At 39.8% G+C, this 288358-nt stretch overlaps 9 protein-coding genes across 15 annotated transcripts; 3 read left to right on the top strand and 6 right to left on the bottom strand.

Annotated features, from left to right (window-relative positions):
* Nucleotides 1–8762: 8762 nt before the first annotated feature.
* bmp5 (bone morphogenetic protein 5) lies at nt 8763–20820 on the bottom strand. The gene is made up of 7 exons (XM_085369970.1): nt 20328–20820; nt 17765–17957; nt 13680–13828; nt 13121–13318; nt 9281–9357; nt 9045–9155; nt 8763–8912 (listed from the first exon to the last, which is right to left on the bottom strand). Exons 1-7 carry the CDS (start codon nt 20818–20820, stop codon nt 8763–8765), a joined length of 1371 nt encoding a protein of 456 aa, XP_085226096.1.
* A 3078-nt stretch (nt 20821–23898) lies between these two features.
* col21a1 (collagen, type XXI, alpha 1) lies at nt 23899–49904 on the bottom strand. The gene is made up of 29 exons (XM_085369971.1): nt 49834–49904; nt 45625–45752; nt 44943–45497; nt 44604–44769; nt 44284–44512; nt 43035–43205; nt 41696–41773; nt 40501–40575; nt 39290–39352; nt 38814–38867; nt 38677–38730; nt 38533–38586; nt 34725–34778; nt 34586–34639; nt 34457–34510; nt 34031–34084; nt 28592–28636; nt 28445–28498; nt 28320–28373; nt 27253–27306; nt 26628–26699; nt 26253–26288; nt 25585–25629; nt 25201–25233; nt 24964–25110; nt 24804–24858; nt 24530–24721; nt 24374–24451; nt 23899–24237 (listed from the first exon to the last, which is right to left on the bottom strand). Exons 2-29 carry the CDS (start codon nt 45719–45721, stop codon nt 24050–24052), a joined length of 2865 nt encoding a protein of 954 aa, XP_085226097.1. The 5' UTR covers nt 45722–45752; nt 49834–49904; the 3' UTR covers nt 23899–24049.
* Nucleotides 49905–58594: 8690 nt separating this feature from the next.
* LOC146620087 (uncharacterized) lies at nt 58595–74846 on the bottom strand. Its single transcript, XM_085369467.1, has 26 exons — nt 74768–74846; nt 73588–73711; nt 72095–72488; nt 71917–71994; nt 71727–71822; nt 71592–71645; nt 67785–67838; nt 67629–67682; nt 67503–67556; nt 67320–67373; nt 67179–67232; nt 67047–67100; nt 66592–66645; nt 66447–66491; nt 66316–66369; nt 66168–66221; nt 66024–66077; nt 65811–65882; nt 65690–65725; nt 64738–64782; nt 64625–64657; nt 62350–62496; nt 61692–61868; nt 60879–60969; nt 59058–59135; nt 58595–58797 (listed from the first exon to the last, which is right to left on the bottom strand). The coding sequence occupies exons 1-26, from the start codon at nt 74844–74846 to the stop codon at nt 58595–58597; spliced, it is 2292 nt and encodes a 763-aa protein (XP_085225593.1).
* Nucleotides 74847–76204: 1358 nt separating this feature from the next.
* dst (dystonin) lies at nt 76205–174631 on the bottom strand. Of its 6 annotated transcripts, XM_085368751.1 has the most exons (104): nt 174564–174631; nt 174071–174284; nt 157528–157589; nt 155281–155370; nt 153535–153633; nt 152381–152458; nt 149830–149922; nt 140640–140806; nt 140326–140438; nt 140110–140216; nt 139907–140026; nt 139562–139657; nt 139342–139469; nt 137854–137947; nt 137614–137768; nt 137052–137520; nt 136826–136954; nt 136631–136708; nt 136363–136524; nt 136010–136114; nt 135703–135798; nt 135493–135618; nt 135253–135405; nt 135006–135160; nt 134771–134897; nt 134419–134602; nt 133656–133813; nt 133387–133565; nt 133150–133288; nt 132871–133064; nt 132595–132757; nt 132434–132517; nt 132110–132217; nt 131920–132018; nt 131122–131264; nt 125597–125741; nt 124310–124398; nt 124116–124224; nt 118076–123538; nt 117826–117972; nt 117493–117708; nt 117271–117414; nt 116944–117180; nt 116095–116247; nt 115773–116006; nt 115378–115662; nt 114553–115101; nt 113960–114136; nt 112996–113119; nt 112117–112325; nt 111676–111993; nt 111426–111592; nt 111133–111289; nt 110607–110733; nt 110369–110419; nt 109873–110108; nt 109597–109726; nt 109125–109324; nt 108529–109027; nt 106952–108420; nt 99774–99935; nt 99503–99673; nt 99057–99223; nt 98758–98917; nt 98210–98536; nt 97970–98054; nt 97033–97274; nt 96731–96937; nt 96518–96637; nt 96278–96385; nt 95972–96190; nt 95681–95884; nt 95138–95369; nt 94684–94910; nt 94457–94579; nt 94271–94372; nt 93306–93407; nt 92779–92952; nt 92363–92518; nt 91900–92097; nt 91443–91571; nt 90708–90878; nt 89570–89725; nt 89020–89226; nt 88643–88762; nt 87943–88112; nt 87704–87863; nt 86973–87167; nt 86758–86886; nt 86258–86401; nt 85780–85968; nt 85525–85654; nt 85169–85332; nt 84919–85081; nt 84680–84834; nt 84525–84599; nt 84307–84324; nt 83367–83483; nt 81374–81491; nt 80629–80742; nt 78426–78616; nt 78067–78177; nt 77390–77516; nt 76205–77272 (listed from the first exon to the last, which is right to left on the bottom strand). In XM_085368751.1, the coding sequence occupies exons 1-104, from the start codon at nt 174573–174575 to the stop codon at nt 77016–77018; spliced, it is 23310 nt and encodes a 7769-aa protein (XP_085224877.1). In that variant the 5' UTR covers nt 174576–174631; the 3' UTR covers nt 76205–77015. The 6 variants fall into 6 exon arrangements, with proteins under 6 accessions (XP_085224877.1, XP_085224876.1, XP_085224878.1 ...); XM_085368750.1 differs by lacking the exons at nt 83367–83483; nt 131122–131264; nt 174071–174284; nt 174564–174631 and adding an exon at nt 172816–172977 and having other exon boundaries at nt 125597–125743; XM_085368752.1 differs by lacking the exons at nt 80629–80742; nt 83367–83483; nt 131122–131264; ... (1 more) ...; nt 174071–174284; nt 174564–174631 and adding an exon at nt 172816–172977 and having other exon boundaries at nt 125597–125743.
* Nucleotides 126059–128239, bottom strand: LOC146620089 (desmoplakin-like). Its single transcript, XM_085368753.1, has one exon. It carries the CDS (start codon nt 128203–128205, stop codon nt 126106–126108), a length of 2100 nt encoding a protein of 699 aa, XP_085224879.1. The 5' UTR covers nt 128206–128239; the 3' UTR covers nt 126059–126105.
* A 46538-nt stretch (nt 174632–221169) lies between the features above and the next one.
* znf451 (zinc finger protein 451) lies at nt 221170–228681 on the top strand. Of its 2 annotated transcripts, none has more exons than XM_085369362.1 (13): nt 221170–221283; nt 221530–221593; nt 221837–221920; nt 222022–222135; nt 222657–222768; nt 223152–223299; nt 223407–223533; nt 223621–223780; nt 223963–224101; nt 224239–225755; nt 225825–225893; nt 227159–227224; nt 228582–228681. In XM_085369362.1, the coding sequence occupies exons 2-13, from the start codon at nt 221534–221536 to the stop codon at nt 228620–228622; spliced, it is 2637 nt and encodes an 878-aa protein (XP_085225488.1). In that variant the 5' UTR covers nt 221170–221283; nt 221530–221533; the 3' UTR covers nt 228623–228681. The 2 variants fall into 2 exon arrangements, with proteins under 2 accessions (XP_085225488.1, XP_085225489.1); XM_085369363.1 differs by lacking the exon at nt 221170–221283 and adding an exon at nt 221295–221429.
* Nucleotides 228682–229501: 820 nt separating this feature from the next.
* bag2 (BCL2 associated athanogene 2) lies at nt 229502–232432 on the top strand. The gene is made up of 4 exons (XM_085369364.1): nt 229502–229547; nt 229749–230138; nt 230420–230529; nt 231785–232432. Exons 2-4 carry the CDS (start codon nt 230017–230019, stop codon nt 232177–232179), a joined length of 627 nt encoding a protein of 208 aa, XP_085225490.1. The 5' UTR covers nt 229502–229547; nt 229749–230016; the 3' UTR covers nt 232180–232432.
* A 2490-nt stretch (nt 232433–234922) lies between these two features.
* rab23 (RAB23, member RAS oncogene family) lies at nt 234923–240205 on the bottom strand. The gene is made up of 7 exons (XM_085369365.1): nt 239868–240205; nt 237488–237721; nt 236495–236580; nt 236080–236236; nt 235869–235951; nt 235677–235769; nt 234923–235572 (listed from the first exon to the last, which is right to left on the bottom strand). The coding sequence occupies exons 2-7, from the start codon at nt 237640–237642 to the stop codon at nt 235439–235441; spliced, it is 708 nt and encodes a 235-aa protein (XP_085225491.1). The 5' UTR covers nt 237643–237721; nt 239868–240205; the 3' UTR covers nt 234923–235438.
* A 1525-nt stretch (nt 240206–241730) lies between these two features.
* prim2 (DNA primase subunit 2) lies at nt 241731–266782 on the top strand. Its single transcript, XM_085369368.1, has 14 exons — nt 241731–241792; nt 242625–242774; nt 242906–243018; nt 245863–245957; nt 246059–246179; nt 246940–247035; nt 248015–248152; nt 252736–252803; nt 253517–253589; nt 253830–254015; nt 260706–260832; nt 261018–261100; nt 264265–264333; nt 266555–266782. The coding sequence occupies exons 2-14, from the start codon at nt 242630–242632 to the stop codon at nt 266780–266782; spliced, it is 1542 nt and encodes a 513-aa protein (XP_085225494.1). The 5' UTR covers nt 241731–241792; nt 242625–242629.
* Nucleotides 266783–288358: the final 21576 nt, after the last annotated feature.

Consider the following 288358-nt stretch of genomic DNA (forward strand, 5'->3'; position numbering starts at 1 on the left):
CAAACATTGTCACACCATGTTTATGAACTTGGAAACAAATTCCATTAAAAAAAGAACAAGACTAGACTCTGTTGCTCTCTCTCTTCCTCCCTCTCTCTGTATCTCTCTCTCTCTCTCTCTCTCTCTCTTTACAGAGGTAGAAACAGATGTGAAAAACAGTACTTTATGGAGTACAGGTTTCGGCATGGCATGAAAGAAGTTTTAAACTCTTAGATACACACTCAAAACAAAGTGGAAGGGGAAAAAAACAGGAACCAGAACAAATCAATTTTCATCCTCCATCCGTCTTCAATTTCTACATCATGAATGTAACTGAACTGTAACAACAAGAGAGTTCTGGTGCTGAGCGAATAGCACATCATCATCACCATGGAAGTAATAATAATGACATGGTCTTTCATATACAGAGAAGATGAAAAGGTTTGTTGGATATACACCCCCAGACCACTTGATGCATATAACTGAAACGGAATCATGCATTACATATGCTGCACAGAAAAGCAAAGAAGAATGTACATTTATATATGTGTGTGTGTGTGTGTGTGTGTGTGTGTGTGTGTGTGTGTGTAGAAAGAGAGAGAGAGAGAGAGAGAGAGAGATACATAAGCGTGTGTGTGTGTGTGTGTGTATTTATGCTCTTATGTTACCCTATTCAATTTTCAGTTTATTCAAATTTGTACCACAAAAAACCACAAACATTTTTTTAAAGAAATAAAATGTGAGGTCTTTATAAAAATAGCAGCGTGTCCTACAGTTTTTTCTGGAAGGCCGACCACTCTTAGCCAACTTTCCACAGCTCCCCTTTGAGACAGCATGTGTGTTAAAGATTATCCTCACAGTAATCACACCACTGAGCACCCTATGGTTTTTACTCACAAAAGCCTCTGACTGATGTTTTGGGTATGAGTCCACACATTATCATAAAGGCTGAGCATCATTTGTAGTGCACATGCAGTCTACTGGAAGGCTGTGGGAGTTGTCTTTTTCATAATAAAGATCACTTTTCTATATTTATTAGTGAGTGCAAGTGTGAAATGTTAATTGGGGCGATCGGGGCTCAAGAGTTAGTAGTTTGTCCTATAATCGGAAGGTTGTCGGTTCAAGCCCCGGCTGCGACAGTCTCGGTCGTTGCATCCTTGATACTTCACCCATTGCCTACTGGTGGTGGTCAGAGGGCCCGGTGGCGCCAGTGTCCAGCACCCTCGCCTCTGTCAGTCCGCCCCAGATCAGCTGTGGCTACAATGTAGCTTGCCATCACCAGTGTGTGAATGGGTAGATGACTGAATGTAGTGTAAAGCGCTTTGGGGTCCTTAGGGACTAAGTAAAGCGCTATACAAATACAGGCCATTTACCAATCCACACTGTTTAAAGGAGCAATAAAATCAGATCATTCATTCTTCACAAAGCCACTCCTTAAAATCGCTTTGTTACAAATGAATTTAAGAGGATGTTTCTAAGCAGCTGGATATTTATTGTGCAGATTTTTATATTGCACCACAGAGGACTTCATGGCTGGATTACGGCTCCACCTGGATCATAAAGTGTAGAGATTTCCTTCAGTGTATTCTTATCCTTGGTGGGAGAAACTGAATTTCACAGCATAAGTTACAACTGCCAGAATACACATGAGCTTGGTTTAAGTCATCGCTGTTGACATCTCTGTGTGCCTTCAGCTGTAAACTGATAACAGTAGTGTGTTTTACTAATTACTTTACTGGATGTGTGGGAAGATCGGGGTAGAAAACACCAACCAGGTAAACTCAAACTCATCGTAAGTCACACATGCCAAAATACAGTCGGCAGGCAAAAGCCCACAAAAATCCATGCAGGCAAACTGAAGAAAGAGGCAAAGAGTAAGAAAAATAACCAAGCATCCAGGAGATAAAGAGTCTAAGAGTTTGGACAGATAACCTAACAGCAGACGAACATGGGAGCTAAGAATCCTGGGCCAATTGCTCCAAAGAGGATGGGAAGACCCAGGTAAACACTCAGAAAGGTGGAGCAACTCAGCTCAGTCAGACCATGATGACGACTCTGGAGGGCAGCCAGGAGGCTCAGTAAACAGGGGAGGCTACTTTTGAGGTTGGCCTAGTGGTAGGGTAGTCAGGCAAGACCAAGGTTGGAGGTGAGAAGAAGACTATCTGAAGGCCCAGCAGGAACACTACAGAGAGAATAGAACCTCTCAGAAGACTGGCGGTAAAGATGGAAGCTCTCTGGAGGTCTCTAAGGCTGGCGAGCCAGACATAGTACTTCAGGCAGGATGTGGAACAGAAAGCTTGGAACCAGTGCAGTCAGGCATCTGCCAGGTATCAGCAGAGAGGGCGGATGCTTCTTAGCTTGGATGTCAGCCTGAGGGTCCATCAGGAGGGATGACTCTGGAGCTGGCGGACTGACTGTCAGACTGACTTGGGAGCAGTCTCTGCACTCACCAGTTGCAAGATGTAGCACTCAAACTGAGCAACAGTGAAGAAGGCAGACTCTCTGGGACAGTTTGTGTTGGCTGTGGAAACAATCTGGGTTTAGCATGGGTTGATTCTGAGGCAGGATGTCATTGAAAGAAAAGGTTAACCAGGTCTCCACAATAAAGTAGACTCCTGAGTATGAGGTGGAAGAGCAGGAACTGGCTAGGGGTCAGCAGGCCCACTTCTGGGACCTGTGGTGCTGCGGTGAGTTCAGTGGCTGGGCCAGGCAAGGAGCTATGCTAATATGATGACCAATAGCCCTAAGTCTAGCCAACTCTGCTACAGGTAGAAAGCTAACTGACACAGGAGCTGGATGAAGATTTCCTGACAAGCTAGTGATCAGATGCAATGAGATAGACAAAGGACTAGCAGGTTGAAAGCTACCACACACGAACTGTTCCATATATTTACTCAAATGATTTCTTTTTTTTTGTACCAGTGAAAAAATTCTGCTATGAAGTTGGGCATTTTATGGACAAGAGTCCATGTGGGAATGACTCACTTTTGGAGCATGCTGCAAGTGACCACTTCAAGAGCTGCAGTTTTTGGCTAATCTGTATTGGCTTGATTTTTCTGAGCTAGAGGTTGCTGCTTGGTTCAAATGCAGGGAGTTGTTGCAAAACCATAAGTCAAGATTCATTACCTAAAATGTGACCCCCAAAAAGTATTTTAGGGCAAACAGAAATACAAAGAAAGGCTAAAGTATATAAAAACCATTTGGAAAAAACTGATGCAGGAAGCAAAGTAACAAAAAATGAATAAATTCAGAAAAAATAAAAGCTAACACTAGAGCCTTTTGAGGTACAGCAATTTGAAACCTCATTCATACAGTAAATCGCCATGATTATTACAGGACAGACACGGATTTGGATTCAGAGACAGGGAAATATCCTGTTCATCAGCTTTTGTTTATATGTTACATTATTTAAAATTCCACATGTTCTTTGACAAAAATAGTCCAACCCAAGCAACATGGAAAAAGAAGACAGCAGGCATGGTTAATCATAACATATAATGTTAGAAGCTATTTTTGTGCTAAGAAAAAAAACACAAAGGAATCTCTAAAGACTACCATGCTCTATGCATTTGCATGGAAAAAATCTGTTGTGCAAATGCTGCATGCAATAGAAAGAGAAAACGGCTCAATGTTCGATTAGCATTTAAAAACATGCAGTATGCAAAGTAAACTGGACATTTAAATTTTTAATTCTAGCCTATTTCTTGCATCCCATCAGGAAAGACCAATGCAGTTTTAAAACATGCTAATAAGACTGAAAGGAGAACATTTTAAAAATATAGAAAGAGTTGAAATGCACAGGTGCCAACTATAATATTAATTGGAGTTGACAGCTGAGTTCACAAACAGTCTGCTGTAAATTAGAGAACCTGAGAGCCCCTCTTCTCTTACTCTCAAAGATTATGCGCATAAGGGAATAACAAGCAAACATAATAGTGTTTCTGCACTGCCCCTTGTGAGGACACATTCCTCGATGGTCCTACTGCAGCCTTGTCATACCAAACAATGTGTAAAAATGTGACCCATATGGTCTCCTTTTCAAGAGGGTCTGATTGAGCTATATGGAAGCCATAGCCCACCCACAGAATACAAATAAGGAGAACCACATGTGGGGAGATGAATTAGGTAAACTACACAACATTTTTATTAGATACAATTTCACTTGCCTTGTGGATGGACTGCAAGGTGACACTTTCAAAATAAACTCTGAGCCACAGAAAGAAAAAGATCTCTGGTTGACACAGTGTAAATCAATAAAACATGGAATTACTAAACTAAATGAACAACGGCTATTATTTTGCACAGCTATATTAGACTGAACAAAATGTGATCAAGCCAAGCTTTGTTTCAGTCATCGAAACTGCCTGCAGCCCACAGCAGCAGTAATTGATCACATCAATGATAGTCAAAGTCAAAAATGTTCAGGTTAATTGTGTGGAAGTGTGCATTTGCAGTGTACCCAGCATATTAATCTCCACTAAGGCGGCGAATAAATGTTTAGTTTCACAGTTTGTGAGTATATTTGTGAACAGTTCCAATTCCAATTCATGAACAACTGGTTACATGTGCTTTTTATTTCAAACAGTCTGATTTGCATCACTTGTTTAGAAAATTGATAACTCATAATACTTCAGATGCACTTTAAAATAAACTGGAACAAACTATTGGAAATTAAATTAAATACTCAAAAGGGCCAGAAGCCTTAAGTTTAAAAAAACAAACAAAAAAAAAAAAACAGTGTTAAAATCATATGGTGGACTTTGTGTCATGTATGGCAAGGTACCAAGTTTTATCATACAGGGGTGAACAGATATAAATATGTGTTGTGTACAAAAGTCTTAACCCACCCCCCTTTTCTTCATATTTTTCTTGAAAAATGTGAAATAGGTGCAGCAATTTATTAAAACTTCTTCAAATTGACATGGAAATACATCATGTAAGGTTAAAACTCAAAACAAATAAGATTACTTTAGTTGCAGAGGCTTCGTGAAGGAATCTCCTCTTTGGATCTTGGCTGCCTTTTGTTCTGTTCTCTGTCAAGATGACCACACTGCTTCAATAATGTTAAGGTCTTAGCTCTGGGGAGGCCAATCCATGTCTGGAAGCGTGTTTTTCTATCCACGTATGCTATGACAGTGTGTCTGTCATGCTAAAAAATAAAGCTTTTGCCAAGCGGACCCTTTAAATATGGTATTGTCAAAATGCCAAATTTGGATTAATCACTGCATAAGACTTCTTGCCACAGATTTTCAGTCCAGTTCTTGTGTAATTTAGCATAGCACTGCTTTTTTTCCCCTAAGAATGGGTTCTTGACAGCCACCATTACACTGAGACAAATTCTGATGATGCTTCAGCAAACAGTAGCTGGACCAAATTGAAGACTCAGATGCATCTTTAGGTCCTGTGTCAGGTCTTTTTTTCTTATTTCTTAAGAAAATGACTTTAAGATACTGCTCATCTGTTTATGCCCATCAAACTCTTATCTTTGGCACTTTTTGTAAATTAGATTACTTTTTCTAAGACAAAAAAATAGAAACAAATGATGTGTGTGACAGGCTGCTATTACAATTTAAAACTGGTTCTTTACTTTAAATTGTATGGTTGGCCCAACACTGGTTCATCGCTTCAGCTAGGTGACTTTTTATGCTAGAATGATTCATAGGTCAGGGTTAAGTGGCTTAACAAACAAAACATTCCCCTGAAAGTGGTGAAGTACAAGGACTGGACTGAACTGGCTGAGTGAGAAGGCAGCCAGTGGCCAAAGAAAAATTATGAAAGACTTGAACATTATAAGAAAGTCTGGCTCCTTAGAAGCAAAGTTTAAAGTAAGGAGGGATGGCATGATATTTTTACATTAGACAATACTTTGCTTTTTCTATCCATCCTCTTCTGCTTATCCTTATTAGGGTTGCAGGGGGCTGGAGCATATCCCAGCTTCTTTGCTTTTCCAGTATTTCTAAAATATTTCTTTTTGTGTAGTTTTACCCATTTAGAACCAGCTCCTCTTGACTATAGAAATTTTTTAGACGATGACTGATATGCTTCACTGCACTAAAAGGAATTACATTTTTAAAAAGGAAAAAAGACTGCAACGTTCTGCCTCTTTTTAAAAAAAATTAATCTGTGATTCTAATTTTGTCATCTCTAAGTGGCCACCTCTGTTTGTGGTCTGACAAGATTAATGGCACGTTATAGCAGCTTTTTGTATTTGTTTTTCAGCATGGGTCAAAGCATTTCCTGTGGTGGTGGATTCGTTTACATTAAAATGACCTAAATCCTCAAGCACTTGTGACTTTTGGCCCAGTCAGGTAGGAGCTTCAAGATGATGTCTCCTTAATAAATATATCCTGTTTGCTGAATAAAAGAACATGTTCTTAACAGCTGCTGACATGGATACCTCTGTTTTCTTAATCAGGTAAAGAGGATAAACATGTTTGTGGTAGAAAAAAAATATCAGCACATGGAAACGCATCTCAACATTATGCAACTATGTTTATGTAAAGCCAACAGCATGTTGTGACATATACTATAAACCGAGTGCACGATGCATGAATAATTCACAAGCAACCATTCAGGAAAGGTAAACTACCAGAGGTTGTGACCTTTTTCAGAAGTGGCCACTACAAGTGCGGATCTGATAAATGTCAAGGCACCTCTGACTCACTGCTGGCTGCTTTTGACCGCGGGGGTCTCGGAGGAAAAGGGGCCACTATATTAATCCGCCCCGAGTATGGCAATTGTTACCCTTTCATGTGGTCAAGAGGTTACTGTTGAGGAGGGTTGTGTCATTTTGGAGAACCTAAATAGAAGCTCATTCATAGCAGCTCCTGCATTACAGACAAGGAAGAAATGTAGCTGAATTGGAAAGAATCCATCATATTAAACAGTAGATGGGATTGTTAAGTGCTAGGAGTAATCATGCCAGGCAACAGGCCACAGGAATGCAAATCACCCCTCAAGCCAAGAGTTAAGTTAGCAGGTGGCCTCTTCTATTCACTGAATGTCAACACTCCTTTTCGATGGAGCCCACATAACATCTGGGCAGGCCAGCCACTGCTTTTAATTAAGTGAAATACAGTCACTCAATGTTCTGTCAGAAAAAATGTTATAAAACAGGGAGGGTGGAGGGGGAAAGTGCAACAGTACATATCCTGTGTTCAGTGAGGGTCAACACAGTTGTGCAAATAAATATTAATCCTTAACCTAATCCCTGCATTTCCAAGACCATTGAAGAGTTCTGCGTAACCATAGTACTTTTTTGGAAAAAGCACATTCCCTCGCACTTTTCGGGAAGTCCTGCTTATCCATGGATGAGTGCACCAACACTCACTCGGTTTTGTTCATGGTTTCCACTTTGTTTCCAAGGTTGAATCTTAGCTCGAAGCAGATGGGCAGTGACAAAATGTGAATTTACAGCATGCCGGTAAGTATATATGTATCAAGCATGTCACATAAATAATATGGTTGATGGGAACTTTCCACCATAATCTGGAAAATGTTGCTTTTCTCTGCTGTCATTCTCATGATAATCACTCTTTTGGGCTGGTATCGGAGGTCACAGCATTGCCTCGCTGGTAGCACTGTACTACTTAGCATTACCGCTCCCTAAGAGCATGTCATCAGGCTCTGTGGGTGTACTTCTAGTTTATATCATACTTGTCAAACATTGATAAATCTGAGACGGTAGTTTGGCAGCAGTGAGTAAAAGATCCACAGAATTCCAAACAGAAATACCTAAAAAACTAAAAAAACAAATAAGAAACAATAAATAATGCATTTATTTCACCAGGGATTTTTTCTTTCTTCTTACAGATTTATAGTTGTGCGTGATAAATGAAGAAAGAAAAGCTGCGAAGTCAATAAAAGCCGAGCAAAGATAAGAGCTTTCAAGTGGTACATTTATTAAATACACAGCACTCTACGTTAAGATACACTACTTTCCAAACATGAGATCGAATATGTGCGGCGCAAAGATGTAACTATGACAAAGTCCACAGAGAAATGAGAAACAGTGTTTATGTAAGAGATAAACATTGTTAAAAAAATAAGCGAACACTCAACATTATACGTGTTTCATTCCAGACTGACATATTCCCTTTCTGAGAACACCAGAGAAAAAAAAACTGGCTTGGAAAAGGTGAAACAGTATCAACGCTGAAAGACGGTGACAGCTTGAAAACAGCTTTGGGCAGTTTGGTTTATATTAGAGAACGCTCAGTGTGTTATTTTAATCCTGTGATCCGATTTAATTTGAAATATTTCCAAGAGCCTGTTGAAGTTGAGACGTTAGTGTTAATAGCATAATATGGAGATCCCCCTTGTTAATAAAATGTGCTTGTGTTACAGTATCGCGGGACATTATTCTGTATGCGTCTGTCATGAACGATTACCGTTCTGAACTGGGAATGAACTCATTAAGAAATTAACATTGAAATACAGTGTTTATAGCGTTTGTAGAACACTATGTATAGGAAAAAAAAGGAGAAAAGAAAACAACAGAAGAGGAAGCGATCATAGTGACTCCAGTGAACAGTTTTCTCATAAAAGATATACAGTCCTAACCAATACAAAGTATATGCCAACGGACACAGAAGTTAAATGATAACTGTTGTAAAGTAAAATCAGTATTTTGTCCTAATCATTTAAATATCAAAATATTCAGTGCTATTTTTTTTAAAAAGGAAAATAAATTAATAAAACTCTATATACATAATACTGAACATGACATCACACCTCCAGCAATTCCCATGCCAGACTGCATAAATTAAAATTGGCCTCGCCCGTTAATGGCACCCACAAGACCTAACTACCATATTTCTATATTTCTTCAGGATAACATTTGAGCTGTCATCAAAGTAAAGTACTGATATTGCATTGAGCTTGGTTGGGGCGCAGCATGGTTTTGGCACATTGTCAGGAAACATTAAGTGGACCTATAAATGAGAGCATAAAGTAGAGTTTAAAGAGGTGCAACAGCAGAGAGTTACAAATGGTAAGAACGTTATTAGCTTATAGCCAGACTTTACTGCAACACGCATGCGGGATACACTCTAAAGAATGCTTACCAGAGTTTGCACAATAGCATGATTTGTTGCATTCATGTGTGCGTTGAGTGGAAACGAGCACTCGCCATCACAGTAAAAAGCAGCATAGCCCTCCGGTGCAATGATCCAATCCTTTAGAAAAAGAAGACATTTAGTATACCTGATTGATTATCTCATAATTTGACTAAATGAGTCATTTTTGTGTGATTACCTAACAATTTTTTCATTGTAAGAGATGTCGAATATTTGTGTTTTACCTGCCAACCCAAGTCCCGAAAGCTGACATAAAGCTCGTGCTTCTTACAGGCTTGCTTCTGTTCACTGGTGTTATAATCTGAAAAATAATAGTACTTTTTTTATGACAAGAAATTATTTTTTTTAACTTACTACAACATGCTATTATGAATGTATTGCTTTTGGAGTTAACGGATGTTTCAGAGAATTATTAATACACCCAACATTTAAAGTTGAAGTAAAATTCCTTTCATTTATAATGGTAATTGGTGGATAATAAGCATTAATCAATGTGCTGGATTATTTATCAAAATGACAAATATCATGTGTAGCCACTTATAAACAAATTTGTTTCCAAAGTAAGAAATCAAGAAAATACTTTGAGAAGAAGAACAAAGAACAGCAGAACTATGATTGAGACTGTGTCAGCTCCCAAAAAGACAAATAACAAACTAAAAACCAGCAACAAACAACTTAAACATAAACAATTACAAAGAAAGAACAATACAGTATCCACATCTGAACCAAAGAGTAAAACAGTGAAATGTGGATTATTAAATATTAGGTCTCTCTCCTCCAAGTCTCTGTTAGTACATGACTTAATAATTGATCAACAAACTGATTTACTCTGCCTTACAGAAACCTGGTTGCAGCAGGATGATTCTGTTAGTTTAAATGAATCAACACCCCCGAGTCATTCTAACTACCAGAAACCTCGAAGCACAGGCCGAGGGGGCGGTGTGGCAGCAATTTTTCACACCAGCCTATTAATTAATGAAAGACCAAGACAGACTTTTAATTCATTTGAAAGCCTGATGCTTAACATTGTCCACCCCAGCTGTGAAACTCAGAAACCAGTCTTACTTGTTATCATCTATCGTCCACCTGGGCCTTACACAGAGTTTCTGTCTGATTTCTCAGACTTTATATCTAATTTAGTTCTGAGCTCAGATAAAATAATTATTGTGGGTGATTTTAACATCCATGTAGATGCTAAAAATGACAGCCTCAACATGGCATTTAATCTGTTATTAGACTGAATTGGTTTCTCTCAAAATGTAAAAGAACCCACCCACCACTTTAATCACACTCTAGATCTTGTTTTAACATATGGCATAGAAACTGAACATTTAACAGTATTTTCTGAAAACCCTCCTGTCTGATCATTTCCTGATAACATTTACATTTACAATAATTGATTACACAGTGGTGGAGAGTAGACTTTATCAAAGTAGATGTCTTTCTGAAAGCGCTGTAACTAAGTTTAAGAATATAATCCACCCACTGTTATCATCTTCAATGCCCTGTACCAACACAGAGCAGAGCAGCTATCTGAACGCTACCCCAACAGAGGTCGATTATCTTGTTAATAATTTCACCTCCTCACTACGTATGACTCTGGATACTGTAGCTCGCTCCAGTGAAAACTAAGGTCTCTAATCAGAAGTACCTGACTCTGTGGTATAATTCTCAAACACGTACCCTAAAGCAGATGACTCATAATCTGGAGAGGAAATGGCGTGTCACAAATTTAGAGGATCATCATTTAGCCTGGAGAAATAGTTTGCTGCTTTATAAGAAAGCCCCCCGCAAAGCCAGAACATCTTACTATTCATCACTGATTGAAGAAAATAAAAACAACCCCAGGTTTCTCTTCAGCTCTGTAGCCAGGCTGACAAAAAGTCAGAGCTCTTTTGAGCCAACAATCCCTTTAACGTTAACTAGTAATGACTTCATGAACTTCTTCACAAGTAAAATTTTTAGAGAAAAAATTACCAATAATCATCCCACAGATGTAATATTATCTACAGCTACTCTTAGTACCATTGATGTTAAGTTAGACTCTTTTTCTCTAATTGATCTTTCTAAGTTAACTTCAATAATTACTTCCTCCAAACCATCAACGTGTCTTTTAGACCCCATTCCTACAAAACTGCTCAAAGAAGTCCTGCAATTAATTAATTCTTCGATCTTAAATATGATCAACCTATCTCTAATAATCGGCTATGTACCACAGGCCTTCAAGCTGGCTGTAGTTAAACCTTTACTCAAAAAGCCATCTCTAGACCCAGCAGTCTTAGCTAATTATAGGCCAATCTCCAACCTTCCTTTCATATCAAAAATCCTTGAAAGAGTAGTTGTCAAACAACTAACAGATCATCTGCAGAGGAATGGTTTATTTGAAGAGTTTCAGTCAGGTTTCAGAGCTCAGCACAGCACAGAAACAGCTTTAGTGAAGGTTACAAATGATCTTCTTATGGCCTCTGACAGTGGACTCATCTCTGTGCTTGTCCTGCTAGACCTCAGTGCAGCGTTCGATACTGTCGACCATAATATCCTATTAGAGCGATTAGAACATGCTGTAGGTATTACAGGTACTGTGCTGCAGTGGTTTGTATCATATCTATCTAATAGACTCCAGTTTGTTCATGTAAATGGAGAGTCCTCTTCACACACTGAGGTTAATTATGGAGTTCCACAGGGTTCAGTGCTCGGACCAATTCTGTTTACATTATACATGCTTCCCCTAGGCAGCATCATTAGAAGACATAGCATAAATTTTCACTGCTATGGAGATGACACCCAGCTCTATCTGTCCATGAAGCCAGATAACATACTAATTGGTGTACCAATTAGTTAAACTGCAGGAATGTCTTAAAGACATAAAGACCTGGATGGCCGCTAACTTTCTGCTTCTTAATTCAGATAAAACTGAGGTTATTGTACTCGGCCCTGAAAATCTTAGAAATATGGTATCTAACCAGATTCTTACTCTGGATGGCATTACCTTGGCCTCCAGTAACGCTGTGAGGAACCTTGGAGTCATTTTTGACCAAGACATGTCCTTCAATGCACATATTAAACAAATATGTAAGACTGCGTTCTTCCATTTGTGCAACATCTCTAAAATTAGAAATATCCTGTCTCAGAGTGACGCTGAAAAACTAGTTCATGCATTTATTACTTCCAGGCTGGACGACTGTAACTCATTATTATCAGGATGTCCAAAAAACTCACTGAAAAGCCTTCAGCTAATCCAAAATGCTGCAGCAAGAGTCCTGACAGGGACTAGAAAGAGAGAGCATATTTCTCCTGTTTTGGCTTCCCTTCATTGGCTTCCTGTTAAATCCAGAATTGAATTCAAAATCCTGCTCCTCACATACAAGGTCTTAAATAATCAGGCCCCATCTTATCTTAATGACCTTGTAGTACCATATCACCCTATTAGAGCACTTCGCTCTCGCTCTGCAGGCCTACTTGTTGTTCCTAGAGTATTTAAAAGTAGAATGGGAGGGAGAGCCTTCAGTTTTCAGGCCCCTCTTCTGTGGAACCAGCTTCCAGATTGGATTCGGGAGACAGACACTATCTCTACTTTTAAGATTAGGCTTAAAACTTTCCTTTTTGCTAAAGCATATAGTTAGGGCTGGACCAGGTGACCCTGAATCCTCCCTTAGTTATGCTGCAATAGACATAGGCTGCCGGGGGATTCCCATGATGCATTGAGTTTTTCCTTTCCAGTCACCTTTCTCACTCACTATGTATTAACAGACCTCTCTGCATTGAATCATATCTGTTATTAACCTCTGTCTCTCTTCCACAGCATGTCTTTTATCCTGTCTTCCTTCTCTCACCCCAACCGGTCGCAGCAGATGGCCGCCCCTCCCTGAGCCTGGTTCTGCCGGAGGTTTCTTCCTGTTAAAAGGGAGTTTTTCCTTCCCACTGTCGCCAAAGTGCTTGCTCATAGGGGGTCATATGATTGTTGGGCTTTTCTCTGTATCTATGAAGCGCCTTGAGGCGAATTTTGTTGTGATTTGGCGCTATATAAATAAAATTGAATTGAATTGAATTTTAAGCCCACTTACCTCCAGTTTTTGGTGCCTTTGAGGATTGTTGTTGATTATTCAATTTATTGCGATTGTGGTTCTTTTTTTTCCCACCAGCAGCTCTGACTGAGCGAAGCAACACCCCGCTGGCCTTGAAGAAAGCAACCAGGAACGGCTGTTTGGACTGGGGCCCGTTCCTCCCGATGATTCCAGCAGATTTCATGTTTATACTTCGTCCTTTAAAAAAATAAAAAGGTAAATAAAACTTTTAAAACAACATTTAATCTCAATGGGTAGTTTTAGAAATTTATGACTGCTTTCAGAGTAAGTACAAATACAAAAACCAGGTCAGCTCATCTTAATTTTTTTGATTTATGGCAATTAATTGGTGGGAATTGGTGATAAATAATCATAATCCAAACACTGCCAGACATTTGACCTGATGTCACATAAAACATTTTCGTAAAATCAAATGCAGACATTGTGGATTGTCTTGAAAGGTGAAGTTGACCTTTTAAAAGTCTAGGAGTTTAAAATAAATCTAAAGCGATTACAAGAGAAAAAAAAGTAATGGAAAGAAAAACTGAACTCCACTTGCCATCTACAGTTTCCACACAGAGTTGCAGGCCCAGGTTCTGCTGTGGATTCATCACCCAGTGGTTACTGGTAGCTGTTATGTCAAACACTAGCCAGCCTCCATCAGATGCCTGGACCTTTTTGGAGTCAAGTAAGAACGTCTCTGCATCTCTAAAAAGTCAATGAAAACAATGTCATGAACATCTGCACTAAATAAGCTACAGTTAAAATGAGCAAAAACAGCTGGTGCATATATCACTGGCTACTTTGTTAGGCACATCCATTCAGCTGCTTGTTAACACAACTGTCTAATCAGACATTCACGTGGCAGCAACTGAGAGAATTCAATCATGGTAAAGACAACCTGCTGAAATTCAAACCGATTCAGAATGGGGAAGAAAAGCGACTGAGATCAGAGAAGAATGGCCATAAACGCAAACGCAACTCAAATAACCATTTCTTAAAACCAAGCTAACCAAAAGAACTTGTCTGCGTGCACAAAAATTGGACAACAGAAAATTGTGAAAATACAAGTTAAGGTCAGAATTTGGCCTAAACAACATGAAATAATGGATCCATCCCACCTAGTATCTGCAGCCTACCTGAATATTGTTGCTGACCATCCCTTTATGACCTCAATGTATCCAGCTTTCTGTCTATACTCCCTTTCCCCTTACCCTCCAACTGGTCATGACACTTTCTTCAGTTTCTTCCTATGAAAAAGGAGTTTTTTTATTCCCACTCTCACAAAGTGCTTGCTTATAGGAGATTGTCTGATTTTGCTGTAGGATATTTACCCTGGCATAAAGCACCCTGAGGTGACTGTCGATGTGATTTGGCACTAAACCTGAATTAAATTGAATTGAACCTAATTGAATTGAATCTTCTGATAGCTGCTTTCAACAGGATAAAGGACCATGTCACAGAGCTCAGACTGTTTAAAACTCGTTTCTTGAACATGACAATGAGTTCACTGTACTCAAATTGCCTTCAGAGACACCAGATCTTAATCCAACAGGGCACCTCTGGGATGCGATGGAATGAAAGATTGGCATCATAGATGTTCAGCTGACAAATCTGCATCACCCGTGTAATCATATCAATATGGACCAAAATGTCTGAGAAAATAAAGTGGCTGGTGAGTGCACATGTACTTGGCATTATTTTCTAGAACATGTAGACTGAATCTTATCATGACTGAGTACTTTATTCCAAACTCTGTGGCAACGCTTCCCTCCCTCCTTTGGAAATCAAACATTTTCATTCTTTTTCCCCCCATATGTGTACTTGCAAAGATATATAATGACTTTAATTTGTGTGATTTCTTTTGGGTTGTTTTTTTTCTTTCTCTTGTTTGTCTGATTTGTTATGTTTTTATGCTTTTCCTGATAATGAATAAAAACTTTGGTCTGTAAGAGTGTTAAACTCGTTACTGTGTGCTGGACCTGAAAAGAAAGCGGTGCTTTTGTTGGAAAAACCTTTAATAAATAGCAGAGTCGTAGGGCACAGGGTTTGCCAGTACTTCAGAACTTTCAGGAGCTATGAATCATGCATATCAGCTGTTTTTCTTTTGCTGTTTTTTAACATAAGCTTGACATAAGGCCTCAATCAACTCAAAGTTGAAAAAAAAAAAAGCCCTACTTCCTAATTTGCATTGGATTCCTTTCAAGTTGCAGATCAGATAAAGCAGAGCCTGTTACGTTTTTGTGGTTGCCTGATGCTGGTCAGAGACAACCAAGATTTTCCGTCAGTCCTTCAGGAACCATTTATGTCTTTATTGCAGGTGTAATAAAAATCAAGCATAATCTTTATGCATGACATACTTCTAAACTTCCTTTTTGACTTTTGTAGCTTTTAGCTTATTTCCTGTGATAATTTAGCCTGAGTAGGTATAGGTTTGTAGCTGTATCCAAGAGTGCAAATGTTTATCCTACATTTTAATCTGGGGTCACTAGAGAATGTGACTGAACACCAAAGCTGAGTGGTAACTGTTCAGACTGCTCTGTGTTTAACAAACTATGTTCACAAGTCAATATTTTCCATTAGGAATTCATGTTCAGCAGTAAAGTTCAGTACCAGAGCAGGTGTGACTCTGAGATAGGTGTGCAGTTGTCTGAAACTACAAGTACTCTGACTTTAAGTATACATTTGACAACCTGTATGGATACGAAGTAGAGCATTTTCACATAGTTGCTTTTGTTTCTGTGTTTCATTAACTCAGTGAAGACACTAGCAAGTAAACATAAACCCTGCAAGTTTAAAATAGCAAAATAAGTTGTGCTGTTATAAATTTTAAAAAACAGCTTAAAGTTCAAAGAACTTATTAGTCCTCAAATACATACATAAAGTGTATTCTGGTTACAGACTCCACAGACTTCCCCAATACCAGCATCTTATATACAGTGTTATTCTCATGCACTATTTAACATATTATCTCTATCACTGGCCATTGCTTTTACTGAACTTTTATTATTTTAAGTAAATGGCAGAACATGTGGACAGGAAACATTTTTTTTAGTGGGATTTGATTTTCTAAGCTTTATATTGTCAGTCTCTTAAACCCCTAAAATACCCTAACAAAATGGTTTTAAATTTGCTACAGAGACCACAACCTGTTCAATCTGTGCTAAACTGATTTTGTTGAATGGGCCAAATGAGAACCACTGGCAATCATGAGTATTTATATAATCAGCATTTTGTAGAAACTTAGTAGAGGTTTGTGGCACAACTTCACCCGCTTCCAACGTACAAGGTGAAGAGGATATGGTTTAAAAGGGGGTCAGACCTCCAGCAACTTGTGTAGTATATAAAACAACATTAAGGGCACAGGCTGAAACTCGTCTGTGTCTATAAGCAGCATTCTGCCTAACGTGCTGGAGGCAAACACAAAAGAATCTGTATGGCTTTACAAATGAACCCTACTCATACTGTAACTGCATTTAAGCTTTTATGATGACAGAAAAATCCAGAAAACTGTTCTCTAAGATTTCAGTCACTGTGAAAGACTCGTACCTGTTTGTGAGCACTAATTCAAATACACTATTCTCCATGAAAGCATGTGTGAAAACATGAACTGAGCATTCTTCCCCTTTAAGATGGTAGAGTCCATTGACTTGGACCTTTTCAAAGCCCCGGAGGGCCATATCTTCCCTTCAATCACCCACACACATTTTTGGCAAGCAAATGTGGGCCCACTTTTAAGTGCACCCTTGTGTATTCAGCTATGTCTTGCTTTAAACTTCCGGAATATTGTTAAGACAGGCAGGTGGCGGGCATAACAGTGACCACGGGAGCACCCTAGGGAGCCTCCAACCCCCTCCCGATACGGGCCCTCGTGGTTTCATCTGGGACACAGCCAGCTTGGCAGGCAACACAAGACGAGTGATAACTGACGGACCTTCCAAGCTTCATAAGTGGCCAACTTGCTAATGGAGTTCTCTTTATCCGTGAACTATATTTGTAAGGCAGACATGGTGCGAATGAAGGAGAGCAGAGTTTGAGATGGGAGGATGTGCTTTGCAAGTGGAAAGTTTCAACCCCCGACAGACAATGGCCATTATGAAATAAGATACAAATCGAGATGCAAATAGTTTTAAATAGTTCTCACTTTTTGCAGTAGCGGCTACTTCATTCTGCTTTTTCACTACAAGGAAGAAGCTTCCAGCCTGTTTTACATTTCACTAAACCTTTAAATAACTGAGAACAAACTTAACATAGGTCCTTTGTCTTTGTTCTTTTTTTTTAAAAGACTGACTCACTTTATGACTCATTTTCCCCCTTGTTTATCTACAATAATTTTATGCCCATAAAATGAAGCAGTAAGTCCTTTAAACTGTAATCCAAGAAGTGCTGGGACATTTTTAGTTAAATGCAAGTAGCAGCATTAGTAAAAAGAACACTTTCATGAGTTTACTAAAGCAGCAAACACCAACTGGTTGAGGTAAAGCATTTTAGTTACACATTGCTGGACACTTTAAGCTATCGTTATGTAATAAAAATATCAGAAATTATTTAGAGATTACCCAGTTAAACAGTTCAGGACTACAGAGGTACAATCACATTTAATATGAACATTTAATACATAGTTGTGGTTGGTCTGGCACTTACTTGTTTTGATACTCTTTGATGACTTGATATATGGTCACCTTCAGGGTAATATTGTCGTAGCGGCCATGACTACGGTCCTTATAGATCCTAAACTCAGCTGCAGTCACTGCCTCCCCGTCCGGTATTTGAGTCAGATCAAAACGGAACTCCTTGTAGTGTCTTCGTTGGTGAGAAAAATCTTTATCTTTCTCCACTGGAAAAGAAAATACTTTATGACAAAGTTGATTTCTACCGGGAAGAAAAGTTGATGAAAAAAAAAAATATATATATATAAATGTATGAGTTCACCTCCTGAACTGCTTCTTAAGCTGTTTAAAGGAGAAAATATGCCAGCATCAATGCGCAGGAAAAAAGTGTAATTTATCACATCTTCTTTCACATTCAAGGTCCAATCCAAACATTTTGACTACCAACAAAAGCACTTTCCAGTTCATTAAATCAGTCAACTCAATACAGGTAGCAGTTCCCAGACAGGCCCTCTACTGTGTGCCTAACTGCATTCTCTGGCCATGATGAATGGGCTGTCAGTTAAGAAAAACAGGCTGATTTCAATTAAAGACACTTTCGTCTGCTCCTCAAGTAAGAAAAAGAGCAGACAGGATTCTTCAGCATCACATGAGTGTCTACTCTGACCTCTTTTCTGACCTCATTCTGACCTCTACTAGGCTTCATAAAAAGTAGCTAACCCTTAAGCTTGAAAGTAAAATATTTCTAATATAACAGATAATATAAGATTACTTTTTAAGGCTCGTCTTTTTTTTTTTTTAATCGGTGGATTTGTTTTATACCTATGTGGAGACAAGTGGAGGATATGCACAGCTTCTATTTTTTTTTCCTAAGGGGAAGCATCTGATTTTATATATATATATATATATATATATATATATATATATATATATATATATATATGTCCTCAATTTCAGCATCAAAGAGCTCCAGTGTACCTACATTAGGGACATGCTGACAAAGTGACCTCGGCCATCTCTCACCTCCACCTGGTAGCAGAGTAAAGGCATGTGGCTGAGGTCAGCGGATGTTCTGGCATCCACGGTGATATCATGCAGTGCATTTCCCTGATATTTTATCGAGAGGGAACGCCTGCCGTTACTTAGCACAAACAGGTCAGAGGTCAGCTCTGACTTTTACCCACTGAGCGCGTTCCATTATATTAGCCACGGGTGGTAATCTGAAACAGAAGTGTCACTGAGAACACAGAGCATTTACCTTTGAAATAGCAAAATATTAAATAAAAATGTAAGATATCAGTTTTATTCAGCTGGTTCTAACTGGGCTGTAATGAAATTATCAAATGACTGATGTTTTATTAATAAAAGCCCCCCTTTTTATGCTGTCTTGTGTGTTTGGATGTTTGAATAGCTGGCTTCTTATTGATACTAGCGTAAGCATATTAAACCGCATAAAATGCCACATAGACATTTTAAAACAGTTGAGGTCAGTAGCTATATGTGAGTGTACTGTAATAAAGACAGAGCCCCATTGAACACTCCACTGACAGTCTCCAGAATGAGAGCAGAGCCTTCAAGCCTGACAGTGTACATGCCCTGGTGTAGCGGTAAGTGGAAACAGATGGGCTGAGACCAAGGTGAGGGAATAATGTTACAAGCAAGTCTCCACAAATTCGCTTTGTATTTTGGAAAATACAATCCTTAAAGAATAAAATAGTGAAACTTTGTAGATGATATGTTACAGGGATTTGTTTTTAAATATTCAGTTCTGCAGGACTGTGTAATATTTTGATTAATATTGCGAATATTTTTAATGTCATGATGGAATAATAAATGGTACAAATAGCACAAATATTATGAAAGGGGCTTGTGGTTTCTCTTAGTGACAGAACCTCAGATATGAGTATCAGTCAGTATCACCCTCTTTTAACAACAGGAAATAATTTAGGCCAATTTTCTCAAGGTCAGACAGTCATCTGATAAGTCGCTGTGAACTGCTGGGTTAAGGGTCGCAGCTACCGAACAAACACAATCATTATACATAAAAGCGACTTCAGAAAAAAATAGAAAGCAGCACAAATTGATGGGTCAAAACGTTCAGCTCGATTGTGTTAAATACAAAATATTTAACAGGAGTCTGTAGCAACCCCTCGGTACTCTGAAAATGACTGATGTCTGACGACGAACTTTATTTTTTTACATTTAGATGCACAAATGTCTTTTCAAAAATTATAAATCTTGAATTTGCTCCTCGGCAAGTTTCGTATGAGAGCTTGCACAGGTTTCTCTAAAAAAAATATTGTACGTGTGTCCGGTTATTTTCCAGAAATAAGTGGTAATATTTTTCATCCCAAAAAGCAGGCTCGTTCAGCTTATGTTGGTGTTTTAAGATTTGCCTTAATGTCATCTATAATAAGAGAAATAAAAAGTTTAAAATCCCTCACTTATCTCTGTCGAGGAAATAGAAATCTAGTGAAAGATGAATAAGTCAATTTCTTTCAGTGTCCGTGATAACCAAGAATCACCTGCACATAATCCCGATGCATATATTGATTTATAGCACGTGTGGATATTGATCCCGTTTTAATGACACTTACCCAAATTGACAAAACTCATAACCATGTCGGCGTCATTGAGAAAGTTGGTGTCTTGCGCTGTGGTGAGTGCGGGGCTGTGGCCTACGAGAGGGGCCGCTCGGTAAGGCTGTGCCACACGGGAGTAGCCGGCATGCTGGGGGTTGTAGTAACTTTTCCTAGAGTGCCCTTGAGCCTTGGCACTAAAGCTCTTCCCTGCGCTCTCCTGCACGCCCTCCTCCTCATCCACGGCCATGGCGTTGTACAGGTCTAGCATGAACAGCGGCGCGGAGGACGCCTGCTTCCCGGGAGAGAAGGGCCTGGGACGGTGAGGCAAGCCCAGGATGGAGAGGATCTCTCTCTGTATCTCCCTGCGCTCGTGATTGCGCAACCTCCTGTAAATAAAACTGGAGTGCACATGATTGTCACTTAAAACGCAATGCACGCACGACAGGAAACTCAAACAGCTCCACGCAAGTCCAAGTACGGCACGGTTCAAAGGTGTAAGCGCTGTCATCTTGACAAATCAGCTCACTTTGAGATGTGAAGATGAACTACATCGCACTCAGTGAAGGGAGAGAAAAAAGCGTAACAATTTATGCTATAGTTGTGCCAACACGGAATCATAGACTTTCCATATTAGCCAGAGGCACCACAACTTTCACGGTGGTAACTGAGGAGGCTTTTAGCAGTCTGCCCTTCTACAAATGAGGTATCAGCTTGCAGAAAAATCGCCGCTCCTCTCCTGTGTGCGAGCTTCCTCCAGCAGCAGTATTTACGCCTCCAGGGTCCATCCGAAGTCTCAGCCACACCAAGTATTTATGGAGCTGTGTGACCCCGTCCCTCACCTTACTCCTTTGTGATGAAAAAACGTGTAGGTACGCCCATAACGTCGGGGGATAACCTGGAGTTTCCAAGTGGATGAAATGTGTTGAACTGTGTCAAAATTAAGCAGAGAGAAGCACTCGACTCATGCCCCGGCGCGCATTTTTCTTTCCCCCCCTCTCTCTCACTTTTTTTCCTCCCCACTGAGAATGTGTATTGGGGCTAGTTGCCCTTTGAGTCCACCCCACACTCCTCAGCTTTTGTTTTTGCATCCTCCTCTAGCGGCCGCAATAAAACTTCAGCCAGGTCCCATGATGAATGTGGCGACTCAGGAGTGTAAAAGGAGACACTTGAAATCCGAGAGGCCTTCCTAACGAGTGAAAGAATAATGACAGAGCCTTTTAATCACCTCAAGTTATTGAAGGCTTCATAAAAGAGGGTTTCAGCTGCATCCACCGCAAAACAACGAGGGTCATGTTTTTATCATGCATGGAGGATTCACAGGTATGGAAATATTAAATACACTAACAAACAAGGAGAATATAGTAAAGCCATAATTCAGGACGGGAGGAGATAAAGGCCTGCTGTAAACCACATACCGCACGTGGTTATATGCTTTAATTTAAAATTACATCATTTCACTCAACAGCAAGAATTAAACATGAGTATTTAAGTTTATTGCAGAAAGCTTCACCCTCATGGGACATTAAATAAACACAAGCGAAAGCCGCCATGCTGGGATAATTAAACATATAAACAGAGAGGGATTCACGTGTGATGAGTGGCTACTGTCCAAACAGGGTGGAAAGGAAGTCTTCTTAGAAAAATTCATACGCATACTAAGATGTTGCCACATAGCGCCATCTAGCGTAAAAACCGAACATTTAGTCATTTCTGAAGTTTCCCTGCCAGCCACAGAGCGTTTTAGCTGAAGCTGCGCTCATCCAAGTTTCCTAAAGCAGTGTCCTAATTCGACGAGCCATGCGATGATCTCTCTCCTCTTTTTTCTTCCAAACCCATCACCGTACTTAATCCCCTTTTGATGCTTCACTTTGAGTGGAAACTCCCAAGTGCAAACCACACCCACGATTCCATGTGAAAGATGAGATCAGTGATGTGATAGGAGAGCAGAAATAAACGCGTAAAGTTCAGAGACAGGACAGCAAAAGCCAAACAAAGTTCACAAATCCTTTAAAAGATTTTTTTTAATTCTAGTTTTTAAAAAAGAAAATAAAAATGGCAAAAGTCATACCTTCACACCAAATAATAACATTACAAAAGATGTTTAAGAGAGGTCACTGCTGAAATGTGATGCGCCTCTCTTATAAATAAAAAAAAATACCTGCTACAGTAATGAAAGGTAAGCTGGGGGAACATAAATGGATTAAAATGTGAAACTAAAGTGTTGGTGTGTTCATAGGTGGCACATTTTTTATATATATATATATTTTACATCCTAAATATAGAACAAATAAGACATGGCAATGAATGGAGAAGTATTGCAGTAGGAGGGTAACCGGGGTGATGTGTTTTGTAAAAAGTTTTCACGCACAAAAGTCAGAATGCTTTATGAATTCGAGCTTCCAGGAGTGAGTACTCAGCGAGAGGCAATCAAAGTCACAGTTTTGCACAGAAACTTGTTAATTTCTGTGATAATTCATCACGAATCAATTCACAAATCATCATTGTTTTTTCATGTGTGTGTTTGAGTGTTGATTTTTGTTGTTCTGTTTTTTAGTGGAACATGTGGCACCTGCCCTATGTGCAGTAAAATCTTATAACGAAACATGCAGTGAAGGAACACAAGGGGGCAATATAAGAAAGTGTACCAGCCACAGGGACTTACAGTGCAAACTTCAAGATTATTAGGAGTCAAATATGTCAGCCAACTGCAGTCAAACGCTTTAGTAACGCCATATTAAGATGTGACCAAACAATCACCATTCATTTAGAATTCACAAACAATTTGCACATGTATGTACACATAGGCCTTATACTGATAGGTGTCACACTGGAAATGGTGGGTTTATTTAGGTGTGGTTCACAAGAATCGAAAGGTTGCATGTAAATAATGTTCAACATAATTGACTGTATGTGTAATCTGCACATACACCTCACGTTTTGAAGTAGGTGTGCATGTAATTAGTTGATGTTAATGCAGTGCATGCCATAAATCTCATTCAAAGTAAATGATGGCATGGCTCAAAATGGGTCCTTCCTCTGAGCTGACTAAATGCCAACAGCTTCAGACAACAGCAGGATTGACAAACACCTCAGACTCAAAGGTGTTCTCATTAGTTCTAATTATAAATTCATCTCTTCATCAAGATTAAATATAAGGCTCAAACAGTAAACAGGTGTATGTTTTTTGTCAGCAAAGCAGAAGATTTGGTAAGATTGTGTTGGAAAACCATAATAAGCTTTCTTGATATGCAATAAAATCTTGGTTAGACCTTTATGTTTGCTGGCGTTTGGTATGCTGCACCTAATACGACAGGCACTGCACTTACATTTCCTACCTATACACAAACCCAGATATCCATCAAACTGTTAGCTGTAGTGTGTTCATAGATGGTGTGCATGAGTCTATGCGTAGTAATCTTAAATGCAGTGAGTACCGTGCGTTACATGGCTGGCACATTTGATACCTCATATAAGGTGCTTGGATAAGAGGTATTCACTGGAGCCAATCATTAATCCTCTTAACACCATTAAATTTTCAAAGAATGTTCAAAGCCATATGACTAATAATACAAAATACCATCAAAGAAACTGGGATGCATAAAAGGTGTCACATAAACGGTGTCAGAAGAGGTACGTTTTGTTTCCATGTCAGAGAGGAACTGTAATGGTGAGATCTTCCTGAGAATATCTGTTCTGCATCAGCTTTATACTGGTGCCTGCAGTGATGCTGCCTTATGTCAATAGTTTGGGCCTTTGCTGTAAGAATCCCGCCTCATCATGCCTCCATAGCACATGGATGGATCGCACACACCAGGCTCACCAGGGATGCCAGGATTACCACTTTTACCCTCTGGGCCATTTTGACCAGGGGGCCCAGGTTTACCTGGAGTACCTGGTTTACCATGTCCCTCCGGACCCATTGGACCTGTGGAGATATAAATAACAAGCAACCACAATGGAACACAGCTGAAAGCTAAATACCAGATATCCACTAAAAGTGCTTCTGCACTTTTACATGACCTTATCAAATGAATGGAAAATAAATCTGTGATGTTCTTTACCTGGAGGTCCAGGAGGCCCATGGTCTCCAATCATGACCCGACCAGGGCTCCCCTTCTCCCCTTTGAAACCTGGTTCTCCTGCAAACACAAGTGTCCTTGTTAGAGAGATTGTGCAGAAAGTTTTAGGATATGCGACTAACTTGACCTTTATTTTACCTTTGAGACCATTAATCCCAGGATATCCCGGCCGACCAGGGTGGCCTGGCAGTCCCCTAGAACCACTAAGCCCAGGAAGACCTCTGAGTCCCTGGGGCCCCATTGGACCTGGTGGGCCAGGAGATCCAGGCTGACTTTGACACCTGGTACAGCTACTCTGCTGATTGCTCAGTATCAATAGAGGCAGCTCAGCTGGAAGGATTGATAATGAGATAGTTTCATTTGGGGAAAATACATAAAAAATGTTCAGCAGGTAGATTAAAATGATACATACCCTGAAGAAGCTCTCTGCATATCTGCCGAATGTGATTGTCTGACATTGCACTTAACTGCAATATAAAGTGATAGACCACGACCAACCACTAAGTTATACATAACACGATTACAAAAAACCATTACAAACAAGTTGTTAGTACAGTATAAGGCACACGTACATATCTTCCTTCGGGTCCAGGTGGGCCAGGAGGGCCCATATCTCCCCGCAACCCTCGGGGGCCTGGTTGGCCTGACTGACCTGGCTGTCCGGGTCGTCCAACTTGACCTTCTTGACCTCTCTGCCCCAGATCCCCTGCTGTCCCTTTCTGGCAAGGATACCACCCCATTATTAGTAATACTAGTTATTATTCATGTTACACTGAGGTAAGGTAATTGCTTTATTGAGCTTGACATACCTCTCCTTTCAGACCCATTGGACCAGGTGATCCCTGTCAATCAAAGTAATGATAAATAATTTAAAAAGATGATAAAACACTGAAAAGCACTGTAATTGACATTTATTATTATCATTCTCACTACGTACCACTTATTAGCATTTGTGTGTTTAGGCCTATGCCCCCCCCAAAAGAAAACAAAATAAAAACAAACTAGAATAGTAGGCATCAAACTCCAAAATATGAACAGATAATCTGATTTTTGGAGGTATTGAAGAAAAAATATTATCTACTAATTTTCTTGTCCAAATTTAGTTAAATCTCGCTAAACTATGCATTTGTACCAGAAACTGTTTTCTTACACGTGTAGTTATGATGCAACAAAGCCTTTCAAAATTAACTCACCACACCCCCTGGCCGCCCCTGCTCTCCTTTTTCACCTTTCATCCCCTGGTGTGGAAATCATTAGGTCAACATTAGATTATATTAAAAAAAACACATAAAATCAGGTTTCAGACTTCAGCCAATGCTGTATATGCAAAGTACTGTAGATGGTGCTGTCCATTAAAAAATCCACTTAAAACAGGAAGAATGACACATATTTATAGTAGTATTGAGTTTTAATGTAGTTCAGTGTAGCCATTTCATTCTCATTAGCATTGCTTAAATTAAAAAAATATGTTGTTTACATCCCAGATCAGAGAAACCTCCTGTTCCAAAAAAGCAAGTAAAGCTGACGTGAAAGCTTCCAAATCCAGATACAAGATGTGATAATAATGATTTGTAAGTATATTAGTAGACTGAACTATTATGAATTCTATGTCCAAAAAACCTTCCATCATCAGGAGAGGTTCATCCTTCCAGACAGCAGACACAAGCCTGGAATAGACTTTTGATTTGAGGTTCCACAGTTTCACTGTAATTGCTGTTTTTGGACAGAAGCAAATCTTAATCCAACACCCAAAGGTGATGTTGCGCTAATGTAAAACAAAGGTTGTGTTCTCAATTTTCTAACCATTATTTGATCTGCTTAACTTGTGCTGACTGCAATATAATTTTGTCTTGAATCTTACCATGTCGCCCCTTTCACCTGGATTCCCCCTCTGTCCCTGTGAAAACAACAAAGGCACAGAGTTTCATTTTATAACATGCTTTTAAAGTTAGACACACTAAAGTCTGTGCATATCACAAAAAAAAAAAACCTAACACCAGACTTTTTGTAGCGTTTTTGTACAAATTACAAATATTACCTACAAATCTGATTGTGATTTACGGCTAATTGATATGAGTGTTCAGTCATTTTTATAACTGCTATTTCTGCAGACCATGGACCTAAATTTCACAATCTAAACAGACTTAACCCTGACCTGGAATCAAGAGAATACTTTGAATTTCTGACTAGATGTTAAAATTCTGGTGATATCAACAAAAACAGATCATGGAAATACCTTGCTTCCCTTCATTCCTGGCATGCCTGGGTGCCCTGGTTGACCTGGACTTCCTGGTTGCCCTGCACTGCCCTTTAAAAGCATGCAGTTAAACCCAGTAGTTAAAAATGGAAGCAAACAAAAGAAATAACTGTTATTTAAGAAAGATGCTGTTTGGCCAGAACATCATAACCAGACCCTTCAGAACACTGGCATAGGACCTGTCAGGGTGTCCTGTAGGGTCTAGCTTAGGGTTGTAGAGCTTCTGGATTAATGAGTGGGGCCTCTGTGGGGTCATACGGTGGTATTCAATGGGTTTTGCAGCTGAGGAGTTTCTATAGGAGTTTGTCATTTTCTTTTTGCAGTTCCTGATCAGTGTTTGTGGTGTGGCAGGGTGCATTGTCTGCCTTTGTGGTCTGTAACACCGTTTAGGTATGTAGTATGCATCAAAGTTTAAATGCCAAATGTTTCCCACTAGAACATTCCATTTTAAATAAAGGAAAATAATGTATTTTACCTGTCAGTGTGGTTTGTAGTTAATGTTGTGGCTAATCAGTGTGTACTGTGGTTTTGATTTATATACTGCATTAATTATCAGCTTCCAAAAGAACTTGCTCATCTGGTTCATATTTAAATGGTAACATACCGCAAGCCCCGGTGTGCCTTTTATGCCCGGACTTCCTCTTTCACCCATATTCCCCTTAATTAAGAGATAAAACACATTTTAGATTGCAGAAAGAATACAATGAGATAGCATCCAAACCGCATCCTATTATGTGGCTGATATTTTTGCTTTCTTATCATAATTCATTTTCAGTGATACATGCCATAGTTTGAGCATACTTTCATGAGGTTTTGGGATTGTGCAGTTTGAAGTTTAATTGTGTCTAGTCGGTGCTTTCTTTTCCAGCTGAACAAGCCTCTGTAATTGCAGTCTGAAGTTCAGCCATAAAATCAAAGTAGTGCCTGCATGTCCATAAACTACGTTTTCACTTGTGTGCCATTCACCAATACGCATTGGCTTGTTAAAAGCAGATCAGCTAATGAAAAATGATTAGGAGACAGCGTGTCCAGACCAGACAAGCCCAGACTGCTTACATTTCCACTAAAATTCCACTGACGAAAGCACTAGATCCTGATCATTGCTTAATTTAGCTCCACTGGAGAGGCCAGAAGATCGTTACTTGTTCTAAAGTGTATTATAGCAAAACAGGGACCAAACAAAACATGCAATGCTGCCGGCCAAGTACTTTTTCTTGTTTTTCCTCAAAGCTTAGAAAGCATCAAAGATTCAACATTATCCAAACTAATGTGATCATGTGCTGCAATTCATTTAGTATCGGCTGGACAATATATATACTGATGCATGACATCATGCCATACTGATCTGCTGTACTTGGAGGCAGCTGCACTGCATTGTAATTGGAGACAGTTTCAATCAAGCTTGAGCTTGCTGCTCACTAATGCAAGCATGGATTAATGTGGATTAATCTTAAGTTATTGATTTCTCTGTGTCGCACTTTTAACTAGTGCATTCACAGCCCGAGGGCTATGGAGGGGGATAAACTCACGTTAACCTCATAGTTTATCCTGTATTAAATGTCTGTTGGTAAGATCAAAGTCAGCCATTATTTCTACTAAGTTCATTCTTTTTTTCATCACAGCTGTTTGAAGAAGCTCAAACATGATGTTCTAACAGGTGTAAATCATTACCTTCAGTCCGATCGGTCCTTGCAAACCTGGTTCACCAGGTAATCCCATTTCACCCTGCAAAAGAGGGCAAAACTGTGTTGCTAACTCTTCAGATCAAACATAAACAAGAACAGCTATTAACTTACAGGTGGTCCAGTCGATCCTTTAAAGCCCCTGGGTCCAGGCTCACCAACTTCTCCCTTTAATGAGAATCTTATCAGTCAAATATAGTCATAATTAATAAAGCAAAACCATTGTTGAGTTTGCTTTGCACATACATTAGGAGCTCTTACCTTTTGTCCATCCAGGCCTGCATTTCCAGGCAATCCAGGCATACCCTAAGAGCAACGTGGTGTTCCAGTTAGTATATTTAATAATGAAAAGAAGACAATATGACTATCAGTGCTACAGATTTGCATTGTAAGAAACAGAAATGGCATTTTTTAAAATAAAATTTCAAAGGCATCGTTTGACTTTATGCCTTACCATTGTTGTGAAATGATTATTTCATTGTGTCAGTAGCAATTGTTGTTATTTTCTCTCCATAAAAAAACATTATCTAGTCCTTGTGGATGGAGAAATGCCTACCAAAATGTTATGCTTCCCAGATGTGGTTGGTTAGTTTACATGAGAAGCAGAGTAAAGTAGCTTGAGGCTTTTTTTGAGGTTAAATTCTTGTGAGTAACAATTTAGTAAATGTAATCACCCCCAAATCAAACTATTTCCTGCAATTTAAGTTTGTTCTTTAAACTAAACCACATAGATCCCTGGAAAAACCCTATGTGCCTCAGCTGAACCTCAGTTAAATACACTGTATTTGCAGATAAATGCAATAATTTTTAAGTGAATGGTTTAATGCACTGAAAGTTTTTTAAGGTCAGCGTGCAGCAATTACTATACTTTTTTGTGTTTCAGTTAGCTCCCATATGGAAAACATATATAAATCTTATAAAGTTTTTATCTGTCTTGTATGAAACTTGTATGAAAAGCATACAAGAGTGAAAACACATATAAGATCCCTTGAAAAATTATATAATGAAACCTGTATGTTTTGTATACTTACTAAAAAAATAAAAGTAATGAGAAAGTGGCCACTTTCATGAGTAAATCATGTAAGCCTTATATGATTTATATATGATTTACTCATGAAAGTGGCCACTTTCATGAGTAAATCATATATCATATGGGCTTTTCTTAAATAAATGCTTTCAGATGCTGCCTTACACTGAAGTTTCAGTGTGCATAGAGGACAGATGGGATAGGAAGGCAGTGAGAGAGTATATAGTGTTGCCGTGAACACACAGTCCTCTCCAACACGTGAAGAAATCCCCTTGTTGGGACCTACAAAGGAGAACTGCATCTTGTTTTAACTTGAGGAAGCGCAGTTCTAATCCTGCCTCCTTGGATACGTTGCTAGCGCTATTGTTCTGATGGGGGAAAATGTGTCATGAATCGCTGTGTGGCAGGCAAGCAGGAGTGGTGGACCCAAAATGCAGAACTCAGACACGGAAGTGAAACTTAAGGCGCAGCTTTATTGCTGGGAAAAACCTCGTACAAACTAAACTCACCAAAAGAAAACCAAAAGTCAGAACAGAGGAACCAAGGACTGAAACACTGGAAAGAAACACTAAACTGGAGCAGGAGACCAAACACTAGGAACATAGAAGCAGAACACACAGCTAGTTGAGGGTACGACGCGACACTGACACAGAGAAACACAGGGCTTAAATACACAGACGGCAGTAATCAAGGGATGAGAGACAGGAGGGGAACACACCTGGGAGAAATCACAGCTGACGAGACAGGGGAAACGTAAACTGAGCACACTCACATATGACACAAACCTTCACAATAAAACAGGAAACTCAGACACATGGAACCAGACAAGACATTGAACTAAACAGACAGATTCACAAACAGATGGGGTGACACCATAGACAGAGACAGACTCAAAGGCAGACCAAATATAACACACAGAACTCAAACAATAATAATCATCATCATAAACTAGAAAATGATAACTAAAAGCGCTGGGTCACCGACCCAGGACCATGACAGTACCCCCCCCCTCAAGGGCTGGCTCCAGACAGCCCAGCAGAAACACAAAAACGGACCAAAACCAAAAAAGAAAAGCACCCGACCAGGGTGGGCGGAGGGGGCCCAGGACGGAGGGACAGAGTCCAAAAAGGCCCAGATGGTCAAGTTCAGGAGGCCGACCATGCGAATGGCAGCGGGGCCGGTCCCGATGCCGGCCACGCAGTAGGCAGTGGCGTGGAAACAGTTCTGGGGGCCGACCGTGCGGACGGCAACAGCGGCGTGGAAACAGTTCTGGGGGCCGACCGTGCGGACGGCAACAGCGGCGTGGAAACAAGTCCGGAGGCCGGCCACGTGGAAGGCAGTGGCGGCGTTCAGGAGGGCGTCCACGGTGGCGGAGATGCCCAACAAGCGGCCAGGCAGATGACCGACGATGTGGAGGTGGTAGTAGGGGACCTGAAGGCTGCGTGGCCCCTGCAGCCCCAGGTGAAGCGGAGGCTGGACCAGACGAGGCGGACGCTGATGCGGAGGCTGGACCAGACGAGGCGGACGCTGATGCGGAGGCTGGACCAGACGAGGCGGACGCTGATGCGGAGGCTGGACCAGACGAGGCGGACGCTGATGCGGAGGCTGGACCAGACGAGGCGGACGCTGAAGCAGATGCTGAAACCGGACCAGGCGAGGCCGAAGACTCTGAGGCCGCAGCAGGCGAGGACGATGAAGCTGCAGCAGGCGATGAGACTGCAGCCGGTGATGAGACTGCAGCCGGTGATGAGACTGCAGCTGATGGCTGGACGGGCTCCTCGGGCCCCCCAGCTGACGAGGCAGGACGCTGGACGGGCTCCTCGGGCCCCCCAGCTGGCGAAGCAGGAGGCTGGACGGGCTCCTCGGGCCCTCCAGCTGGCGAAGCAGGAGGCTGGACGGGCTCCTCGGGCCCTCCAGCGAAAACAGTCTCAGGACCAGTGGGCACAGGGGCCCCTGGAACACACAGGACAAAACCAGCAGGCGCGGGGACCTCTGGCAGGAACACAACAGAACCAGCAGGCACACGGGCCTCTGGCAGGCACAGATCGGAACCAGAAGGCACACGGGCCTCTGGCAGGGACAGAACAGAACCAGGCACACGGGCTTCTGGCAGGGACAGAACAGAACCAGGCACACGGGCCTCTGGCAAACACATGGCAGACTGCAGCTGCACAGAGCATTGAGTCTGCTCAGGCAGCAACGGCCGGGTGCGGTCCTCAGCTGGCTTCTTAACCGCCAGGGGTCCAGAGTCTGCTGGGGGCTGAAACCCAGCCTCTGGGGAGGCCCTGGAGCGAATCTCAGTCTCAGAACTGGCCAGCTTTTGAGAACTGATAACAATATTGTTTGGTTTGTCTCTCTGATTAGGATTCAAGGTTGTGGAACAGTTCTGTAAGGGTTGGATAGACATAGCTTGCTGTACCGGAGGTGTAGGTGAAGATGATGGCTGTATAAGTGGCTGAGCTGAGGGCAACTGAAGAAAAGGTCGGGAAAATGATGGTTGTGAAGTTGGAAACCGAGCTGACGATAAGGCTGATGATTCCTCTACCAACTGAGCTATTGACTGGGCTAAGGATTGAAATAAGGTTTGTAGTAAGTCAGGCTGTGGATGTGACTGTGCTATGGGAAGCGAGGCTGAATGTGGTGGAGGTGGCGACTGAGCTTCGGGCCGGGCGGCTAACAGAGCTTCGGGCCGGGCGGCTAACAGAGCTTCGGGCCGGGCGGCTAACAGAGCTTCGGGCCGGGCGGCTAACAGAGCTTCGGGCCGGGCGGCTAACAGAGCTGACATAGCCCCAGAATAAACAGTTCCAGATGAAACAGTCTTAACTCCTGGGTCCGAAGGAGCATCAGAAGCACAGTCTTTTGAACCAAAGTGGAAACGATCGCTCTCAAAATGAATACTGTCATTTTCTGGAACAGGAGGAACAGAAGATCTAGAGTTCATGAAGCTGACGTTAGCGGCCTTGGGGGAAACGGTACGTTTATCCCTCGACACAGAAGGCGAATGTAGGGGGACTTTGTCACTCACCCTAGGCGGTTGGTCGAGAAGAGTCCCAGGCTCCTGCCGGAGCCGTGAGTGCTGGCGGCACGTTCGCCGCTTCCAAGTAGAAGAGGAAGCAGCACTGGCAGAATGTGACAAGGAATGACTCGGCTGTGGCTGCTCCTGCTGTGAAGTGGAAACGCTGGGTGAGTCGGGTGGCACTATAATGATCCCTAACATCTTGTAGAAAGCTTGAGCTGGTGTAAGCTGGTTGCTCGCGGTCTCATAGTAATCCTCCCGGGACCGGCGGGAGCGTTTTCTGTGAGACCGGGGCATCCGGGGGGAAGAAGCAGGTGAGTGGACCGAAGGGTAAGCAGCTAGTGAGGAACGGCAGCACGGAGGCCCTCCAAGCGCTAGCCGGGTCCCGTCAAAGGCTGAGCTGCGCTTCCTCAGTGAGTCTGCTGGATCCATACTGGTCGCGTCGTTCTGTCATGAATCGCTGTGTGGCAGGCAAGCAGGAGTGGTGGACCCAAAATGCAGAACTCAGACACGGAAGTGAAACTTAAGGCGCAGCTTTATTGCTGGGAAAAACCTCGTACAAACTAAACTCACCAAAAGAAAACCAAAAGTCAGAACAGAGGAACCAAGGACTGAAACACTGGAAAGAAACACTAAACTGGAGCAGGAGACCAAACACTAGGAACATAGAAGCAGAACACACAGCTAGTTGAGGGTACGACGCGACACTGACACAGAGAAACACAGGGCTTAAATACACAGACGGCAGTAATCAAGGGATGAGAGACAGGAGGGGAACACACCTGGGAGAAATCACAGCTGACGAGACTGAGCACACTCACATATGACACAAACCTTCACAATAAAACAGGAAACTCAGACACATGGAACCAGACAAGACATTGAACTAAACAGACAGATTCACAAACAGATGGGGTGACACCATAGACAGAGACAGACTCAAAGGCAGACCAAATATAACACACAGAACTCAAACAATAATAATCATCATCATCATAAACTAGAAAATGATAACTAAAAGCGCTGGGTCACCGACCCAGGACCATGACAAAATGGCTTACAGCCTTGTGGAGCAACTGAGTCATCTTTTGCAGACCCATCGCAAACGTTTGGACGAGGCTTTTATAAGCTCAGTGGGGTGGCTGCCCAGTTGAAAGACTTTCTTCCTAAAACAGATTTGCCAGAGCGTCACAGCATTCCCCCGATGAGTTACTTTCACTGCATGAGTCTGTTTGTTACATAACAGGATTATCCTGGGATGAACTACAGGGGAAATACCCCTAATTTACTGCCTGTCAGGGGTAGTCTTCGTACTGACACTGTGTTAACACTGCAGTCTTCATACACCAAAAAACATTATACATGCAAACCTGCATGATCCGTGAAATCGGCTCTTGCAGTGGCCTACTTTACTCTTCTCTTTGTATGTTTCTACTATTATTTCATGCTAGAACATTTGTAAAACATTATGTGTTCTGCACTTCTGGTTCAAAATGCTTTGCTTAAAAGTTAAAATCTAAAAAACAATATGATATTCATGCAAGTCTTCAATGTCTAGGACTCCAATTAAAGTTGCAAGACAATAGCAGCAGCTTAAACAACCTGGAAAATACCAAACCTTTGATCAGCACTGTCTATGTGTGTGTTTATGACTTACAGGATGGCCTTCCCTTCCGTCAGTACCAGGGATACCACTGGCTCCAGCTTCTCCCTTAATACATTTGAAAAAAACTGACATTTAATTTCATCAAAATTTATAGTTAGAAGCCCTCAATTCCGATACCCACATGCCAGCTCAATCACAGTGCCCGACATTTTAGTCAATTTGAGTCAGTCAGTCGACATCCATTTAAAATGTGAACTTCATGCTCGATGTTTACAAAAGCTGGGAATTGGAAAAGGACAAGAGGGACACTTGGTTATGCATGATTCGATTTCCATGGTTGCCAAAAGTCAACAGCACAACATAGGGGAACAACTAAGTCTTTTAGGAGTGTGTGCACTCATCCAACCTCGTGTCACTATTATTCCCCTAATCCCTGAATGAGCTTTGTAACATACTACACTGTCAGAGCAAACAGACCTTTTGACCAGGTCTTCCTGGAAATCCACCCTTTCCATCTCTCCCAGGTAGACCCTGAAATCACAGAAAATTTCATTATATACACAATTATGATGGGCTGTGAGTCGATTCTCAGTTTTTTATACATACAGGTTCTCCCAGAGGACCTTGTGGCCCAAGAGGTCCTATACTTCCTTTTTCTCCCTGACAGTAGACAATCAGCCAGTTAAAGCATGCATATTTCATGTTTAAACCTCTGAACTACTTTCAGGATTGTGTGGACACGTACCACATGTCCAGTTTTTCCTGGTAACCCTGCTGCTCCCGGGGTCCCTTGTGCACCCTAAGGAAAGATTTTCACCTTCAGACAGTCGTGTATCAACATCTGCTCCAGAGTATCAGAGTTGTTTGTGATATACATTGATGGAAAAGCAAACAACTTTTTGTTAATCTGAGGCCCATAATGTAGACAGAGAACTTCATAGTAAAGTCTGCTCTGTCACAAATATGCAGCAGCAGTGGTCTTTTCTGTTGCCTAGATAAACAGTGAACTTAACTATTTAGACTGAAACTTCAGGGAGTGGCATGTTGTATTGCATCATTGGATATTTTTAAATTTGCACTTGTTGACCCAAAACTAGACATTAGTAAAGTTTCTGTTATGCGTTGCCAAGTTAAGGGAACAATGCGTCACTGGATTATAACATACTCAGAAGGAAAAAAGCCTGATTTTGGAACAAACGGGGAATTGCATCGCTTGTTTTTCTGCATTCAAAACTATGCTAATGGCCTCAAGAAGGAACAAATTACTGTATAGTGCAATACCAAGATGACATTTGTTACTGGCTGACTCAGTGACTTTGGTGGGCGACATTTTTATTGAGATTCTGTTTGCAAAAATATGCTGAATGCAAAAAACACCGTTGGAAAAGTGTAGACGTTTCTCTCTTTCTGTCTCAGCCCCATTTGTTGTTCACTTAATAAACATGACCCAGTAGCATTCTCATACTCAACTGTCTCAAAAAACACATCAGAAATCTCCCTGGCTATAATACTGTAATCTTGTTTGCAATGGATATCAAATGAGCTATGGCAGAGGGATTAAAGAAGCATTTATGAAAGCTTGTTGTTGGTCTTCACGCTGCAGTGAGTTTTGATAAATAGGGTTTTGTTTTACTTGTAAATGCTAAGATGTGCCAACCTATATGACAACACAGAGCTTAAAAGAAGGACATTCTTGGAGACTGCACTATAAGCTGACTGACCAGTGACTTGCAGAAAGCTTTTGCTATGGGGCTCATGCTAACAGGTGTGTTTACTTTCGAAGCAGGGGTGCGGTTTTCATTGATTTCTGCTGAAATGAATGCCACCATTGTAGTTACAGTGTTAATAAACTACAGAGATCAATATCACAGGCTGGATGCCCACATAATTAGCAACAAATTGTTCATTGAAGGGTGATGAATGACTGCGGCCATGAACAACTACCACAGACTGCAAATACACAAACATAACCTTGAATTCTGTTCTCCTGGCTTAATTTGGCAGACATCTCATGTTTCTGTTCTCTACATCCTATGCCAGGAAAAAAAGATTGCACCCTTGGTGGTCTTACTATATGGGAATAGTTTGAAAAGGCAGATTGAAACATGTTTGTATCCAAAGAAAACAGTTTATTCTGCAAAGGGAGGAACCTAAAGAAAAGCTTTCGTAGGTCCTTGCTAGGAAAGGTTTTTCGGCTATTGTTCTGCATTGGAAACAGAACAATAGCCGAGAGGAAACGCCTTTTGACCCAGACATGAAGGGAAATTTGGTTTGATAGTTTCATTTAGACTATTTAAAGCTGATTGCCAAATAGTTATAATTTATGATATAATTATTCTTTCTCCCACAGCTAGGAGGATTTCATGCATGTAGTCCAATAATGCTCTTTTCACTGTTTTGGCCTCACAATGTGTGTGGAATGTCCTTCAGTGAAGTCCGGGCAGAAAAGCCTCTGTCCATCTTCTGACGGAGACTAAAAAACAGACTACCTCTGCTACCTCTTACTCAACAAGAGCAATCCAAGACTGCATGCCTCTGCCAAGGTTGAAAAATTCCCTCCACACCATCCATGAATTAAATCCCTGGATCCAGAAAGATATCTGGATCTGGACTAGTTTGTGATACTGAGACAATGTCTCTCTGCATTTCTCGTAATGGTAAAGAATTCTTCCAAAAGTTCCTGGATCTAGACTCATATTTAGATTGACTCCAAACCCCTTATTACTTATAATCTGGGCAGACCCTATTTCTGGTAAAATCTTCATGCATATCTTTAAGAGTCCTGCAAGCAACCTAACAAACCAAACCAAACCAATTACGTAACACAAAAATCTTTTAGAGCTCTGTTTATAAAAGAGGTACTCCCACATTTGGACGATATTTAGCTTTTGCTCCACTTAGGTTAAAATTCACTTCTTGTAAGTCACTGTCTGCCAGAAGAATGTAACACAAGTAGAGGTCCAATTATGGGATTTCAAAAGAGCGCTGGAAATGGGATAAAATAAATAAATAAATAAATTCACCTGGTCCTTAATAGTGTAGTGTCTGCTTATCGAGAAGACCGTCCAGCAGCTTGTAAAAACCTAATGTGATACATCCTGGACACATGTGTCCGGGACAGATGGCACAGGAGGATTTACTCCAGGCGCAGAAAAGTGTCAGCAGTCAGCTGAGAGAAGTTTTTAGACCAATACTAAGTGCTTGAATTGTTCTCCCCTTCAGCCAAATAGCAGGGGGCCCCTGTGGTCCCACTGATGACTGATGATATGACAGAAATGATGCAGTTTGCAGCAGCTGCATTAACTTAGTGAACTTTAAAGCAATGCTAAACACAAAATGCTGTTCAGATGAACATAAAAGGGACTCTGCTGTGTCTGTTGTTGCTGTTTCGGTTATCGAATAAGCAAAAAATGCTGGATCACTTAGGCTTCGCTTGCTTTTAATTCATTTTTAATGGTCATTTCTACGAAAAAATGTCCTTCCAAGGAAGATTTTCAGACTTTCTTGTTGCTGGATAAAATTTAAATTTTCTCAATTTTTTCATTTGGACCTGTTGTGGTGGCTGGCACATTTCAGCGTACATATGATGTATCCTATCATATAACAACATGCATAATTTTCTATTTGTGTGACTAAACAGTGGAAGCTGTTTTTTAGTTGATGCACCACTTATTGTGGGTAAGTCTTGATTCCATAACTTGGTTTTGTTGTCATCTAAGGCTTAGAGATTCCATCCATCCATTTCTGAAAATCACTTGTCCAAATAAGGGTCATAGGTCAGAAAGTGCTTTTCCCAGCAGTCATGGGATGAGAGGCAGAGTAAACCCTGGGCAGGTTGCTAGTCACTTGTATTTTTTCCAGAATTATGAGGTTTATTCCTAACTGAGATCCATGTGACACATATAGTCCTCTGTCAAGGCGTGATCAGTTTTGTTAATTTGGTTTCTCAGATCACGTGGTCTATCTACAACTAAATATTAACCGCACTTCTTGTAATCCAGTCCTAGGACCTCTACCTTAAATATTGTAGTTATAGACTAAAAAGCAAGGAGAAGATGCAACTCGGGCTGAACAAGACACCAAGAGGAAAGAAGATGCACCCCCGGTTCTCTTTTTTAACGTTCCTAGGAAATGGCGGTACAAAAGTCAGGAAATATGAACACATTTAAAAGGTCTCCGATGACCCTCCTGCTCTCTCTGCTCTCTTGTTCCACACTATAGATGCTGTACTTTTTACTCTCCCAATGGATCTGCTTTATCTTCAAAACATATGGCTTCTGGAGTGATTGATGCAACAATGTTCAAAGTTGATGTGTCTAGCAGGGATTTCCTCTCAATCCTACATTTGATCTCATAAAAAAAAGATTTAGCTTGAAAATTCAATGTGTTTTTCTACTTTTAACTATCGTTTCTTGTTCTTTTTTTCCCTTCCAGCTATAGCAGAGTTTCCATGCTTGAGCTGATTTCTACAGAAATATAAGGAACTGGATCTAGATACTATATTAATGAATAGAAATGAGGCAACAGCTGAAAATAATAAATAACATCAGCACCTTCTCGCCTGGTTGTCCAGGTGGCCCCGGTAACCCAGGAATACCCCTCTCACCCTGAAAGAATAAACTTGTGTTTAAAAAAAATGTCTATCAGTCGCCACAAAATCATGCGTGACACCACAAAGTGTTATTTGACCTTCCTACCGAAACACCGGGCCTCCCTTGCTCTCCTTTGTACCCATCTGGTCCACGTGACCCCTTAAAACAAGGAAAATGAAAGCAGCTTTAAATTTTCAACACTATCTTATCACTGACTTTTCATCCACTGGTTATTGATTTACCTTAATTCCCGGCGAACCTGGGAAACCTGGAATTCCTCTAAGCCCAGGGATACCCTTGAAATGAAAAAAAAAAAAGACAAGAGATGCACACGTTTGTTTAAACATCTGAATCCCCTCCACTGTGTGCATGCTCTCTGGGTGATTCTAGGCTGCGGGCAGATGCTTTTTCTGAGTTTTTGATCATGCTGTAGAACATGTGGTTTACTTTTGGATAGTTTTCATCACACAAAATTACCACCATGTTGCCAGTGCTGCTATAAGCAAAGATGTTTCTTATTTAACCATTGGAAAATTAAGAAAGTAAGCACATTTACCAGTGTGTTTTAACATTCTGAAGCAGTCCTGACCACATATAATGAATAAGAAGAAAACCGTTATGATCTACTGGACACAGATACTCAACTGGCTTTCTCAAAAGCTGCTGTGGATGCTGCTGTTGGTGATTATGTTTGTATATTGAACTATGTAGTACTCACAGGCTTACCATCAGCACCAGGAGGACCAGGCTGACCAGGAATACCAATGCTTCCTTGCTCTCCCTAAAGAAAGTGGAATGACGTTATTCAACCATGTGTGATTAAAACTGTATCATGCAGTCTCAAAGCAGTAAAGTAATCCATTTAACACACCTCCGGTAACAGTAAACTTTCTCACAGTGTTGATTTAATTTATCTATAAAGAATGCTTAGCAAGCTTGTTTATCTAATGTAAGATGCACCATGTGGGGTCTTAAAGAACATCTGCACGCCAGCAATGTTCCCAGCATTTTGGATCTATTAGTAAATGTAATAAAAGCATACCGGTGACCTTATAAACACAAACATTAACAAAGAGAGTCTTTTGCCAAGCTTATATCTCTCTGAGGTCCTTGTATAACGGCTTTTATGACCGGGGCTTTTTGATACCCTGTGATCAATAATGGCAAACATGTAGGTTTTATTTCCCACTTTGGTAATTTTCCATTGCACCCAGTATTTATCTTTGACAGCAGTCTGGTTTGGTTTAAGAAAAAACAAAAGTACAATACTCCGTACATGTCCTTACAAGACAAACTTACACACACAAACACACCATAGCAAGCCTCACTGGAGAAAAAAAGACCACTTGGTGCATCCATAAATTATAATACTGTTAGTTTTCAGCAGGTAACTGTGTGCTTAAGAGCTTAAAGTGCTAAAACTTCCCACTCAGCACCGTTTCTGACACAATCTGTTTTCACAAGCTAGTAGGATCTGATCTGTTGGTGAAGTGCAACGTGTGCTCGTCATTTACAGGATGTCTGCACACAGTTCACTAAGGCTGAGCTATAAGAGAGGGAAGGTTTGAGTTCTGCCCTAATACAGTTTGTCATTCCTGAGTTTACACATAAATTCATACTGTTAAAGATAAAGTTGCTTTTGTGATAATTAATCTCTTCAGTCCGCTACAGCTTAAAGCAAATATTTAATGAGCAGTCTGGACACTGAGGGGCTGGACAAGGCAACAATGTATGCCAAAGCAGGAACAAAGTCAATGTGTCTGCAGTGTTGGCACACAGGCAAAGAAAGATCTTGTGACTAGATTCAGCTCTTTTTTAATATGAACAGGGCAATAGGGTGTCTGAGCGATCTCATGGTTAGATACTGTGTGCAAAGCAAAACGACAAAAGGCAAAGACTGTGAGGAAAGAGACAGAAAAAAAAACTGACTTTCATTCCTGGTTGTCCGGGAGGTCCAGGAGGACAAACACAAGGTTCTGGAGTCGGTTCAACGCGATCAGAGCACTGTAATAACCAAGCATAACAAGAAATCACAGCCACACACTAAACATAATCTGCAAAGCTCTGATATTAAGGTTTAGTCTTTGGGTTATTTGGTCTTTCTCATTAAAACTGAAAATATGCATCACGATTTCTTGAAACCACTTTAAAGCTGCAAACCATGAGAGAGGGATATATATTCAAAGGATGCAAAACAGAGAAAAACAACACATTCTCAAAAATCAGAAGGTGAACGACAAGTACAGGCTTTAAAAATTCAGTTCAATTCAGTTTTATTTCTATAGCACCAAATTACAAACAAATACTTCAAGGCGCTCTACATCGTAAGTGAAAAACCCTACAATCCCCTGTGGTCGAGCAAATGAATAAATAACATCCTTACATATGAATTGTTCTTGTCATTTTTAATTAAATTTTTTAAGAATTCTAAAAATAGTAAAATAGAGTTGATAACATGATATAAACAGCTTCACTATGTTTAGCTCTAGCCTACTTGCATATGTACACTAGATATGTAGGTGTCGGAGAGCCTCCATTCAAAAGAAAATTGATGACCAATCCTGGAGATTCCAAACAAACCACTGAAAAGCACACACAGAGAGAGGAGAGAAGTAGCGATACTTGGAAAGCATTTGTAATTTTAGGCTTCTCATCTTGTCTCTTTTGATATTTTTATCCAACAGCTTCACATGAAAAACAGTTATTTGGCACTGGCTTTTGCGGTTGTAGCAAATCCCAAGCCAACAACGGGCCACTGCTTTGCAAACACAGTTAGAGCCAGCAGGCAATAAAAAATATAGTGCAACATCTCTGAAGCTGAGCCACGGGTCCTCCTCCAGCAAATTATTCTCCGCATGAATAGATGTGTCTTAAAATTAATATGCTGAGCTTACACCTTCGCTTGTAACGCTGCAACGGACTACTGATGAAATAACAGGAAAGAAAGCATCACTGTACAGTCTGAGGTGTGGAGTTAACTGAGGATGAAATCTTTGGCTGCGCCATCACGGGGCGCATTGCAGAGCAGAAGCAGATGTAATTAGGAGAGGTGAAAAGTAGGTGAAAGTACGTTATCTTTTGGATGGAAAAACAGGTGTTGGGCCAAGCAGACTCATATACTTACAACTCCAGGTATTTCACAAGCAGTCTCCCGGTTGTTCTGCTCAGGGTCACAGTAAATGCGAAGTTTCTGAATTTCAAACTGGGAAAAAAAATTAAAGGAAGAGGTTGTTGTTAGAAACAAAACTTCCGATATTGGGGACAAACAGATTGTAATATGTGGCCAATTACGTGATACTTATTTTAGTTTTATCGGTGCTTTGCCACTAATGAATTGTAACAGCTATTGTATAACTGCTGAAGAAAAATAAGTGCCCTGATTGGCTGCTGAGCTGCTACATGTTGCCAGACCTCCCTCAGTGTGCACAAATGCTCTGCAGTGTTGTTACGCTATTCTTCCATTATTTGGTTATTTGGTTTGTTGTGCTGGTAGTGAAACGTCTCCAGGAGGTCCCAGGGACTGCGTCACTTCACTTACCATGAGAGCATAATAATAATAATTTACATTAAAAAAAAAAAAAACCCAGATCAACACATAGCTTTGATAATGGCACTGACTTTAAACCTAAATAGGTTTGAATATAATAATATAATTTCTAGTTGGATGACTATTTTTACTTATAATGTTAGTGTAAATTGGCCGGTTTTATCTTTCTGTGTTTATAAAGACTCAATAACAAAAATGTTTTTTCAATTACAGGTGTGTTTATTCAGAAATAATACCATGACTGACATTGTTAAATAGCTCAGAAATTCATGGTCCTTATGACAATGGATAAGCACATAGAAAAACATTCACTGTGTTTAATATTGTGGTTCATGTGAATATATTCCCAGGAATGTTGAATGAATAAAAGTTGGTATTCTTTCAAAACAAAGGATTTTCTCATGCTTCCCAGTTCTTCACGTGTCTTGTTTTAGTTCTGGTGAATCTTATTGCATTAACTAACACTGCGGCACAACGGTGACATGAGAAACCTGCACATCTATATCATGCATATGGGCCTCGGGCTCCTTTATGTAACTGTTTGTGTTCCATCAAACTGAAAATAAGAATGAAAACATCTAGAGTGCAGAGCACATCTATTCTTCTTTTCAGTGTGATTATTGTTGGCTCACTGAGAACTGACCTCCATATATCTATCTATGGAGCAAATTACAACACAGCACTACTAATACAACATTTTTAGTGCAAATGGTGCCAACTGAGACAAATAAAACAACGATTCATAAGACCATGTGAACAAAAGGGTTCATTTTTGCCAAGGATTTATCACTCACGGAGTTAAACATGTCTCCTAGGAGGTAGCAGTAAACTGCATGGTATTATGTGATCTAGTTAAAAACATATATCGGCACTGAGTTTGCTTAGCTACTCATTAAACAAATGCTCATAGACTTACTGGCACTGTTGTTTCCTTTCTGACATATTTTCCTACTTGGGTTTTTCCATTGATGAAAATGCCAACAGGGGGCTCCAGTGATAAGGTTTCAATTTCCAAGTCATCAACATAAAGAGTGACATCCTCTTCGGTGACCAGCAGACGTAGCTGGTGCCATTTCTCATCAAACAGCTTCATTTATCATAGAAAAAAAAACAAGAATAGCCAAAACACATTAAAACAACCTAGTGTGATGATAAACACATGAAAAGGGAACCTATTATGCTCACTGCCAGATCTGTGTTGTTTTTTCTTTTTCTTGGACTCTAGAAGATTAGCTCTGCATGATTCACAGTTTGGGCCTTTAAACAGCCCCTCACTGTCTGAAAACAGTCTTTTTCTCATTGGCTGCCCCTCACAAACAGAAGGTTTGAACAACAAGTGAGTGAGTATATGGCAAACTATAAAGAAGAGCATAATAGGTAAACTTAAAATAAAACTTTGTGTACATTGCTTTGCAACAGTTTCATCTTCTTCAAAGCTATACAAAGCTGGCATCAGGATTAGATTTTGACCCTTACACACTTTAATAAGGATTGTTTGGCAGTCATAGCTACCATACAATCTCACAATACTCATTTAGGACATTTTTCCACTTCAGTTTTAAGGATGTGCACAGTTTTATAAACAAACAACAGCAAAGTGCTGCCAGGCAGTTTTGAGATGTGACCTAAAAGTGAGAACCAAGATCATCATTTTGATCAGGTGTTTCAGCGAGAAAGAAGATTTCATGTATGTATTGCACTTATGACTTAACTCCAGTGGGGATCATGTTTTGTCTTTCTGTCTGAAAAAGAAATCGCATTTATTGTATATTCTAACCTGTTTGTTTTGTTGTGTTGTACAAAAACATGAAGAGAAGATAAATGACCCAGTACAGCTTAAAAGCATCAGTAAAAACTAGAAAACTATTACAGGTACAAGAGACAGATTGAACCAGAATGGTCCAAATGAAACCCTTAGAAGCTGAGATAGCCCAACTTTTAGCCACTTGTATGGCTTCTAAATGGGCTTTACCTCTTTTCCCATAATGCAAATCTGTTTTGAATTAGCCTGTCTTCCTCTTAAACATCCTCATGTTCTCTGAAATAGCTGGAGCTGTCTTGAAAGGCAAAGAGAACTTAAACTGATGACACCACAACAGTTATTTTGACTTAATAAAGCTCTTACAAAACAACAGAGGATACAGCCTTTACACAGTGTTACCTACCTTTGCTGTCTGTTGTGAAAAAGTAACAGTCTGAATCCCATTTGGTGCCTTGCTGGTTGTTGTGAACATGACGGTGTGGTCAAAACCGTTTAAAGTTACCGCCATCTGAGGTTTACCATCTCGTGTCTGTACTCTCCACAGGTCCCACTCCTCTTCTGCAAGTGATCCTTTGTACCTCAATGTGGCCACGAAAACATATGAAGGAGGCAGGCCATCAGGAAAAAGGTTCCTGAAAAATAGAATAAATAGAAGATGGTCAGCGTGTCATACTTTGTCATACATAAAGATGATAAAGAAAAGAGAAAAGCATCCATAATTACCGTGTAGCTTCACTCAAGTCGACACGAGACGTCACCTGATAGGCCTTAGAGCCATAAAACGACCCTTGAGTGTTCTTTGCTTTTTTTGCCAGATTTAAATGTAACAAGATATCAAAGCCCTTCTCGTCACGGGAATCTATAGGAATTCTGGCGGGACAAACAGTCTCTGTAACAGAGAAACGCAATAAAAAGGACAGAACAAGAGGCTGGATGACAAATGGAGTTCTTTATTATATTAAGAAAAAACACTATACTACTAGCACGAGAGTAACATTTGAACACATTTAACTTCATCATATTGGAGAAGAAAAACACAGACAACAATCAACAGCTGCTTACCTTCACATAGTTTCTGTCTTATGACCTGCCTGATCCTGGAAATAGCTTTGTAGTCCTCAACAGAGAAGACATAAGTTGAAAATGGCTTGTTTGCAATGTCCCTCAGCTCATCCTTTTCTGTCTCTGGACCAACACCAATTGCAAACAGGATTACTCCTTTTTTCCTCGCTGCCTCAGCAGCTTTCAGAACCTCATCTTGAGACTTCCCATCTGTGAGGACAACAGCAATTCTGGAAACGCTCGCTCGCTCAGAGAGGCCAAATAGTCTGTCTGTAGCAAACTCAATAGCTGCCCCGGTATTTGTGTTACCCCCCCTGTATTCAATGGACTCCATCGCCTTGATGAGGTCTCTGTTGGTGGAGTGCTTCCCCAGAGGTATTTCTAAATGGGGACTGTCACTGTACTGGACGACTCCAACCTGGGTAAACCTCTGCCCGACATTGAAGCTCGTCGTTATGTTGACTAGCCATCGCTTCACTATTTCAAAATTGACATCTTCAACACTCCACGAGCCATCTAGAATAAAGACCAAATCACATGGTGCAGTCCTACAACCTGAAGTGGACAAGAAGTGCACAATTAGCAATGCAAAAAAAAACGTTTTAATAAATCATATTTAGTTGAACAGCTACTAGATATGCAATGCGTTACATGTGATAAATGAAGACAGAAGCATTCTTACTTCTTAGGTCTTCATCTTGAGCCGCACTAAAGAAATGGAGAAGCATGAAGCACAGGCATCTTAACACACAATGCATGGATGTTGATTTGTAACCCATTACGGAGCAGTAACTAGTTCCAAATTTGCACCTACAGGAAAAGGGAAAAATATGCTTTGTATAGCACAGAAAAACAAATGGACAATGCATGTATTTATGACATGGTCACTGTGTATTTCTTGCCTTGAAAAAAGTTAATGACTCAGGCTATTGTTTTCCCAGTTATTATTGTTATTATTAAATGCTTGGCTGACATTTATTTTGGCTCACCCCCAAACCACATGTAGGTGATTATACAGGGTGTGCAATACCTTAAGTTATGACAAGGATGTTGGCCACATAATAGGTTTTTCAAAATGATGATGAATGATTCAAGCTTTGTGTACACATGCAAATTAGAAGCAACTGTGCAGCATTTACGCTTTGAGGTCATGGCAATTCCGTGAATTAATGATTCATACTCTAGTTATGCATTTAATGTTTATCCCCTTGTGCTTTTTCTTTTTTAGAACTGTCTCCGCCACAGATATTACTAGAGATCAATGTCTCGTCAAGCTGTCTGGGTCCATTATCAGAAACTATACTGTAAACTTTGTTGTCAGGTTGAGGCCCAAGTTAAGCAGAGAACAGATGGGGTGATCGGCAGATATCGCACTGTGTTGCTAATGAACTGAAATAATAAAGTTGTAGGGGGAAAAAACAGAAAGACAATGACCTTAAAAAGATGCAAAGAGCTGAGATACTGCAGAGTCAGCTAATAATTCATCCTTGAAAGTGACATTTTCACATTAAAGTTGGGTACTTGATTTATTTCACGTTAAAAATAAATATTAGTTGGAGCAGCTTTAAATTCAAAGTAGAATGCTATTACTGGTATCTTAAAGTTACACTAACCCTAAGCCAAAAAGTTTTGGCATCAGCCACACATAAGGTAATGTAATTGTGACATAATGCAGGATAAGTTTTCACACTACGCTTTTCCTAGAGTGCTAAACCGCAAAAGGAAAAGCTCCAGGGTATCATGCTCTGTTGACAGCACTACTCAGTAGCCACCCAGAATACGACATGACTGACTCGCACTGCTGCCATCAGGTATAAACCCTGTTATACTGTATTTGCTTACATTCACTTCCTCGCTCCAATGCTGCCACAATTCCCGCGTGACTCCAGAAATTCCATATTTACTAATAAGCACCACTAATCTCCTCACATCTCCCTCGCATCCTTCCTTCATGTGGCGCACAATATTTTTCCGATCTCACCGCACAGCCTCCGCCGCCTCAGTACACCTAAGCATTTTCCCTTCGAGCCTCATCAACCACATCCTCACATGGCTCTGTCAGCTTCACCAAGTAAACAATTTATTGGACGTCTGACCACAACTGCTCTGAAAACCAGTGCTCAGTGTTTCCTGTGGGATTATCAGCTGTTTCCTCAAATCTGCTGCCATTTGCCAATCTCTGCCCACCCTTGGCCCAAATACAAGACGCCTGCCCAGAAAAGCTTCACTCCCACACTTTCCCTCCTCCTCTTCCTTCTTTCCCATCAGCACATGGAGAAATGTTAACCGGTGTCTGCCACATGCTGCTAAAGACGTACAGCAGTTATGTTGTCAGGTGGGTCATTCTTAAGAGTAAGGTTATTGTACACTCTGGCAAAATGTTTAAAGTTTTGGCAGAAATAAACATAGAGAATGAAAGTTTGGGGAGATGCCTGCTAAAGTGTTTTGCACTTATGATTAATCACTTTTGTTTTTCTTCCATATTATTTTAAACTCTCTTCGGCTTATTCATCACTTTTCTGGCTCTGCTACATTAGCCTCACTTGTGCTGACAATTTATTAACTAATTGACAAACTCCATTGTGATCTCACTTCCCAGCCTCTACTTATCCACCTGCACAACAATGTCATTGAATGATACTGAAATAAAGCAGTTTCAAGGCAAGTGCACAAAGCAGAGTTTGTCTTTTAACAGTACTTAATACTAAAAAAATACGTGTCTGTATTTTTTTAGTATATTTTACAAGTAAGCACTAATGCGGTTGCATTATATTGCAGTGCAGTGATCATTATGTTTGTTCTAATAGACATATGAACAACACCGTAAAACGATGAAAGTTTTGTTTTTATATTTAGCATAATGAACTAGAGAGTGCAACATACAACTGTGTGTTGCTTCTCTGGCTCTTGTATTAAATCATCCGTTAAAGTGGTTCCCAACACGTGAAAGAAAGAAACTGCTGACATGCTGAAAGGAAGCGGTTACAAATGAGGACCAGATATGCCGCATGCAGTAAAAGACTCAGGCCTTGTGGAAGGAATTTGATGGGAAAAAACTGACCATATGCCTTTTTGAAGCTTTTAATTGTGACATGTAAAGGTCAACGAACACACGGAGCAGGATATGACCCCTGGCCTCACGAGTATTTTTATTCCTGTGCGGGCAAAGAGCGGTCACACTCTTTAACATAACTAAGTTTTTCCACTGTGTAAAGTCAGCGTGGAAGTGACACCAGCTGAAGGAGGCGTTAAGCTGCCGTCGTTGTGCAAGCCGTTTTCCTCAGAATTTTTTTCCCCCGCTAGAGAGCTGGAGGAGGTTGCTGGAAAACCCCCTCACTGGCAGCGTCCAGCCAGGATGACTTTCCCCTCAACTGACTTTCCTCAAACCGAGTATTTCTACACCTCTGCTCGAGCCACATGGAAATGGTTTGCGCCATCAGACAGTCAAATTCCAGCTGTGGACGGTGACCAGACACATGTAGTCATGATGAAGGGAGTCATCCTTCATCGAGGGATAAAAAAAAACAACGTTGCACGTGCCGTGCCATCATCCTTCATGCATAATGTAGCAGAGTTAACAGGTGCACTCGTGTTGCAGGTAATCATCCCACTGGCGCACTGATCTCTTGTGTTATTGGAGGCAGCACAGACGCTATTAACCTCCAGCTTTTGTTTTTGGTGGTCTCAACAGTGAAGCTGGTATGCAGAGGATTAAATAAAACTAAGTTAAAAGGTCTAAAATAGCTACCACAAGACACTCATTCTATGCTGAATCTGTTGTTTGTTGCATTTTATTCCACTTTAATAGAATTTTTGTGAAGCTTAGTTTAGTAGCACTTTAGCTCCAGCTGGAAATGCTGTTCAGAAAGCTGCTGAACAAATGATATCTCACATTTCCCCAGATAACATTTCACTTGTTCAGGGTGGGCGACACACACTGAGTCATCACAGATACTAATGAGAGTATCAGACCTCATATTTTAAGCTTAATAATTACACCTTACTTGAAATGTGGCCATGATAGCACTTTTTATTACTAAGGTCGCAAAGGGAGAAAATTAACACATTTTTCTATTTGTCTTGTTTCTGTAGTGTGCGCAATGCAACTGCAGACTTTAACTCCACGTGAATTGCTGAAGTTAAAATTATCTGCTGCAAATTTGGCTAAAGGAAGTTGTTCCATTCCAGAAACAACAACTGCTGTTCAGCATGTGCAGCACTTGCCAAGATCGAGGGGATTTATTGCTGCCAAATTCTTCAAGCAACAAGGGAAAGCCAAACCCTATCAGTTGTTCTGCGTGGAAATCTGTTCAACTAATCCAAACAGTTAAATAATGCGTTGTAAAACGTTAGCTCATAGAGGTCCTATAGCTTTTCAGCAAACATCTCCATTTTAAATGAGTTCATTCCTTATTTATGAAGATGACTGTGCTTGACATGCATGCAATTCTTACATATGTTTTAAAAAAAAGTGCACGAGTACAATACATGCAGTGCAGTGATGCATTATCCAGAATGTTTGCAAAGATTTGAGAAATATGACAGAAAAAAACATTTTATGAGAGGAGAAATTGCCAGGAAAAAAAATCCTGAGATGAATCCCATTCATTCTTTTAGGATAGTTTCATAAACAAGGGACTGATAACTTATTTAACGTCTTCAATATGCAACTGCAACAAGTCTAGTACACCAAACTAAGCAGTCAAATCTGAGCAATGTTACCACGTTATAGCACACAGCAGACTGAAAATCATGTCAACATGTGAATGTCAGTGATCATGAACAAACACTTTGAAATTAGCAAACAGTTGTTTTGCTATGCACACAAAAAACCTATACAGCACAACAGCATCTTTAAGTCAGTAAAAACAGAAAGGAAGTCAAAAGTTACCAGTAAGCGTCCAAGCACTTGTCTGAATTCCCATTAATCCTCTCATTGAGAGCCAGTGATCAATACTGTTCACAGCCCCAGATTCACAGAAAGTGGATTTCGCGAGAAGTGCACATGTTTCACTGCTGAATGAAAGCCTGCCCTTTCTAGAAGCTCTCCTCTGTTTCTGTCCTTCTTCCTCTCAAACCGGCCCCCCTCACTCCGGACTTTTACTGGCCCGCAGCCACCCTCAATTACCATGGGTGGAAAGAGAAGCAGATAAGGAGAGCATGAAATAGTGAACCAGACAACCCATCTCCAACAGTCCAAAGGGAAAATAATAGTAATGAGCAGAACTTCTTTCCAAGTGTTGAGGGTTTGGATTGTTGCTTAAGGCATAACCAGAGAACATGGAGTTTTCTGCAGGACAAGCAGCATACAATTTTTGCTGCACTGAGTCACACATATTGTATTCTTCCATGGTACCCTCACCAGGATCAAGAGTGCTCAGCAATACTTTGCACTACCCCTGTTTGAATTCCCCCTTACTCACTCCAATTCACCACTCAATGGGGCAGCAGATCATGTTATACAAGTCGGCAATGAACAAGGTGTGAAAAGCTACTGCAGTGCTTTTCTCTGCACAGACAGCTGGAAGTCATTAGAAATGCACAACTTAATCTGTTATCTGCAGAGCAGGCAGATTTCATTTTGATCCACACTAACATGTTTTATCATGTTTGTACTCAGGGGCAGCCTGCTCTGCATCAACTAACAACAGCAGCTAGAGGCTCTGTGAAGGCTCCAAAAAGCCTGACACACTGTACAGAACAACACAGTTTTTAAACTTTGCCTTGAAGACAAATGCATACAGTCGTAAATCTGTGCAAGGCTGGAACTCAGAGAGCAAAATACAGAATAGTGCATCACAACAGATTTATAGTGCAGCATAAAATTAACCTTTGCAACTGTAGATATAGCCAAAACAATGCAAGAAAAACTCAAAAATGTCTCATTTGCATTAAAACAACTGGAATACTAACATTTAATTTCATTATGTGAAATTTATTGAAGTTATTTAATACAAGTAGATGTACTTAAGCAGTTAAAGTAAGATTCCTATCATGTTAATTACCAGTAATAATGAGGATTTGTAATGCTAAATAAAACTAGATTTGATTTTTAAAAAGGCCAGCGTTCCACACTTCTATTTCTGATTATTCTTCATTTGTAATTACATCAAGAATTAAAAAGGAAACTGCACAATTCTTCTTATACTACTCTATACATTATCCCCCTCTCTATAGGGTAAACCAAATTGGTAGACAGCACAGTGATAAAATGTCTAAAAATAGAAATGTCATCTTACGCTAAGAGCAGCAGTGGTTCCTTGAGGCTTAGTGACCCTGAGCCTCAGCACACTCTGGTGGATCACACAGGCATATACTAACTTGGTGCTGGGAACCTGGGAGTGGCCAGCCTTCTGGTGAGACCAGACTTTCCAATGCTGAGTAATCTCCTGTCTCTTTAGTTTGTAACCAACAGGAGATGATCATCAAAGAAACCACAGAGGAGAATGTGTATTTATGCTAGAAGAAATCTAGTCAGTGGTCATATCTGGAAATATCTGATCTGAGCTTATTCAATTAAATGGCACAGGACACTTAAGATAAGCTGTTTTACGGAAAGCATGAAATAATAAATAAGTCGTATTTGATTAATCTTACTTTAATACACAAAACTGTTGTCTGTGTGTTTGTTTGTTTGTTTGTCTGCAAACTGCTCCTACATGATCAGGATTTGAGCAGTAAAACTTTGCACAATGTTGCATCTTAGGTTTCTGAGGGTTCTCATCTATACCATGTATCATGATGTCATCATAATTCTGTGCAACCACCTAGCATTTGGCTAAAAGTGACCTGTTTTCACATTTTAGTACCCCTTTTTTAAATCATCATTGATATTTACACAAGTTATACAAGAAATATTATGGCACCATCATGATACTTGGCAACCACATAGAGATGGGTTAAAATGGCCTGTTTTTTTGTTTGTTTGTTTTGTTTTTTACCTATGTTGACCTACAAGCATCCCATCAATAGCATCCAATCAAATAGGGTGATCGTGGCTCAAAGAGTTGGCCGGAAGGTTGCTGGTTCGAGCCCCGGCTCGGACAGTCTCGGTCGTTGTGTCCTTGGGCAAGACACTTCACCTGCTGCCTACTGGTGATGGCCAGAGGGGCCGATGGCGCGATATGGCAGCCTCGCCTCTGTCAGTCTACCCCAGGGCAGCTGTGGCTACAACTGTAGCTTGCCTCCACCAATGTGAGAGTGAATGAATAGTGGAATTGTAAAGCGCTTTGAGGGCCCCGAAAAGCGCTATATAAATGCAATCCATTATTATTATCATTTTAATTTTATGACAATAACATGTCATTTATATCTACAAATGCTCAGTAATGCAGATCATAATGCAAACATCTACTAAAAGGCTAAAAATGATCAACAATTACCACCCTGTGTAATACAAAATGGACAGATTTCTTCCTTCAAATAAAACTACACAGACTCAGCTACTGTAGCCATGGTTATTGTACAGCTGTTACAGTTTTTCTCAGTCGCTTTGGTGCGTTTCTCAGAACACCATTAACATTTGCACAGCAGTTAGTGCATTTCCCAAAACAATTAGTGCAAACTGCAAAACCTAGTGGATAGCCTGCAAAAGCACGTCACATGCACAGAATTGATTATCCATACCTCAAAAGCAAGTATCCATGTCAATGAAACTGTCAGTGCCATCAAAATGAAAAGTCTTGACACCATCTTTATGAACAAGATAGTCAAATGGCATTGTCATGTTTCCACTATGACAGTTTATAATTTCAGTGTTTCCCATTGCAAAAACAATTGGTGACACCTGAAAATGCTGACGACAGCACTATGGCCTACCTGTACAGCCATCTGAAATGTGCAGTAAAGTCACTGTAGATGTTATGGGAGTCTTGGGAGTAACTGAGACACTGAATACGTACGTTTCACATTTCCATTGTGTAGAAGTGTTTGTAATCCTACAGAATTGTGCAAAAGAAAAATATGCTACAGTCACTTGTGCACTGTAGAATACATGTAAACATAAAATCACCCATTTGGTAGAGCTGTGCACTAATGTGAACAATAAACAGCACATGTAACAGTACAGTAAATCATTCTGGCACATCCAGACGTTCCTGTCTGTCTGGCCACATATTTTCATCTACATCACAACAGATGTTATCCCTCGCAATGCAGCGAGGAAAGTATCTCCTGGAGTGGCGAATCCATCCTCTGCAGGACCCTGCTGTGATGTCGTCACATGCTGCATCCATGGCTGCTAGCAGGGCCATTTGCTCATGTGGATTTAATTTTTCTTGAGTACTCTGTCAATTGTTGAAATTGAAACAGATTCAATATTGCCAAATACCGTGTAATTCTCTATGACAGCGCTTTGTATGTCTCTCAGCTTTATTGCATTGTTTGCAATGACCATTGCACAAATGGCTTCTTCTTGCTGTGGGGTAAAAAGGGGCCCTCTTCCGCCTCCGCGAGGTTGTCTTACAATCCTATGTGGTGCAGAGTGAACTTTTTGTGAAATTGCAAATACAGTACAGTAACATGTGATGTGTCTGAGATGGCACAGTACAGTACAGTGTATTACTGTTTGCATACCTGTTTTCCCTACGGAATGTTTGAATGATTGAACTGACAGTAGTTCTTCCAATATTGGGTTGCACCCTTCGACCAGCCTCCTCCATGGTGAGGCCGTGATTGACAACATGGTCCACAATTGTAGCCCTTATTTCATTAGGAATCCGCCTATATCTGCCTCTTCTCCCTCTTCCCCTTCCCCTTCCTCCCCGCATCCTCACCCCTCTTCCACGGTGCTGACCTTCCATTTTGTGTCACAGAAGTGTAGAAATGGTACACACTAGCTCCTGCGCAGTTTATATATGCTTGCCAATTGGGGATTCACAGGATTCATCCATAAGCGACAGTGAACAAGTTGTTTGTCATTGGTTACAACTAAACTTTCACACGCCTCCTCATGAGTGACAGCTGTAATTCACCCGAGATCAATTGTTCAATTTCGGAGACATTTCCAGGAACAATGATACAGAAAGGTATAGGATTTGCTTGACAGATGGCCAATATTTGGCATGTGATAACTAGTTCAACAATTTTGTGTGTGATGACTCAAGCAATGGATGTATGACTATTAGTTTTATTGGGAACGACTATTCAGCATCCATAGGTATGATTACTTTTGACTGACATGACATAAGCAAATGGAAATGTCAGAAAGCAGCAGGGAAATGTATGGAAGCAACTGATTCATGTCCAAAATCATTTGCAGTTTGTTCAGAGAGAGGAGAAATTGCTACTATGATGTGCACAAATGACTGAGTGTTGTGGAGGTTGAACTAATAGTTATGAGAATTTCAATTCTGATCTGAGAAACGCACCAAAGCGACTGAGAAAAACTGTAACAGGGTTAGGGATTGGAGCAGAAAAATCCCTGATGGTGGTGCAACTATAGATAGATAGACAGACAGACAGACAGACAGACAGACAGACAGACAGACAGACAGACAGATAGATAGATAGATAGATAGATAGATAGATAGATAGGGCCGACTTCATCCAACCTCCAGAAAGGTTTTCAAACATGTGGTAAACATTGTGAAGGGGTCTATTTTAATACAAACTATGATCTTTTCCCAAACCAACCCAAGATTTTTTGGTCAACCAAAAAGAGACTGGAGAAGAGCATAATCAACAACAACAAAAAATAGCTGGAATCTTTCAATCAAAAGACGGTCATGCACAGGATACAAACCAGTCTCCTTGGGTAAAGTCATGTGCTAGTATTTTTTATCCCAACCCAAAAGGAGTCTTTGTTGAGCTTTTATTTGGCAAACATTCACATGTTGCTTGAGGAAACAACCTATTCTGTCTCTGAGGTATATAAATGTGTTCATGTAGTCTTGTGTGCAATTGTTGCTTCAAAAATTATGTTCTCTCCTCATTGATTTCTGACTTGTGATACAGCACTTATCCCTAAGCCTTTTTCTAGTGATTCCTGATTAGTACAACAGTGTGCACACACATAATATATCCAGAATTTTGTGCAGCAGAGTGTAGATTTTCTTTTATTCTTACTGGTTAATTATTACACAACCCATTGTTTTTACTGACCCAGTGCAACAGGAAAAGGAATGTTGTTGTCTGGACTTCTTTAAGTTTTCTGTAGACGTTTCACCTCTCATCCGAGAAGCTTCTTTAGTTCTAAGCGCAGTTGGTGGAGAGTTGCCCTGGCTGTGTGGTTGAGATCATTGTCTTGCTGAAACGTCCACCCGAGTTTCATCTTCATCATCCTGGTAGATGGCAGCAGATTTTTATCAAGAATGCCTCGGTACTTTTTTCCATTCATCCTTTCTTCAGTTATATGAAGCACGCCAGTGCCGTATGCTGAAAAACAGCATCATGCTCCCAAGTCAAAACCTCACTGTTGGTTTGGTGTTTTTGGGGTGATATGCAGTGCCTTTGACCTCCAAACATGCCGTGTATTATGGCATTCAAAGACTTGAATCTTGGTCTCATCTGACCACACTATATTCTCACAGCATTTCACAGGCTTGTCTGTATGTTGTTCAGTTATCTTTAAATGGGTTAGGGTTAACATGTCTTCAACATGCTTCTTTATCACCGACAGTGCTCACCAGAACCTTCAGTAGTGTAAAATTCTTCTGTAACTGGTTTTACCCTTCACGAGATGTTTAATGTGTACCACCTTGGTAATGATACACCCTTTTATAGGCCAAGCAGCTGATATTTATTTGCAGTAAGTGGCAGGAATACTTTATATCTGCTGATAGATTTCAGCTCGTGACCTTTAATGCTTTTTTGCACCTCCCTTCTTCATGTGTTTAATACTTGTTCCCTGTTTGATTTCTCATTATTGCATGGAGATCTATAGTTTGATAATTTTTTTGCATGTGTGAATGGGAAGGGTTCTTATAGGCATCTGCTGAGAATTTCATGTCAATAGCACCTTTAGAAATATATTTACTTAGAAAATTGGTGACATATTCGATCCTTATTTTGCCCGTATCAGTGCTATCTCCAACCATTATCAAAACACTAAATGAGGGAATTTGTTTTAGAAGAACGGCGCTCCACCTCTTGGTGTTGTTCCAGAGACTTGTCCCCTTTAATTAGATCTCTCTCTGTATGGAAAATGTAAATGCTTCAGTATGACAACAAATTCTGTAACTTCTTTTTATTAACAAGTTCGCCTTTAGGCAATAATATGGGAAAAAGGCAGATCAAAGACAGCTGAAATCAGTTAAAAGCCTCCTTTGTATTTGGCTGTTCATCACTGTAAGTGATTCCCATGATATGGCCCCACAGTCTCAGGCAAAGGGAATAAAGGCCTTTTAACAGATTCTTGCATTGCCCTCTTTTTCCTTCGTGATCAGAAGACATTTTTGCACAAAACTCAACCCCATAATATTTAACATTTATATCTGGGACGAACTCCAATGTCCTGTCCTTTAAAAAAAGAGAAGGGATGAATCAGTTTGAAGTCTGTTAATAAACTAAATGAATCTGGTTTGCCCAAATTGGAAAATCATATATCTGCATGAAACCATCATTATGTCATCTGCCCATACAGTGCCATCGCATTTGCCAGCATATTAAAACTTGTGAATGGGCTAAAAAGTAACATTAATGAAAGGTTTGCTTGTCTTTATTATCACTTTGCTGATTCTCACCTCTACAAAAAACATGACTATAAATTTGGCTTCTTACTCGTATCGACCAACATTTACAGTGTCTGGCAGCTGTTGCTAAATTTTAAGTAACTGTGTGAGGACAACATAAAACAGCTCTATGAGAATCTCTGATTTAACTCTGTAACTTCTGTCGGTGCTGTGCTTTTTTGGAAATCGAATTTCCCAGAGGAACCCACCCGAGGGATTAATAAAGTTCTATCTAATCTAATCTGATTTGGTGCCATCACTTTGAAGCTCAACTATACTGAGTCATTTTTAGTCAACTCATACGCATTAAGCCATATTTATCATGATCACTTGTCTGGTTCGCCACAGAGATAAATAGCAAGCATGTCCTGAAGCAAGTGGTTGAGCACAGAGCGAAAACTCGGAGGATAATCATGGATTAGTAATAGTTTCCATGACAGAGATTGCTATAGCATTCTTTGATGGTGCAAAACAAAGCAGCATGGCACACATGATGCTGCAGTCGCGGAGAGTCTGGAGGATGACCATCTACTTTTGATGGGCTTTGCAGAGGAGACAAACATAAGACACTGAGAGGAGCCACACACAGCGTTCCATGTGTGTTTCTTCTTTCTTCATCAGATTTGGACAGTGGAAAGAAATCTTTTTTCTCAACTCATTGACTCCTTTGTGGGCTGCAGGATTAATGGGACCTTTCCAGCATGAATGGATCACAAAGCAGGGAAATGCCCCGCGTAGGGCGTTGGCCAACTACACGGCAAATACAGATAGATAGACTCAGCACCTCTTACCCGCGAGCAATTTAGAGCCTTTCCACTTACGCAGCACCTTTTTCAGCTGGAAAGTCCACAAAAGGCTGAGACTGAGCCAACTCTGCTGCACTGCTGTGAAGCAAAAGCTTTGTAACAGTAGTTAAAGAGCTACTCTGTAGGAAACATTGCAGCTTGTGTCATTGTTGTAGGATTTTGAAACGTTTTGCTCGTTGAATGCAAGGACTCACAGATGTGTAAAATTCAAAAGGCTGAAAAGTACACCAACACCCGATTTTATTAAAATGCATCATGGTGACTGTGATGGCTGTTGGCAAATGTTATAAGAAAATTCAGTAAGTGCATCTTTGTGTGGGATTTTTCTGCTTCGAGGAGTTTCTGGAAACACCCATCCAGAGTTAAAAATACATTTTTAATTGGGGTTTCATTTTTCCATGTCTAATACAAAATGAACAATCACAGATTTCTTATTTCAAATAAGACTACAGAGTCTTCGTACTTACTTGCTGTAGTGATGGTTGCTGTAAATCAGTTTACAGGGTTTGGAGATAGGAAAATCTGTGAATGCAGTGCAAAACCCCTCAACAAAGGTAATAATTATTCACAAGAAATCAAAAACCCAAACTTGATATTACGTTCCAAGTTGGCACCCTATTCAAACACTGCATGTTGCTCACCGAGTCCAAACACCAAGAATGTTTCTCTTTGCTTTTGGAACACTTTAAGCATTTAGTAACATCGTCTGACCCAGACAATTAAAGCAATGATAATAATAATAATATTAAAATACAGATAAATCTCTTCCAGACTTTTGGAAAGATTCAATTCCGATATTACTGAAGGGGAATGTACTGTTGTGGAATTTGTGCAGCACACTAACGTCACACTAGCATCCAGTGCCAGTTTACAAAAATACATGCACAGTGTAGCAATTGATTAAGAATTAATTAGCAATTATTAGCAACCATCAAACATTACATGGTTGTTGCACACACAATAACATGCTCTCTTACCAAAAATGGATTTTTATTATAAAGATGTGTAATTTTGTTTTTTACAAATATATTTTTTGCACCACTTTTGTTCTCACACGATCAGTTCACGTTTGATTTGCATATTTACATTAAATTTAAATGTATCGTATCAGATTCTAACAAACATCATGCATGTTTTATTCCTTTAAGGTCAGTATTGAACATCTATATTTCTTCATCTATGGCTGATTCCTCAACCTTCGCTCTGCTGGCTGCGGTGTCCCACCAGTGGAGTTCAGCTGAGCACACCCAGAGGTGACGCACACACCTGGAGGTCCTCTAAGACCCGGATGGCCCCTGAGCCCAGGCCGGCCCGTATGCCCCCTTTGACCCTGCCTTCCAGGCTGGCCATTGAAGGCTCTGCCAGGACGTCCACGCTGACCTGCGACGGAGTCAAAGATATTGTTTAGTCTTCAGTTCGTGCAGTCTGCTCAGTGAGCTGAGTAATGCTTCTTGTGCAGATTCCAAGACCAGCGTACTTCCAGAGAAAAATCATTTCATTCTGTCCAAGAAGTACTCATGTTACTGTACACCAGCCCCTTTTCCCTGGAATTTAAAACTAAGAATAAGCTGAACATGCTTAGCAAAGATGTCGACATCAGTTGATGCCTTAATTTCAGTTAAAAAAAAAGTTAAAAGTACCCTTTGGTCCAGGGTCTCCAGTATTACCAGGCAGGCCGTAACCCTTGGCTCCTTTATCACCTTGCTCTCCTCTGTCACCTGCAATCAAAACACACACGCAGATGCATGAGTTCAAGAAAGATCTATATGTTTGGGCTGCTAGACTACTCTTTACATCATTTCCGCTTCGCCATGCTCTCAAACTTAAGTAGTCATCACTCTGGTCCACTCATTTTCTTGGCTGCCTCATATGAACCAATCAGCCTCTTTCCCTTTAATTCTCAGTACTCTTCTGTCACTCTGTCTTTTAGCCTCACTTCTGTGTGTGACCCAGCTTCTTTGTCACGGCGGGGTGCGCCGATGTGTGCGGAAACAGGACCCAAAAGCAGATGATGACGAGGAATAGTAATGATTAACAGAAAAGTGAACCTTTATTGCGATGACGGCAGGAAATGAACCAAGAGACCAAAGCAAACAGGCAAAACACTAAGAAACAAAACACTAAAGGTACTAAGACCAAAAACTATAACTATGACCGAGGTGGAAAATAAACAGGCTAAGACTATGACTATGACTGTAACTCTGGTGAGAATAAACAGACGAACTGACAATGGCATGAAGAAAACAAAAGGCTTAAATACAGACATGAGGTGATCAGGGGAAGTGGGGACACATGGGGGAACAGCTGACAGACATAAACCTAATGACAGGACCAGGAGAGGAAAGCTAAATACAATGAACAAAGAACACATGACATTGTCAGAATAAAACAGGAAATGACAACACAACTTAACAGACCTAATACGTGATGAAATAAATAGAAAACCCCAAAACATAGAAAACCCAGGAACAATAACTGCCTAAACTAAAGGCAAATAGGAAATAACACAAACTAATAACATATCAAAAAATACAAAGAAAACTCAGAGTGCTGGGTCGGAGACCCAGCCTGTGACATTCTTCCCATCTCCACCTCATCTTGGCCAGACAGAGATCCTCATCCAAGTCTACACATGCTTCATCTTTGCCACCATCAGCATCTAGATGCCGCTATGTAGCTTAACTGGAGTGTAATTGCCAGAGTTCTGACTTTACTACTCAAACTCTATATTTCAGGAAATCATGTTCAGTTCCTTTCTGAACTCTACTAATGACCAAGCTGTTGATGTTGATTAAACACCATACGTGTTACTGAGATCACTGGTAAATTAATGTTTAAAACACCTTATAAATATTCTTCAGTTTCATTGGCCTGGCAGGGGTATGACCGTGACATCACACTCAGGCCTCAAACCATAAATAAGAAAATGTACACGTTCATGACCAGGAGCTGAGCAACCAAACTGTGCACACGGCTAAAACTTGATGTTGATTATCTATATCAGATATTATGACATCATCATGTTGCTCAAAAATATGATCACACAGAGCACACCTGGACCCTGAGCCCTTGAAGGGTGCAGGTAGATGCTGGGCTGGTGGAACGCTTAAAAGACTCAAGAGATTTCTTTTTCAGTAGTGTCCATTTGGGACATGATTCTACGACAGTGCAAAATCTGTGATGCAGCGCAGCTCAATTTGCTGCCCTGAAGAACTTGAAAAAGAGTCAGACACCATGTATTTTGAGTAAGCGTTCCATTCATAATGTACTGATGTATTTCTGGGGGGTTTTGTCCTGATGGTAAGAGGCCAAAAAATAAAATGATGTCTGTTTAAGTATAGGATATCATAGCCTTCTTTCCAGCACGTATTCTACCTAAAATAAACCTTGATTAGTTATTATTTTTTCATGTATATTAGACTGTATTCATAAATACAGTCTCCCTTGTTTGTTATCCATACCTGCTTCTCCTTTTCGGCCTGCTTCTCCAGCTTCTCCGTAGAATCCCGGTGGGCCCACTTCTCCTTCCGTGCCATGATTACCAGGATCCCCCTGACAACATCATCAACAGGAAAACACATTGTTAATCTTTTGAGTGTTTTCAGCTTGAACCTGGCCACCACTTAAGTCCTGTTTCACCTCTAACCAGCTCTGAACAAAAAGTCTGAAAAGATTTATTTGGCTGATAACTCAATACTCTGATGGGAAAACACTGCATTTTATTGGTGCATCACTTGTTTTAGCACCAAACGCCACAACATCAGGCTTACCATCCAAAATCTAATATAGAGGAATATTTTTATATAGTCATGGTTTCAAGAACATTTATCAGCCAGAGAGTTATTGTGATTAGGAGTTGTGGGACATGAATTGATTCTACACTGTAAAATAATGTGGAAAAGCCTTTCTAATCCAAGGACAGCCTTGATACTTTCCAAAAACCATGCAAAACAGACCAAGTGTCTAGTCTGTGACTCCTTATTTGTCCTCATGGAGACGTGGAAAATTGTAATGTTTTCATTCCAAGCTTTTCTGCCAAATACTTCAGCTCTCTTAGTCCAGTCCAGACCTTCGCAATGTGTTTGCATTTTACTCAGCCAGGCAGACAATAATGAACAATGTATGGAGAATGTACTTGGATTCTGACAGTGTGTTTAAGCTAAAGGTCTGCACAGGACATGTGCAAATTTTTTTTCTTTTTTTTTTATAGTAAATGTTCCTAGAGTGTAGACTGATATGTCTTGAACAGTGAACACCCAAAGTGTAAAACTCACAGGTGGTCCGGGGGGTCCTTTCTGTCCAGGGGGACCAGGGGCACCCATGGGAACATCCCCGTACAGAGGACAGACAGCAGCACATGTCCTCTTCACTGAGTTGGCAAACATGGACATCTGCTCCAGGACCACTTTCTTACAAACCTCAATCACGTGTTGAGCAGGGAGGGTCGGACCCTGTGTAAGAAATCATTACCACATCCATCACTGGAAGGATTCCAACCACGGGACATGTAAAATGGATTATTACAGGACGGGGCACGCTGAAGCAACGGCTGCCTCTCTGAGGGAAATGCAGCGAACAAAGCCAACAATATTTCCCGAGGCTCATTATGGATTTATAGCCACACTAAACAAAACTCTTGCTGTGACTCACTACTAACTGCAGGCTAATGAGACACTGTTTAAATGTGTTCTTGACACCAAAGCTGTTACCAAACACTGTGTGTGCCAGTCAGTGTAACTACTAGAGCAAATTATTACTCTGCGCTTTCTGTGCCATTTTTCACAGAACGATGACGTGCCAATTATAGTAGAGACTGCTTTTCATGTCAGTTACAGAGCTAAATACAAACAGTACTACTCTATACTGTAAGCATTTAAATGTTATTTGTATCAGCCAAAAAAAAAAAAAGCCGGAGGCTTGTATTTTACTTACTGGGGGACCCGGCGGCCCCTGAAAACCATCTGGTCCAAGTTCACCTCGAACACCCTTGACTCCGACAGGACCTGAACGTCCAGGTGGGCCTGCAGGCCCGCGCTTCCCTCGTCCTCCCCGAGGACCCTGCTTACCCCTGTCTCCAACCTACACAGGATGTTAACAACATCAGCAGGACACGATTAAGGATGGAGCAAGCGTATACGTCAGGATACAACATGTAATCACTTCTGCATGGATGCAAGCTTTATGGAAAGCATTAACTGCTTAAAATCTGAATGATATGAATGGTTATAGGTTTAGGGACAAATGTTATACTGAATACAGGAAATAAAGAAAGTGTAAACAGACATTTAAAGAGTAAAATCTTTCAACCTCCCAAAACCTGCCCTGGAAGTATAATGTATAAATATATTTTTAAAAAAACATGATATTTTTATGGACGTTTGAAAATAGAAATTAAATCCGGCAGAGAGCTTTGAGAAATGTGCAGAATTCATTTTAGTGCATTTGTGCTTCTGTTCTTATCACATTGACAGATGTTCTAAATATGTTTGGAATGTTATTTAATGGATTCGTATCATGTGACGATCGGATTTTCTAATCGCCGTAGCTGCAGAAATATTATAGTGTTAGGAAACTCCACACCTGCACAACTCCTCTCTTCAGTGACTCAACTAATCACAACTAGCCTGATATATTAAATCGGAGAACTGGGTTGATTGCAAATGACAGCTTATAGTGACGGAAAAAAGGTTCGTGATCCCTCTGGAATTCCCAGGAATTCTGAATTGATTATTCCTAAAATGTGCTCTAATCACAGTTATAGCTGCAATCTAAACTAATAACACAGAAACATTTGTACTTTTCATGCCTTTATTCAACGCATTGAGTAATCACTCAGCGCATTCTCCTTTACTGGCCAGGAAGTGTCTCCTTTCAGCAGACACTTCCTGCAGCTGCTTATGAGTCTTGAACAACAATAAAGAGGAAATTTGGACCATTGCTCCTACAATAAGTCTTTCAAAACATTTCTTGGATTGTTCTTGATGGAACGGACCTCATCAAGTCAAGCCAAAGCTCAACTGAGTCAAGATCAGCAATCAAAATCAGAAAAGGGATTTTTTGTTTCCCCTAATTTGTTTCCCCTAATTTCCATAATTCTTGTGCTGTCTTACTCGTGTGCTTTGGGGTATTGTCCTAAGCTTATGTGATGCTGCCCTCACATTCACCTGTACAATTTATCTCAATGGCTGCACGTCTTTCAGAGGTAAGGCAGCAAAACAATTCCAAATCATGATACTCCCTACACCATCTGTGGTTGGGATGAAGTTTGGGTGTTGCTGAGCAGTTCCATTATTTCCACTTAAGTCTCATCTGTGGCAGAACAGAGTCTCAGATGTGTTGTGGAACATCTCCGTGGACATTTGTAAACCGAGGACGTGTTGCAAAGTGCAATTCCAGTAACATCATTCTTATTTTTAAGTCTTCTCAAGTGGCATTTAAACACTGTAGCAAGTTTTATTAAAGTGTTTTTTTGTTATCACCGAGCTCTTTGCAGGTTGTGCTCTTGATGTGATCATTGGAGAAGACTTTTGCTTAAGAAAAGTAGCAACAGTGTTCAGTTTTATCCATTTTTTTCTTACTTTGGCTTGAACACCTTGAAAAGTGTACTAGAAAGCAAGATTAATGACTTAGCAAAGTAGGTCGAGCCTAGAGTTGGGAGTTTTCAGTGTCACAGAGGTGACCTGACCTGGCTAGATCATTATGGCAACTTATGTTGAACACATAACTTGGTCTTTAGTAGATCATGTTCAGAATTGTGTTCAATGAATACAATTAATTTCACTTCAATTTTGTGACAAACTAAAGCTATTTCCATATCTCCTTTATTAGACTATGGGAACTCAACAAACTGAGAAACCTTTAATTTTCAATTGTAGACAATGCACTTTAAAATTTCAGAATTCTTAGAAACAAGCAGCAGCACAGTGAGCACACTAAGGGGTAATATGGATGCATAAACTCGTAAGAAGTGCAAAACTTATGTTGTAATTCTCTCTCACTTAGATGACACTGAGTCTGGAACTTCAAGTAATTACACAGCGTGCAAAACGTTTTTCCTGTAACTGCAATTGAACTCTTTAAATCAGTTTGTTCTTGAAATGAATGTTGTACACCAAGACTTTTAATCATTAGTCGGTGTTATAATTATTATGCTCCAATTTATCGTTAAGAAAAAAACACACATACAGTCTCATGTATGAAATCTCACCTGTCCTGCTGGGCCCTTAACTCCTTGTTCTCCCTTTAAAAAAAATTAATTTGATGTTAAGATAGAAAAAATGAATATGTTGAGCAACAGGGAAAAGATAAGTAAGGCAGTACCTGTACACCTTTAACTCCTTTAATACCCTGGATTCCCGTGTCACCCTGTACAAGGCAAAAGAAAAATAACATTTTCATGATTTTTTGCAATTATTTTGGTTCATTATATTGATCACATTCACACTGAGCAGTCCCACACATACTTTAGCAGGTTAGTCCCATACACTAAAGTCCAACACTGTTAGCTACTCTACTCTATCATTTTTTGCCAGTGTTCATCCCACATCCACTGTGGGCTGACAGCTGAGATGATCCAGTTGTAGAGCTATGAAATATTTCAATAAGCATATCTCCTGCATGCATTCTAATACCATATGTCCATCCATGCTGACCTTTACCAACCCATATGCGAAAGTCATGTTTGCAAATTGAAAACACTTCTGAACATGCTTTATTTTAAATTACTTTTCATTTATTGATTTATTTGTTACATAAATTATTTGTTTTTCTTCTTCATGTGAAGTAAAACAGTGGTTTCTGCATGAATATCTCCCCTTTTCATTGGTGTGGGATGTACTGTAAACACTGAGAGCAGGTCCTGTGGGGGAGTTTAGCACTTTTAGTGACCTCCTGTCCATATGGAGAGACAAAAATACACTGAGCCAACATGCCCTGAGCAGCAGCCTCTGATTTGACATATTAAACTGTTTCCTCGAACTCTACCAACTTATGTTACATTAGTGGGCAGCGAAATTAGGGATGGTTTATACAACATTATAAAAAAGTGCTGTCTAGTATCTAATTGGACCTACCATTGTTACCTAAATACAAGGTTGCTTTCCAAACCAGGAAAATGTCTTGGTTTGGACAGAGAATCCATCTGTAAATCTTAAATTCTATGTGGCTCATTGACCCAGCAAATGATTCCCAAATAGCCGCTATAATTGAACCATTAACAGTAATTTTGCCCCCATTTTATTTCTCAAATGGGTAATGGATAGGGATGTATTACCTTGGGCCCTCGTTTTCCAGGCATGCCCACATGTCCCTGTAAAAAGATGACATGGTTTAATAGCTCGAAGAAAATGAACTAGTGTTTGGAAGAGTTAAGAAAAGTCATCTGGAGCACTTACAGTGGGTCCAGGTGGGCCAATAAATCCAGGTCTTCCTGGCTTTCCTGCAGAACCCTTGTAACCTCTGGGGCCCTAGAGGATATAACATTTATTAACCAACCTAAGCTACAGCTTTATTCTTTGTCATTTCCCTTTAGGATGGCAAACTACTTTACAAACAAAATGGATTATGTGCTGTCTTTGGTGAATGAAATGCCTGAAAATGTGACTTACAGTTTGCCCTCTGGGACCTATTTCTCCTGGTGGCCCCAGGGTGCCTTTCTCCCCCTGTAAAAGGAACAAATGGCCAGATATTAATCTGCCAAAAAAACTACATTTTACACTTATTTACAAAACTTAACAATATCAGTGAGTTACCTTTGCTCCACTTTGTCCAAGTTTTCCGCTGAGGCCCTGTGGTCCTTGATAAGCCTGTAGAGAACAGATGACATTTACAGTATAATGATAAATGGGCACTGCTTCCAAAATTCTACATAAACATGTCATTATAAGAAGAATATAATACCTCTATTCCTGGATCACCATCTCTGCCAGGTAAGCCCGGATCTCCAATAATGCCCTAAGGAGACATATTATTTTTGCAAGTGCAAGTGAGCCCTCGGGTGTGATGCGCTGAGTGTGTTGGCAGTGAATTACCTTTGGTCCTATGGTGCCAGCTCTGCCCACAGGTCCTTGAATTCCCTAGATTTCAAGACAAAAACACTCATAAGAATTCAAAATTATGTTGTTATAAATTTAATCAAGCAAAATAATATATCCCCACGGTTGATCTGTGACTTACAGGTCCCCCCTTCAGTCCAGGAGTTCCCCTTTCTCCAGGATCTCCCACAATGCCCTGTAAATTCATCATACAAAGTGACATAAGTTAAAATGTTGCTTTATCTGCAATACATTTGTTTCAGTAGTAAATTAATAGGACGTGCCCTCATATAGTTCATGCAGTGTAGGTATCATGTAGGTTATCGCTGCAGTTCAAGCCCTTCTTCCAGTGACTCACCAGCTTACGTTAATATAGTTCAGGCCCTCAGATCTCAGCCAAAATCCAGCCACATGAACTAATGTTGTTTATGGAGACGGCACATAAGCCAAAAACATAGCTCTATTCCAGTGTTTTACAACATTAAAAATGATTTACGCGCCCTTCATGCTCACATAAGGGGATTTTGAAGGAAGCGCACAAAGACTGTAGAGTGTTTTTTTATGGATCATGGAAAAGGGAATCCCACAACCACCCACCTGCTTTCCTCTAAGCCCAGGTCGCCCTGTTGCACCAGAAGCCCCTTTTTCACCCTAAAAATAAAAACATAACAGTTTCAGATTATATAATATGAGGGAAAAATTAAGTAAACTGTCAGGAAACTTGAATACCTTAACTCCTTGAAACCCAGGAATCCCTTCATATCCTCTGATGCCTTTAATACCCTTCAAGGAGGTCAAAATGTTAGCTATACAGTAATTATATAATGATTTGCTTAAGGACTTACCACTGGGCCTGAAAGGTTAACTTACAGCTTCTCCCGATTTTCCAGTCTCTCCAATGTCTCCAGGTGGTCCTTGAATTCCCTGTAATTACAGTCAAATGTCAACATTAATTTCTTTGAGTCATCTATAAAGTTATATAGCTACAACAACAAACTTATAACTTCATTAAGTGGCTTGCCAATTAAAGCAAGAACTCAAAAGGGTTATTACCGTAAAGCCCGTTGCCCCTTTTAATCCTTTCAGCCCTTTGGGACCTCTGTCTCCCTGTTAACACAGCATCCCATTAATATTCATCATCATTTGTAAAATTCTGAGGTAAAGAAAATGATAAATTACCACTTGGCCCCAGGGTCCTCTCATTCCTTTCTCGCCTTTGATTCCTTCTTCACCCTGAGGATACATACATGCATACATGAGGCTTCATTAATGAATCTTGAGAACGAGCCAAAGTGAAGTGCAGCCCTGATGGGATCGTTTAAAGACAAATCTCACCTTTGGGCCTGGTTCGCCAATGTTGCCATAATCTCCTGTGTTCCCCCTTATGCCCTGCAAAATAAAGTTTGACTTAATCAAAAGCAAGACTTCTTGCACAACAGCTATTTGTTGGTGAAAGGCCCGGGGAGCAGCGTAAAATTTAATTAACGGTGACTGTTCTCACTGATTACAAGTTAATAAGATTTTTGTCGTTAAACTTTGGATACATCAGACTAATAGTCTCTTACACTTCAGACTTTCATCCCTAATAAACACAAGGAGGAAAGGTGAAGTGCTAGAGAGATGAGTGACAGGGTGATTTGGGGCAGAAGGACAGCAGCAAGAGAGACAGAAAAAGGGAAGATCTTCAAGCTGGTGTCATATATGGTTTGGAGTGAGAGTTCAGATTGAGCAGTTTGGAGACAAAGTTAGAGAGCCGAGGCGGAGATGGTTTTGATATGTGCAGAGGAGGGAGAGTGGATATACTATACAAAGGATGTTGAAGATGGAGCTTCCAGGCAGGAGGAGAAAAAGACGACCACAGAGAAGAATCATGAATGTAGTGAAGGGGACCATGCAGAGTGTTGGTGTGACAGATGAGTCAGGGAAAGGGTGAGATTCAGGCAGATGATCCACTGTGGCAACCCCTAAATGGAGTAGCCAAAATGATCATTTGGCCACTGTAAGACAGAGCTAGAATAGAGAAAGAAACATCCATCCATTCACTTCCGCTTATCCTTTTCAGGGTTGTGGGGGGACTAGAGCCAATCCACAATGTCTTAGGGTGAGAGGCAGGGTACCTCCTGGACAGGTCACCTGTCTGTCACAGGGCTAACACAAAGATGAAGACAACTATTCACACTCGCATTCACACCTATGGGCAATTTAGAGTTTCCAGTTAACCTATCCCCACTAACTGCATGTCTTTGGACTGTGGGAGGAAGCAGGAGTGCCGGGAGAGAACCCACGCAAATACGGGGAGAACATGCAAACTCCACACAGAAAGAAAAGGAACTCAGGACCTTCTTGCTGTGTGGCAACAGTGCTAGCCACCATGCCACTGGGCAGCAGAACACATTTTAAATAAAAATACAATTCTTTGCTTCCCTTTCCCACCATTAGCTAAAGTAGCAAAACCATTATCATTGTGTCAAAATGATAACGGGCGACCGTGGCTCAAGGGGTTAAGAATCACATCTGTAACCGGAAGGCCGCCGGTTCGATCCCTGGGCTCTCTGGCCTGGTCGTTGTGTCCTTGGGCAAGACACTTTACCCTACTTGCCTACTGGTGTTGGCCAGAGAGGCCGATGGCACGATATGGCAGCCTCGCTTCTGTCAGTCTGCCCCAGGGCAGCTGTGGCTACAACTGTTGCTTGCCTCCACCAGTGTGTGAATGTGAGAGTGAATGAATAGTGGTATTGTAAAGCGCTTTGGGTGCCTTGAAAAGCGCTATATAAATCCAATCCATTATTATTATTAAAACATAAGATTAAAAACACTGCAAAGTCTACCATATAATCAGTTGTTTGTTTTTGCATTATTTTTGCTTATTTTCCATTATGCAACATTATTATTATTATTATTATTATTATTATTATGCAACAAATTGGCCTAAATATCAGCTCTAAAGCTAAGGTTAATAGCTTAGCTTTAGAGCTGATATTTAGACGCACAGCTGGTGAAAATAGCTTTCAGTAGAGAGTGGGACAAATGCTTTGTACAGTGTCACAGCAAATTATTTAGACAAACATAAAAGCAGCACACAGTAAATAATGTTCTTGGCAAATAAAGGAAGATTTGTTTTGCCTTTTTGTTTGTGTTTTAGAGAAAAAGCTGGCTATCTAGTTGTTAACCGTGTCTCTATATTCATCTGGTATTGATCTTTTGATTTAATTCCAAGCAGAAAGAAAAAAATGAGACAGTATATTTCCTAAAATGTCACATTATTGCTCTAAAAATTAGTCCCCAGCCAGAATAGAGTGAGTTTAGTTTAGCCCACTTTGACCTGGTGGGAGAGGTGGGAAAAACTTGGTTAGTCTCTTTTAAGATCAGTCATTTGGTGCGGATGTGTAATAGATAGGTGTAGTATCTATTTTATCATTGATTGATTTCTTTTTTTTAATCTTTTGATCTTAGACTAGACCATCTAATGCTAAGCTAACATTTTCAAGGCTAGAACTTCCAAGTATTAAGCTTACCATTTGGAACAAGTTTATTTATTTTTCTTACTGTCAAACTAGTCTGAGAATACAAATAAGTTTAAATACTGTAAATGTCAGCGCTCTCATATTAGTCACTTCAATGAAAAATATACACTAGCACTATTTAGGAAAGCTTGGTATAACATGGATCACTGTTGTTTGCACAGATGCTGAGTTCCTTAGTAGTAGAAGGAAAAGTGTTTCCCAATTGGCTGCATTTCACTAAGTCAGCAAACACATTAAGCAAGGCCAGGATGCCTTTGTCGTGACAGTTTATTTGTCTATCTCACTTAAAGCTGTCTTTATGCAGACTCAGCTGGATGGAGTTGAACCTCTAAACAGTGAGCCGAGAGGCATGACCTTGAACTTTATGACATATCAGAGGCAGTGAGGCTGAGAGGAGCAAAGGACCACCCACCACCTGAGATGGCCAGTTCATATCCTCTGTGCCAGGAAATGCCCTCGTCAGATGCCAGCAGGGAAGGAGATAATCAAGCTGGGGTTGTGTACTTCACAAGCCAGCAGGAGATCAAAACTCTAACCACTTACACAAGACAGATGTTTATTCCCAGAGGCGCTACAGCCGCAATTTGGGACATGAATAATGTAGCATGTACACTTCTGGAAATGTGCTCTAAGTGTATGTGAGTCGACACTCAGGCAGCATGGGAGATTTCTTTGAGAGCAAAGGGCATGTTAAAAAGCCAAACTGACGCACAAGTATAAAAAAAATGCTCCTTCTTTAAACACATGTTCAGAGACTTTCTGATCCGTGCCAATAACAGTGACTGCTAAGCATCAAAGAGATTAACAAGTCATAAATTTAAAGTGGAAATAATCACGTCTGCAGCTCTCTGAAGGATAGAAAAGTGAGAGTATTTATTCATTCACTGATGCATGTATAACTGGCTCCGTTAGCCTAATGCTTTAATCTTTCGAATTTTCTGACACCTTTTCTCTTTTTCCCAAATCAGTCCTCCTCTTGTAAAAGAATTTGCCTTTTAGAGAAACAATACATTTGACAATTTTTACACAAGAGTTAAGCAGTCTAATGCCACTCATTACCAAGCACTTGGAGGGCATGGTTATTGCTCAACTGCCTTGTTTTCCTGTGTGTGGGATTCATTACGTTTGGCGCGGTTTCTTCCAAATGGGAAAGCAAAACCATTACAAATCCTGTGATCGTTTGCCAGTTTGAGTTTAATCCTGTATTCTAAAACAACAGCGCCTAAATTTTAAGATGTAAATGCATATTTCAGAGCTACAACAACAGCTTATTGTCGCATCCATGTTGGTTCATGTTTATCTAGGATTCTTCAACATGAGTTTTCGAACTGTGAATGGAGCCCCCGTGTTTACTATCGCTAAGCGCTTCTGCTTCCAGATCTGTTTCCATCCTGTCGTCTCTCAGTTGTGCCTCTGTTGCCATTTTCCACAGCTTTGCTGCTGTCTCACGAATGAAAGTTTTACAGTCTCCCTCACCCACAAGCCAGCTTAACTCTTTATTGAGCGGCAAGAGGAAGAAGATTCTGCTCATGCTGAGAATACGTGATGTATTGTATACTGCAGTATGCATTCATCCAGTGAGGTTTGACGCTTTCATGGAATATTGTATATTTTTTACCCAGTTCCCTGGTCTCCCTGGGTCTCCATCCTCTCCCGGAAGGCCTCTATGACCCTGCAGAAGAATAAAAAATATGGCATGACAGATTCAACTTGTCTGTCAACTTGAGCCAGTTGCATGCAGAATGACATTCACCTTTGGTCCTGGAGCGCCCTGGATGCCAGGCTGCCCATGCATACATTTGCAAGAGGGTCTTCCCCCTGTGAGGCCGATCACTGCATATCCTCCACACTGCAATGGACATATAGGTAACCATGTGACTCCACACATACTCCACACCTATCACTAAAAACAGAGATGCAGTAATGTTAGATGGATGACTCACCACGCTCGAGAGCTCACAGCAACCTTCTGAATAGGCCTTTTCTGGGTCACATGACACTTCCATCTGCTGTAAATCCACCTTGAAAGAAACGGAAGATAATATGAGAAAATAAAGCTATATAAAAAAAATCAAAACAAAGACTAGTTAAGATAATTGCAAATGCAAAGTGTCAACATACAGACACAGAGCGATCTCCTGCAGCACGCTTTACAATGGAGGTATATCCTTGGTGGATGATTGGCCTTGGCTCATCAATGGACTCCACTCTGATCTCTTCACAGTCTATCAGCAGTTTCACCTGGCTGCCCTTCACACTCAGTCCTACCTTGTGCCACTCTCCATCAAAGACCTTCTCCACACCATGGAAGGTCCTCAGCATCTGGCTTCCATGGGGGCTTGTGAAGAAGAAGTCTAAGGAACGTGTATCACCCTGGAACCGAAGGCCAACCTGCTCTTGTCCCTCAGGGTCACTGATCTGCCACAGGTTCCAGGACTCCTTGGCAGTGTCTTTGGTCGCCCTAAATGTTGCAATGACCGAGTAGTCGGAGGGAAGTCCATCTGGGTACACGTCGCTGTGGCACAAGAATCAGGTTTAGAGGGCTGGGTGACTAAACAGAGGGTACTTTATTTCAAAAATCAGCAAAAAAATTCTGGGAATTTAATAGTTTTATTTTATATGAAGAAGTAAAAACTGAGACACTTGAACTATGGTGGTGGTGGAGTTTTATATATCACTAGTGCCAAAGTTAGCTTGGTAGCTAATCTACAGCTGTAGTCTGCACAAAACTAAAAAGGAAAAAAAATGTTAAAATGCATTTTCTACATAATAAAGTGTCAATCGATGTTGCTAAGCTTTTAAAACAGATGTTTTAAACGGTGAACTTGCACAAAGGCAGGACCTCCCTCTCTGAGCAAAACGAAGCCATCATTAACACCTGTGATTTTCCTACTGTGACAAGTTAAATTCTCTGATGTGAAAAAGCTCTACTGTGGGAACTTGACCTGCAGTGACACCTGTACCAGAATCCTACACCACAGTTGTTTGTTCATACTGCAGACACAACACAGTTGTCAGTGTTAAGTTGTTCAACAAAGAGAAATTTAACACCAGTCTTGAAAGATTAAAGGACTCAGCTCCGTTTGCACTCCTGACCAGATGCAGTGTGATCAGAGGTGTCCTCTGCTGCACCTGTGACCACACCTGATATTCAGTGTGCACTCCTACACACACCTTGGTTACACCACTTGAGATCCGTATCAAGTAATATATTATATGAAAGGGAATGAAGAGAGCTGTACAACAAACTTTTTTATTTTGTCAGCATGATGCCCTAGGATTTCACAATGACGCCTTATGGTTTGGCAAAATCGCACACGGATAACTATATCTTTATATTCTCAAGTTTTCACAGCTTATAGAAGCTAAAGATTTCAGGCAGTTCTGCTCCAGTCATATGAATAAAGATAATTAAAAGTCAGCATGTAATGCCTCAAGGTCATAGGCCAAAGGTCAGACATCAGCCAATAAGAGGAGGCTGACATCCTCATATTATAATAAAACAACATAAAACATCAAAGTTTTAGTGTAGACCTTCGGGGGAAGTTCTCAGAGTGCTCTTAAGCTAGTTTTTAATTATTTCTAAGCTCTAGTGAGGTTTAGCAGATCTGTACCTCATGGACTTCTGTAGATGGATGGAGGGGTTGATACGGTAGGCCACTGCTTCAGGTTGAGAGCCGTCCACCCTCCTCACTCCTCTTGAGTCAGGCACATGAAACTCCTCCAGTAAGTCAAAACCTCGCAGCACAAACACTCAGGTTAGTTTGCTTTATAACTGGTTGAGCATCAAAGGTGTTGGACTATTTCTGAATCTTACGTCACTGCTGATATCACCGACTTTTATTAGATAGATGCATTACTCAGTGTTGTTATTAATGCCATCTAATCAGTGAGGTAATCCATTAAACCCATTAGCACAACAAGGCTGTTTATTTTCCTTCATGGGTGAATTTAACCACTAAATTTTAAACACTGGATGCTTTGTACTGCACTCTGAATGAGATCAGCATTGCTGCAGAATTTCCTGTAAATGTTCAGATTAAAGCTGGGGAATGTTTATGATTACAGACACTGTGACCTAAATATACACCTGCTAAGAAATATTAGCCTTAGATTTTTTGGAAAACACTGTTGCCAGGTTATTTTTATGTGAATTGGCTTGTTTGTGACTTTAATCTGTGGATACTGAACAGGACACCATAGCTAAGAAAATGTAAAAAAAAAAAAAAAAGTTTCAGGCTGCACACTCTTTGGCTCCAAATAGTAATCTAATCCTCAAAACATTTGTTCCTGATTTCTCTCATTTTTTTTTTTTTTTTGCTGCTCTGTTTTCTATCAAAAGAAATAAAAACACAACGATAACTGTTTTTTAGTGATAGCGTAACTCTGCTGCAGGAGTTCAAAGTTTAATGTGCAAATCTTAACCCTAGATTGACCTCTGCACACCTTTTACTGTGCATATTGGCATGGAGCAGCTGTTGGACCAGGCACTGGGCTGACAAACAGTGACATCTGCTGGTCAGAATACAGTAGTGGGCTACCGTTTAGAAAAAAAGAAAAAGAAAAAAACAACTAATTCTTAATATGATATTTAGGATTATAACTGCCGTTTACTTTTTTTTACCACAAAGGGCTGATCTGAGATTAGATGGCATCATGTATAACAAGAGCTGCACCCACACAATCAACCAACACCTGTCTACATTTGGTTATGATACATAAAAAATTGTTCTTTTTATACATTCGAAAATAGGCAGTAATATGAGGTTACGCATTTAAAAAATGCAAACTTACTTGGCAACTTTTGACACTGGGCCAGTCGCAAAAGAGAAAAGAGAGCCACAAACACCAGCATATTTTTCTGAGCTGGCATTTTCAGTTTTTTGATGTCTGGAATTATAAGTGCCTGTAATACAGCAATTAAACAAACCAATAATTCTAAGAGATCAGGTCGCACACTATGTTAATATAGGCTTTGTGAAACCCTCCGATGTCTTCCAAAAGTACTCCCTACCCATGCACAAAGGTTAAAGATATCAAAAGAATAGAAGGAAACTAAGAGTAATAATAATACCAATAAGAAAGCATTTTTCTGACTATGTTTTATTGCAAGATTATCTTCAGTATGAGCTGTAGTTACAGCTTTGCCTACGCAAATGATTTGCAGTTTAAGCACCTAGATTGTTACCTATACTATGATTACAAAACTAGATAACATGTGTAACTGATCCAATTAAAATGTCCTCAGCTCAACAACCTGATATCATTTATTGCTTTTAAAACTTTCCTGCTACCTCCTTAAATTGTATTAAATGTAAAAGTTAAGAAAACTGTATGGAATATTAGAATTACTTACATATTCCTGTGAAGCTTCTGGGAGTTCCCGTTGATGGATCTTTCCCAGTTTCTGGTGTGTGGATTTAAACCGTTCTAAAGTGCCATCACAGGGCCGGTGTTTGAGCTGAGCAGGAGGATCATTCAATCACAGGATCCCTGAGAACCCCTGAGCTCCACTCCACCTTTGGTCCCCAGAGGATCCTTCTCTTCTCATACGTCAGCCAGACCTAAGACGACTAAACAGCCCTGCGTCACCACATTGAAGAGGTGCAGGCATACTTCATGCAAGTTAAAACTACTGAAATGATGCTTCAGTGTTGGAAACTAATCCTGTCCTTGAACTTTGATCAAAATTTTGATCAGTTATGCTAAAAAATAGTTGAATTTAGTGATTTGCCTTCGGAAAATCAGTTTCTCTGAGAGAAAGATGCAGTATGTCACAGCTAAACACAAGACGCTCTGCAAACATTCCATGTAGAAAAGATCACACCTTCAATCTAACCCGCCACTGCACCTAAACACTGCTGAATTATACTGCATACAATAAATACCTGCAACACATGAAAAAAAACCCAAAAAAACAAAACATAAACTGTTCTGTTTTTGCTTAATAAAACAAGTTCCCATTTCCCAAGTTCTCCAGCTTATGTAAAAAAAAATTGACAGACAAACAGAGATGACGAGAAATATCCATCCAGTCTCTTTCACTTATCCAAATCAAGGTTGCGGGGAGGCCAGAGCCTATTCAGGGAAATCTTTCAGACAGCTATTGAGAGATTGGCTGGTGGTGTGACCAACATCAGAGCTACAGGGCCATTGTGAAGTTGCCCATGCAGCTAAAAATAACAGAGGAGACAGAGGCGATTCTGTGGTGCACACCAGTCTCTGGTGGCTTTCTGCAAGCAGGTTTATTACAAAGTAATGTTACAGTAACAATTTCAGCTCTACCGAAATTAACCATACATTGACATGGGTGCACAGAGAATGTCTACATGAAGTGGTACCTCTTCGAGGTCAGAGTACTCATTTGCTGTGAGGTGGTTAAACAAAAGACGGGCTGCAGCTGCTGACAAACGGGTACATAAAAGCATCATGGTTACGAGGTTTTTGCTACTTGTCTTAAATAGGGGTTTTCGAAGGCTTCTGCAGTGCTTAGTGGGGTTTATTGTAATATATTGCATTGCCCTTTAAATGCATGTTGGCAGTATAACATAGCACTTAAATAGATAATCGCAGTGTGTCAAACGGTACCATAATGCACCATCTACTCCAAACAAAAGCATACATAAATAATAGTACATTCAGTAACTCTTAGAGCACTATCCTGCATCTTTGCCCTTCATTAGTGTAGAAATGTTAGTTCGGCTTGATCATTCCCAGATTTTCTAGTGTTCATCAATCCTCTTCGGGATTTGCATAAATAAAAATAAAGTACAATAAAAACAATTTGACATATTTTCACAAAAAATAAAATACATTAAAAACAAATACACAAGGCCATTGACTTTCCATTCTCACAAAATATTAAACCATATTGCCTCTTAACAGAATATTTTACATCTTTGCAAGAATTTAAATAACACGTGACACATTTGCAGTCTTTTTTACTTTTTTTTCTTTAAGTTACACATCTCCAGTGTCCATTATGTGTTTAGGGTGCAAATAGCTCCTGGGTTTGTTGTTTGTTTGTTTTCAAGGCCACTGTCTATCGCTTCAATCCCTTGGCCAGTTTGCTTGTAGGGGTCATTCTTCTTTGAGGTGTGGGGATCTTAGAGGGTTTCCCTCCGTGTTGACGGGACGCGGAGCGCGGCGTCGCTCTGGCAGAGTCGCCGACCGTCTCGGAAACATCTGAGCACACGGATTGGATGTCTGAGATGTCAAAGTCGGAGGCGTCACTTCCTCTGCGACTGCTTCCTCTGCTTCCGGCTTTACTTCCTGGTCGGCTGGAATTTTTTCTCGATTCTAGAGAGATAAAATCGGGAAACACTTTAAGAAACACTGAAAAGGAATTCAAATTTACATGTGAATGCGATGGATAGATGTGGAGAAAAAGTTGCAAAGATGATGCTTTCTACTCACCACCTATTGCCTGCGTTCGAGCTTTTAGTACAGCAGCACTGATCAAGCTCCCTTCTTCACCTGACTGAAATCCTTTGCCGGACAGGTACCCAGGCAAACGCAATTTGCTGCCTTGAACCGCATTACTCTGCGAAAGAAACAAACTTTTATTAAAATGTAATCAGATGCAATTATTAGTAAAAAAAAAAATAGAAGACCAAATTTTTAAAAATAAAAGTCTTGAGTATGTATATGTAATAAAAATTAGTCTTAATTCTTATTTTAAAAAAAAGAAACATTTTAGTAAAATCATAATTTTTCCCATAACTGAGGTGTATCTGTCAGATGCAGTTAGTATGAATTCATGTACAGCAGAGCAATACGTCATTAGACATTAATGACATGCAGAGGCGACATATGAAGTTGTACATGATGTAGTGGTATAAAAAATAAAGGTTAGGAAAGAAAAGAGCTAGTGATTGAGCCAATTATTCAAGAAAAATAAAGGTTACAAACCCAAATAAAATCTAATAAGCTCATTTTGCATCTTCAAATCCAATGAAGTCAGAAATAAATCTACAAAAAGGCACTTTTTGCTTCTTCTTTTTTTTATTTTTTTTTTAAAAGATTTTTCAATAGATTTCAGTTGGGTCATATATCTGAAGTGTTTCACATCATGTGCTGCATTATGACTATACCTCTGAGGATGAACCTTGGCTCCCAAAGGAGTCTGATGATTTAAGAGGAGTGGAGGGTTTGCTGTTTGTAAGCCATGGTTTATCATAATTGCGGGTTATGTGTTGGGGATTCTGGGGAACAACGGCAAATCAAAAGACAGAGAAATGGATTCACAAACTCAAAAACTATCAGGAACACTAGATGGAAGAAACACAGAAATCAAACAACAAAATGACCAAATTCTGCAAGGGTAATTAAAAAAAACAAAAACAAATTAAAAAGCAGATAAATGAGAGGAAAATCATGATGGTGGTGGAGAGGTTGGGGGTGAGACAGAATGAGGCAGCAGCCAGCTCTAATGGCAGATGTAGCCTCTCACCTTGGGTGTGCTGGTCGCTGCTGGGTTGATGGGGACGGGGAGGCTCTGACTGGAGGTGGATCTGTTGGGAGAAGCTCCTCGAGATGAAGGCCGAGACCTCCGGCCTCTGTAGCGGAAGCTTGCCATCACTTGAGTGGTTCCCTCTGGGAGGATGAACTTCTCTCGCAGCTCCACATTGGTCCTGCCTTTAGCTAAGAAAGACACTCAAAATGAGCCATGATGCACAAATACACCTGTCACTGTTATTTTTGTGTTAATGGTGATTAAGATGATGGTGAGTTAACAACCCACCCCCTCATTTCTTTATATTGTGCCAGAAAAATGGGAAAGAGATGCCGAGATTTATTAAAACATGCAGACTGAGAGTAAATGGGAAAACAGTATATGAGGCGAAGTCTGAACAATTCTAATGAGCTTTTATTCTTCAGCACAGTTTGAACTCTCTTATGAAAGGCTTCTTATAGTTTCTGATACTTAGTAGTCTTCAGGAATAGCTCTCCAATCTTACTGAAGGATATTCAAATTTCTTTTTTAGATGTTGGCTGCATTTTGTTGCACAATAATAATGTTGAGCTTCAGGCTCAAGGGAGCCCAATCCATGACAGACAGTGTTTCACTGTGAGCTCAGGATCACTGTCATCCTGTTAAATGACGCTGTTGTCAGTCAGATCCTCTCCAGATGGTATTGTATGTATGTGGATCCAAATCTAATGGTAGTTTTTTCTGTTCATGATTCCAACAATTTTGACAAGATCCCCGACACCACTGACTCCAAGCTCCAAACCACGACAGAACCCCACTGAGATTTACAGATTGCTGCAGACACTTACTGCTGTGTCTGTCCTGACTTCTTCAGTACATATTGATCACTATTTGAACCAAAAATTTCAAATTTAAATTTATCACTCCTTAAGACATGTTGCCACTTATTTTCAGTACAGTTCTTGCCTAATTTGGTGCGCATCAGCCTCTTCTCTGTTCCTTATTCTTAAAAATTGCATCCTGACAGCCACATGAGTTTTTGCAACAGGCTCTTAGTAACCAAGTACCTAAATATACCATTTAAAACTGGCTCTTTGCTAGATTGTCTGTTGTGTGTAGATAACACTGCGTAAAGTGCCTTGATTTATGTTTTAATGATTCACAGGACGGTGTTATTCATCTTAACAAACAAAAAGCATTCCTCTGATGCTGGTCAGAATAAAAATGAGTGAAAAAGCAGCCAATGTCCAAAGAAACATTTTGAAAGACCTCCAGAAACCCAGAAGAACTATTGCTCAAGACCACTTTCAAAAATTTACCAAACATTCTGGATCCTTCGATGCAAAATATAAAGAAATGAGGGGTGGCTCCAGACTTGTGCATGTCTTGTCGTGCACAACACTGCATGCTAAGCTGTATTCCCGGCTGTGTAGAAATCTGTTGCTTCTAACGGTAATATCATGAATTGGAAATTTACCAATGTATTTTTCTTATAATCATCACTGAACTACACAGCAATTTCCAGGCGACCCCAAAGAACAGACCAATGAAATGTTATCATGATGTGACTCAACAACAAAACAGCTCATGCAGTTTCATATCTCATCCATACTGTTGAACAGACGTCCAGTTCCTGTTGCAACGGTAGTGGAATAAGTGACAGCGAGAAAACTAAAATAAATCAAAGTGAGTCTAAACACTCTCACAAACCAAAGAAGAAGAATTATAGGAAACTAAACTACAGTGTATAAACTAAACAGTACGGTTACATTGAAAACAAACAGACCTGCATGCAGTTTTAAACACTAAGCCACCCTGTCAAACAAAGTAAATGGTGTAAGAAATACTGCTTCGGTTTTGTGGCGTGTGTTTCATAGAGGCAATGTAACCATTTTCCCCTATGAAGGAGCCTATACTACCAGGCAATACAGTCAGATAAGCACAGCTCGAACCCTGGACTGTAAAAAGAAGCTTGACTCAGAGCTCCCTATGACATGCGGCGCGAGTAAAATGAGCCAGTTTCATTGTGCTGAAGTGCTCGAAGGTGATGTGATTCCCACAAACAACTGCATGCATGAAAACCAGCCGCAGCTGAACGACAGCTGACTGCAGGTGGAGCCGGTTTCCGAGGATGACATTCTTTCACACTGAGCGCTCACACGCAGCTACAGTACGGCACACACCAGGACCAACACAAGCTCGGATGTGCAGACACACATACCACTGGTGGGTTCATGGAGCAAAGTGAGAAAGTTTGAGATTTGCCAACCTATAGGAGACTGAGTAATTGAAGAGTTTGATTCCGAGCGCAACATTTTGCTCCCGTGGTGATGCACTAGAAGAAATGTTCATGTTGAGCAGGAGGCGGGTTTAGTGGGAAAAACAGAAATTAATCATTAATACAGATGCTAGCAGAAACATGTCAGAGTACCAAAGCTAAATGTGGGTCGCATTATGGTATATATAAGTATATATGTAGGCAGCACTGTTAATAAAAATATGCTTACAAATGAAATATATTTTTAACAGATGATTTAACTGTGTTATCTCATTCAAGCATTCAGTGTTGAGATAGCGGGAACAAAAGAAAATAAACTCATTTTAACCCTCAGAAAATTGCAGTATATTATGTAAAGATATAATATAATATAATATATTGCATGAATTATCGATATATGTGATATATCTTCTATTTTTAAGCTCCAAGTTGCCATTTCAAACAGGCCTATATAAATAGACATTGGACAGTAGTTACGTTTCATGTTTCAATAACTGAGCTAACATCACTGAATACACAGTAATCTTAATCCAGATCATCATCATCCTCCATGTGTGGGTAGTAAAAAACAATGATATACAATCAAATTCTTTCATCGCACGCGAACAAAGAAAGTGAAAGTCAGTACAACAGCTGACCTTTAAACAAAATTGGATCGTGACTCCTCAAAGTTAACCTTTGAACTCACCTCGACAGGGGTCATTCTTCACCAGAAACTCGTCCAGTGCCATCCAGCCTCCTCCCACCCGCACCATCACAGTGCTGCGCAAAATTCTCACAAGGCGAAGCTGCTGAGAGTCTCCAAACTGCGATGGGGGAAGGAAAATAGAGAGGGGAATGTGTGAAAAACCTGACCTTCCTGTGAGCACATCCACACTGCAGACCAGAAGCTGTGCAACACTGGAAACCAGAGTGGAATGAAGAGTTACATTTATTCCAGCTAATTATTTTAATTGTGGGGGAGCAGATGGCTTTCATCCAGATTATTTCACTGAGCTTCAAAAACGACCTGTCGGAAAAGATTCACGTCTGCTTCTGGTTTCTCTTATATGTTGTACAGGTTTAAACACACACACGTAGACATACAATCATAAACACAAACAGATTTTGACACAAAAACATGAATTTTATCTTTTCATTCTCAGACACAACAGAACACAAATTACACAAAGGTCAATCCAACTTTTTTTTTTTCTACAAGCGTGTGCTATTGTTTTACTAGTTCTAGTTACTAGTTCTAGTTACTCATTGAGTTCATGCTACAGTGAACTGACTACTTCATAGTCATTGATTCATTTACTATACACTACAACTTGAAGTAGAGCCTGACTGATTTTGTTAGTTGATATTCATTTACTTCAGATATCCCATACAGGATATTGGTATCTGTGTAAATAAGACAATAAAATAATTACACAACATAACGTTCAAAAAGAGCTTTTTGTGACATTATCATGAATTTTGTGAAGCCCAAATGATTTTTACTGATACCCGTACCAATGATATTCCAATGGCCAATATATTTTTCTCTGTCATGCACAAAAAACCTCACATTGGTTATGTGAAGTTATTTATTTACATGCCCACCTCTGCTCGGAATGTTTTCAGAGCGCCCTCTGGTGGACACACATCAACACTCATAACATGGTTGAATGGTTATTTCTCCCGTCTCTTTTTTACTTTTTAATTTTCATTTATCAATCCCAATAAATGCTGATGCTGACAGATTAGCAAATAACGTTTTTTCCTTTAATCATATAATTTCATTTGTATTTTTAATTAGAGCTATCAGAATCAGCCTCAAAGCCATATCATCAGTCAGGCTCTACATTCATACCTGCTGCTGTTGAGGGTTAACTTAATATGAGATGTTGTAAAGCAGTAAATACATCAAACTTCACAGCTTTACAAACTTAACCAGCCTATTTTTTCCTCTCTTTTTTCAGTGATCACTGTGTAATTGTGGTTTCTGGTTGTAATGTCTATGTGTCTGGCTTTATCTCAGCAATGTAAGACTCCACTTTTACTGCAGAAGGAGCCTGTGAAGAAAAAAAAACACCATAACTGAAGGCACATGATTACACCACCAGGGGGCCCCAGTGTGTAATAATTTGACTTCATGTCACCTACCACACATAGCAGACATAGGAACAGTGAGCATGTTATGGGGAGAATGATTCAAGCTTTATGAGGGCATACCACACATGTCAGCCAGTTGGATGAGACCATGAGCATCAGGCACAAAAACGGAGTTTGCAATTACAGCGTGCATGCTTTCTGTCAAAATCAACATCACATTCTGATCAAACGCACAAACATCAATCTCCTACAATCCAGCACTTTGTTGCACTTTCTACAGCTACAAATACTCAGGATGCATTGACACTGATGCAGATCCAATGCAGCTAGCTCCAAATGGCACACATGAGGAATGGTTCAAATCACTTCTGTCTAAATCCACCACCACAGTGTGACACGCAGACATGACCAAACACTGATGACGGTCCACTAACTTCCTATTATCATATGGTATCTCTTTAACTGATAACAAAAATCCTGCACTTGTATGATTATCATAATGATTTAATGCCACTGGTGAGTCTAGTGATCAAATACATTAAAGGTGATGATGATCTGGAGTAAAAGGAGGCACAAGAAACAGCTTAAGAATAACCATTTACCAGAATACAGCTTTCCAAAACTGCAACGTGTAGGTGGGGGGTAAGATTTTGATTTTCCCTGTTTGCTATTGTCTCATCGCCGATTAAGGAGTCATGTAAGCAGTGAACCAGACCAAACTGTCAAAAGAATTATTTTTAATTTATTGTTGTGTGATAACAATAATACAAACTAGTTCATAAAGCATCACTAACGCCCCTATCCCCTCTCACTGACCCCTCAGTAATGACCTTTTTCCGACATGCAGGTTGCCAGCACATATTAACAAAGTAAGAGAAGTGAAAAGCAACGTGTTCATTGAAATCATCAAAGTTGCCCAAATAATGTAATAAATAGTGTCAGCCAGTGCTGAGGTAAATCATTCCCATGACACTGAAGCACCAAAGGCAAGCACACAGAAAGCATTATTGTATGCCCAGCAGATGAATTTATGCCCATGAACCAGTAAAATATGGGCTGAAATGGTACTGGCACGCCAATATTGCATTTTCTGAAACTCAAAAGCAGATATACAGATATATATATATATATATAGAAACATTAATTGCACTAATTATAACGCAAATAAGTCTTATTTCCCCCCAAAAAACATAACCTATGTGAAAAGAACAAATTTAGATTGGACATAAACGTCGACTGCCATAAAACTTGAAAGCATGCTTCTTTCATTTACTCATTTTAAATCAGATTTAGAGTTATGTGTGAAGCTACCATAAATTCTCAGACCAAACACACATCTCAGGCCAGTGTTAAATAAAGTTAGATTAAATCAGCAGGCCATAGACTTTTTTTATTTCTACTTCTGAGTTCCAGAACATCTGAGAACATCAGCCAGGAATCTGGGCAGAAAGTGTTAATTGGACAGCAAACGTGGTAAACGAAAAAAGGACGCAAGGCTCGATAAGGCACAGAAGAGAAGGAGGGAAAGAAAAGAGGATGTACCTGATTTCCAAGGTAGAACTGGTGATGTGAGGAACAATAAAAAATATAAAAAGGTTAGCACACATTCGCACTTTTGTCATCATGTTCAACACTTACCTTTAACAAGAGTATTCCCTGAAAAGTCTTTTATTTTAAATTATTTCATAACCATGTCACAGCTTGTATTGCTTAAAAAAATTTCACTGTTAGATAAGCCAAACACATAAAAATGTGCTTACCCGGTATTTATTGGCACCAATTTGCTCCACCTGGAATCGTTTTGGACATTTGCACTTCGCCACTTGGCGCGTGACCTGCGAACGCATCATTTTTTTTATTAAGCGACGCCTCACATTTGAAAATGTGAAATTAATGCCGCAGGCGTTCTTATTACCTCGTCCTCAATTTTGTCAGCATCTGTTAGTGGTTTGTAAGCGTCTTTGTTGGGATGTAGAGCTGCTACAAACTCGTAGTAGTCAATGTAGCCGTCACCGTCTCTGTCAAAGATGTCTGCCACGGCGCTCATCTCCAGACGACTTGTTGGGAATTCTGTTGAAGAGACACTGAGTGTTGCAAAAAGGAGCATTTTGTTCAGCGGTGTAGATGTTTTTCAGCTTTGAGTCTGACACTTACTGGAGGAGAGGATGCCTTCTATGAACTCCTGTCGCGTCACTTTGCCGTCTTGGTCTTTGTCAATGCGGCGGAAGAAGTCCATGACGCGAGACTTTTTATGGTTCATCCAGCGCATGTAACGTTTCCGCCACACATCAAAGTCAAAGTTGGCAAATTCTTTCAGCTGAGCAGATAAAGAAAGAAAGGTCAACATTAATAACTAAAAAGCTAGAAATTTGCAGAAAAATGTCTGCAGATTTTGCTAGATTACCTCCTCCAGTCTGTCCAAAGCATCATTGAGTTTCCTCCTTCTGTCCAAAGCCAGCAGCCACACGTGCTGCCACTTGGTCACCAGCAGGTTAACCCGTGGGTTCTTTGTTTCAATGGGAGCTTGTGTTGATGACGCATACATCGCTTGCGTGGGAGAACGTTTTCCTGTAAGGGAAAGACAAAAAACTTTAAAATGACTGTGTTTCCACCATATAATCAGGAGGAATGCATTCACACTGACATCATTCCAGGTGCTAAAATGGGCAAATTGAGGATGTCGTGTCACCCTGAAGTGATTCAGAGCATGGCCAGATGGCTCGGGTCATACTCTATGAGGAACAGTGATTGGATACATACTTCCAGCTCTTCCTTTGTCCAACACGGGGATCTGAGACTGGATCTGGGGCTCCGCAGCAGCCTTCCTTTTGTGTGTCTTGGTGATTTTGTCAACATCTGGTTGCTTCCTGGTCATTTCCTCCATGAATGCCTGCAGGGGGCGAGCAGCAGTAAACTACTGTTAACTGAATGCCCACGCAATCATTAAAATATGGAATTAAAAAAAAAACGAAAGTTATAAAATTTGATTTATTATCATTTGCTTTTTTGATGTACCTGGTGTTCTGCTATGAGGTTTTTGACCTCCTCGATCTCCTGAGGGAGTGGCTCCTTATCCTTGTCGTTGAGGTTGGTCTCAGCCCACTGTAGCCACGTCAGAAGATTTTCCAGCAGCTCCTGAGTAGCTAGCAGCTCAGTGAGGGCTGTGGCCAGTCGCTGCTGGTGCTGTCTGGCCCAAGCCTGCACCTGTGTAACAGCAGTAATACACTTATATTACTAATAACTAAATTAATTTCAGATACACTGAAATCAAGTTAACTGCACACAACTTGATTTTGTTTACCTGCTAAGATGAATCATTATTACTTTTTTTTATATAATGACTATCCATAGTAACTTTTTCTCTGATTTTTTGAGTGCTATAAAGAGTTTCTGATCCAACCCTTGTTAAAATGAGTAATTCTTCCTTATTTTAATTTATCAAAATAGGTTAATGTGTTCTGTTAAACCTGAAGGTATGAAACAGTGGACTGACCTCTTCAAAGCGGGCTTTAATGATGGTGTTCCAGTGCTTGATGGTTGTGATAGAGTCTGGATGGCAGATGCTGAGAATGGCCTCCCCCATACTGGCCGCTTTATTTAGAGCCACTCGCTTTTCTTCCAGTTTTTTCATGAACACCTTTAAAAGAATTTTTTTTTTAAATTGAAAAAGCGTTGGGATTCGAAACTATCCCATCCCATATCTAAAAATAAAAACAAAACATTGCTCATACTTGGTTTAAAACCGGAGCAGAGCCCAGTAATTCTAATCAGATGACCTCATAGTTAAGAAAAATATTTTTGGCACTGAAAGCAGCATGCCATCTACTTTTAGACAGGCTGCAATTACAGAGTCAGGATCTTAACTGTTTATTCAAGCAAAGTATTGGCAACGTGTTTTATTTCTTTAATAAAGCAACAAAAATATGAAACAACTTAAGACATAAAAGTTTTTTTCTGAAATAAAAAAAAGCAGAATCATTTGCATTGCTTTACCTTGTGTTGTTCGATAAGCGCTCGCAGAGCTTCTTCATCGTCGGGCAAGCTGCCATGGAAGCGCAAACTTTGCTCTGCCTCAGCTAGCCACTCCAGCAGGATGTGAACAGCAGAGTGAAATTCTTCAGCCTGCAGTGGGAGAAGACGCATATGTCAGGCTAACATACTTTACTTACCTTCTACCTTGTGATTGTTTGGAGTACTGTCAGGAATACCTGGCCCAAAGCCTGCTCCAGCCGGGTCTGCTTAGACACAGACAGGTTGCACACCGTCTCCCAGCGCGTGCTCAGCTCCAGCATCTGGACTTTGACCCAGGAGGAGTCATCGTGAGTGTTCTCAATCAGCTCCCTGGCTGAACGTTTGAGGGCCTGGACGCTTACCGTCCGCTTTCCCAACTCCTTCTGAAAAACCTGCAGTAACGAGACATTTGAGGACACAGTCAGCCAAAATATTAACAATATCCAGTTTTTTAAATGACAAATTCTTAAATTAATTTTAAACATTATTTCAAAAAACATCTTTTTGTCTCTATTTCACAGCTGGCCCAATGACAAGAAGCATAAAACAGGGTGCTTTTAGTATCTGTTGTCCTCTTACTTCAATAAAATGCTAACACAAAGAATGTTATTAATATAATATTAATAATGAGTAAGGAAAAACACACCAGCATCAATTTTCAAAGCTTTGCTCAATACACAACCCGAAAGAAAACAGACTCTCAATGAGAAAGTAATACAATGCCTCCCCTTTTGTTGTTTTAATGTATTGTCTATCCCCCGTGTTAGTTTAAGATTCTTTCGTCTTGTATTGTGTTAGGAATGATAAAAGGTTTGGGCGTGGCAGCAGTGAAAGGTTTCACTTGATTTCTGCCACTAACGTCAGCAACAAATGGGCCAATCAACAAAACAAAGGGATCCTGGGTCTTCGGTGTGGTGCTGTTCTCTACCTTGTGGTTGTCTATCAGGTTGAGAACCAGGTCTATGTCTCCATGTACGGGCTGGTCCTCAGCCAGCTGAGGTTCCACCCTGTACAACCAGTCAATAAGAGCCTGGAGAGCATCTGTAAACTGGCCGGAGAACAACAAGGCCTCTTCCAGCTTGTTTTGTCTGCAGAACAGAACAAAATATTCACAGTGAGGCTGTTTAGCAGAATGAAATACAACCCTCATTGGGAGAAAATCCTCACCTTTCCACTGACTTCCCACAAACAGTGTCCCATTTGTCCCTCAGTTCACTCAGCATGTCGTCCAGCTTCTGTCTGTCATCCTGTAGAGTGGTCTTGTCTTTCAAGGCCCGTCCTGTTCGAGTGGTGGTATCATACACAGAGTGTTTGCTGCCAAGAGCTTTCTGGAACTCCTGCACGATGGGGAAAAAAAAGGAAAAATAATATACACAACCCCCAAGTGGTCCGGTTTAGTGGACTCATAATGCCTCTATCTTCAAATGGAAACAGCAAATCATCTCAAGAGATTTTATTATTATTACTACTGGCATGTCAAACAGTATCTTAATCTGCGTGTGGTGTGTGCTTTTTGTGATTAAGAATACAGTCTTCAGCGAGAAGAACAAAAAGGAGGTCAAAACTCAAGAGCTCTTGCTCCATAGAGATTAAATGTATCCAAAAGCTAGGGCAGCCTTAAAACATTTGGTCCATTCAGGGATTATGACAAGATTAGCACAATCTCCCAGCATAACACCACAAACACAACAATAGTCAACAGCAATGTAAGCATTTGGATTCTACTGACTCTGTAATTTCAAATAACAGATCCCATTTTCAAATTCCAGCTCTGGTGTTTCAGATATTTCTGTTTAATGAATGAAACGTTTTTTGTAGATGTTGCTCCATGTCTCTGGCTGTGTTAACACATTTTTCTCTCAGTTACCTTGTGCTGTGCCAGCTGCGTCTTGATTTTATCGGGATCATTGGCAATTTCCACTTCAGAGTCCAGAGTCTTCTCAGATTCATCTAACCACTCCATCAGTTTATTGAAATTTTCATGGAACTAATGAAAAATTAAGAACAAAAAACAGTGTAAAGCATTTTAAAAACAGGTATGAGTTCACTAGATTTATGGCAGAGCCCTGCTTAATGTTAGCATGATTGGAGCAGAAGGGCCCTATAATTCAGAAAGTTCTGTAATAGGCTGCAGAAAGAATAAGAAACAGGTTTAATATCCTATTTCCAGAGCTTTCCAATGATAATAAAAAGTCCTGATGTCATGCCTGTTCAAACTCAGCATAAATATTCACAGAACAGTACCTGCTTCGCCCTCTTCCTGGCGTCGTCCAGTAGACGACCCCGCTCAACAGACCTCTGCACCAGCTTCTCCCAGCGCCCTTGCACGCTGAGCAGCAGGTTCTTTATCAGGACCACATCCTGTTTCTGGCTGAAGTACTTCAGATGTGTGCCCGTCTTGTCCAGTTCAATAATGTGTTCTCTGTGGGAGTTTACCTCCGTCACAAACATCTGCACAGACACAATGCGAGGGAGAAAAGGGAAAGGATTCAGGCCAGATGTTCTAACAATAAAAAAGGAATAAAGGTTTTTCAACTGACAGCAGAGGAAATGTAAGTCATGTGGGTAATGTGCTAATGAGCTCTGTTCTCAAGGATAATACAGATGCCATTAAGTCATTGTTGGCTTTAAGACAAAGCAGAATGATGAGCTGGTAATCATGAACCGGTAATCAGGGTACTAATAATTTTAATTTCTCACCGACTCAATAAGACTACTAGACGTTACCGCAGTAATGTCTAGTAATCAAGCAAAGTTGGACCAGAAGGCCTGTCCTCCACGTGCAAAGACGTACCTTATGCTCATCTATCTGAAACATGATGGTCTCCAGTATGAGGGAAGCGGGCGAAACTGTGTTCAGCGTCTGCTCTGCTTGGGTTAGCCAGTTGATGAAATCTTGCAGGGAGTTGTGGAAATCTGTAGCCACAGTCAAAGCTTCTTCTAGTTTCACCTGTGGAGACGAAACGTTAAAAAAACTGAAGTAATACTGGACAAAAATCAAAGAGCGCTATCCTGTTTATAACACATGTGCATTGTTTAGCGGTGTAAAGTATCTCTGGTTGTTATAGCAACAGATAAAGAGGGCACTGCGGGGGATACAATTGCACTTCAACAGTGCCAAACATGACCTCTATTTAAAGAGAGGAAGTTAATATATCTGGAGGGGACTGATGGCTGAGGCATCATGAGGTTTTAATTGAGTAAAGGAAACAGCCACTCCATCACTGAAAAACATCCGTTTGGTACAGCTGAGGCCGGTGGCTCAGGGTCATCACATGGCAGTAAATGCTGTGCTAATGACATTACAAACCTGGTGAGAATTACGGCTGCTGATGTGTTTTTCCCATTTATCGTGGGTCATGTCGAGTGTCTTGCTAAATATGGAATTGTATTGTAGCAGTGCATATGTCCTACAGAAAAATAAGCCACTTGACTGCAGAGGTATCACAGGGAAGGCTGTAGAGAGTTTGGCCAGCAGCTCTGACCAGCGCTAAGATTTACCAGACTTTGATTTCCTGGGAAGAGGGCCAAAGTAAATAGGATGCAAAAGCAAGATGTTACAGTAAAAGTTGAAGCAGCTAAAATAAGGAGAACCATATCTGAGAGCAGTGGTGGTGTTTTATACATTTTAGCAACAAAACTAAAAAAAACCCAAAGTGAATGATGACATTTGGCTTAAATATTAGCTGATGTTTTGTCAACCCTACACTGTGGAAACGTATGACACCACTGTTGTTCCACTCTGATCTACAGTGTAACCGCATCCTGTGTGTCCTCGCCAGCGCTCTGTCTTTACACCATTGGTTATCGGCACTGGGATTAGAAGCTTTCAACCACACAGTCATGGCTCAAGTGTGTGTCAGCGATCCCTTAATCTGAAATCCTGAGTCATCAAGCTAAGGGCAGTGAAAGCCATTCAGTCATTCCCCTACCTTTCTTTCAGCGACCTTCGCTTGCACCGCTTCCCATTTTTCCTTCAGGTTGGCGAGGTCCTGCTCCGTGTTACTGTCTGGACCCTCGGGCATCATCGTTAGCAGTTGCTGACCCTTGTTCTGGAGCTCCTGATACAGCTCCTCTTTTGACTCAAAGGCAGAACACAACTCCTGTGAGGAAAAAAAAACAACAACACAGAGGAGAGTGATGGTTTTGTCAAACAGGCTGAATTACAGTTAAAGACCGATCTATTGTTACTTTTGGATTTCTGCAGTGTTCAATGGGATGAATTTGTCAGTCGCTAGTCCAAATGTAACTCGAAAATGGTTAAAGAATGAGCATGGTGAGTCATGCCGAGCATCTCAGAAGCATGTTTCTCACAAACATTTGACCAGGATAATGTTACTAATTTGATGAAAGTAATCTGTCTGTTTTCAGTTCCCTGAACTGTCACCACTGCTGCCTCTTAAGGGAGAGCTCACTGTGAAAGTGTCTCCATTACAAAGTAGGAAGACAAAGCAGGAAAACATTCCTAAATTCATTATAGTCAGATACGGATGAATCAATTTGAAACACTTGAAGAGGTCTTTTTTATCACAGACTGCAGGGCAATGAGAGTAGTGTATTTTGTAGTGTCGTTTAATTTTCACACTTCAGATAAAACACAGAAAAGACAGTCACCTCCTCCCAAGTCTGCCATCTGTATGCAGCCTCTCATATTGTTAAACACATACCAGATGGGCGTTAAGCTGCTCCCGGGCCGTGTCTGGTAAGCCTCCCACAGCCTTTGATGCCAACAGCTGACGTTCTGTGTCTTTCAGCCACTGCTGCATGTCTTCTATCTCACCATGGAAACCCTGAGCCTGCAACACAATTCAACCTGAGTCAGGACAAAAGGTGCCTCACACACTCGCTATTAGCAACCTGTGATTCAGAGAGGAGGATGTGTGAGTTTTTAATTCCTTGGATTCATTTAGCTCGGTATTTATAAGCCTGTTTCATAATGAATTAAAACCTTAAAGTGAAAACAATAGAATGATTTACTTTAGCTTTCAGGATGCAAATCGAATAATAAGAAGGGGGTAGGGAGAGAAGTCTCTCCTCCCTGCAGAGCTTTTTGACTTCGACCTAAAAACTATTTTCTCACAATTTAACAAGAAATGAGACACAGGTTAACTTTTTTTAATATACCTGAAGCAGAGAGCTTTCCAGCTGTTGCTTCCTCTGCTCCGTCTTTTCCAGGATGGCTTTCCATCGCTGGTTCAGATTCTCCAGTTTGCTCTGCAGACTAGAAGCTTCCTCTCCAGCGCTGGACTGCACCAGATCATTGCCGGCTTTGTTCACTGTCTCGACTGTTGACTTGTGAGCCAACACATCTATCTGGAGGACCTGCAGAGATAAATCAGCAGGAACGGCAAGATGTTGTGCAGATGGATATTAAGCACAAAGTGGATAATGACTAATTTACTGTAATAAACAGCACACTGACAGATACCATAAATGTTTACTTAATATGGTTTTAATGCCTGTGAAGTGTTTTACATTTTTGTATGTGATACTGGGCTATACAAATAAAATTGAACTAAACTGAACTGAAAGGACTTATTTGAAAAATAGCCCCCTAAAAAACCACAAAATAAGAGGTTTGTCATACGTTGTGCTTGGCGAGCTCTATCTCGATGGCTTTGGGGTCTCCTCCAGCATTTTTCTGTTCATTGAGCAGCTCCTCAGTGTGGCTCATCCAGGCCAGCAGCTCATCCAGTGCATGCTGGAACTGCCCCAGTGCGAGAAGGCCTCCCTCCAGTTTGTGCTGGATTAATGACAGATTAAACCATTTAATTTTGCAGGGAGAGAAAACAAACTGTTTAAGCCATTGCTGAGTCTGGTTTCTAGCCCACAAGAAGCTGTAGAGGTACTATACAATATATTTCACAGAATGATTGCAGACCTTGTTTAAACATGATATTGCCATTCCTTTTAAATTTAGATATCAGTGTCAGCGTTTCTGTTTTCTTATATAGCTTGCACTTTCGGTGTGAAGCTCCCCTTCTGCTTCTTTCTCTCGCTGACCTGCCGACTGATGATCTTCTCATCCAGGTTGTCCCAAAGCATTTTGAGTTCAGACATCGGCTCCTGGATGGCGGAGCGGTCAGCCTCCTCTGTCACCTTCTTCAGCAGGAGGCCGGCCTGGTGGTTCAGACGCTCCATCTCAATCTGTAGCTGGTACGCTTCTCCTTTGAACTCCTGGCAACCCAGCACATGCAGCGGTACACCCAATCAGTCAACAGAAAGAAGGACGCACAGACAATACCAGCTTTGTGTTTTCAGAACAAGATTTGTCTTATTGTACATCAAAGTAAATCCGGCTACTTTATGAAGCCATTTTCTTAGTGCTTTTGAACTAACACAAAGCAGACCATGAATCGAGAACTCAGCATAAACACAGCTGGTGTTTGACACAGCTGCTCTAACATCAAGGAGTCAAGTTAAAAGAATTGAAAAGTCTGAGAAGAGCTATAACAATAATAATATTTCTGTTTTTGTGAATGATGTTTTGATCTAAAAAAACAAAACAAAACAAATCTACAAGACTGTACCTTGAGTTCCACAATCTGCTGCTTGACGGTTTCCAGATCCGTGCCCACAGGTGACATTGAATCCAGCTTGCTCTCCAGAATATCCACCCAGTCAAACATACCCTGCATACAGCGTTGGAAACCATTGTTAGTGAGAGAACAAAGCTGGGTGCACAGGGTGTCAAGTTTCAAACTGAGTTTAAAGTTATGCCCTGAATCTTACAGTTGGTCTGTTTGGCTGATAAATTAGAAAATTATACACAAAGAAAATGAAAAAAAAAACCCAAACAAGCCCTGAGGTTACATGCCAATGTGCTGAAGAAGTGCAAAGAGGAGATTTAAACTTGTGTAAAAGAATCCTTCCTCACCGTGAAACTTTCTTACACACTAGTTAATGTTTGAGCCAAATATATCACGACCACGCTCTGGCTGGTGTTTCAAAATCAGTAGAGCTCTCATGAGATGTTATATCAACTGTTAGATACACTGCATGGTAATATGTGGTTTCATCAAAAGGCCTCGGAAACTCCCTGGCTCACTGTATCTGTTAAATATCAAACATCTTGTGATGAACAAGTGCTTGTATATTGTGTAGCTTGATATTAAGTATTTAGCCCTTAAAGATGACATTCCCTCTTAATCTGACACCTCTATATATATATTAATAAAGATGTGGTTTGATGACCCTTAGAACAGTTTCCAGGTTTTTCCAAGGATAGCTACACAGGCAGAGACAACCCTTATTAACTTGCATGCTCAGTGTTTTGTTCTATAAGCAGGCCTGATATATGAGAGAAACCCCACGTCAATAAAATAGCTTCAAGGGTTACTCCTAGGCTTCCAAAAGATCACATCAAATAAAGTTAAAAACCACGAGAACCGTGACTGGGAAGTTTTGGAAAAGGTCTGCTGTTTCAAAACTTTTTAAATATTCTAAACCCTTTAATTTTCTGATTGTGTTGCTCTTGAGGCAGTGATCAAAGCACCTGCAGGCCATCTTGAAACTGCACAGCAGCTTGCATGGCTTCTTCCAGTCTCTCTCCTCTCTCCTTCCACGTCTTATTGAGATTCTCCCACGCTGTATTCACCTGAAAAAATAACACAAATATTTTAGCATGATTATCTTGTAGGCAAAACCTGTAGAGTGAGTGCTTTTCAGTGTAGTCTATTACTTCATCCAAGCTCTTCTTTATCACAGGTTTATCGGGTTCCCCGCAGGCAGTCATGAGCTCCGCACCCTGGTTTCGAACCCCATCGAGTTCCTCCTGCAGCCCATCAATCTCCTCCTTAAATCCCTGTATGGATGCATTGTTTTTTTTAATTATTTAATAATCAAAGTGCACCACCTCTCTTAATTATCCATTTGTTAATGATCAAAAGTAATAGGTTTTTTATTTACCTCCACAAATTCCTGTTGCTGTTTGACGACTGAAGGATCGACTCCGGGCTCCTCCAGCTCCCTCAGCAGGTCGTGGCTGTCCTTAATGGTGACGATGAGGGCGGTGTGGTCACACCAGAACTTGTCTGCGAGGTCCATCACATCCAGCAGCTTCGCCTCCCGCTCTTCCACCAATGCCTGGATGTCGTTCCACAGGAAAACCATGCGGTCCAGTTTGTCTTGCACAGCTTGTACAGAGAAAAAGTCACAATTAGGAGGAATACAAAATGAGGCAAAGAAAGTTTTTCCACGTTTACAGCAACATTTACAGCGGGAAACTTGGACTTTTTCTTGATTCGTTAGTTATCCTGAAAAAGGAAATACATAAAAGCTACATGCACCTGGAGAAAAGCTTGATGTTTGATAAATAATAATAAATGTATAAAAAATGATTGAAAGCATATCTATACCGTACCTTTGGCAGACAGGTCCTTGTCTGCCCCTTCGGATCGTGCAATCATCTCTTCACCTCGTTGCTTCAGTGTCTCATAAGATGGCTGCAGCTTCTCCAAATCCACAGAGACCGTCTTATTTTCTGTAATCTGCTCCCTGATCTTGTCCACCTCCACTGAGATGGATGGAGGCTGATGGAGGCGTTCAGCGATCCGTTCCAGGGATTCGAGCATGGGATCAATTTTATCATGGAACTGGAAAAGGAGGAAAGGAAACACGTCAGTTTGCATATATAATTTATATCATGGGTTTTTATTATGGAAAGTTACCTTGAAACAAGAACACGTCTGTATAATTATTTTTTACTTTGACAAATTTGCACATATTCAAAAATGTAAAAGCTACTCAACTAACTGAATAGACAATTAACAGCCAAGGTAATGTTGATGTTTACATTTGCAAACTATGACCACCATTTGCACCAGACATCACTATGATCAACTTAATTATTCCCAATAATCATATATTATCAAATAATCAAACCTAATAAACAGCTACTGCTTACCTGAGTGGATTTGGAGATGGCTTCATCCAAAGTGGCAGCTCTCTGCTTGACATCAGCTTTCAGTTTGGTGTAAAGTTGGTCAGTAGCTGTGTATTTCTCTCTGATGGGCTCACCCTCCACTGGGCTGAGCTCAAGTAACTGAGGACCAGTTTTATTCATCTTATCAATATGGGGCTTGTGCTCTGCAATCAGTTCCCGCATTTGCTGGAGAGGATGTGACATGATCAGTTTAGTTTTTAATTATGTGATTAAATGTTTTGTGTTGAGCATCAGCGCACATTGACCACTTACCCTGAGGTCCTCTTGTTGCTGCCTGAGCGTGTCGTACTCAATGGCAGGCGGGGGTAACTGGCTGAAGGTGTTTAAAGTTTCCTGAAGCCATGGCCCCAGCTCCTCATAGGTCTCCCAGAACTGAGTGGCAAGAGACTGGGCTCGCTCAAGCTGCAGACAACGCTCTGAATTCAGCTGGCTGACGACACCATACTTCTCGAGGAGAGTCTGTGTCTTGGCCTGATTGAAGCCCAAGAAGAATCATTTTGAAATTTCTGTCCATTTTCTTACTGAAAAATGTCTGAAATTTGAAATATATTTTCTTACCTTTAAGATTTCTTTCTCCTCTGGGTTTTTGCTGGTCATGATGGCCTTTCCTGTTTTCACAATCTCATCTACAGCATCTTTGTGTCTCATGATGTCCATGGAGAAAATCTGTAAAACCAGTAGAGTGAGTTTGGCTGTATGTCAACAAAAGAAACCACTGTGTTTACTCTAATTTGTTTAAATAGAGATCTGTACGCACACACACAGACATGCACACACACACACACACACACGGCTAACCTTCTGTGCTTGGAGCTGAGCTGTGGTTTGGTCCTGCTCCAGCCTGATCTCACCCATCGATAGCAGTTTCCCCTCAGCGTCAGTCAGCCAGGAGAGTTCATTGTCTGCGGCCTGTTCAAACTGGAAACAAGAAAAAACAAGAGATACATTTAAAAAATAGAGAGAGACAGTCGAATGAGAATAAAAGGCAGTGCGTTAAGTTATGTGGTTTACCTGTTGTGACTTGAGTATGTCAGCATTGATCTGGTCGACCTTCTGGGTCAAAGTGTCATAGGCAGCTCTGTACCTCTCATTATCCTCAGACACAAGTTTGTCCAAACTCTCACGAGTGTGCCAGGGGATCAAATCCAAGAGTGAACTGCTCAACTCATTCAGCTGGTCCAACACTGGTTTTTGGTCTTTGATCTCTTTCAACATGGCCTGGACAGAAAGCACCAGTTCATAAGTAATAAATGCATTGCTGCATTGTATGAATACAATTACAATGTTTTGGACAAAGTTGTAGAACTCCTTACCTTCTGCCTGCTTTGTGAATGAATCAGCTGCTCGCCGACTGGCTCCTGATGAGCAAAGCTGTTAATCTCAGCCTCTGCTTTCTCTAGCCATGAGCTCAGATCCGTGTGAGTATGCTGCAGCTTAGAAGACAGACTCAAAACCTGCTCCAGTGTCTTTAAAACACTGGCACTCATAGAGTTTATCTCAGCATATTTTGTTTTTATTCCATCCAGTTTGCCTTGGATAACGATCACCTCATCACCTATAGACATAAAGTAAATAATAATGTTCACTGTCATATGCTTCTTTTGTTCTAAAACAGAGATACCTTATGCTAACAACTTCCTGCTAGCTGAACTCCGGGCCAAAATTCATGAGGTTAACAGAAAAGAATAAGCCTGCATCCTACACAATGTTGTCATTTACAATCTGCATATTAAATTTATAGCAACATACATCTAGCTGAAGGTTAGCTAAGCTGATCACAAAGGCTGCAAACATAGAAGGAGTTTTTTTAAAAATTGTATTTGTCCTGTACTATGCAAATCAGAGAACAGGGGTTTTATCCATAACCTTAAGTTTACCTGCCCCTGTCCAAAAGTAACAAAGCGTGCTTATTTGCACAACCAGGGCTCTCTTTTTGCTACAAAATATATACTTATATGGAGATTTATATTAAATAGATGGTGGCTAGCAGCTACTGTGTTTTAAGCATTTCTATTATGCTAAGCTAAGCTAACTGGCTGTTGGCAATAAACAAATATAAATCCCATTGGACAGACAGGTGTTATCTCACCATCATTGAAAAATTAGAAATCTATTTCTCTGCAGAAGTTCATAGATGTGAAAACAACGTAATTCATGCAAAACGTCACTGCTCAATAAAAAGGGCAATAAACCTTATGATGAGTAGTACAGAGACAGAACTGTTTGCTACACTGATAAATGAAGACGTGCCTGTTGTTTGCTTCAGTAGCTCTACCCCATTGGAGATGGCTTGGTCAACATTCTTCTTCCTTAAGCCAATATCATTTTGCAGTGCCTGAAAAGAAAAAAAAAACAGACTTCAGAGAGTCACTGAGAGTAACAAGAAATGTTCCTATGGTGACACACAAAAGAGCAAAATAAACTGAAACATGATTGATGCAACTTAAATGAAAGGGCTACAAAATGTGTGGCCTGAGGAGGAGTGTATACCCGTTGGTCTGCCAGCTGCTTTTCAAGAACCTCTAGTCTGTAGTCTTCCACCGACACTTCACTCAGCCTTGTGTGTATCTCGTTGAGCCAGTTCATGAGAGCCACTTCATCCTCTCCAAACAGCTGGGCATTTGCCAAAGCTTGCTGAAGCATTTCAGCTTTCCTCCTGCATCGCTCCTGGAGCTCTATGTAACTGGCCTGAGCGGTGTCCAGTTTAGACTGAACAAACTCCTTATCGTCCACTGAGCTCACAGTTTTGAGCATTTGGCCAAGATTGACAGCCTGAAACAGGTCTTTACTGTGATTCATAATCTCCTCCTCTAATGCCTGGCGGCAGGGGATGGGAAATGGACCAAGAAAACATGACAAACAAAAAACAAACACGTGATAAAAAATATTCAACTGAAATTTAGAAAGATGAATGGGAAATAATGAGAAGCGCAAACTTACAAGTAACAAGCAAAATGAATAAAACTGAAGTGAACTTAACTGACAGTTTAAAAAAAGCATGAAAACAAATGGAAATGATGAAAAATGATGGATATTACCTTGTGCTGAGATATCTGATCTTCCAGCTTAGAAGTCTCAGTGCCTATTGGCTCAGAGTTGGCGAGGTGTTTCTCTGTGGCTGACAGCCACTCGCTCAGCGGCTCCAGAGTCTCATGGAACTGCTGAGTCACCACTAAGATGCTCTCTAGTTGTTTGTGCCTGGAGATTGAAATCATACCAACCAACAGACTTACTCCTACTGGTCATTAGAAAGAATGCACCTTCGCTTTTAAATATTGAGGATCCACCCATCTTTTATATGCAGTCTATGGTTTTACATTGCAGTGTTTATACTAACCTGTTTTCAGCCTTCTTGAGAAGCGTGTCCCACCTCTGTCCCAGGCATTCAATCTCTTTTGCCACTTTCTCCTTATCCACAGACTCTGCCAGTTCAGCAACCTTCCCTCCCTCCTTTTTTATCAGCTCCACTGTCGGCTTTCGGTCGTCCAGCAGTCTCTGTAAGAGCTGTCAAAGGCAAACAAAGAAAGAGAGTCATTGGGTGCCTTTTCATTGCTTTATTTTGAAGAAAAAAAAAAAACCCAGTAAATTTACCCAACAAAAAAGAAGTGCTCTTTAAACACAAAGCTTTGTGTACCACACTTGTTTTTAACAATTAATGCCAATTAAATAAAATTAATGGCGGGGCCAATGTTAAGCAAACATGAAGTATTGAAGTGCTAACATTAAAACAGACTTCAATGTGTTTTCTCTTTGTGTGAATCTGTGATTGCACCACTGGCTTACCTTCTGCTCTTGTATCTGTGCCTTCACCACTTTGAACTCGGCAGACGGAGGTTTTTGATTGGCCACGAGCTCCTCCGTGTCAGTCAACCAGCTGAGTAGGGACTCCAGAGCATCCTGGAACTGGCCACAGTGCAAGAGGGCTTCGTGCAGCTGGGCTGAACGCTCAGCAATCTGCAGACCAAATGGTAAATATAGATGTCACCTGTTTTAAGGGCCAAGGTCAAGTCTTCATATTTTCACAATGGAAAAAAAAAACACAAACACGTGTAACCTTTTTGTTGAGGGTATTCCACTTAGAGTTGACACCTTCCAGGTCGTCCTCGAGTTTCTTAGTGCTAGTGCCTTTAGCAGCATTCTGGATCAGACCCTGCCCGAGGGAATTGATGTCTTGAAGCTGGTTCTGCAGTGGATCAATGTCCTCTTTCTGAAAAGCCTAAATAGACATGGAACAAATCATAATGAATATTTTAGAATTGCTCAAAATACAATGTCATTAATCTTCAGGACATTATTTCCTGTGGCCTTGAAAAATCACATTCATACAAATCCAATTAAACTTGCATTATGTGTATGGAAAGAACAGATATTTCCATGAATTCATTCAACAAATCTGGAATTTGAGAAGGTGAATTACAATAATGTCCTGTTTTATAAGTTAGTTCAAAAACAGCTAAAAAAAAAAGACACACATAAAAATTCATAAATTCAGTGCATAATCCCAGGAAGTTATTTCATTATTCATGTCCAGAGACTACAATCGCCACATCAACACTTTTGGTTAACTTTTAAAAATCCAGCTAACACATTCAACTGTTTAACCAGTTAAGGAGTCATCAGCTTGGTTAATGGTTAAATCCCAGCTGTACACAATCACGCAGACAGACTTCCAGTCTGGCTGCTGAGAAAAACCTCATTCACCCATCGTGTAATCAGATATGTAAGACAAACACCAATCCATCATCCATGAAAAACGTATCTAAAGAGATGCATAATAGTGGTCAAAAGTTCAGAAATGGAGGGAGAAACTATTTTGGGCCACCTGTGGGGTCAATAAGCCCATAGGGTCCATTTCGGGGCACGCAGCAATGGCATTCAGTAAAGCCTCGATCTCTTGCTCCCCTGCGTGCTGGAATGTCTGTATACTTTTAGGCAGACAGGCTTCCAGTGACTGCAGAAACTCCTCCAGCTCCTCCATGCTGTATTTGGATGCCCCTTGTTGTACAGTACCGGGTTGTGTTTGCTGGCAGCTCTCCGTGGGTAGAGTTACAGAGTTTCCGTAAGTCTCAGGCTGTGTCACTACCACACTAACCAACTCACAGTCATCCTGAGATGACACATCCTCTAACAGTTCAGCAGTGGATAGCTCATCATAGTCTGTTAAAGTCCTGGAACGCCATCCAGGGGTGTCATTTTGAGCTCTGGAGGCTGACCCTGAAGATGACTTCCCTGTGGAAGATTTATAATCTCCATTGCTTAGGTTATCCCTTTCATTAACCTTGCTCCCACAGGATTCTGTCTCCTGAACCAAGCTGCTACTGTGGTAAAGAGATTGGTTGTCCCTCACAGGCGAGAAAGGAAAGTCCTCCTGCCCTGAGCTGAGCGATCGCCCTGTTTTCAGGTCCCCAGACACATGCATTGCCTCGGAAGATGAGAAGCTTCTTGTACCGGGGCCTGTTCTTATGTGGGATCTACGACCATGTCGCTCCCTCTCCACAGTAGGGCTGTACAAACCCGAGTCCTCTTCAGATGTCAGTGAGCTGGTCCTACTCTGTCCTCTTTTGCCATTGATCAGGCCAGGCCTCTCCGCACTACCAGAACTCACTGTTCCACTGCGGCTTGCGTATTCGCCCAAATTAGTGGGGGCAAAAGTCCGCCATGACCGCCGATGATGACCGCCATGGTCCTTTTTCTCTCCTCCCTGCAGACGTGACTTCGACATTACTGTGTCGTTCACCCTAATAATGTCCCCATTCAGCTTAAGTCCATCAAAGATGGCACGCTCATCTAGCGTGACAGGTTTTCTGGTTTGGATCTCAAATGAGCTAGAAGGAGTGAGAGCTCCATTTCCACACAGGCTGCTGAGGTCTAACGTGCGATGGGTGTAAGGGAGGTTGCCTGTGAAGTGACGGGAAGAAAGACTACCTTTAGAGCCCGAGTCTATTTGCTCATTGAGCCGGACGGTGTCATAAATGGATCTCTGGGGCACATAGCAGTCATCAATGTTCATATCCTCCTCCTCCCCCTTCCCAACACAGGAAGGGTTTTGTCTGAGGCAATCTGGTCTGCTCAGAGGCTTGCCCATACTAAAACAATTGTCACAGCTTACAACAACAAAAAAATATAAAGGAGGTATTGAAATCCTTTGAGGTATAAATTTAGTGTATGCTGAGTAGTTTAAAAAGAAGCCAACATGTGGTCAAAGTAACCGTGTGCAAAATAACACTGTTTGTCCTCTCTTAAATGAGAAGCTAACAACTGAACATAAAACATTTCAACTATTTTTTAAATAAAATATTCTCTCAAATTACAAATTCAGCCACAATTAAGATGATCAAACTTCAAAACAAAAGGCTTTGGATATACAAAAATATTCAAACAATATCTCCCAAAAATGCTCGGACTGTAAAACAACTTTATATTCCATAAAAGGAATGAAAGTTCAGTCTTTCAATAAAGTCACCTATTCCAAAAATATATTCCTCTGGGCTCTTCTCCAAGTATTGCCAAATACATAATTACTATTCCTCTGGTAGAAAGTGCTTCCTTTTTCCTGAAATCCTTACAACATCCACGTAAACTTCAGGAAAATCCTCAGTGCAAAGTGAAAATATCCAGAAACAAATCCAGCAGGCTCCACTAAAAACTGCAGGCAGTTCTGAGGAGAGCTAGTACTCCTGGATAAACAAAAAAGCCTGCCCTTCCTCTCCCATCGCTCCCCTCGCACTGACAGACACTCTGCTGGCAGAGGGTTTCATGCCCCGCCCCCGCTCATTATTCAGACAACATCTGCCACAACTCCTTTTGTGCTCTGAGCCGCTCCGGCCCATGTTGATTGGTGGGCATATGACCCTTTTCCCCCCCTGTTTAATTCCCCCTTATGTCCGCACGGCCCATATGACTTCACTTCTAACCCATGTTTGCATCATGACACATACTCTCACTTTTCCCTTTTTTTCCTTCAGTGACTGAGGAAATGAGAAGGGGAAGCAGTACGCACCAGCTCTCACTGTGATGACATCACACTACGCTGAAACACACACACTTTTTTTTCCCGTCTTTTCTCGCTTTGCCCTCTGCTTTCTTCTCGTGGACGGTTGCTGTGGACCCCACAGATATTCTTAATTACAGTGGAATGCTGAGGGAGGCACAGGTCCCAGGTAATTTAACACCGACGGCTCTGCCAAGTGCATGACGCGACTTTTTAATGTCCACTGACCGGGGGTAGGAGAAGAATGCAGGATAGAGAGGAGATAATGAAAAGAGTTTGTATCTGTTTCCTGCATTGTCAGCACCGCAGCAGCTCTGCGTGAATTTCAACAACCCAAACCACGGTTTCCAGTTCTGCACGCTTGAGCAGAGACGGAAAGAGGAATGGCCTGCCTGCATTTGTATAGCGCTTTTCTAGTCCATAGGACCCCAAAGCGCTTTACACTACATTCAGTCATTCACCCATTCACACACACATTCACACACTGGTGATAGCAAGCTACATTGTAGCCACAGCTGCCCTGGGGCGCACTGACAGAGGCGAGGCTGCCGGACACTGGCGCCACCGGGCCCTCTGACCACCACCAGTAGGCAAACACGGGGTTAGTATCTTGCCCAAGGATATTTGGCATGCAGCCAGGATGCAGCCTGGGATCGAACCACCGACCTTCTGATTAGGGGCTGACCTGCTCTGCCACCTGAGCTACAGCCACCCACCCGCTTGAGCAGAGACGGAAAGAGGAAGACGTTAGGGATAAAAAAGCAAAATTTTAAAGCGAGCGTGTGTGAAGCTGGGACAAGTCTGAAAATTTCAATATATGAATACCAATTATTTTTCCTTTTCAGCTGCTACAGGTCTCTTTGTCACTCTTTGTAAGTTACATGTAGCTTTACAACCTGGCAAACTTTTCATAAATTGTGAACACTACATTTTATTTAAGTTCTAAAGACCAAAAGTAGAGGGCACTAAAGGTTGAAGAGGTGGTTTGTTTGTTTTTTAAATTGAGTAAAGCTCTTTTATTATCACCAAAGATGAGCAAACATTATTTAGAGTGCATGTAGTGTGTGTTCGAGGGCGTGTGTGCACTTCTTACAAGGATTACCAAATCTCAGTGATGCTTTGCTTTGCTTTCGTTTCTATCGAGTTATTACTTTTGGCCTGTAAATGGTAAATGGCCTGTATTTGTATAGCGCTTTTTCTAGTCCCTAAGGACCCCAAAGCGCTTTACACAACCAGTCATCCACCCATTCACACACACATTCACACACTGGTGATGGCAAGCTACATTGTAGCCACAGCCACCCTGGGGCGCACTGACAGAGGCGAGGCTGCCGGACACTGGCGTCACCAGGCCTTCTGACCACCACCAGTAGGCAACGGGTGAAGTGTCTCGCCCAAGGACACAACGACCGAGACTGTCAAAGCCGGGGCTCGAACCGGCAACCTTCCGATTACAAGGCGAACTCCCAACTCTTGGTTGAGATGGCCTGAAACAACATTTCACTCAAACTCACTGCTTTCACACTAGATGGGTCTTTTTTTTTTTTTAAATCCTATTGCATCTAAACTTTATGTCTGCTCTCTCCAACACTAGAAACCTTTAATGAGTAAAAACTCAACATAACAACTCCATTACACCGCTCGGCTGGCCCACAGGGGTTTCATGTTTCACATTAATAATAATTTCTCATGACTTTGTGAATAATGAATAATGTGGCTCCAGTGACACTTTTTACAACTATCATCACCTTCAATGAGCTGGAGTAGCTACAGTGTGATTCAGAAGGTAGACATTTGTCTTGACTTGCAAGAGACACTGATGTAATGTCTCAACAGTGAGAAAAAGTTGCCACACCAGCCCCCCACCCGTACAGTTGAGTCACTAAAACATGACCTTGGGTGCACATAAAGACACACAGGGCTTCCAAGCTCCTACACAACTCACGGGAAAACAACAGCAAACACATGAAGTCGAAGACGTCTCATTCGAAACTTGACCTAAAATGGTAACAGCACATGAAAGAAAGGAATCCAAGCGCTGTCTTTCTCTGTTTATTTCTTGCTCACTAGCTGCCAATAAAGTCCACTTAACCAACAGCAGAAAATAGCCTGATTCACTGGATATAAAAAAGAAGATGACACAATTATCCAGACTGCTGCTAAATAAAGAAACAACTTCAGGTCCAACACTGATTTGCTGTCCTGGACCGTTCCCCCCCTGATATTGTTACAAATGAGTGTAAAGAGGATTTTCCGCTGACAGCTGAGGCCGTGTATGCCCTCTAAACGCAGAGTGGCAATAAGACAAAGACTTGGGGGGTGAATCACCGTGACAATGCTGCTTAGCAACAACTTGAATCAATCACTTTGTTAATAGCTACCCTGCAAGCTCTTTAAACTAAACTCCACACTAGAAGCAGGCACCTCCGACCTTGCAACCCAATGATATTTTAATACAAGCATCCCTTGTGGGGGTTGGATGCTCCCCTGTTCGAGTGCAGCTCCCCATTAATTGAGAAAAAACAATCCCTTGACCTACATACAGGACAGATCTGTGTGGTTTGCCTATACACAGCTGTTTACATTGTTTTGGGGGATTTTGGTAAATACTAATACTATAAATAAAGAAGGCCTTCATCATTGCACCTCTACAGCAAATATAGGTTAATCTGCTTTTGAATCTACAGGAATTTAGGAGCTTTTAGAATATTTTGCATCCGTCTGTGAACCTTAGTACTGGCCATGTTTGATCCCTACGTGATATCAGCAAAGGCACCCATAATTTTGTTAACAATGTGTGAGAGTTAGATTAACTTGAAAACAAACCATTATGTCTGTAAAACTGCCAATATGCTTAAAGGCCCTACAATAACGCTCCAATACACTTAAGTCTATCAATTTTACACACTGAATCCAAAAATTACAGGCAAAAGTTGAAATCAAGAATTTATAGACTTTGGGATTAAAGTGTTCATTGGCATAGGCTGTAATTACATAGCAGCTAGTTTAAATAATCAAGCTATTGATTGATTTAAAAGTGCTTCACCATTTTTAATGGACACTTAACTGAGCACAAATACTATATTATTCAGGGGATTTTAAAAATGACAGCAATGTCTTTACCAACAGGGGTCAAAATAACAGACATCGACTTTGAGCTCAGAGCTGCAGATGATCAGGTTGCAATGGTTTGGATCAACCATATCCGTGTTAAGAGAGGAAGATGCAGGCTCAGCGTCATCATAAAATCAAGCAACACCCTGCTGGCAGCCACCTGGCTATGACGGCCCTTCCCTTTTGCCCCATCACTGCATATGGAGCCCTAGCTCTTTTGTTGACACCAGATGCCCTAAATGAACCAGGAGTCCCCAGAGGATTGTGTGCTCAGTGTGCTGGTATAATTTCTCCTGTGCGAGGTTCTGTGGGTAGACAGCATGTATATGTAGGTTTTAAAAGTTGTTCTTTTTTTTCTTTAAACTAACGGAATCCAGATTTAGGCTTAAAATTAAAGCAGGATTCCAATTAAATCTATGTAGATCACAACTACAGTTCCCTCAAAGTGCTCTATACTGTAAGGTAAAGACCTAAGAATAACTAAGAAAACCACAATGAGACAATCCTCTGTGAGCAAGCACAGTGGAAACAAAAAACTCCCCTTTACAGGAAAAACCCTCCAGCAAAAAAATAGATCATTCTTAACTCATTTTTTTGTAAAGCACTTAATCCACTATTGTAAAATGAGAATTTTTACTTTAATGCTTAAAATGTAATTTTAGCAGGAATATCAGATATATTATATATATTGTTATAGATATTGTTGAATTTATTATATTATATTCAGTGTTGCTAGAAATTAGTTTGAAAATATTAAGCTTTAACTTTATTTTGGAGGGCTTACATCCGAAACAAAATCGTTAGAGTAGAAACTGACAAAAACACAGCACACATGATAAGATATCAAATGTCTACTGCTTTTCCAAAAGTAAAAAGTGAATGCAAGGCACAAAAATTGAGATTTTTTTATGATCATAGGAAATTACTGACTTTTGAAATAAGCTAGATGTATGAGGAGGTATAAAGTTCCTTACAACAATGATCATCAGCTTTACTACTGTAGCAACACTGATTCCCGGAAATCACAAACCAAAAAGGTGCAGATATACTGTGGTTTAATGTGTTAAAAATGCCATATTATCAGGCAAAAAAACTGAAAATAAAGCCTCAGATCAGGACAAACATACCTTAAAAGCCTCAAGCTGCTGGTTGATCACTTCTGTCTCCATGCTGACTGGCTCCTGGGACGCCTCCTTGTCCACAGCTCTGCAGAGTTTATCTTCCATTTGATTGAGTTTACCATACAGCTCCTCTAGCTTTGTAAGAGTACTCTGCACCTGGACCTCTCTTCCTTTGGCTCTGTCTAACAGTTTGCCACACTGCTTACTCAGAGCATGCAGATCTCTCTTCAGGCCCAGAAGGTCAGGTGAGGGTTCAGACTCTAACATCTTCTTACAGCTGTCTCCAGCATTGGCTGTGTTAGCCATGAGCTCTCGCAGCTTAGTCACAAAACTCTGAATGCTGTCCTGCTGTTCTTTAAGAGTGTCCAAATTGAGATCCACTGGGGACATGCTGTCTAGCTCATCATCCAGCTCTGTGAACTGTGCAAACATCTCGCGGATGTTGTTTTGAAACTGTCCGATACCCTGCAGTTTACCCTCCAATGCTTGACATGTCTCCTCCAGTTTCTTATTAAGGTTGCTGTAGTCCTTTTCTATGCTGTCTGCCTGTAGTAAGAGGTCTGTCACTCCTTCAGCATCTGGGACATCCACCACAAGGTCCTTGGCCAAGGCCTTCATGTGCTCTACTTGATTCTGCACAGCCTCTAAACTCTTGTGTTGGGCTTTCATGTTGGTTAGGCTCTTGTTGCTGTGTGCCTGAACTCCCTGTGTTTCATAGGCATCCACTTGCTTCTTAGCTCCCTCAAGCTGAGTCTTTGCCTCTTTGCACGCATCATTAAATTCCTTTACTGTGTGCGAGATCTTCTCTGAAGATTCCCTTTTGCTCTGCAGACTTTCCACTATATTGTCTACTCTTTTGCCAGTGCTAGCCTTCTCTTCTTTTATAGCGTCAGTGTCTGTGTTGGCCACTTCAAGAAGGCTATCTGCAGCTGCGTTGAGCTGCTCCACCAACCCTCTGTGCTTATCAACATCCTTCTGGAGAGCTTTCAACTGAGAAATGGAAGTCTCCACAGCAGCAGGATCAACGGTGAGCTTGACTCGGCCCTCGCTAGCCTCACACTCCTGAATCCAAGAGTTAAGCTTCTCCGCATGCTCCTGATACTTCAGTGATCTCATCAGAGCAGTTTGGAGTTTGTCAGCCTGCTCTGCGGAGCTCTTCTTCACTTCTTCCCAGTTGGATGAGAGGGTAGTAAGCTGACCTTGTAGTGCTAACTTCTCTGCACCATCAATGTTGTGCAGAAGCATCTCTCCCTCTCCAATGATTGTATTAAAAGCTTTCTCATGTTCACCGAGAGCCTTCTGGAGTTTACTGTGCTCCTCCACAGTTTGTTGCAGAACCTCCACTTTGGCAGAGATGGGTTTGGGCTTCGATTGGTCCTGGAGCTTCTCACCCAGCCATGACTGTAAATCTCTGGAAGTCTGATGAAACTGCTGAGAACTGGCAAAGGTGGAGTTTAACTGTTCAATTCTTTTTGCTGGAACAGAGAAATATGGAAAACATATTCAGTAAGTTGATCAACACCAGCGATAAAGTGAGTTTTATACAATATAACCAAACAGATTTTAATTTTCAGGACACTAACCTGCTTTCTCTTCCAACTGCTTAAAAGGCTTGCAAACACTCTCCAGCTGCCTTGCGAGGTCTGCTTTGAGGTAGTCCTCAGTCACCATCGCTGTGAGCTCTTCATTGATGGCCTCAGCCTCCTTCAGCTTCTTCTTCTCCTCTCGCAGCTGAGCCGAGATGTTCTGGGCATCCTCCAACTGCTTCTTCACAGCATCAGGTTGCGTGCTGAGGCCCTGATGGTTTGTGAGCTGACTCTCCAGCTGAGTGGCAGTGTTACTGAGGCTCCTCAGTAACTCCTGAAACTTTCCGGTTTTCACCACTGCCTGATCAATAAGGCTGTCTCGCTGGTCCAGCTGTCCTGTGAGGCCTGCCCACTTCTGAGTGACTGCAGCAAGCTGCTCGTTCACCAGCTTCCCACTCGAAGGGTCCTGATCACCTGATGAGCTTAGGATGGCGGAGGCAGCTTCCTCGAGTTGTTCATATTGAGGTTTGCGGCTCTTAAACTCATTCTGGAGGATCTGGGGGATAGAGAAAGAATATCAGATGACGATGAGCACACCTTAAGAAATCCTCAGGAAATGCTCAGTGAAAATGAGTCAAAGGCGCCATTCTAACCTGGACTTGTTGCTTCTGCATTTTAAGCATGTTCGGGTCTATGGAGAGGGGTCCGAGGACACTCATCATCAGCTCCTTCTCTGAAAGCCACTGACCAAGCTGCTGCTCTGTTGTTTGGAAGATGTCCAGATTCTTGTTGGACTGCTCCAGGTGCTGCTTCCTCTCCTCAACAGAGCCACTGATGTCTGCCCAGGCAGCATCTGAACAGGAGGACAGAACAATCACACCAATGTCCATTAGTCAGCACAACAGCACCTTTATGTCCTCTGTCCCACTGTTCTCCTAGCAAGCCTCCCACCTATTCACAACCTGGCACAACACATGTGTTAATTTAACCAGTGTACCGGGGGAAGGGACTGAGGTAGGCTCACATTTTGATAAATGAATTTATTAAATGCAACATTAGAAGTCAACATAGACACATAGACATAAACAACACGAGGCCATTTGAAGCCAACACCACGGACCACACCTATTTCTGCCAGCATCTGCTTCCATTTTGCTGCCTCGGGTGAGTTTGGATGAGTCTTAATCAAGTCGAGAAGCTTCTCTCTGAGCTTGTGAAGCGCCTCTTGTTTTTGCTTCATGTTGTCTTCAAATGCCTGAAAGAGCAAAACAAATCATAAATACCTAATGATTTCTTTTAAGATTGTCCAATGGCTATCGTATTCACAGTGAGAACCACATGCAGTTTTGTTATATAATTAAATGTAACACTCCACGTGGAGAGCAGCAACACTTTTTGTACCTTCTGCTGTTCAAGCTGTGTTTTCACCGAGTCTTTCTCTGTGGCTGCACTATTCCAGGACTGTGCGGTCTTTTTCATGTCCTTCAGCCACAGCATCATGTCATCTGTCTCCTTCTGGGCCTCTTTCACCTTCTGCAACAAACTACTCAGCTGTGCTGAGCGATTCTTCAGCGTTTCTCCGAGGTCCGTGTACCCCACATTGATGGAAGACATGTTCTGCTGAATAACCATCAGCTCTGAGGATATGAAAAATAATCTCACTGTTATAATTTTATTTTTTCCAGACATTTATAGTCAGCATGAGATATTAATAATAGTAATACATTAGCAACATGCTATATGGTATAGGACAGTGTATTCAGAATATGAGGACATTTCTTATTGTCTTTTTTCTTTAACTAATAGTTGTAATCTGAAGATACTTAGAGGTTATTTACGCAGCATGGACCACATACACTCTGATGACAAAGCAGCACCCACATACACACTTCATTACCTTTGTTGGTTAGGTAGGTATGGCTTGCTGGACCATCACCATTAGTAAGAGCTGATGCAAAGACATGAAACAAAGCTTATGTTAGGAACAAGCAGCTGGACCAGAACTCATGGCACCAGATCCTTCAATGATCTTTAACAGTTAGTAATTAAACAACACTCAGAAGACAACCCAAACACTACCCATCTGATTCAGTTTTATGACTCATATACACGAGTCTATGTGTGCTGATGTTTACCCGACTTGTTGGGAGTCTTTGTCTTGGTAGGTGATGTGAGGAAAGTAATCAAGTTGCACAGCGTCGATCCTTTAGTGTTCAGGTCTTGGACAATGGGGCCTTTGGATGTCCATTCATCTAGTAATCCCTGATAAAACATTCATTATATGTCATTTAGAAGATAGATAGATAGATGGGTAGATGGACAGACAGACAGATCTTTTTATCTTTTCTGTGAAGAAAACAGTCTCTCTGCTGGACAGCGCACTGTTTCACTCTTAGATATGTCCTGTATAGATACCAACTATTTAGCTGTCATTAGCAGGCAGAGTAAGCACATTTGGGTAGTTTGGACTTTAAGGAGACTCGGACTATAATCTACTAAAACGTAGTGACTACCTATTGCAAAACCCATGAATTCCAAACTGCTGTGTCAGTGTGTAAACAGCAGTGACTTCTGTTCCAGCACCTTAACTGCAGTAAGATAAAACACATATAAAAATAACACTCTCTCTAAAATATACTTTGTATTTATCTCATGACTCACGGTGACTATCTGCAGGTCGCTCTCCAGAGTTTTCTCACTGCTGCTTGGCTGATCTGCAGGTACTTTGTCATTAGCCTCCTCCAGCCACTTAGTGAGAGCGCTAGCTGCAGATCTGAACTCTCCCAGCTGGTCCTGACAAGATGACAGTTCCTCTTCCCTGCAAGCAGGCGTGAGGAATCAGTCAGAGTTTGCATCCATTTGAATATTACAAACAATGCACAAATGTTAAAGTTAATAAAAAGAACTCAAAATTAAGAGTTAAAAATAGCAAAACCCTGTTCTTCCAGACTTACTTTTCTTTGATGGTGTCTTTAAAGGTGCTGAAAACATTTGAGAGATTGTCCAGCTTGCTCTGAATTTGGGCTTTGTTTCCATCAGGGCTTATTTCAGACAGTTCCTTGGACAAAGTCTGCAGCTTCTCCAAATCACCAGCATATTCAGCCATATCAGCTTTGGTGTTCTGCAGAAAAATATCATCTGTCAGCTAATCTGTGCATGATGAAATTAGATTAGTGAGAAAATAGTCAAAATTTTTAAACGCACCTGCATTAGCTGAGACAGTTCATTGAAAGTTTTCCCTGGGCCGTCTGTTTCGTGCAGGTCCTGTGAGCGCTTCAAAACAAACTGCTGGACTTTTTCGGCTACATTCTCAAACTGCTCTACCTTTTCTTTCAGCTTCTCCAGAGTAGCAATTTTTTGCCTGTGCTGATCACACGCATCAGAGAAGCGCTGGGAGAGAGAGTCCATCTTAGACTGCAGAAGCGCAGCAGCAGAGGGATCAGCCGTCTCCACAAACTTCTTCACCTTGGCTTTCATGGCTGAGATGCTGCTCTGGCGACTTGCTATGTCCTGCTCTAAAGCCTTAAACAAAAAAAAAAGATTGAAAACAGTAAAGTTTTATTAGATTATTAAAATAAATATGAAGCTGGTACGAAATTTTAGCATTATTAGAGCGCTGAAATGTTGACCAAAAAAACCACATACTGCTTCTTTGCTCAGGATGCCTCCAAGAGATGCAGAGTCCAAGGTTATTTGCCCTTTTTCTTCCACACTGGCCTCAACTCCCTCCATCCATCCCATCATCTCATCCAAGCCATCCTGAACACTCATAGAGCGAGTCAGGGTGATCTGCAGCTTCTCATTTCGATCGCTTACAGACTTGGAAAGGTTGTCGTAACGCTCCACTATGTCATCTAAAACGCACGAAAACAAATCAGGTTCTGCTTAAAACAGGATCATGTCTCGCTGTCTGGAACACACCATAAGGTAAACATTTCAAACTAAGGTAGAAACATATTTGGCTTTTATGAGTTTGTTTAGGCTATAATGTTGGCAAAGGACATCCATTAGCTTTTTGGTTGAGGTAACAGCATTTTAAGTACATGCCAAGAAACCAATAACTGGGGAAAAATGAACACAAATGATTCAAAAGCCATGAATCACACTGATAACATTTTTCTGTTGTAGTAAAGTAATGGTGAACTCTTTGTGGTATGTTGACACCAACCTAGCTTGATAAATCATGGCTTTCTTTTTTACATTAACACAGTGCTCGATTAGTATTTCACAGGGCAGTTTAAAATATGTAAAATTTTCCAAAACTACTTCCAAATTATTTAACTGTCTGCTGCCTTTCAAGTTACTTATTTAAAAGGTCTAAATCTGAACAGCAGGAATTTGGGTGTCCCTTCAGCCCTGAGTAGCTTTTCCAGACCATGGATTAGGCCCAGACTAAAAGAACAAGTAGTGCAGACTTTCATTAAAAAAGTTCATAGTCTAGGACACTAGGCTTAATGTCTGTCTGGGAAATTGAGCCATTAGGTATACAGATCATGCTGTGCAGCTGACTTTTATTTTTCTCACCTACTGTCTCCTGGATCTCATCTGGATTGCTCAGCAGGTCACCTTCAGATGTTATTAAAGACTCAGCTGTTTTACGTAAAGAATCAATAGCAGTCTGGTGCCCCATCATCTGACCTTGTAAAACCTGGAGATTAATAAATAGTGACAAGAAAGGTAAAAAAAAAAAAACAACAATCCTCATAAATACATGCTCTGTTTCTACAAAATCTACTCTTTTTATATAGCGTACTTGATGATAATAACCTCAGAGCGATCGTGTCTGGGTTTAATATTGGTTAGCTGAATGCACCTATGTGACTTCACAATTACTCTTAGAGAAGTGCTTAGAATTTCTGCAGTGATTTCAAGTCCAAGCCCAAAGTACTGTGTTTCTTGGTTGGCTCACAGGCAGCTCTTATCTGTGCATATTTATCCTGTAAGTCACTACCTCGCTACAGAGAAATGTTGAAACTAGCTGCAGCCAAAGCCTTGACAGAGACAGCTCTGTCAGCCCAGTTCGTTATCTTCTCGTAGGAGTATGCGCACTACAAATGACCAAAGTTAAACTATTCACATGTGGGTTTGAGTTTAAACGCAAAGCTAAAAATAACTTTGTTGCACTTAAGTCAGTGGAAACACTGTATATGGCGAGGCAAGGTCTATTGCCCTTATAACCCCTATAACTGTCACGTCTAAACAAGGCTGTTCCTTCTGTCTGTGCTTGGATTGCGCCTAACCTTTAGAGTTGACGCCGAGTTGATGAAAGCTATAATGAGGATAAATAACACAAAAAATAACATAAAAAAATGTCTAAAAGTATCTTTTCACATGAATTCTCTTTGGCCTCGATAACAAGGGATAACAATGAGATTAAAGAAAAAAATACCACAGGGTTGAAACAAATCTCGGCTTTTCAACACAACATTCTTGACTTGACTTTAAACTCTTAGGCCTAATTAGTTCAGCTTTTTGCTGCGGTTCTTGCCTTGGTGTCCTCCAGCTGTTTCTGTAGCGTTTGAGGGTCAGCTGCTATGGCCTCTGATTGCTGCTTTCTCGCCTCCTCCTCTGAGCTGTTGAGCCACTTCAAAAGACCGGTGCTTGAGTCGTCATACTTTTTGTACTTGTCAACCACGTCTTTGAGGTTGTTGCCAAGCAGATTGCACTGTGACAAAAGAAAAATAGATTCACTTTGGTTGTTTAAATAAAAGAATAATAGCAAAAATAACTGACCATAAGATCTCGATCTCAAAAAGCCATTTTCACAGTAAAGTTAACTAAAAGAGGTGCTGCAGTTTTACTTATATTATAAAATAATATTTTCAAATCTAATTTCAATCAATGTTTTCTGTTATTTATTCCACTGTAATTCCAACTAGGACAGCTCTAAACTTTCTGTGCAGCAAATCAGCTTCATGTTAAACTACATCAACTTTAACCTTAACCTTATATACATTTAAATAAAAATTAATTTGCCATTTAAAACTTTTTTTGGTGTTTATTTTTTATTAGGACAGATGCTGCCACACAGTGGGAAAAATAAGCCATTACGCCCATTCTGATCAGCTGCATACTAAATACCTGTGAGTGTAGTGTTTTATATCGACTGGCTGCTGAATCTAGTTTATCCTTGACAGCAGAACAGGTCCCTGAAGTATCCACATGCAGCAGCGGATTCTTAGCTGCCGGGTCAGCTGATCCAAATGCCTTAGCCACGTCCAGCACTTTCTGTCCCGAAATAGTGATGAAGCGAAGGTCCCCTTTGTGGGAAATCACATCCTCCGAGAAGCTTTTCTGTCGCTGAAGGTTATCACTGAGGATATTAAGGGAGCTTGCAGGTGCTCCCAGTTCCAAAATCTCTTCTTCAGCCTGGTTTAACCAGTTTTCAAACTCCTCACAGTCGTCCTGGAACTTCTTCAGCTCCTCCTGGACACACTGCACCTGCTTCATCTGCTGCTCAGCCTGAGTCAGGGACGTCTCATAGCGCTCCTTTAGCTCTTGGATGTTCTTCTGCAAAGCCTCCTTCTCCTGTGGAGACAGCACGTTGGCTTGCTTGTCAAGCATAGCCTGAGCTGACTGGGTGGCCATGATCAGATCCTGCTGCTGGGACAGAATCTCCTGGTGATGGGCCTATGGTCACAATTATAGCAAAACATGTTATTAGTATGCCATAAGATATTTTAGACATTTTTGAGACCTTAAGTGTAGTCTTATCTATTTTTTAATGTTTTGAAAACACTCAGAGGCATTTCTTGTCTCCACCATCTCTTTAATACACGTTATATTTCAGTTATTAAGACAGCTTCATGTTTTCAGTCTAGTAATCTTAATATTGTGAGCTGTTAGGAAAAATGGTATGAATCACTATTGAAAATAAATAAATAAACTCCAACAAACTAACTATACCTTGAGCCCTTGGTACTGCTTATCAAGATTCGGGGATTCATTGTCCTCGCCACTGGTCTCTCTGCCAAAATCCTTTTCAGTGGCCTGCAAAGTGTTTCCGTTGGCATTATCATCGTCTGTTATCAGTCCCTTAGCTGAAGGTTCCTCTGGCAGGTTTCCATTTTCCTGACTTACATGGTCTGTTTGATCCAGGCTGCTCTTGTTTTTATTTCCTACATTGGAAATCCAGTCCAGAAGACCTTCAATTTTGCTCTTACTCTCCTCAAGCTGTTCGACAGCTGCTGCCTGTGCCGACAGACCACACATTAACAATGCTGATTTCACTCTAACATACAATTCAAATTCTCAGGAAACAGAGAGTTTTTACAGAAAGCACACATGGAAGGAAGCCAAACCTTTTCGCTCTCCTGCTGTATGGCTGTCGTGACAGCTTTCTCCAAATCTTTTCTGGAGTCCTCGGCTCGCTGGTTGATGACCTTGGCTTTGCTTTTAGCCTCTTCCAGCTTGCTTTCAATAGCGGTGATTTGATCTGGTGTCATCTTGCTTCGGTTTTCCACGAGAAATGTATTAGTACTGCTGATCACATCATTTAAGGCACTGGCGTTTGTCAACACGTCTTTTTGGAGAGCCTTGTGAAGAAACAGAACGTTTTTTTAACTGATGAATGAAGCATAATATATTTTTTTGTAGGGCAAACCAAGTGAAGTTATGACAAACCTGATGCTCCTGCTGGTACTGCTGCAGGTCTGTAATGCTCTCAGCATTTTCAGCCTGTTGCTTATGGCCAATCAGGCGGTTCTCAGTCAGCGTGAGATTATCACACACGTCCGCCAACTTGTTTGTAAACTCCTTCTGTTTCTCCAATAAAGACTGACATTAGAAAAAAAAAGGTCAAACTTTATATCTTTAAATTTCGTGTTGCGCAAATCTATTCTCACTAAAACATTCATGTAGACACAAACATCAAAGGTGTAAAATAGTTTTCACATAATGAAAATGAAAGGAAGGAAAGGAAGGGAGCAAGAATTCGAGCACACAGAGGTAACGTGCAAAGTTCGCTTCAGAATAAACTCTCCTAAATCAAACCACTGTAAATATCGAGTTTGCTGTAAACATGCTGTTTGCCAATTTGTTGCCATGGTGCTAAAAAGCACAGGAGGACATCATATTGTGTGTTAGTCTGTTTGTTTTTCAGGACATTTTCCAACAGAGATAGCACATTTTGTCCAGTTAAATGTTCGCCGGAGTCTCAAAGCCTGTAGAATGAAAACAAGCACAGAAGTTAGTCTGCAGCAGGGATCGAGCACTCAAGCATGCAATGCTGTTATTTCTCTGAGCACTTACAACCTCAAACTCTGGAAAAGAAACAACAAACTCAGACCAGAATACACTGAAACATGCAGAATGTCTAAAATAAAAATAAAAACCCACTCAGATTTACAGCTTAAATTCAAGTAAAACAACTGAAAATGTCAATCTAAACTGCAACAAAAACAGAGCTACACTTTTTCTTTCCAGGAAAAATCTCAGTGAAATGATATATTTATAACATATACACAGGCAGACCTCTGCCAGGTTTTCTCTCTCTCTGGCATCAAGCAGGACATCTAAGGCACTCTTCTGTGTTACAAGCCTTTCTATCTGGTCTCTGAATGCTCGCTGAGTGGTGCTGAGGAACTTGAGGAGGTAGCTACTCTTAGCCGGACTCAGGAACTGAGTGTGCTCTGAAATAAAGCACTGGATATCAAACGTGACATCCTCTAACTTGAGCCTGGCTTCTTTTTGCAGATGGTCCTCCATGTCCTGGGAAAATAAAACATGGAAGGATGTTGAGGGTTTTTCTCCTCTTGTTTACTCAAGCTGTGCAATGCTTTAAACTGCAATTTAAGGTACCTTATTCTGCTGGCTCAGATGTTTCAGAGTGTCCACATCACATGTGTTCAAATCCACACCCAACATCTCAGAGTTATTTTGAATGAGCCCCGCCAGCGAATTGAGATCACTGAGATGCTGCTGATATGTTGATTCCAAGTGTACCTAAAATCATATATAAAGGGGTTAGTGGCTGATGCTACTGCTATATTATTGTATTTTAATTACTGTGTTAAGACTGACCTTCCCTGTTTCCATCGCTTGAATCAGAGAGCTGCTTCTTTCTGCACACATCTGAGACACAGCAGTAAAATCTGGCTCTAACTCCAGATATATCGAGGCCAAGTCGTGGTGGATCTGCTGGGGAACGTCTTCATCAGCAGAGTTTATGAGTTGTTTGGCTTTCTCCATATCGACTGTCAGAACATCAGCCAGACTAGAAAGCTGAGACTGCAGAGACTAGATAGAAAAAAAAAAGAATTTGATCAGGAACTGAAACACATGTTGACATTTGAAATATGTTAAAAATCAATCATTTATTCAAAAACAAATGGGCTTCAGCTGGTCATTTCTAACCTGACATTCGTCTATTTGGTTCTGCAGTTCTTCCATGTTGTTGTCTGTGGGTATTGGGGTTGAGAGGTCTTTTCTGGCATCTTCTAAAACATCAGAGTGATCCTGCAGTCTCCCAACACACTCCAAATAATCGTGGATGGAGAACAGCTGTGGGTAAAGAAAAAAAAATGAATTCACAAAAGGAACAGATGTTACTAATGTCCAAAACTAAGAAATGATGAGCTTAGCATTCAGCCAAAATAAACCGCACCTTATATTTGACCTCCTCAACTTTGCAGCCATATGAGCTGGCAGAGGCCTCAACAGATGGTTGGTGAGTCTTTGGAGCACCGTCATCCTCTCCCGACTCCTCATCCTCTCCCTCTGAACTTTCCTCTTTGATGCTCTCCAGTGTGTGCCACTGTTCCTGCTGTGATTCACACCCCAGAGCGCTGCTGAGGGTATCCATCACTTCCTTAAGCACTGAAAGGTCTTGGCTTGTGGAAACAGTCTTAAAAACCTGCAGCAGCTGCAGCTGGATATTTGGAGCATCAGACTGCTCTGTCTCTTGACTTCCTCTTTCATCCTGGCTTATCAGTTTTGCTTTCCTCATGTCCTCGCTGTCTAAACTGAGAGAATTTTGCTTCAGTAAATTCATGAGGTGATCTGGGTGACTGCTGTCTGTGAATCCTTGAGATGTGCTACTCTCGTGGAAACTGTTTTTATGTAAAGATTGTGCATTATTCTTATCTATAGAAAGGGCATCTTGAGAATCTTGAGCTTGTGCCCTTTCCAAACCACTGCTCTTATCACTGTGTGTAATATCTTCCCCCTGGTCATCTGCATATGTCTTTCCAGGATTAGAAAACACTAATGGGCCTGAAGAGGAAACAACAGGTATTATACTGCTCTCAGACAGGAAATCCGTAACTGTGTGAGTATCCACAGAAACACACACTTCTAAACGTTGATCCTCTTCTATAGGATCAGATCTCATCTCTTCTCCTATTCTACTTCCAGGCTGTCCAAAGTTGTCTGATAAGGGAAACGATGGATTTAAACAGGACACATTTCTATCACTATCAGGATCGTCTGTGTCCGTTCTTGATGCAGAGATCTGTTCAGTATCAATAGCGAAAATGCTGTTGTTTTGCCTCTCTGGGAAAAGCCTCTCAGCATCACCTGTAACACCAAGCACTGGCTCTAACAAGTCTTTAGGAGTCACCGCTAAATCTTCAACATCATTGCTGCTGTGATAAACAGTATTTGTAACAGCAGGTATCTCAGAAGAGGAGCTCTGCTCTTGTGGAGGTCTTTCACAAACAGGTGCACCCCTTTGGCAGAGCGGTACAGAAATCTGTTCAGCATCAATATTAAAAATGTCATCATTTTGCTTCTCTGGGGAAAGCCTCTCAGCATCACCTCCCCCTCCATGGGCTGACCCAAACAAATCTTTAGGAGTCAGGGCTGAATCTTCAATATCATAGTAGCTTTGGTTGATAGTACTTGTTGTTATGTCTCTATTAACAGAAGATATCTCAGAATAGGAGCTCTGATGTTGTGGAGGTTTTTCACAAACAGCTGCACTCAGGCTCCGTTCTCTCTGACAGAGAGATACAGGGATTTGCTCAGCATCAACAGTGAGAATATCATTGTTTTCCCTCTCTTGGGGAAGCCCCTCAGGATCACCGGCACCTTCATGGGCCGCCCCTAACAAATCTTTAGGAGTCAGGGCTGAATCTTCAATGTCATTGTTGCTGTGATTGATGGTATTTGTTGCTGTTATGCTGCTGTAAACAGCACATAACTCAGAAGAGGAACTCTGCTGCCGGGGCCCTTCACAAACACCTGCACTCAGGCTCCGATCTCTCTGACAGAGAGATACAGGGATCTGTTCAGCATTAACAGTGGGAATGTCATTGTTTTGCCTGTTTTGGGAAAGCCTCTCAGCATCACTTGTAAGGCCACAAGTAAACCCTAACAAATCTTTAGGAGTCAGGGCTGAATCTTCAATATCATAGTAGGTTTGGTTGATAGTACTTGTTGTTATGTCTCTATTAACAGAAGATATCTCAGAATAGGAGCTCTGCTGTTGTGGTCCTTCACAAACAGGTGAGCTCAGGCTCTGATCTCCCTGACAGACAGATACAGCATCAATAGAGGGAAGGTCATTGTTTTCCCTCTCTTGGAAAAGTCTCTCAGCATCACTTGCACCACCATGGGCCGACCCTAACGAATCTTTAGGAGTCAGGGCTGAATCTTCAATATCATTGTTGCTGCGCAAGATGGTATTTGTTGCTGTTATGCTGCTGTAAATAGCAGGTAACTCAGACGAGGAGCTCTGCTGTTGTGGAGGTCTTTCACAAGCAGCTGCAATCAGGCTCTGATCTCGCTGACAGAGAGCTATGGAGATCTGTTCACCATCAATAGTGAGAATGTCATCATTTTGCTTCTCTAGGGAAGGCCTCTCAGAATCACCTGCTCCACCATCTGTAAACCCTAAGAAATCTTTAGGAGTCAGGACTGTATCTTCAGTATCATAGTTGCTGTGATTGATGGTATTTGTTGCTGTTATGCTGCTGTAAACAGCAGGTATTTCAGAAGAGGAGCTCTGCTGTTCTGGAGGTCTTTCACAAACAGCTGCAATCAGGCTCTGATCTCTCTGACAGCTGCTGGGCTCAGATTCATCATTATAATCACTTTCTGCTTGCTGACGTAATGCAATTCTGACATCTTCTGCCCTGTTTTTCACAGAGTTACAATTACCCCTGGAAACCGAGATGACTGCACCCTCAACCAAATCCCCAAGCGATGTGTAATCCACACTCGGAGCTGGCTCACTGCCCAAAGTTGACCGAACCCCACTTTCATCTTCCACTCTAGCTTCCAAAGACAAAGCACTGGAAAATGAAACTGACGTGCCGGTTTCACTCTGAATGAATGTCTGTTTTCTTACACTGGTATCATATCCATCACCGAAAACATCATCATCACTGGGTATGCTGTCAGATTTACCGGAGTGATAAGCAAAAGTGGCAGACTGAGTCTGGCTTTTGGAATCAGTATTGATGCCAGAGATTCTTCCTGTCAGCTCGCTATCCATTAAGGTGTGTGACTCACTGTCCTCAGCCCCTAAAGGCAATTTTCCTATATGATTGATACGCTCTGCTGTAACCTGATTCCAATAAGAGGGTGAGATCATCTGAGGCATGTTACCACTTTCTGATGGAAGGGAAAGATGTACTTTATTAGTCATTGTTTCTACACTCCCCACTGCCTTACACGCCAACTCTCGATTTCTATTTTCACTCTCTCCTTCTTTGTTATTAGCCTCTTCTTTGGCTAAATCAAGCACCGTGACAGCAGCATTTCTTGAAATCACCTGCTGTGTGTTTTCAGCTGCGTGAATTAAACCCAGATCTTGATCTTCAGAAAGAGAGTAAACACGGTTTTCCTCTGGGTAAAAGTTGTCTTGCGAATCTGAATCCCTGACTAATTCAAGCGGGAGTGCCTCACCAATGCTCCTGCTGCAATGAGACCTCAAAAAGCTCTGCTCTGTGTGACATCTGCTTGACAATGCCTGTTTTAATCCAGAAAATCTGTCTGTCTCAACCATCAGGATGGGATTTTTTTCATCTGACTGTGAGTCATGCAGCTCTAGTACCATCTTATCATCCACTAATCCTTTATTAAGAGCTTCCTGCAGGTTATAACAATTCCCAGAGGTGACGTCCAAAATGCCCTCTTCCTCCATTTGGGTTTTCAGAAGCGCAATAGCACTCTTCCACTCATTTCCACCCTCCACTGAGTCCTCAGAGCTTAAAAACTGAGGTTGTTCAATATGAACACTTGTTGTATCAAAGCACTTAGCCTTATAGTGTGGTGGCACCTGATGGCAAGATTTAAATGAGGACTCAGAGCCAATCATCACTGAAGGTGAGCTAATATTTCTGCTTTCCCCAGAGCAAAATGTGTGAGGGACTGACACATTTAGAGAACCTGGAATATCAAGACCTTCCCTGGCATAATCTCCGGCCTCCTTTTTCAAAGTATTTCCAGAAATTCCTTCTTCAAACTGATCTGACTTTGTCCACCATGTGTCGTTTTCAAACGCGTTTTCCACCTCTACACCTCTGGTGTTAAAATCAATGTCACTACTCACTAAAAGGTCCTTGGCATGATCGTGTTTTGAAGCTTTGTCATTTTTATTCGATTTTTCATCAAAGGTTATTCTTCCATTGCCAGAGGAAACGAAATTATGAGGCTCAAATGTGTGTTGTGTGTTTTCATCAAAGGTGATTCTCCCGCCGGTCTGGGAAACAAAGTCATAACGATCAAACACGTCCTCTGTGTTTTTTATTAACTCCTCTGATTCATCATTTATGTGTAGCGACATCTCAGAATCTGCGTCTTCAAAAGGATTTTTGGCATCAAACAAAGTCAAATCAGTCAAACCTTCATCATCGTTCGGATAAAATAGCGTGTCTTCAAGAAAAGCATGAGCCATTTTGTTTAACTGATCATCAAGTATCAAAACCCTCTGTTCTGACTTTGGATCAATGTAACTGTTCATCATTAAGTATGAGATGAATAACTGTTTTGCTTCCGTGGGAGAGGGGAGATTAACTTCTGAACCATCATGAGGCCACCCATCAACTGCCAGCTTTTTATAAGTGAGCCAAGATGAAAACTTTTCACTAAGGTGATCAACATCTGGCAGCACATCTGGGATCTCTATGGATTTCAGAACCTCTGCTGTGTGACTGTCGATCCAACCATTTTGAATAGCGGTAGTGATATCTATCACCTCTGAATTTTCTGGAATGTAAAATGCTGCTATTTTCCCTCGATTAGTAAAAAGTCTGCAGGTAAACTCACTGGAGGTGCTTTGACAATCAGATTCATGCGAGGCAGACACCGTTTGGATTTCCCCAGAGTGAGGCAACGCAAGTCCCATGAACTGTTGCTGATTTCCCAGGACGATGAGTGTGCTGCTGGAGCTCATCAAGTCACACTGAATGGCCGCATCCACCTTCAGCCCACCTCCAGCATTCTGGAAGTTACCATTTGACACCTCAGTTTCATTCTGACCTTCTAGATCCCCCTGAGCACCTAACAACCTCACCATAATCTCCTGATTACTAAAACCACCCGAAGTCACACTGTTAATATTCCCCTCTGATGTCTCTGAGCTCTCTCTGCTCAGGCCCTTGAATATCAGTTTATTAGCCTCACAAGCTTCACCCTCCTCTTCAGGCTCTAAAAAAGACAGACTTTCTGCAGTGCCAGGATTTATCATATCCTGGTGAGACTTTTTCCTCTGAAGGATGTTTACGTAGACAGAAGCAGGAATTAAACCACACTGAAATGCCTTCTCCAGGGTCATCGTGTCCCCTGTGTAGGACATCTGCACTTCATCACTGACCTGGCTGGCCTCTATTATCTTTATGATCACATCTTCACACATGGACCCTTCTCTAGCTGCTGCTATGTCAGACAGGGACACAGAGGAGACATGTGAACTCTGTATGCATTTGCTTGAATCATTCAACACTGGCAAGTGATTCAGCGTTGATGTGTAGATGCGATTTTCTTCAATAGCTTCGTCACACCCCAGATGAAATTGGGGTTCAGAGAGGTTAGAGGTTAGGAGGGCCCCTTGATGATTTACCAAACCTCTCTGATCAATCAGGCCAGTCATTCCAGTCCCAATCCTATCAAGGGGTTTGAAATCCTGCAGGAAATGAAAGCATGACAATTAATCTCACTAGCTTTGGCTTCAGCCTCAAAATTTGTTCAAATTTTACTAACTGAGGCAAGACAAAATCTATACTCACCACCACACAGACACGGGTTTGTTAAGACAGCGTTTGTGCAAGAGCAAGACTGCAACGGGGTTGCAACAGGAGGGTGATGGAGAGTACATTTAAAGCTATCATGCATCTGGAATATAAGCATTCAGCATCTTGCAAAAAGAGTGTCATTAGTCACACAGCACACTGTAAAGTTATATATCTGCTATCCTGTTGAGCTCTTAAAGAGAGCTTAAGCACACTGAAAGAAGTGAAATATCAGACCACAGCTTGGTGCAATTAGCATGTTTACAGCATACTCAGGTTTGACTGGTTTCAGCCATACTAAGTTTCTGTTCCTAAGGAGCCAGTCTAAGAGAAAGTGCGACAGAATTTGGCAAACACTGTACTAGGGAAAAGAGGATAATGGTTAGACATGCAATCGAACATCAGGGGGCACTGTTTTCCAACACATTATAGGGCACACTCCATTAATAAACACGAAGCCTATAATCCAACCTCATCTGCAGAGGGAGTCTGATCTGAACACTGCTGGGAGAGTTCATTGTAGGCCTGAGTGAGAGACTGCAGCTGCTCTTGGGCCTTCTTTCTTTCCTCTTCTGTCATTCTGTAAAGACAAAAAAATATTAAGGATGAAGCCCCTAGCTTTACCAGTCAGTCTTTTGCATGCTAGTCCAGGTAAGGAGGCTTACTTGTCACTGTGTTTGTTTAGCATCGTTTGTGTGGACCTCAGCGCTTCTGCAATTTGTTCTTTTTTAGTGACGATTTCCTCCACTGACACCTAGAACATCAAACAGCAACAACATGCATATCACCATGTTAGAGTCAATGATGCATAGTGACTTTTATGGTAGTTTTACTTTACAATTGCAACAAAAAAACAAGATAATCCTCAAAAATGCACACACACACACACACACACACACACACACACACACACACACACACACAAATACTTTTTACAGACTAAATTAAATTTTTCATGATTCATTATTTACATGAAGCATACTGCACACAACAACTTTGCAATAAATATTAGCAATGGAAACCTACATAACATTTTAGTGTTTCTCCTAAAGAGGACTTGACTGATTTACACAGTCTTTAATGAGGCTATAATTTTAACACTGTTATTTCTGATAGCACTGTGCACATTGTGCTTTATTCTGTTTTACATAAGGGGCATGATATCAGAAACATAATAAGGGGAAGGGGAAGGTGATTTTGACATAATTTGACAAAATAAAGTCTAATTATGTTACACTGTAATTACTGAATTGTGATTTTACTTTACAGACATTTATTTAAGTTTATGAAAGTATTACTACAGAAATGCAAAGGTCCACTACTAACATCAAAAGATATATAAGAAGTCAGTGATCTCATTAGCAAATGACATGTAATGAAAATCTAAACTTCTTTAATTCACACATTTATTTTATTTTCTATTCTTTTATGTTGGGCAGATTTAATTATGGACCCCGTGATAATAAACTGCCTCTCACCACTATTTAGCCATGATTTAATTCCTTTTGCAATATAATGAACACATCAGGGATAGTTTTATATAAATTTCATGTAACCTTAAGGTGAATAATATCAGTTTTGGGCCACATGTTAAAATATTTCAATAACCCGTGAGACTGACGTCATTTATTATTCAGTGAAGTGCATTAAATATGGGTGCTTGTGCAACATATGCATTTGTTTTTATTATGAATAAAATGAAATAAGTATTTCATATTATCTTTGTAGGTCTTTGTAAGTGCATTAATTAAATCCATGAGCTTCACAACATATATGGATAAAATGAATCAGGAAGTAAACAGTTTGTTTTATTAGAAATCAAACGCTGTGACAGCAAAGGGTGGTGGGATCATTTTGATTGGAGTGTTTTTGTCATTAAAAAAATTCATATATAAACAAAAGTTAGCAATAATAAAAAAACAGGACACACCAGGAACATACACATTATTTACCTGCGGCTTATTAGAAGCATCTGTGTTGGCATTACTATCTTTCAGAGCATCCCCACCATTGCTCACGGTCTGTTTCACATTGGACATCCACTGCAATAGTTTGTTAACCTTATCACCATTCTCTCTCTTCTCCTCATCAACAGATCTCTAGAATTAAAATAGACGGACTTTTAACAAGATTGTTAACTTTGCTACAAAAATAAACCAAAACACAGGAAGAGAGCTGTCAAAATCCATTCATGATCAAGTTAAAATCAGCAAAAACCAAAAGAAGAAAACACAAGAAAGCTTTGGACAACCATGTACTGAAAAACTGTTTTGGTCAGAGCTGAAGAAGAATCAGCAGCACTGAAACACAAATATTTTTTACCAGTTTAGCAATGCGAGGCTTCATTGGTAATACCACAAGAGGCATCTTTGTTCATCAAAAGGTCAAAGATAACGAGAAAAGACTCACTGACTTTAAATCCACCCCACCAAAGGCTAATGCTATAATAACTGACAGGTTTTTATTTATATGCCCAAACATAATGAAATGTTGACTTTGGTCCAAAACCGTGGGATTTCGTAGCTTCCAGTAACCTTAACCCGGTGTGGCAGTCGTACACGCTTCTCTCCAGAGCCTCTTTGAATGTAATTCTTCTCTTGGTCCTTGGACAGGTGAGGCTTTTGGTGTGGAACTTCTCGTCTTTGAGTACAGTGGCGGTAACTTTATCAACGAGTCCGCTCTGAACGACTTCTTCAAGTGAGATTCTGTCGTGGGTGTCAGGTTTTATCAATCCTCCAGTCAGGAGCTGGAATTCAATACAGCGGAAACCGGCGTCTTTTGGGAGGAGATTTTCCTGAACAGCCTGGGAAACAGACAAAGTCTTTGCAGTCTTGGGATGAATGAAGCCATTAAGTGCTTGGTCAAACTGCAGAAGCTGCTGACTCAGTGCTTCATCCAAAAGACCTCTTTTGAGAGCCTCGGTGAGGGTAACTCTCTCTCCACATGACGGGTCACAAATACCTCCAGTGCAGGCCTGGGCCTCTAACAGCCGCAAAGCAGTAGCTCTGTCAGTAAAGCCCTGTTGAAAACCCTGAAAAACCGAAAGCCTTTTCTTCTGAGTGACATCCCAAAGTCCAGCAATGGGGCTGTTAACATCTTCCACAACAACCATTCTTGAAAATATCATGTCTGCGATCTCAGTGATACTAAGAAGACCTCTGCGATAGCTCTCAAGCTCAGACGATTCCAGGAATCTCTGACTTAGAGCCGACTCAAGGCAAAGCTGTCGGCCACCTTTGACATCAGTAATGACGTGAAGTGGGGTTCCACTGGGGTCAGCTGTGGACTTCTCCTGCCATTCACTCTCCTGCTGTGACAGAAACAGATATGTCTTCTTGTCAATGTGTTTCCCCTTGAATGCTTCATAGGCTGACATCTCAGTGCCACAGTTGCTGTTGACAACTGACACCCTATGAGAGCTGGCAGGAGATGTGCTTGTTAGGTGCCTCTGACCAAACGGAAAGAGAAACACTCCACCACTGATGTCGTACAAGCATGCCTTCAGTATGTCAGAGTAGTATGCTTTCTGTCCAGTGTCAGGGTTGTGATAACCTTTGGGGTTACTGACTGGATCATAGAGACTCTGTAGAGTCTCCTTGTTCAAAAGACCCTGATCTACAGCAATGTGAGCTGTTACCCTGACCCCAGTTGCTGGGTTTATCAGTCCTCCAGTAGCAACCTGGACCTCGAGGATCTTTTTGGCTTTGTATCTATCGAGAATCCTTTCCTCCATGGCCTGAAACACAGACAGCTTTTTGCCTTTAAAGATGTAGCCACTAATAGCTTTCTCAGCCTCCATCAGTCTGTCTTTCAGGCTCGGATCTATAATCCCCCTCTCCAATGCCTCGGCAGCTGAATGCGTTTGTCCGGTAGCCAGATCTGTAAGGCTTCCTGTTGCAGCCTGAGCCTCGAGAAACTCAAGGGCATATGTCTTTGCTAGGAAGCCCTTCTCAGCAGCTTCCAGGAAGGATATCTTTTTCTTGCTCGACTCCACATAAATTCCAGCAATAGCAGCCGGTTTGCCGATGTACTCTTCATCCGAGGGCCTAAATTTGACAATATTTTGAATGCTTACACCCCCTTTGAGGTCTGGGAGCTTTTGGGGAGTTGAATATGTCACGCTCTGCTGTCCATTGCGGTCTGTTATACTACTCTCTGATGCGCTTTGGTACATTTTTGTCTTGCTGACATTAGTTTCGTGCAGCTGTTTGTCTTTAAGTCCCAACAGAGCCATGTATCCCTGTGCTGTCACAGAGCTTTGGAAATCAGTGTTAACGTGGCTCTTGTAAGTCACACTTTGCACATCTTTCTTGAGAAAAGCGGGAGTTTGATAAGGGGAGCTATCCAACATTGAGTTTGTTGTTGAATCCTGCTGAAGGCTTTGACTGTGAATGATCTCCCTCTTATCTTGTCTGACATGTTTAATCACTTCAAGGGTGATTTTGTTCTCCGTTGTTGCCATCTGTAGATGTGACATTGGAAGAGCTATTAAGTTTTTACAGCTACAATTATTAATATCAACTAACAGAAAAAAACAACTACTGAAAGGAGCATACTGCATTTAAAAATACTGGATCTGTTAATAAATGCACTATTATGTTCCTGTAATGCAAAATTCAGCCTCGTGCGTACCTGTGAGGACTTTTTCACTGAGAGAATCTCTTCATCTCTCCTGCTTTTTGTATCTTGATTTGAGTGCACCATTTTCTGCATTATAGCGACATCTGCATTCATCAGATCAGCCTTGTTGTCTTTCACATACTGGAAACTGCACTGAGTCGCCTCTAATCCGAGTGTCGAAAGCTTCTCCTGAAGGCCTTTAACCTCTTTGACGTACAGCACTATTTGTTCCCGCAGAGATCTTGCCTCATTTTCTCTCATTGTGAGTTTCCACTCGCTGTCTTTCAACAGCTGTTGAAACTTTGTCCATTCACCCGTTTGCTCATTGCAAAGGCTTTGCATAGCACTGATTTTTGACTTGAGTTCGACTTTTTCTTCCTCGAGTTCGTCTATTTGAGATTTTGCTTTTGACAAGTCTCGCTCGAGCTTCGTTCTCTCTTGCTGCACTTTGTCCATTTTGATTTGAAGCTGTTGGTCCAGTTGTTGCTTTGAATCAGCTGTGCTCTGATGTTTTATCTGCTTCATGTCTTGCTTGAAATACTTATTCAGCATCTCTGCTAGTTCAGCGCTGTGCACTTTGGATTTCTCGCTGTCGTTTGTGAGCTCGGACTGCAGTAAAATGATTTTTCTCTCTATTTCAGTTTTCACTAGCAGCAACTGCCTGTCATAGCCCTCTCTCTGGAGTTCTAGTTTGCTCTTTAACTCCTCCAGCATTTTCTTACACTTATCCAGTTGTTCCTCCATCTGCTGGGACCTCAGCTGAAGCGCAGCGTTTTCTATTTGCTTTTGCTCGGCTTCCGATTGGGCGTGCTGAAGGTTTTCTCTCAGTTTTCTGACTTCAGATCCCAATAAGATGCTTTTCTCTAATGCCTCAGCTTTCTCCCTCTTTAAAAGTGTATTCTCATTTTGTAGGTTTGATCTGGATTTCTCAGAACTGGACATCATTTCTTTGATTGCTATTCTATTTTTCTGAAGCTCAGCCTCCAGCTGAATTAGTTTGGACTCTTTGACTTTTCTCTCTTGGGCCTCTTTCGCTAACTCGTCTTTTGTTCTTTGCAGTGAGGAGCTTAAATCTGAAAGTTTAGCGTTCAGGTTCTCGGCTTTCCTTTCCGTTTCTCTCTTCTCACTCTGAAGCGTGTAAAGTTCCTGCTTTACGTTTTCTGTCATTTTCTCCGAGGTGCTGGTTAACCCCTTAAAACTGTGCTTTTGTTTGAAAAGCTCATCTTCTAAAGCTTTGATTTTACTGAGATGCTTTTGATTCTCTGCACATTCCTTCTGCAGTTGTGCATTTTTAGCATTCAGCATCACTTTCAAATCATTGATTTCAGCTTTCTGCATGTGGACCTTTTGATTTGCCGAATTCTTGTCAGAAAGCACTGACATCAGCTCAGTTTTAAGAGAGGTTATTTCTTTCTCATAACTGGCAGTACTTGAACTGAGAACTTTGATTTTCTGCTGCAGTTCAGTCATTTTCTTTACCTCCTCACTGTAATCTTGCAGTTTAATTTGAAGCTCATGAGAGCTTTGCGATTTCTTATTCAGCTCCTCCTCGATAATTCTGACCTGTGATTTGGTGCCCTCTACTTGAGCCCTGAAGATTTTAATTTGCTGATCCTTGCTGTCAATTTCCATCATCGCCTGATCCAGTTTAGCTTTGATGTTCTTTAGATTTTCCTCCATCTCCAGATTGATCTGTTTCATCTCATCTACTCTCGCCTGCCACTGAGAAGCAGCTAATTCACTTTTTTGAAGTTCTGCTTCCAGATTTTTACACTTGCCCTGCAGCGCCTGCTCAGATTTTTTCATTAAGCTACTTTCTTCCTTTGCTGTTTGAACTTGCTGTTTCCAGCTGTCGATCTCTCTCCTTAAAGACCTGAGCTTTTGTTCTGAAAGTGACCTCTCTTTTTCCATTGACTCCATCTGGATGTGAAGACCTTGAATATTACTCTCCGATGAGACATTCATCCTCGTCAGCTCACTGCATTTAAACTTCAGCTGATCTATTACTGACTGCTTGGAAGCCAGGTCTAATTCTAAGCTGTTAATCTTGTAACTATTTTCCTGTTCAATGGAGCTTTTTTTCTGCAGCTCTCCATGGGCGATGTTCAGCTGCTCTTTAAGGCCTTCTATTTCAGTGCTGTGAAAAAACGTGTTTTGTTCCAGAGAGGACTTTGCTCTTTTGAGAGATCTGATTTCGTCTTGAAGCTCATTGATGGATTTCTTCATGTTCTGTGTTTCCTGCTGGAGTTCCTCTGATTTCTGTCTCATGCTAATCCTCTCAGCTTCCAAGTCCATCTGAAGTTTCTTCAGTCTGTTATTGCTGTCATCCAACAGCTTTTTATAACTCTGTGCTTTTTCTTCAGCCATGTCTGCTTTTCTCTGGACCAGGACCAGCTCCTCTAATTTCTGCTGCAGAACATCCACCATCGTGCTGTCATTTTCTCTGAATGCAGATGATCTCAGCTCACAGTCTCCTGCTGACTGGCTGTCAAAGGCCAAAGGCTGCTGAGCCACACTTTTAGCATGGATTTGGCTTTGCAGCTCATGAACAGTGGCAAAGTCTATTTCCTCCACATCTTTTTTTCTGTGAAGGCTTTGGGTATTAATATCGTGGCCATCGTTTCTATCTTTTAAGAAATCGTCTAGCTTCTTCTGAGTCAAAGACCACGTGGCCTCTGACTGCTCGATTAACATTTTTGTGTGCTTTAATTCCTGCTCAATTGCCATTTTGTCTTTAACTGCTATCTCTAATTTAGCATGATACTGATTCAGATCATGCTCAAGCTGGGATTTCTGACACTTTAGATCACCAATTGTCTTCTGCTGTGTTTCTATTTCTCCTTCCAACTTTTCCAACTGTTCTTGCCTCTCAGTCAGCAAAGCCTCCTGCTCCCAGACCCGCTGCTTAAGTTGACTAATCTCTATATCCTCTGTAGCTTTTTGGAGCTCCATGCTTTCTGTCCACCTTTCATTCTCTGCTCTTTCAAAAGCTTTTCTCTTCTATAATGGGAAAAAACACAAATCATCCACTGTAGACATTGTAAATTAGCGCCATTAATAATAAAACAATCTCTCCAGGAATTTCCTTAATGAGTTTTGTTTATAAAAGAAGAGATAGTTGTACTGTAAATGCCTAAAAACTGCAAACATACCATCAATATTTTAGGTTTGATTTTATTTCAGTTATAGTTTTATATGTCAAAACTAAGCTTTAGAACTAATGCACAGATTCCTGGAGAGACATTTAAAAGAGACATATAAGATCTACTGCAGCAGAATTAGAAAAAAGCTTTCTCATCCCAGCAAGTCAATATCTCCAGGAAGGAGCTACCATCCATGCAGACATGCACTGCTCCATTTCCTTTGCTTCTTTTGTACAATGAAGCAAACTCTCTTCCCTCACGATGAGACCTCCATCTGGGATAATTGTCTTGGAGTGAGTCAAAAAGTCAAGGTAGACAAGTAGTGGAAGTGCTGTGAGCCACTAAAACAAGCTGATAAAAAAGAGAAGACCACCCAGGAAGCATGCCCATGTGCGACAATACAGCTACATTGGCATCAGGAAACAAATGGTGAACAAATTGAAATTGAAAAAGTGCCACACGAATCCCTGTTACCACAGAAAGTTTTATGTGTTAAAGCAAGAATAACTCACCTCCTCGTCCTCAGTTCTCTTCAGCGTTTCGCTGGCAAACTTCACATACTGAGTCATCAGAGTCACCAGAGCAGTGTAGCGCGTTCGGAGATCCATAAACTATAAACACAACCAAGTATATTACTGAGCAGGCACTGTTGTTCATACAGAACTCATTTCTTCTGCTGACAAAGCCAAAATAAAGTTTCACCTCCTGCTGAATGGCATCAGAAGAACTCTGCATCCTCCGTTTCTTGAGAGGAGATTTGTGCTGGGAGTCGACCATCGCTCTGAACGTCATCAGCTGAAGTTCATAATCCTAAAAAAGAATTTCACATGAATTGATGGTGAACTAGTTTTTGTTAGATTATTATTGCTCAGTCTCCTTTCACCAAATGTCAACAAAATGTGACTAACTGCTGCACTATTCAGAAAAAATATTCTGCAAAAGCCTGCAGACCTGATGCGTTACTGTTTAGATAACAGAACTGTAAAGTGGGGGTTAAACTAAATTAAAGACAACAAATGGCTTCACCTTAACAGCAGATGAGTACTGCTCTGAGTACTTTTGACATTCGTCGATACTGCTCTGTTTCTTCTCAATTTCAGCAACAAGGATCTGAAAAACACACATTTTAATACATTGTGTGTCTATATAAATGTTTTTTGCTGTGAATAACTTCTGTGTTGTCCTACTTTTTGTTTGTTTAACAGCTCAGCCAGTGCCTTGCTATCCTCAGGCTTGTGTTCTTGGGCCTTCAGCTGTGCTGCCTCCATGTCTCTAACCCATTCATCAAGGCTACTATAGGAGTCTCTGTAGTGCTTCAAAGATTTGCTGATACCATCCAGGTCGCGGAGCCTGAAAATTGGTTGGATAAGCTTTTAGTGATCAATACATACACTGACTATTTTCTGCAAAAACAGCTGGTGTGCTTGATTTAATTCAGAATGAATAAATGAAAAAAGCCAAACCTGCTATCGATCTGCGAGTGGATGTTCTGCCACCTCTCGCTCAACTGATCCGCCTTTTCTTTGTGCCAGTCGAGGTCAAAGTCGCGCTCGTTGTGCGCTTTAAACATGCGGTCACTGATGAGTCGCGCCTTCTGCAGCTCATCCTCCATGTCGTGGAATGACTCCTGTCTCTCATCAATCTCTGTCCGCCAGTGCTGTGTGCAGAAGCAGGAATGGTTAACAAGTGAAGTCAAAACACTGGGTGTGTTGGTGAAATACTGTATCATGTTGGTGTAACACCTTTAGTGTGGAAATGACATTTTCAATGGATTTGACATCAGGGTTCATGGCATCTTCTTCATAGAGTTTGGACTCATAGGCCTTAACAAGCGCCTCTGCACTCTGACTGTGTTTCACCACTAAACTCACAGTTTTTAATCTGCAATAGAAGAAAAAGGTCTTTAGTTCTAATATTCTTTTGTATTACAAACATACATATAAATGAATTACCTAATTACAATGAAGGGAAACTCTTACTTGTCCATATAAATGGAAGACATGGAGTACACTTGGCTCATGCTCTGAATGAGGACTGTGAGCTCAGATGAAAGCGTTGCCACAGACGGAGAACCTGCGGCCTGTCTGAGGAACAGCTCGCACTTCTCCTTCATGGCATCCAGATCCTCCTTCAGCTTATTCAGCTCTGCCGTCTTCCTCTGCGAGAGCAGATGAGGGCGGGGGGATGATTTAAACTGACAATAACAGCGAAGTTCTCGAGTATCATAAATGAGTATTGCAATGTGTACCTCATGCTCTGTGATACGCTGCAGACTCTGCTCCAGGTCATCTCTTTCCAGGGGTGAGCGTATTTGCCTGATCAGGTGTTCTTCATGGGCCTCCAGATGCATACGGAAGTTGCGTATTTCCGAGATGTAATGATTGTACACCGACTCCTCGTGTTCCTCTGTGTAACAGAAAAGGATCAAAGTCTATTAAAAATACTGACATCTTGGTTGCATTTTTCTTTTTGAGAGTAATAAATATAAAGCTTTGCGTTATTTTGAAAATCATCCAAAGGAAAATAATTTAAACCCAAAAATACTGCAGTTTAAACTGACTGCCTCTAGGTGGCACCCTTATTATGCTATAAGGTCAAGTAAGGTCTGATGCAATGGAGCTCAATCCACTGAACTTTGTATTCTGCTGAGGTGGAGTCAGTCCCAAAATGAGAAAATTATGACTAGTGCATTGAGAAAAAAACAATCTTTTAAAAGGAAATGCAAATATTTTATACTGTATATGTGAATACTGCCCACGTGCATATGTATCAACACAGCGGAACAAATATTCTTCAAATTTTCCCAAAATTAAAATTCATGACTACACATAACACTTTAACGGCATATCAGTGCAGTATTTACATTCACAGCAAAATCAGAGTAATTCCAATAGGTATTAACTTAAGGCTTAAAAGGCTTAACAGCCATGTGTTTCCCTTTGCTGTGTTTTGTACAATGTACACAAGCTGCTTGTTGTTACGCAGAAGGGGAAGGGAGATTTGAGCCTTGCCTCTCTCTGCGGATCTGAGCAGTTCCTGGTAATACTCCTTACATGCCGCCACGTCTCTCTCGAGCTGCGCGCAGTCCGCCATAGTGAATACCTTTGACTCCTCGCTGTCTTCCAGGAACTCATCAAAGTGGGACTGCAGGTTGCTCAAGACCTGCTGATGCTCACCTGGCAACATGGTCTTTATCTGGAGTGATGAGAGCAAAACAGTCAAACAAATAAAAACAAGTGTAAATAACACAAACTGGCATTTTCCTTAGAATGATCGTTATCAAACTGAAGCGTGATTATCACAAATGATCGTCAAAAGAAAAGCTCGACTGACTGCAGTCTGAAAAAACAAACTTCGACATACTGAAGCCACATTCCAGTTGCGGATGGCTTGAATGTCAGCCATTAGATAATGCCAAGACACCACACTCTTCATGTTGACGTGGGAGTGGTGCCACAGTGCCAGGACGTTCTGATATAACTGCTCAGTTCTGCAGAAGCAAAGGTTATATTATTAATATTATTTGCTGCGTCAATGAAATTTGTGAAAAAGATTACTATAGGGGAACTGTAGGAAACTTAGCATCCTACCAACTCACCTTGAAGCCATATCAACGGCCTCTTTGTTGGGTGGAGGGACAGTGAAGCAAACAGAGGGAACCATCGCCTCATTACCTGCTGGGTTGATGACTTTCCACTTAGCCCGGTGAGAGTTACTGGCCAGTACGCACTCATCCTCTTTATAAATGGTAATCTGAAAGAGTTGACAAACCGTAACTGATTTACTATAAATGTTTTATATAAACCGAGATTAAATGTGATGATTCACGGCACCAATAATAGTACCTCTATCTGACGATAATCACAGATCGCTTTAACAGGGATGGAGGATCTTAGTGGATTTTCAGGGTTTCTGGGCTTGAGCTGCACAATATTTTTAGCCCTGCCCACCAGCCCAGCCACAGTGCTGCGGTACTGAAGGAGCTGCTCTTTCTCGTCCTAAGGACACAGAAACCCACAAAAAAATGTGTTTTCTTCATTTCGCCTTTAAATGCACACACACTTCATATCTTTCTGTCATTTTACCATGGACTCCTGAATGAGATCCTCCAGTCTGTGTAGGCTACTTGTTCGATCACAGCTGTACTTTCTTTGAATCGAATCCTGCAAATTTTTCAGGTAATCCATGGACTCTTTGGCATCACTGAAAAACTGCACAGTGAGGGAAAGAGAGTTGAATTAGATGTGGCAAACACTTTGCTGCATTCGCTGAAACAGTCCACGGCAGCAACTCACCTCAAAATAAATGGCATTCTCCTTGAGATGTTGTTCGACACATGAGCAGAGCTGTAAAATCCAGCTCCACTGGGTCTGCATTGCAGCTTTGTATGCCTTAAAAACAAACCCCAACATTAATTTTTTCAGATTAAAAAAATACATACATATCTTGGCATCATAACTGGAAAATTACAAGTTGAATCAGGACTTTATAATCTTGTAATCGCTGTGAAAGATGAATGCAGGGTGGAGTCACTGCTGCTAGTCCAAAATTTGGATTCTTAATTGTCATATTGAGGATGCACAAAGAACACAAAGGGCTTACTTCAATAGTTAGCCTGGCTGGGTGGTTCTTGAGCATAAGGCGCTCTGCCTTGTCCTGCACAGACTTGATGGCTTCCTCCTTTTCATCCAGCTCCCTCATCAGGTCCTGTATTAAGACATTAAGCTGAGCATCACTGGCATTCTGCCACGGCATAAAACCAGTTAGTCCATCATCTAACAAAATCTCATATCCCGTCTCACTGATTTTAAGTTTAAAGCTAAACATTCAAGCCCCAGTTCCTTTTGATGCGAATGGTGCCTCATTAAATAAATGGAGCTATAACGTAAGCAAAAACTAGAAAGCCAAATCGTTGTTGATGGAAGGTTTACTAGCTTCAACAAGCAAAGACTTACAGCGTGGTAATCCCTTTTTTTGGAGATGTTAATGTTGCGATCGCTCCAGTCAAAGGCAACCTCCTCTTCCTCCTTCTCGTTCAGCCAGATGAGCTCTTGAGTTGCCTGTGATACAAAGTCATGCAGGCTCTCCAGGTGGCTTTGCCGCTCCCTGGATGAGCTCTGAAAGAGACGGGCGAGTCAGACAAAAACAAGCACGTAAGCAGTTGTAGTATTTATTGGAAAGCCATTCATAAATTCGGAATATTAAGCTCGACAAATCTCTCACCAAGAGTCGTTCATACTGCTTTTCCAGTTTGTTCAGTTTGTCTGAAAAGCTGAGCTTTAAAGGCATCGTCATCTGAATCTGAGAAAAGAAAAACATGTTTATTTATTTATTTATTTATTTTTTATTTTTTTTTTGGGGGGGGGGGGGGTTCTAACACAGCTAACAAAAATTTATGCAACTGCAAGAAATACTTACTTCACTTATTTTGGCTTCTTTAAGACTCATTTGGAATTCTTCGATCACTCTGTGTACATTTTTGTGGTTATCTAAATTCATTTTCACACTTGGCATATCAGATCCCCACTCTGAACGCTCCAGCTCCATCTTAACAACAGAAAAAAAACTCAACACAGATACTCAGCATCTCATTTTAAGTGCCTTAAAATAAACCCACACCAAGTTATAAATCAGAGATGCTCACCTGCATCTCTTCTACCCAGTTTAGAAGGTCCTGAACAAACTTCATGTTGACCTCTTCTTCTGTCAAGCTGGGGTCTGCCAGTGAGGACTTCAGTAAGGGCTTCCGGATCTGCATGTTTTTCAAATGCCTGAGGCTACCTGGGACCATGTCACCACCGCTCCCCAAGTAGCTCTGGACTGATGCAGGCTGCAGACTCGGGGTCAAGGCAGGAGTCAAGGATGGGGTGAGGCACGGCGTAAGGCTGGAGGTGAAGGTGGACCCAGGGGTACCTATTCCCCCTGGGGTGAGTGCAGGAGTAAGGGCTGGTGTCAGGTTAGTGTTAATGCTCTGGGAGAAGCCAGAGTTCAGACTCTGTGTGATGCCTGAGATCATCATTTTGGTTTGCTCTGTTGTCAGGGTGCGGCCTTTGCTGTACACAGAGGAGCATTCGGCTCTCAGGGCTAGAAGATCATCGCGGAGTTTTGACACCCTGTATAGAAGCAGATGACAATTTGAGACATATTTTTTTAATGACATGAGGAAATTTCAGTGTTTTATTTATACAGAAGGATGTACTTTGTACCTTTGGACAAGCTGATCTGCAAATGGGAATTTTCCATCCAGGAGAATCTGGATATCCACTACTTGTTGTCTGAGAATATTCTCACACTCCAACAGGTAGCCAGCGATCTCAGCTTCATTTAGGAACTGAATACCAGACTCAAGACGTTTTGCATCCTTTGAAAAGAAAAAGAAAGGACTTCCAACTCATTGCTATTTTATCACAGCTTGCTGGAGTATTAAACTGAGAGTGCATGCTTACAGACTGCAGGGCCGTTCTCGCCAGTGCAAGCTTGTCCTCGCCGTTAACACAGTCTCGCTGAACCCTGTTGGCAATCTGCTGCAACATTTCAAGCCTAAAAAAACAAAGATGGAAAGTTATTTTACTTGTTTTCACTTGTTTAAAGTCAAAATGTCTAACTCCCCCCCCCCCCAAAAAAAAAATTGAGTTGTCACACAGTGCGCTCACCTGGATCCATAGGCAATGTTGTTATTGAGAAACACTGAGCTGTTAATCTGTAAAGGCTCAGAGTAGACGGTGTCACCAGAGCCGTAGCTGGTGAAACTACTGTTGCTCCCGCTTAAATAAGCCATCTTACTTTACAATGCAAAACTCCTACTGCAGACAAAATCACTGTTTTTCATCCTAACCATCCCCCGAAACAATATCGGGCTCCAAATTCGACAGCTCGATGAAAGCATTCGCAGACCTAACTGAGGGAGCTGTTTTCAACTTGCTCATATTTATAGTGTCACAGCCAGGTGAGGAGCGAGTACAAACTCCCACCCTGAAATACTATGCCGCCCTCGGGGAATAAAAATTAAACGGCAGGTTGAGACAGTCCAGCGTTGTCAGAACTGAGTCTGTTTGGAGGACAGCCAAACTGCTGTAATTGCTGTTTCTGCCAGTTTTCACCACACCCTGAAATAATGCAGTAAATATGATGTGTTTATAGACCATGGAGGAAGGAATTGATATGTAAACTTGTTTAAACGACCATCATTCATAGGGAATTTGGGAAGGTGATGTGTGAGTTTCCATAGAAATACCAGCTACACTGTAAAGCAAACAACAGATGGGGTTCAAATACTTGAAAGCCTTCGCCAAAGAAAATCGCTGCGTCGGTTCACACTTTGACATAAACTTGTGTTGATTGCATTTGCAAATTTTTGCCACACAGGAATCAAGATAATCGAGATTTGTTTTTGTGCTGCTGACTTTGCACTTCATTATTCAAGCAGAATGTAGCCCATCCTCATCATATGCGTAGCATGCACTTTGGCTGTAAACCTGAGCTGAAATATATCATGTAAACGAGATCTTAGATCAGTTGGGGGATTTCTGCTTTAATGAGGCAAATCACTCTCCGACATGCTACACTGACCATCGGTGTCTGGTTTCATTAAAGCCATTAGCAGGCTTGCAATACGACACCGAAGCACTCTCCTCACGCCACCCTCAGAAAATATTTTGCAGACTCACTTAGCATGTGTCTTCATGTTTATCCTTTTTTTTAAAGAAAAGCAGCTCATCAATGATGGTTTGATTTCTGCATGTGACCTCCAACACACACACAGTTTGTCATATTAAATACCCACTACTTTGACTTATGCGCCTACACATTAGCAGAGTTAATTTCTTCTGCCCATTAAAACCATAAAGTCATAAATAAATTAGTTTATAGAGACTATAAAGATGAGACCTTAAATCACATTAGGATGAGCCTGGGCAGAAAAAGTGCACACCTACCTTTCCACCTCTGGCCTCAGGCTCTTCTCTCTTTCCAGCATGGCGACAATTAGTTTACCCCATTCCTTCTCCACATCATTCGGATGATGACCTGGGGGTAACTGAAGACGTCCAAACTCGATCCACATCTGTCAGGGACAACGCCGGCACACTTATTATCGCTGCAGTGCGTAAGACCATAAATGCAGGAAATGTGTAATCCAATCGTGCACATGTGTACCTCAAGCATTTTGTAGAGATTTTTGATTTTTGTTTTCTCATTTTCTTTTTGTGGGATTTCATGTTCTTTGAATTGAAGATATTGTGTATAAAGTGCCTGTAAAATAAAGAGCAGATTACATAAAAAACAACTTATTTAAAAGTGTCCGATCACTTTTCTGTACCCCCTGCATAATAATCTCTCATGCAGCAAACGGATGCAGCTGCCCTCTCACATCATTAGCATCGCTTTAAGTTGAGCATTAAATTGCAATTATCCTTTACCTTTCAGACATACAGATATGCCTACATTCCAAACACAGTGTAAAACGGAATAACTGGAGCTCATCTTGTTGTGGTGCCATACCTTGAGTTCTACAGGGTTATTGGGGAATGATCTACTTGACATTATGGCCACATTGTGTTTGATCCACTGGCTGAGGTATTTGATCATGTTCTGGTACTCCACCCATTTGATATCAACGTCCTGTTTATAAGAGAAGAAGAATCATGAGAAATAAGGGATTTCTTAGCATTTTAACTTGGACTCGTTGAAGTCGCTTAACTTACATTAGGACTAACTCCTTCAACTCCATCGGGTACTTTGGGGAAGGCATCGTACAGTGTTGAGACGTAGGTGATGACTGATTTTTCATCAGGAGACTGGACGTCAACATCTGATGAGAAACGTACAAACCCAGGGGTCACGAATGACAGCAAACAAGAGCAAGCTGCACTCTGAGAGTTATTTTTCATGATTTGAATGACTCTGTATGTGACTCTTACCCTCAGGATCCAGTAGTCTGGCCACCCCCAGCTGTTCAGCTACACAAAATGCGTCTTCTAAATTTGATCGGTTGGTCTGTGTTGACACACGGCTCATGTCCACAAGGTCCGGTCTGTAATAGAAAGAGGCAGAGGTAGGTAGAGGTAAGGTACACACGGTGTATTACTGTAAGGATAGGGCAACTAAAGCTATAAAAATAAACTCAAGCAGTGATGTCCATATTAGCTGCATTTTTTGAATAAATCAAAAGAAAACCAAAAGCACTATTGTTCTGCAAAAACATGCTGTGTTGTGTGTGTGTTTGTTATAGTACCTGTATTTGTGAATAAGGGCATTAAATAGCCTCCCATCCCTCCACGAGGTTGTGAAATTTTCACATCGCACACCTACGTAGCCCTCTGTCGTCTGCTTGGACCAGAGCAGCAGTCTCTCCTTGGCTGTCATGTCCTCGGACTCTCCCGTCACATGGATCTCCGAGATCTGCCGCAAGGCAAAACAAAAAAACAAAACGCAGAAATGAAATGGCATGACTTCCACGCCTGAGGGTTCAAAGACATCAAATCAAACACATAAACTTGCGATGCACTGCTCTGTGGCATTAAAACTTTATCTTCACTGATTTGCCTGTTTTATAATGGGCTTTAAATGGTCTGGCACCTTCATGTTTCTCTGACCTTTTGCACCTCTGTGTTCCATCCCATCCTCTCCAATCTCAGGCCCCTGGCCTTCCAAAAGTTCCCAAAGCCAGAAGAAGAACTACTGGGCAGCGTGCTTTTTCTTTTCGTGCCCCATCTTTAACTTAAGCTAAGTTAAAGACCAGCTTGTTCACTCTATCCTGCTGGTCTTAATCTTATGCCTAAAGTTTTTACTGGTTCTTATTGCTGTTCTCTTTTGTTTTATCTGTTTTTAACTGTATTGTTTTTATTTATTTCCCATTTTTACCTTCAAATAGCAATTTATTTGAAAGTGCATTATAGATAAAAAAAATTTATTATTATTATTATTATTATTATTATTATTATTATTAATATGAGGGGAAGGGCATGCAAGAACAGCAACACCAATGGCTGTAACTTAAATGGCTGCTGGATCGACACCTGCGTGCCTGATAACTCGCTCACAGTGAGGATACTCAACTCTATAAGGAAAGTTTTAGTTTTGATTTGATTAACATGAAAAAGTGAAATGGTTGTCTGTCCCTGTGTGTTAGCCCTGCGACAGACTGGCGACCTGTCCAGGGTGTACCCTGCCTCTCGCCCTATGACAGCTGGGATAGGCTCCAGCGCCCCCCGCGACCCTGAAAAGGATAAGCGGAAGCGAATGGATGGATGGATGGATGAAAAAGTTTGCTGAAAATGTCTGCAACATACCAGCAACGTGAGACAGAGTTGCATAATAAATTATCCAATAGTTTTACAGCACACTATACAGCTTCAGTATGGTATAATGACGTAAAGCAAACACTGCCACGTCACAGGTTGATTTTACAGCTGCGTGTTTATAACGTGTATTAAAAATGTGTGGTTGGTGCACTAGCTTTAAAGTTTATTTTCATATCTGGAAAATCTCTTTAACTTTGGTTCAAAACTTTCTAGGAGTTTGTTTTTGTGGAACACAGATACCAAGTAGCCGAAAGTATGGAAACATTATGCATGAGAGACAGGCTTTACACATAAAGCAGAAAAATCACAGACTGTGGTTTTTTTACAGAATGAACTGCAGTCAGTTCAGTAAATCATCAGTCAGTTGATCAGTAAATCAATCTATTCAGGTAGGGAACATGGTGACAACAACAAAAAACATGGCAAAAAAAGAACAACAAAATCCTTAACATACACATGAATAAAATACAGCGATGTATAAACCTCTGTTTAACTGGACACCACTTTAGTCCTTTTATGCTTTAAACGGAAACCATATATAGTGAGCACAATCGGGCACAATTATGCAACAGTTATACTATTATTATTATTATTATATTATAGCCACAATTCCAGCAGATCAGCTGATCTCAATGCCAGTCCACATCAGCTGATTGCTTATCTGATATCAATATAAAACTCACTATCCGACATACAGGAAATCAGACTGTTTAGGCTGCTAGAGCACTTACATGCTCATCTGCAAGCTGCTTTGCAACCCAGCTCCAGCTTTCACATTGAGAATCTCATATCTGTCACTGACGCCATGTTCTGTGCTGAGGACTTGCTGCTTCTGTCTCCTGTTTGCATGTATACACGTGAAAGGGCTTTGATTTCCCAGAACATGCCACCAAATATAAATGACTGCAAATCAAAATATCAATCTTCCACTTGAGTATAGATCTGACTTAATTATGATTGTGGTGGTAAGTCAAACTTCCCAACCAGGGATTATTACAGACAAGCCAGGGTAACCACAGCTTTCTTCAAAGTGAAAAATAGAAGTGTTAAAGAGCTTAATCTGATTAACTTCATTAATTTAACTGAATGCCTTCATATGACTGTGGCATCCATACCACAACACAACACAAGGGTAAAGGAGATTTAATAAGACTAACAGCAATTTGGTGGATCATCAGCAGGGATGCATTTCAGGGTGAATCACTATATCGTTTACTTTTGCACATTTTAGCCTCCATAACCCACTGAAGCTACAATACTATAATAAAAATATGTAAAAATACAAATTAATAATTGAGCTGTTAAATATCCAAAAGCAAAATCTGAGTAACTATTTTTCTGATATGGTTTCTTTGTTTATTTTTGTAAACAAATGGGGGAAAAAGTGCCAAAAACTACTGATGTGACTGAGTTGCAAAATGGTTTGAGGTTACACTTTTTTTTGTTGCATACGTGAATACAAAGTTAAATATGAAAGCGCAAATACTTTTGTCACATATCTGACACTTCCTCCCAAACAGCCAATTGATAATGCACCACAGATATTTACTTTATCTCCTACCAAACTTTACTCTGTGGAGAACTACAGTTTTCTCTCTTCTCTGTTTCACCATAAGTTGCCGCTAATGACCAAAAGAGATGAAGATGAAGATAAATTTGAATGATTCTCAGCATTCCCTGATAGTGTTAGCCAGCTAACGCAGATAACATCAACAGGAGTTTGTAGATTTTGTTTGAAGGAGGAAGAATAATGACAAACAAGTTTCGAAGAAGCATGACACTAGAAATAGCTCCCATACTTCAAGATAAAGTCATCTGCCAACTGAGCAAAGCAAAAATGAATCATATACATCTCAACTCTTAGATGTAATAACAGTAATATTATAAACTGTTCAGTCTATAAGGAGATCTATAGATGTGCCTTATATAGAACAAACACACAAAAGTTTGGACCAAAATATTAGATTTGCATTGAATCAGTGAATCTCAGGTACACAAGTACAGATACTGAATTTCCTCTCTAAGCATTGAGATGAGTGCAGAATAGTCGCACATTAAAACACATTTATACAAAATGCTTTCACTCGTTCACAAATGGTAAAACAACAATTATGAGCTTATTTTCACTGTTTTTTTCCATATTTATAAACTATTTTTGAAATACTGTTAAAATATTGTGTACTGTATGTACTGATCATCAGTATAATATGAATTTTTTTTAATGCAAATCAAAAATGTTCTATATGAAATATACAAAAACGTACACGTATAATGAATTATTCTATTACAGTATATTCTTCTCAGTTCAAAACAATAGTTCTTAGCTAATGTGATTATGTGACCTAAATGGTTTTCAAATCGTTTTCTCTCACGTGATCTTTAGTTATTGTGTCTACAAAAAGCTTTTAACAATGCAGAGTGACCTATTTTATCATCTATCATGTACTTGGACACCACCATTGCACTGTTACAGTATCAGACTTCTCCCTAATCTACATGATTTACCCCTGTACCGCCTACAAATAGCACATGGTTTCTTGGTTTACCTCGTGTTCGCTGGAAATACATTTGGCCAGAGCTGGAGCATGTTCTACGTAACCAGAGCAGGTGTAGGCCCTCCGTCTCCTCCTTCGGTGTGCTTGAGAGCCCCATATAATCTTGGCAAAGGTTTCCTCACTTCCAGGTCTGTCATTACCCCTTAGTGTCCGTAGCGTGTGCTCCACTGCTCCAAAGCTAACCGCCCTCCTTAACTGGCGTTGTAGAAGCTTCTTTACAAGCAAACCCTCCTTAGCCGGGACACCTTTGGAAGTAGTGCTGACACCATGGAGCTTCTCTTCCACAGAGGACCTCCTTCTGTCACCATCTGCCTGGTTTGTAGAAAACTTTTCCAACCTGCACGTTAACCTTGTGGCAAGAGGTTGAGTCTGACCATCCCGAAGGATCAGAACTGGTATTTCTCCAACATAAACACCTTTGCTGATGCTGTCTTGCCTAGATAGAGGTTTGGCCACTCCTGATGGCTCATCCAGCTCGGTTTGGTTTTCTCCTGTGTTGCCATCTGGGTCATTTTTACACTCTCCACCACTGCAGATTGCTTTGGTTGTAACAAAAGTCTCACTTTCAGGACTTCTGAGAGATCCAGCAAGCTTTAAGTCTTCCGATTTCCTCTTTTTCCTCTGAAAATAGCGGCGACCTTTAAGATCTTTGGATTCAGGTCTCAAAGGAGCCCTTTTGGGGTCCAAATAATATTCCTCTTTCGGACCCCGAACACAACCACAGGTGTTTCCCATGGCTGTAAATCATATGGTGTCCTAAACATCCACAATGTTAAGCTCCAAACAGCGACCGGTTTTAAGGCGAAGTATCCAGTAAGCTCTACTCAATCTAAAACAGCAGGATCCCATCGACATGAAGCCATTGACAGCTTTGCAAGTAGAGCACCGTAAGCAGCGCTTAGCAGGGCAGCCAGACATAAAGCTGGCTCCACTCAGAGCAGAGCTGCCTCCGTCCTTTTGTTGACTGCGGAGAACCGGTCAGCCCCTCGCTCTCTCTGTCTCTCTCACTCTGCATTTCTCACTTGCTCTCTCATGCGTCTCTCCTCTGACACTGGAATCTTTTTTGACCTTTGAAACATTTCTCTGGCTTTGATAATCCAGCACAAACACCATAAATGCACACACAGACGTGTGCTGGTAGCCCTCAGAGCAGGAATGAAAAAGAGTCGTGGATAGACCTGTTTCAGGATGACAAGTCTGTTGCAACAAAACAGTAAACACGCATATGATAGCCGCCTCTTTCCTGTCCTAATATTTATGTAATGCCATAATGTTTCTTTGGGTAAGAGGAGAAGGATCTCAAACTGAAAGTGCATGCCAGTAGAAAACCACGAGCTATGCTGCTTGAGAATTTGGTTCAACAAGTTTAAAGTTCCGTTTAATGCGACGAGTCAGAACGGCTTTGAAAAACAGCAACATATATAGGCCACAAAGAGCAGAACAAGCTCAGGCAGATCCGAGCCGGACAACATAGTGCTTTCACTTTGTCTATCGCTCAAACTCTGCACAATGGCTGAGCCAGAGGTTGGGCTTAAGTCCAATGGTTTAACCAAACAATATGATCTCAGCTGATCACCATGGCAGCAGTTCACATGGGGGCAAATGCTGTGCCCGAGAAATGATTCACCGCATAAAACTCTTCTAGCAATTCAAAGAATTATATAACACTGGACACTTAAAACACTGTCTGAGAAAGAGTGGGACAAACGCACTGCAGAAAAAATGAGGGAAAAAAGTGAATAATAAGTGTGTTAAAGTGTAACTATAATCCCACCACACAGGAAAGCTTAAAATAGCTTTGAGAGTAACATTTAAACGAGTCCCTGAAGGTCAAAGTCACCTGACAGCCAGCACAGTCCAAACTGCCGGTCACTCCTGCTTCTTCTCACGTTCACCTCATGAGACAACTACGTTGGCCAAGCTGCAGTATTAGCCTATGTTCATACATCTGACAGTAAACATGCTAATATCTTCAAAAGAGTGTGTTAGCATTTGGATTTTTGTTAATGGTAAGCTCTATAGTGAATGAAATAAAACATGAATGAATCACTCATCAATGTGTGTGTGTGTGTGTGTGTGTGTGTGTGTGTGTGTGTGTGTGTGTGTGTGTGTGTGTGTGTGTGTGTGTGTGTGTTAGGTAAATGACAGCACACATGGAAAGAGTGATACTTCATTAGGGTAAAACAAACTGGTTCAGTCAGCAGCAGCAGTACTTTGTCATGCCAGCGGCATCTAGCCCTCCACACTAAAATTAATATTGTACTAGTTCCCCATGTCACAGGTAAAAAAAATAAAGATAAATATAGTGTGCACCATTTTGAGAATAGGAATATCATCGGCTTTGTGTAGCAAGGAAACCTCTTGCACACACAGGAATAAACAATGAAGAGCGACATAACGAGTTAACTGAAGTCAAATATTTGCATAAGTCATAATAAAGTAGCCTGAAGGTATAAGAAAAGCGTGTCATGGAAACAACCCTTTGTTTTCATGCAATATAAAAGTAGTGTTGAGTTCATACATGCCAGTGTGCTATCAGCTGTGACATTTAATAAAAACCAAAGCTGTACACTTTCAGTAAAGCTCAAGTTCTCTCCTGAAGTACCCTTGTATCCTTTTTAAATCAAGAAGAAACAGGCCCCTCGCTGCCACATCCACAGCTTAAGGGCTTGCGTGAGACCGACAGCAGCAGGTGTTGGCATCCTCGCAGACGCTACCTGTCAGCATGTCCAAGCAAAATTATATCAGCTACTTTTCCTCCATTAATTCACTCAGGGCTAGTCAGACAGATGTTTGTTCTATTAACGCTATACGCCTGTAAGACACAGAATTATTTTTGCAATATTTTTCTTCTGACTCACAACTGCCACGTGCCAAAAGCATAGTTAATCTAACAAAAGAAATTGAGATGGGTGAAGTTTCTGCATGCTGTTAGACTTCAGAAGAAGACTGCATGCTGGGTGGACACTCACATTCTTCTGGCACGCACATGCAGACTAGCTCGCTTGGCATAATGTGCCACTGTTCAGTGAAAGAATATTTTTGAGAGCATTCAGGAGGAAATATAACCAACTCTAGAGCACACGATACCCCAAAGCTTTTTTTGTTAATGCACATTAATGCTTAGTTGTACCAATGTGTGCACAAACATTCCCGAGATACTGAGAACATTAAAAAAATTATCTTTTTCAGTAATTTCCCTTTTGTTTAGACATTTAATATTCCTTAAAGGCCCTTTAGGCTGCTAGGAGCCATCTGATGTTACAACTGGATATGAATTAAACATGAACTAAAGTAAATTGTCAAGAAAGACAGAAAAAAGCCCAGAGAGATGAATGTTGATGATGGGCTTGATGGAGGGTATGGCACTTGGCAAACCAGCTTCAGAAGGGGTAAGAACTCATTCTTATCAAAAGGAATGGCCTTTTTTTTTTTACTATGTTTAAAATATTAACAAACTTAATTACAAATGAATCAACTGTGTCTGTAACAACTTGTCACATCATCCCTGTGCTCATAAACAGCTTTGTGTCTAAGCAAAGCCAAGCTGTGACGAAGCACTTCACACATCAAGTGCACAGGCCAGATGATGACACTCACGCAGGGGTGAAGAAACACCATCAGAGGTGATGATAGTGATTCTAAATTACACAATTGATATTGAATACTACTGGAGGGGCTATAATAGAAGCAGTAGAATTATGCTGCTGATACTTCCCAGTGCAACAACAAACACAGGAAACACACTGAATAATATCAGAAGGTACGACAGAGGCGTTCCCTTCAGACGGGAGGCGTTACAGGTGCTCATGTTGGAGGGGAGATGTATTATATGGATATCGATATCTATAAGAATTATCTATATCATTTGTAAATATAGCTGCTACTGCCAACAGGGTGACGAAGGAAGCCAACCAATCTACTGCTGGTCAGCACCCACTAAGAGCTAACTAAAGCTACTAATCTGGACTAGTGCAAATATACAAGACTTTTTTTGAATGTGGAGTCAGCCTCTGCAAAGAAAGACATCTCTGGTTGACAAATGAAGCAGTGAAGTATAGCAAGCATGTCCCATCACAGTGGCATTATGGGTGTCGTCTTGATGATCGTGGTGAGATGATGATCTTGGAAAGAAGGGTTATTTGCAAGTGGTGGTCTGTTGCGGTGGCTGGGCCAGGACTGTGCCTGGGGGGAACCTACTGCCCAGTGAACATCAAGAAGTTAGAAAGGTGCTTGGGTCACCCTTTGGCTACAGCAATTCATCTACCAAATGTGACAGCGATGAACTTCCAGTGTATATGCCCAACAGGATGATTTTCCAGGGCCTGAGAGGGGACACAGTTTCTCTTTGGTGCATCCCAACAGTGGAAGACGGGCCTTGTGATGGCAGATGCTTTCATCGCAGTGGATATGACCACCATGAAATCCAGAGAGGGGTTTCAAGAAACTTAAAAGGCATCAAGAAAAAATGGCTAAAGTAATAAATATATATGAAATCAATAAGCGGTTATTTTTCGTCTAACTTGTAAACATTTTTGGATATTTTTGTAGTGTCCTTAAGTATGTTCCTCAGGAATCATAATAAGGCTGATGTTTATATCAAGCAAACAGCCTTCCAACAAATAACATACCCACACACACCTACAGTCTCCACTTTACATGGCTTAAATTCATGTACAGGATGCTGTGTTTTTACATCAGACTAGACAGATAAATCCTTCAAAGCATCAGGCTTTTCTAAATGTTCATGCTGCTTTTCCCACACGTTTGCATGAAACAGCGAATGTAGTTTGTTATTTTCTTACAACAACAGTTACGAAGTACTTTTTCACAAGTCAAAAGTCGCTAAGTTACTTATCAAAACTAACCACGGTAACAAGGACCTATGTCACCACAAACTGTTGCGCCTTTTTATCCAGCAGAATAAGACAGTCCAAGGTTAGATGAAGTTAATAGTTGATTCTTTTTGTGTTACTGCGTTTATAACTCTTGAAAACATTTTAAGCTGTTAGCTTCTGCAGGCATTAAAATACACGTTTTCTTCGTCTTCTGTACCAGTAACACCTCTTCAGTATTATAAAAGTACAGACTGGGTGTCTGTAGGTTCTGACCCGTTGTCTCTACACTTTACTTTTTAAAGGGATCTGTCAGTTTTTTATTAGAGGCATGGCTTTGGCCAGTAGGGGTGCTTATGAAAATGTAGCAGTCTCCTTCACTTTAGCCTTTAGAAAATTCATTAAACTCTTGTACTATTGGGCAATCCAGCAAGTTAATCATACAAATTTAATAGGAAAGCTAAACTGGACCCCTATGGTGCTATGGTGCTATGGCAACACTGAAAACATAAATAATGTCCTTCACTAAACTCAGCATAACAAATGCTGCACAACTTTGACACCTTGTGGTTAAAAACAGAAACACCCAAGTAATGTCGTTAACTAATTTTAAAACATCTGACCTCATTTAGCCCAACACAAGACATTCAAAAGCAGAGGATGCAAAGATCTTAATTACTTGGCAATTAAAAGCATGAGGGTGACAAAAATAACTGGAGTGCAAGACTGACCTGAAAGTGCAGAATTATGGTCCAGATCAATCCCAGCGTCAGTTTTGGGTTGCCGTCTGTGATGTCATCATTTCTTATATTTACAAGTTTGACCTGGTAGAAGGAAATGCAAATTTAGCACATGCAGACTTATTTAAGTAGTCATAGCCTGCTTCTTCTTTTTTTATATATATTCACCTTTAAGCACTAACAATGAGTTTTCCTCTTCCATATTATGCCTGTCATTCCACAACCACCACAAGAGGGCACAGTCGCCATTGTATTGTGCTAGGGAAGATCGTTACCATAATCACAGTGTGGCACTGAGGGGAACTCGTTAATGTTTTGTAGTAATTAAACGTTTTATAACATAATATAATGAAAAAAGTGCACTTTTTAAACACCCCCTTCAAATAAAGCAGGAAACTACTAAAAAACGAAAATAGTCTGACCACGGTTAGATATTATAGCATTTAATAAGGAACTCATCCACTGCCCATCAGATCATCTGTAACAGCTGTAATCAATCAAAGTTCAGCTTGGACAGTTTACATGCTATGACTACAGAAGTTGCATCATGTGTCTGGTATGTACTGAAGCAAAACAATAGGACAACTCATTTGTTGCAATCTATGAATCCTTTGTCTCGAGCCTTACGTCACATCTGGCTGTGGCTCAACCAGGCTGCCTTCATCTTCTCATCCTGAGCATGGTGGGGGAGGGGGATGCAATCAAAGCTCTCTGAAATCCCACTGTTGGGATTTGCAGTCAGCGCTCCTTAAATGCTGCTATTACTGTTCATGTTTCATGAATTTTTTGTAAGGAAACAGAAAAATGCCATGAATCCAGCTGTGTCTGATGGTGGCAGTGTCTGAGAACCTGCTTGAACCCAGATATCAGCTTTTTTGCTGTATAAACAAACAGATAGCTACCCCTAAACATGAACTGATATATTTGTGTAAACCATTTGTAAGCCTTTATGTGTACTTAAATCCATAGGTTCTTGAGGGCATGAGACAGTTAATTAATGTTGCCTCTGTACACCAACACAACAATTTTACTGCACATTAATCAAATTGTAATCAAATGACAATGTAACTGAAATGCAGACATTCAGTTTTAATTCAAGGGGTTTAACAAAGCATTGCAAGGGCTGTTTTTAGTAGCTGAATGAAAATCCTTTGTAGTCAATGACTGTCTGAAGTCTAAAACCCATAGATGTCACCAAAGGCTGTTTCCTCCTATGAGGTGCTCTGCTAGGCCATTACTGCAGCAACATTCAGCTGCTGCTTCCTTTTGGGTCTCACATCTGAAAATTATGCTCTCTTGGGGTGAGATCAGGTGACTCATTTGTCATTAAAGAATATGCCATTTCTTTTTCCTTGAGAGAGCCTGGTTTGGTTTGGTAGTGTGCTTTGGGTCATTAACCATTTGTACTGTGAAGCTCTGTCTGTCAGTTTTGTAGCATTTGTCTGAATCTGAGCAGAAAGTACATTTCTGTACACAGTTCTTCCTACTACATCTATCAGCAGTCACAGCATCAATAAGCACTAGTGACCCAGTTCCAGTGGCAGTCATAGACTCCCATCCGATGATATATTCTATATCATGTTTGATAGATGAGGTGAAATGCTCCAAGGCCATTTCTCTCCTTCTCCATACTTTTCTCTTCCCATCACGCTGGTAAAAATTTATCTTGGTTTTACTTGTGGCTCTGGCTGTTTCTAATCTGCCCTTCTTGTTTCTTGAGAGCACCCAGTGGCTTCCACTTTGTTGCAAACCCACTGTATTTCTATTTATGAAAGGGTCTCTTGAATGCAAATTCTGGTAATGATACACCTACCTCCTCAAGAATGTGGGCTCGACAGGGTTAGATATTAAGAAGCTGATTTTCATAAACAAATAAAGATTTGTGTTATATTCTACTTTTGTTGTCTTCTGTGCAGACCTTTTGTTGGTTCTGAGCAGGTCAGTCCATTCCTTTCTAAGAAGGTACCAGATTATTGACTTGGCCACTCCTAAAATCTTAGATATCTCTCTAGTTGGCTCATTTTGGGTTTTCAGCCAAATGACGGCCTCCACGGGACTCCTATCGAGATTTAGAGTGAGCAGCTGCAAAGCTCCAGCTCAAAATCTGGAATTAATGCTTTATCTGGAATAATGAGAGAACATGTCTAACCACTAAACAATTAATTATGAGCCTCTGAAAATGGGGGGTTGTCCATAAAAACTGCTTTCCTAAACAGTTAATGCAGTACTTTTGTAATACCCCCTGAATTGAAGCTGAAAGCCTGCATTTATATCAGATATTAACTGTTTTATTTAAAATTCACTGTGGTGGAATACAGAGGTCAAATGACCAAAATAAAAGCATAATTGGCCAAAAACATTTGGATCTAACTCTAATTCATTACCAAATCAAAGTATAAAAATTACAGCTACTTTTTATGGAAACTTTCAGCTGTTTTTTCAGCTTTGTATGCAAGCTGATTTCCAATAGTCAAGCTGATGGTGTATAATTTAAAGAGTGTGTGGCAATATTGGTGAAATTACTCCAGTCACTATTCCTTACCTGCCGCCTCTTTAAATAGTCCAGCGCTATCTGTACATTCTGGAGTCTGTGGAAGCGCATCCTCCCTCTTTCCCGAGGCTGTGGACATAAAAAGGGAAAGGGAGCCATGTGTGCAAATCAGGATCTTCTCAATGTTAAAGGACACATTTTAAAACAATACAAATGACATGGAGGAAACAGGACATGCGTCTAAGGTTCTTACCCACTATTCTGGTAAGATGACATAAAAGAGCAAACACACAAAAGCTCTTTGCACAACAACAGTGGCCATCTCCCTAAAGAAGATATGCTACATATCACGTACCATCTTAGAACATTTTCCACCATTACCACCTGAACATGTCATAACAAATCACGCTTCCTATGACCTGAATAAATCAATATTATTTGCATGTCTGTCTTCAAATCATCACAGAAAGTTGCATAATATGATCACTTGCGGCAGATGCTTGTGAATAGTCAGGGGCCACTGAATGAGGTCATGAAATGGAAAATGCATTCAAGCCAGGATGCAGCAGCAGCTAAAGACTTGCACTGCATTCAGCTACCTTATTTTGTTTAGTAACGATGAAATGACACCATAAATATAAACCCCATTTGGGTAGTGAATGGTACTCAGTTCCCCTTTTGAAGCCTTCTTCTCAAAAGCAGCATATGAAAAATGTCCAGATCATCACGCAAGACTGAAGAGTTTTGACTGTATGACTAATGATGCGCAAAGCTAGTGAAATGAGTATAAAGACCCAAGCTTCATGGACAGCTTCTGTCATATTTTATTGAATCTTTTTAATGATTTTGCAAGATCAGTGAGCCAAATCGCTCTGTCTTTTTTTAACAGGAACAAAAACTGAAAATTAAAAAGCCTGGGTCTTTGGATCAAGGGCACATTTTTTCTGTGCCATCGGTATCACATTCTAATATGAAAGAAATTTTATAATGTGCTCATGAAAAAAGGTGACTATGAAACAAAGTGCTTCATAGAAGGAAAAATAAAATGGCCAAGTTGTAAAATTCGTCCCTGCTAAAGCAAGTATTTTAGACTACAGTAAGCACAAATCCTATAGTGGGATTGTGTCTGTGCTTCTGTTAACTGGTCACAGCACGCCCTGAATTAGTTTGTTACTAAAGGGGGTGGGAGGGCAAGCCACACGTACCCCCTTATCATCATCCACCGTGTCTCCATGCTGCTCAACTGCGCATGCGTCTGTCCCACTCACCAACCGCAAAGTCTTCAGAAAATCACGCTCCCTTGGCTTATCATCGAAAAGGCAACACATGGGGAAGAAGAGGAAGACATGGACACACACAGCGGCCAAATCATAAGGAAATTAGACAGTGGACAGAAACAAGTCAAAGAGTGGAGAACAGAGGAGGAGGAAAGTGGGATGTAAACAGAAAACAGATATGCAGGAGGATGAAAGTTAGTCATACTAATGGGGAATAACTGCTGGGATTCCTTGCATGGGACTACATGCAGTCTAAATATACAGACTAGCAACATATTAACACTGACATGTACTACAGTATGCACAAAAAATATCTGAACGTACTTCGGGTAAATAAAGGATTAACAGGTTAACAGATGAATGAAATACTTCAATACTGAAAACATGCAGTACTTCAGGAGCAAAGCATTGCAGCTACATAGTTTTTACTTTCAGTTTTGTTTGAGTATACATTTTCACAGTACGACTACTCGATACTGCAGATTAACATATTTTAAAATGCTGGTCAGAAACAGAAATTTAAAAAAAAAATGTGACTGGTGATGTTGGGAAAAAAAATCTATCTCAGTTTCACTTCCTGGTCATTCCAGGTTTTGCATGACAGAAAGTGGCTTCAGCAAAGTGTTGCTAAAGAAATCCCAATGCTTTGACTTTAACTGTTTATATTTTTTCAATGCAATTCTGCCCACTTAAAAAGATTTTACATCGTATATATAAAGTCAAATAAAAAATATTTAATTTAATGCATATTGTCAAATTAAATTGACGTGTTTAGCATACATCAGTTTAAACCAAGTGTATCCTCTTTAATAATTAATTGTTTTCATAAATGAACCTTGAATTTTATTTATTTCACATGCATTTTACTCTAAATTATTGCTTCGTGCTCATGAGGGTAGAGACTGTTTTTTAGTTGTTTTGAGTGAAGCATTGAAAGTAAAGTGATTAATCCTCTGAGCTGTGATGCAACATTTTATATCACTTGTTTTAAAAGCAGCCTCAGGAGTTAGAGGGCGAAAAAGCTTGTTAGCAAGTTTGTTAAGTGCCCCAATTAATGTGTCAGAAACCACAGTGGGCAACCACAGAGCTGATTTAGAGTTTACATTTCTGAATGACAGACTACTTAAATGTTATATCAAATCCCACATGAGCTTGGCACAACTTGAGAAGTAATACTGCTACTACTATCACAAATAAACAAGTAACAAAATGTGAATGTAAAAAACAAAAGACATACTCTACTGCTCACATTCATCTTAGACTGAGTAGAACAGCTCAAAAAATTAAAAGAATGACCACATGAGGAAGTTGCATTGATGTCACAGAGAAGACAGAGAGGAAAATTCATTAAAAGTGGGATTTTGATGAGTGGGTTTTGGTGGATACAAAAAGTGATTGGATGGTTTTCTCCCAAGAATCCCTCCCTCCCACAATAAGCCATGTGAGTAAGAAGAGGGAAGGGCCAGTGCATCAGTTATGAGATGGTATGACATAGTGCCCCATGGGGAAAAGAACAGTTCTCGCACTCTGTTTATTAAAGTCAAATGAGAATCTGAATGGGTTTGTAAGACTGGTCTCATAGGAAACTCCTCAGGCTAAGAATTCAACTGGATCCACAAGTACCAAAACACTGTCAGTGTTTATGACTAGAGTAACAGAAAAACATGAACTCACCAGTGTATCTCCAGACAAAACCTCCAACAGCGAGATCAGGTTATGTCCATCTCGTAAGTCTTCATAAAGATCATTTATATGCTTTCGTACCTACACAAACAGGGAAGAAACGACACTGTAAACTAACTGCATGCATCATATTAATACCAGACTCTTTTTTTTTTAATGTAGTTTTAAAAACATTTTAAGAACAGATCTCACAAACAATGAAGGTCTATCACATTCATAAAGTTGGCATGGCAGTCATTGTTTTTGTTGATGCTTCCATGTGTCGATCACTTAAATTGGTTTCATTTAAGGTCTAATTTTGGGAAAACTTGTTTTAGATCACATTCTTAAAACACGCTGAATCTGTTGAGTTGTAGCAGGATATCACTGTGACACCTCATCTTAACACCTGCGAAAGGCACTTTGCAAATCCAGTTTGATGCTTCCTCCTTACAGCAGGCCAATTTCTCCTTCCTGCCCTAAATACCGCGCCTCTGAAATCACCCTGCTGCCCGATGACCTGCTTTCACACAGGGCTTCCAGCACTGTTATCGCAGATAGTGGCCACAGCTGTAGAGCCAAAATAGTCCTGTACCCTTATGTTACTGGATCAGCAAAGCAGGTCCCCGACTATTATTCAGCACCTCTGAATTCTCCGGGACCACATCTGAGGCCTGCTCACACAGACATTACAATAACTTAAAGTGGCCCGAAATCTGTCGGTGGATCAGAGAATACAATGTAAATATTACAGTAAAACCATTAAGTCAAGTTGAAACAACTAGGGGTAAAACGTTTCTGATGGTATTACTATCTATAGATTTATTGATGTGTCATGTACAGACAGAAGACATTATTTCCTTATTTCTTCTGCCAAGATTGTGGTAAAGTTTACATGGTGTGTTGATGCAAGCTGTAGCAAGCATTTCCTCAAGGTAGGAACTAGTAGATTCTTCTCGTTCACCCTTTTTTTACTTTTGAAAATAATAAAACATTTCTGCTTAACCTCACATGTAACCAACCATCCATAAGTCATAACCAGTCACTGATAACAGGAGGCCCATAGAGGACTGATTTTAAGAAATCAGTTCTTTATTCCAAGTTTATCCTCGTATTTGCTGATAATTGCATGAAAAGCACAAAATACGCTTATTTCATATACAGATTAACCAGACACTTTAATAGGTATACCTGTTCAAGTGATGGTTAACTCAAATATCTAGCCAATCACATGGCAGAAACTTAATGAATTTAGGCATATAGGTGCATTTCAGTGCAAGCCATCCTTCCAAGACCAGAAATATCACAATCTTAATAGCAATCAGATGCATGCATGTCTATATATATATATATAATATAAAGTCAAAATGCTTTTTTATATTTTGCTTTGTTCATTGAATTTATTTTTGCAAGACACCACATTTGACTACGAATGGATTAAAAACGCTCCTCATTCGGGAAGCTAATGCAAAGAGTTGCAAACTGATTAAGTGGCTGCACAGAACAAAGCCGGACATTTATTTTTGCTTCAAAATGTTTGTCGTATTGGCATTTATTCAGTTTTAATACAGACAGATAAAGACGTCCTACTCACAGGAGCATAGGATTAGGAACTAATCAGAACTAATGAGCAGCTCACTTTTTTCTCTGCTTCATTATGTTTTCTTTTCTTTTTAGGGACTTTATTTAAACTGAAGCAAATGAAAAAAATGTAACTGAACTACATATTTATAACTCGCATTACATACTGGACATAATTGAGACTTTGGTGATTAATGTACCACTTATGCAAGAACCTCATAAAGACAACACTGTAAATTGCGCCCAGATTCTTTTATTACAAAGACATATTAGACGAGACGTGCCGGTGCTTGTCTGTCTGTCTGCTAAAGTGTTTCATTAAATCCACACAGATTAAAACGCCACAGTAAGCATTTCAAATTCCTGAGTCAACAAAAGGCAATCATTTGCTGCAACAGTGCAGCAGAGCATGTCCTTCTAAATGACTTTTAATAAGCTTTAATAACAGCTGAGGAGGAATGTTAACGTGTTAAGACCTAACAGGGAAAGTCATATTACTTAGCCAATAAATAATGAAGAACATGAAAATGGTTTTTCAAGCTGCTGTGGAGAAAAAATGTTGGAACACTAGCAAGCATTCAGACTGAATCTATAAACGCCATGGACACAGAAATTGGGATATTAAAAAATAATTTAGAAGTTCAAAAGAAGCACTCATAAATCAGCAATGATTCTTACCTTCACCAGATGCTGGTTTATCCATTTTGTAAATGTCTTCTTTTGCACTCTGTCTCTTTCATCTGCAGAGAAAAAAAACACTTTCTTTAGATTCGGTGTTTTGGCAACATACACCCCTTTTTGTAAATGCCACCACTAAAGAAGCTTAATCCTGCTATGCATACCTATTCTACATAACCTTTTGGGATGCTTTGTGTTTAAAGTAGCAACAGGACATTATGCAAAGTGTGAAATAAAATCTTCCCCAATGTATGTATGAAGGTAAAGGTGGTTGTTTTTCCCCACAGACGGGCATCTAAAATGTGCTGTAAGTGTTTCAAATAAAATAATATATTTCCTGTGCCAGTAAGTCACTCTGTAATATTAGTTTGTGGATTTACAGCTTTGATGAAAATCATGTTGAAAAGTAAGTAGAGAAAATATGCCCCAGTGTCTCTAAAGAGACAGAAATAACTGTATGACAGTGTTTTTTTGTTTTGCGTCACCATAGCAGCCAGACTTCTTGCAGAAAATGGCATATAGGTGGAACCAGGAAACAAATGGATGCAATTAAAGGAGAAAAAAACAAGAAAACTAAAAAATGAAATCAAGTTAAGTTTTAAAATATGTTTTTCAGTAACATAATAACGACTGAGAAAAACTACACTCTTTTCTAAACAGTGACTTGTTTAATATTTTTCATCATATTTTTCTTTGAGTTGGACGTCCATTCACTGGCAGAGGCAAACCAGAATCAACCCTGTCACCACAGCTATGACTCATTTCCCCTGATTCCACATCTTCCAGCTTCCAGCAACTTATCCTCATTGAACAGAAAAAAACTCACATGCTCAATCAATAACATGACTACACCATCTGTCGGCCAGATCACATTCATTCCAGCAACACTGTGGAAGCCTGAAGCTCTTACTGCAGACGAACAACACAGATAACCTCCTGTCTTTACTAATCTTCAGCGTGGAAGATTAGGCTTGCAAAATAAGTTTTGCGTAAGGACATTTTACCTGCAGTTAGTAAGAAGCAAGTACAGGCATGACTAATCTTTTTAAGGAAATGACAAAAACCAGTAAGACGAACACTAACCCATGCAGCACATTAGCGCTACCAAGTGCTCCCTACGTTCCCTCTCTGTCATTAGGCGGTACTTCATTGTCTGCACCCCTTCCTGAGGGCTGTCGAGAGGATCGCGATCCAGGTACACAGATGCCATGCGGATAAGTGACTGAAGAAGAGGCAGCAGCAACGGTCTCCCTCTTCTCGCCTGCTTGCCAACCACCCTCTAGGGCTCTAGCTGTGACTCCCTCTCTCGTCAAACTTCCAGAACGAGTCCTGTCAGGTTTTCCATGGCGGCTTGCTAATTTTGGTTTCCATGTGGTTCACTGTTTATCTTGCAGCAGCGCTCAAAAATCATATAAGAAAGTCAGTGTGCTTCATGGAAAAAAGGAAAACGGAGAAATTGCTCCTTGTTAGCTGACTATTAACAAAGAACTAGTTTCTTTAAACCATGTATCACACTTTCTCATGACATCATGTTTCACTTAACTATTTCACATATCAGATGCATCTTGTGCAATATAAACATTATCAACTGTGAGCCCCAATTTTCAAGAGTGCAAAAATAATCATCTTTCTATTGTTCAACTGCCGCCAAGACTTAAAATGTTTACTCCAGGAAAAACAACTGAGAACACTTTAAGTCAAAGAACGGCCAAAACCTCCTATTACGCAACATGAATAATAACAGTTTTTAGTTGAAGTCCTTCATCTGTTTTCTTATCATACTGAACATCACAGTTATATAAGACAAAAAATGAAAGTGCTCTTGTAGTGACAAATGATGCTTCAGAAACTTGCATACTTACATCCAACACACTGTATTGCAATGCATGGCTATATACATAACTATAATATTTGTTTGTAATATTGTAATCCTGCATTTTGAAAGCATTAGTTTCTAACAAGAACTGAGCCACTCTGTATCTACCTAAGTTTATAAAGGACAGCATATTCTCTGTGGAGTCACAGAGTCTGAAAGATGCCCACACAGTATATAAGCTCCCTTTTCAATGATATAGCAGCTTTGCATGTGAAGGGAAAGAGTCCTTCAGGTTTATAATGAAGCTCGAAACATGCATTTACAGAACAGGGCGCCTTCAGAGCTCTGTGACTGTATTCTCTGCAGATTTGTACATTTAGCTCATCTAAAAATAGTGCATGATTAAAAGCAGCTGAGAATTCAAAAGTGGGTTGGACTGACAACTATTATTTTTTTGATAATCTGCACAAAGCTCAAAGACTGAATTAAAAAAAAAAGATACAGTGCAACAAAACTAATCAGGAGAAGCAAACTGAAAGGAAAAGCAAGAGTGATGCAGTGAAACCCCTTCCCAGCAGCACTGCTGTGTCATTGCTGATGTGAATGTCCCCGTGACTCCGTCGTGCAGCTGAATCACACAGAAATAAAGCAGTGCACTCTGCAGCAGGACACCAATTTGCTGCGTAATGCCCATGTCTAAGCTCTCTGCTGCATAATGCATAAACCTCTCCTGAAAAGCTCATTAATATAGATTGACTGGGCAAGTTTTCCAGGAAACTCTCCAGCTCAGAGCAGAGGTCAGGAGCTGAAAGAAGTGTCATCAACCAGCTTTCAATCACAGTCAGTAACAGATAACCTTAGAGCACATGATTTCACATACTTCACAGATTACTGATAGCGCACAGTCAATACACTCATATCAATAAATGTCACAGCATGGCAATCAGGTTGACATTATTGCTGCCATTCATGTTTAAATACAGTATAAATAGATAATGAACAGTTTAGCATATTATTATGTGCTACAAAGCAAGTCATTTCTGTAAATAAGCTTCCTAAATATTATTAAAGTGAGTTTAGTGGTATGGTGCCCTCTTGAGGACTTAACAAGAATAAAAGTGCTCTATAAGTGCAGCCTGAAAACTATGCCTTATAATTCTAGTGATATATTATTTGTCTATGAAATCAGTGAAGATCAGATATTAAACAGCAAGTACTCAATCTCAGCCCCTCTAAACTAAAGTCAGACCTAATGTGTTTATACAAACGTTTCGTCATGATATAAAACTTTATCAGCCTTATCGCACACTTACTTATTACAGTTAATAAATTCTATGATTGCACTGCTTGGACTTTTGTTTCATCTTATATGCGGTGCCACATTTAAGGTTCCAGTGACACAGGCGTAGAGACAGGCCAATGACACCCCTGACAACCACAGGTCGTTTGAGAAGATTGGTTGCCGAGTGCTTGCACACGGTCAAAGTGACCCCTGCTAGCGATTGCTAGCACACACTGTGACTTTGTGACCCACTGACAGCCAGCAGCTGCTCACCAACCGGTCCAGCAATACACATTTTTCCCAGAAGGTTGCTGGCCATGCTCTTGGCCTGTGTGGCTGAGGCCTTATTGTGCTAAAACAATGCTGTGCAAACGTGCATTTGAGCCATCTACTTTCTTCCACTTATCCAGTTCAGGTTTGTGGGAGCCTGTTCCAGCTGTCACAGGGTGATCGGGAGGGTGCACCCTGGACACATCGCCCATCTGTCACAAGTCAACATGTAGATACTGATACAGCATTTCAGTTATGACTAAAACATGTGTTATTTATTACTGAAATACTGAATTAGTATATCATTTGAGTATGTAGATGAAATCTCTTTAATATACTGGCTCAACCCCATTCGGTTACATCAGTGACACACAACATCCATGCAGTTCATTTTAGCAGTTATCTGAATGATGCCAAAAACTATGATACTGTCAATAAATAAGTAAGAAAGTGAGGAAAACATCATATGAACTAATTAATAACTCAATACTTGAGGTAGTAAATGTATGATGTTCGGAAACCTTTGCAAAGTAATTAAACTTACAGCGTGTGATTGCTTGTACGTGTCTGTTTAAATGTTCTCACTTTGGTAGATGATTCACCTCCACCAAAAGTCTGGGAACCGGATAACTGGATTGTGACCTCTGACTTTAAACGGTTGATGTTTGAAGAATCACAAGTTGTAGAAAGCCCGACCCGACAAACCACCATCCTAACGTCTACAACCTCAGGCGATGTCTACAGAATGCATTTATCAAAACCTTCTTCCGATGAGCAAATTTACACCGAGGCAGGAAGTCAAACTGGTAGTAATTAAGGTGTTGTTTACTGCACAGTCTTACATCGCAGTGTGTGAACATATTCAAGTGAATAGTTTCTTTTAACAATGACAGCAAACAGCAGTGCTGTGAATCATTAGCCACAGCAGCCAGTCTTGTATAAAACTAGATGATGAGCATAACACTGTTGTGAGGCCTGTGTGCACTCGGTCTGCAGTCCATGCCGAGTGCAAGCCAAGAGTCCACCCACAGCATTCGAACGGTCAGCCTGAGACACTTATTTGTAGACCTCAGCAAAGCACATGTGCATGGCTATAAATAGCTACAACCCTAAACCATGCTGCCCCTGCAACTGCAGGCTACATAATCTGTGCCACTCAGGTGACATCCTTCATTTTCTGCCACGCAAAGATGAGTGAAGCGAAATCGTCCTTGTAATAGAAGTGAATGTATTTATTTGAACAGAGATTAAAGTTGCATAAGTTTGTATCCTTTGATTTTGGAATCTGATTGATGTAGCGCAAAACAAAACGGATCAAATCCTATGATATGTTCTCCAGCATCGAATTTGCATATTCAAAACTACATATTCAACACATGAAACTGATTTTGTACCCAAATAAACAATTCAGATTCTAATTTGCTTTCAACTGACTTTCAGAAAATGAAAAATCAACCCAGCAGTAGTACAGCCTACCCTTTGACTGGCTGTTCAATTTGTAATTTCATCATTCTGTTTAAACAGAAGCAGAAACACAAACAGATGAATTTCAGTTTTCCTGAGAACATCTGGCAGAGAAGGACAGGGACACCCTTTGGTATTTTGTTATGTCACAATGCCTAAAATATCCTCACATTCTGAGAGGAGCAAAGAAAGCTCTACCAATCACAGTCCACCCTATGTAATCCCTTTGCTCTCATATGTGAAGGAAATAAAAACAAGCATAAAGCCTAAACTCAAGAGCACTCAACCTTCAACCCACTGACGAGGACGCACTGAACGTTCTTGCTCAACGGCCTCCTTTCACAGCTCTTATGCTGCAGCCACTTCAGTAAGCAAAGGCCTGTGTGCTTTATTTAGAGTACAAGGTAACCCATTGCACCTTTATTTAATAGTGACTCTGGTCATTTAAAAAAAACCCTCAAATAATTCAAATAATAAGCCCCTCCTCCACACAGTGGTGATCCTGCTCATACACTAACATACATTAAAAAAATTAAAAAAAAATAAACCTTTCACTAAATGCTCCATCAGGACAAAACCTGTTCAGTCTTTGCGTGTTCCTTTTGAAAATGTTGAAATAAATCTATTTATTATATCACTCTACATCATAATTATGGTGTTTATTATTTAAACGCTTATTATGTTTCGAAGCAAGAGTGCACACTCGTGGCCTACAGCTGTGGCTTTGTGAGGCTGCACATTAGAAGAGTGGCGCTTTGAGCAAAACACCAACATGCTGGTGACCCCTGGTTTTTGTCAATCGAAGGTCGGCAACCTTTGCTATCGAAAGAGACATTTTTGAGCTATTTTTCTACCCCCCAAAAAATCTATATGGAGATGCAAAACGTGGCTACTTATGATTATTTGATACTTTAACTGCATTTTCAGTTTCTTATTTTGGATGTTTTGCTAATTATTTTAATTCTTTTTTCTTACCAAAAAATAGATCAAGTAGAGGAAAAACAGTCTAAACTACTACTTCAACTGCCTTTTCTTCTACTAACATTATGCTTCTGAAGCGCACATGTACATAAAGACAATGGCGAGTCAGAATGTTTACCAAATACATACCATATTTGCTATCTTAGCATATTGCCCTAAATAGCATAATCGCATTTCCTAATTAGTGATAAACACAGTCTACGGCTAAGCTGGTATAGCTTTAGGGCTGCCAAAAACGATTATTTTGATAGTCGACTAGTCACCGATTATTTATGCGATTAGTCGACTAATCAGATCATCATCCACTGGACATAAAACTACAGCTTATTGCACCAGCAGCATCTGCTCTTATATAACTATCATTAGCTTACAGCTTTAAGCTTTTAAGGTGCTAACTAAAAATAAAGACAAGATGATAGTTTATTCAATTTTAATGAAATTTGCAGATTGTTTCGGTAAAGTTTAATAAACTCCTTGCTATCTAAAATATAACAGGACACCGGAGTATATTCTCCAGCATCTCACACTTCTGATAATCAGCTGTCTGCTTGACGTTTATTCAGCTGTGTAAAAACTATAACTTTAATCTCAGCCAAACCGATTTACTCAGGAACAAATAAAATACTAAAAAAAAAGCCAAACAATAACATTTTTAATTTATCTAAGTGACTCATATATATTTAACCTGAGTCGCGAAAGACGGCGGTGGGTTTGAAAACAATTTGCCGGGAGTCCGGTGTTCTCACGGCGCTAGCGACCTAGCCCCCGGCTAGCTATCGAGCTAGTGGGTAACAGACGTCTCCGAAAACGTCGGAGCGCTTTTGAAAATATGTGGTGTCCTGATAAACTGAGCAGATATTTGAGGTTTACACAGCTACATTCTCGCCTGAAAATATGTTAAACGTTTATTTTGTGACCCAGAAAGAATAATAAGAGTAATATTAAAACTAACTAGCTACCGCCATTGTTGGAAACTAAGCTGGGCCGCGCTATGAATTCTGGGACACAGCTGCTTCTTCTTCTTCGGGGTTTAACGGCAGCTGGCATCCTTGTACATGCTGTGCTGCCATCTTCTGTTTCAGTCCGTTATTACACTCTTAAATCCTGCTATTATTCCTGCGTCTTTTGCGATCTTACAAAGCTTCAAACGACACGTCGACTATTAAATCAGTCGTCGACGATTTTGATAGTCGACGTAATCGTGACTAGTCGACAAATCGTGGCAGCCCTATATAGCTTTGAGGGCCATAACTCATAATCCAAACTAAAATGAAATGTTAATGTGATGGTGATGGAGCTATGTAAGAGACACGTGACACATACCACAGTCAATCAAATCAGAAAAAAAAATAGTGATAGGACCGAGAGACTGTCAGCCCTTAAACATCAAATCTCTTGCAACTTACAGCAACCTAATATTACTGATTCTATTATTCAACAGCATATGCCTGTCAAACTATAAATTGGAGGTTTATATAAGCTGAATCACAACAGAGGACGACTGGTGGCTCAGTTCAATATGATCAGCTGCAATCAGTGTGTGTTTTAATAGGCACGCTGACATCATTGTTCCTGGTGTAAACAAAGACAGAAAAACATCATAGAGGGGGAGATACCGGAAGGTGCATTTTTCCCATTCTTTGTAAGTGAAATATTGTAGCCAGTAGGGTAGGGCAAAGACAGAGGTATGTGACTGGAACAGGTTGCCAAGCCTTCAGAGCAGCCTGTTCAGTCAGTCTTTGCTTTTTTGGAGACTAAAGTAAAGAAGAAACCATAATATTAATTTGTTTATGACTCCTTTCCTACAACTGCTGCTGAGAAAGTGCAGGCTCTACATTAAAAACGGGACAGCATGAACCAATGCTGCATATCCTTAAATTAAAAGAGCCATCACTTTCTGAAAACGTGCAGTAGCTGCAATTTTAGCTGGATACACAGACAGAAAATAATAATTAATGACTATCCTCACCATTTCTGGTGTAATAATGATGCGCCCTGCTACACCCATGGGTGAACTGACCCTTGATGAAATACAAATGGAGCATAAAGATGAAGCTGGCAGCTTACCCACAGACATGAGCTGTAACTACTCAGGTACTCAGCAAAGTCCAGCAGAGGAAACAGAGAGCCATTAATGATAGCTAATGGCACATAAATACAGACTTACGGCACTTGCTTGAAAACACACACTCACACACGCTCAAACACACACAGCTGCAAACAATCCAATAGCTTCCATTTCTTCAGCAGCTGCACCTGCCTTATTGGACCATGACACCAATGAATATTTGGCTCAAATGTGGCCCATATCTGTAGATTTCTGTGCGCCATATTTGGCCTTGACTAAGACCATTGACTCAAGGTGAATCAGCCACAGGTTCACTCTATATGTAGCCCACAAAACACTTGTCATAACACACATCAAGCCCATCTCATAACTTTGTTGGCCAGGTTTGCCCGACACAACGTTTGCCAACGTCCTAATTGAGACGTCACTCAGATTGCACTCAAATTTTGCTGCTCTCCACTGTTGTAAAACAATGACCACTCAACATCAACAACTGATTCTTTTTCTTTTTTGAAATTAAAGAAACACCGATTCACAATTCACACTGTTTTACAGACCATAAGAATAAAACAAAATTAAACAAAGCCACATTTTTCCATCATTCTGAATTATTTTGTCCTAGTTTCCCTCCCAGTTTCTCTCCAGGTACTCGGGCTTCCTCTCAGAGTCCAAAGTCATGTAGTTACTGGGGTTAGGTTAACTGGTGATTCTAAACTGTTGATAGGTGTCAATGTGAGTGCAAATAGTTGTCTGCTTCTCTGTGTTAACCCTTTGACAGACTGGCAACCTGTCCTGGGTATACCCTGCCCTTCACCATATGGTATCTGGGATAGTTTTAACCCCTCCTTCAACCCTAAATTGGATAAGCAGAAGAGAATGGGTGGATGGATGGATGGATGGATGGATGCATAGTTCAACTGTATAAGATACACAAAGCTAATAATTATCTAGATTTGTTCTTACAATATTAAAAGAGACAGAATATTCAATGGTATCTATAAGGTGGTTCAGTGGTCCTTACTAAATAACTCTGCCTTTTTTTCCCACAGATACTTCCTCATAAGGAATAATAAGATATGATTAGCACCATTCCACTTTCAGTCAAAACAATGATTCCCTTCACGCTGTACAAAAGCAGGTATCCCCGTGCACTCATTCAGGTTTTTCCACTAATTTGCCATTATTGCGAAGCTTATATGCTACATTAATTTCTTACAAGTGAGCATAGCAATAGCGAAATCTAATATGAATTCATAATGTTTTCATTTTCACCAGTTACACAAGGTATAAGGATAATCACAAGAGTATTGAAATGGTTTTTAACCAGCAGGTTTCGTGATGTGAAGGCAAACCAAAAAGTAATGGAACAACTCATTTAATGGCTGTTCCACTTTAAAACATGGAGCAAGGAAACCTGCTTCCTCTTGCCACTGCGCCACTGTGGCACTGCTTCCCAGCAACGGCTGCATTTGGGAGAGAAGGGTGTTGCTGCTGGAGCGGGAGAGGAAAGGCTCCAGAGCATGAGTCAGGGGTGGGACACAGAGACTCACAAGATGATCTCATGTAAGCGGAGCTAAGCGGGCCTGTGGAATGAGGTTCAGTCATGCTGGTCTCATCACCATGACAGCATATAAATACAACAGAGAGCATGTATTGCACTCAGGCACAGATTTGTTTTAATGCAACGACACTGGACTGCAGTAAAGCCATATTACAGATAGATAGATAGATAGATAGATAGATAGATAGATAGATAGATAGATAGATAGATAGATAGATAGATAGATAGATAGATAGATAGATAGATAGATAGATAGATAGATAGATAGATAGATAGATAGATAGATAGATAGATAGATAGATAGATATGACAAAAATAGTAAGTTGCAATTCTGTCGCTGAAGACAAGGGAATAGTAAAGAAGTGTTTTAAGAGTTGTTATGTTTTTTTGAAATGAGATTTATTGATTAGATCCGTGAAGGACCTCGCAGCAAGAACAACATCATGCTTTAGCACTTGCTGTAAACAAAATGTACTGGCCAATAGCAAGAAAATGATCAGGCATTTGATTACTGACTGTAGATAAGAAGCAGTATGATCTAGGAATGCATCTTGGCAAAACCTGCAAAACGAAACTGAGAGCACTCTGAGGGTATGGAGAGTGTGAGTGTGTGTATGTCGTCCATTTCTGTGTGCCTTCATGTTGGGTGTGTGTGAGTGCTTGTGTCTGTGTATGCTTGTTTGTCTGGTGTCAGGTCACATCTTAGACTCTCCCTCTCTCTTAGAACATCTCAGGCTCCCCCAGGTATGGGGCCTATTTTCCCAAGCTACATTCCTTGCCAGTGGCTGGTGTCCCCATGGACTGGTGCATTAGTACTTCTCGGGGTCTGGGGCTGGGTGCTCTGGTGTGTACTGGCTCACTCCCAAGGGCCACTTGGTGGGCCTTGGGAGTGAGCCTCTGCTAGGGGCTAGGGGCTGAGCCTCTGCTAGGGGCTGGGGTGCCCTTGGGTCTCTGGTCTCTGGGCCCAGAGCTCGGTCTGCTCTGGGATAGCTGGCTTCCAGTGCACCACTGAAGCCATCTGGTGCTTCTGCAACATGGATGCTGGGTCTCTCCTCTGCTCTTCTCTGAGTCGGGGCCGCGGTAGTACCTGCGGTGGTCCTACTGAAGCTCTCGTGCTCTGGGGGGCCTGAGGATGTCTGGAGCCCAGGTCTCCTTCATGTCTGCTTCAGGTCCTCAGCTACCCACTTACATGGAGAAACATTACGAACACAAGCGCACTCACACAAACAGGTGTACATAAAAGTGTTCACACAGGTGTTCACGCAGGTATTGACAAACACACTATCTTGGGCTGCTGCTGCCTCTAAAAAATCTTGTACTATTACTGTGTGTTTTCCAGTAACATTGTTTTTTATGCATATATTGGTTGTTGCTGTGGTTGCTCTGCTTTTTTTTCTCAACAGCTGTTGAAGCAGTGTTTTTCTTTCTTTATCCCTTTTCATGTCCTCTATTTTCCCTTCTTCTCCTTTTGTTAACTTTCTTCCCAACTTCTCTTTCCTTTTTTTCCCCTTTTCCGCTCCCCAGTCTCGTCCGTTATGGTTGTAATAATCCAAAATAATAAAAAACTAGTTAAGTTCTAATAAAATATGACTATCAAGTGGACAATTATAGTGAAAACCGTAAGGCTTCACTTGTGAAAGTACATCTGTTTGGCATTTTTTGGCCTTCGGACAACAATTCAAGACAACAATGCCGAACAGGACGCGGGGAAAAAAAAGAAAAAGATGATAAAGCTGAAATCAGAAACTGATCCAGAAATCTAATGTAATTTTTCTGTCATGAGCAAATGAATCTGCAGCTATCAGATGCATAATATGGCAGGACAAACCTCATTTTCTTCCTTTAAATAAATTCCTATAAATAAATGAATTTCAGGAGTATCACCTTAATCACCATGGCACATGAACATGTGTCTGCAACTTGTATCTTGCTTCCATTAAAACAAAGTATCTTTTGTACGGTAGCAGACTGTCTCCATACAGCCAGCCTGCTTTGTGTGTGGGCCACTAGGCCATTTGAATGTGATGAGTGGGCTGTCGACATAGAGCAAAGGGGTTGGGCTGCACAGCCCAGGAGGGTGGACAAAGGCAGTGACTGTGCAAAACATGCAAAGCTCTCACTTGCCTCTGTGTGTGATAAAACAAGGCAATAAAAATATTAAAAGGGGTTAGCTTAAATCATACGAAGATATTTTTAAGTATCTGCAATAGTCCTGCAAGTCATAATGAAGAGCACAGAGACTCACAGAGAGAAATCTGACAGACACACTGGCAGACCACACCCTAATAAAAAACAGAACAGGCATCCTAAAGACTGGTTCAGTGCTTTGTATGAGTACTTGCAAATAACACACATTTTTAGTACCTAGCTGTTTACAGTACACATCTTCTTGAAAATTTATTACAAAATTGGAGGATTTTGTGTAATGTGCTTTATTAAAATCTGCAAACAAAAATGTATGTGTACTGTAAGGTTTACTGGTTAAATAAACATTTCCAGCAAGATTCTCCTTTATCAGCAGGCAAAACATGTGCATGTGGGGTTCTTATTTCAATTATTACATTGTTCCTCCAATGTAATAAAACCATCCAGGCCATCAAACTTCTTAAGAACAAAATGAACTGCAAGAAAAGCTGACTGAACCACCAAATGGTTAATCCATTAAATCTTTCCTGATTTCGAAGGATCATCAGCTGTTAAGAAACCCAGTGGCCCCTTCATCCTGACAGCCTACCAAGCAGGCTCTGCTAGAACAGTGTGATCCCATACAGCCACTGCCCAGTGCCATTAAGCACTGCATGTTTCTAAAAAACATGTCTTTAACTCATTCCTCGAGTTTACAGTCTTTTGTATGTGTACCCTGCATTGAATTTCAGTTCAACCCAAAGCAGTCGCTCTGTTTAACGTATTATTAGTGCAAGTACCTAATTAGTGCCACATTCCTACATCAGGTATAATAACAGCAACATACTTGCCCTCATTTGATGGCAATTGTGGCAATTCTAAGACCTATGAACTCACATTAGCTCAGAACCACAGTATGTTTGTAAATTGATTTAACTCTTCAATGGTAAAGTGTACAGAAGGTAATATAATATATTAAAGCCAAAAGTGTAAGGACAATAATCAGCATAATAAACGTATACGTTCCTTGTGTTTGCATTATAAGCATGAGTGATAAATACATAACTGATACCAAACAATTATAAAAGTTATTATTTACTGAACAAAGCATTCACACTCAGTAGTGACCCAGTGCAGCATTATCTACCCATCCATTTTTTTTAACTGCTTATCTTCTTAGAGGTTGCAGGAGCCTATCAGAGTTGTCATAGGGCAAGAGGCAGAGTACAGAGCACCAGTCCATCGCAGATAATACACACCAATCACCAATTATCTTAACAAGCATGTTTGGACAGTGGGAGGAAGGCAGAGCATCCACTGAAAACCTACAGAAACAAAGGGAGGACATGCAAACTCCACATAGAAAGCCCTAAGCTGACAAGGAGCATCAAAACTGCACCACTATTCTATTTTCACTAATAACATGTTTGACATAATTTATCTAATAGCTTTATTCAGTGAGCGCAGAGTATTCATGGTTAAGTCTTAAAGCTGAAGGCACAGTATAGAAGTGTATACTTAACATGCACACTTCATTATTTCTTTACTTGTCACAAATCTTGTCATCACTGCACTACTGAGAAATGTTATCGCACACCGAAATGTTTCCTGACATCACGGAGGCCTAGTGTGCCTGAATTTCAACAGGTAAAAATGAAAACAAAACAAACAAAAATCTGTCTCTTAGCCTGCTCACTGGCTTTTCTGTTTACTGGTCTGTGTTTGCTTAGTTACTGTTGATGAATTTGCTATGAAAAAGCGACTCTTTGATACTCTGGCCATCACATGGAGAGACGCTTCAGGCTGTGATCGTATCAACTGGAAATAAATAAAAAATAAAGCGATTTTTAGACAACGTCCAATGGAAAAATGTCTCAGCTCTGAAGAAAACAACATACTTAATGAACAAAAGGTTGCACAGGATTGATTTAAAGAGATTTATCAGCATTACCCATATGGAAAAGATATATATAAATCTTATAAAGTTTGTATCTGTCTTGTGTGAAACTTGTTTGAAAAGCATACAAGAGTGAAAACAGATATAAGATCCCTAGAAAAATTATATAAATGAAACTTCTATGTTTTGGATACTTACTAAAACAATATATGAAAGTGGCCACTTTCATGAGTAAATCATATAAGCCTTATATGATTCACTATATGAAGTAGGCCACATCTGATGCAAGTCTTTTATAAGTTTTTTCTATTTCTTTTCCATATGGATATCATCCGCTTATAAACACGACTTATTAAGGCAACTCAATCCAGTAATTTCATCAAACTGCTCCTGTTGTGTAAAACTGCAGATGCAAACAATCCAGAACTTTGTAAAGAATCACTTCAGCTCATAAGTAATGTGTTTCTGCTTTCTTTAACAGACTCTGGTAAATGAATACTGAAAATCTTTTTACTTTAACCGTCAAAGTTTGTTGTTTTAACCAGGGTCTGTCTGTCCAAACAATTCTGTGCAGAATAATATCAATAAGTCCAAAACAAGGACACTAAACCTATTTCATTTTTCTTGACATAGTGATAAACTGGTTAAACAGTAACATATAAGCATTATTCTGCAACGACAATGCTTCAGACTGATGCAAAATAGTTTCTTAAAATGATGAGGAAAACAGAAAAGAAGCACCTTACCCTTCCTTGATAAGTTCATATTTCATGCAACTGTTGATGCAGAGTTAACGTTTTCCCTAAAATCAGTTTATAACATCTAAAGCGGATCACAGACTAGCTGTGATGGCAAAAGAACACTCAAAAATAAGTCTGCTTGTTGTCTTATTGCAGCTCTTCTGCCGGAAGACACCAGCCACAGATTCCTAATGATGCTACATCATATGATCCCATTAGAGTGCAGTCGGGGCGTTTAAGCCTTATACCACAGCTGACTGTGCCTGCTGGCTAAAATACTCAACAGCTGAGAGAACATACTCGCAACAACTATCTGGTACAACAGGGCATAGTAATAGTTACATGTTGTTCTGATGCTTCAGATTCAATGAACAGGAAATACAAGAGTTGAAAGCATGACTGTCTGTTTGAATTTTGCCCTACCGGATCTCCAGAGGCCTGCTACGAGAATGCATGATTATGAGATGTCAAGATCTAGCCGTCGCATATATGCTGAATGAAGTTAGCCCTTTATGTGTGATGGATTTGTTCTATTTAATGAGATAGATCCAAAAGGAGCAGCCAGAAAGCTACTGATGAGAGCTGACGCGTAGCCTGCTATGTCATTGTCCTGCCAGGTCTGAAGCACCAGACATTTGAATTTCATTCCTGTAAGCGAGATCATTTTAAACATACAATAATAATAATAATTTACATTTTGAAAATATGATTTGCTCATACTGAAGACTTGTTTTATCCACTTGGACCTTGACGCTTGCAATCAGAGTTTTTCCTAAACATATTTCAAGACTAATGTTTTTAATATAACAGCTAAATAAAATAATTAATAAGCCTCCTATTTAGTGAACAACTATGATGACAAAAACCCTTTGTTTGGACTATTCAAAATCAACCTAAATGTGATGTCATGCAGGAAATATTCCCACTTTTTCCACAGCAGTGATAAAGACACGAACACCAGCCAGTCACCAGAGAGAGAGAACGGGGGGAGCAGGCTGACATTTGTTGAACTGTCAAGCAGCAATCAGGCAATTTCTTCTTCGCCCTAAAGCTGACACATATCCATTCAACACTGACTCTCCTACCTTTGTATTTTTCCAATACATCCTCATAAGCTTGGAGGTATTCCTGTTCGTCCGAAAGCGCATAAGCCGGCGGTGCGTACTGAGCCATAACCCGGGCTTCCCAAACTGGACATTCACCAGCGACGGACAGGGACACAGCACGAGTGAGTGTGTGCGTGCGTGTGTATGTGTGTGGATTCAGAGTGTAATCGGCGGTGTTGTTGTACGAAAGGAAACGCCCTACAACCCTCCCTTGTCTGCGCTCCGACCAATAGGCGACACTTCCTCTCCGGACTTCACCAGATTGATAGGAATGACTGTCGTACAGGCTACACTGGAAAAAACAACCTAAGGTTCATTTTTTTAGCATGTCACTTAAATCAATACTGGCTTTAAGGATAAATTAAAGCCATTTCAAAATCTTATCGCGAGTGATTTTCATTAAACCGGAAGGACCTCATCTCAGTAGGATTTTAAAACTGGGCTGAATCATGCTAACTTCTCGTTTTTTTAGAGTGCGCAAAAATAAACGCCTATTCTTGTCAGCCTCTCCAAATAGAGACCGTGTAGCTATCGCGTGTCCGAGCGGTTTTGGCTGATTTGGCCCAAACAAAACGTTTGAAATCGTATATTTATCTTTGTCGCCGACATAAGCTCTACATTAAATCTACGGATACCCAGCTTTCATTGAACGCGTCACGCATGACAATCTGTATCTGAAACGCTATTTCTCGTATTTTACGGCGTTAATTAGAGTCAAAGTATCATTATAAAATGCTTACGTGCTATAAAACAAGTTTTCCGATCAACTTATCAAGTGTGAAGAAACTGCCAGCCCATGGCAGGGGGATAAAAAGCTTTAATTACCCACTTCGGCGCCAATAAACGTGTACTGTGACTGTGCATATCAGCAAATACATTTTAAAAAATTATTATTATTATTATAATTTTTTACTTTTTGGTTAATAACAAGGGACAAATGTTAAAACTACACTAGACAATCAAATTTTTGTTGGTTGGGTTTAAAGCATCAGTCTAAAAGCAGAAAACAGGTAGACCAAAATACCATCACATGTGCCACAGATCCACGTCACTACAGACAAGCTTGTCCCCAAATAAACCTGAGCTCACGAGAAAATAATAAACTTAAGGAGGTCTGTCATTTTTTTTCCTCTAAATACATCATATGTGGGGATTGTAACATATCCCAAGACGGTTTTTGTCCTTACTGCACATTGCTATCTAATAACTCCATATTAAGGAGACTCCCCCTCACCTGCGATCCTGAGCACAGCTCTCTCCGCCGGATCCAGCACGGATCCTCCCTGGATTTTCCTCTTGGACCGCTCATGTCTCGGCAGGTTCCAGGGTAAAGTGTCTCCGGGTGCGGGAGACGCCGATCCAGATTTAAGACTGTACTCATCCTCGTCCGAAAAATCCGCCGAGGAAGACATGGAGCAGTGTAGGGAAGGATTGCCCGAACTGGAGCTCTGTGAGACAAAAGAAAAATGGGGATAAGGGTGGAAAGAACAATGCTTGTCTTTAAATGTATGAGAAACACAGCTAAGCAATTAAAACGTTCACAACCCATCCCCTCCCCGCCTCACCATCGCGGGTCAAGGTGCATAAATATGGGCACGTTAGGTGTGAGGACGCACACTTGATCCACCAACTCCAAATGACCCGTAACAATAAGCGAACGAGGCAAATGAAAGCGATGCGAAATCAATAGTATCTGGCTCCCCCGCCAGGTCAATGACAACACTTACCACTGTATACATGGAGACCTGTCAGCTGGAAGAAAGGCAAAAAAAAAAAAAAGAGAAAAGAATCCTTATGCGTGTTATTGGCTTTCAGACTTCATAGACATTTTTCACAAGGTGCCACGCCCTTTGAGTGATGCTCCGGCCACGCGTTCGTTCCTTGTCGGAGCATTAAAGATGTGAGGTGATGTCAGATCTCCAGAGGGCTGGAGGGATGATACGCTGTGTGTTGTCGAGGCAAAGCTGGACCGTGATGGGAGAGCAGAATGCATGTGTCTGCGCGTCATACCCGGTAGCCAACAACAGCAGCTCCAGGAGCAGCGACGGCGGTGTTAGAGCGCCATCCTTGTACAAATCTGATGTGTTGCTACAAATAGCGACCTTAAACGCGGGGTTAATATGAAGACGGGGGGTAATCCCACTGATTACCATGGCGAGGACTCCACAACAGACCCCCCTGGGTCACTGCTCTGACTTTGCACACAGTTACACAATTACGTGCGGATGGACACTGAAGTGTTAAACAGAGTAAACCACTGTGCTAGTCAGAGTCCAGCGGTTGCACAACACGACACACTTGGTTTAAATATTAAATCAGAAATATATATTTTAGAACAAAACCAAATTAACTGACATTTAGTTCCAGGATTGACCAATTAGTTCAGTTCTCACACATTCTCCTTTTGTAACACAAGTCACAACAAAAACGCTCAAAGGCAGGACTGGTAAATGGATTACCTTCTTTTGCAATTCCTTGCTGCACCCTAACACACCTGAGGTTGGGCAAGAGAACAAATACAGGCAAGCACAGCCCAGTGGATAGGGTGGGGCAAAGTTATAGCAACTTCAACCACTTAAGTGACAAAAGTGCAGTTTAATGACACTTGAAACAGATAATCTGTGCACAGGAAAGGAAGAGGTCTGCCTTCCTCTTAGTCCTGTGTTATTAAAAGGTAAACCTAGAGCTTCTGCACAGATTGTGAAAGTGGAGGATATTATTTCTTTGGAGTGACAGAAAGTGATTTGTGGCTTAAAATAGCCACTGCTTTCATGGCTGTCTGCAGAGCTGATAAAAGCAACATGCTGTTAATATTAGCAGCCTTTTTTTTTTTTAATTGTCGCATCACTTTTCATCAGGATGAGATCAGTCCTAAAAAGTGCACCTTAGTGTTGCAGTTTTTATCAGCTCTCTTCATAATTCCTACTCATAAAATGCAAAACAACTGCACGATTCGAGGAAAGTTAGTACTAACTTACTACTGGAATAAAAGCATGTTCTCAGAAGTCCGTTTGCACTTAGTTTCATTTAAAGAAAATTACAGGCATAAGACTAGCTGAAATATTAGATCCACTCTCACATCACTTGGGGAAGTAGATGATTCTTTATTACTTTTTAAAACCTCATAATCTTTGCCCAAGAGCTGTTACTGGCGCTAAAAATAATATGAGCATGATCATCACGAAGGTTACTCTTTACCGGTGAAGACTTCTTTTGGTTACTGTAAAAGAAACCAAATTTTTCCACTCACGACCTGGTTTGAATCAACACTGGGCTGAAATTGCTTGTTTAAGCTGTATTCTGCTGATGGTCAGTGTCATTTATATAGATTACATGTTTATCAAAAAAAAACATACACAAAGAACATTTGGTTTTATCACAACAAGCGAACCATGGTGGATTATTCATTTTAAACACACTGTTGTGAGCTAGGCATGTAAACACATTATAAATGATGTATTGTGGCCTGAATTAGGCCCGTGCTCACTGATCTTGTTGTTTTCATAATTGCATTCATCTCTTAATTGTTATTCTCATTGTAATTCAAGTAATTTGCAAACCTCCTTTTCTTGCTGTGTTGTTAAACTAACAAGATTGTGTCATGGCATCATTTATCTTTTTCTTAATCCTTGGTTAAACATTTCACCTGCATAACAAATGTATAAATAAAACGTCACATAAAATGTTAACTGGTGGCAGCAAAACATCTGGTTCAGAAGCCAAATGACTACATCTCATAGATAAGTCTTTCCTCATAGTTGGCTCCAGTCAAGTTGTTATTCATCTTGTCTGCTGACCAGTTAAATAGTAAAAAGCACAAAAGTGTTTCTGTTATCTACAGTATTGAAACACAACAAACAACTATTGGTGGAGTCTGCACCAGTGATGGGTGTGAGGAGATCAATATCATCCTTTGGACAGTTTGTCAGTCTAAATTTATACACTCATACTAAACAACACCAATGTAAAGCAGTAGGGGTATGCTGTATGCTGGTTAGTGTATTTAACATTCTCAATGCAGTCACATTTGAATCAGACACATTCAAAAACACCCACAGATGAGATGATTTTGTGAAATCAGAATTTCTGTCTCAGGAATTCAAATATATATTCCCAGATTGGAGGAGCAATACATAAAGAAAGGGCATCAAACCAAAGGACTTTAATGTGGTTGCACCTTTTGTTTCTGTAAGTCACCTTCTTTAAGGGGAGGTCCCCTCCTTCTTCTGCTTTGTGCTCCTGTAATCATACGTTATCCCCCCACCCACTCGGTCTTTGGGTCAAATGTTGTCCCTGTCTTTCCTTACTGTAAATTTTTACCAGCACAATCTGAAAGTGACAAAAGTATTGAAGGACAACAGGCCCAGTCGTGTTCTCAAGCAGTGCAGCTCACAGACAAGATAACACAAAGAAGGTGGAGATGTGGAAAAGGTGAAGATCTAAAACTGCGGTGAGTTAAAGGGCACAGGGAGCGTACCATATTATGCTTCCAAAGGCACGCACTAGCGTGCAGGCTAGGATGACTAATTCAAATTATTTAAGGAGTCATAAAATCTAATAAAACGGGTGATTCACTTGTGAACTTCAAGCTGCAGCAAAACCAGAGTTTATTACTATAATTATTGTTATAATTAAGTGAAATATGTTTGGATTGTTGAGTCCACTGAACCTTTTTAATGATGCAGCTCCTTTAAAACACCGCGGCATGGAGCATATCCATAGAATACTTTATTTCTGTTGAGTTCATGTACTTTTTAATTTCTGGGGAAAAATATTTAAAGCAAAGATTACAGGATCTGTTGGTAAATATCTTTTTTAAATTTTTAAATGTAAATGCTGCTGTTGATTATTTGCACTACTGTCCATGTACAGCTCAAAGGCTACTTTTTTTTTATTTTATTTAATGTATATCTTGCACCACTGACACTATTCTACATAGTGGCAGTAGTTCCTTAGAGTGTCCTTTATCTTTTCTTAATTCTTCTTTATAGTAAGACTAGGGAGAGACAGTATTTCAATTCTTCACTATGTCCTGTACAGGTAGCGGATTGGCAGTAAAAAAAAAAAAAATCTTTAAATGTTTGGTCTTGATTATGATGATTAGAAACTGAACAAGACACCCTGCAGTACCAGCACAGCAACGTTTCATTTCTTGGGAAGAAACCCATCATTCAACAGCACACCCAAGTGTCAGGTTCCTTAAATAAGCATCTCCCCTTTGCCCTAGAGCAAGTTAGCACTCCTTTCCCAGAATCAAATGTACATTGTGATGTTCCTGTTGAGGGGAGCAAGCAAATCCAGCGTATTGTTTTATCATTACTCTTAATGGTAACAGTGAAGTGGGGTACCTACAGGTTTACGTGTAGGGGTGACTTGTACAGACTGGTAAAATTCTGGCAGGACTCTCTTCTTCACTTTGCGTTTTCTTAGAGACGATGATGAATCGGGTTCACTTTCAGGAACCCCGACCAGATTGGGCTTTTCCTCTGTCACTCGAGCATGTATGCTCCTTCTCGGGCGATGTGGACTGTGCCTGAAGCCCTGGGGAACATGAACATGTCAAGCTGGTAACAGATTATGCATTAAGCATACCTTAGCATAAGAAGTTAAAAGCTGTGTTAGATTATGAAGAATTACAGCGTTTGCAGTTCAGGTTTAAAGTAGAGGTGGGATGCTGTTACTTTATAGGCTGATCACACAGAAACTTCAGTCACTCTGAAGAGAAAATGTGCTTTTTGAAATTACATTTATCTCAAGTTTTCTTAAAGATTGAGGACACTGTTTTACAACATTAAGGCTCTAAAACTGCCCTGCATTTGATGTCCTTGAACATGATACTGAATCCCTACCAGCTAAAGTACTGAGTCAGTAGGGATTCTGTATCATGTGGTTCAATAACATGACCTACAAATGAAGGCAAGCTTTTGGTTTTGCAAATATAAAAACAAGAGAACTGCATTCTATTCTATAGCAGTGTGGTTGGCCATAACACTGGTCTGCCAATGTTGCACTTGAAATAAAGAATAGCTTTACTAAAACCTTACACTGTCATTAGTTTCCAACAACTCCATAGTTGCAATTGTAATTAAAAAGAGGCTATCTCTTTCATAGGCCAAGTCAGGAAGATTAAAACCGGCTACTAAAACAGCTTTATCCATAACATAATGTTAATTTTTAGTTTAGCATAGCTGTTGTAGCGCTTATTTTTATTCGTAATCATTCTCTTCCAGGCTAAAAGCTTAGTACTTACATGGCTATTTTCTTAAACCATTTCTACTTTTATTTTGAAAGCAAAAAAGCTTAAAACGGAAACGGATCGACAGAAAATGGTCTTCGTGTTTTCAGTCGTCAGCACCAAATGACATTTAACATAATGATATTGTGGATCGTTTTTTTAAAAAAAAGCGGTTTCTGTGGACTCAGAGTTAGCTCTAACCCATGTGTTTCTGGGGAAAAACAGTAGTGAAACTGCAATATCACCCACATCATTTATTGATAACACATGCGCACTGCGCACAGCATAGACCCTAAAATAGCCATGCAGCCCTCGATAAAAGTCTAAAAGAAACGCTCTTTAAGGTGAAGCGTTGGTTAAATCACAGCTTAAAGCTTAAATGTAGTCTCACTTTAACACAAGTGATCATTCCTCCTGGCTATTAGGTGACAAAGCCATTATGTAAAAAGTTCATCCTACCTCTGATCGAAAATGATGCGTTCGCAGGCCAACTATAAGACAGATAACAGATGTTACAAAAAAGATGTTAGGATGTAAAACATTGCAATGACTGCAGCTCGGCTAAGAGATATGCATTTGGTCAGAAGTAATAACAAGTTTAAGATGCTTCAGGTTACTTTACGCACAGCATCACCTCTGAGTCTCACAGCCCGAACAGGCGTTAACAGTGATGACTCTGCTTTTATATACAAAAGATAAACATAATCAGACTATGAACGATTACACGTATCTCTAATGTCTGTAGGCTACATGAATATATGTACCCTGAGCTGTCAGGAGGAGAAGATGCGGCTGGCCTGTACGCTACTCACCGCGGTTCTTGGGGCGTCCAGGGAGCACAGATTTTATTGGATGCTTTCCATTACGAAGCCTGCGATGCCAGCAGCAGAAAAACAAAATTGTCGCAATAGTCCCCAGCAAAAGCAACAACAACAGCAGCACACATTGAATACTGTACGGCCTTAGTAGGACCAAAAACGCCGCAGCGATCATCATAAGACGAGATATAGGGCAGATCTGGCAGCCTCAGACAGCCGGCTCCTCCGCTGCCGTTATGTCGCTGATAACTCGGCAAGAGAATAAAGACACTCACTGACATACGTGAAGCATCGCACAGTAAACCGTGGAGAGCGCACAGGTCCAGAAAGGACAGCCCAGACTATTGATATCATTATTGTGGGGTACAATGCATGACTCAGCAGAGACGCCACTTTAAATTATTTATTTATTTTTTAACAGGGGCAGGGAGAGTCAGCAGATTCATCCCAGCATCACTCTGCTGCAGAGGGGGCTGCCCACACGAATAACGCTGCAATAGTAAATAACACTAATCCGTGTAGACCCGTGGATGTACTGCACTAGTAGGGTGGATATATATTTCTTTAATATTTTTAAATGTGATCTAGAGTGTCATCGCCACTGTATACACATACAGCATGTTTTTGGCCGGAAATGAAATATCGTTTGTATTTTGTAGAGCAGGTCTACCCAGTATGGTTTTAAAATGTATGATAGGTGCTGAGATGAGGCAGGTCCTATGCACAGATACTTTGAGGATTAGAGCGAGCAGAAACTCTGATCATAAGCCAACACGGGTTATGTAATTTTGGGGTGAGATGACATCATCTCTCCTTCTGCTAAATGAAAGACTCAGACAAGCAAAGTGTGGCAGGAGAAAAACACGTGTTTATACAACACCGCACATTGTGGGCGTAGGTATGTAGATTACGACTATTCTATTTAAATTCTTAGACTAGTAAATAAATAGTTTTCCACCTACGTATAACAACATATGTATAGTTGTATGTGTCACTCATACATTTACCAACTTACAAATATAATCATCCCAATAGTTAGACATAAAAATCGACATTTTATTTTTCAAATAAAAGAATTAGTTCTCATTATCCATCAGGTCATCTTTGATGTTTAAGAGTACAGCTTTCAGTATTATTGAATTAAACTGTGTTACAAAATGTCAGCTTTATAAGTTATTGTAAAAGCTGTGTACTTACAAACTGCAACTGATGCCCTAGATTGCACAAGGCTATACTAAAATGTCTGAAGGTGTTATCATTTGTCATAAAAAAGCAACAACAACAACAAAACACAACCTACAGACCTTCTTTCACCTTGTTTGAATCCTGGTTATGTCTGTGTGCTTGGCTTTAACTTTCTAACTACATGGCCTGCTATAAATATCACTGCATATTGCCATAAATGCAGTGATATCATATTGCCTGTGTCAAATATGTAACATATGAGTTTTAATAAATAGAAGAGAACAGAACAGAATGAAACCCACATCCAAAAAAGTAAGATGCTGTATAAAATGTAGATAAAAACAGATTGTAACTGAATTTTTTAGTCACAATAGAACATTATAAAAAATCTAATCTTTCAACTAAGACATTTTACTATTTCATGAAAAAAAACAACATTATTATTATTGATGTCATCAGCACATCTAGAAACAGTCAGGATTTGGGCAACTAAAGCCTGGAGGTGGTGCTAAAAAGAAACAGCTGGAGTAGCATGTTGCAAGGGACTAGGCTCAGTGCCAACAGGTCAAAACAGAGTGTTTCAGAAGTAAAGATTGCTATAGGTTCACCAGTCGGCAAAAAACGAGGTTAAAAAATGTGGAACAGTTTCAGAATGACGTTCCTCAGTGTAGAATTGTGAAGACCTTGAATATTTCATTGTCTACAGTGCATAACATCATCAACAGAAAATCAAAATTGGGTGCCTGCGATATTTGAGCCCTCAAACAGCGCTGCATTACGAACCTGATGATCCTGCTATGGAAATCACTGCATGTGTTTTGAACAGAGTTCACAGTACCATCCACAAATGCAAGTTAAAGCTTAGGCATGCAAACAAGAAAACCTTATGTGAACATGATCCAGAAATGCTGCTGTCTGATCTGGGACAAAGCTCCCTTAAAATTGACTCTTTTAAAGTACAAAACTGTTCTGTGGTTGCACATCTGGAAGGCCACAATCAATGTTGTAAGGTGTGCATATTTCAACAAGGTGACACTAAACTCTATACTTTCACCAACTGACAACATTTGACACATCACAAAATAACATAAAACAAAGAAGACCCAGGAATGTGGAGCAACTACAATCCTATATAAGAAAAGAATTGGAAAAGATTCCTCTCCCAAAAGTCCAACAATTGGACTCATTAGAGAACCTAAACGTTTACAGACTCCTTTTAAAAGAAGAGGGCATGCTACACAGCAGTAAACATGGCCCTATCCCCCACCCTTTTGAGATGTGTTATACTTTTTTTATTGTGAATAAAATATTTGTTTATGAGATTTGCAAATCAATGCATGATGAAACTGGAATTACACTCAAAAAAATAAGTCATTGGATGAACTCAATTGGACTGATGGCAGGTTTTCCACGTAATACATCTATTTTGGTCCAACCTAATCTACATACATCATGACAATTCAATTAAATTGAGTCAGTAGAACACAATTTCGTAAATACTGCTAAAATGAAAAAAAGTATATTAAAATGATGTGAAAGGTTTTGGTTGGTCCAACTCAATACAATGTCATTCACTTGAGCTAGATTTTCATTGCATTGAAATCATTATTTTGAGTTCAACTAAATCATAATTTTCATTACCAGAAAACTAATTTAATTATTAAAATAATGACAAAATGAATTTGTTTTTACAACTCGGGTTTATTCACTTGAATTAAAAGCAGAAACAGAATATTTTGTAAATAAACATACATGTCACATGGTCAAATCAACCTTAACAAAAATCAAAGTGCTCACAAAAAAGTGCTGACGTACATTTGTAATGAATGTCAAATCTGAATAGCACACACCTCTGTACTACTAGGCAATACTGAAAACAAACTGGAATCTGTAAAATCAGATTTCACTTCAGAATCATTGTATATATTTATAGTGACACTTGCAAATTCACAATGATAACCTACTAAACATTGCAATTCACACCATAGTATGGCAGTCACTGAAGATTTGAAACAACCCAACAATACATAAATACACACATATATACATATATATGTGTGTGTGTGTGTGTGTGTGTGTGTGTGTGTGTGTGTGTGTGTGTGTGTGTTTTCATGACGAACATTTTTCTGTTACCAAGGGGGAGGTATTTTAATAAAAAAAAATCTTTCAACTTTACTTCTCCAAAACCAATTACATGTAAACATTTACAAGCTTATAAGAACGGGAAGACCAACTTTAAAACACTGGAAGACACAAAACTTGTCAACATTTTTCTATTACCTTTGCAAATCCCAAAAGCAATCAAAAAGAAAATGGTGGTTATAACCATGAAACTTTTTCTGAGCTAAATCCCCAGTCCTTTCATCCATCTATAGTAGTACAGATTAAAAGTCACATCACTCACAACAGAACAGCAGACAAAAATAGACAACTTCCATTTGGCCAAAAAAAAGAAAGAAAAAAAGGTCACAGTTTGAACAAAAGATATAAAATACTTGAAATGTGCAATTCACTTGTATTTTTATTCCTATTTATTCTATTTATCCCCTTCGTATATTTTATTGTGTGGATGCTTTAAGCATCCACACTATTGAGTTCCTGTTTCTCTTTATTCTTTATACTTTATTGTGTGGATGCCTTAATAGGCATCCACACTATTGAGTTCCTGTTTCTCTTTATTCTTTATTATTCCGGGTGTTTCCGTACACTTTTCGCCGTGGATCTACTTCCACAATTTTTGTGCTATTTTCACCGTTCAAACTCTAAACTGTTCTGCTCTTTCTGCTTATGCCGGCTATGACTTTTGGTGTTTATTACTATTATACTTTTTAAAATATTACACTTTTTTCCTTTAATTTGTCCCATTGAAATGAATGGGAAACTTCCACAATTCTGCTAAAACTTTCTTGTCTTTGAAACTTAACTACTGCCTCATACTTTCACCTAGAAACTCCATTCAAACTTTAAAACGTTCTCAAATGATTGGGCTATTCCTGTATGATTCAGCTTTTTCAGATCTTCTACTGTTTTCATCTTATCTCTCTTTAAGTCTTCAGTTGCAAAATTGTGATTTTTCAGAAAATACATGCGTTGCTATGGTTGCTATGCAATTAACTCAGAGGGGACAGTGAAACTGTTTGAATTTTCTCTTCATGTCCAAACAACTTCTTGCTACTCGCTCAATTTCCACTCAAGCCCCACAGATTATACACCAAAACGTAGGTATTTTTGCTGGCTTTCAGAAAATGTCCCTATCATTGTTGTGGGACTCATAGTTATTTTGCAAATCTCCTCAGAGTAACACAAAGTCAGAAAACTCTCCATATAAACTCAATGGAGAGTTTGTTCAAAATCACCGCTGGATTTCTCTAATGAGAGGCATTTTCAAATTGTCATATCTCCTTAACGAAGCGAAGTTAAGACATGAGGCTTGTCCCGGTATATCTTCAGACACTCCTGATGCTCACAATTCAAGAATTATTTTCTCACCTATTACCGTTCTGAGATGAGTTAGACTTGTTTGAGGGTAGGAAATTTGTCCCTCGCTCAGATTTCATCAGATTTCAAATTCTGGAAATGAGTCACTTTTTTCTCTCATCATATCTTTTTGATGGATTTCCACAGAGCCCTGAAAATTTCCATGACTGTTCACCAAAGCCTGCTGTTTCTTACGGTGAAAGAATGATTTTGATGCTCCATATAGATTTAGAGTTACCAAAGGTTGTTTGAGAGCAAGTCAAGGCAGTTTTTGCTTCGCCTCTACTCAGTTACAGTGTATTACAAGTCATATATCTTTAATAATTTATATTTTATCTCTGAATTATGAAGACCTGAAGATTCCCCCATCTCTTCTGAACAAAACAATGTCTGAATGACCGTTCTAGCCTCTACGGTTAGGAAATTATGGCCATTTGTTCGAGGGGAATCCTGAATGTCAGAAATACACTGAAGAAAACTCACACCTCTCTCTGTGTCTGCGTGTGTAAGGGCTGACTACAGCAGGTGCAGCTAATTTAACTGACCTACATATACCAAGCCCAGACTCTCCACAGCTCCTGTTCCCTTTACTGTCTGTGTATGTGTGTCTGTGTATCAATATTTCTCCTATGTTTAGGTATTACTCCTCAATCATAGTATTTCTGCTAAAGCAAAGTACTTCTACTACATCTTAGTACTTCTGCTAAATCATAGTATTTTTTGAAAAATCATAGTATATTTGCCAAATCATGGTATTTGTGCAAAATCATGGTTTTGGGGCCAAATCATAATATTTCTGTTATGTTATAGTATATGTGCTGAATATATTATATGTGCCAAATCACAGCATTTATACCAAATTATAGTATTTATGCCAAATTACAGTATTTCTGCTAAAAAGCAGAAATAGTCATTTTTAGCAGGAATTTCTGCCAAAAGATAGTATTTATGTTAAAACATAGTATTTCTGCTAAATCAGAGTATTCCTGCCAAATCATAGTATTTGTACTGAAACATAGTACTTCTGCCCAATCACATTATTTGTACTAAATGATAGTACTTGTGCCAAATCATAGTATTTGTGCCAAAGCATCGTATTTGTATGGAGTCATAGTATTTCTTCTAAATCATAGTATTTCAATCAAATCTCAGTAGTTGTGTTAAAATGCAGTATTATTGCCAAATCATAGTATTTGTACCCAATCATAGTATTTTTGCCATGTCATTGTATTTGTGCCAAATCATAGTATTTTTGCCAAATTGTGGTATTTGTGCCCAATTAATAATTCTGTTATGTTATAGTATTACTACTAAGTTGTAGAATATCTGTTATGTTATAGTGTATCTGCGGAATATAGTATTTGTGCCAAATCGTAGTATTTATACCAAATCACAGTATTTGTGCTAAAACATAGTATTTCTGCCATATTGTGGCATTTGTGCAAGAACATTGAACTGTTATGTTATAGTATTACTACTAAGTCATAGTATTTCTGCGTTGTTATAGTATTTGTACTAAAACGTAGTATCTCTGCCAAGTCATAGAATTACTGCAATTTCATAGTTTTTTTAAGGAAATCTGTTATGTTATAGTATTACTACTAAGTCATAGTATTTCTGCCAAATCATAGTATTTGTGCCAAAGCATCGTATTTGTATGGAGTCATAGTATTTCAATCAAATCTCAGTAGTTGTTGTTAAAACGCAGTATTATTGCCAAATCATAGTATTTGTACCCAATCTTAGTATTTCTGCTAAATCATAGCATTTGTTCCAAATCATGGTATTTGTGCAGAAAACTTGGTTTGTCTGCAAAACCATAGTATATCTCTTATGTTATAGTATTACTACTAAGGCATAGTATTTCTGCCAAATCATAGTATTTGTACTAAATCATAGTACTTGTGCCAAATCATAGTATTTGTTGCACATCATAGTATTGGAACCCAAACATAGTATTTGTCCCAAAGCATCGTATTTGTATGGAGTAATAGTATTTCTTCAAAATCATAGTATTTCAATCAAATCTCAGTAGTTGTGTTAAAATGCAGTATTATTGCCAAATCATAGTATTTGTACCCAATCATAGTATTTTTGCCAAATTGTGGTATTTGTGCCCAATTAATAATTCTGTTATGTTATAGTATTACTACTAAGTCGTAGAATATGTTATGTTATAGTGTATCTGCGGAATATAGTATGTGTGCCAAATCGTAGTATTTATACCAAATCACAGTATTTATGCTAAAACATAGTATTTCTGCCATATTGTGGTATTTGTGCAAGAACATTGAACTGTTATGTTATAGTATTACTACTAAGTCATAGTATTTCTGCCAAATCATAGTATTTGTGTGAATTTGTATACTGTAATATCACTGTAGTATGTAGTGGCTAAGTAGGGGGTGTTTACAGTGTAAATAGGTCATCTCTTGTGTTGGAGTGCCCTCTTGTGGCGCCTTTTGGGTAGTGCCTTAGTAAACGTGAACCCTGTAAGAAGTGGTATCAGACTGATTTGTAGTGGAGGAATTTGTTGCCAGTGTTCTTAATCATAGAAACCACACCATATCACCTCTCCACATCCTCCTACTGTATGCCATGCCTCCCTGTACCATCCATCTGACCGCCAATAAACTCCACCTGTGGTAATCTAATCCCTGGATGTCAGCCTCTCCTTCTGACCGAGGATAGTTACTATTGCAGCACCACCCAGCATTAAACTGACGTACACCATTCTGTACAATAGTATTTGTGCTAAAAAGTAGTATTTCTGCCAAATCATAGTATTACTGCTATTTCATACTATTTAAGCGAAATTACAGTGTTTCTGCAAAAACATGTTTGAGGGGTGGAAATCTGTCCTCCTCTCATTTTTCAAACTCCGAAAATTAAGCCATTTCTTCTCTCGTCATGTCTCCGCGACGGAGATACAAAGAGCTATGTAAATCGTAGTCAAAGTACACCAAAGTCCGCTGATTCACCCAGTGCAAGAATTATGCTTCTATCCCACCTAGTTTTTGAGTACAAATTTATACACTATCACAGACCGGTAATTCATATTGATAATTTATTACAATTCTGCAAAGTTTTATGATTTTAGCAGCTTTTCTAATATGGACCTCACATTCTTGTTAACAGTCTATGGCAGAAATACATACAAGTACACAGCCTGATGAAGCAGACAGAAGCAGTACCTCTGATTGGTTCAGCATTTTCACCTCTTATCAGCACAAATCTCAGCCTCTTCTGCTGTTTTCATTAGAATTGTAAGCTTTTCCACCTTTTTTCAGTTACGTGAGAACCAGTTTGGCTCAATGAGTAGCTGAAAAATGTCAGCCTCTTCTGCTGTTTTAGCAGGATTTCAGAGTTCAGCTTTTTCACTTGTTTTAAGCACAAATTTCAGTTTCTTTACCTCATTTCACAACAAAGTTCTTCCTCTTCACCTCTTTTCTGCTAATTTGAGCTTCTGCTCCACAGTGCACATTGTCCCTCTCATCATATCTTTGCTTGTGACCAGAACTCATTTGGCTCAGAGGGTAGGGCATCTGCCGTGAGACCCGGTGGCAGAGGTTTGAATCCTACCTGTGACAGTTGCTACACATGTTCCCTGCTTGCATGCGCTCTGCTTTCTTGTGTGTCACTGCTCTCCAGTGTGTCATTACACATACAGCCATCTTCAGCAAGTACTTCTGCTTCTACACCTCTTTTCAGCTCATCTTTTTGCTTCTTTGCCTCTTTTCAGCAGAAATTCTTCTGATTCACCTCTTTTCTGCCAAATGTTTAGCTTTTTCACCTCTTATCAGCACAATTCTAAGCAGCTTCTGCTAATTTCACCACAATTGTCACTCTCTCCACCTCTTCTTTGTGTGAATGAGTTTGGTGCAGTGAGGTGAATTGCCGCCTTTAGACCAGAAGGGCCAGGTTCGAATCCTGCTCAGGGCAATGTTTTTTGTTTTTTTTTTTTCTCAACTTTTTCAGCTTTTTTCAGCAGACATCTTCAGCGTTAAGGCATCCACACAGCATTTTCGCAGGAAATGCAAATTTTTCTAGTTCTAGTTGCTTCCGTACACTTTTCGCCGTTAAACTACTTCCACAATTTTCAGCCGATTTTCACCGTTCAAATTTTAAACTATTCTGCCATTTTTGCTCTTTCCTGCTACGATTTTTGCTATTTTTAACTATTATACTTTTTAAAATATTAAGCTTTTTTCCTTTAATTTGTCCCATTGAAATGAATGGGAAACTTCTGCAATTCTGCTAAATTTTGCTTGTTTTTGAAACTTAACTACTTCCTCATATTTTCACCTAGAACAACCATTCAAATTTTAAAATGTTCACAAATTATTGGGCTATTCAGGTATGATTCAGCTTTTTCAAATGTTTTACTGTTTTACTTTTATGCCTCTTAAAGTTTTGAGTTGCAAAATTGTGATTTTTCACAAAATACATGCGTTGTTATGGTTGCTATGCTCTTGGCTTCCAGTGTGCCACTGAAGCTTTTGCAGTCTTCTCTTCATGTCCGAACAACTGTTTGCTACTTTCTCAATTTTCACTCAACTTCCACAAATTATATATCAAAACGTAGGTATTTTTGCTGGCTTTCAGAAAATGTCACTATCATTGTTGTGGGATTTATAGAATTTTTGCAAATCTCCTCAGACCAACACAATGTCAGAAAACTCTCCATATAAAGTGAATGGAGAGCTTGTTCAAAATCATCGCTGCATTTCTGTAATGAGAGGCATATTCGAATCGTCATATCTCCTTAATGAAGCAAAGTTAAGACATGAGGCTTGTCCCCGTATATCTTCAGACACTCCTGACGCTCACAATTCAAGAATTTCTTTCTCACCTATTACCGTTCTGAAATGAGTTGGACTTGTTTGAGGGTAGGAAATTTGTCCTTCGCTCAGATTTCTTCAGATTTCAAACTGTGGAAATGAACCACTTTTTTCTCTCGTCATAACTTTTTGTTGGATTTCCACAGAGACCTGAAAATTTCTATGACTGTTCACCAAAGCCTGCTGTCTCTTACGGTGAAAGAATGATATCGATACTACAAATAGATTTCGAGTTACAAAGCGTTGTTTGAGGGCAAGTCAAGGCAGTTTTTGCTTCGCTCTGCTCAGTTATGGTGCATTAGAAGTCTAATATCTTTAATAATTCATATTTTAATGATAAATTGTAAACACTGGAAGATTCCCCCATCTCTTCTGAACAAAACGGTGTAAGAATGACCGCTCTAGCCCCTACGGTTTAGAAATTATGGTCATTTGTTTGAGGGGAGTCCTCACTATGAGAAATAGGCTGCAATAATCCTGTGCCTCTCTGTGCTGCGTGTGTAAAAAGAGGCACATGTTTTGGCGGGAAAAAGTACACAGGCTCTCTGATTGGTGGATTCAAATTCAGCAGCTCCCAGGCTGACCTAGAAACTTACTTCTCTCTCCCTGTGCATTTTTTTGCTGATTTTTTCATTTAACAAGTATATTTGAGGGACCCTCAGCATGTTCAGCATTTTTTCAGCTGTCCATTTTGCTTTTCCAATTTTTCTGTTTAACTTATTACTATTGTGCTAAATCATACTATTTCTGCTATTTTATAAGATTTGTGCCTAATATAGTATTTCTGCTAAATTACAGTATTTCTGCTTTTTATACTATTTGTGCTAAAACATAGTATTTCTACTAAATGTAGTATTTATGCTTAATCATACTATTTCTGCTTTTTATGGGATTTGTGCCTAATATAGTATTTCTGCTTTTTATAGGATTTTTGCTCAAACATAGTATTTCTACTAAATGTAGTGTTTATGCTTAATCATCCTATTTCTGCTTTTTATAGGATTTGTGCTTAATATAGTATTTCTGCTAAATTATAGTATTTCTGCTTTTTATAGTATTTGTGCTAAAACATAGTATTTCTACTAAATGTAGTATTTATGCTTAATCATAGTATTTCTATATATTTCTGCCAGGTCCCCAGGCAGCCAATCCTCTGTGAGGACTTAGACATTCAAATTTTCAAATCAGGGCCTGCACGGTTTCCCAGCCAATCATATATGTGTCCTGAGGCATTCAAATTTGCATATTGGGGCCTTCATGGCTTCTAAGCCAGCCAATCATATCTGAGGGCTGAGGAATTCAAATCCACAAATCAGGGCCTGCACGGCTTCCCAGCCAGCCAATCATATATGTGGCCTCAGGCATTCAAATTTGCATATTGGGGAATTCGTGGCTTCTAAGTCAACAAGTCATCCATGTCGTATATCTCTAAAAATTCACATTTTAATGATAAATTGTTAACACTGGAAGATTCCCCCATCTCTTCTGAACAAAACGGTTTAAGAATGACCGTTCTAGCCCCTACGGTTAGGAAATTATGGTCATTTGTTTGTGGGGAGTCCTCACAAGAGAAATAGGCTGCAATAATCCTGTGCCTCTCTGTGCTGCGTGTGTAAAAAGATGCACCTGTTTTGGCGGGAAAACGTAAACAGCCACTCTGATTGGTGGATTTAAATTCGGCAGCTCTCTCCCTCTGTGTCTGTCTGTGTGTGTGTGTGTGTGTGTGTGTGTGTGTGTGTGTGTGTGTTTAGTGGGAGAGAGAGGACCCTGCCCTTATTTGGCAGCATGTCATTGTAGGATTTAAATTGAATATAGTTAGACTGGTTGACTGGATTAGAGCCTGTGTTTGTGTGTCCCTCTGTGCATTTCTGTTTCAATATGCCTCCATATTTGTAATTTTGTAAGTTATTACTATTCTGCTAAATCATAGTATTTCTGGTACTTTTCGGTACTTGTGCTAAATACAGTATTTCTGCTAAATCATACTATTTCTGCTTTTCATAAGATTTGTGCCTAATATAGTATTTCTGCTAAATTATAGTATTTCTGCTTTTTATACTATTTGTGCCTAATATAGTATTTCTGCTTTTTATAGGATTTGTGCCTAATATAGTATTTCTGCTTTTTATAGGATTTGTGCCTAATATAGTATTTCTGCTTTTTATAGGATTTGTACCTAATATAGTATTTCTGCTTTTTATACTATTTGTGCCTAATATAGTATTTCTGCTAAATTATAGTATTTCTGCTTTTTATAGTATTTGTGCGAAAACATAGTATTTCTACTAAATGTAGTATTTATGCTTAATCATAGTATTTCTATATATATATCTGCCAGGTCCCCAGGCAGCCAATCCTCTGTGAGGACTGAGACATTCAAATTTTCAAATCAGGGCCTGCACGGCTTCCCAGCCAATCATATATGTGTCCTGAGGCATTCAAATTTGCATATTGGGGCCTTCATGGCTTCTAAGCCAGCCAATCATATCAGGGCTGAGGAATTCAAATCCACAAATCAGGGACTGCATGGCTTCCCAGCCAGCCAATCATATATGTGGCCTCAGCCATTCAAATTTGCATATTGGGGAATTCGTGGCTTCTAAGTCAATAAGTCATCCATGTCATATATCTCTAAAAATTCATATTTGAATGATAAATTGTCAACACTTGAAGATTCCCCAATCACTTCTGAACAAAACGGTGTAAGAATGACCGTTCTAGCCCCTACAGTTAGGAAATTATGGTCATTTGTTTGAGGGGAGTCCTCACAATGAGAAATAGACTGCAATAATCCTGTGCCTCTCTGTGCTGCGTGTGTAAAAAGATGCACCTGTTTTGGCGGGAAAACGTAAACAGCCACTCTGATTGGTGGATTTAAATTCGGCAGCTCTCTCCCTCTGTGTCTGTGTGTGTGTGTGTGTGTGTGTTTAGTGGGAGAGAGAGGACCCTGCCCTTATTTGGCAGAATGTCATTGTAGGATTTAAATTGAATATAGTTAGACTGGTTGACTGAATTGGATCTTGTGTGTGTGTCTCTCTGTGCATGTGTGTTTCCTCATGTGTACATATTTGTAATTGTGTGGCTGTCATAAATTTTTTTTCAGATTTTTGTCATTTAACAAGTATATTTGAGGGACCCTCAGCATGTTCAGCATTTTTTCAGCTGTCCATTTTGCTTTTCCAATTTTTCTGTTTAACTTATTACTATTGTGCTAAATCATACTATTTCTGCTATTTTATAAGATTTGTGCTTAATATACTATTTCTGCTTTTATAGGATTTGTGCTTAATATAGTATTTCTGCTTTTTATAAGATTTGTGCTTAATATAGTATTTCTGCTAAATGTAGTATTTATGCTTAATCATATTATTTCTGCTTTTCATAGGATTTGTGCTTAATATAGTATTTCTGCTAAATTTAGTATTTCTGATTAATTATAGTTTTTCTACTAAATCATAGTACAGTATTTCTGCTTTTTATGGGATTTGTGCTAAAACAAAGTATTTCTACTAAATGTAGTATTTATGCTTAATCATACCATTTCTGCTTTTTATAGGATTTGTGCTTAATATAGTATTTCCGCTAAATTATAGTATTTCTGCCAAATTATAATATTTGTGCTAAAACATAGTCTTAATTTAAAATTACAATATTCATAGTTCATCACAGTGTCTCTGGTAAATCACAATATTTCTGCTCTGTTGTACTATTTTTCTAAATCATAGTGTTTCTGTAATGTTTAAGTATTTTTGGCTAAATATATTCTTTCTGTTATCTTATACTATTTCTCCTAAAGTCTTGTATTTTTGAGAAGTTATCATGTTTCTGGTAAGTTACAATATTTCTGCTAAATTCTGCTATGCTATTGTATCTCTGCCAAGTATTATTCCATTTTAGCAAACTTCTTTTGCTTCTGCAAAGTTTTTACAATTTCTGCAACTTTTCAGCTTTTTCAGCTACTTTTTGCATACAGCTTCAGCTTTAAAGCATCCACACTGCATTTTCGCAGGAAATGCAAATTTTTCTAGTTGTGTGGATGCTTTAAGCATCCACACTATTGAGTTCCTGTTTCTCTTTATTCTTTATTATTATTGGGTGGATGCCGTAGGCATCCACACTATTGAGATCCTGTTTCTCTTTATTGGGTGGATGCCGTAGGCATCCACACTATTGAGATCCTGTTTCTCTTTATTCTTTATCCTTTATTATTCTAGTTGCTCCGTTTCTTTGCCGCTTAACTACTCCCTCAGTTTTCAGCCGATTTTTACCATTCAAACTCTAAACTGTTCTGCTATTTCTGCTTTCGACTGCTATATCTTTTGGTACTTATTACTATTATACTTTTTAAAATATTACACTTTTTTCCTTTAATTTGTCCCATTGAAATGAATGGGAAACTTCTACAATTCTGCTAAAACTTGCTTGTCTTTGAAACTTAACTACTTCCTCATACTTTCACCTAGAAACTCCATTCAAACTTTAAAACGTTCTCAGATGATTGGGCTATTCCTGTGTGATTCAGCTTTTTCATATCTGTTACCGTTTTCATGTAATGACTCTTTAAGTTTTCAGTTACAACTTTGTGATTTTTCAGAAAATACATGTGTTGCTATGGTTGCTATGCAATTAACTCCCACTGCACACTCGTCCGTTCTGAATTTTCTCTTCATGTCTGAACAACTCCTTGCTACTCGCTCAATTTCCACTCAACTTCCACAAATTATACATCAAAACGTAGGTATTTTTGCTGGCTTTAAGACAGTGTCACTATAATTATTGTGAGAGTTACGTTTTTTTCACAATTTGCCTCGAAGTGACACATGGTCTAAAAACTCCCCATTCAAAGTCTATGGGGAGGTTGTGAAACTCAGAGCTGAAATACTGAAACTGAAGGCATTTTCAAATCGTCATATCTCCTTAACGAAGCAAAGTTAAGACATGAGGCTTGTCCCTGTATATCTTCAGACACTCCTGACACTCACAATTCAAGAATTATTTTCTCACCTATTACCGTTCTGAGATGAGTTAGACTTGTTTGAGGGGTGGAAATCTGTCCTCCTCTCATTTTTCAAATTCCGAAAATGAAGCCGTTTCTTCTCTCGTCATATCTCCGCGACGGAGATACAAAGAGCTATGTAAATCGCAGTCAAAGTACACCAAAGTCCGCTGATTCACCCAGTGCAAGAATTATGCTTCTATCCCACCTAGTTTTTGAGTTACACGACGTTTTGTAACTCCAAAAAACGGCGTTTTTCGCGTCTCACCGCGATCTAATTCTGACTCCTCATCACCCTTTTTTTCAAAGCGCCCGCCCCCTTAGAGGTGGCGCGATTGGTAATGACACCGCTCTTCAGACCAGAGGTCGTGGGTTCGATTCCACCTTGGCCCACATGTTTTTTTTTTAACTACAAATTTATACACTATCACAGACCGGTAATTCATATTGATAATTTATTACAATTCTGCAAAGTTTAATGATTTTAGCAGCTTTTCTAATATGGACCTCAGATTCTGGTTAACAGTCTATGGCAGAAATACATACAAGTACACAGCCTGATGAAGCAGACAGAAGCAGTACCTCTGATTGGTTCCGCAGTTTCACCTCTTATCAGCACAAATCTCACCCTCTTCTGCTGTTTTCACCTCTTTTCTGCTAATTTGAGCTTCTGTTCCACAGTGCACTCAGCCTCTTCTGCTGTTTTCATTAGAATTTTAAGCTTTTCCACCTTTTTTCAGTTACGTGAGAACCAGTTTGGCTCAATGAGTAGCTGAAAAATATCAGCCTCTTCTGCTGTTTTAGCAGGATTTCAGAGTTCAGCTTTTTCACTTGTTTTAAGCACAAATTTCAGTTTCTTTACCTCATTTCACAACAAAGTTCTTCCTCTTCACCTCTTTTCTGCTAATTTGAGCTGCTGCTCCACAGTGCACATTTTCCCTCTCATCATATCTTTGCTTGTGACCAGAACTCATTTGGCTCAGAGGGTAGGGCATCTGTCGTGAGACCCGGTGGCAGAGGTTCGAATCCTACCTGTGACAGCTGCTACACATGTTCACTGCTTGCATGCGCTCTGCTTTCTTGACACTCTCCAGTGTGTCATTACACATACAGCCATCTTCAGCAAGCACTTCTGCTTCTACACTTCTTTTCAACTCGGCTTTTTGCTTCTTTACCTCTTTTCAGCAGAAATTATTCCTCTTCACCTCTTTTCTGCTAATTAGAGCTCCTGCTCCACAGTGCACTTAGCCTCTTCTGCTGTTTTCATTAGAATTTTAAGCTTTTCCACCTTTTTTCAGTTACGTGAGAACCAGTTTGGCTCAGTGAGTAGCTGAAAAATATCAGCCTCTACTACTGTTTTAGCAGGATTTCAGAGTTCAGCTTTTTCACTTGTTTTAAGCACAAATTTCAGTTTCTTTACCTCATTTCACAACAAAGTTCTTCCTCTTCACCTCTTTTCTGCTAATTTGAGCTTCTGCTCCACAGTGCACATTTTCTCTCTCATCATATATTTGCTTGAGACCAGAACTCATTTGGCTCAGAGGGTAGGGCAGCTGCCGTGAGACCCGGGGGCAGAGTTTCGAATCCTACCTGTGACAGTTGCTACACATGTTCCCTGCTTGCATGCGCTCTGCTTTCTTGACACTCTCCAGTGTGTCATTACACATACAGCCATCTTCAGCAAGCACTTCTACACCTCTTTTCAACTCATCTTTTTGCTTCTTTACCTCTTTTCAGCAGAACTTCTTCTGATTCACCTCTTTTCTGCTAAATGTTTAGCCTTTTCACCTCTTATTAGCACAATACTAAGCAGCTTCTGCTAATTTCACCAGAATTGTCAGTCTCTCCACCTCTTCTTTGTAAGAATCAGTTTGGTCCAGTAAGGTGAGACGCCGCCTATAGATCAGAAAGGCCAGGTTCGAATCTCGCTCAGGGCAATGTTTTTTGTTTTTTCAACTTTTTCTGCTTTTTTCAGCAGAAATCTTCAGCGTAAGGCATCCACACAGCATTTTCGCAGGAAATGCAATTTTTTCTAGTCCTTTATTATTCTAGTTGCTCCGTTTCTTTGCCGCTTAACTACTCCCTCAGTTTTCAGCCGATTTTTACCATTCAAACTCTAAACTGTTCTGCTATTTCTGCTTTCGACTGCTATATCTTTTGGTACTTATTACTATTATACTTTTTAAAATATTACACTTTTTTCCTTTAATTTGTCCCATTGAAATGAATGGGAAACTTCTACAATTCTGCTAAAACTTGCTTGTCTTTGAAACTTAACTACTTCCTCATACTTTCACCTAGAAACTCCATTCAAACTTTAAAACGTTCTCAGATGATTGGGCTATTCCTGTGTGATTCAGCTTTTTCATATCTGTTACCGTTTTCATGTAATGACTCTTTAAGTTTTCAGTTACAACTTTGTGATTTTTCAGAAAATACATGTGTTGCTATGGTTGCTATGCAATTAACTCCCACTGCACACTCGTCCGTTCTGAATTTTCTCTTCATGTCTGAACAACTCCTTGCTACTCGCTCAATTTCCACTCAACTTCCACAAATTATACATCAAAACGTAGGTATTTTTGCTGGCTTTAAGACAGTGTCACTATAATTATTGTGAGAGTTACGTTTTTTTCACAATTTGCCTCGAAGTGACACATGGTCTAAAAACTCCCCATTCAAAGTCTATGGGGAGGTTGTGAAACTCAGAGCTGAAATACTGAAACTGAAGGCATTTTCAAATCGTCATATCTCCTTAACGAAGCAAAGTTAAGACATGAGGCTTGTCCCTGTATATCTTCAGACACTCCTGACACTCACAATTCAAGAATTATTTTCTCACCTATTACCGTTCTGAGATGAGTTAGACTTGTTTGAGGGGTGGAAATCTGTCCTCCTCTCATTTTTCAAATTCCGAAAATGAAGCCGTTTCTTCTCTCGTCATATCTCCGCGACGGAGATACAAAGAGCTATGTAAATCGCAGTCAAAGTACACCAAAGTCCGCTGATTCACCCAGTGCAAGAATTATGCTTCTATCCCACCTAGTTTTTGAGTTACACGACGTTTTGTAACTCCAAAAAACGGCGTTTTTCGCGTCTCACCGCGATCTAATTCTGACTCCTCATCACCCTTTTTTTCAAAGCGCCCGCCCCCTTAGAGGTGGCGCGATTGGTAATGACACCGCTCTTCAGACCAGAGGTCGTGGGTTCGATTCCACCTTGGCCCACATGTTTTTTTTTTAACTACAAATTTATACACTATCACAGACCGGTAATTCATATTGATAATTTATTACAATTCTGCAAAGTTTAATGATTTTAGCAGCTTTTCTAATATGGACCTCAGATTCTGGTTAACAGTCTATGGCAGAAATACATACAAGTACACAGCCTGATGAAGCAGACAGAAGCAGTACCTCTGATTGGTTCCGCAGTTTCACCTCTTATCAGCACAAATCTCACCCTCTTCTGCTGTTTTCACCTCTTTTCTGCTAATTTGAGCTTCTGTTCCACAGTGCACTCAGCCTCTTCTGCTGTTTTCATTAGAATTTTAAGCTTTTCCACCTTTTTTCAGTTACGTGAGAACCAGTTTGGCTCAATGAGTAGCTGAAAAATATCAGCCTCTTCTGCTGTTTTAGCAGGATTTCAGAGTTCAGCTTTTTCACTTGTTTTAAGCACAAATTTCAGTTTCTTTACCTCATTTCACAACAAAGTTCTTCCTCTTCACCTCTTTTCTGCTAATTTGAGCTGCTGCTCCACAGTGCACATTTTCCCTCTCATCATATCTTTGCTTGTGACCAGAACTCATTTGGCTCAGAGGGTAGGGCATCTGTCGTGAGACCCGGTGGCAGAGGTTCGAATCCTACCTGTGACAGCTGCTACACATGTTCACTGCTTGCATGCGCTCTGCTTTCTTGACACTCTCCAGTGTGTCATTACACATACAGCCATCTTCAGCAAGCACTTCTGCTTCTACACTTCTTTTCAACTCGGCTTTTTGCTTCTTTACCTCTTTTCAGCAGAAATTATTCCTCTTCACCTCTTTTCTGCTAATTAGAGCTCCTGCTCCACAGTGCACTTAGCCTCTTCTGCTGTTTTCATTAGAATTTTAAGCTTTTCCACCTTTTTTCAGTTACGTGAGAACCAGTTTGGCTCAGTGAGTAGCTGAAAAATATCAGCCTCTACTACTGTTTTAGCAGGATTTCAGAGTTCAGCTTTTTCACTTGTTTTAAGCACAAATTTCAGTTTCTTTACCTCATTTCACAACAAAGTTCTTCCTCTTCACCTCTTTTCTGCTAATTTGAGCTTCTGCTCCACAGTGCACATTTTCTCTCTCATCATATATTTGCTTGAGACCAGAACTCATTTGGCTCAGAGGGTAGGGCAGCTGCCGTGAGACCCGGGGGCAGAGTTTCGAATCCTACCTGTGACAGTTGCTACACATGTTCCCTGCTTGCATGCGCTCTGCTTTCTTGACACTCTCCAGTGTGTCATTACACATACAGCCATCTTCAGCAAGCACTTCTACACCTCTTTTCAACTCATCTTTTTGCTTCTTTACCTCTTTTCAGCAGAACTTCTTCTGATTCACCTCTTTTCTGCTAAATGTTTAGCCTTTTCACCTCTTATTAGCACAATACTAAGCAGCTTCTGCTAATTTCACCAGAATTGTCAGTCTCTCCACCTCTTCTTTGTAAGAATCAGTTTGGTCCAGTAAGGTGAGACGCCGCCTATAGATCAGAAAGGCCAGGTTCGAATCTCGCTCAGGGCAATGTTTTTTGTTTTTTCAACTTTTTCTGCTTTTTTCAGCAGAAATCTTCAGCGTAAGGCATCCACACAGCATTTTCGCAGGAAATGCAATTTTTTCTAGTTATTCTTTATCCTTTATTATTCTAGTTGCTCCGTTTCTTTGCCGCTTAACTACTCCCTCAGTTTTCAGCCGATTTTTACCATTCAAACTCTAAACTGTTCTGCTATTTCTGCTTTCGACTGCTATATCTTTTGGTACTTATTACTATTATACTTTTTAAAATATTACACTTTTTTCCTTTAATTTGTCCCATTGAAATGAATGGGAAACTTCTACAATTCTGCTAAAACTTGCTTGTCTTTGAAACTTAACTACTTCCTCATACTTTCACCTAGAAACTCCATTCAAACTTTAAAACGTTCTCAGATGATTGGGCTATTCCTGTGTGATTCAGCTTTTTCATATCTGTTACCGTTTTCATGTAATGACTCTTTAAGTTTTCAGTTACAACTTTGTGATTTTTCAGAAAATACATGTGTTGCTATGGTTGCTATGCAATTAACTCCCACTGCACACTCGTCCGTTCTGAATTTTCTCTTCATGTCTGAACAACTCCTTGCTACTCGCTCAATTTCCACTCAACTTCCACAAATTATACATCAAAACGTAGGTATTTTTGCTGGCTTTAAGACAGTGTCACTATAATTATTGTGAGAGTTACGTTTTTTTCACAATTTGCCTCGAAGTGACACATGGTCTAAAAACTCCCCATTCAAAGTCTATGGGGAGGTTGTGAAACTCAGAGCTGAAATACTGAAACTGAAGGCATTTTCAAATCGTCATATCTCCTTAACGAAGCAAAGTTAAGACATGAGGCTTGTCCCTGTATATCTTCAGACACTCCTGACACTCACAATTCAAGAATTATTTTCTCACCTATTACCGTTCTGAGATGAGTTAGACTTGTTTGAGGGGTGGAAATCTGTCCTCCTCTCATTTTTCAAATTCCGAAAATGAAGCCGTTTCTTCTCTCGTCATATCTCCGCGACGGAGATACAAAGAGCTATGTAAATCGCAGTCAAAGTACACCAAAGTCCGCTGATTCACCCAGTGCAAGAATTATGCTTCTATCCCACCTAGTTTTTGAGTTACACGACGTTTTGTAACTCCAAAAAACGGCGTTTTTCGCGTCTCACCGCGATCTAATTCTGACTCCTCATCACCCTTTTTTTCAAAGCGCCCGCCCCCTTAGAGGTGGCGCGATTGGTAATGACACCGCTCTTCAGACCAGAGGTCGTGGGTTCGATTCCACCTTGGCCCACATGTTTTTTTTTTAACTACAAATTTATACACTATCACAGACCGGTAATTCATATTGATAATTTATTACAATTCTGCAAAGTTTAATGATTTTAGCAGCTTTTCTAATATGGACCTCAGATTCTGGTTAACAGTCTATGGCAGAAATACATACAAGTACACAGCCTGATGAAGCAGACAGAAGCAGTACCTCTGATTGGTTCCGCAGTTTCACCTCTTATCAGCACAAATCTCACCCTCTTCTGCTGTTTTCACCTCTTTTCTGCTAATTTGAGCTTCTGTTCCACAGTGCACTCAGCCTCTTCTGCTGTTTTCATTAGAATTTTAAGCTTTTCCACCTTTTTTCAGTTACGTGAGAACCAGTTTGGCTCAATGAGTAGCTGAAAAATATCAGCCTCTTCTGCTGTTTTAGCAGGATTTCAGAGTTCAGCTTTTTCACTTGTTTTAAGCACAAATTTCAGTTTCTTTACCTCATTTCACAACAAAGTTCTTCCTCTTCACCTCTTTTCTGCTAATTTGAGCTGCTGCTCCACAGTGCACATTTTCCCTCTCATCATATCTTTGCTTGTGACCAGAACTCATTTGGCTCAGAGGGTAGGGCATCTGTCGTGAGACCCGGTGGCAGAGGTTCGAATCCTACCTGTGACAGCTGCTACACATGTTCACTGCTTGCATGCGCTCTGCTTTCTTGACACTCTCCAGTGTGTCATTACACATACAGCCATCTTCAGCAAGCACTTCTGCTTCTACACTTCTTTTCAACTCGGCTTTTTGCTTCTTTACCTCTTTTCAGCAGAAATTATTCCTCTTCACCTCTTTTCTGCTAATTAGAGCTCCTGCTCCACAGTGCACTTAGCCTCTTCTGCTGTTTTCATTAGAATTTTAAGCTTTTCCACCTTTTTTCAGTTACGTGAGAACCAGTTTGGCTCAGTGAGTAGCTGAAAAATATCAGCCTCTACTACTGTTTTAGCAGGATTTCAGAGTTCAGCTTTTTCACTTGTTTTAAGCACAAATTTCAGTTTCTTTACCTCATTTCACAACAAAGTTCTTCCTCTTCACCTCTTTTCTGCTAATTTGAGCTTCTGCTCCACAGTGCACATTTTCTCTCTCATCATATATTTGCTTGAGACCAGAACTCATTTGGCTCAGAGGGTAGGGCAGCTGCCGTGAGACCCGGGGGCAGAGTTTCGAATCCTACCTGTGACAGTTGCTACACATGTTCCCTGCTTGCATGCGCTCTGCTTTCTTGACACTCTCCAGTGTGTCATTACACATACAGCCATCTTCAGCAAGCACTTCTACACCTCTTTTCAACTCATCTTTTTGCTTCTTTACCTCTTTTCAGCAGAACTTCTTCTGATTCACCTCTTTTCTGCTAAATGTTTAGCCTTTTCACCTCTTATTAGCACAATACTAAGCAGCTTCTGCTAATTTCACCAGAATTGTCAGTCTCTCCACCTCTTCTTTGTAAGAATCAGTTTGGTCCAGTAAGGTGAGACGCCGCCTATAGATCAGAAAGGCCAGGTTCGAATCTCGCTCAGGGCAATGTTTTTTGTTTTTTCAACTTTTTCTGCTTTTTTCAGCAGAAATCTTCAGCGTAAGGCATCCACACAGCATTTTCGCAGGAAATGCAATTTTTTCTAGTTGGGTGGATGCCGTAGGCATCCACACTATTGAGATCCTGTTTCTCTTTATTCTTTATCCTTTATTATTCTAGTTGCTCCGTTTCTTTGCCGCTTAACTACTCCCTCAGTTTTCAGCCGATTTTTACCATTCAAACTCTAAACTGTTCTGCTATTTCTGCTTTCGACTGCTATATCTTTTGGTACTTATTACTATTATACTTTTTAAAATATTACACTTTTTTCCTTTAATTTGTCCCATTGAAATGAATGGGAAACTTCTACAATTCTGCTAAAACTTGCTTGTCTTTGAAACTTAACTACTTCCTCATACTTTCACCTAGAAACTCCATTCAAACTTTAAAACGTTCTCAGATGATTGGGCTATTCCTGTGTGATTCAGCTTTTTCATATCTGTTACCGTTTTCATGTAATGACTCTTTAAGTTTTCAGTTACAACTTTGTGATTTTTCAGAAAATACATGTGTTGCTATGGTTGCTATGCAATTAACTCCCACTGCACACTCGTCCGTTCTGAATTTTCTCTTCATGTCTGAACAACTCCTTGCTACTCGCTCAATTTCCACTCAACTTCCACAAATTATACATCAAAACGTAGGTATTTTTGCTGGCTTTAAGACAGTGTCACTATAATTATTGTGAGAGTTACGTTTTTTTCACAATTTGCCTCGAAGTGACACATGGTCTAAAAACTCCCCATTCAAAGTCTATGGGGAGGTTGTGAAACTCAGAGCTGAAATACTGAAACTGAAGGCATTTTCAAATCGTCATATCTCCTTAACGAAGCAAAGTTAAGACATGAGGCTTGTCCCTGTATATCTTCAGACACTCCTGACACTCACAATTCAAGAATTATTTTCTCACCTATTACCGTTCTGAGATGAGTTAGACTTGTTTGAGGGGTGGAAATCTGTCCTCCTCTCATTTTTCAAATTCCGAAAATGAAGCCGTTTCTTCTCTCGTCATATCTCCGCGACGGAGATACAAAGAGCTATGTAAATCGCAGTCAAAGTACACCAAAGTCCGCTGATTCACCCAGTGCAAGAATTATGCTTCTATCCCACCTAGTTTTTGAGTTACACGACGTTTTGTAACTCCAAAAAACGGCGTTTTTCGCGTCTCACCGCGATCTAATTCTGACTCCTCATCACCCTTTTTTTCAAAGCGCCCGCCCCCTTAGAGGTGGCGCGATTGGTAATGACACCGCTCTTCAGACCAGAGGTCGTGGGTTCGATTCCACCTTGGCCCACATGTTTTTTTTTTAACTACAAATTTATACACTATCACAGACCGGTAATTCATATTGATAATTTATTACAATTCTGCAAAGTTTAATGATTTTAGCAGCTTTTCTAATATGGACCTCAGATTCTGGTTAACAGTCTATGGCAGAAATACATACAAGTACACAGCCTGATGAAGCAGACAGAAGCAGTACCTCTGATTGGTTCCGCAGTTTCACCTCTTATCAGCACAAATCTCACCCTCTTCTGCTGTTTTCACCTCTTTTCTGCTAATTTGAGCTTCTGTTCCACAGTGCACTCAGCCTCTTCTGCTGTTTTCATTAGAATTTTAAGCTTTTCCACCTTTTTTCAGTTACGTGAGAACCAGTTTGGCTCAATGAGTAGCTGAAAAATATCAGCCTCTTCTGCTGTTTTAGCAGGATTTCAGAGTTCAGCTTTTTCACTTGTTTTAAGCACAAATTTCAGTTTCTTTACCTCATTTCACAACAAAGTTCTTCCTCTTCACCTCTTTTCTGCTAATTTGAGCTGCTGCTCCACAGTGCACATTTTCCCTCTCATCATATCTTTGCTTGTGACCAGAACTCATTTGGCTCAGAGGGTAGGGCATCTGTCGTGAGACCCGGTGGCAGAGGTTCGAATCCTACCTGTGACAGCTGCTACACATGTTCACTGCTTGCATGCGCTCTGCTTTCTTGACACTCTCCAGTGTGTCATTACACATACAGCCATCTTCAGCAAGCACTTCTGCTTCTACACTTCTTTTCAACTCGGCTTTTTGCTTCTTTACCTCTTTTCAGCAGAAATTATTCCTCTTCACCTCTTTTCTGCTAATTAGAGCTCCTGCTCCACAGTGCACTTAGCCTCTTCTGCTGTTTTCATTAGAATTTTAAGCTTTTCCACCTTTTTTCAGTTACGTGAGAACCAGTTTGGCTCAGTGAGTAGCTGAAAAATATCAGCCTCTACTACTGTTTTAGCAGGATTTCAGAGTTCAGCTTTTTCACTTGTTTTAAGCACAAATTTCAGTTTCTTTACCTCATTTCACAACAAAGTTCTTCCTCTTCACCTCTTTTCTGCTAATTTGAGCTTCTGCTCCACAGTGCACATTTTCTCTCTCATCATATATTTGCTTGAGACCAGAACTCATTTGGCTCAGAGGGTAGGGCAGCTGCCGTGAGACCCGGGGGCAGAGTTTCGAATCCTACCTGTGACAGTTGCTACACATGTTCCCTGCTTGCATGCGCTCTGCTTTCTTGACACTCTCCAGTGTGTCATTACACATACAGCCATCTTCAGCAAGCACTTCTACACCTCTTTTCAACTCATCTTTTTGCTTCTTTACCTCTTTTCAGCAGAACTTCTTCTGATTCACCTCTTTTCTGCTAAATGTTTAGCCTTTTCACCTCTTATTAGCACAATACTAAGCAGCTTCTGCTAATTTCACCAGAATTGTCAGTCTCTCCACCTCTTCTTTGTAAGAATCAGTTTGGTCCAGTAAGGTGAGACGCCGCCTATAGATCAGAAAGGCCAGGTTCGAATCTCGCTCAGGGCAATGTTTTTTGTTTTTTCAACTTTTTCTGCTTTTTTCAGCAGAAATCTTCAGCGTAAGGCATCCACACAGCATTTTCGCAGGAAATGCAATTTTTTCTAGTTCTAGTTGCTTCCGTACACTTTTCGCCGTTAAACTACTTCCACAATTTTCAGCCGATTTTCACCGTTCAAATTTTAAACTATTCTGCTATTTTTGCTAATTCCTGCTACGATTTTTGCTATTTTTAACTATTATACTTTTTAAAATATTAAGCTTTTTTCCTTTAATTTGTCCCATTGAAATGAATGGGAAACTTCTGCAATTCTGCTAAATTTTGCTTGTTTTTGAAACTTAACTACTTCCTCATATTTTCACCTAGAACAACCATTCAAATTTTAAAATGTTCACAAATTATTGGGCTATTCAGGTATGATTCAGCTTTTTCAAATCTTCTACTGTTTTACTTTTATGCCTCTTAAAGTTTTGAGTTGCAAAATTGTGATTTTTCACAAAATACATGCGTTGTTATGGTTGCTATGCTCTTGGCTTCCAGTGTGCCACTGAAGGTTTTGCAATTTTCACTTCATGTCCGAACAACTTCCTGCTACTTGCTCAATTTTCACTCAACTTCCACAAATTATACATCAAAACGTAGGTATTTTTGCTGGCTTTCAGAAAATGTCACCATCATTGTTGTGGGATTTATAGAATTTTGGCAAATCTCCTCAGACTAACACAAGGTCAGAAAACTCTCCATATAAAGTGAATGGAGAGCTTGTTCAAAATCACCGCTGGATTTCTGTAATGAGAGGCATATTCGAATCGTCATATCTCCTTAACGAAGCAAAGTTAAGACATGAGGCTTGTCCCCGAATATCTTCAGACACCCCTGACGCTCACAATTCAAGAACTTCTTTCTCACCTATTACCGTTCTGAAATGAGTTGGACTTGTTTGAGGGTAGGAAATTCGTCCTTCGCTCAGATTTCTTCAGATTTCAAACTGTGGAAATGAACCACTTTTTTCTCTCGTCATAACTTTTTGTTGGATTTCCACAGAGACCTGAAAATTTCTATGACTGTTCACCAAAGCCTGCTGTCTCTTACGGTGAAAGAATGATATCGATACTCCAAATAGATTTAGAGTTAGAAAGCGTTGTTTGAGGGCAAGTCAAGGCAGTTTTTGCTTCGCTCTGCTCAGTTATGGTGCATTAGAAGTCTAATATCTTTAATAATTCATATTTTAATGATAAATTGTTAACACTGGAAGATTCCCCCATCTCTTCTGAACAAAACGGTGTAAGAATGACCGCTCTAGCCCCTACGGTTAGGAAATTATGGTCATTTGTTTGAGGGGAGTCCTCACTATGAGAAATAGGCTGCAATAATCCTGTGCCTCTCTGTCCTGCGTGTGTAAAAAGATGCACCTGTTTTGGCGGGAAAACGTAAACAGCCTCTCTGATTGGTGGATTTAAATTCGGCAGCTCTCTCCCTCTGTGTCTGTCTGTCTGTGTGTGTGTGTGTGTGTGTGTGTGTGTGTGTGTGTGTGTGTTTAGTGGGAGAGAGAGGACCCTGCCCTTATTTGGCAGCATGTCATTGTAGGATTTAAATTGAATATAGTTAGACTGGTTGACTGGATTAGAGCCTGTGTTTGTGTGTCCCTCTGTGCATTTGTGTTCCAATATGCCTCCATATTTGTAATTTTGTAAGTTATTACTATTCTGCTAAATCATACTATTTCTGCTTTTCATAGGATTTGTGCCTAATATAGTATTTCTGCTAAATATAGTATTTCTGCTTTTTATAGGATTTGTGCCTAACATAGTATTTCTGCTTTTTATAGGATTTGTGCCTAATATAGTATTTCTGCTTTTTATAGGATTTGTGCCTAATATAGTATTTCTGCTTTTTATAGGATTTGTGCTTAATATAGTATTTCTACTAAATTATAGTATTTCTGCTTTTTATAGTATTTGTGCTAAAACATAGTATTTCTACTAAATGTAGTATTTCTGCTTTTTATACTATTTGTGCTAAATTATAATATTTCTGCTTTTTATACTATTTGTGCTAAATTATAATATTTCTGCTTTTTATACTATTTGTGCTAAAACATAGTATTTCTACTAAATGTAGTATTTATGCTTAATCATACTATTTCTGCTTTTTATAGGATTTGTGCCTAATATAGTATTTCTGCTTATTATAGGATTTGTGCTTAATATAGTATTTCTGCTAAATTATAGTATTTCTGCTTTTTATAGTATTTGTGCTAAAACATAGTATTTCTACTAAATGTAGTATTTATGCTTAATCATAGTATTTCTATATATTTCTGCCAGGTCCCCAGGCAGCCAATCCTCTGTGAGGACTTAGACATTCAAATTTTCAAATCAGGGCCTGCACGGTTTCCCAGCCAATCATATATGTGTCCTGAGGCATTCAAATTTGCATATTGGGGCCTTCATGGCTTCTAAGCCAGCCAATCATATCTGAGGGCTGAGGAATTCAAATCCACAAATCAGGGCCTGCACGGCTTCCCAGCCAGCCAATCATATATGTGGCCTCAGGCATTCAAATTTGCATATTGGGGGAATTCGTGGCTTCTAAGTCAACAAGTCATCCATGTCGTATATCTCTAAAAATTCACATTTTAATGATAAATTGTTAACACTGGAAGATTCCCCCATCTCTTCTGAACAAAACGGTGTAAGAATGACCGCTCTAGCCCCTACGGTTTAGAAATTATGGTCATTTGTTTGAGGGGAGTCCTCACTATGAGAAATAGGCTGCAATAATCCTGTGCCTCTCTCTGCTGCGTGTGTAAAAAGATGCACCTGTTTTGGCGGGAAAAAGTACACAGGCTCTCTGATTGGTGGATTCAAATTCAGCAGCTCCCAGGCTGACCTAGAAACTTACTTCTCTCTCCCTGTGCATTTTTTTGCTGATTTTTTTCATTTAACAAGTATATTTGAGGGACCCTCAGCATGTTCAGCATTTTTTCAGCTGTCCATTTTGCTTTTCCAATTTTTCTGTTTAACTTATTACTATTGTGCTAAATCATACTGTTTCTGCTATTTTATAAGATTTGTGCTTAATATAGTATTTCTGCTTTTAATAGGATTTGTGCTTAATATAGTATTTCTGCTTTTTATAGAATTTGTGCTTAATATAGTATTTCTGCTTTTTATAGAATTTGTGCTTAATATAGTATTTCTGCTTTTTATAGGATTTGTGCTTAATATAGTATTTCTGCTAAATTATAGTATTTTTGCTTTTTATAGTATTTGTGCTAAAACATAGTATTTCTACTAAATGTAGTATTTATGCTTAATCATAGTATTTCTATATATTTCTGCCAGGTCCCCAGGCAGCCAATCCTCTGTGAGGACTTAGACATTCAAATTTTCAAATCAGGGCCTGCACAGTTTCCCAGCCAATCATATATGTGTCCTGAGGCATTCAAATTTGCATATTGGGGCCTTCATGGCTTCTAAGCCAGCCAATCATATCTGAGGGCTGAGGAATTCAAATCCACAAATCAGGGCCTGCACGGCTTCCCAGGCAGCCAATCATATATGTGGCCTCAGGCATTCAAATTTGCATATTGGGGCCTTCATGGCTTCTAAGTCAACAAGTCATCCATGTCATATATCTCTAAAAATTCACATTTTCATGATAAATTGTCAACACTTGAAGATTCCCCCATCTCTTCTGATCAAAACGGTGTAAGAATGACCGCTCTAGCCCCTACAGTTAGGAAATTATGGTCATTTGTTTGAGGGGAGTCCTCACTATGAGAAATAGGCTGCAATAATCCTGTGCCTCTCTGTGCCGCGTGTGTAAAAAGATGCACCTGTTTTGGCGGGAAAACATAAACAGCCACTCTGATTGGTGGATTCAAATTCAGCAGCTCCCAGGCTGACCTAGAAACTTACTTCTCTCTCCCTCTGTGTGTGTGTGTGTGTGTGTGTGTGTGTGTGTGTGTGTGTGTGTGTGAGACAGAGAGAGAGAGAGAGAGAGAGAGAGAGAGAGGCTTTTAATGGGATGATCTCATTCTAAGATTCAAATTCAATATATTTAGACTGGATGACTGAATTGGATCTTGTGTGTGTGTCTCTCTGTGCATGTGTGCTTCCTTATGTGTACATATTTCTGATTGTGTGGCTGTTATATATATTTTTTTGCTGATTTTTTTCATTTAACAAGTATATTTAAGTGACCCTCAGCATGTTCAGCATTTTTTCAGCTGTCCATTTTGCTTTTCCAATTTTTCTGTTTAACGTATTACTATTCTGCTAATTCATACTATGTCTGCTATTTTATAAGATTTGTGCTTAATATACTATTTCTGCTTCTTATAGGATTTGTGCTTAATATACTATTTCTGCTTTTTATAGGATTTGTGCTTAATCATACTATTTCTGCTAAATGTAGTATTTATGCTTAATCATACTATTTCTATATATTTCTGCCAGGCAGCCAATCCTCTGTGAGGACTCAGACTCATATCACATATCAGGGCCTGCACGGCTTCCCAGCCAGCCAATCATGTCTGAGGTCTTTCGTTTCCTCTCTCGTCATATCTCAGCGACGGATGTACATAGAGCAATGAAAATCGCAGTCAAAGTACACCAAAGTCCACTGATTCACCCAGTACAAGGATTATGCTTCTAGTCCACCTAGTGTTTGAGTTACACAACGTTTTGTAACTCCAAAAAACTGCGTTTTTCGCCTCTCACCTCGATCTAATTCTGACTGCTGTTTTTCCAAGCGGCTGCTCTTTTTCCCAGTGGCGCAGTTGGTAATGACACGGGTCTGCAAGCCAAAGGTCGCCGGTTCGATTCCACCTTGGTCAACATTTTTTTTCCCTACAAATTAATACACTGTCACAGACCAGTAATTCATATTCATCATTTATTACAATTCTGCAAACTTTTGTGATTTTACGAGCTTTTCTAATATGGACCTCACATTCTTGTTAACACTCCATGGCACAAATACTCTTCCCTTTAGGCTCTGTGTATGTGTGTGTGTGTATCAATATTTCTCCCATTTTAAAGTATTACTCCTCCATAATTGTATTTCTGTTAAATCAAAGTACTTTTACTACATCTCAGTACTTCTCCTGTATCATAGTATTTCTGCCAAATGATAGTATTTCTGTCAAATTATAGTATTTGTGCTAAAACATAGTATTAATTTAAAATTACAATATTCATAGTTCATCACAGTGTCTCTGGTAAATCACAGTATTTCTGCTATGTTGTACTATTTTTCTAAATCATAGTGTTTCTGTAATGTTTAAGTATTTTTGGCTAAATATATTCTTTCTGTTATCTTATACTATTTCTCCTAAGTTCTTGTATTTTTGAGAAGTTATCATGTTTCTGGTAAGTTACAATATTTCTGCAAAGTTCTGCTATGCTATTGTATTTCTGCCAAGTATTATGTTTCCTCTAAGATATTGCAGTTCTGCTAAGTTATTCCATTTTAGCAAAGTTCTTTTGCTTCTGCAAAGTTTTTACAATTTCTGCAACTTTTCAGCTTTTTCAGCTACTTTTTGCATGCAGCTTCAGCTTTAAGCATCCACACTGCATTTTCGCAGGAAATGCAAATTTTTCTAGTTATTATTATTATTCTAGTTGCTTCCGTACACTTTTCGCCGTTTAACTACTTCCACAATTTTCAGCCGATTTTCACCGTTCAAATTTTAAACTATTCTGCTATTTTTGCTCTTTCCTGCTACGATTTTTGCTATTTTTAACTATTATACTTTTTAAAATATTAAGCTTTTTTCCTTTAATTTGTCCCATTGAAATGAATGGGAAACTTCTGCAATTCTGCTAAAATTTGCTTGTTTTTGAAACTTAACTACTTCCTCATATTTTCACCTAGAACAACCATTCAAATTTTAAAATGTTCACAAATTATTGGGCTATTCAGGTATGATTCAGCTTTTTCAAATCTTCTACTGTTTTACTTTTATGCCTCTTAAAGTTTTGAGTTGCAAAATTGTGATTTTTCACAAAATACATGCGTTGTTATGGTTGCTATGCTCTTGGCTTCCAGTGTGTCACTGAAGGTTTTGCAGTCTTCTCTTCATGTCCGAACAACTGTTTGCTACTTGCTCAATTTTCACTCAACTTCCACAAATTATACATCAAAACGTAGGTATTTTTGCTGGCTTTCAGGAAATGTCACTATCATTGTTGTGGGATTTATAGAATTTTCGCAAATCTCCTCAGACCAACACAATGTCAGAAAACTCTCCATATAAAGTGAATGGAGAGCTTGTTCAAAATCACCGCTGGATTTCTGTAATGAGAGGCATATTCGAATCGTCATATCTCCTTAACGAAGCAAAGTTAAGACATGAGGCTTGTCCCCGAATATCTTCAGACACCCCTGACGCTCACAATTCAAGAATTTCCTTCTCACCTATTACCGTTCTGAAATGAGTTGGACTTGTTTGAGGGTAGGAAATTCGTCCTTCGCTCAGATTTCTTCAGATTTCAAACTGTGGAAATGAACCACTTTTTTCTCTCGTCATAACTTTTTGTTGGATTTCCACAGAGACCTGAAAATTTCCATGATTGTTCACCAAAGCCTGCTGTCTCTTACGGTGAAAGAATGATATCGATACTCCAAATAGATTTCAAGTCACAAAGCGTTGTTTGAGGGCAAGTCAAGGCAGTTTTTGCTTCGCTCTACTCAGTTATGGTGCATTAGAAGTCAAATATCTTTAATAATTCATATTTTAATGATAAATTGTAAACACTGGAAGATTCCCCCATCTCTTCTGAACAAAACGGTGTAAGAATGACCGCTCTAGCCCCTACGGTTTGGAAATTATGGTCATTTGTTTGAGGGGAGTCCTCACTATGAGAAATAGGCTGCAATAATCCTGTGCCTCTCTGTGCTGCGTGTGTAAAAAGATGCACATGTTTTGGCGGGAAAAAGTACACAGGCTCTCTGATTGGTGGATTCAAATTCAGCAGCTCCCAGGCTGACCTAGAAACTTACTTCTCTCTCCCTGTGCATTTTTATGCTGATTTTTTCATTTAACAAGTATATTTGAGGGACCCTCAGCATGTTCAGCATTTTTTCAGCTGTCCATTTTGCTTTTCCTATTTTTCTGTTTAACTTATTACTATTGTGCTAAATCATACTGTTTCTGCTATTTCATAAGATTTGTGCCTAATATAGTATTTCTGCTAAATTACAATATTTCTGCTTTTTATACTATTTGTGCTAAAACATAGTATTTCTACTAAATGTAGTATTTATGCTTAATCATACTATTTCTGCTTTTTATGGGATTTGTGCCTAATATAGTATTTCTGCTTTTTATAGGATTTTTGCTCAAACATAGTATTTCTACTAAATGTAGTGTTTATGCTTAATCATCCTATTTCTGCTTTTTATAGGATTTGTGCTTAATATAGTATTTCTGCTAAATTATAGTATTTCTGCTTTTTATAGTATTTGTGCTAAAACATAGTATTTCTACTAAATGTAGTATTTATGCTTAATCATAGTATTTCTATATATTTCTGCCAGGTCCCCAGGCAGCCAATCCTCTGTGAGGACTGAGAAATTCAAATTTTCAAATCAGGGCCTGCACGGCTTCCCAGCCAATCATATATGTGTCCTGAGGCATTCAAATTTGCATATTGGGGAATTCGTGGCTTCTAAGCCAGCCAATATTGGGGAATTCGTGGCTTCTAAGCCAGCCAATCATATCTGAGGGCTGAGGAATTCAAATCCACAAATCAGGGCCTGCACGGCTTCCCAGCCAGCCAATCATATATGTGGTCTCAGGCATTCATATTTGCATATTGGGGAATTCGTGGCTTCTAAGTCAACAAGTCATCCATGTCATATATCTCTAAAAATTCACATTTTAATGATAAATTGTTAACACTGGAAGATTCCCCCATCTCTTCTGAACAAAACAGTGTAAGAATGACCGCTCTAGCCCCTACGGTTAGGAAATTATGGTCATTTGTTTGAGGGGAGTCCTCACTATGAGAAATAGGCTGCAATAATCCTGTGCCTCTCTGTGCTGCTGCGTGTGTAAAAAGATGCACCTGTTTTGGCGGGAAAACGTAAACAGCCACTCTGATTGGTGGATTTAAATTCGGCAGCTCTCTCCCTCTGTGTGTGTGTGTGTGTGTGTGTGTGTGTGTGTGTGTGTTTAGTGGGAGAGAGAGGACCCTGCCCTTATTTGGCAGCATGTCATTGTAGGATTTAAATTGAATATAGTTAGACTGGTTGACTGGATTAGAGCCTGTGTTTGTGTGTCCCTCTGTGCATTTGTGTTTCAATAAGTTATTACTATTCTGCTAAATCATAGTATTTCTGGTACTTTTCGGTACTTGTGCTAAATACAGTATTTCTGCTAAATCATACTATTTCTGCTTTTCATAGGATTTATGCCTAATATAGTATTTCTGCTAAATTATAGTATTTCTGCTTTTTATAGGATTTGTGCCTAACATAGTATTTCTGCTAAATTATAGTATTTCTGCTTTTTATAGGATTTGTGCTTAACATAGTATTTCTGCTAAATTATAGTATTTCTGCTTTTTATACTATTTGTTCTAAATTATAGTATTTCTGCTTTTTATAGGATTTGTGCTTAATATAGTATTTCTGCTAAATTATAGTTTTTCTTCTTTTTATAATATTTGTGCTAAAACATAGTATTTCTACTAAATGTAGTATTTATGCTTAATAATAGTATTTCTATATATTTCTGCCAGGTCCCCAGGCAGCCAATCCTCTGTGAGGACTGAGACATTCAAATTTTCAAATCAGGGCCTGCACAGTTTCCCAGCCAATCAAATAAGTGTCCTGAGGCATTCAAATTTGCATATTGGGGCCTTCGTGGCTTCTAAGCCAGCCAATCATATCTGAGGGCTGAGGAATTCAAATCCACAAATCAGGGCCTGCACAGCTTCCCAGCCAGCCAATCATATATGTGGCCTCAGGCATTCAAATTTGCATATTGGGGAATTCGTGGCTTCTAAGTCAACAAGTCATCCATGTCATATAGCTCTAAAAATTCATATTTTAATGATAAATTGTCAACACTTGAAGATTCCCCCATCTCTTCTGAACAAAACGGTGTAAGAATGACCGTTCTAGCCCCTACGGTTAGGAAATTACGGTCATTTGTTTGAGGGGAGTCGTCACTATGAGAAATAGACTGCAAAAATCCTGTGTGTCTCTGTGCTGCGTGTGTAAACAGAAGCACCTGTTTTGGTGGGGAAAAGTGCACAGCCTCTCTGATTGGTGGATTCAAATTCACCAGCTCCCAGGCTGACCTAGAAACTTACTTCTCTCTCCCTGTGTGTGTGTGTGTGTGTGTGTGTGTGTGTGTGTGTGTGTGTGTGTGACAGAGAGAGAGAGAGAGAGAGAGAGAGAGAGAGAGAGAGAGAGGCTTTTAATGGGATGATCTCATTCTAAGATTTAAATTCAATATATTTAGACTGGTTGACTGAATTGGATCTTGTGTGTGGGTCTCTCTGTGCATGTGTGTTTCCTCATGTGTACATATTTGTGATTGTGTGGCTGTAATAAATTTTTTTGCAGATTTTTGTCATTTAACAAGTATATTTGAGGGACCCTCAGCATGTTCAGCATTTTTTCAGCTGTCCATTTTGCTTTTCCAATTTTTCTGTTTAACTTATTACTATTGTGCTAAATCATACTATTTCTGCTATTTTATAAGATTTGTGCTTAATATACTATTTCTGCTTTTATAGGATTTGTGCTTAACACTTAGACCCCCGGAGAGCAGTCATTTTGGTTTTCTACCTTAGACCCCTGCGGAGTCATCATTTTGCGTTTCTACCTTTAAAAGCCGGAGAGCAGTCAGTCAAATGCTGGAGTCGTTCATATGTATATTAGGTCGTTACCTAGGAATTCTGGAGGGAGGGGAGTGGGGGTGAGTGATTGAGGGGGTGGGGGAGTGGAGTGTTGCATGATGTCTTGGAAGCGGTTTCGTGCCATAGTTCCAATTATCTGTGGGTTTCCCAGGTTTGCTGACCAGCAGTCATTTACCGATGGAACCCTGTAAACCCCCCGCAAGATGACAATTGCAATAAATGCCATTAGTTCAGGGAGGTCCATGAACCAATGAACATGCTCCATGCACCACTCAGCAGGCCATTTGTAAATATGTGTACAAATGGTTGGTTTTTTGTACTGTTTTCATCAATAAATGTCAGCAACAAAGGACATACACCCATGTGTGTTGATTTCTCCCTAAGATGGCAAACTGAAACACTCCAAGTTGGTGACTTTTGGAGATTTGTTTCCCTGGATGATTGAGAATGCATCAAGATGAAACACAAAAGGAAGCTCACCGCTTTTGTTGCTGCCATAAATGCCATTAGTTCAGGGAGGTCCATGAACCAATGAACATGCTCCATGCACCACTCAGCAGGCCATTTGTAAATATGTGTACAAATGGTTGGTTTTTTGTACTGTTTTTATCAATAAATGTCAGCAACAAAGGACATACACCCATGTGTGTTGATTTCTCCCTAAGATGGCAAACTGAAACACTGAAACACTCCACTCCCCCACCCCCTCAATCACTCACTGAGTGATTGAGGGGGTGGGGGAGCTGCTAAAAGCGGTGAGCTTCCTTTTGTGTTTCATCTTGATGCATTCTCAATCATCCAGGGAAACAAATCTCCAAAAGTCACCAACTTGGAGTGTTTCAGTTTGCCATCTTAGGGAGAAATCAACACACATGGGTGTATGTCCTTTGTTGCTGACATTTATTGATAAAAACAGTACAAAAAACTAACCATTTGTACACATATTTACAAATGGCCTGCTGAGTGGTGCATGGAGCAAGTTTTGGGTGGCTTGCGACCTAAAATCCAAGTACACAGATGCAAAAAAAATCAGGCCACTGTGCGATGTGTTCACTGCTACAGGTACACATGTGGTAAATGCAGACGACAGATACCGTGGCAGTGCCAGGATTGTGAGTGATTGCTGAAAATGTTGAAATGTACTCACTCACTTTTTATCATTATTTGTAAATATGTGTACAAATGGTTGGTTTTTTGTACTGTTTTCATCAATAAATGTCAGCAACAAAGGACATACAAAGGACATGTGTTGATTTCTCCCTAAGATGGCAAACTGAAACACTCCACTCCCCCACCCCCTCAATCACTCACCCCCACTCCCCTCCCTCCAGAATTCCTAGGTAACGACCTAATATACATATGAACGACTCCAGCATTTGACTGACTGCTCTCCGGCTTTTAAAAGTAGAAACGCAAAATGATGACTCCGCGGTCAATTTAGCCAATTTAGCTTCCACTTCCACCATTTGACTGCTCTCGGGTTTTATAGGTAGAAAGGTAGAAGCCTGGGGATGCTAGTGTTAATATAGTATTTCTGCTAAATGTAGTATTTATGCTTAATCATACTATTTCTGCTATTTTATAAGATTTGTGCTTAATATACTATTTCTGCTTTTCATAGTATTTGTGCTTAATCTAGTATTTCTGCTAAATTTAGTATTTCTGATTAATTATAGTTTTTCTACTAAATCATAGTACAGTATTTCTGCTTTTTATGGGATTTGTGCTAAAACAAAGTATTTCTACTAAATGTAGTATTTGTGCTTAATCATACCATTTCTGCTTTTTATAGGATTTGTGCTTAATATAGTATTTCTGCTAAATTATAGTATTTCTGCCAAATTATAATATTTGTGCTAAAACATAGTCTCAATTTAAAATTACAATATTCATAGTTCATCACAGTGTCTCTGGTAAATCACAATATTTCTGCTCTGTTGTACTATTTTTCTAAATCATAGTGTTTCTGTAATGTTTAAGTATTTTTGGCTAAATATATTCTTTCTGTTATCTTATACTATTTCTCCTAAATTCTTGTATTTTTGAGAAGTTATCATGTTTCTGGTAAGTTACAATATTTCTGCTAAATTCTGCTATGCTATTGTATTTCTGCCAAGTATTATGTTTCCTCTAAGATATTGCAGTTCTGCTAAGTTATTCCATTTTAGCAAACTTCTTTTGCTTCTGCAAAGTTTTTACAATTTCTGCAACTTTTCAGCTTTTTCAGCTACTTTTTGCATACAGCTTCAGCTTTAAGCATCCACACTGCATTTTCGCAGGAAATGCAAATTTTTCTAGTTTATATTGTCTCTGTATTTATATATATGTGTGTGTGTATAACTCTGTAACTTCTGTCGGTGCTGTGCTTTTTTTGGAAATCGAATTTCCCAGAGGAACCCACCCGAGGGATTAATAAAGTTCTATCTAATCTAATCTAATCTAATCTAAAAAGGCCAAAATCAACTTTTGTGCTGGGTCTTGTTTGCCTAAGCAAACATCTTCATTTTCATTTGCTGCATCTTTGTACTGAGCCTTTGTCCATCCAGATTCATCAAAATCTTCTGACAGAACTCAAAAGTGTACTTGTGGTCATTTGGATAGCTCAGATCAAGTGCATAAATCAGTCCAAAGAGGACGATGAATGCCACGATGACACTACCGAGGTTGTTCATAACTGTAGTACCTTCAATGACAACTCCAACATCCTCTGGCTCCTGAATCCCTTCTCTTCTGATGGTGTAAATACCCATGACAGTTGCTGCAGTGGACCTCAACCGTTCATCCTCAGTGGAGGAGGTCTGAAAAACAGGTTGTTTCAGGTTTAAGGGCTCTGTCACTTGGAAGGGGACATATTATGCAAAACTCAGCTTTTGTATCCTTTTGTGCTGAAACATGGGTCTCTACCGCCTCTATAAACACTCCAAACATAAATAAAACCCGTCAATCTGTTTCCTATCAATAGTTTGGGTTCAGGTATTATGTACCTGCCTTAGGGAGGGGCTTGATATAGAGCAGCAGCTCCTCCAGTGTCTATCAGTGTGTGTGTGTGTGTGTGTGTGTGTGTGTGGGCTGGGTCAATTTCCCTTATTTCATCACAATTGGGAACCTTTTGAAACAGCTTGTTTTATGCACATTATTCCTGAAACCAGGAGATTGCTGTAATGGGAGTGACACTAGTTAGTGTCTTGATGCAATCTGCTGTGTTCCTTATAATGAAGACTTTTTACTAATTGGCATAATAAACTGAACTCCATTGGAGTGTTTACTTTCTGAAGTGCCTTGAGATGACTGTTGTTGTGATATACCGCTATATAAATAAACTGAATTGAAACACTGACAGAAAATGGATGAATGTTTTGTCCACATTTACTGTGTTTATAGAGGCAGTAGATACCTACATGGCAGCACCAAAAGAATGAACAATTGAATTTTTGCTGAAACTGTCCCCTTAAAAAGTGCTCTCCAGTGCAAGTTTCAACAATGACTATTAAGAATAATACATATTTCACAATTATATTGTCTCTTTTGAATATATGAGGATTTTGTGTGCGATGAACCTAACTCAAATTGAATCTAGAAAAGAAAGTGTGATAAGCGTACCAGATACTCCTTGAACAGTAGGTCTGGATCTTCATTAAAGTAGATCACCAGGCTTTTAAGAGTATGCTCCCTCTTTATGTCGATGTCATCATACTAATGCAAGGGTGGAAAAAAAAGGGTGAAAAAAATGGAATTGATTGATTGCATTTAATTGATGGGTTTATCATTAGTACCGACCAAACTACTGATCGCCATGATATCCTTGATCTTTTGGCCCTTTGCTCCTTTGCTCCCCTGAAAAATTTGCATCAGCTTGTCTGTTAAATAGTCCAGCTGAGCCAAGAACTTCGCCTGCAGGGGTTTTGTAGTGATCTGCAGGAACTCTGCATTCACCTGGAAATAAAACATACATAAATATAATAAACTAGAAGTTTAAATACAGACTGCTGAATCAACACACTGAAAGTTGCTAAACATTTGAACCATCAGTGAAGTTTGTCAAGACCTAAACTGTTTTTAGCTGAGTTTAGGAATATATCGCCACCTGTTGCTTTGGCATGTTCCTAGCAGCGTTTTCCTTCATTTTTGCGTTTACCTGTGGACGGGATTATTTTTTAAAACGAAAACGGAAAATCTCCGTTTTCAAAAATACCTGTGTAAGTGTGGACGTAGCCGAAATCTTTTATAATAATAAATAGGTTTGAACGTCATGGGAGTGCGCATTGTGCTGCCTGCAGTTACTCTTCCGGCCACATGGTTCGCTTTTGGTAGCACCCTCAGTAAACTATGTAGTGCTTTTAAAGACACCTCAAAACGATACTTTCTACTAGAAAATGGCATATAATAATAAACACAGAATACATAATTTTTAGATTATAAAAAGAAAACAGTAAGAAAGAAGTTAGCTATAGGACATCATCTTTCATTGAGCACAATGGCTAGCTGCTAATAAGCTAGCACATGCTCCGACTTAAAAGTTGGCAGCTACACAATTTCTCCTCTAAAACAAGGCACTTTTGAAAAGACCTGGCTATATTGTCAAAAAAAATAGTATTCAAGCAGAGAAGAGAATGGTAGCACCACCAAAAGTTCAAAAAACAACAGTTACAAGCTTCTATGATAAATAGCATTGCCATAGATTTAGCTGATAAAGAAATACACAATTGGATATATGAAAAAATAATATGTTACCTTACCTGAAGGTGTAGTTTTATCCAAAAAGTACAGAGAGGCCAAGAGCAGCTGGATTCATTTAGGTGATCCTGAAAGAGCGCAAAATTTTCAAAGAAGGCGGACCGTTGTGTAACTCAATAACTTTGTGTTCTTGTGACAAAGACTGCTTTGAGAGAAAATAATTTAGGTTCACCACACGAATAATAATTGCAGTAATGCTGGAGTGCTACATTTGCGTTGAATGAGATTAAAAATAATGTTTAAGCTTAAAGAGGGGCTTGAATTTATTTCTTTGAGTTTACAAATACTTAAGTGCAAAAATGCACTCCTCCTACCCCCAGTGCCCCAACAAACTCATTCATTTTGTGTTCAGAATCAGCCTCTGCTGGTTTTGAATAATTTTAGGTTTACACAAAGAAAATCAAATTAATTTGGTATTTTTTAATTGCATTTGTGAACAACTAACATAATTTGCATGTGTTCTTTGAAAGGAGGACCTGAATCTGTTTTTTGAGTGTACAGAATAGAGTAGATGTGTATTCTGCATTCAACAACGTGGTAGAGAAGGGCGCAGATGAGCACCATGTAATGCTGCTATTTACATATGTGTTTGGTGTTTATGTATATGAAGGTGTACAATTCATCTCTCCACTAAACGATGTTAAATATGATACATAAATATGAATCTAGGTAAAGTTGGCGCCTCTGGCGGGGATAACTAGAATATTAAAATAGTTGTAGTTGGTAACATCATCGCGCTTCGACCCGGATTAGATAAGAGCGCAGAGGCGGACTTTGTTCTCTCGTGTATTTTGTAGCAAGCCCAAGCTCCGTCCACGCGGCGCACACTCTGCGAACAAAAAAACCGCACCCGCGTCCGCATGACGTCATGACGTCCGGACTAGCTGCGTTTACGTTTATTTGGGATGTTGTAGCAGTGAGCTACCAATCTGACAGAGTGAGCAACACAGGCACAGGTAATGCGATGCTTATCTTAATTTAAACCATGAGTCTCAGTTATGCCGCATTTGATCGGTTTTACCGGACGTTAGCCCCTCGTCGGCATCCATTTATTTTTTTTAGAGAAGGTCGTGTAGCACCTTGTGGGAATGGGGGTTTTAGTTTCAGAAACACTTCCAGTAATACCCTACGAAGCGGACATTAGTTAAGCGGTGTGAAAACGCCAAAACTGCAAACACTCGTTTACAGTTTTTAATTTTTTAAAAATCTAACATTACACAACATAATATTATCTTGCATATCTCACACAGTGAGTGTTTGGGACCCATGAGTTATTTCTTTCAGAGTGGAGATATCACTGCTAATAATAGTCTTCACCAGAGTATGGTTGGTAGAACAATCCCCCAGCAGAAGATGAGTGAATTCTCGGTGACATGTAGGGCTTTTTAACTTCGATCATTTCAATGTGTGTAAAAATCGCTTTGATTTACATACTATGATCATCGAACTTCATGCAGCCCGTGAACGCACCACCATAGTGTAGTGGCGCGTAACTTCTTCTTCGTTCCACTTTTGAAGTGCTGTTTAGAAGCTCGCAGCTCACTCCTGCCGCCGCTGGTTAACAGGTATACTGCAACAACACTGATTTAAGTCGTTGAATAGTTGCTGTAGAGCAGCTCCCACATGAGAGGCAGCACCGAAGAGAAGTACTAAATGAGGTGGCGAAACGAGGAAGAAACTATGCCCCCATGTTGAATTTCTACACGGGTGACCCTCGTTAAAGCAAGTCGTATTTTCCTACTTTTAAAAGGCTTGACAACGACAAGAAGTTTTCAAAAAAAGGTGCATGCTAATATTCGTTTGCTCAACGTCTCGCATATTTGCTACGAGACCTAAGCTATCCAGCTGCTACTGTTTCCTTTGCCTAACTGTCTGTGTTGTTCAGGCTTAGCTTAAACGTAACTGTTAAGCTAATTGCACCAAAAGAGGTAATTATAATTGTTACTGTGTTGTCCGAAGAACTGTCGCTTAGCTTTATAAGCACGTACTCCAGCTTGAAAACGTGTGTTATCTTCCCGTTACCTTTAGGAACATGTCCTCCACAGTTGACGCAGATGAAGATGAGGTGGAAAAAGAAGTCGAGTTTGTATCAGTAAGTCATATGCACTCTGGCTCTATTAAATAAATATTAGTTGAAAATGATAACATTTTGGTTTTCAAACTAGTGGCATTGTTCACTGTCACGTCAATGAAGCCTAATAAACAGACGGCTATTTTTTCTCTCAATTCACTGATGTCTCATACTGTCCAGGTCCTTATGATTTGGACTTTAGATGTGTTTTATAAGCCTGAAATAGTGTTGATGTTTTTCTTTCTTTTTCTTTTTTTAATGCAGGAGGGCCCTCTCAGACCAGTATTGGAATGTATTGACCTGTTGAGTGACAGTGAGGATGAGGGATGTTCATCATTGCCCAATACAGTAAGTTTTTTTTTAAACAGATCATTTGGTTATTTAATCCTTTTAATTCATATGTTAATATCCTTTTTTTCTTAAAAACACATTATTTCTTTCAATTGTAGCTTGAAGATAAAATCAGCCGACATAAAGCACGTGTTACATCTACCCTGGACAGACTGGCACACCAAGTGGCTGTACAGAAAAAGGAACGAGCAGATAAATGCAGAGCATTCAAGGTAAGGTTGTTGACAAATAAACTGAGCCACTGTCATTTGTTGTTTGTTGGACTTTCATTAATCATTTAGCCTGTCAGAAAATTGATTCTGTTTTCACTGTTTCCATTCAGATCTGTACCTTTTTTTTATGCACAGCAGGAAAGAAAAGATGCATTGCCTTATGCTTTATGTGAACTGTTGTAAAATAAATTTTACTATGAATTTTAAATTGCTAACACATACATGTGCTCATTAACATATTCACAAAGAACATGAAATTTAAACTCAACTTTAGATCCTCACCAAGATTTTACTGGGTTAGTGTATGGGTAGATTAAGCCCAACTTTATGAGCAGCAGTGCCCCCCTGTGGGCACAAAAAATGGGGAAGGTAGTCTATTCATAACATGCAACATTACTTGGAGAACCAACATTAAACAGTCAGCTGGTTTTCACTGATGTGTTGTTTTGTTTGTTTGTTTTGTTTTGTGTTTTCTATGTGAGGCAAATATCTTACGTGTTACGTCTTTGTCCCTTTTTCAGGAGAAGCAGATCCTACAAAAAGCTCATGGACAACAGGAGCTGGCTGTTAGCGCTGTAAATGGGATTAATCAGGAAGCCAAACGTTGTGTAGACATGTGGTTAAAGATGCCAGGTAATTATTGATCGGAATTAGAAATCTGTTGTAGTTGTTTTACTCAAATAAGTAGAACGACTTTTAAAACATTTTCCTGTTACGTAGTTGCTGTTTGTTTTTGTCTTTTTGGTTTGTTTTTTACATTTCTATCAGTATGCTAATTGCCTCTGCCAAGGAGGTCATGTTTTTGGTAGTGTTTGCATGTGTACATGTTATTCTGTCTATCTGTAAACACAATGGCTTGAAATGTTTTGAATGAATTCTAAACAAACCTTCTAGTGGTGTAGAGTGGCTTGCATCCACCGGGGTCAAATCAATGATTTATTGGTGCAATTTTCTGTTATAGTTGTCAGTGGAGTGGCTTGTGGGACTTAACATACTGCAATATTGTGTTTATCTAGGTCTTAAACCTGGAGCGATCAGTGCTGGTTCCGAGGGAAGACAAAGAGCTTCTTTCCACAGAACTATCTCAACTAGGCATACTTGTCCAGTAATTAACTGTGGTCGAGTTTATGATAATGCTTCCCTCCTTGATGGACACTTGAAAAGGTAATAATTCTTCATTCGTGAGTGTGTTGGTACAGCGGCTTAACTGTTTTCCTCACAAAAAATGGTTGTCTCTTGCACATGTATTGAGTAAAAGCTCTTGTATGCAGGTTTGATCACTCCCCATGTGACCCGACTATCAATCTTAAAGGAAGTCCATCAGAGTTTTTTGCCTGTGTTGCATGTGGAAAGAATTTTCAGGCCAAAGAATCCTGGAGGAACCACGTTAAGTCGAAGGTCTGTGCACTTTTCTGACTGTGCAATTAGAAGTTGCAGCCTGAATCCCTGCATGGTGTAATAATTCAGAACTGTTTTGGTTACTAGGTGTCCTCGTCTAATGCCGATGGTCATAGCATCAACCAGATGTATCAGCGAATTGTGTGTTTTGCATGTCCTGCCTGCTACAACCTCTTCAACCTCAGAGACGAGTGTCTCCAGCACATGTCAGCCGAAAGCCACTTCAAAGACTCACTCGCCTTAAGAGGTAATTTTTTTCTTTTTTTTTCTTTTTTTCCTCTAATAAATAAAATCATTACTTAAAAACAGCATTTTATATTTACTCAGGTTACCTTTGTTTGTGTGGTTCTAGAAGGTCTTAGATACTGGAAAGTAGCTAAATGAGCCAATTTGCATTTTATTTTACATTTGATTTTAAAAAACCCACAGGAAGTCCGCTGCCAGTCCCTGTCCCTCAACATGTCAAGAATCGTCTCATCGCCTTGTGCAAAGATGTAGCGTTCAGTGTCCGCTGCTCTTTGTGTCATAACGTACTGATCTCCCATCAAGCAGCTCAAGCTCACTTTAAGTATGTTTTGTTTTTGTTTTGTTTTTTTACAACATTTGAATGTAGTGAAACCTCTTTATATATATTTCACTGATTGTATTCAGATCCTTTATGAAACTCATTTTTATGGCCCTTGTCCCTCATTTTCCTCTTTTTAGTGTGTACTGCAGACAGGGCTGTGCTGTGGCCAAAGCTGACAAGACGATAGTGCAGGTCATGAATCAGCTGCAAGTGCGAGGACAGTGTTCTGTCTGCTGTGAAATCTTCCTCAGCCAAGCTGAAATTGAGAGACACAGGGAGTCGATGCAGCATGAAGTTGAACTCAACCAAACAATGGCAAAAGCACTTCTTCAGCACTGCAGGTTTAGTGAAATTCAACACTTGAAGAGAGCTAGAGACTCAACAGACACAGAGGAGACCACTGGCCTTGCAACACCTCTCAAAAGAAACAGGAAGAGCGACGACCATGACAGATTTCCAGCTAAACAGCAGAGCTTGGGGACAAGTGTGACTGTTACCAGTAGCGGGAGCGTAACAGCTTGGTGTTGCGAGTGCGGTCTTCAGTTCTCAGACGAGGCTGGAGCCAGTAAGCACCTTCTGGCTGTGAACCAAATTTTCCATCAGTGTGGCGTGTGTGGCAAACATATGGGGGAGTCTTCCATTGCACGTCTGCATATGAGTCGCTTTCACGGGGGCGCTCATCTCTCAAACTTCCTCTTCTACTGCCGCAAGTGCAAAGTGGAAATGCCTCGGTACGAAGACATCCTGTCACACGTGTCCGGAGCTCACAGCGGACACACGTATTTCAGTGAACAAGAAGTGCCTGAGCAGCTTCCCATAATCGTTGATGTCAAGCCATCCACTAGCAGTGACGTCACATTTCACTCCTCGTCTGTGGCCAAAGTCCAGCTGAGCACAGAGGTGTCTTCATCAAAAGTAGAGCAGTCTTGGATGTGCAGGATGTGCGAGGATGTCTTTGACTCGGAGGCTGCCGTCCGTAAACACTGCAGCGATGTTAGTAGTCACAGCTTTCAGAGATTCGTCTGCGGACACTGTCCACAGAAGTTCTTCAAAGAGTCCACCGTACGGAGACACTGTATGAATGAGCATGATGGGCTTGTAAAAACTTCCTATTTCTGCGGCCTCTGCGACAGCATGGAGTTTGGATCTGAGGAGGAGTTTTTTGAGCACTACAAGAATCTTCACAGTAAGGACTACTACTGCATGGATGAGGTTGAAGTTGTTCAGCCAGATGCCGCTGATGCTGCCGCTGCCGCTGAGAGGACCAGTCAGTTTACATGCCCGTGCATGGGTTCGGAAAAAAGTAAAGAGGACATGAAAGCCACTTACACACAATGCATGAGGAATCTGGCTGCGGAAGAAAAATGCCAGTACATCTGTGTGCCTTGCGATGTATCTGTTCCATCCTATGCACAGATCAAGACTCATGTCCACACAAAACACACAGCCTTGAACCTGGACAGGAGCTTTGACATCAGATGCAAAGACTGCCAAGAGAGTTTTATGGATGTACCGAGTTTCCATAAACACTACCACTTGCAACATTGTACACTGGATCCCTGCATGAGTTCCAGGACCTGCAGGAAAAGCTCAAAAGCCGAACCCACCACTCCAATAATACCTAATGCTGCGGAGATCAAACCAGACAGCAATGGTAAATCTGTTAAAATGATTCACATTTAATGTCTTGTTTTTGGATGTTAATTTGTATTCATGTTCGCAGAGATTGACGACGAAACGCTGACATTTTTGAACATTGATCACACCAATGACGAGAGTGAAGTGCAGGAAGGTAGGCAGTAAACTATACATATATATCACTGATATACAGATGAGGCCAGAATTATTAGTCCCCCTATGAATTTTTATTTTTATTTTTTTTAAAAAGTGCTGTTAAACAGAGGAAAGAATTTTAATCACAGCTTTTCAAAAAATCTTAGATTTTTATTGGTTACATTATTTTTATTTTGCACACAGGAACCAAATTATTTACACAAACTACCAGATAAGTCATCCTGATGCTAATAGGTGGTGTATCCTTTTTGCTGGATAACAGCCTGCAATAGTTTTTTGTAGTTTTCAACAAGTCTCACACACATCGCCTGAGCAATCCCTGTCCATTCCTCTTTGCCTAGTCTCTCAAATGCGTTCAGATTTGATGGGCTCCTGGCATAGTCCTTGGTCTTCTGTTTACCCCACATCAAGTCAGGTCTTTGAGCAGTCCAGCCAGTAATGCTGACTTTGGTCTTCTGGAGGTAGTTCTTCACCAGGAGTGACTTATTGTTTATGTTGTCATGTTGAAAGACAAAGTGACTGCTCAGACCCAATTTTCCTGGTTTTCTTTAAAAATTTTCTCATATCTTTTTTTCCTTCAGGATTTCTTTGACTTTGACAAAGGTGTTTTTCACATGATAACTCAAACTCTTTTTGAGGTTCTTATGCTTTCTTTAAATTGGAAGATGAACCCACAGCTTTAATGATTTTAAAAGCTTTGAGCATTACAAAAATAAAGCACATCATTGCACAGTGGTGGTTTTTGCTATAGCTAAATAAAAAGGCCAGTTTTCTCAGGGAGCAAATATTATTGACCCTGGTTAAAAAAAAAAAAAAAAAAAATCTGAAACAATTCTGTTATTGTGTGCAAATAGAAATAATTTATGCTTCCTAAAGAAAACTAGTGTGTTTAGTAATCCTATGTTGAAAATCCTTAGCTCTATTAAAAAAGTACTAGAGCAAGTTTGAAATGGACAATTTTTTTAATTTAATTTATTTTATTTTAATAGGGGACTAATAATTTTGTTGTCACCTGTAACTAGAAAGAAAAGACTGGATACTAAATAAACGCTACTTCTTTTTTTCTCTCTTTTCGTCATGAGACCCTAACGGCTGTCTGTTTAAAGAGAATTCTTGCTTTAGCTCAACTGCTAATAATTATTTGCATAATTAATCCTATGAATGTCCTCTCAAACAAAAACACACTGATTTACTTGTCTTAAAGTATCCTCATTAATCTTGATTTTTAACAGCTTGGATAAACGACTCTGTATTCTGTTACAGTTGAATCGGATGATGAAATGAAACGCGCGCTGTCTTTGAGCGCAGAAGAAGGACAAGAGTCAGCAGGTATGTGTGTGCAGGGCTGAGGATATAGTCTCTTTCTCTTTTGAACAGTTTGTAAGTCAGTACAATACGACATATTGTATTTTTTTGTTATTATATTCAGATAAACATCCAGTAAGTTATACAGTCGGTGATTGTTAACATTGCCCTGCACATTAAGGAATGAAAATGTCAATGGATAACATGCAGGCTTAAAAAATATTTGAACAGTTGGTTCAGTGAGGTTTATTCCCAGCCTTCTGGGAGAGTTTTTTTGTTCTTTTATTAGATAGGAACAGACAGGAAATATGGGAGATGCAGTGTGATGTGCACTCGCAGTCTGGCTGGCCAGGAATCGAACCGTGACTCACTGCTTGGAGGAATTTGAACACATTTAACAAACATCGAGATAAAGAATGTGTTTGATCAAAAGGATGAAAGAGAAACTCGACTGTAGTTTTGTGTACTAAAATGATGTCAGGCTTACATTTGAGAAAGCAGGAACCTGCTGCTTAAATCGGAAAGTAATGTGATGAATTACATCTGTGTAAACAGGTTCTTCAGAAATTCATAAATTCCCTTCCTACTGGGGACAAACAGTAAAAGACTGTGATGTGAGCTCAAGCATAGGATGACACGTTCATCCGACCATCTCAATCTTCAATCCTCCATGGTTATGAAATATTTTCAGAAAGATGAAGAGAGAAGTCAGTCCTCGGAACAAAAGGCACTCAGAAAGGCCACCATCAGATTACAAAAAATGCTTAGAAACGCCACAGAGGAGTGCTTTGAGCAGGATTACAGACACAGCTCATTTCAAAGACAAAGTGTGGGTAGAGGGGAGTGGAAACTATCCAGCTCACAGACTGGGACAGCTAGGCTTAAATTTACAAATAACACGCACAGAAAGTCTGCAGCTTTTGAAGGTGTTATTTTCAGACAAGTCCAAATTTAGCATTCATGCTGATCTCTTGAATGGAGTAAGAAACTCCAATCAGTGTCCAGATTTTAGATTTCATCAAAATATGAAATCTAAAACAAAGCAGCTGCCTACTGAAAGAATATTTTTCCCAGGAGAAGATTTTTAGAACGATGTCGGCACGGAGTGAGAGTCAATCTTTATGGCACCTGTGAGATGTCATGAAGAGGGGGGCGGGGAGTGTGGATGACCTAAAGGCTCAGCTGGCTCAAAGACGAAGGAAACATTTTGGGGATCACTATAAATAGATTTGGAGATATGAAAGAATAGAAATGTTAAAGTTATGACATTGTGGTCAACATAAAATGTTCTCAGTGTTGTTGAAATGATGCAGTTTGTAGTGTTTTCCATATGGTCATGCTGGTATGAATGAAGGTTTTCTCGTGTAATTTGTTTTCACAGAGTTGGAAGAAGCTCTCAAAAGAAGCCTCCTGGAGTTCTGAGAAAGCCAGTAGTGCTTTTGTAACATGCTGTTCATCGAACGTTATACTAGAATGTTTTGTACAAGGTAACGTGTTCAGAATATAATAAAGAATTAAATGTTTGTCCTGTTTCTTACTTTTTCTGCGTTTTTCATTATTTGCAGTAAGTGGACACCAAACTGAACCTTGCAGATTTGCAATTTTGTAAGCTTGATACTTGTGAGGAGCCAGAGTGTTTCGACACGTGTGCTATAGATGGCATCCACCACACTGCAAGATGCCTGAGCTGAACATGTGACCACAGTGCTGTGTCTCCAGTTGCGCTCTGTTTTCCAGTGTATTGTATGTCACAGACTCTTCGCATGGTGTCATGTGAATCCTGATCCTTCTACGCTAGAATGTTAGATTATTTTTCTTAAGGAAAAAGCTTTTGCAATACCCAGAAGTCTGCAATATAAATTCACATAATTGTTGTGCTCCAGAAATGTGTTAATTTGGTGCACACACTTAAGAGTGCACTCGAGTAAAACTCGTATACCCAGCAATTAATGTTCCCAAGGGGCCCACATTACAAACTGGGACTACCGCAGTACCAGTTTCTCATGTGGGCTCTTGGATAAAATTAACAGCTCATCCCTGCATACACTGATCTGGGTAGCCAATTCCTTTTCATGGATTAACACTGAAAATATGAATTCAGAATTATTATATTGTACTCAACTGCAATATATCCGTCAAAGTTTCCATTCCCTTGGCTGTTACAAGCCAGATATCTGATTTTGGGCAAGTTGGCTAAAGAGCAAACGCTTTGAAGATAGTTGACTATGAGGTAAGTCTTGGGTGTTGTGCGCTGACACAGTACAAGTTAATTAGCACTGGGCTCCTGGTTGTAGAATTTGGCAGCTCCAGGCTAACTGCAGTGCCAGAGGTGAAGATGCCTTTGTTGGTGAGTAAAAACTCCTCATGTAATGTAAGGAATTTACAATATAGTATAATTTTTTTTAATATATATATTTTATAGTACTTTAGTCATTGACATAAATCACTGTCAGAGTTAAAAGGTTTTGGTGGTGGATTCAGCAAAGTCTATTAACTAGTTTTGTTGAACAAAAAATAGTGACTGTTATCCTATTAATTTAAATCCTAGCTCGTTTTTCTGTGGGCCGGACGGCCGTTTCCGGGGTCCTTCAGGGGGTCCTCGGACCCTCGTTTTGAGAGCATAGTTCTGGGCTCCTCGGGAAGCTTCTATGAGGAGTGAGTGAAGGAAGTCACAGCCCATGTTTGGAAATGTTCTCCCAGGGGCGCTGCAGCAGCAGCCGGTGGAGCTACAGTCAGCTGGACAGCTCGGAGTTGACCGCACACGGGATTTGTTTTTACTACGGAACGGATCAGCCTTGTGACGGGTGTTCATCATCATGGCTCAGGCAAAAATACAGGCGAAGATGAACGAGGCTACCTGTAGCAAGTTCAGCAGGACGCTATCCATGGCAGATCGCTCGGGGCGGCTGCTGGAAAGTTTGGACCAGCTGGAAATGAGGTAGTTAAGTAACGGGCCTTAGCATGAGCCACCTATTCAAGCATTGTCCTTTGTGGGATATATATGACTGCTCACATTTTCTATAACAAGTTATTACAGCGCTTAAAATGTGCCATAAAAGTAGCTTTAATTTCTTAGCGGTTTTCCGAGAACAGTTAATGATCACGTTTTATAGGTGGGTTGCTTTAGGTTCGTAGCTCACAGCATCATAATCATTACTCTCGCAGTTTAAGGATGCTTTTCAATGGACGGTTATTGTCATGCTTTGTTGTTTCCAACAGGGTGGAGTCTTTACGCGAAGCGGCATCGGCCATGGAGCAGGAAAGGGAGTGCATCCTGGAAATGATTCAATCTCTACAGAACAGTCAAGAAATGCGTAACATCTGTGCTGGTGAGGCGGCTTGCTGACTATCACAACTTGAACTCAAAAGTCACGCGCTGGTTGATGTCACTGTGAACATATAGCCTCCTAGTATCATTTTGCTGTGTTTTGAATTCCTGTATTTTCTGCTCTGATGCCACTGCAACATTGTGATCCAATGAAGACACGCTTTGAAAGTTAACTTTGCTGTTGGGTGGAGGTGGGCTCGTGAATGTCTGAGGATTTAAAGAGTTCCACCCAAGTAGTTGTTTACAGCTCATGGATGTCATTTATACATCAAGCTCTATTTTAATGAAGGCACTAAACTAGGCTGAACATGCTCATTGAAAACCACCTGCAGTCTTTATTTGATTACCCGTATTTCTTTTCTTTTTTTTTTGTTTCCAAAGAAAGCGTCCACTTGCAAAGAAATCATTACAGTGTACAGTATTAGGCAGAAGTCTTGAGCCACTCCTTATTTCTTTCTACATTGACAGTAAAGTGGAAATAAGTGCAGTGATGTAGTAAAACATGCACAAATAAATAGAAATACAAAATATATGTGGCAAAACAGAATTTGGGCTACTGCCTTTTGTTCTGTTCTCTGTCAAAACGATCCCACCCTGCTTCAGTAATGTTGTGCTTTGGGCTCTGGGGAGTCCAGTCCATTACAGATAGTGTTCCATTGTGTGTTTCCTCTGTCTGGCTTTTAATCCATTAGCAATGTGTTTGGGATCATTGTCATGCTGAAAAATGAAGCCAATCAGATGCTTTCCAGATGGTACTGCATGGTGGATCAAAATCTGACGGTAGTTTTCTGTGTTCATAATTCATCAATTTTGACAAGATCCCTAACACCGCTGATACTTACTGCTGTGTCTCTTTCCTGACCTCCTCCATACATACTGATGACAGTTTGAGGCAGAAAATTCAAATTCAGCAGACTTGATTTTCTTTCTATTTATCTGCTGTAGATTGTTTTTACACCAGCTGCTTTGTCTCTCAGAGAATTTTTTTAGAAAGGCTTTGCAGATCTGAAGTGTAGATGTGTAAGCCCACCCTGTTGTTTTACACTGCATAAAATAACTGTGTCCCTGGCTTCTGGTAGACTGAGCACAGTCATGAACATGGAAACTTCAGATAATAAAGACAAGGGCAAGGATTTGAATTTAGATAAATCTAGCCAACATGCTACCCCTTACAAAACCTAGTTATCTGTGGTAAATGTATTTTTTCACTTAATGTATTTTATTTTATTTTTTCCCCTGTGTGTCGTGTCTCTTAGGAGAGAGAGAGGAGTTAACTTTAACTGCAGACCGTTTAATGGGCCGGACGCTGTCTGTGGAAATCTCTGTTGGGACAATCAGAAACCCGCAGCAGGAGGAGGCGCTACAAAAAGCCACATCCATCATAGATGAAATAGTGAAAAAGTTGCTGGACGACATGGAGGGGAGCAGGCAGAAGCTGCTGGCCCTGCACGCCGCATGTGTGACTGAAGCACCGGCCATTCCCATCGACCAGAAGTTTCAGGCCATTGTGATCGGTTGCGCTCTGGAGGACCAGAAGAACATAAAGCGGAGGCTGGAGACTCTATTGAGAAATGTTGAAAATGCTGAAAAGAACATCAAGATTATGGATCATCAAAAACTCGAGAACACAAAAGCAAACGGTAGTCAATAAGACTCATCACCAAAGCATTAAATGTGCCTTGAATGTTCGCTTTCAGAAGGCTGCTACTTGTAGCAAGAAAAGTGAGCAACAAATATCCAGTTTTACCAAATCATTGTCATTTTTACATTGATCTACTTAATATTGGTTACTTAATGTTTATACAATGTACGTGTGTGTTCACATATGCACCTAGTGCAGTAAAAGATTCTGAACAGCAATGAATTAAACAACTCTCTTTTTGTTTCATTGCCTCACTTTTAAATTTAGGTAGTTGATTTTGTAAGTGCACACACTACCTCTTTGTGTGAAATCAACACAAGATATATGGATTTTATTTTGTATTTGCACATATGAGTTTTATTTCAGATCACGTGTCAAAAAACGAAATAAACCTGTTGTCTTATGAGTGTCGGGCAGAGACTTCTTTAAATATACAGTGCAGCATGTGGCAAGTGCCTCTGTTTATTTAGAGGCATTATCCTCTACACCACGTGTCCACACACGTGGTGTAGAGGATAATCTATAGGACAAATTTTAAAATCGAGACTTACAACACTTAGTTGTTTTGTGTCAAATAGAAAAACAATGTCAGCAGTGCAAAGGGCATACAATGTTTTAAGTAAGTAAAGGTTGCCTTTGTCTAGGAGCCCTACATATTATCACTTGCTCTTCCCCAGCGGATGGCATTTGAGCAAACTCATCTATTGTTTGGCATTTGGCATAAGGATATGAAATAACATAGAATATGAGGATCATGAGGTATGAGTTTCTCGTGTCAAGGTACTAAGAGCAAGGCTAAACTTCTACACCCATGTTAGTTGTTTATTAACTTGTAAAACTGCCACGGGTACAGACAACCATCTTTTATCCAAACTGTCTGCACTTCTAAAATTACCTAACCTTATTCACTCTAACTAAATGTACCCAGTTAAAATAATAACAACATTCTGGTTAAAGAAACTGTCATGAAATCATACAATGGATGCTCAAGAAATTTTTTATTTATATCAGATTGCCACTAAACACTGTCTCACAAACAAAACAACAGACACACAGTTGTGTGGCACACTCCAGGGTGTGACACAACAAAACTGCAAGTCGTGTCGTTTTTCTCAGGCTGAAAGCCAACACAAGTTGGTTTGTCTTTCTAAAGGTGTGAATCTGCTAATGAAGTCATGTGAGAAAAAGTAAAAGTAAAATTAAGACACAAAGATTACACCTGAGTGACAGCACTTAAGTATGGTTAGTTTTAACTGCTGATTCTTTAAAATTATACGCCATCTTAATGATAAAGTGCAGTGAATCAAGTCAGTCAAAAGACAAAGTAAACACAAACTAGCACAAGCTTGAGAAAAACATTACTTACAGATCTACTGTGAAGGCAATTAAAAAAAACAAAACAGCAAAAGGGTGGATTAAAATGTGTACTCTGAAGAATGTAAACATTGACAAGGCATTGTAATGATTAAACATTCACTGATATGGGAGGGGAAAAGGCCTGCATGCATTACAGTTATGCCACTTTGCTTGTCTTCAAAACAGCAGTTTACAAAAAAAAAAAAAAAACCCTAATGGGAAACTGAAATGTGACACAATCTTAGTACCAACGGTGTAACTGTAGAACACATTTTAAGCACCTTTTGGTATTTTCACAATAGAAAAAAATTCTGAACACAGATCTGAAATCTTTTTTTCTTTTAAGAGTAAAGCATGCATGCACATGTATTCCCAGATGACCTATGTATTATAATTCCATTAGATAGCTACAACTGAAACTACTAAGGAAATGTTCATTCAAGACAGAAGATTTAATCTAAGACTTTTCTATATTACTAAATATTTTGTTGTGCTTGGTAAACCTGTGTAACCCAATAATGAGTTCTGAAAAACAGAAGGAAAGGTGAATACATTATACATTTCACAGATAGTTGTATTGAAAACTAAGGATTAGGACTGGGAGATTGTTTCTGGGAGTACTCTCATTTAGTTAGAAAGAAATGTAATTTTCTTGCATAATCAGGCACACGTAAGCGCTTCAATAGCAAAACATCCCCTCTTGATTGCCAACTTTTTGTAACACCTTCTGAGAGCATTCGTTTACATCCCGCCCTAAACTCCACACCACAGGTACAGTACCTACTGAGCAGTGAGCTTTCATTTTTCTTTTCACTTTCTGGCCCCAATACAGCTCCTTTTTTATAGTCTGGAGAAAGTTCTTCACAATCCAGGTCAAAAAACTAATAGGAGAATTCTGTATTGTGTTTAATGTACTCTGAATATATATGTCAAAGCTATAGAAATAATAAACAAAACAATGTAAACAACTGCAATCAAAAGCATAGTATTGTATTGTAACTGACAATTGGTTGTAACTTGAGGTACTATGATTGAAATAACAGATTTTTTTTAGTGTAAATGGTGTTTTATGTCTAAAATAATTTGTTTAACAAGTGTAAGCAGACAGAAAAAGGACTATTTTTGTGTCATTGGTTATTGATATTTGGTTACATACCTATATCTATGAGAGCACATGTTTAACCACAGCTCAGAAAGAGAAAATTTGGCACATAAGATCAGTCAAAGCTATTGTGCTTCGTACAAAAATACTTCACGCAGAGATTTAACTCAGCGTTCAATCAGGACGAAGAATATAGTTTGAACCATTATCTGTTTAACAGTTAGAAAAATATGGAATAAAATAATCTGCTTATCTTTTATAATACATGCAAATGTATTGCACAGCTGAAATGTTAAACAGAATAACCACGTACAGAAGGAAAAGTCTCGATGGAGTGCAACTTTTGCTGTTACATACTTTGATGAGAGTCGGTATGTCAAGTTTCATTAAAACAAACAAACAAACAAAAAAAAGAGTGAAAAAAAAAAGAAAGAGCAAAAGCCTCGGCCATAAGGGGGAAAATCCACCTGCACCAACAGCTAGAACTTCAGTTGTTTTGGGCATCATTAAATTAATAACACAACATACTGTAGCTGCAGTTGTTTCTTAAGGCAACCATTAGGAGGATCCAAGTATGTACAAAGGTTAGGTTTTGTGCCCAGATCGCTGATGAATATTCGAGACCGCAATACACCTATCAACATGGGGCGAGGAAGATGAACATTAGGTTAATAAAGTAATATAGTGTAGTGTAGTGTTTCCCAGTCTATGTGAGCTTTGGTCACTAACTGTCGCTACCTCAACAGCTTACAATAACGAGCAATCTAATGTCAGAAATAACTGTCGGTCAGTAAAATGAAATGATTTTCTCTAGAGGAGGCTGCAGCTTCCAAAGGGATTTTTAGTCTTCTTGGTTCTTTGCTTGTTAGGACGCAAAGTGATGACTTCTCTGCCGTTGCTGGAGCTCTGGTTGCAGACATTACTACTTGTTGTATTAAAAACACCTTTGGAAAAAAACCCAGAAAGAATGAGTAAAGGCTATTTAAAAGAAACAAAAACAAAACAAAACACCAGAGCTTAAATTGTGATACGAAAAAAGATTTCTTACCTATTTTATTGCTTGTTGTGTGGACCACCTCTGTCTCCTCTGCTGTTTGCTGTTTGAGTCGCTGTAGATACTTCTCAGCTAAATACTTAAAAACTAAATGAAGACAAGAAGCAGAAATGTTATGACAGTAACATTAAGAAACAAGCCATTTTACTTGCATCTGATCAGTTGTTCAGATTTTCAGTAACCTACCCTCATTCACATTTAGGTCCTCTTTCACTGAAGCGCGATAAAATCTTAGCTTAAGCCTCTTAGCCAATGCTTCTGCCTCCTCACTGCAGTACAAGTGAAGGAAATACAGCACTTCTTAATTTTCTTCTAAATTAACAGGCTTATTTTCAATAAACAGTCAGCACTCTTTTCTTTAACAGTTAATTGCTTTTCTGTACCACCGAATCCTTACTTTTTTATAACAGTCTCTTCCAGGAGGTCAATTTTGTTTTGCACAAGAACTGTGGGAATATCTCCAACTTCTGCTTCCACCTTCTCCTTCCAGCTGTCAATAGCCTGAAATGAGTCCCGGTCTGTGGTGGAGAAGACAAGCACACATGCCTGCGCACCTGCAAAGTAAGATCACATACACAAACAGTTCACGTTCTCAAGCTGTTACATCTTGTAAAAAAAAAAAAAGCATGTTGAACATGTTGCATAATTCATTGTCCAAGAGCAAAAACACAGATTGGATTTAAGAATAAGCCCTCTAGGAAATATATATGTATATATATACTAGTGCTTACACTTACACTGGTTGGAAGCCTAGAAATAGCCTAGAAATATGGGATAAGCAAACGTTATTTGTTGCAGAGGTGCAATCTTACCGCGGTAATAGGCCTTAGTGATGGCATCAAACTCCTCCTGCCCAGCAGTGTCCCAAAGCATTAATCGGACATCTTCATCATTTACACTAAAACGATGAGAAAAAAAATTGACTAGTTACATATTCATCCATCTATAATATCCTATTATATCCTACTCAGCACACTCTACTTGTTTTTCTATGTTAATAGACAATCACAAAAACTACAATTTTAAGACATTTGGAATAAAACATTTCCTTCAATAAACAAAAGTAATAATATTTAAATATATTTTTTAAATTCTCGTCAAATAACTTTCTCTTTTAATTATTATTTATAACATGGAAAAAAAATATTTTATCATGTTTTCTTCTAGGGTGGAAAATTATTTCATTTAACTCAAGAGGGCTCTTGTTCCTCCAGGAGTGTAATGACATACATGCGTACATACATACAGTACACAGTTACTAAGTAAAGTAAAATAAGTAAAAACTAGATAGGCATTCAATAGAAGAATTGAAGTAAAATAACAAAATAAAACAAAAAAAATCTGGTTAATTAACCAACATGGATGTCTTTGGACTGTCAGAGGAAACCAGAGTACCCAGAGAGAACCAACGCAGTCACAGAAAAGCCCGAGCCAGCCTGTGGATTCAAACCCAGGACCATCTTGCTGAGAGGCCACAATACTACTGCACCACTGTGCTGTGGTTAATAAAATATTAAATAATAATAATTAATGTTAATTAAATAAAAGCTAAATATAATATAACAAAGTGGCCTTTTTAAGTAAAATGTGTCAAATTTAGTAAAATTCAGTTTTTTAAAAAAGAGTAATTTCTGATTAAACCTAAAATGTGGGTACCAACAGGATTCCACATTCCAATATGTATTTAATATTGTAAAACAATTTTATACAGCTGAAGTTGTAGTTAGTTAACAGACCCTCTGTGACTTTGATTATAGACTATAACTGATAAATAATGTGGAACATCTTTCAAATGAACATCTTACAGTATCTGCCTTTCCAGGAAGTCCACTCCAATTGTCTTTTTGTAGTCTTTAGTGAAAATGCCCTTGCAGTAACGTTGGATCATACTGGACTTGCCGACAGCTCCGTTGCCGACCACGACCACTTTGATGGCCACTTCCATGTCCTCCTCCAACATGGTGATGACGTCTGGCTGATTTTCTCAGTTCCACTGTGCCTGTATTGTTTCAGAGCTGTGATGGGAGCACATGTACCGGCTGAAAGTGTAAAATAAAATATTAGATACTACAAAAAAAAAAAAAAAAAAAAAACACAAAAAAAAAGCCACACAAACACTGGACAAGTGCAACTCAAATGTGGTTTATATATGAATCACTCACTTCAGAGACATTGTCAGTTGAACAAATATGATGAAAACCAACTTTGTTACTCAGTTTATAAGTTACTTATAAATGCTGTTAAAGTGCGGCTGACAATCAAGCAAATTAGCAGAGGCGCAACTGACTGCTACTTCTTTTTAATACTAATCAAACTTATTTTCAGTTTGATATGTCAATATACTGTTACAAATGTAGTTGTCAAAGCCTAAAAAATGTTTTACAATACATTTTTATAGCCAACAGTCACAACTCAACTTTTATAGGCTTAATAGTATAATTATCATATTCGCCAGCAACACAAGCACTTCATTGCACTCTAATACATGGTGTCACATACACAATGTCTGTAATTAGCTTTTAAACTGTTATGGGTGCACATTTTACTAACTGTTGTAAAACAAATTTTCAGCTTGACTGGAGAGGTGGTTCACTATGTTTATTGTTCCATTAGTGCAGAAAACTGCAGACTCCGCATAGCAACCGGGTCCCAACAGCTATATATGTGGAGTGGCTGAGTGCTATGCTAAACAACATATTGTGGGAAAGCTGTTCTCAGTGGACACTGACAGCCTACTGCGTGACTGTAGTGTTCAACAGCCTGCTTGAATTTGAGTCACAATATGTATCTGTAATTGAGCTGAATGACACATCAGTTGGTATAACATGAAGGCAAAACACAGCTGAAAATAGAATAGTATGCTCGTCTTTTAATGTAAACTCTGTAAACTGTAAAGTCTTGACTTTGCATTTCTCTTTAGTTGAGCAAAGACCTCCTCTTCCTTTCAAGCAGCTAGTCCTCTCCTATTCAAGTGTAGTCGGTTCGCGATTTGTACTTTAAATATGTTTTATCATCACAGAAACTGTCAAACTGGGAGGTTAAGAAGCTGGTTATGTATTGTTTATTTATAACTACTATAAGTTCAGAGCAACGTGATTCAGATTTAGATAAATGATGATGATTCGCTTTAACAGTGTTTGAAAATGAGATCTGAATAATTGTGCTCTTAGTATCAACAACAATGTGGGGCAATCTTTTTGCACTGTGGTCATGTCTTATACCCCACATTTCTGAAATGAATTACAACTCTCCTCAGGTGATCTCAATAGGTCATGTTAGGGCAAGACCTCACAGAGGTTTCATTCTGAACCCCCACTGATGGTAATGTGAGTGACCCAAGTTGGGGTTTTTTTGTTTTGTTTTTTGTTTTTACATCTTAGCTCATTTGGTGACTCACATTATCAATAAGGATCACTTCCAAAAGGGTACCCCCAGGGTAAATACTTGTGACTTTCCATCATTTGTTTTTTTAAGGGAAAACGCCTCTTGAAAGAAGTCCAGCTGCCTTCTTTTTTCAAGCTCTAAAGAAGTGACTGGAAGGTGCAGTTTAACACTTCAAGACAGGTATCAGCTACACATTTAAACACAATATTCTCCATACCTGCACAAACAACTGTCCTGAGTAAATTCTGGGCTTTCAGGTCATCATTACCATATTCATACAATACAAATGTGATAACACAGAATCTGAAATATACAGGCCTACTGCATTTTTTACATAACATGGTAGCAGGGTATGTTTTACATTGCTATGCACATAGTACTGAATTCTGCTCAGTATGAAGCAGATAATACACCCCCCTTTGCTAGACAGTGAGTCATCTTCATAGACTCACCGTTACTTGTCCAGGCCTCAAGGCGGGGCACCACAATTTTTTGAAGCAAAGACTGAATAACACAGATCAAAACGCCATGACACGCAACTAAGCTATTCAACTCTGTCGAAGACTTTTGCTATATGTAATGCGTTCATAGTCTCTGATGGGAATTAAGTTTGAAGTCAACTTCCCACTCCTCTTCTTCACTCAAATCCCTTGCCTTGGTCAAGATAAGACCTGTTGAATTGCTGAAAGGAGGCTCCCCTTGAAGTACAGAGCAGCTCCCGAGGTAGTGCGTTAAAGCTGGGTGAAATAAACGGTGAAGAAATGATGGGAAAGCATGCCAAAGAAGCGTGCAGTTTCTTACCTGTAAAACGACGCTACAACTCATCCAATGACATTAGGCGAGCTATGCAGTCAGCTAACCCACATCCACATATCTACAGCCTCCCGCCGCTCTTCTCCGTGGCAAGAGACGCAAGAGACTCCGCTGCTAAGGGTGCCTAGCTAAGATTAGCCACTTTTCACAGAAGAAAGACAACCTTCTGCTCCGTTCGCTAACGACTTCTTCCCTGTGTAATGCAAAAACGTTCTCTCCTAAACGAAAGATACCGTTTATTGACTGTCAACACCTGAGGTCACTCTCATGACATTTATAGAATGGATATGCATTGCTGCCTATTTCAGTGAGCTACGTTGCGCGTGAGAGCTAGCCAGGCAGGCTGTTGGCTAGCTCGCTAGTGTTTGTTGCTAAGCAGCAGAGCCAAAGAATGCACAAAGCAAGAGAGTCGGCGTGGACGCGCCTCTGTCCTCGGGAGTCTTGGGAACACTTGTAGTTCTCATATGTTAGCCCTAAAAGTCACGTCTGTTTAAACGCTGAATTATTGTTGATATTTTTTTTATTCACAACCATTATATATGTCTTCTACGCGTGTTTTATGTGGACGGATCACAACAACCAAGAAAAAAGCGTGTGAAAATTACTCACAACCGGATTAAAAAGTGAATTTTACTTTCAGGTATGTGAAGTAAAATGCATGTTATAAAGCAGAAACACGGAAATGTGTTAAAAGGGAGTAAATGTACTTTCCACTACAGTTTCTCCCTTTCTGAATATGTGTCATTAATGTGAAACTATCAAATAGTTTGTTAAATAACTTTAAATAACTGCAGCTTCATTTTTTAAAAAAAGGCAGAAAACACCTAACCGTCTGCTGAGAAAATTGTAGCAATGGTTGATGTTAGTTAAAAACGTACCGACGTTTGTTTTTGTATAGGTTCATTTTACTGTATGCATATGAAACTTACCAAAAATGAGCAGAATTTGGGTTAGAATTTTTGTTTTGTTTTGTTTATTGAGTTAGCCACAAAATAAACTAAAATGTCTCTATAATATAACATGACCATTTACCAATTTCTCTAAATACAAAACTTTTGTACGTCAAAACAGAATACTTTGGATTACATACAGTGGAAAAATAAATGGGAAATGTCTGATCTATTTCGACCACAAAAATCATAGGAATAAATGACATGGAATTTAAACCTTTCCTGAAAGTGCTTTACAGAATATATTCTGTTTATTTTAAATCTAACATTCTTGTGTCAAACATGCGGTGTTTCATTCATTCCTACATACACACCCGTATATCCATATGCAGTGTCTGTGTGAAGAGAAGTTTATATGCTAAGGACAATGCCAGTAATCCTTATTTGTGGAAATTTGCTGATCTGATAGGTAAACTGTCTGTGGAGTAGTGATATTTCAGAAGAAAATCAGTTCAACCAACCTTATCAAATGGGCATTTGGGAAAGGGGTCTCTGTATGATTTTTTTAATATCTTTAAATTTTAAAGTTTAATTTCAAAGCTGTTATTAATCGTTTGAAAAACAATGATTTTCTTGATTTGAAGATAAGGTGAACCCGCGTTTTAGTGGGGCATTTGTTATGTAATACACGTGCGCCCGTGAGTTTGTGTCGGATTTGGTTCAAACGCCAAAAAACAGAAATAGAAACATAGTGTGAAATAGCAGTGGCTTGTCTTGGCTCAAGCCAAGTTTGGGTAATAGTATTTTAAAAGAAACTGTTTGCCTGTTTTTTTCATGGAGGTCATCGTTACTTTGAGAGACGGGGCGGGCTGTCCTAAAAAGTAAAACGAGTACACACCACTTCACAACTTTCGTTCTCTTCCGGTGTCGGATGCAACGTCATATTTTTACCCGCGTTTGTTGAACAGCCCCTTTTGTTTGGCGGGACTGCGTTATTTGGAGTCTAAAAGCTTCATCTAATCGGTAATGTAACGACAGTATTATATGCTTCTTGTTGCTCCTCAACCGTGAAATAAGTTTCTCGGGCTGTTTTTGAGCTCGGTCTTTTCAATGCAGTTTAAACTCAAATCTGATACCTAGCAAACGTCAAAGTTGGATTGTTTTTCACTACCCTTAACGTCTTGCTATGGGCTCTATTGCTAACTTAAGCTAAATAGTCTCTGTTAGCGGCTACATTTAGCCTTAAATGTAGAAATTGAGTTTATGAGAACGACAGTTACTGACTGCTGAGCCAGTGTAACATAACAAAACATACACAGCTTCACACTGTCAGTTCAGTTTGTGTGCAGAGGCTGATTTTTAGATGTCAGGAACATTTCGACTCTTCATCACAGTCTCTCAGCTATGGATTGAAGAGACGATTAGTCAAGGAGAAGCTCCGTTTGCCAAGTTTTGCTTTAAGTGATACCGGGCGCCACTTATGCACTGACTGGTTAAAGGTTAATAGCAGATGCTGTGCAGAAATTCGTTTGTTCTGATTTTGTATGGCAGCATCCTTTACCGTTTGAAATCAAAGAAGCTCAATGAATTTCTTAATGTTTGTTAGTTATAAGCGTTTTAATGGTGGCTCGGGTCTTCTCCACAATAGTGTGTTTTATTTATTCAACTCCTAGTAAGGAGAAAATGGCAAAATCAAGCGTTATGCGTTTGAAATAAGAACAGCTTATTTAATTTCCATGAATTTGTATTGAATGTCGCTTTGGTCAATGGCTCACTACATCAGATATGGCAGGTTTGGGACCCAGCTTGTTAGCAAGTGGTACATTAAAACATGCTTGATTTCTTTTACCATCAGGCACTATGCAGTTTGGAGGCAGAAAAAAGAAGATTAGCACTATCCCTCAGTCGGAGCTCTATGGGCAGCACCTGCAGTTTTATGGACAGCCTCCTCTTGAAAACATCTCTCTCTCTGAATTTGAAACATTTGCTGCGGAACGACTGAAGTGTAAGATTTGTCTCATACTACTTGTGAAATCAAATGATGAAAATTACTGTAAGCATTGTTTTCTCTGCTCTTGTGTAATACATTTTATTTAGGACATGTGGTTTGTAATGTTTGTTTTAATGCCACTGTAGTGTTGAAGACTGTGGAGAACTTGGGTGTGAGCCATGTCAAGCTTACAGATCCGTATAGACGCAAACTTGAGAGTCAGCTTAAAGCTCTGAACTTTCCTTACAGACCAGATGCTGTGAGTATGTTTCCCATTGTGCACCTTTAAACAGTATTAATGAGTCAGTTATTGCATTGTGTTGTCAACAACTTCAACTAAAGCTTTATCACAAAGAGATTTCTTTTTAAACTTTTACCCGCTATGTGTTTTAATGAAAACACAGGGGTTGGATTTGTTTAGGGTCCTGTAATATCGCACTGCACTTCATGGTGCTTGTCCCCCCCTTGTGAGTGAGACATATCTAATAAACTGGCATAGCTTTTAGTAGGGCTGAACGATTATGGAAAATAATCTAATTGCGATTTTTTGCCCCAATATTGCGATTGCGATGCGATATGCGATTATTTTTTAAGGTCTTTGTCTTCTGTATTATTAAACAAAGACAAGCAATACATCATATAGTATGGCCAATACTATATTACATTAATTTTAAACTGTTCTTTCCTGGAAGACAGACCTCTGTTATGATGACATGAGGTGATGCATGAATTGATGACTGACATTTTTATTTAACTTCTTCAATCACAACAGTATATTTGAACATACACAATAGTTTATTTTTAGCTTACAAACATCTGAGCATAAAGTGCTGACAAGGAACCCTGGTGTAAACATTAAAATGAAAGTCAGTGCAATGTGCAGATTGCAGAAATATACATAAAAAAAAATCGGTGGCTTTACCACACTCAGTTTTTCGACATCTGTGAACTACTAGACAGTCATTAAATTAAAAAATAATATTAAATAAATAAAACTAATAAATAAAAAATGCACACATCTTACTGATCTCTGCAGTCAGTAACATTACACATTTTTATATATTTTATTTATTGTTTACTCTATTTAATTTGTAAAATATGTGTACACACACACACACACACACGTGTAGAAAAATATTTAGTATACACATCCAGAAATGCATATACTATTATATATTGTACATATATTTATTAGTTTCAGATGTAGCCATTCTTGTATTTTGCTTGTTTACATTATTGTATTTTGCACAACTCTGTTGCTTGTGAAGCTCGCACACAAGAATTTCACTCACATGTGCTGTACCAATGTACCTGCACATGTGATGTGACAATAAAAGTGATTTGATTTGATTTGACATAAAGTGCAAACATAATAGCAATTGTATAAACAATGAGTATGGCTCAGCTAGCCATAATCATCCTAGCTCACAGGTTTTTTGCTAGGAAGACCAGCATATCTACTTTTGCTGGCTTTAAGGATGAGCGAGTGCAGGTCACTATATTCCCTCCAGTGCTGAACAGACGCTCTGAGGGGGCACTTGTGGCTGGCACACACAGATATTTGCGGGCCATCTTGCACAGTCGTGGAAAGTGAATGTTGTGCACCTTCCACCAGGCTAAGGGATCATCCTCTCCGTCAATGACAGGGGTCAACAGGTAACTATTCAACTCTGTCTTCACGACATCTTCAAGTGGCAGAGGCAAAGCTGAAGAGGCCGCACTGGTCCTCAGACGGTCGGGTAGGCCGGAAGTAAACGGCCATGAAATTGGACGGTCTAGCCTTCTGATTAGCGTCACCGCTGTCTCGGTGGAGCTTAATAAACTCGGCCGTCTGCTTCTTGCTATCTAAAATATAACCAGACACTGGTGTAAATTCTCGACTGTCTCATACTTCTGTTTAATAAGTTTTCTGTTTGACGTTTAGTCAGCTGTGTGAAAACCAAGGAGGAACCCACCCGGGGGATTAATAAAGTTTTATTTTATCTAATCTAATAACTTTAATCTCAGCCAAACCGATTTAATCACGAACAAACAAAACACTGAAAAAAGCCCAACAATAACATTTTTAGGTTGTCTAAGTGACTTATATATTACGTTTAACCCGAGCAGCGAAAGTCCGCGGTGATCTGAAAATGATGTGCCGGGAGTTGTGCCGTTCTCGGCCGCATCAGTAACCCTCGAGCTCCCGGCTAGCTATCGAGCTGGTGGGTAGCAGACGCCTCCTAAAACGTCGAAGCACTTTTGCAAATATGCGATATCTTGATAAACCGAGCAGATATTTGATGTTTACACAACTACTTTCTTGCCTGAAAATATGTTAAAAGTTTATTTTGTGACCCAGAAAGATTAGTATGAGTAATTTTAAAACTTAGTAGCGGCCGCCATTGTTGGAAACTGGAGTTTGGCTGGGCCGTGCTGTGAATTCTGGAATATGGTAGGCCACGAAGGACACACCCGACCCATCCTTCAAATTCGGGGAAAAGGAGGACGCATTTGTCGGCTACATTCGGAGGAGTCTACGAATTTGGACAGCCTTCGGCGTGTCGCTGTGACGTAATCGGTCTACAAATGCGGCCTCAGGAGGATGCAGTCCATGAATTTGGACATGTCCAGAGTATAATCGCAGCCTTTGCGGTTAGAAAATTGCACTTGATCATGTCGCGATATTATCGCAAATGTGATATATCGTTCAGCCCTAGCTTTTAGAGTGAGACCAGTGTTTAGCTCGATGTGTATTGACACAGTATTGACTTTGAGGAGTTAAGCTTGCGCAGGATCCATCAAATTCTCTTTGCAATAGTGATGAAATAGCATGATTTAGCAATAAAATGTATTTGTATTAGTAAAGAAGAGACACTGCTGGGTGTTGCTGAAAACGTGACTCATTTACTAACATTTTAAGACCCTATGCTGAATTACAAGAGCCTGAGATAATGGAAGTTAGTGTACAGCTACCATAAACATGACTTTTAGTACATGATAATTTTTTCATATATGTACATAAAACAAAAACTGTACAACATGACAAGAAGTGGTGAATGATGATTAAATGATTGACATCTATTTGTCTTTCAAATTGACTAATTGTTTTCTAACTCTTAAGGATGACAAGAAATCTCAAAGTGGACCAATTGAATATGAAAAACGAAGAAAAGACCATATCTCCCACTTCATTCTCAGACTGGCCTACTGCCAAACGTAAGTCTTTAGTCTCCATTTAGGAATACTGGAAAATGTGGTCAGAATATAAGTTGTTCAGCTGCAAAAGATAAATGTTTATTTCCATTTGTCTCTCAAAGGGAAGATCTGAGGCGCTGGTTTATACAACAGGAAGTTGATCTTTTCCGCTTCCATTTTACTGAGTTGGTCCCAAAACAACAACTGGCATTTCTTCACAAGAATAATCTCCATTATGACACAGTAAGCTTTCCTAAAGAAAACACTTGACATATTTCAAAAATATTTTTTTTCTGGAAATTTAAGTTGAGGAGGCTTACCACAAAAAAATTCCAACTGGGAACTTTTACAACTGGGAATTTCTGTCTTCTTGTAATAGTGACTTATTCAGAAACACACAATTAGTCTTTTTTTTTTTTTATATCACCTTGAAAATTTACTTACTTATATTTGATTAACTTACATTTAAGTGCCTCTTTACCATAATGTGTTTTAGAAACTATATCTTGGATTTTGTTTCTATGTCAGGCTCAGAGTATGTTGAGGACACGGGCCTAAATCCATGCCAGTTGTTTCTATACACAGCATAGTGGTGTTCAGTTGTATTTTCACTAGGTGGAGCTGTTCAATCATCATAACATCTTCCATCTTTAAAAAGTTGGCCCTATTCAGTAAAAGATTTAATTGTGAAAAAAATTATATTTCAAATATGTGTGTATTATTTTTTTAAATAATAAATCCCAAAACATAAATATAATATATATAGTTTACACTATATATTATATAGTGTACTTAGTCTCTGTTTTGCTTTTAGGCTCACAAAAGGAAAGAACTACAGTAGGTTTGGATAACATGGTGGTGGCGGGGTGTAAGCAAGAATGCAAAGCCAACTTTAGGTTTTTGTTTTGTTTTTTTAAACAATGTTTGTTTTCCACAAGCTTATTAACATCATATTAACAGTTCAGCTTATGCAACTCCTCAATGAAATCTCACAACTTTTCAGATTAGCAGCGAGGAGAAGACTGCGCTGAAGGATCAACTTATAAACTCCAGCTTTGGCGTCAGTGGAATCAAGGTGATGGAACACGAGTTCTACAAGGTGAGACATATATATAGTGTAGGTTATAGTTTATATTCACGAACACACCACAGAGGGAATGTAACTTCCAAGACATCTAGACAGTGGCCCTGTTAGGTTGATGTGTCATGATGGCTCGAGTTCTCTTTCTGCATAGTTAAGAGTCATTCAGGAGAGTTTTTGAAGTAGCGATCATTAAAGGTAATAGCACAGTGCAGGATAATATATGGTGTAAGGTAGGTTGGTCAGACTTTGCAGAACATCTTGGATCCTGTGTTTTGAATTCTAGTAACGTCTTCTTTTTGTCCAGTATTAGACTTGGACAAATTACCCCTCAAGCTTTCTCATTTGCATCATATCTATTGTGTAATGCTTACATGTGTGAGAGTACTTTTATACACTGGAGTAAAACTCTGATTTGTCTGCTTAGCGCTACTTTTTTTTTTTTTTTTTAATAAACCCCTCATCCCCTGGAGCCAGTATCTCATCAGATAGAGACAGATCATCACCGATATGAAATAAATGAGCAAATATTTCTCCCCAGGGCAGTTTAAACCAACATTATGGAAAAAATCCAGCTTTTCCAAATGTAGAATTACAACGCCACATGTGTTTATCTTACTCTTACTAAAGAAATGCATTGACATTATGTTGTATATTCCGATGTGCATAGTAGGCAAATCTTTTAAAGGCTGTGATTATGTTCTGTCAGTCAGGTCTCTACTCATAATAATTTAACATGCAAATGGATTAAATGCAGTTTTTCTATTAACAGAATTTAAAAGCTAGAGTTTAATTTAAATTTCCTTGCTACTGACAATCATTTTCACTGGGAGAATGTAAATCATCCCATTTGGTTTGCTGAGCTTAAATTGTATCCTTGGATCACAATTTAAGCAGCCAAATTACTAAGGACACACGGCTGGCCTTTATACTGTGAACACATTAATGATTTAATTGGTTTTTTTTTTCTTCCTCCAACTGTCATTATGTTTTAAAGGTGCCTTTTCAAGATGCCCTGGATCTTGTGCGACTGAGGAAAGTGTACCTCAAACAAGGCTATGCATACATTCCCCATCAGGATATTGTCACCATTGTTCTCAATGATTTCCGCACAAGGCTGTCTAAAGCTCTTGCAGTAAGTGAAATTTTATTTTTTTGTGTTGTTAACACAATAATGGAGGAGCACAATTGAGAATTCTCAGCATTTTGTTGCTTTTTAAGCCTAAACATAAGAGTTCAAACTTAAATCTGAGCTTTTTAAAACCTCCAAATCTGAATATGCTTTGAACTCCAGTATTGTTCAGACTACAGTACACATGTAGGCCCATTTTATTGCCTCCAGTACAATACTATCTTTAATCATCACCTTTGTGACTAGGGGTGGGTTTTGATCATCGATTTATCGATTAAAATCGATTCTGGCTTGGATAACGTGATATCGATTCATTAAAATCCTGAATCGATTTTTTTAAATATTAATTTATTTTGACCGAAACGCCAGAATCTCAGGTTAAACCTCACAAAATTTCAAGAACCACCAAACAGCTAAAACAGTAAATGAGAGCAGGTACACGGATTCTGCACAAAGATGTAAACACAAAGCTCGGAGCCTCCAACGGATCAGAATCAGTGAGATGTCGCATTTCTCACCCGACGGCACGGACACGGTCGGGGCTGAAAGCCGACAGCTCGCTGATTCTGATGTTTCGGCGTGTCTGCGCTTTGTGTTTACACCCTTTTTGCGGCGATTCTAAAGCTGTTAGTTTTATCTCTCTCCAAACAATATTGACCAAACCAGCAGCAAAAGAAGATCCAAACTAAGCTTCACAAAAACATCGTCATGAATTCCCTCTGACTTTTGCTGTTTTGCTTCCACCACGATAAAATCACACGTCATGCACAGCTCTCTCTCTCTCTCTCTCTCGCTTTCTCTCTGTACTTCAAGAACAGTTTCCCGTCTAAAAATCTGTTTTCTGCATTATTCGCTTGCTTGTTACGCACAAGTCTACCATTTACAGCGCTGTCGGCCGCTGTTTTGTTTTTTTCCCTTTTACTTACTTCCGAAAAGAAAACCTAATTTCTGCCGTTCAATAGGCTTCTGAACAAATTTAAACTCTTTAAAATTATGCAAAATGCAAAACGCTTAGCCGTGTCTCTAATAAAACCGCTGTAACTTCAGAGGTAATGTTAATATGTTGATTAATGGTTTTCTTTCATTTTTGATGTACTGCAGAATATTTTTATAAAATCTGCTGTGATGCTTACACCTTTGATAAAGTCTTGCGAGTGTCAGCTTCCTTTTTATAGATACAAAAATATGTAAATGTACTGATCTGAATTATAATATTTCTGACTGTCTGAGGCAAAATTTGCCAGATTTAAATAGAATTGAATCGAGTCGTGGATCGAATCGATTCTAGAAATCAGTGACGATACCCAGCCCTATTTGTGACTCACTCCATCACACCTTCACTTTATATTATTTTACACTAGTGGCCATTTTCATGCCATTTGTGCATGCAGAATCCCCGATTCCATAAGGAGAATTATTAAATTGCCATTGTTGCTTTCAGTGCCCCGAGGGAAATGGTAGAAACACAGGGTTCAAATGAGGGGAATAAGTATGCACATGTGGCAGAAAATATCTGGAGGAAAGATTTGGGACATCTAGTAGGAAAGTGCTTATTGTCCCTGAAGGCATGATGTTTTTTTAAAGGCTGCTGAAGGGGGTTTATGATGGGGCCGTATCACCAAGCTTTTGCATTGCTTAGAATGTCCTGAGGGACTTGAAATGCAATGTTTTGGGAACCAGAGGCCTTTTTCCCCTTTTTTTTTTCTCTTTTTTTAAATAAATATATAATATATGTGAGAAGACAACCCAAGCTCAGCTCCATGGTGGCGAGTAGTCCAGATGGCGAAATGAGCACAAGGAGCAGCAACTAAAGGCAGTGTCAGTTTGTGGTTTATGAATTGACATTAATCAACGTTAATTAGGCAAGAAATCTTGAAATAGATGACTTGCTGTACTGAGACACAGAAAACAATATTTTATTTCATTACAGTTACCAGTATTTGTGAATTACATTTTGTGTTATAGAGTGGTAAGAGCGGTGGATACAGGAATTACACATATTTCGAGATTAGAGAAGCCACTGTTTAAAAGAATTATAGAGAAGACGTCGCTTTATTTTTGGCACAAGAAGCTGAAAATGTAGGAAGAAACTCAAAGTTGTCTGAAGTAGACCACACTCTGCTCATTAATTGGTACAGTAAGGTGGAGTAAATATTGGATCGATATGAGGGGTCAGTGTTTTATAGTTTGGCACCCTTTGCTGAAAATTGGCTCTTTTCCTGGTATAGATCCACATCGGGTGGTCAGAGTTCACTTTATTTGGACATCAAAACATCAATACCCAGGTTCTCACATCCTAATTAACCAGTAGACGATAGACATACATTTACTCTACATGACAAAATTACTCCTTTGTACGGCCACATGTTGTAACACAGCCAAAGACGACCTTTGAGTTTATCAAAAGTGCACCTGTTTAAAAAAAAAAAAAACACTAATCACTTTTTATTTTTATTTGTCTTCAAAGACCTTTCATGATTATTTCATTTGCTTTTTTCACATACAGTATGTTATCAGTGCCTGCAAAATATGTGTCAGCCATTACCGTGCATACCTTTCATATTGTTTTCCCCTCTGTAATTGTACATCAGTCTTCCGTGTAGTGTTTTAAACTAGAACGCTGATTTTAGCGACGGATTTTAAGTTAAACGGTAGCTTAAACAAAGGAGCGGCAGTTCTAAGAGAAAATCATTTCAATGCACACTTCAGCCTTTGTGATGTGGTTGTGTTACGTTGTCTGTCACTGTAACAGAGTAGCCACTTTCACTGTCTTCTCAGTTAATACCGTGTCCTCATGACAAAGAGTGGGCTTCTTTGAGCCACTGAGCTAAAATGCTCTCTGGCAATTTGAACTACTTATCTAAAACTCACTTATGTCTAAATGAATTGTTTGATAACCAGAATGATTGGATTGTGATTTCTGAGAGTAGTTTTAGATGTACCTGAGAATAAATGCAGAGCAATTTGGTGCTTTTTATTTCTCAAAAAGAAAGAAGTGTAGCATTTAGGTGTAGTAGAATCATAGTTTTCCCTGTGATTCTGAAAACCTCTCAGGTTGTAGTATAACCAGTGTCGGTAAACCCGTTTGCGTGGATGGTATAGTACAGGACGTAAATGGTAAATGGCCTGTATTTGTATAGCGCTTTTCTAGTCCCTAAGGACCCCAAAGCGCTTTACATATCCAGTCATCCACCCATTCACACACACATTCACACACTGGTGATGGCAAGCTACATTGTAGCCACAGCCACCCTGGGGCGCACTGACAGAGGCGAGGCTGCCGGACACTGGCGCCACCGGGCCCTCTGACCACCACCAGTAGGCAACGGGTGAAGTGTCTTGCCCAAGGACACAACGACCGAGACTGTCCGAGCCGGGGCTCGAACCGGCAACCTTCCGATTACAAGGCGAACTCCCAACTCTTGAGCCACGATCGACGTCACTGCATTTGCACTATTGTTGACATACAACAGTTGTTCAGGCAGGACCAGCTTAGAAATTAGAAGAGAAAAATAAAGCTCAAATGAAAAAGTTGTTCGGTTCTGCAATTCTCCAATTTTCAGGTAACTATCCAGACCACTAACTGCTGGAATGGAATAATTCAACAAAACTAGTATTCTTGTAAGTGAGCCAGTGTGTTACTGTAATGGTTATTCTCCTTTGCTGGGGACAGCAAGGGGACATCACAGAGAACGTGTCATTAAAAAGGTATGAAACGGAAAGCTGCCTCTCCATGTGACTCCATTTATTGGTTTGTTGTTCAGTTTAACAAACAGAATGCTGCATCTTAAAATGTCTTTGGTGCATGGTTCAAGGCAGACCTGGAACTGACTAAAAGTCAAGAGTCAGGATTTAGACTCAAGCTTTTTTTGCAGAGGAATGAACATGGATCTTTAGGGGTGTTTCTTGTTTTTCTTTTTTCTTTTTTAAATAAAAAAAACATAATTCAGGCCTACAGCTGCCTGTTTTTAGACTGAGACAGCATGCGAAAGCTTCAAGTCGGAGGATGTTGTAAAGAATAGCCTGACAGTTGCTGTCACATGTTTTAGGATGGTGTTAAAATGTGTTGCGTAGATGATTTGCTCAACCTGAAGTCAGAAAAACCATCTTACTGTTTTTTAAGCCAAGGTTGCGTGGAGATGCATTAACGTTATCACTCTTAAGGGCGTTGATACACTAAGCTGACAAGAGGCTGCAAGGATACATTTAGTAAAGCAGGATTTTTGTAATTTGTTTTGAATGTCGTGGATTCACATAGGTGTCGCAGGATTGATCGCACAGCCAGCAATTTCCTTTTTTCTTTTTTTCGTTGGAAATTAGTAAACACTGAGCAACACATAATCAAGGTCTTTAATGATAGATACTGTGGCGAACTTAACTTTTGGTTTAAATTGTTTACACGTTTCTGATCTGTTTGGATAACGGCGCTCCAGAAAGACAGCTTTAATTACGAGATTCTGTGCGCTAGTTTAAAGTGCAAATAGTTTAAAACGAATCAGGTGCACTTAACCTGCAACTTTGGGCCGTTATAACACTTTGACCTAGACTGTTTGCCATTACTCATGTGATGCCCATCTCTCCTGCAGTTGACGGCTCGCTCGCTACCAGCAGTGCATTCTGATGAACGGCTCCAACCTCTCCTTAACCACCTCAGGTAAGAAGCAGGATGAATAACATCGCTGCTGTTTCGCCAGTGTGGCCATGAAAAAGACTTCTAGCACAATTGATCTTCTGCACCAAAGTGTCTTTGGTTGGTCTGAGTTAACCCAGACACTTTAAATAAAGTCCAGATGTTGTGGAAACTTTTTGCCCCTTAGTGCGTGTTCAGCATAATGCTTCCAGCATAAGGTTACTAGAAATATCCAACTTGTGCACTGTTTTATCTACCATGCCTGCTGCTTTTCTGGGAGAAAATATTGGATGGTAGTCGTGTTAGTTCACATGGGTAATTACAAGGTAGAGAGACAGTCGCAGTTTTAAGAACAGGGTAAGGGAATAAATGGTATAGATCTTTGAGTTCATAGAAAATATTTTGATTTTGGCTTCTTTTTATTATTTGTAGTCTTGGTTGGACAAAGCAAGACAATTGAAGACGTCATCTTAAGCTGTTATGGGTGTTTGTATAATACTTTTAAATCTGCTGAATGTATCTAAAAAAGATCATTTGAGTTTTCTACTTTAAGTTCCTGGCAAACAGTAAACACTGAATAGACTGGCCAAAAGTACTATAGCATCTACAGGTGCTGTTCAGCCAGGAAAGCTATGATATGAAGCTCCTGGTGCACAGGTTTGAGGCTCTGCTGTCATTGAATCAGCAGATCGTTGACAACTACACACGTGTATAATGTATTGTTTTTCTTCTTTTAGTCATGCCTATGTGGGACAGGATTACAGCATCCAGAAGAATGTTGGGAAAATCTCCTTGGATCAGATTGATTCAGTAAGTTGCTTTAAACATCTGTTCTTGAAATTTCTTCGCATGGCAAATTCTTCAAGGTGCCTTTTTGCATAGAAGGGCCTTATTGCTGGTCTGGGGCAGTGAATACAAAAATATGTGGTGTTTAATTTCACTTAATTAATATCCTTTGTACTCCATAGATACAAAATATGTACTTATAGGAAAATATAAATTATATAAGGCATTTCTTCAGGTTTGTCATTAACAATTACCTGCTTACAGCTTTCAGAGAAGTCATTCCCATTGTGTATGAGGCAGCTCCACCAGTCTCTTAGAGAAAACCATCATCTCCGCCACGGAGGTCGGATGCAATACGGTCTCTTCCTCAAAGGTATCGGCCTGTCTTTGGAGCAGGCACTGCAGTTCTGGAAAATGGAGTTCACAAGAGGCAAAGTGGATGCAGACAAGGTAATGTTGATACATTTTAATGCTTTGTAAATGAATATTTTCTGAGTATCTTTAAAACAAGATGTCAACAGATGCCTTCTACCTGCTCTCCTGGTGAAGGGTGGTTCAGTCCATCCTATTCATAATTGGTTCATTGTCAACAAAATGTTACATAACATACAGGCATCACTCGCAGGGCTCGCAAAATCTATCTCAGCCCCCGCCCGTCGGGTTATCATATACCCCGACGGGCGGGGTTGAGATAGATTTTGGTCGCCCGACCGGAGATATCGCTAGCTCCGGGACGTTGGGCTAGCGATTTTGCGAGCCCTGACTCGGTAACCGTTCATCCACCCCAGAAATGATACGGGCTACAGTTTTTTATTTTTTTTATTTTACAGGCTAAATTTGATCCCATTTCAAAACATTCTTGGTTTTTTTTGTTTTTTTACAACATATGATGGTACATATGTTGCTGGAAGTTAAGTAAAATATAGTGATACAGTGATGTCTGAATTTCTCAGACTGAGGGTTTTTGGTCTGGTCTGCTCAACACTTCAGTGGGTGGGGCTGCTTTTATTGGAGATTAAGTGGTTCCATCAAAGCTTTATTGATTGAAGGAAAGTTCACTGGTGTCATTAGGTGCACTCAGTGCTTTGATGAGGCTAATGAAAACTGAAGTGGTTATGAGTTGGGTTATTATGTCTCTCGGTAGGAGACAGACACAGTAAAGACATTAAAATTGTTCTGCATGAAGAAAACGCTCACTCTTTATGTGAGTAAGAGAGAGAAGTGACAGGAGACTCCACATAATGGACCAGCTCAGATAGAACAAATAGAATTTCATGCTGTGGAGTTAAGTAGCTATGAATCATGCTTTTTAGTCTTGCAAGGCTTTAAATATAAATTTATTAGACTATTAATTTTTTTAGATTTTTTTGACTTGACTCTAAAAGTTTGGATATGATCGTGTTGTTTGTGTTATGTTAACAGGGCCGGGGAGATTTGTTTCCCGTGTTGATTCACCATAGTTGCAGATACTTTAGGAGGTGTGATCAGAAAGTTCAGTGGGTTTATTAAAAGCACAAACTATGCTGCTATTCACTTTCAAGGCCATCCTCTTATTCACCTCTGGCTTCCAGCGATATGAACACACTTACTCGCCATGCATGCTGGATTTCCTCTCTGTGTGAAAAATAACAGCCTTTAAAGGTGGAGACTTTGTTGTTGATGTCAATAAACAAGCATATTTTCGAGCGCTTTGTGTTGTACTCACCACAGTTCAAGCCTTCCCTTTGATGCTTTATGCATCAAAGCGCACAAAGTATTTTTGGTTTGCAGCATTGCAGGACTTTGTGATCATACCTCATTTGTTAGATGGGATGTCTCTGAATTGGTCTGGCATGCGTACATCGATTCAGATAAATGTTAAAGCATTTCCTTATCATCTATCAAGAAAATAACTTCTTAATTTCTCTTGTTGTATCAAATTGCTTTTTTAGTTGCCTTTACAGTAAGCACTACAGAATGTGGGAAACCTCCTCACATGCCTCACCTTGTCTGGGCTATCTTAGACGTGAAATATGGCTGCCCTGTGGTTTTTGAGTAGGCTTTTTGTTTTAAAATGCTCCATCCACAGTGTGGGCATTTGGGAATTTCTTGAGATATCACGTTTCCTAAAAGATGCACTCTAATGTTCATTAGATGTGAAAACAATCTCTCCTAAAGTTGGGATCTAAACATATCGGGTTAAGCATACCTTACTCAACCAGTTCTTTGAGTGTGTTTTGCTCTTCCACACTGAACTCACTGTTACACCTTATGACTGTTTGCTGCTCTGTTCCAACCTAATTTAAGAGCTGATTAGTCAGCAATTCTATTCACTTTAATTATATGCACCACTCAACATGCAAAATCCAAAATATTTGTCAGCTTTATTTTCTTTAAATGGGTACCTTTCATTGTCTTGAAGTCTGGAAACCTCTAAATCCTGGTGCGTTTGTTCTAGATTAAAAGATGCATTGAGAAAACGTTTGTTGTGTTAGTTGCAAAAGTACTTGCGAATGAGGTGTTTTTACCTGCTGTCATCAAATCATTTATATTTTATAAGATGTGCAGAAATACTGTGGATCTGACTAATGCTGACATCCATGCAGAGCTCACACATAAGTGGATTGCAGCTTTGAGTGCTCATCAAAAGATACAGTATTAACAGACTCCACACAGCAAGTGCCAAGAAGTGATTGTGCTGAGTTGAATAGACACCTGATGTAGCAGTCTGGTGTGGTTGTCCTTATGGACGGGCCTTGATCCCAGAGCCCTGTAGTCTTTGAATACTAATTTGTAGTAGTAGATCACACGGCTGGCATCCTGGTCGTGTCACCCCAGGTAGCCTGCGCTCTTTCCAGTCTGGGTCATGTTTTGCATCAGCCAGACATTTTGTCCAAGCATGTGGGATTGTCTTGAGCCCCTGTTTCTTGCTGGTGCCTCAGTTGAAAGAGTAATGAGGAAACAGATTACAGGATTCTGACCAGAATGGATACACAAAGATGCACATGGTTGTAGCTGCGTAGAAAGCAGGTGCTTTGTCATTTGTAAGGTTCAAATCTTTTTGCTGCATGGGAAAGACCAGCTTTGCAGAAGCAGGGTGTACATGGGATCAATGGGAGGCTAATGAATTTTAGCAACCCTGATGTCTAATATTAATCGAAGAGACACGAAACTGTTGTTCACTGCTGTTTATTGCATGATTGCAATCCATAAAAGCCACAAAAAGTTGCATGTTTAGGACATACAATTTGATTGGAATTGTAATAGGCATATTTTTTTGGCAATATGTAGTGTTTGTATTCTGGGAACGGTTAATAGGAGTGTTATTAAAAGATGTACTCTGCCATTTCAAATATAGATATTCACTCCAAAAGATAGTTAAAGTAGGGTAATTCTGGTTGGAGAACATACAGATGCATGCATACTAAGGAGATGAAAAGTAAAAATATCACTGAATAATTTGTGGAGCACTCAGAAATAGTTTTGCACTAATGCGAACCATGATTGATGTCAGGATAGCTATTTTAGAGTTTAGTTCAGTGAGGTTTTTTTTTTCTTTCTTGAATGCAGATATTTAAATAAGGAATTTTACTTGAGCCACAAAGGCATTCCATTCACTTTTTTTAAGCTGTTAATTTACTAACCCTTTACTAACCCTAGTAAAGCAGTCTCAGTGAGAGCCCCATGGTATAGCACAGCCCTCTTTAGCACCCTGTACAGAGGTGGCTTGGGTCCCGTGTACAAGTTCTCAGAGCAAGTAGCTGTGCACAAAGCTCTGCTCTTCTTCCACAGCAGAGGCAGCAGAATCACGCTCTCTGTGATGTATGTGTTGTGTCAGGGACTGCACTTTGTGCCAGGCTGCACAAAGCTTGCTCATTAGTATGCGACAGGCACAGAGGAAAAAGATGGGAGGCAGCATTGCCAAAAGGGAGGCCCGGAGGAAGAGGCAATGTAATATTAGACTAGAGGGGGAGAGAAAATTGATGAAATCAACTTGATCTATCCATTATTCTTGCTACAGAAGTTGGCCAATTCATTTGGAGGAGTGTCTATTTGTACCACATTTGAGTGTGTTGCATTGCCTTGAGGGGGTTGGCCTGCTTTTAAACTACTTGTTTTTCAAATGTTAACTTAAGGTTAATTAACTTCCACTAACTGACACATTCTTTCATAATGTAGGTTAAACAAATGAGTCATTAGATGACATGTCATATTAACTGCTTTTGGAGATGTGTTACAAATGTGCACCTTGCTATTTTTATCTCAGTATAATTTAAAAGGAGCCCCACGCTTCTTTGTTGCTACCCCATATTAAATAAATCCTGAGATGATTTTTGTCTTTCTTTCTCTCTTTTTATTCTTTCTTTCTTTCTTAAACAACATTCAACTCATTAGTAGCATCAGGATGTAGGAATTAATTAGAATTTTTGTGTCTTTTCTCCTCTTGGACCACTATTTTAGCAGCTTGAAAAACTCAATTCCAGACCCAAATTAACAGAATATTTGCCAGTAAATCACATATGTGATGTATAATGTTTAAAAGCCAGATAGTCTGAGACTTTCCTTTATTTTTACTGCTCATGCTGAGTTTAAAAGCTACCCAGTGGCAATATTTTGGTCACAATTCTTCAAAATTTAAATTTATGGGATCTGTCGGTAAAGAATAACAGCCCATGTGTCATGGCAGTGATGTCAAATTCTGTATTGGTGAAGCTATAATAGGCACCTACTGCAAAAGTTATGACATGGGATAGCAGATATGACACAGGTGCTGCTAATAACATTGTGGCCCTGTGCTTTTAAGGCAGAACGGTCAGCCATGACACTTTTGACAGTGAGACAGCAACACCAGACTCTGAAGCTGAAGAAACCAATGCAACCCCCTCCACACACACACACACACACACACACACACACACACACACACACACACACACAGCTTTCCTAGTTTGACATGTCAAAATAGGCTAAAATTAAAAATTCCTTAAAATTCCAACTGTCACAGTGAAGTTTTTTTAAGTCCTCCCATTTAGTTTAAGCTGTTTCATGAGTTACAGATTTTGTGTCTCAGTGACTTTGCTGCTCTAATTTTTCAAATATTTAGTTAAATGCTAATTTTGCGTGAATGACCTTTTTAAAAAGCGATCGATGTCTTCTTTTCTGCAACATCAAACTACTGAACTGCTGCTCCTGCATTTTATAGTCACTCACCTTTATGTTGTAGCTTTTTGGTGTGAAAAGGCCCGTTGTGCAGATTGAAAGGGAAATGTATTATAATGGTATTTAACATGAGAGGGATTGGAGCTATAAGCACATCAGTCACTATGGGCTGAGCCTAAGAAGCCATGCCAAGTTTACACACGCGCACACACACACTCTCACTCTTAAGTAATCCCTTTTGATTGTGACCTAATTCAGGATTTTGTGAATGTGCTGTAGAGTGTGGGGGGATGTTATAGTGATGTAGTCCCATGAGCCAAGATATGCATAAGAGCAGCTTTGGCTCAACTCCATTGAACGCATCTTTTGTAAATTTGCTCAGTTTGGGGGTCAGCTGTATCGGGGTATATCCAGGATTATCTGAAGTGTAGGTTGAGGCAAAACAAAAACATAAAAAAAAACACATTTAGAGGGGTTTCATTCACACGCCAGGTTGTGCTTTACCTCAGCTTTGCTGGGACAAATGACTGTTTAGTATGGTTTTTGAGGCTTTATGTCACTTTTAGCCTAGAAATGATTGTTTTTTAAATTCCAGGTAACATCTTGAATATGCTGTAACACTTGTGGAGTTCCCGTGCTTTGTTTTAATAGAGTAAGGGAGTCTTAAATCAGGAAAGACCTCTTATATTTATTATTTGATTTATCATACTTAAAGAAGGTTTTACAAGTTTTTAAATTGCCACTGCAGCTTGGCACATTAGTAAGTTTGCAGGGTTTTATTGCAACATTAATGTGTTATGATGGGTGCAGTCATGTTGATTGTGTTCTGCCACTGTCAGAGCGCCCTCCCTGTATTTTACAGTCGGATTTTTAAAGGCACGGTCACTGCGATGCATTTTAATGACTGCACAGAATTACTGTGCAATAAAAAGTTCACTGCAAAGATTGTGTAAAATGACCCCCATCAAAAAGTATAACCAGCTAGAAGATGATGAGAAGGATTTCAGAGGTCTGTAATACAGTTCATGTGTGTCCTTGACTTTGATCTCCTACTTTTAGGGCAGATCAGGTAAAGGGTTTTCAAGATGTCAAACCAGGATTTGCATAGTTCTGCTGCCTTTAAGCCATTGAACTGTTGAATAAGATATAACAAGACCTGGCTTTATCTGAGTGTAAATTCAGTCTGACTGTACACTTGATGGTTAGTACTAATGCAAAGCTGTAGTATAAATGAAAATATTCATGTTTATGCAGGGCAAAAAACACGATCATTTTCATTGTCAAGAAATCTATCACTATTTTTTTTAAGTCTATAAAATTTAAAGAGTAGTAATTACAGTCCATGTATTCAGCATATCCATCCCATAATATCATCAATTTTCTTAATTTGCTTTCCAGTTTGGGATCATAGGGGGCCTGTCCCAGCTGTCACTGAGCGAAAGGCAGGGTACTACTCTGGGCAGGTCAAAGCTAAAACGACTGGCATGTTGAGCATGTCACCTTCAATAGGTTGAATCCAAAACGCCTGTTACACAATGAACGGCAGACATTCACACAAACAACTGCTGTACTGAAATATAAAATGCTTGCTTTACTTACAGTAAACTCATTAGAGCAGTTTAGAGGATTGAACTGCTCATCTGAGTGTGAGCTGCACATTGAGGATTACAAAAGTGCTGTGTACATTAAACTGTGTTCTGGGGCCTTGTTTTGTTGAATTTAAAATAGACTTCATATTGAATTGAGTCCTTCTACAGGGCAGTGGGCAAAAGTTCTGAGAAAGATGGCCATATTACAGCATCCGTGGTTCAACTATCTCGAGTGTGGTGACACCTCTACAGCAGGTTCTCTCTAATAGCTCTATATTTCATTGAGGAAAACACCCTGTCAAAACTGACATGATGTATGACAATGACTCTTTTCACCCTTACCTTGTCCCTCTTACACTCTCATCCTCACTAATGCCTTTCGCTTCCTCTCTCCTTCTCTCCCTTTCTGTAGTTTGACAAAGCATATGCCTACAGCATCCGCCACATGTTTGGCAAAGAAGGAAAGCGAACAGACTACACCCCCTACAGTTGCATGAAGGTGATTTTATCAAACCCACCCAGCCAAGGAGACCATCATGGTGAGTTGACGGCTGTTGGAAGAAGTGGTTGGTTTGGAAACAGTAACACATTTGTGTTCGCTAAATCTTTGCAAATCTGCAGTTATAGTTTAATGTGCTTTCATGCTCCTTTATTTTCTTCCAACTGTTGAAATTCTTTATTTGCATTTTTTCCCTTTAAATAAAATCCCACCTTATCTTTGTAGGATGTCCATTCCGTCACAGCGACCCGGAGCTGCTGAAGCAGAAGCTTCAAGTGTACAAAGTGTCTCCCAGTGGAATCAATCAGGTGGGTGCCATCTGTCCACAGTCGGTTTGTCAAATGGTTGAACAGCCCTCTAGCCACAATTCCCTTCTCTGACTGGGGACAGCATGTGGGTTATGTTTCTTCTTCAGTCTCACAAAACTCAGCCAGCAATCTTATTGGATTTATAAAAACTGTCAAAGAAATAATTTAGAAACCACCAAATAGTACTCATGTTAGTAGCCAATGGCAGTTTGTCTTAAATATTGTAAATGCCCCCTGCAGAATAGAGCTTCTTTTGTTTATATATATATATATATATATATATATATATATATATATATATATATATATATATATATATATATATATATATATATATATATATATATATATATATATATATATATATATATATATATATATAAAATAAATATAAAATAAAAAAGAGAGTATTTTTTTGATTAATGTTTTGTTTCCTTTACAATATTATACTTTAATGTATAATATTGTAAAGGAAACAAAACATTAATCAAAAAATTGTTGAAAAACAAATTACAACATTGTATAAAAATTACAATCATCAACTCAAATACTTGGTTCTAATTGAACAGAAATTTCTATGAACTTGTAAGAACTGTGTAGGACATGAATCAGTCTGTGTCAGATCCTGAATTTGAAATTTCCACTGAAGTCACGGGTAAGAGACAAGTGGAACCAAGATCTAGGCCATTTGCTTTTTGAAGTTTGCAAAGACTGCTAAATTTTGCCAGTGGTAGTTCACTCTTTGCAACATAGTACGCTGTTCTAAACAGATTTTTCAGGTTTATTTTTAGTATGTTATTTGCAATTGGTGTTTGTTCTGGGAAAGATATTGCAGACTGAGCAATAATGCATTTCTTGCATTTCTCATGGGTTCTAATGGGGGTTCTGGGTTCTGTTTGTACAGTTATGTTTTTTTTTTATGTTGCCATAGTGACGGGTGACGCCCTCTCGCTGCGACGGTGTGTCCTTCCGGGGTCAGAGGGCGCCCTGTGTGTTGTTGTTGTTGTTGCTGTGCGGTTGCCGCGCTGAGCAGTTAGCTAGCGGCAGTGTTCATCTGCAGATGTGCTCCCTGGCTAGCTCACGGGAAGCAAGACCAAACGACACCTCTGTCTCCTCCTTGTCTGAGCTCGCCACAATATTAAACATATCAGGTCCCCATAAGGAGAATCATGTGCTAACGGCTGTCTAAATGACTCGGGTAAAGTTTGTAGCATGCTTGTTGTTTTCGTCTGCTTCCACTTGTCTTTGCACTAGGATGATGTCGGCATAAATGTGCAGTCATATTCGTTGTGTTCCCACTAGTGCTGTCAGCGTTAATCTCGTTGAAATGACGTTAACGCCACAACACGGCAAATCTCCGTTAACGAGCTACCCCTGATCGCCCCGTGCGTAGGGCTAGACGGCCAACACGTTAACGAGCTAACTGCGCTAACACACTAGTTCCCACCCATGTAATTGAGCATTGCGTGGCACATCCAACATACTGTCTTACTTTAGTCCATGACGCGCTTACCTTCAGGGTCATACATCACATGAAAACCAAAATAATTCCAAACGCCAAATCTGAATGAGGGTGGGGGAGGTTCAATTTGCCATGTTGCAAAGAGAGCTTAACTTCTGTCTCGCTAGCTTGCCCTGCGCTCTTCCTTCTGACAATGCTGTCTGTGTTGAATGCTCAGTGGATCTGCGCTCGACAGTGCAGCCTAGGCGGAGTAGTCGAACGCAGATTCACTGAGCGCTCAACACAGACAGCATCGTCAGAAGGAAAGTTGATAAAATAAATTACAAATTTTGTATTGTTCGATACATATGCGTACCGAACCGAAAGCACTGTATCGAACGGTTCAATATCGATACGAGTATCGTTGCACCCCTAACACATATATATATATATATGGACTGGTCTCTGGGCTTTAATCACTTGACCCTACCTACATTATCACCTTTTTTGTCACACATCTGATCGGGACAAACTAATGCCATGTGGTACAGCTTTGATTTGGAGCAGTTTTACACAGAAAGATCAGTACAGGTAAATACAACTACATATACATATTTTGAGTTTTACTGATAATAAACAGTCTTCTAAAAATTGCTGAACCCTTTCAGCGGGGAGATGGTGTGCAGATTGCTTACAAAAAAAGGTGAAAAACTAATATACAAGTCAATAATTTATGGCAATCTGTGCAGCATTTGTAGAGACATTTGGGTATATATTCACACATGAGGTTTTGTGAATATAAAAGAGATTTATTTCTGAGAGACCAAAAAGGTAAAGATAACTAAGGCTGTAATAGTATCACGAAATGTCTTGTGAATCTAAGACGTTGTTCTATAATCCCAGAGGAACCTTCAGAAATAAACCTCACAAAATAAAAGCCTTACCATAATAACACAGCTTGTATTGTTCCTATATTATCCATCATTTGTGTGCATTTTAGCAAATGCTCCTCATATTCCACTAAGCAAACTAAAGCTCTGATAAAAACGGCAAAGTCTGACTGAAACGGTGCGTAGCTCGACACTGATCTAACCCCAGCCTCAGTGTTTAGCATGCTGGTGGCAGTTTCATGCTGGAGGCAGCCTTCAGGAATCTGGGGAATAATGAAGGAACTAATTTCAGGCAGACTCCTCAGAAGTGTCTCTCTCCTAGTGAGTACTGATAACTTGGGATTTTTCTTTTTTCAGCAGGTCACTCACCCCGAGTATGCAGTCTCACTGCACACTACAGTGGCTTTATTACCAGAACGTTGCCGTTCTTATGTGACCCAGTAAAAAGTTGGGCTGCAGGCTGGGTGTTCACCCTCTCCCTTTTCCGCTTTGTAGAGCTTCAGAAGGCAAAAAAATAAAAAAAAATCCCCCAAAATTGAGATCTGTAATCATTGCCACTGGTTATTCTCCAAAGAGCTGACCCAGGGCATGAATATTTAGATTAGCCTAAATATGTATGTGATCTGTTTTTATTAGGTTTGAAGAGATTTTTTGAAGGATGTATTCACTTCTGTCATGATGATTTACTAAAAAAAAGAAATGTGTAAAGTCATTTTAAATAGAGGGCTGGGGAAGCAAAAATTGGCAACAGTATTCTCTGTAGAGTTGCTGTATCAGTATCTAAGGTGTAGAAGTTTAACCTTAATTTTTGTGAACTGTGCCTTTTGTTGCAGATCCTGGAGCTGGTTAAAGGAATGCACTACCAGCTGGCATGCCAGAAATACTTTGAGCTGACACACAATGTAAGTGGAGTCATTTGATGCAGGGAGTAAGCAGGGGTACCTGTGTCAGAGGCAGGGGTTTGGTCCTTGCATCTCATGCATGAAGGCTCAGGAGAGACCCAAAACTGTCATCCCATCCATCATTAGCAGTCTGTCACAGCCGCTTAATTTTCATAGGTTTATTATAGCATTCCAATCTATTTTGCCTCCCTGTTGATGCTTATTTAATTTAAGCTGTTTTATGTGCGTGAGTCATCATCCTGTTCAGTCAGCAAAGCTAGGACTGAAAGTGACAACACATTTTCTTGTTACTGCAGATTGTTCAGGTCATTCAGCTGGAGTTTGCACACATGGATGCACTGCATTTACACAGCTTTTGGTGTAGTGTGAATGGACAGTAGAGGTCAGTTCATTCATTCTAATGACCAGCAGGGGGCAACGCCTCTGGCTTCAGGAACAAGTCAAACTTTACATCTAATCCTACCTTAATAAACACTTTAATACTGAGTCTATCCTCTTAAGCACATCTTTACATATACTTATATTATACTAAGATTAACAGCAAGGTATGAGTCAGGATGTGGCAGCTTCATGTTTGACATTTGACTCGGTGCGTAATGAGAAGATCCAGGCCTCACATGAGGCCTAAAACCACTAGCTCACAAACCAACAGGTGATTGTGTTCAGTTTCAAAAGGAAGGCATCACTACAATTAATGCTGATAGGGGAAAATGACACATTGCACTTTTAGTAAGGTAACTATTTAGTGTTATTACAAGTTCCTATCCTTATTTAAATGGACTCAATGTATACAAATGTACACTACATGAATTTAGATAGATTTTTAAAATTCAGTCTTTCTGTCAGTGATTTATCTCTTCACTCTACTAAAGCAGTATAAACGAAACAATGGTCTGCTGGGTTTGGGATGTGAATCCCTGTGTGTATTGCTGAGTACATTAATAGTACATCTAGTAGTACAATTCAGCATGGTCTTAATTTAAACCATAGATCCATTAGCCTGTGTTTATCATGTTACATGTCAATCTTAAATCTGTAGATTTCCAGGACTTTACATTCATATCTTCTTTTTAAAAAATAATGTCAATTATTTTTATTTCAATATACATTAGAACTCTAATTTACTCTAATTTGCTAAAGATTGACTTACTTAGTCTATTTTGTGCCTTATCTTTTTGCTGCTCATTATAGGAAGATTTTTACATATTGAAAATCTTACCACTTGAAACAGTTACTACTGGTAAAATATATCTTTGCTGTCATTATTATCCGTATAATTAAGTAGTGCAACAAAATTTGATTCACTGATATAAACTGTGCTGGTGTTGAACATCTGCTCTGATGTTCCTTTTGTGGGGAAAATTCCCAGGGCTATTTGGGTTGTTTATTGTTTTTTATTTAGAATTTGTGGGTCACTTGTTTAGTTAAAGTCATTACATGTACATTTATTTTCTCCAGGCAAACAAATAATAAAATAACAAACAGTATGTTTTGCAGTCATGTGTAAAATAAATTTATTTGCCTCACATGGCAATATACAGACTGAATGCACATTTTAAATTTTTATCATCCCAACAACTCTAAAAAAAAAAAAATGTTAGGAGCTGACGGACTAGCATTTAGGTCTACTACTTGCAGATACCTTAAAATACTATTAAAAGGAAGGCCGGTACTCTAGTGGTTCAATAGGTACGAATAGCCAGTGAAATATCTCCTTGGTAACTGAAGATGCTGACACGCTGTTTGGGTATTTTAAATCATTTACTTTTTCCACAATGAAATGTTTTGAAAACATCAATCAAATTACCTAATTATTTTAAAAAAATCACAGAAAAGGTCACAGAAAGAGAATTTGTATTCCATCCACTAATTGATTAATGGGTTTTTTACTCATCATGAATGATTTTGACATTTTTATTTCCTGAAAGGCCATTTCATCTTTTCACTGTGCTCCGATAGAATAGTTAGCAGGTGACTTTGCGCACTAATATGGCTGTGAAAGCCTCCTGTCCTCATTAGTAAATCGTTAGTAAATTAGTAAACCATTGCACATCCCCCTTACTGACGGAGATGCTAAATGACCGTCTTATAAAAGGTGACATTTTATTGAATCAGTCAATCATTGCCCTAGCAACCTGCCACTTTTGTGAAAACTAAACCTGCTGTTCTTACTATCTCCTGACCTTCCTTCTCCTGTGGTTTCTCTTTTTTTTATTAACAGATTGAAGACTCATCTTTCTCACTCAATCACCCTAACCAGTACTTTCTGGAGAGCCAGAAACTTCTGGGTGGAGGCAAGGACATAAAGAGAGAGATGGATGCTCCGCAGAGGTCACAGGAAAACTCCGCCTCCAAAGGATCAACCGGAACTCAAGAGGTGGCAGCAAACACCTCCCAACATTTGGCCGAGATGACAGAAGATTTGGAATCTTTCTTTCAAGAGGCCTGATTCTCAAATGTTTAAATACACATACAAATAATTCTGTATCTCTGGACATGCTCTGAATTCTGCTGAATCTTACAAATTCCCTAAACTGTTGTATTAAGTATTAAAGTTGAAAATCTGTCTTTCAGTCTTTTAATTCCAGCATAGCAGACTTTGGGAGAAAAAGTGAAGAAAATTAAAGGAGTGCACCACAGTGCTCATGGAAAGGAAAAATAGAAAGATTATGACCAAAAATAACATTAAAAAAATCTATAATTGAAACAGTAAGCTTTTGTATTTTGTCTAAAAATGTTTTTTTTTCTATTTTCTTTATTGCAGGTTTTGATTCAACCTTTCAAAAATTCACACAGACGTTTCTTTTTTTCCGCTGTATGATATTCTTTGCTCACATGTCCGTGATCCTGCATTTATTTCTGCCTAACCATGCGTTAAAACTGCTCTCTTGGTTTGTTTTCCTTCTTTGTTTTTACTCTGGTCTGAACTCAGATGGCTTATATTCTCAGTGCACAGTATTTTGGCAGAGACATGGTTTGGGGGGTGATGACTAGAACATTTCCCAGCTGTCTCAAAAACAATGTCATTGTATTTGCTGGCAGCAGTGTGGATGAATGGTGGCAGGAGGGCGGATGAAAATAAACAATTTCCACACTTGTATTATGCTGCCTTGGAATATTGCCTCCTAGTGCACAATGCAATTTATTCAAAGCATACGTGGTCAAGAGATATTTCCTCACTTTCCTCTTGAGCCTCAGTTCAATAATTTGTTTAAAAAAAAATAAAAAGGTGGCTGTCTAAAAGTCTTAACCTTTTTGTGCTGCTGTGGAATTAGCAACACAGACTCCTCCAATCTCGGTTCTTTAGGAGGTACAGTTTTGTGCTCTTATCTCCCCTCATACTATGCACTTTACCAGACTGCTAACTTTGGATCCAATTAGAGGGACAGCAGTGTTAGTTTATGAATGTAAATGCATTTTTCAGGAGGCTGGAGGAAACATTTGGGTCATTTTGTGGAAACCTCAATCTGTAATTTAATCATAGATGAATTTAAGACAAATGTCCCTGATGATGACCAAAACATTATTTGTACCATTAATGCACATTTCTGTTTCACGACTTCCTGTGGCATATGCAAAGCATCCTGCATCAGTGTCTCTCACTTTAAACATCAGAGCGCCCGAGCTGCACATGGCTGGAATTAAATTAGGTCTTAAAATCCAAGCATGGTGCTTGACATGGAGAGGATTTATTCAGTGTAATAAGGCAACTGGATAACAGTGCACAGCCGGGCTGCTGTCAGCAAGAGACCCTTGATGTTTAATATTTGGTGGAGCATGACTACATCTGACAAAGCTGGCACTTTCTTAGACTGTGGGCAGGCACTTGACTAGGACTGTTTATCTCCTTCAAATGGATTTACAATCATTAGTCATGAACTTGCTTTCGTTGTGTGATTTGTTCTCTTCCTGTAGTCATTACATGGACCAGGGGTGTACTGTGGGGATGGTGCATTACGCAAAGGGTGAGAAACATAATCCAAGACGTAATCGCAGCATTTGTTTCAGAAGCCTCATATGGAAAGTGACGTCCATGCCTTTACTGCGGCTTTGTGAATGCACTACAATCTGGAAAATCCCCAAGTTCATCTGTTTTCCATGCACAGGCAAATAATATTGACTAACACTTAAAAAATTTAAAGAGGCACCTTGAGCTTAAACTATGAGCCAGTTACAGAAAACATAAAAAAAATACTCAATTGTTATTTGTTGAGATGTGAAAGAGCACCACAGCGAATCAAAAGGTTATTCATCAGTGGTAATGATTACTTCTCTGACTCTATTGTTCGTTTCTGCTCAGCGCATGATGTATCTTTTTGTCCTAATGCAGCATAAATTTACCCAGGGGACTAAATTTGCAGCAGTGTCATTTGTTATTCAGTACGCCTCACCAGAGGCAGCTCTGGTTAATTTGGAGATTTGCGTGCACGTAGTTTATTTCTTTTTAAGGATTAGATAGCATCTAATAATGCATACTTGTACATCTCACCCTTGAGCTGTATTAAAATTAGCAAAATGTATTTGATAACTGTCTCAGTCCTTATTTCAGATCGAATAAATGATTTGCAGTCATTACGGAGTGTTAGCTTTTCAGTGGGAGGATTTGGCAATGTTTAGTTCTTTTTAAATGAGCCAGCATCCTTGTTTTTTTTCCTTCAATCTAAAAAGTTTGAGCTTTTCTAGAAAAAGCCTGTTGCAGGTTAAGTTAGTGAAATCTTGAGGTGAAGGCCTGTGATAGTCTGGAAACCTCTCCAGGGTTTACTCTGCCTAGCTCCAGTGACAGCTGGATAAGCTGGAGGTCCCCTCACTCCCAGTTAAGCAGGTGATTGATGGATGGATTTTTAGTTTGGTGAGTTTAAAGTCATGTACTTGATGCTGCTTTTCCCCCCCTCTTTCTTTATAGTGGAAAAAATATAAAAATCTGTCTTTAAAAAAAGGGAATCAGAAGGTTCATCATGCACTCACTCGCTGCTTTGACTGCGAAACCATTTCCACAAGACCATGAAATGTGAGTTAGCGCTACGAAAGAAAAACAGCTACTGAGTGAACTCTTTAAACTCAATTTAAAAGAACTAAAGATTGTTTTGTCAAAGTTGTCGTTCATTATGTAAAACTGAGTCAGTGAGCCGTTCTGCATGCAGTGGTGTGTAAGATGTTTGCTGAGATGTAATGTTGGTATTACTTAGTTTTACTTCAGGGCGCATTTTAGTTTTGAATGCTGAACTGACCAATACTATATTTGTTAATAAGCTTACTCGCCTGCCACTTTGTTGGGTGCACTTGCTGGGTTGGATTCCCTTTTGCCTCAGAGCTTTGTAGCATAGATTAAGAAAAGTGCTGGAAATTTGTTCAGGTCTTGTGTGACAACAACACCACGAAAGCAGCCCAAACTGTTGATTCATGTTTTCAAGCTGTTTACGTCAAATTTTGATCTTAACGTCTAAAAGTTTCAGCAGAAATTAAGGCTTCACTGACCAAATGATGCAATATTCTATTGTCCATTTATAATGAGACTGACGCTGCACAGTTTCCTGATTTTAGCTGGTGGGAGTGGCACCTGGTGTGGTCTTCTGCTACTGTATTACATGTACTTCACGGTTTGATGTGTTGTGAGATGCTCTTGTGCATACCTTGGCGGTAATGAGTGGTTATTTGAGTTGCTGTTGCCTTCCTATTAACTTGAAGCAGTCTGGTTATTATACTCTTGCATCAGCAAGACATTTTCACCCAGAGAACTTTCACTCAGTGAATATTTTTCCATTTTTCTGAACAATCTCCATAAAGCATAGAGTGGGAATCCCAGCAGATAAGCAGTTTCTCAAAGCCCATTTGCCACCAACAACCATTCCACTTCATCTGGTCATTTGAACATGTCTAAATACCTCAATTGGCAATTTTATTTATATAGCACATTTCATCATATGAGAACTTGATGTACTTAATATGGAACAAGAAGACATTAAAAAATGCCACAGAGCAGTGAAAACAGCAAAGGGGAACAACACCTGCTAACTGTAGACATGTGTAATTGAAATGGTCTGTTTTTGAATGTACACACAGATATAATTGATCTCAGATCAGCAGGCAGCCTTTTGCAAAGAACAGGACCACAATAACTGAAAGCACTTTCAGCAGAGGGAAATCTGATTCTGGGAACAATTATAAGATCTGAATCTGATGACCTGAGAGGTCTGACTGGGTTGCAGCCAGTGAGCAAGTCAGAGATTGAGAGCTTTGTGAACTAATATAAAACATTTTAAAGGTAAGTCTAAATTGCTCTAGGAGCCAATCAAGTTCCTGAAGATGCCTACAGCTGATTTGGGGATTCCTGCAAACAGAGCGTTACAATAATTTTACCACTTGGTCTACATGGACCAATTCTCAGAGTCACTTCGAAACAGTAATTAACCTTGGATATATTTTTTAAGTGATAGAAAGCAGTTATGGTGACCTTATTGATGTGATTATCAAAACTTAGATCAATGTCCAAAATGATTGATGCCGAGGTTCCCGACTTGGATGAAACATGATAGATATGAACTTATGTGTGTATGTTTGCATTAAGTTTCAACCATGTGGTTGGCTGATTAGATATGTGTCAACGAGCAGTTGACTAGGTACAGTTAGGCGCAAATATTTTTTACACATTGACACAAGTTTAGGTTGTTTTTTTTTTTTTTTTTACCTGTTTACTGAAACGTTCTTAACATGTGCCACCCTCTATTTAATGGGACCAAAAGTAACTGGACAATTGACTCAGACTATTTCATGGGCAGGTGTGGGCAATTTCTTTGCTATGTCATTATCAGTTAAGCAGATAAAAGGCCTGGAGTTGATTTGAGGTGGGTTGCTTGCATTTGGAAGATTTTGCTGTGAACAGACAACAACTCTCCATGCAGGTGAAACAAACCACCATTAAGTGAAAACAGAAGGGAAAAAAAAAAAAAAACATTGAGAAATTGCTAAAATATTGTGAGTGGCAAAATCTACAGATACATCCTGAGAAAGAAAGAAAGCACTGGTAAACTCGGCAAAAAGAACTGGACGTCCAGTGGAGACAACAGTGGTGGATGATCACAGAATAATTTCCATGGTGAAGAGAAACCCCTTCACAACACTCTCCAGGAGATAAGCGTATCGATCCAAGTCTCAGTAAAGTTCAGTTCTGGAAATAGTATGAAGAAGGCATGGAACAGCTCATGATCCAAAGCATACCACATCATCTGTAAAACACGGCGGAGGCCATGTGATGGCTTGGGCGTGCACGGCTGCCAGTGACACTGGCTGTTTATTGATGATGTGACACAGAACAGAAGCAGCCGAATGAACTCGGGCATACATACAGAATTACTTTACTGTCTGCTCAAATCCAGCTATATGCAGTCAAATCGATTGGGCAGTGTTTTGTAATACAGATGGACCCAAAACATACAGCTACAGAAACCCAGGAGTTTATTAAACAAAAGAAGTGGAATATTCTTGAATGGCAAAGTAGTCACCTGATCTTAACCCAGCTGAGCATTTCACTTGTCGAAGACTAAACTTCGAACAGCAAGACCCACAAACAAACAGCAACTGAAGGCTGCTGCAGTAAAGGCCTGGCAGAGCATTACAAAGGAGGAAACCCAGAAGCTGGTGATGTCCATGAATTCAAGACTTCAAGGGTTTTCAACCAAGTATTAGAAATGAATGGAAATTTTTATTTTCACTTATTTCATTTTTCCAATTACTTCTGAAGCCCTGAAATTCAGGCATTGTGTTAAAAAAATGCTTCAGTTCCTCACATTTGTATGCAATGTTTGTTCAGCCCACTGAATTAAAGCTGAAAGTCTGGACTTGAACTGCATCAGAGTTGTTTTATTTAAAAACCATTGTATTAATGTACAAAACGTTAGCTCTGTCCAAATATTTCTGGACCTAACTGTATATCTAGCCATGTGGCTACTGTACAGCCTATTTAATACATTTCTAAAATGTCAAGATAATGAAAAACAAGACGTAACCTGACCACAGTGTTCAAACTGATCAAGGTAGTTGGTTTTATTAAAAGTGGATCTATTACACTTTCTTTCTAGGTCACTATTGCTGATATACTAGAATTGCTTTGCACAGTTCACAGTTTAAAACAGTACAGCCACAGCCGTGTGCCTGGCTGTACTTTACCCGTCAAAGAAAGGTAAGGATATCACATCTCTTTGACATCACACATCCAAGTGAGTAAACTATTGGACTGTAAACTGTGAGAAACCATGTTCTGAGCTGTCTGTAAATTTGCTGATCTAAAATTTGAAACTCTGGTCATGTTTTAACAGGAGCATCCATCACTGTAGCAGTATATGGCAGACAAAGACCAATAAAAAGGTCTAATAAAAGCTCTTTAAGCTTCTTTAGGTTTGCTGTTAAGTGTATCTGTGTGTAAATATGAATGTAGTTTTATTTAAGCATCTGATTCCTGTGGTTTCCCAATAAACCTAAGTGGTATAATCCAAATATTGAAGGAAAAAAAAAAAAAAAAGAATATTCAGAGTCTGTCCTCCATCTCAAAGCCCTTCTGAAACATAAAACCAACATTGTTTGGGTGTTTAATTTTCTGGCAGACAAACTATTTCTGTAAAAAACAAAATTGCTTCCATCCACTAACAGCAGCTAAAACGACTGATGTGCCACACAACCAATCGGGAAAATATTTTTTAATTTTCAACAAATTCACTTCCCCGTGAGCGCTCATATGACTCCCTAATAATGGAGACACTTATTAAAGAAATTGCCCTGCTAGATTAGTTTGCAAAGTTGAAGGCAGTGGCTGTACAATTGTGTTGCAGTTTGTTGCAAGACCGATAATGGAAATTTCTATTTAAAGTGTTTTTTATTACTAAGCACCGTTTAACATTTAGAGCTTTGATTACATTTCTGTTTGATTTTCATTGTTCAGAGTATTTTAATCATCCGGAGCATGCAGTAAAGTTCACAGGACTCAGTTTATGAGTCAATGTTTAATTCAACCAGATTTAAATTCTTTCAGTATCCTCATTTACCTGCTTGTTTTTTATGGTAGCTGTTTGGAAATGATTCTCCAGGCCTCTGGAAGTCTTCTGGAATTCTACATTCTACTAAAACATGTCCTCATTTGGTGTTTTGATCATGATGGTGGAGAATGGCAACAGGGTGCCCCAAAATCTCTCATAGGCCTTTCTGGGTGGATGATGGTGATTGCGAAGGCTGTAGCATACGGCACTCATTATTTTATACTTCTCAAATCATTTAGTGATGTCTTGTGTCCTGTGTATGGGGAATTATTGCCCTAGAAAACCACTAGAATAGAAATGATTTTTTTGTGTGCGCACAGACTGAGTCATGGTAAAAAGAAAGTACACCCTCTTTAAATTGCCAATCCCAAGTACAGCAGCAAATCTCCATCAGAGTAGCTGAAAAAGGGGAAAAAAAACCTCAAGGTGCAATGGCCCAGTCAAAGTCCAGACCTCAACCTGATTGAAATGCCGTGGAGAGAGCTGTGCATAAACAAATGCCCATAAACCTCAATGAACTGAAACAATGTTGTAAAGAAGAGTGTGCCAGTATTCCACCACAATGATGTAAGAGGCTGATAAACCCACAGAAAACCATTACTTCAAGTTATTGCTGCTAAAGGTGGTTCTACAAGCTACTGAATCATGAAGTGTACTTGCTGCTTCTTCATTTTAGCTTAGTTTTAGTTAAATAAATAATGACACTGTGTAATATGTATGGTAATGACTAGATAATTTTTATTATGTCCTGATATGTAAAACCTTAGAAGTGAAAGATTGTACTTTCTTTTGGTGGCTTTAAATTAGAGGAGAGCGGATCAATCCGAATACTGATGCTACGGATACCAACGCACAGCACAATGTTAAGAAGTGGGCAACAAAAAGGCCTCAGTAGAAGAAAGAAAAAGTTCTAATAGTGACGAGTAGAAAACCACCAAACTCACTTAAAATAGAGTACACAAGGTTTATTTTTCTTTCTAAGCAGAGTAGAGGAGTGAAGGCTTAGTTCTGGCCTGGAATTCAAGAGCTGAAGCCACCACGGTTACAAACAGGAAAAGGTCTGCATCTTCCCGACAAAGGCTTTTTACCCACCTTGATAGGCTTTGCATTTGTAGGGAGTACGTTTTCACAGCAGGTCCTGGGAATACAACTCTAAAGCTCTTCTCCTCCAGGTCGTGGGCGATTTCTTCTGGTTGGCCACCCCCTAATTACAGAGTAGGCTTAAACTTCCTAATACACAGGTCCAACAAACCAGCAGCTTCCAATCCGGTCTTTTATCACAACAAATCCATATAAACCCAAATTAAAACAAATCCTCCTTCCAGTAAAATTTAATTATTTTAGCAGCTAAACCATCCAGGCCAGGTTAAAACTATTGTCCTTTAAAATGCCTTTTTCTCTCACCAGCTTTAAACGTGTCCTACAACATACTTCCTTCCTGTTTCTGCCTTTCTGTCCTATTTATAGAGAAGGGCCCAAATCCACACCAATCAACTACTCTCAGTACTCAGCTGGACTAGAGTGGAATCCCCACTCCCACATGGGTGTGGCTTATATTTCACACACAAACACAAAATACAATTATTGAACTGGAAAATAATCCTAAACCAGTGTTTACAGTGAGATTCTTTCAATTATCCCACAACGACTAGTTAAAAAATGCATTTTACTTTGTTTTGATTTTTTTGTCACATTTGTAGGTGTTACACACCACATGTCTTTGTCCGTGCACCTGTTGGCATCGTTCCACTGATCTAAATGTAGAGAACCGAGAGTGTCCGTTACCGTCTCTCGGTGTCACTGCGTGGTATTGATTGTAACACCAGATGGAAGCATCAGTTACACTCCCATCAGCATTTTCTCTCATTCTTGTGAATCCTGGCAATTCTTGCAGTGCTGTAGAGTGTGATGTTGGGCTCTAAATGATCATTTAAGAAACAATATATTTGCCATCGAGATTGTTCCCAAACACTAAATTAGCCTCGAGACGTGACAAAACTCTTGATTGCAAAACTGGACACAAAACCACCTGCAGCTGTATGTAAATGCATCACTATTCCTGCGGGTGCTGTCTCATTAACCTGACAGATGTGTGAGTCTCTTCTCATGCAATTAACTTCGCTCGCAAACTCCGCGCTCCTTCTAAGCCTTACCTGCAGCCACGTTGTCGCTTCGTGTTGGACAAAACCCGTGAAAGTGGTGCGTTAGTTGCTCTAAACATCCCCTTCGCTCCTGCAGGAATGTTTTAATCAGCAGCAGCACGCATGCGACTTGGCTTTACGCTTCTTCGTATTGTTCTGGATCAAACGGCTTGGTAAACAGTGACCATCTATTTCCGCCCCCAAACACTACAAAGTTTGCTTAACTGAACGTACATTTACATTTTTCTTCTCTCTCCCTCTTTCTTTCTCTAGTTATTTTTCCCCTGAGTTATTTGAGCTTTGAAGGTTGGATTTAATGAGATCATATTGTGCATCCATATTTGACTTGAAAATGACTTAGATCTTTGTTTACAATGCTTTCCTTCGTTTTGCTTGGGTGCATGTTCTGCTTGGATTATTATAAACACACGACTGTAGAAATAATCACAGTATAAGTTTGAGCACCTTTAAATTTTCAAACTCGCTTTGCTTTCTCTCAGACCGCATCAGTGACTTGATAAGTAAAATATGTTATCATCACAAGAGGGAGTAAAAATTTTTTTGTAAAAATAAATGGCTTCTTATCTAATAGAAAGCTAATTAGAGTGTTTCTAAAAATCAAACTATTCCTTTAAGTAAAAACACAAACTTTTTTTTAAAAATGCGTTTGCGGCCTACTGCAAATATCTGATGATAACTCATCTATAATTGATTTTGGTTTAAATTAATTCTCAGAAACTCCCACTTGAATTTAAATGTGATGTCTGTATTGAATGGCTGCTGTTTCTCCACAGGAAAAAAAGAAGGAGAAGAAGCTCCCTCACGTCTTCCTACTACGAGTTAAGTGGATTCTGTCACACATATTAAAACCAAATCTGCAGCAGAGTGTGACACATCAAAGGGGAAATGGGAAGCGAACCCCCTTGTTAATGGAGGGAATTGTGGAAGTGGAGACTGTGAGATGTTGGGGCGACATAATGGCACTGACAATCAACCAGCTCTGTGCCCATCCCTTTTCCCTGCAGGGGGATGTTGGTGGAGAGGGAGAGCTGGAGCTTGTTGATGCTTCGTGAGCTGACACTGAGTTAGCAGTCTGAACAGACAGTAGATAAGAAACTGAAAGATGGGCAGTGTGAGGGGGGGAAGAAAGAGTTGGGAGCAATCTCCTGGATTGTCTCTTTGACGTTGATAAATTGAGCAGTCAGATCTCGCCAATCCACCAGATTGCCCCCTTGAGATTGAATGATACAAAAGAATTTTTTTTGCCCCTTTATTTTTACTGCAGATAACCTCCTTAAGGGGGTGTTACAGTAAGATGAAAACACTGTCAAAATGTATTGTTTCTTAGCCGTTCAATTCGAATCTAAAGCCTGCTTTAAGATGAAGACCTTACACGATGTATCCCTTTGTAAGTTCCTGAAGGCAGGCTGGTTTAACCGCTTTGCTCATCTCTGTAAACTGTTGTCAGGCACATTTTGGGAAATGAGATAACAGAGGAATGGTCTTTGCTGTCTTCTCAAACATGGTTAGTTATAAAAAGAAAATGAATGCCATAAAGTGAAACATCAGTATATTCTAAAATTGGTAAGTTTGTTTTTATTCTCTCAAAAGCACTGCATTCATCACTCAGAGAACAAACCATCCTTTGGGCCGTGGAAGTTGACACAAATTATTCGCTCCATTAAATCACACCTGCCGTTGAACATTTATTAAAAAATAAATCTGTTTTGAAATAATCTCAGCCAGAGCGGGGGTGGGGTGCAGGAGCTCACCTCTCTCTCTCTCTCCCACAGCTGCATTGGTTAATCTCCTCCTTGTAGTTCATAGCCTCGGCACCCCTCGGGGAGGTGGGATTTTTTTTTGCACTACTCACATGCATGTTTCATCTTCACAGGGTCTGAAGCAGCACTCGCTATAGAGAACTGCAGTTTTCCCAGGCCCCATAATTGTCTGTAGTTTGATGTCTTAGCTGGTCAAGACCTCACATGTGTGCCAGCAACTTCAGAGAGAGCTACAAAAAGATACCTTTTTTTCTTCTCCTGAATTACATCAGTGTGACCCTACAGCATAATTCCAACACCAAACACACACTGACTAATGACTCATATTTTTCACCCGCAATTGAATCTATGTCATACTTAGCTTTATACATGAAAATGTGTACATCACAATCAAATCAGGCTCAAAACCTACAGAATTGAGCGTTTAAAGTAATCCGTCAAGTGCCTGCATTCAGGCTAAGAAGAATTTTCTGTTAAAGGCCTGTTAACATTTCCTTGCCATTCACACATCATGGTTGAAAAGTAAGTCTGCGGAGAAAAACTAAGAGAAATGTTAATTCAAAATGCCAGAGAGGCTCTGTGTGCAGTTCCCATATAGTTGGCTTTTCTTCGATCCTGAAAATGATGTGAAAAACATTCACTGAGACAAAGTGCTAATACTTCCCCGAGGGTTCCCTCGCTGATAAGGTGAAGTCAATGTAAGCTTGTAATCGATTTCATCAGCTTGCTGCAGCAACCCTCAGAGCATTTTAGTAAAGAAATGCAGCAGTGAAGGGATAATTCAGTAATGCCTTAACTGTGACTTGGGAATGTTGTTTCTGTCTGTGATTATATTAAAATTAACCTTTGGTTACATAGAGGCCTAAGTAAGCCTATATAGTTAACAGACAATTAAAAAATATCACATTGTTAGTGACTGGTGGGTGTATGTACTATATTTGCTGTCAGAGCTGCATTAATTCTTTCAACAAGGTGCTGGAAACATTCATGAGAGACGTTGGTCCATGCTGACATGAAAGCATCACATAAGTGCTGCAAATATGTCAGAGGCACATTCATTAAATGAACTCCAAAGGTGCCCTGTTGGATTAAGATCTGATGACTGTGGAGGGCATTTGCTGAAGGAACCGGTTTGAGAATACCTGAGCTTTGTGACATGGTGAGTTATCCCGCTGGAGCCATCAGATGATGGCTCCAGATGTGGTGATAAAGGGATGAACATGGTCAGCAACAATTCTCAGGTAGGTTGTGGCTTTTAAAAGACGCTGATAGTAAAAGCTTTCACGTTGTTTACGCCAAATTCTGACCCTGCAATCTGAATGTCATAGCAGAAATCGAGATTCAGTAGTCAATAGGCTTAATAGTCAATGTTTTTCCAATCTTCTGTTGTCCAGTTTTGCAAATTGTAGCCTCGGTTTCCTGTTCTTGGCTGACACGAGTATCACCCACAGTTGCCTGCTGCTGCTGTAGCTCATGTGCTTTCATGGTTTGGTGTGTTCAGAGATGCTCATCTGCATACCCTGGTTGTAAAAGTGGTTATTTGATTTAATGTTGCCTTCCTATCAGCTTGAATCAGTCTGACCGTTATCCTCTGATCTTTAGCATTGGCAAGGCATTTTCACGCATAGAACTGCTGCCCAGTGGATATTTTCTCTTTTTCAGACCATTCTCTCTGAACCCTAGAGATGGTTATGTGGAAAAATCCCAGTAGATCAGAACTTTCTAAAATACTCAGACCAGTCCATCTGCTAACAACAACTGTGCCACTTCATCAGGTCATTGTGAACGTGTCTGCCTGCATAAATGCAGATTCTGGCTTATAGCTCATGAAACTCAGAGAGATCAATGAAAAATAAATGCTACACGATACAGAAATTTCTAAATTCTGAAATGTAAGTTCATTTATACACTCAGAACTTGATCAGGGCTCCTGTGCCACAACTTACTGCATCACCATGGTGTGGCATGAAGGTGTTACTTTAGCCTTCCTTTGATAATGGCCTTCAGCTTGTCTGAACCTTCTATAGCAATAACCCAGTATGACCTGAACCCCCATAATGTATCATTGGGTTTTGTTTGGCCAATTAAGCACAGTGATAGCATGGTCTTCAGTCATTTAATGGTAAGGTTATGAAAAGAATGAATTTTTCCACAGCATTTTATTGCTTTGAGATGCATTAACCTACAGTAGCTGGGGAGTGGTGAGTACGTATGGCTCCTACAGGTGGATGTTTACTGGAGTGGTGGAGGGCAGTAAATTTAACATGACATTTTGCAGCTTATGCAGACAATAACATGGAGAGAGTGCGTTTGATATATGATGTGAGGCCACATATCTATGAATCAGTACTGCTCTTTGCCTCCCGAGTTTGCAGGCTTTGCTCTATACATGCATATGTGCTTATTCTAATTTCCTATAGGAAATTAGAATCAACTTCTTGCCAAGAGCAAATTAAGCGAGCTCACTAAAAAGCAAAACGAGGCAAGGGAAAGAGAAACGTATGAATAAATTCTATTAGCACAGAAATTGTAATTTATTTTACCAACTGGCTGGCTTTTGTACCCCGCATTTTAACTAGCAGCATTATTATTTTTTGATTCAATAAGTTACATAATTGATCATCTTTTACCACATTTTCTCCACGTTGGACACGTGCTAACAGAATATGTGTGTATATATGTTATGTTTAGGTTATGCAGGGGATTTAATATGCATGGACCTACAAAAACAACATTTAGTTCGGAGTGATTATGAGCATGCTCGTACTGCACACACTAATTGTCAGCTCAGTGTTGAGACATATAAACTTTTAGCATTAGCTGAAGCCATCACTGAACGCCCTTTCCTGAGATGTGGCACATCTAATTTTCCTTGTGTGGCTGTAAAGAGTTCCCTGTAGGAAGTGCAGACTTGTCATGTGCTCTCCATTAAAACACCCAGGGACAAAAAGACTCAAACATGACTTTGACTGCATCAACGGCTGAATCAATTGTTGGCTGTTTTTATGTGGGCCTCATGAATCACCTTGCCCTCCGAGCAATAGTTGTTGTTTACTTTTGCCATCCAGATCAAAATGAACAACTGTGTGTTATTTCCAAAGCTGCGAAAGAAAACACAATGAAGGCAAAACAAAAGGGTTTCATTGGGGACATCTGTGACTCTGAATCCTGACAGCTACATTACAGTGTTGCCTGTTGGAAGCATTTATCCAACAGTGTTACCCATGGGTGTATGCGCAATATTAAAGAGCTGGGAGAAAAAAAAAAGATATCTGCTGTGGCTTCATTTTTTACAATCTTGAGTAGTCTGTCAGCTAATTGGACTTTTGGGTTTTTAAGACTAGAATAGCCCACCTTAAATGAGAAAAACTCCAATAAAATCTACACCATGTATAAAAGAATATCTAATGGTTATATATTCATGCTGTAACAAGCAGCAGTGAATGAGATTGGAAAGAATACAGCAGATCGGGATAATAAGCAACAGCTGAGGGTTAACCTGAAGCTCCCTTTCAGATAAGTGAAAAGGCGAAATATCACATATTTACACAAGCTCGCAGGGCAGAATCAAAGCACTGACTTTTTAATACAGGATGACAGGAAATATCCATCTGTATTAGTAAAACTGCACTAATTCAGACTGGATGTTAAACACAAAGCATATCTGTTTCTAGTAAAAGACACGAGATATGAATCACCTGCCATCATTAGACCACGCGCCATATTCAGGCACAATTTATCCCGTTTATCCACTATATGTGTTTGTGGTCTGCAGCAGCTCAGTTGCCAAGGAAATATTAGATATTTTTACATAAATATTTGTGATCTTAAACAGGAGATGTATGCAGAAGCTTACAGCTGTCTACATTATGCATTAAAAACACTCACTGGGAACAGATGCAGACATCAGTGTTTGCTTTAAGACATTATTCAGTGAGAACTGGTTTTATTTTTAATAGAAAGAGACTCGAGCAAATTCCGATGGGATCCAAAATTTACTTAGAAAATTAATTTTTTTTAGAGGCACTTCTTGTGTTGCTTTATTCCTTTTATAATGGAAGCCTTTATTATTTAATATACACTGCGGTGAATTCAGCCGGCACTATACTGTATTTATGAAGGTGTGGAAGAGCAGTTCAGTTCACTTCCTCCTTAGTTGATCCATGTGCATAGTGCAACATAATATGTCAAAGCTCATCATCTTTCTAAAATTACTGCAGCTCTAATGAGTTAAGGGGGCGGGCTTTGGTGCTAGAAGGAAGCTAAGATCAGCTATGGTAGTCGTCTTACAGTAGCACACACCTACTGTCACCTGGATCCCAGCCTGCTGTCGCAAGGCCAGAGAAACAACATGAAAATGATCAAAACACATCCAGGGCTCTAACTCTGCACACCATTTCATCACAAGCACTACACTGGTGAGGAGGCTCTTTTAGACTCTGGTGATTATAAGCCCTCGTTTTCTATTCTGGCTCATCAAACCAGCTGTCTAAACAAAGCGGAGTTTGCTCAGGTAGCCGTTCTTGGATAGAGGAAATGCTGTGCGTGTGAGAATTATCACCATGCTCTGTTTTGCATTATTGAACATTTCTGGGTACTCGCCTAGATCCTGACCCACTTTGGTGTCTTTGTGTTTCCGATATTTAGATCAAGTGATTTTTTTCAGGAAGATAAATGCCATGCTGTCTGACTGACTCTGTGGAGTCTATGTCATCGAGCGAATGAATTAAACAAATGTCAGAATGAGGGGGGGTGGTGGTGGATATTTTGACGAAACAAGTCTGCTGTTCATCTGAGCGGATTCACAACACCCCTTTCCACCCGAAAAGATAACACAAAGACGAACACCCGCATCAAATTTGAGTCGTTAAACCTGCGAGCTGTTTGACTTGAACACATCGCGAGAAGGTTTGGTGCGACTGGTTTATGAGGCAATCGATTTATTGTTTTGTAAATCAAATACGAACACACAAATCCAGAAAGAAGACAGTCGTGAACATTTATTTGAATTGTAGGGAGCTTGTATTGCTTCTATCAATCTCAAGCGTTAATCACCGTGAACCATATGTAGAGCTGGAGACAGCATCGTTCATTATGACTACCACTTTGAAAATGACAAGAGGTGAGCTGTGACTGGCTGCTGGAGTGTATTGTGGAGGCAGTGACGGGTCGGGCCCGTAAAGTAGCTTTGACACTTGGCCAGAATGCCAGCAGTGGGCTCGACTTATTTAATGAACTAACATGTTCGTGTTGGCAGCCCTAACTGAAGCATTTATTAGAGAGCTGGGAACAGACACAGGGTGCACTCAGGTTGGTATTGACAACAGCCACCAAATGACAGCACCTTTAAATAAAATAAGGTGCAGTCGTGTTGAGACTTTAAAAAAAAAATATATATATATATTTTCACTTTAGGCCACAGCAAAATAAAAGAATACTGAACAGAAGTGACATTACGCCAAAAGTGCATTTCAAATATCAAAAATAAATGAATGGGACTTTTCAGCTCCAAAAACAGGAATCCTAGTTTTCTAACCTTGGGAGATTTTTACAGGTCAAAACTAAATAAATAAATAAAAGTCTGTATATATAATACACATGTAGTCTAAGGGCGTAAGCACACATAAAAACATTAAAAAAATATATTGTCCACCAGGAGTGTGACCTGCTGTCTTCTTAGTGCACAGCAACCTGTAACACAAATAGAGCAGAGGTAAATGGACTTGTGTACTGCTGGAAAAAAAAAAAACTGATAAAAGTAAATAGTTGAAAAGCATTTTACAGGTTTGCTTTTTTGTAATATTCTACTTTCTTGGCAAGAATTGGATGAGAAGATTGACACTATGGTTGTGCTGCTACTCTAATTATAAAGCCTAGAATAAAAACTGGATTTTCCCAGTCAATCCTAGTCAATCAACCTGAAAATCAGGGAGGAAGGTCTTCTGAAGCTCACTAGTAGATTGAGTTACATAGATAGAGATATAGATAGCTTGCAGAATTAATGAAGAAATAGACTAAGTTAACCATTTTCTGCCTGTGTGGCATGGACCCTCTTTATCAGACTCTGAAATATGAATGAATGTTTCCCAAAATGTCAAATGATTCTTTTCTTTCTATACATCAATGAATGGAGCTATTCATGTGACAAACATGTAGTCGTGTCGTGTGAATGGATTCTGATTTGTATGACAGATGACACTTGTGTCCTTGGTGTGTAGCTGTTTGTTTGTTTATGCGGAGAGCCTTTGAGCCCCGAGTCTGACATTTTGGCTGGATGTGCATCAAATGCAGTGCGGTAATTCGCCTCCATCCACTGGCTGTCTCTTTATGAATCCCCCAGTTATAATCTGTCAACACGCGTCTGACATCCTGGGTGATGTTTTGTATAGAGACGCAGCTTTTAGCCGGAGACAATCAGCTCGTCTTTGAGATGGATATGGAAAGAGGTAGACCTCTTCTCTCTCACCTAGACCTTTTCAAATGAGCTTTTTATTGTCTTGTTAAAAACAAATAGGTGCAATTACTTGAGAAAATAAGAAAGTGAGCACGAGAGCTGTCAATAAAGAGTGTGAAGCCATCGTTTGCTTGCACAGCTGCTTTACAGAATTAGCGACTAGCCTGCAGCATGTTGCATGTCTGTGAATGTCTCCGTCTCTCTCACAGCCAGTCTGAACCCATAAGCAGATGGTATCATTACACGACTGCAGAATGTGTTGATATAACTTCAAGCTGTGCAAGGACTATTTTCTATCATTTATATTTATACTTATTTTCCTGTCTGATTACCAAGTCAGTGATGACACTTCCAGAGTGTGACTTTGTACACCGCTTGGGAATGATAGAAAACAAACTTACCTTCTAGCTGTATTCTGTCTACTATATCTATTTATTTAGGTCTGTATAAGAAATAAATACAATATCATACAATTCAAACAATAAAGATGGGACACAGGACAGAACAGCCAGTCTGGTTTTGTCTGCAGTTCATCAGTTAATTTGCTTAATCTGCACAAAAAACATACAAATCCATAATGGTTTTATAGTATTTAGTAGGTTTTATGTATCAATATCATTTCTTGGCTGGACAAAATTCTTCTTTTTGTGCTTAGGTAAGCTAAAAAAAGTGCTTTATAACTCCATTTTCTCACAGACCTGCTTTCAGCTAACTTGTGTTAAAAAAGCTTCATTGCAGTGAGTGTTTTACTTTTAGAGTGTTTTGGCCATTGTTACTGATGCCAGATTTTAACAGCGCTACCTCATCTGTTATAAACAACTACACAGGCCAACGGGAACTATAATGAAGAAGTAATATCAAAACAATCACTTGATGATTCCTCACAGAAATTATGGCTAACCTGCTTTAACACAGTTAAAGCAGGTTAGCCATAAAAGTTTGTGTTAATAAAAGTTTCCTGCTATACCTGCAAAACTGGAGAAAGATTTACCAGAGTGTGAGAATTTCCTTTTAAATATAAATCAGATCACCTCTTGATGAATAAATATGAACGAAAAGGTTAAAAAAAGAGCAAAGTAAATGATCATAGTTACCAGTATCTCCTTACCTATTTGTGATCTGTAATCTCTTTCCATCATGTTGCATCATCCCTTCTCTCCAAGTCCAAACTTATTTCTGTGTACAACAAACAGAGGAAAGAAATGATCTTTACTTTTTCATCAGCAAAGATGAAAATCCAAGAGAATCTTTACTGATTCGGCTTTTGTGTATTCTATTAGGAGTATTGAGGCTGCATAAACATTTTTGCTATAAAAAAAAAAGAGAGAAAAAACCAGCTGCTGGTTTTTATAGTGCCTGAGGCTGCAGCAAAGGTCTGCGCAATGTACAAGAATCACCATGGATACGTGCGTGGACTAATGGCATCTGAGGAGATGCAAAGACAACTGCAAAGTCTTCATGAGTTTAATTCTTTGTGCAAAGAAAAAAAAAGTCACAATGAATAATGACTCATTTAAAAAGATCCCTTTTGTAATCTCAGTGTGGGAGCAGTTTTATTAGCGGCATTCATTTTAAGAAATACATCAACATCCATAGCAGGCTTTGGGATTTCATCTCTTGGCTGGTCTTGAGCTGGCGGCAGGCTTGTTATGAAAATGGATCCGAGAGCGCTTCTGGCAAAGGGGGCATGAACATCACTGAGATGCACAGAGTTTCCAGCAGCAATGATTACTTCCAACTCATAGGTGCAGATAAACAGGAGAGCTAGTTTTAAGAGGAAAAGTACTACTGAAACTATTTTCGATTCATACTGCAAGTATAAAAATCAAACTTCAGCTATTTAATCTATAATTTATTCATAGCAGTCATGTAACCCCTGCACTTGTTCAAAGAAAAACTGAACAATCACATGTAATCCTTTTAATTAACTGCAGTATCGCTGAAATGTTTTCAATGAAAATGCTGTTTTCTGTGGGTTCATTTAATAAGACGCACAGTGCTGCGGCTCACTGCTAGCCTACAATATTACACTGTGAAAATAACCTTGGAAAATATCCTGTGTGACAATGCTACTGGTGACGTACAAATTGACGACATCTTGTGAATATTGCATTATGTTGACACAAACATTCTTTATATATGTTCCCCAAGTAAACATTTTCACCTTATTGCTTAGGGAGGCATTATATAGCTGTTTTGTCAGGTGATTTATGGAGGACGACACTGCGTACCTACCTAGATACTTCCCCGGCCAGTGAAGGACCTGAACTTGCTTGATGGCAAAGTGTAATCTTCAGGTCTGTAGGAGCCGTTTTCAATTTCTTCTGCTCTGGAGAAGAGTAAACAATGACAATGCAACAATTATGATTGTGTCTTAATTTTACAGTACATGACTTTTGTCAGAAATGTAGGACAATGTCAGTGTGGTAGTGTGAGGTATGTTTGAATGGCTTCTTGAAGAGGCTTGCTCAAAAGCAGTTCTTACCCCCGTCTATAGGTTATATATATGTCCATAATGGAAAGATGCACATCCACAATGTGAATCTCATATTCCACCTCATCCCAAAGGTGCTCTATTGTTTTGACATGTAGTAAATGTGGGGGCATTGTGGGTACAATGAACTGATTGACTTGTTCAAGAAACCAGTTTGAGCTCTGTGACATGACACATCAGATGATGGGTACACTGTGGTCATAAAGGGATCAGCAACAATACTCCGGTAGGCTGTGGTGTTTAAATAATGCCCAGTTGGCACTAAAGTCCCCAAAGAGTGCCAAGAAACTATTCTCCATACCATTACCTATGATACAAGGTAACCGGATCCATTCATGTTTACACCAAATTCTGACCCTACCATCTGGAAGTTACAGCACAAATCGAGACTTGTCTCACCATTGTTTACTGTCCAGTTTTGAGTGAACTGTAGCCTCAGTTTCCTGTTTTTTGCTGACAGGCGAGGAACCCAGTGTGGTCTTCTGCTGTTGTAGCACATCTGCTTTGAAGTTTGACATGTAAAATAAGAGATGCTCTTCTGCAAACCTTGGTTATTCGGTTACTTGGTTATTTAAGTTAGTCTAGTCTTTCTATCGGCTCTGAGCATTTTCGCCCAGAGATGTGCTGCTCATTGGATATTTTCTATTTACCGGACCATTTAAACCCTCAACATGCTTGTGTTCAGCAGGTTCTTGACCGTGCTTAAACACCTAAATGCACTGGGTATCTGCCATTTGGCTGTGATTAGATATTTGTGTTAATGAGCAGTTGAAAAGGTGTACGTAATAAACTGGTTGGGTATAATAATAATAATAATAATAATAATAATAATAATAATAATAATAATAATAATAATAATAATAGTAAAAAGAATTAGAGACTAATAGAAACAGTTTTTGTCCTTGATTAAAAGCAGTATTTTTTCCCAGTGGGGACTTTTGCCCTTGGACGGATGGATGAATGAATGACATTCATAACGGTATGTGCAACTGTTGCGATGAAGGTCTTAGATAAAGCAATGTTAATAATTAGTAAATCTTGTTATGCATGACATGCACGGGTGTTACAAAACGCACCCTTCTATTGAAAAAAGTCAATAGAAGTGGACGAGTTATGAATAAGTCAGCAGGTATCTGACCATAGGGATTAAGCGGAACTGTATTTGCAGAGTAATAAAACAAAAACTGAAGTGAAAAATGCACACAGAGATACAATAAGAGCATTACTGAACAGCAGAAAGGAAATGTGCAATAACGGGTCCAGCTGAGACAAAAGCACGCAAGACTGACAGCATATAATCTTGGCAATAACACACACGTTGCTTTCTGCAACTCCAAAACCTCCCCCCTCATTTCTGCACATACAATTGACCTTAACATCTCGCCTTGCGCAGCGCAAATACTTCACTCTGAGCCAATCTCATACAGTCAGTACTCTACCATTCTTCTAATCAGATGATTAATTATTTCTAATTATATTGCAGTTTTAGTTAGATTCTGCTTCCTATACATCTTTTGTTTCCATTATTTTAATTGCATGTCTGTGCTTTATTGTGTTCTTAATGAGCTGTCAGACCTGTGAAAGCTCTCACACTTACAGCTAATGTAAACGAGCATTAATAGAGAATCTATCAGAATATTCCACGAGATGGAAATTATATTTCAATCCCTCAAGTGTGACACAGCCAGCCGCAAGAAAATATTGCTCTTAATCATAGAAATATAAACAAACATAATGTGGTTTATAATACTGTGGATAGTGAGCTAACGTTAAAATGAACATTCAGACATCAACATATATGAGTTTTCAGGTGGTTTTAATGTGTCACCTATGATTTCAAGTTAGCATTTAGAGTTTTTGCTGAATGTGCGAAAGGAATCCAGTGAAGAAACTTTCTAATCCTCTCCCAATTATGCCCCATTTACATGTTAAAAGTGTGAATCACTGATTATTTCTGCAACTGAGGTCGTGACAGTGTCTCCACTCACCTATTACATTCCTCTCCTCTTTGACCAAAACACACCGCGGTGTGTTTCCTTATCTACGGAGAAGAACAAATCAGCGTTATAAAGAATGAATCGGTCCTATGCATCATCGCTAGTCCACAAGTATAGAATGCATGCATGCAA

The sequence above is a fragment of the Diplotaxodon limnothrissa genome, linkage group LG13 (genome assembly GCF_057381915.1).
Source record: "Diplotaxodon limnothrissa isolate DT_005_m linkage group LG13, D_limnothrissa_male_GT1.1, whole genome shotgun sequence".
Taxonomy (NCBI): domain Eukaryota; kingdom Metazoa; phylum Chordata; class Actinopteri; order Cichliformes; family Cichlidae; genus Diplotaxodon; species Diplotaxodon limnothrissa.

Excerpts from the sequence above, each read along its gene's own strand:
- bmp5 (XM_085369970.1), bottom strand. The coding sequence starts at position 20,820 with ATGACAGCGCTTACACCTTTGAACCGTGCCGTACTTGGACTTGCGTGG. Across the intron at positions 13,319-13,679 it reads CTGTGTGGAAACTGTAGATG|GACGAAGTATAAACATGAAA; the intron begins GCAAGTGGAGTT and ends ATTTTTTTAAAG. Across the intron at positions 9,156-9,280 it reads TTCGGGACTTGGGTTGGCAG|GATTGGATCATTGCACCGGA; the intron begins GTAAAACACAAA and ends CTTTTTCTAAAG.
- col21a1 (XM_085369971.1), bottom strand. The coding sequence starts at position 45,721 with ATGGGTTACAAATCAACATCCATGCATTGTGTGTTAAGATGCCTGTGC. Across the intron at positions 44,770-44,942 it reads AAGACAGAAACTATGTGAAG|AGACTGTTTGTCCCGCCAGA; the intron begins GTAAGCAGCTGT and ends TCTCTGTTACAG. Across the intron at positions 34,779-38,532 it reads CTGGACAACCAGGCGAGAAG|GGTGCACAAGGGACCCCGGG; the intron begins GTGCTGATGTTA and ends ATCTTTCCTTAG.
- LOC146620087 (XM_085369467.1), bottom strand. The coding sequence starts at position 74,846 with ATGCCAGCTCAGAAAAATATGCTGGTGTTTGTGGCTCTCTTTTCTCTT. Across the intron at positions 66,646-67,046 it reads CTGGGCTTAGAGGAAAGCAG|GGCATTGTGGGAGATCCTGG; the intron begins GTGGGTGGTTGT and ends ATGAATTTACAG. Across the intron at positions 65,883-66,023 it reads TAGGTCCCAGAGGGCAAACT|GGCCCCAGAGGTTACAAGGG; the intron begins GTAAGTCACATT and ends TATATCCTCTAG.
- LOC146620089 (XM_085368753.1), bottom strand. The coding sequence starts at position 128,205 with ATGCAGTATGCTCCTTTCAGTAGTTGTTTTTTTCTGTTAGTTGATATT.
- dst (XM_085368751.1), bottom strand. Across the intron at positions 140,217-140,325 it reads CAGACTACTGGATCCTGAGG|ATGTTGACGTCCAGTCTCCT; the intron begins GTAAGAGTCACA and ends GTTTCTCATCAG. Across the intron at positions 92,098-92,362 it reads TAGAGCTCGCCAAGCACAAC|GTCCTCCAGATAGATGTGTT; the intron begins GTATGACAAACC and ends TTATCTCTGCAG.
- znf451 (XM_085369362.1), top strand. The coding sequence starts at position 221,534 with ATGTCCTCCACAGTTGACGCAGATGAAGATGAGGTGGAAAAAGAAGTC. Across the intron at positions 225,756-225,824 it reads GATCAAACCAGACAGCAATG|AGATTGACGACGAAACGCTG; the intron begins GTAAATCTGTTA and ends TCATGTTCGCAG. Across the intron at positions 227,225-228,581 it reads AGAAGGACAAGAGTCAGCAG|AGTTGGAAGAAGCTCTCAAA; the intron begins GTATGTGTGTGC and ends TTGTTTTCACAG.
- bag2 (XM_085369364.1), top strand. The coding sequence starts at position 230,017 with ATGGCTCAGGCAAAAATACAGGCGAAGATGAACGAGGCTACCTGTAGC. Across the intron at positions 230,139-230,419 it reads TTGGACCAGCTGGAAATGAG|GGTGGAGTCTTTACGCGAAG; the intron begins GTAGTTAAGTAA and ends TGTTTCCAACAG. Across the intron at positions 230,530-231,784 it reads AATGCGTAACATCTGTGCTG|GAGAGAGAGAGGAGTTAACT; the intron begins GTGAGGCGGCTT and ends CGTGTCTCTTAG.
- rab23 (XM_085369365.1), bottom strand. The coding sequence starts at position 237,642 with ATGTTGGAGGAGGACATGGAAGTGGCCATCAAAGTGGTCGTGGTCGGC. Across the intron at positions 236,237-236,494 it reads CACTAAGGCCTATTACCGCG|GTGCGCAGGCATGTGTGCTT; the intron begins GTAAGATTGCAC and ends CTTACTTTGCAG. Across the intron at positions 235,573-235,676 it reads CACAACAAGCAATAAAATAG|GTGTTTTTAATACAACAAGT; the intron begins GTAAGAAATCTT and ends TTTTTTCCAAAG.
- prim2 (XM_085369368.1), top strand. The coding sequence starts at position 242,630 with ATGCAGTTTGGAGGCAGAAAAAAGAAGATTAGCACTATCCCTCAGTCG. Across the intron at positions 245,958-246,058 it reads AGACTGGCCTACTGCCAAAC|GGAAGATCTGAGGCGCTGGT; the intron begins GTAAGTCTTTAG and ends TGTCTCTCAAAG. Across the intron at positions 260,833-261,017 it reads CAGCCAAGGAGACCATCATG|GATGTCCATTCCGTCACAGC; the intron begins GTGAGTTGACGG and ends TTATCTTTGTAG.